The sequence below is a fragment of the Vipera ursinii genome (assembly GCF_947247035.1).
Source record: "Vipera ursinii genome assembly, chromosome: 2".
Lineage (NCBI taxonomy): Eukaryota > Metazoa > Chordata > Lepidosauria > Squamata > Viperidae > Vipera > Vipera ursinii.
In genome coordinates this window covers 207,673,939-207,949,598 of record NC_139513.1, presented here as the reverse complement: position 1 = coordinate 207,949,598, position 275,660 = coordinate 207,673,939, and the positions used below count along the sequence as shown (strand labels likewise).

Below are 275,660 nucleotides of genomic sequence, written 5' to 3'. Positions count from 1 at the left end.
ACCATGTCACCCTTGGGTTGCCAGTTGTAACTAAAACCAATCCTGAAAAGTTCTCTGTTCTGTCTCATAAAAATCTGCATGTGAAACACTTTTGTAGGGATGGGTGACTTGCCAGAGCATGTAGCCTCAAGAATCCATGATGATGATGATGCATAATTGCCTATAAAATAAGGTTTCCCATGTATAAACTGAATTACCCTCATCTGCGTGTGCTTCAGAAATTTCAGTAGCCAAGAAGATGTCAGCTGAACTCAGAAACTAATCAAGATTGAGTCTGGTCAAAACTAGGTAAGGGACCGCCTGAGATATGAAACTGTTGGAAGTCAAAAACGGCTATGAAGAAAGCAGCGGTAAGCCATTTCTGTAACACAGTCAAGAAAATACCATGAAAGTAGTTTTCTTAAAAGGAAAAGTGCAACATTGGCTTTTCCAAGAAAACTGGAACAAGATATATTGAGCAGAAAGATAGTATTATACCACAGACAGCAATGGTGGTTGAGCAGAATTTCTCAGTCCCTCTGGAAATCACCATTAATTGTCTCCTGACTGAAGCAGAATATCACCTGAACTTCCATAAAAGTTGATTAGTACTGCAAGGGCCTTATTTAATCCTCAAAGTGCCTTCCAAAAAGAGAGAGGGAATTAAGACATGTATGATAAGGCAACACTGGGACAGGGTGTAATCAGCATGGCAGCTGCAACCATGCAATCAAATCTCTGCCTTGTTTTTTTAATGTGTGAGAGAAGTCTGTAGGGCAGGAGGTCTTCAAACTTGGCCCTTTTATGACTTGTGGACTTCAATTCCCAGAAATTCTGGGAGTTGAAGTCCACAAGTCATAAAAGGGCCAAGTTTGAAGACCTCTGTGGTAGGGTAAAAGACAAGAACATCCCAGGTGGACTGATTAAAGCATATCAGAAAAGTTTAACCTTACAAATGGCAGCTTTTCTTTAAAAGGGAGCTTTGAAAGGAGGAGGTCCACCGGTGAGATCAATTCAGCTCCCCTCCAGGTCCATAAGAAGAGCGGAGGTAACATACTTGGGAAATATAAAATGGGCATTTGTGAACAAATCTGTGTATTTGCCCCATCTCTGCTTCAGTGGGGCAGATTAAGGAAAAGATCTGAAATCCAAAGTGACATACATGATCTTGGTTGGCCTCAAAAGTTAAGCTGGCGCCTTGTTAGAGATAGCTTCTCTTCAGCTCAATTTATTCAGGTTTTTTTTGTAGGAGGACTTGAAAGGGAAAAAAATGTTAAAACACAATATTCAGCAATATGACTTCAAATATCCAAAAAAAACCAAACGCAGCAGTAATTCTGATTACCTACAAAGTGTTTTTATTGTTTCAAACTGTTACTGTATGTTGTATCGTTCAGTCATTTTATATTGTTTTAACTGTTTTGTAAGCAGCCCAGTCATATGTATGAGATGGTCAGCTAGATAAATTGAAAGAATAAATAAAAAGTACTCCTCCCCAAAAAAAGAACAAAAATCATATACGTTTATTAGAATTACAACAATTGCTTAAAAGTTAAATTACACCATTATTTAAACAAAGCTCTATTATTTTACATTATATATAGAAGAATAAAAAGTATTGAAATTCTTTAAATTTAAAAGAAAGAGTTATAGATATATAGCTATATAGATAAGTACTGCTGTTACTTCTTTTAAGCAGGTCCAGCTGTTTTTCTAGACTAATGATGTGGCCTGTTTTCATTTTTGTCTTGCGAGGCCGTGGAGTCATCTGAAAATGTTGATACCTCATCCACAATATTCACAATAGCATTGAAGGATGTTATTTCAAGTTCCTCTGTTTGCGTACATCTCGTCTGACCCGAAGTCTGACCTCTAGGGTTGTAGAATGGTATTTAGTTACTGTTAAGTACTAAAGTACTTAAGTCCAGTTAATTTATCACATGATTCAATGCCATTAATCATAAAATACCTTGCTATGTATCTTGCTATATGACATTTTTAAAAGCCACCAGGTACGTGCATATACACACGCTCTCCTTGGTTGTGCCTACAGCAAGGGCCCAAATTGTTAAAAAACAACAACAGGAAAGTGAGCAAAACCACTTCTTAGGTCCATTATATCCCATTTCTGTATTCCAGTGTTTCTCAATCTTGGCGTCTTTAAGATGAGTGGATTTCAACTCCCAAAATTAATCAGTCAGCCTTGAGACGAATTCTTGCTGGCTGGGGAATTCTCAGACTTCACCTTCACTTATCTTAAAGTTGCAAGGTTGAGAAACACCGCTATATTCCCGGTTCCTTGGTTCCCCCCCCCTAATCCTGTGGTGCTGTATTTGTACCTTTGGTAACTTACTAAATCCTTCCTCCATTGCATGAACAATGGCATATCTGACTCTACTACGATATTTACAGACTACAAATAGTGCTACACAAGAATGCATAGTTGGAAAACAATTTACCCCTTCAGAAGGGATACATGACAGGTAAACCTACCCCTTTTCTTTGGTACATTCATATATTCCAAAGGCAGAACACCCAAGAAGAATCAATGAAACAAGTAATGTAATGACAGAGATGGGAAGCAGTATCTTTTCCTCAATTCCCTTTTTCCGATGTCCTTGGCCACTTTTTTTAATCTCATGTATTCTGTCTGAAACTTAAGCATAATGGAGGTTGGGGAAGATGAAAAAAATATTATTAAATGAGACAAGTGGACATAATTCAGCATTGCATGGATTAATTACATCCTCTCCTTATTTGTAAAAAAAATAAAAATAAACTAATCACAATTGTAAAACTAACACTCCAGGCTAGTTTCCCCCCCCCACCCCGCATATGCTGGTTTTGTGTCTATACAAGAGGATAAGAAGTAAAGCAATGTGGAAATACTGAAATACTCCCCCCCCCCTTTCATAGCCTGAAATTAGAACTACCAGAACAATTCTACCATTTCTTATGTTTTATCTGTTAGCGTGGCTTAGTGTCTATGTGAATGTGTGTGAGTGTTTGCATGAAAAAGAAACAGGGAAAAAATCTCTCCTAGCATATAAGTTTTTGTCAGTACACTGCATATGCCTCTTGGTGAGATATAGAAAAGTATGATGGTTTTCAGGATAATTTCTAGATTAGAGATTCTAGCTAGCACAGAATTTTGTGAATGGTCTAACTCTAAGATAAAAGCTGAGCTTTAATTATGTTGGCAGCATACTTGCTCAAATGTGGAAAAACAGACTAGTATTTTTTTTAATTTTTTTTTATTTTAATCCCATTTATATCCCGCTCTTCTCCAAAGACTCAGGGCGGCTTACAATCTAAGCACAAATCAATGTGCTTAGCAATAGCCTTCATTCTATGTATATGCCTGTTTATTAGGGCTTTCTCCCCCCCCCCCCGCGGCATTATTACAAAGTCAGCTTATTGCCCCCAACAATCTGGGTCCTCATTTTACCTACCTCGGAAGGATGGAAGGCTGAGTCAACCTTGAGCCTGGTGGGACTCGAACCTGCACTAATTGCAGGTAGCTGGTGTTACTTAAGGAGGCATTAGCCCACTGCTCCACCAAGGCTCCTTAGTATTGTTCTTATTGTTAGCCACAAATGCTGCATATGACACAGATATGACCAAAACTGAGGTACAGTTGGCCCCCACCCTGCTGCTCTTCCAAAAAGTCCTAAAAATGTGGTTAGGTCAGTGGGCCTGGGGACCACAAATGAAGACGGAGCTGAAGAAGTGGTTAATTTGATTGTTGTTGCTGCCGTGGAGCAGGGTGGGGGTTCTATGGGTTTTTACTATATGATAGATTTTGTAAAAAGTAAATAAATGTGAAGTTCTGGATGGGGAGGAACGGATTTTGACTCAATCCTGGGAAGATGGGAGTGGCTTTGGGTTTTGCCCACCCATAGAATTTGGTGATATTTCCTCTCTGCCTCTGGATATCAATTTTATTTATTTATTTTTTATTTTTAATTCCATTTATATCCCGCCCTTCTCCGAAGACTCAGGGCGGCTTACAAGCTTAGCAGTAGCCTTCATTCTATGTATATGCCTGCTTATTAGGGCTTTCATACACCCCCCAAGCGGCATTATTACAAAGTCAGCTTAATTGCCCCCAACAATCTGGGTCCTCATTTTACCTACCTCGGAAGGATGGAAGGCTGAGTCAACCTTGAGCCTGGTGGGATGTGAACCTGCACTAATTGCAGGCAGCTGGTGTTACTTAAGGAGGCATTAACCCACTGCTCCACCAAGGCCCTCATGGCTCTTATTCTATTCTTATTCTCTTATTCTTTGAGGGCCCTCATGGCTCTTATTCTATCTGCCTTTGCACAGAGTCATCATTTCTGGGCTAGGAAGCCATGTTCACTGACATTCATGCCTCGGTTACTTCCTGTTTGGATTACTGCAATGTAGTTTACATGGAGCTGCCTTTGAAGACCACAGCTACAACTGGTCCAGAATGCTATCTTGCACACAATGCTGGATGCTTCTAAGTTTACCCAGATTACACACCTCTGCTGTGCCGATAGTAAAATTTGAATTAGAACTAAATGAGAATTAGAAATAAATTATAAAATGAACGCTTAGATGTTAAACTCATTCTGTAAATTTATGGTGAAAATTGCTATTTTTCATGTCATTTTTTTTAATGAGGAAGTGTGGGAGTATTAGTATACCTTGAGTGTCAACCAAAATGAAATGTATCTCGAGAAAAGTACAATTTGGGAACAATTTACCGCATTTTTCCATGTATAAGATGCTATATTTTCCTGTAAACACCCTGTTCAAAAATCAAGTGTGTCTTATACAAGTGCAGCATCTTATACATGGAAAAATAATGGTAACCTCCGCAGCCCAGGGCATGCCTGTCTGGGTTGCCATGCTGCCTGGTGCAGGTGTCAAGCCCCTGTGGGCTTGCCAGTAATGGGAGGGGAGAGGGGGCAAGATCACCAGCCAGCTCAGCCAGATTTGCTGGCTCAGAAGTTTGGCGCTCTGACGAACAGCTGATTGGCACAAAGAAACTCACATGCCAGAGCGTCTTATACAAGGGTGCATCTTATAGACGGAAAAATACAGCATAAAGCTGGATCCCCAGCTTTATAAAATGTGTGCAAAAATACATTTTTATTCCTCTCAGAGATACTTTTAGGCATATGGATAGGGTTGTGGACATTGTCGTTCTGATGCCTAAAAAAATCTGCCGAGAATGCCAAGGATTTTGAACAATTCTTAATGCTTCACAAACAGTACTGATTTCTGACAGTTCAGTTCAGATTCCTTAGAATTTGATTTCTTTTCTAGCAGTAAATATGAGTTTTACAGATTATATAATTCTTCTGGCAAATAATTATACGTGTAGTTAGATTCAAATGGCACTGAGTTTTAACTACGTTAAATCATGTTCTTACGTGGTATTGGTTGAAAAAACAAGTTATGAGGAATATCCTGATCCTCCCGTAATCCTGTAACAAATGTAAATAAGGAATCCAATTAAAATACCCAGAACGATGCATGTTTATTTTCTAAAAAAAGTAAATTACCTTTATTTTGGGTTATTTCTTAGCTGGGCAATACTTCTTTCTTATCATGTTTTTTATTTATATCTATGAGACAACTCAGAAGGCATACTTGTAACTCATAACATCTGCGGGTGAGGTTTACATTTTGGGTCCTTTATATTTGTTGGCAGGGTTAAAATGGAAAAACTTGCAGAATCTTAATGTGTGTATTGTGCATCTTTTTCCTACAATATATATATGCACACCCAAATACAACTGGCAATTGTTCCACAAAAGTTTACTTGTACAATTTCAGAGACTCCCAGGCCCACGGACAGAAATTGTCCACTCCTGGTATCTTTAAGCATAGCCTACATAAACTGCAGTGCTGTAAAACATTCTTTAGGCCTCATCACCCACATGAAGAATGTAGCTAATTCAAACAAACTAAGAGTGTCTCATTGAAAACAAACTCAGATACTAAATCCATTGTCTTATTCCGTATGGCACTTTTCCTCAAATGTTACCCGAATGCCTTGACTCTGAGGTATCTTTGCTCCTCTAAAGAAGGCAGTCCAGCTGAGAAAATAATGGTGGAGGTGCTAGTAACAAAAGTTGTCATCGGATCTACAACAAGCGTCACTCATCTTCACAAAATTGTACCTTCTATTGGCAGGTCCATGGGTGGCTCGTCTGTATTCACTGTAGGATAATGAGGGCCAAATACATCTTCTAAAGTTCAAAACAAAAAGATCAAAACAAGCCTTTAGAAAGAAAGATGCTGCATGTAAGTTAGTTGGAAAGAAAGTTAAGCTATGTTTTGTGATAGGTTTGGTTGTATCAGCTTCATGTTCCTCCCTCCCTCCCTCCCTCTGTTATCCCCTGGAACAGTTAATTATTTAAAACTTCACAGGAAGACCCTTTCTACCAAGAATGTCCCAGAACAGTAGGACCATTAGGACTAGTCATACATATTCTAGTTTTGTCTAGATGGTTAAGTCCTTAGCACATGCACCAAGGACCTTTTATTTCAGTTTTGGAAAGGATCTTTGGTTAAATCACAAATATGAATTATAAACATTTCATCAGCTACACTACGGTATATAAAGAATTAAAGAGAAAAAGGTTGTGTGGAAAACCAACAAGAATATCCTTTATTCAGGATTCTCCATGTCAACTTCACAGATGCCTGTGTTATTGTAAAACTAAAGTCTTGGCCTTTTTTATTTTGTTTTGTCTTTCTTTAACACACACACACACACACACACACACACTTTGTTGTTAGTTGCGAATTCGTGTCTGACCCATTGCGACCCCATGGATAACGTTCCTCCAGGCCTTAAACACACACACACACACACACACAAACATACACACATATACATACACATACACACAGATATAATACACACACACAGACATATACAAGCAAATACATTGGCGCTCCTGAAGAAGATGAAAAGCTCCAGACTGCATTTGAGCAAAAGGCTTGGCTTTTTGACTATGATCTCTCACTCTGAATGAAAACTGAAAGGAGTGCAAACATTCTAATAGTGCAGAAGTGGTAAAGCAATTGTATAGTAATTTTCTGATTTTTTTTTTAAAGGAAGCAATATGAACCTGCAACTGCAGGCTGAAATGATATAATCCATTCTGAAAGGTCAGGACTTTTTCAGTAGATCATTGTTCTGCATAAGTATAGTAACTATTTTTTTTATTATTCTTATTGATAGATTCAAGAAGCTTAACCTAGCATTTCAATAAGATTATTTTGCAGAACAAAATAGGAGCCTTGGTGGAGCAGTGGGCTAATGCCTCCTTAAGTAACACCAGCTGCCTGCAATTAGTGCAGGTTCGCATCCCACCAGGCTCAAGGTTGACTCAGCCTTCCATCCTTCCGAGGTAGGTAAAATGAGGACCCAGATTGTTGGGGGCAATTAAGCTGACTTTGTAATAATGCCGCTTGGGGTGTGTGTGAAAGCCCTAATAAGCAGGCATATACATAGAATGAAGGCTACTGCTAAGCTTGTAAGCCGCCCTGAGTCTTTGGAGAAGGGCGGGATATAAATGTAATAAAAATAAATAAAATAAATAAATAAATAAAAATGTCCCCTTGGAAAATCTTACCTTCTGAAGAGTATTCTGTGGTTTGTATCTTTTGGGATTGGCTCACACCAAACAACTTCACTGGCACTGCAAGAGAACATGGGTTTCTTTAGTAAAACTCAGTCTACGTACAGCTTATATATCAACCCATTTGGTATTTTAAACTCTTTGAGCTGACCCTCAAACTTTATAGACTTACAGCACTTTCAATATTCAGATACCACAATATTTGTTAGACCCCAGATAGTACATTACTTGTACCAGATTTGATAAAATTGTGATTCGGCCCTCTTGGTATTTAAAATTCTAATTGTATTTGTCATTTTTTTTTCAACCATAGCTCCTAACTATGTATAATGAATTCCAGTTTCCAATTATTAAATTATCTAAATATTTCCATTGTTGACTATTATAGATTTAGTAAAAAAAAATGGATCTGATAGCCCCTTAGTAAATCTTACCTTTTGAAATGGGATGCTCAGTTTGTGTCTCTGGGGATTGTGTGATTCCAGGTTCATCCACTGCAAGGTAACATGAGTTTCTTTAGTTCCCAGTCTGCTTATAGCTTATCTATCAATCCACTTGATACTTTAAACTTTTTGAACTGATGCTCAAACTTTATAGACTTACAGTGCTTGTAATATTCAGATACCACAATATTTGTTATGAGAGAGTTTAATTTAAAAGCAGGAGAAAACTTGGAGATGGAAGGTTTTAAATGCCATTGGTTTCCTTATGTACAGCTAATGTAAAGATCCAAGATGGATAAGAAGAATTATGAAGTTGAAAAAGATAAGATTGAATTTTATCTTTGCAATATTACTGCTAAGATATTACAAACTTTTATGGAAAATGGAAAGAGGACAAACAACTGAAGGACTATACGATGAAATAGGCAAAATATAATAATATAACTGGAGTAATGGGAGAATATATGGAAGAAAGGGTTGAAATTTACATTGAATTATATTCTTATATAATTAGTTATATAATTTTATAATTATATTTTATAATATTATAATTATACGGTGACATGTAGTCACTAGATATAATCCATCCTATAAAGTCAAAACAAGAATTTTATATAGAGAATTTTTACAAAACGATGTATTGTTGGTACATGATACTAGATAAATTGTCAAAAATGTGTACAGATGATCTCTCACTCTGAATGAAAACTGAAAGGAGTGCAAACATTCTAATAGTGCAGAAGTGGTAAAGCAATTGTATAGTAATTTTCTGATTTTTTTTAAAGGAAGCAATATAAACCTGCAACTGCAGGCTGAAATGATATAATCCATTCTGAAAGGTCAGGACTTTTTCAGTAGATCATTGTTCTGCATAAGTATAGTAACTATTTTTTTTATTATTCTTATTGATAGATTCAAGAAGCTTAACCTAGCATTTCAATAAGATTATTTTGCAGAACAAAATAGGAGCCTTGGTGGAGCAGTGGGCTAATGCCTCCTTAAGTAACACCAGCTGCCTGCAATTAGTGCAGGTTCGCATCCCACCAGGCTCAAGGTTGACTCAGCCTTCCATCCTTCCGAGGTAGGTAAAATGAGGACCCAGATTGTTGGGGGCAATTAAGCTGACTTTGTAATAATGCCGCTTGGGGTGTGTGTGAAAGCCCTAATAAGCAGGCATATACATAGAATGAAGGCTACTGCTAAGCTTGTAAGCCGCCCTGAGTCTTCAGAGAAGGGCGGGATATAAATGGAATTAAAATAAATAAATAAATAAATAAAAATGTCCCCTTGGAAAATCTTACCTTCTGAAGAGTATTCTGTGGTTTGTATCTTTTGGGATTGGCTCACACCAAACAACTTCACTGACACTACAAGACAACATGGGTTTCTTTAGTAAAACTCAGACTACGTACAGCTTATATATCAACCCATTTGGTATTTTAAACTCTTTGAGCTGACCCTCAAACTTTATAGACTTACAGCACTTTCAATATTCAGATACCACAATATTTGTTAGACCCCAGATAGTACATTACTTGTACCAGATTTGATAAAATTGTGATTCGGCCCTCTTGGTATTTAAATTCTAATTGTATTTGTCATTTTTTTTCAACCATAGCTCCTAACTATGTATAATGAATTCCAGTTTCCAATTATTAAATTATCTAAATATTTCCATTGTTGACTATTATAGATTTAGTAAAAAAAAATGGATCTGATAGCCCCTTAGTAAATCTTACCTTTTGAAATGGGATGCTCAGTTTGTGTCTCTGGGGATTGTGTGATTCCAGGTTCATCCACTGCAAGGTAACATGAGTTTCTTTAGTTCCCAGTCTGCTTATAGCTTATCTATCAATCCACTTGATACTTTAAACTTTTTGAACTGATGCTCAAACTTTATAGACTTACAGTGCTTGTAATATTCAGATACCACAATATTTGTTATGAGAGAGTTTAATTTAAAAGCAGGAGAAAACTTGGAGATGGAAGGTTTTAAATGCCATTGGTTTCCTTATGTACAGCTAATGTAAAGATCCAAGATGGATAAGAAGAATTATGAAGTTGAAAAAGATAAGATTGAATTTTATCTTTGCAATATTATTGCTAAGATATTACAAACTTTTATGGAAAATGGAAAGAGGACAAACAACTGAAGGACTGTACGATCAAATAGGCAAAATATAATAATATACAGTAACTGGAGTAATGGGAGAATATATGGAAGAAAGGGTTGAAATTTACATTGAATTATATTCTTATATAATTAGTTATATAATTATAATTATATAATTAATTATAATTTTATAATTATACGGTGACATGTAGTCACTAGATATAATCCATCCTATAAAGTCAAAACAAGAATTTTATATAGAGAATTTTTACAAAACGATGTATTGTTGGTACATGATACTAGATAAATTGTCAAAAATGTGTACAGAAATTTCAAAAGTTTCTTGGAAATGCAGTCAAACTGAGGGATTTTTTAAAATCTTTGATGGACGTGCAACAAAGCTATAAAGTATGCATTTTGATGCCAAGAATTTTAAAAGCAAATGTACAATTCAAACCAAGGCTTTTCTTTTTGATTTGATGGAAACATGATGCAACTTTGTTTATATGCTAAGGGCAGCAAGATTCTTATGGGGTCAAAGTGGGGAGGACTTACAAATATCTACAATGAAAGAACGGCTGCAGAACTTGGGTTTGGCCAGTCTAAAGAAAATAAGAAATAGGGGACAGATGATAGCAGTGTTCCAGTATCTGAGGGGCTGCCACAAAGAAGAGGGGGGTCACGTTATTCTCCAAAGCACCGGAGGGAAACATGAGAAACAATGGTTGGAAGCTGATCAAAGAGAGAAGCAACCTGGAATTAAGAAAAAACTTCCTAACAGTGAGGACAATCAACCAGTGGAACAGCTTATCCCCAGAAATCATGGGCGCTCCATCACTGGAAGTTTTTAAAAAGAGACCGGACAATCACCTCTCTGAGATGGTATAGGTCACAGGTCTGCAACCCGCGGCTCCGGAGCCGCATGCGGCTCTTTCAGCCGTCTCCTGCGGCTCCCAGACCTCTGCCATGTGCAGTCCCCCCCAAAAAAAGTGGGACTAAAAAAGTTCAACCAATCAATTCAAATATGCAGGGTAGGTGCATATCTCACCTTGGCTCCACTCTTCAGTCAAACCCTGTTCTGCGCATGCGCACATGTACGCACATGTGCACACATTTTTTGCGGCTTCCAGTTTTTCCTTTTGTGAGGGAACCGGTTCCGAGTGGCTCTTTCACTGTTTCAGGTTGCTGACCCCTGGTATAGGTGTTCCTGCCTGAGCAGGGGGCTGGACTAGAAGACCTCCAAGGTCCCTTCCAGATTCTATTCCTATTCCTATTCCTATTCCTATTCTATTCTATTCTATTCTATTCTATTCTATTCTATTCTATTCTATTCTATTCTATTCTATTCTATTCTATTCTATTCTATTCTATTCTGGATGGTGAAGCTGGTGAAATTGGCAGAAATGGTGAAATTAACAATTGATGAAAGAAAAACTTTGACAAATTATACTTCTACTCAGGTATCACTTCTGGAGTTTTTGAGAGAAACTGAAACAAATGAAAAGCTGATTTTGGGGTTTAATGATTAGCATATGGAAAGAATGGAGACAAATATTAACTTTAGAGTAAGAGTTTAATATTTTTAAAATCTATATCAGTACCAAAGGTGTTGGAAATCATTCTTTTTCTTTACGTTTTTTCTTCTTCCTTCTCTGCATTTTTACTTTTACATTTCCTGAGCTTTTTTCTTTTTTTAGATTTTTTTTTGCTTATCTTTTAAATTTGTACTTTTTTTGAAAATGAATGCAGTTATATTAAACAAAGAAAAAATGGTGAGACTGAAAAAGGGGCAAATCTGAAAGAGGTTTATAAGGATAAAAATGTTAATTGTTTATATGTATAATGTTTTACAAGAGAAAATTCAAGGACAAAACAAAGAAAACTTTTATAAAAATAAAGATTGAAAATCAAACAGTATTTATATCAAACAGTATAAATGTATTTTAAAAAGACAATTCAATTTCCATATTTTTACACGAATGCAAAATACTGCATTAAGTGGTAGGACTTGTACATTAAAAGTTAAATGACCCAAATACATTTTGGAACTTTGGAAAATAAATAAATTCAAAGACAGCTTTCTAAAATAAAGGGCTATTATTTATAATAAAGAACATAGTCACTGTAGCCAGAATCCATCCTATAAAATCAGAACTCTTTCATTTGGTCATCATTCTGCTTCATTTGTATACCAGTCTTCTTGTTCTTATTCACAGACTCAAGGAACATAACCTAATATTTATGTATTTAATAAATAAATAAATAATATGTTAATCAAGTTATAGAACAGTGCATTTTAACCATCAAATTAATAAAAGGAAATGTAACACTAGATAGATGCTCTTATTAAGCAGCCCCACCAGAGATTTCTCTCTAATGTCAAATTCTAATCTTTTTTCCCCACTGATTTAAAAAGGCTCTAGATCTTTCCAAAAACGGAAAAACTAATCAGCCATAAGGAACATCCTGATGTCTACAGGAAGGACATTCTGATTTTGTTGCTGGAGAAGTACCTCCAAAAGTTTCCAGGTACTTTGGTATTACGTCTACCTAGCCTGTTACAATGGCTTTTGTTGTATGATTTGTGAATCTGATAATTCCTCAGTAAACCTTACCTTTTAAAATGGGGTACTCGGTTTGTGTCTCTGGAGGTTGTTTGATGCCAAGCTCTTCCACTGCAAAATAATGTATGTTTCTTTAGTATACCTATAACTTATTTAATAAAATACAACAAAGAGAAAAATATAAAACAATGGCAAATGGGGAAAAAATGGAAAAGAAAAACAAACAGAACAACAAGAAAAATGTATATATAAGGTCTTCTCATTCTCTCTCTCTCTCTCTCTCTCTCTCTCTCTCTCTCTCTGTGTGTGTTGTGGCGTTGTGTGTCATCATCATTTTAGCCATTCTCTATCCACTGCAGGATGAAAGCCTCTTCCGTATGTTTCCAACCAATTCGGCCCTAAGCTTTCTTTTGCCAATTGGGCCCGCAATACGTGTTGATGTCATTGATCCATCTTGCTTTAGGTCTCTTTCGTGGACACTTTTTATCAAATGGGATCTATTCTAAGACTGCTTTGGTCCACCTGCCATCAGTTCTTCTTGCTATGTAACCAGCCCATTTCCATTTCAATTCTTTTACTCTCTTCATGATATATTTTCAGTGGTTCTCTAATCTATGGGCATGTCTTTCTATTTTGTCTTATAATGCCAAGCATATATCTTTCCATGGCTCTTTGTGCCACTTGTAGCTTTTGCATTGATTGTGAGGTTAGTGTCCATGTTTCACTGGCATATGTTAGAGCAGGTGGCACACAACAATTCAATTTTTTTTTCAGGGATAGGAAGAGGTTGTTCTTGAATACTATGCTTGTTAATATATTTGAATAATAAATATAGACGTAGATTGGAATTTAAGCGTAAAGAGCTAGAGGAGGAAATAAAGATGAAAGAGAAGGCTCTTATTTTGAACCCATCTAATAAGAGGGTGAAAGAAGCAATTAATCTGTTAAGAGGGCAGTTTAATATGTTGATGGCAGACCAAGTGGCAACTAATTTACGGTATGCCAAACATAATACTTTTTGTAATGCTAATAAGCCAGGTAGGTGGTTAGCTTATCTGTTAAGGAAAAAACAAAAGTCACGTAATATAGATAAGATAGAATATAAGGGTAAAGAGGTGTTTCAGCAAAATTTTATTAAAAAGGCTTTTGTTGAATTTTATTCCAAATTATAGTTATAGTTATAGTTAGTTATAGTTTATTTGATTTATATACCGCCCTTCTCCTTGGTAGGGACTCAGGGCGGTTCACAGGGCATATATAAAAGAAAGACAATACAAAAATTAAAAAAAGGATTAAACCCATGCCCAATTAAAAACAGTAATACAAATTTAAAAAACAATTAAAAACCCATAATCCCCCATCAGGCCAGACCAGCTAATTCGAACAGGTGGGTCTTCAGGCCCCGACGGAAAGTTCGGAGGTCTGGTGCCATCCGGAGCTCCACCGGCAGTTGATTCCATAATGCCGGAGCACCCACAGAGAAGGCCCTCCCCCTGGGGGCCACCAGTCGACATTCCCTGACTGGCGGCACCCTGAGGAGGCCCTCTCTGTGGGAACGCACAGGGCGGAGGGGAGTCGATGCCGGCAGCAGGTGGTCCCTGAGGTATCCCGGACCCATGCCATGTAGGGCCTTAAAGATCGTAACCAACACCTTGAACCTCACCCGAAAGACAACTGGTAACCAATGCAGCTCGCGGAGCAAAGGTGTAACATGGGAGTACCGGGAAACTCCCAAGACAACTCTCGCGGCCGCATTCTGTACCAGTTGGAGCCTCCGAGTGGTCTTCAAGGGAAGCCCCATGTAGAGAGCATTACAGTAGTCAAGGCGAGAGGTCACGAGCGCATGAGTGACCGTACACAGGGCATCCCGGTTCAGATAGGGCCGCAACTGGCGCACCAGGCGAACCTGGGCGAAAGCCCCCCTAGTCACGGCCACTATATGATCTTCCAGGGTAAGCCGTGAATCTAGGAGGACTCCCAAGTTGCGAGCCCTATCCACGGGGGTTAAGAGCTCACCCCCCATAGAAAGAGATGGAACATTTTGAATGTCCCGGGATGCCGGAATGCACAGCCACTCAGTCTTGTCAGGGTTGAGTTGAAGTCTGTTCCTCCCCATCCAGACCCGAACCGCCTCCAGGCAACGGGACATCACGGCGAGGGCATCACTGGGGTGGTTTGGGGTCGAAAAGAAAAGTTGGGTATCATCGGCATACTGATGATACCCAACTCCAAAACCACGAATGATCTCACCCAGCGGTTTCATATAGATGTTGAACAGGAGAGGCGAGAGAACCGACCCCTGCGGAACTCCACAAACGAGAGACCTAGGGGCCGATCTCTGCCCCCCTGCCAACACCGACTGCGAGCGTCCCAGGAGATAGGAGGAGAACCACTGAAGAACTGTGCCTCCCACTCCCAATCCCCTGAGACGCCGCAGCAAGATACCATGGTCGATGGTATCGAAAGCCGCTGAGAGGTCTAATAGGACTAGGACAGAGGAATATCCCCTATCCCGCGCCCTCCAGAGATCATTCACCAGAGCGACCAATGCCGTCTCCGTATGTTAGGGATGTAACTCAAGGTTTAGATATAGATAGATATTTACAAGGTGTGAATATCCCTGTACTTAAACAAGAGCAAAGGGAAGGAATGAATCAATTGATAACTGTTGAAGAAATTATTTTAGCAATTAAACAATTAAAAGTGGGTAAGGCACCTGGAACAGATGGTTTGACAGCCATTTATTATAAAAACTTACAAATAGAAATGGTTGAACCTCTAAAAGAATTATTTAGAACAATTCAGTCTGGAGGAGAAGTGCCTTCTTCGTGGAAAACAGCTTTTATAACGTTGATTCCAAAGGAAGATCAAGATCTTACTCAAACTAAAAATTACAGACCAATATCGCTTTTAAATACTGATTATAAGATATTTGCTAAAATTTTAGCAAATAGATTAATGAAGATTATGTAGCAAATGATTCATAGTGACCAAACAGGATTTATAAGTGGTAGACAAATGAAAAATAATGTGAGACATATTGTAAATTTATTAGAATTTTTGGAAAAAAATAATCAAGTCCCCGCAGCGCTGATCTTTTTGGATGCTGAAAAGGCCTTTGATCAATTGAATTGGCAATTTTTATTTAAAGTATTGGAGAAGATGGAGTTTGGGGATAGGTTTTTACAACCTATTAGGGCAATATATCAGAAACAAACAGCCCAAATAATAATTAATGGTAGCTTAACAGAAGCTTGTAAAATTGAAAAGGGTACAAGACAGGGATGTCCGTTGTCACCTTTGTTGTTTGTTTTAACATTGGAAATATTATTGATCAAGATACGTGATTCAAATAAGATAAAGGGAATTAAAATAAAAGATCAGGATTATAGATTAAGGGCGTTTGCGGATGACTTGGTTATTACATTAAGTCAACCGACTTTGTCGGTTGTAGATTTGATGGAGATAATTTTGCAATATGGAAAAGTTTCTGGATTTAAGATAAATAGGCAAAAACTAAAATACTGTCTAAAAATATGACTATAGAACAAAAGGAAGTCCTAGGAAAATTAACAGGATTTGAAATTGTTAAAAAGATTAAATATTTAGAGGTATATATTTTAGTTTCAAATGTGAAATTATATAAAAATAATTATGAATTGTTACAGTTAAAAGTACAAAAAGAGTTAGATAGTTGGAGAAAATTACAATTGTCTTTATTGGAAAGAATTGCAGCAGTGAAAATGAATGTCTTACCAAAATTTTTATTCTTGTTTCAAATGATACCTATACTTAAAAAAGACTCAAATTTGGAAGAATGGCAGAAAGGTATTAATAAATTTGTTTGGGCAGGGAAAAGACCGAGAGTAAAACTTAAGATAATGCAAGATATACGTGAAAGAGGTGGTCTTAAAATGCCCAATTTTAAATTATATTATGAGGCTGCGGTTTTATCATCAATTAGTGATTGGTTTAATTTAACACAAGGAAGATTGTTAAATATTGAGGGATGTGATTTATTATATGGTTGGCATGCATATTTGTTGTATGATAAGAAGGTGGATAATATCTTTAAGACTCATATATTAAGATATGCTCTCTTGCGAGTTTGGAAAAAATATCGATATAAGTTAAATTATTAAATACCAATTTGGGCAATACCTAAACACACAATAGAAAATATAAGTGTGGGATCTAAACATGATGTGACTACATATAAAAAAATTCTTAGAATGGAAAGGAATATATGGCATTTAAAGTCATTTAATATTTTAAAAGAAGAAAAAATAGTTCAGACCTGGTTTCAGTATGGGCAGTTACAAGCTAGATGGAAAGAAGACCAGAAAATTGGTATTTTGACAACTGATGAAAATTTGGTAAAACAAATTAGAGATCAAAGTCAAGCGCATATAAGAAGGATATATAATGCATTGATAGAAATAGATTCAGAAACGGAACTTGTTAAAGATTGTATGATAAAATGGGCCCAGAATTTTCAGGAGCCAATAACGATGGATATTTGGGGAAAAAATTGGGTCAGAAATGTAAAATTCACACAGGCACAAAATTTAAGAGAGAATTTTTATAAAATGTTTTATAGATGGCATTTAGATCCTAATAAATTAGCATGTATGTATCCAAATTATCAGCCTAAATGTTGGAGGTGTGGTTGTGATGATGCAACGTATTATCGTATATGGTGGACTTGCAAAAAAGTTAAAGCTTTTTGGATTAAAATTTGGTGGAATATGCAGAAAATATTTAAGAAAAAGATAAGGTTTTCTCCACAGTTATTTCTGTTGGGTATTATTACAGATTGTACTGTTATAGAAACCAAATTGATGTTGAATTTAATAACGGCAGCAAGACTTTTGGTATCTCAATATTGGAAGAAGGAGGACCTGCCTACGATAGAAGAGTGGACTTTAAAAGTTTCAAACCTGGCAGAAATGGCAAAAATCTCAGCATATTTGAAAGAACAATCGCAACAGAGATATATTTTGGAATGGAGAAGATGGATCGATTATATTCAGAATAAATATGGGACTAAAAAGTTTCATTTAGCATATGAATGAGCATTAGTATTATAAGATGTATTATTATTTAGTTATTATTATCTAGTTATTTAGTTATGTTTAAGGGGAGTTAAAGTGCGATAGAATTTAAAGTGTTTTTTGTACCGTATTTTCCGGCGTATAAGACAACTTTTTAACCCATGAAAATCACCTCAAAAGTTGGGGGGTCGTCTTATACGGCCAGTCGTCTTATACGCCGGAAAATCAGTGGGTGGCGTCTGGTGGGAGCCGGCAGGGCAGTCCTGCGCACGCGCGCACTCCCCGGCTGCTCCTTAGCAGCTGGGGAGTGCATGCATGTGCAGGACTTCCCTGCCGGCTCCCGTCCGATGCTCTTCCTTCTTGAGGCAGCATCGCTCCCCGGCTCCTAAGGAGTCCTCGGGGATGCTGCCTCAAGAGGGAAGAGCGTCGGACGGGAGCCGGCAGGGAAATCCTGCACATGCGTGCGCACGCAGGACTTCCCTGCCGGCTCCCATCCGACGTTCTTCCCTCTTGAGGCAGCTGCTGCCTCAAGAGGGAAGAGCCGGCTCCCGTCTGACGCTCTTCCCTCTTGAGGCAGCAGCTGCCTCAAGAGGGAAGAGCGTCGGACGGGAGCCGGCAGGGAAGTCCTGCTCCCGTCCGACGCTGCGCTTCCGCCGTGCGGTGCTGGCCGAGACGAGCCAGCAGGCAGCCGCTGTGAGCGCGGCGCTGAGGGGCAGCGGCAGGACGGCCCAGCACCTTCAGGACGGCCAGCAGCCCCATGCGCAGCAGCAGCCGCCGGCTCAGCAAGAGGTCCGAGCGCAGGAGCCGCACCGCCAGGCTGCCCAGGAAAAGCAGCCACACCGAGAGGCTGCACGCCCAGTCCAGCTCCATGAGGGGCAGGGCGGGAAGCCGGCCAGGAAGAGGGACCGGGAGCCCGGGCCGAGCACGCCTCGGCCGACGGTGAGAGGGAAGCGGCACATGAAAAAGAGGCTGCAGGTGGAGCTGCCCCGCCCTGCGCCAAATGGGAGAAGTTCAAGGCCTGGGGGGGAAGCAGGAGGGGCGCCGGCCGTGGCGGGGCGCCGGCTGCCCTCCGGTGCTGCCTGCCGCCCGGGAAACGCTGCGCCTCGGGGGCTGGCAGAAGCACGGGAGCAGCGGGAGGGCCGGCGGGGCCAGTCGGGCCTTCGCCTCCTCTGCGACGGACAGGGAGGGCAGGGCATGTAAGTATTTTCTGGCGTATAAGACAAAAAACCTTGAAAAACTTCTTAAAAGTAGGGGGTCGTCTTATACGCCGGAAAATACGGTAGTTAGTTAGCATCTTTTAGCTTAAGTTTGTAAAAGTTAATACCCTGTATTCAGCTCTGGGAAGTCGGGGGGGAGGGGGAGGGAGGGGAAGTGGGGGGGAGTGGGAGGGAGAGAGTTTATGATTTTAAAATGTATTTCAAAACTTTTCAATAAAAAAATCTTTTTTTTCAGGGATAGGAAGAGGTTGTTCTTGAATACTATGCTTACCTTGCCGGATACCTACTAACCACACTCAATACGTCATTCAATTTCCTTTATTGTATCACCTTCCATTGAGAGCCTTTGGCCAAGGAATATTATTAATCATCTACTCCATCTAGTTCTTCTTCAGATATATATATTTTTCTTTCTTTGGTGAATTTATTAAATATAACCTGGCTCTTTTTCAGCTTTATTTTTAAGCCAAATGGTTCTCCTGCTTTGTGCAGCTCTTGTATGTGTCTTTGTAGCAATTCTGGGTCTTGTGAGAACGTCATCTGCAAATCAGATGATGTTGCAGATGATATTGTATGTATAATTTATGTGTGTGTGTATATGTGTGTGTGTATATGTGTGGCTTGACCATATTTCATTACAATTGTCCATGTATTGTATAAACTGTCTTTGAAACAGCTCAATCATATATTGAAATAACATCAGGTGCTCAATCAATTAAAGAATAGGGGGCCAACAGAGGAACGATACTTCTTAGGCCCAGTACCCAACTTCAGGCTTATCTCCTTCCTCTCTAAGAGTTACCTTCAGTTTCAAAAAAAAAACCACTCCCCAAAAAAGCACAAAAAAACCCAAATTCCCGCAAAAATCTCTTCTATTTAAAGAAGATGGTTTGAGGACTCAGTTGTTTGCTGTCTGCTACAAGTAGTATTGTATCTCTCCCATCAGAAAGTTGTTGGCTAGAGAAATCTAAGAAAATGTTATTGGAAAGGTCAACTTCTCAATCCTGGGAAGGGAACTCCATTCCAAACAGTAAAAACTATGGTTTATAGGGTTGGTTGGGAGCTTGATGGTTAAATCAAATAGGTTATGCAATGAAAGAACAACTTACAATAATCTTGCAAGATCTTCAAGCTTTGTTTTAGCTTCCGGGTATCTTTATTTTCTTTTACTGCTGAATTCTTTAATGGAATTCCTAAAGAAAGAAAGAAAGAAACTCACCAAGACATACTAAGAGAGAGCTGAGCGAGAACAATGGAAGGTATAATTATTTAATGTTTTGTACCTTTGCTTTTATGATGTAAGTCACCCAGAGTCACTTGACAAATATATATATAAAGGTACCAATACTGAGATTGATGAATAGTCTAGGTTTAGAGTATGAATGAATAGCAGCACTGGAGGATGCTAAGCTCTCCACTCAGCTAAATAGTGTTGCAGGTCCAATCCAAGATTCAAATTATGCTTGCTGTATTTTTGAGCATATATTTCTTAGGAGAGTAGGTGGATGTCCCTTTTGCTTGCTTGCTTTTTTGTGCACGTGTTAACTCTTTTGTGATCAAGTCCTACTTTAATTAATCTAAAAAGCCACGGTGGTTAAACCACAAAATCGTTGAAAAGTATAAAGTCTTCCTCAGATGTATACTTCAAAAACACATTTTTAGCCATTGTAGTCATGGCTAAAGTGCTGAACTAGAATAAGGGAAATCTAGGTTGAACTCTACCCTGAGCCTTGGAAGCTCATTCATATGAGATCATTAACTTATTCTCAGTTTTTTTTATTTCAGCCTACCCTAAAAATTATTATAGAGAAAAATTGCAAAATGGAAAACATATACCATTATAAGACTTCTGGAGGAAAGTCACAATATAAATCTAGCAGATAAAAATTATTATTTCAGAATAAATTTATATCCTAACAAAGACAGATAGATTTCATAGATCTGTACCTTTAGCAACTGCTCCTAGACATACTAGAAAATATAAAAACATGTGAAATGAGGGTCCCATGGTTAATACCAAAAGTACCCAACTTCACAAGAAACTGAGTGAGCTTTACTGTATCCCCCCCCAGCCTTTTGTGTCACTTTCTATGACATCACTATGGTTCCAGAGTCACAATGAACCAAGCAGAGGTTTGTTGTGGTGGAATGAAAGTCTGGTCATTTGTTCATCTAATTTTAAATATTTTATTCTTTTGGTTACCAATGGACCTATTTTTTAAAACAACCCCAAGTTAACATAGCTTGGGTCCTTAAAGTGAGTGTGCAAATACCTAACTATGTAATATATAAGATTTAGTTCTGAAAGAGTGTTTTGTATAAGCAACATAATCAGAATATATCTTTAGATCTGTTTTCATTATTCTTACTGTTCATTGTTAAATTGTCAAAACTGATGACCATAATGATGCTACCTCTATTTTGTTTTTCAGCAAAGATTGGTTTATGAGGCTACACAAAATTCTTCCAATTTAGTTAGGGCTTGTATACACTCTTCTGATACAAGACATAGATTACTATATTAGGTAACTGTGAAACCAACTCAGGGATTTTCATGTGGGTCTAAAGATTTAATTACAAAGGCATATTACTTTTAATTAAACCTGAGAAATAAGCTTTTGTCATTTTGTCATGGTTTGCAGGCAGTACAAATGTTTGATACTCCAAAATAAAAGATGCAAAGTAATAACATTTCCAGAATTGGAGAAAAAATAAGGGGGAAAACTATTCAAAAGGATGGCAATAAAAGCCAGTGATAATGTGGGAAGTGACTCTACTCTAATCAATGGGTCATTATTTATAATATTTTAATACCACAAGTCTTTTTTTACTGTATTATGCTGCCCAGATAACATGACAAATAGAGGGTGGATTTAAAACTTTCCTTTAAAATCTTCCATAGTTTTAATTTTCCTGTTTTTAAATAACACTATTGGACTAACTTCAACTACGGTACACATTAGAATGAAAATGATCTCAGTTGTTACCACTGTGAACTCAAGTGTTAGTATTTAAAACTTCCACAAGAAGGCCCATCCTACAATGAATGGCCCAGTACAGTAGGATCATTATGGTAGGACCTGCCAGAATTAATCAAACAGCCTATTCCTCTTCCTATATTTCATTTTATCTACATTTTTTCCTCATTCGATAAGTTTTTAAGACTGGAGGCAACATTAGACTCAATAGCATACAATAAACAAATGGATGTAACTAAATAACTGTTGTGTTCGGATCGACGACGCACACACAGCGAGGTATTGCAGCAATAGTTTATTGATACACGTGGAGTCAACTGGGGGATCCCTGTCCAGGTGGCTCAATATATGTCCGGCAGCCGCTGGACGCTAGCCAACCCCCGGCCAGGAATCTCCCGCCACAGGAAACAACACCCAACCCAGGCTCGTGTATTTCCCGCCATTGGGAAACCACTCCCCTGCTAATCTACCTATACAACACCCCTTCCCCCCAGATAGAGTTATGTTATCGAACGTAATCTTTTAAGTAAGTGGGTGGCTTGTGAGCCCTAACAGGATACCTCCTCACTGGAATGTCAGCTCTGTTGTCGGTTTCCCCGTTGGGCCTTGCTGCCTGTTGAGGTGTCCTTTCAGGTGTTGGGTCTACGGGCTGTTGTGTTATTATGAAGGCTGCTGACTGTGCAGCCGTATTCCCCTGAGGTGGTGGTTCCGCTCGCCTATGGTGTGTTCCCGTTCTCCTGCCCGATGGTGTATCTACCCGCCAGTCCTGACTATTGTTATCTTGTGTTATGGGGTCCCGCCTGGCCACCCCTTGAGTGAACTCCGGAGACCTTTTCCTCAGCTGATCAATATGCCTCCTGATCTGCCGTTCCCCTTCCCCCTCTATGATATATGATAGTGGCCCCATTTTGTCTATGACTACCCCTTGTGTCCACTTTTCCCCCGGTCCATAGTTCCTGGCCCACACTAAATCCCCAATGTTCAAGGATCTGGTTGCACTGTCCTGTTCTGCTTCAACGGGCAGCCGGTCTGGGTGGAGCCTGTCTAGTTTGGTTGTCAGTCTTCTGCCCCACCTCATTTCTGCTGGACTTTTCCCCGTTGCAGTGCACGGTGTTGTATGTTGGGCCAACAAGAACTGGGCCAGTCTCTGTTGCCAGTCACCTTGGATGATCCTTTTCAATGCTTCCTTGGTAGTCCTGACGTTCCTCTCTGCCAATCCGTTGGAGGAGGGGTGGAAGGGGACCGACGTTGCGTGCCTAATCCAGTTGGCCTTGAGGAAATCCTGAAATTCAGCAGATGTGAATTGCGGCCCATTGTCAGAGACCAGTACGTCAGGTAACCCATGGGTGGCAAAGAGTCCCTGCAAGACCTGTATTGTTTTGGCGGATGTCATGGTCTTTACAGGCACGACCTCCAACCACCGGGAGTAACTGTCCACTACCACCAAGAAGGTCTGCCCCTGGAATGGCCCCGCGAAATCTATGTGTTTGTGTGACCATGGGTTGCGAGCCACCTCCCACCTGTGTACTGGATTGTGTGTCAGTTCTGGCCTAGACTTCTGGCACTGGTAACACCCGGCTACTCTGTCCTCAATTGCCTTGTCCAGTCCCGGCCACCACAGATGACTTCTGGCTAATGCCTTCATTCGCACCACCCCTGGGTGTCCCTCATGCAGTTCTGTTATGACTGTGTTCTTTTGCACCTCTGGTATAACTACCCTGTTCCCCCACAGTAGGCACCCCTGATGTGACGACATTTCGTCCTTCCTCCTGTAGTATGGTGTGAACTTGGTGTCCGGGTTCTCAATAGGCCATCCCCCTTGGACCCATGCTGCTATCCTGCTGAGTATAAGGTCCCTGCTGGTGGCTTTGGCAATGTCCCGAGCTCTCTGGTAGTTCTTGCAGTGATAAGATAAGACCCGCTGGAGCTGGGTCTGGTCCTGTATCTAGTAGGGGCAGTCTGCTAAGAGCATCTGCGTGACCCATCTCCTTTCCTGGTCTGTGCTTAATGGTGAATGTGTAAGCTGCTAGGAAAATAGACCATCTGAGCATTCTAGGAGACATGATCTGGGGTGTCTGTCTGTCTGTGGTGAATAGGCCTAAAAGGGGTTTATGGTCTGTAAATATTGTGAAGTTCCTGCCATACAGATAATCGTGAAACTTTTTAACACCAGCCACAATGGCTAGTGCTTCCCTGTCTATTTGCGCATAATTCCTTTCTGCTTTGCTTAGGGTTCTGGAATAATATGCGATTGGCCTCTGAACCCCCTGGTCATCCATATGGCTGATCACTGCACCCACCCCATAAGGTGATGCATCACAGGCGAGGTAAATTGGTTTGCCCTCTATAAAATGTGTGACAGTAGATCTGCTGGACAATATGTCCTTCAATGTTTGGAAACTTTGTTTATGTTTTTCCTGCCACTGCCACGGGGTCTTTTTATCTAACAGTCTGTGTAAAGGCTCGGCTATGGCAGCTTTATGTGGCAAGAATGAGTGATAAAAATTTATAAGGCCTAAGAATGCTTGGAGTTCTGCCTTATTTTTTGGTTCAGGTGCTAGTTTAATGGCCTTTATTTTTTCCTCTGTGGGATGTATTTATTTATTTATTTATTTTTATTTCATTTATATCCCGCCCTTCTCCGAAGACTCAGGGCGGCTTACATGCCCTGAGCATCTATCCTGTATCCTAAAAATTCAGTGGATTTAACTCCAATGCAACATTTTTCCCTTTTGAGCTTAAGTCCTGCTTCCCTGAATTTTTCCTGTGCCTTTTCCAGCCTGTCTGCCAAGATTTCCTCAGTTTTTCCAGCCACCAAGACATCATCGAAGTAAGGGCATACTCCAGGTATGCCCTTTAAGGTCCTCTCCATCACTTCTTGGAAGATGCCTGGAGCTGCAGCAATTCCAAATTGAAGTCTGTGGACTCGAAATGCCCCCTTGTGGGTAACTATCGTTTGAGCCTTGGCGGCTTCCTTAGACACAGTAAGTTGCAAATACACCTGCGCCAAGTCGAGCTTGGCAAAGATGGCACCGTCCTGGATCGTTGCGAGGACCTGCTTCACCGTCGGAACCGGGTAAGCATGTTTTTTCATTGCTAGGTTAAGGGTGGCTTTGTAGTCGGCACAAATCCTCACGTCCCCGTTAGGTTTAAGGGGAGTGACGATTGGTGTCTCCCAGGGGCCTCCTTCTACTGGTTCCAGCACGCCCTGGCCTACTAACTTTTCTAGCTCGGCCTCAATTTTTTCTTTAAGCGCGAATGGTACCCTCCGGGCCTTAAGCCTGATGGGTTTAACTGCTGGATCCAGATTAAAATTAATGGGGGGGCCTTTGTATTTCCCTAAGGAACCATCAAATACGTCTGCGAAATTATCGCAGACGGCTTTGAGGTTCCGGCGGTGGACTGTGTTTATTCCCCCCACCCAAATGCCTAGGACCTTGAACCAATTGAGGCCCACTAGGCTGGTTCTCTGGCCCTCGGTGACCAGAAGATCTAAGGGGCCCTTAAATCCTTTGTAGCTGACGGTTATGGTAACTTTTCCCTTAACATTTATGGGCAATCTCTGGAAGTCTGCTAGTTGGATTCTAGTTTGTTTTAGGGGGATTGTCTGCCCGCTCTTCGCTTCAATATGTGCTAGGGTACTGCTAGATATGATTGATACCGAGGCCCCCGAGTCCACTTCCATCCTGCAAGGAATACCCTGCAGCCGGACCTCAATTTTTAATTTGGGGCTCAGTATGTGGTTGATCCTAGGGTTCCCGATGTGGTTGACCCCCACCCCCTTCCCGCAGTTGGAGGATCGTGCCTTAGGCCTGGGGTCCTCTCTGCCACTCTGTCGGGGGGTTACCTTACCTAAGGCCCACACGTCAACATCGTGCAGTTGGCTGTCGCGCGGTCTCCCTCGGCAGATTGCTTGAATGTGCCCCGTTTTTCCGCAGTTCCTGCATTTAGCGTTTCGGAACCGGCAGGTAGATCGGGGGTGGCTGCTGCCGCAGCTGCCACACCTGGCGTCGGGGTCTCGCGGTCGGGTTGAGTTGTCTCTCTGGAACCTCTGTGTTGGTAGTTGTTGTTGTTGTTGCCTTTTCACTCGATCCGTGCTGTCTGGGCGGTTGGTCCTTGCCGGCATCTTCCCGAACCTTCGGGCGATCTCGTCGATGTCGGCTTCCCACGTGTAGTCCACCTCCCCACCGTCCACATGGCTTTCCATATTGATTTCAGCAGCGGCGCCATTGCTATTGTGGGGGGGGGTCGCGTCTCCCTGTTGATTCGTAGGTGAGGAGTTCGTCCAACACCTCTTGTAAATCTCCGGTGGGCTTCGCGATTATTCTATTCTGAAGCTGTTCATCTCGCAAGCCCAGAACCACCCTGTCGCGGATCGTACTTGCAACGCAGGGCCGCTTCTCTCACGGCGGCCACGAACTTCGTTATCGACTCGCCAGGCTTCTGGTTCCTTTTTTCAAAGATTCGCCTCCACTATAGCTCTGATCTCTTGGGGGTGAAGTGAACCCTTAGCTTAGCCAGTAAATCCGCGTACGAAACACTAGCCACTGGCAACGGTTGGCACAGTCCTACGGCGACCCGGTAAACCGGTGTGCCACTGATGGTGAGGAGTGCCGCCGCTTTTTCCCGGTCATCTGTTATACCGTTTACGAGCATGAATCCCTCGACCTGGCCGACGTACTCCTCCCAGTCTTCGGGGTAGTTCGGGTCGAATTCCTTCAGAGATCCGACTTGTGCCATTCTGCTTTCTGTTCACGGCGATCGGCTGCTTTGGTTGACGGTGGTTTGAAATTCCCGCTTTGCGCGTTGCTGGCTTCCGCTTGTTTCCTTCGCTGTTCTGCCGACGATCCCACCTTCGTCGCCACTGTTGTGTTCGGATCGACGACGCACACACAGCGAGGTATTGCAGCAATAGTTTATTGATACACGTGGAGTCAACTGGGGGATCCCCGTCCAGGTGGCTCAATATATGTCCGGCAGCCGCTGGACGCTAGCCAACCCCCGGCCGGGAATCTCCCGCCACAGGAAACAACACCCAACCGAGGCTCGTGTATTTCCTGCCGTTGGGAAACCACTCCCCTGCTAATCTACCTATACAAATCTTTGTGAGATTTGGTTCTGGGGCGCAGTTGGGCTTGCTGCTGGTGTACATTTCGCCTAGTCGCACAGCGGCAGCCCTGCCCGAGCTGCTCGATATCCTCTCGGGGTTGGTGGTTGAGTTTCCCAAACTTATAGTTTTGGGAGACTTCAATCTACCATCCCTGGGAGGTTCATCTGAGCTAGCTCGGGAGTTCATGGATTCCATGACGGCCTTGGACCTGACGCAAGTAATTTCTGAACCAAATCATGAGGGAGGCCACACCCTTGACCTGATTTTTTTATCTAGACGGTGGTTGGATGATCTTGGTGGGGGCTCTCCATTTATTATGCCCCTGTCATGGACCGATCATCATCTCCTGCGGCTGGTCTTCCGTTTTGCCACCCCCCGCTGTGGGGGTACGGAGCCAATTAGATGGTACCGCCCCAGACGCTTAATGGATCCTGATAGATTCCAAGCGGCGCTGGGGTCCCCACCTGCCTCCATTGCTCACAGCTCGGCGGATGCCTTAGTGGAAGCCTGGGAAAGGGCAGCCACTGAGGCACTTGACCGGGTTGTACCCTTGTGGCCCCTGACCCGGCGCAGATCCCAGCGAGCTCCATGGTTCTCCGCGGAGCTCCGGGAGATGAAGCGTCGGAAACGGGGCCTAGAGAGCTGTTGGAGGTCTAGCCGATCCGAACCCGACCGGTTGCGGTTAAGAACCTATATTAGGTCTTATCTCGCAGCGATGAGGGTGGCGAGGTGTAATTACTTCTCCACCCTCATCGCGTCCGCAGATAATCGCCCGGCCGCCCTGTTTAGGGTGACTCGCTCACTTCTTAATCAGGAGGTGAGGGAGGATCCCTTGCAGGGTCGTGCCGAGGAATTTAGTCAACATCTGTCAGATAAAATCACTCGGATTCGGACCGGTTTGGACTCCAACTGGGCAGAGTCTGGCGATCAGGAAACGGGCGGTCTTGTCAATGTTACCTGGGAAGAGTTTGATTCTGTGACCCCTGATGAAGTGGACAGGATTATGGGGAGGCTGAGCTCCTCCACATGTTTGTTGGACCCGTGCCCTTCCTGGCTGGTTTATGCAGCTAGGGAGAGGACACGAGGCTGGCTCCAGGCGGTTATATCTGCTTCCTTGAGTGAGGGTTATTTCCCCACCGTCTTGAAGGAGGCGGTGGAGAGACCTCTCCTCAAGAAGCCTGCCTTGGACCCAGCTGTATTGAACAACTTTCGTCCAGTCTCCAACCTTCGCTTTCTTGCGAAGGTTGTCGAGAGTGTGGTGGCGCATCAGCTCCCTCTGGTCCTGGATGAAGCGGATTATTTGGACCCCTACCAATCGGGTTTCAGGCCCGGGTACAGCACGGAGACGGCATTGGTCGCTCTGGTGAATGATCTCTGGAGGGCTCGGGACAGGGGATATTCCTCTGTCCTAGTCCTATTAGACCTCTCGGCGGCTTTCGATACCATCGACCATGGTATCTTGCTGCGGCGTCTCAGGGAATTGGGAGTGGGAGGCACAGTTCTTCAGTGGTTCTCCTCCTATCTCCTGGGACGCTCGCAGTCGGTGTTGGCAGGGGGGCAGAGATCGGCCCCTAGGTCTCTCGTTTGTGGAGTTCCTCAGGGGTCAGTTCTCTCGCCTCTCCTGTTCAACATCTACATGAAACCGCTGGGTGAGATCATTCGTGGTTTTGGAGTTGGATATCATCAATATGCCGATGATACCCAACTTTTCTTTTCGACCCCAAACCACCCCAGTGATGCCCTCGCTGTGATGTCCCGTTGCCTGGAGGCAGTTCGGGTCTGGATGGGGAGGAACAGACTTCAACTCAACCCTGACAAGACTGAGTGGCTGTACATCCCGGCATCCCGGGACATTCAAAATGTTCCATCTCTTTCTATGGGGGGTGAGCTCTTACCCCCCGTGGATAGGGCTCGCAACTTGGGAGTCCTCCTAGATTCACGGCTTACCCTGGAAGATCATATAGTGGCCGTGACTAGGGGGGCTTTCGCCCAGGTTCGCCTGGTGTGCCAGTTGCGGCCCTATCTGGACCGGGATGCCCTGTGTACGGTCACTCATGCGCTCGTGACCTCTCGCCTTGACTACTGTAATGCTCTCTACATGGGGCTTCCCTTGAAGACCACTCGGAGGCTCCAACTGGTACAGAATGCGGCCGCGAGAGTTGTCTTGGGAGTTTCCCGGTACTCCCATGTTACACCTTTGCTCCGCGAGCTGCATTGGCTACCAGTTGTCTTCCGGGTGAGGTTCAAGGTCTTGGTTATGATCTTTAAGTCCTTACATGGCATGGGTCCGGGTTACCTCAGGGACCACCTGCTGCCGGCGTCAACTTCCCTCCGCCCAGTACGTGCCCACAGAGAGGGCCTCCTCAGGGTGCCTCCCGTCAGGGAATGCCGACTGGTGGCCCCAGGGGGAGGGCCTTCTCTGTGGGCGCTCCGGCATTATGGAACCAACTGCCGGTGGAGCTCCGGATGACATCAGACCTCCGAACCTTCCGTCGCGGCCTGAAGACCCACTTATTTGAATTAGCTGGTCTGGCCTGATGGGGGATTATGGGTTTTTAAATTGGTGTTTTTAGTATTGTATTATTGTTTTTTAACTGGGCACTGGTTTAATTTCCTTTTAACTTTTGTATCGTTATTTATATATGCCCTGTGAACCGCCCTGAGTCCCTAGGGAGAAGGGCGGTATATAAATCAAATAAAACTAAACTAAACTAAACTAAACAACAATAACCATCCAGATATTGGAGGGAGGGACACATATACAGTACTTCAAGAACCTCAGTGCAGCATACACACTTATGCTACAAAATTGTGAGCCATAAAATTGTGGCTCACAGCAACACTGGTAACCATATTAAAAATTCTCTCCCCCAGCTCCCTGAAATAACACCCGTCAGTAGCTAGGCAATATCAATCACTGGGCTTCAGCCTCATCCTGCTCCAAAGCCTAGGGCAGGGGTAGGCAACCTCGGCTCTTCTATGACTCATGGACTTCAACTCCCAGAATTCCTGAGGCAGCCATGCTGGCTCAGGAATTCTGGGAGTTGAAGTCCATGAGTCATAAAAGAGCCGAGGTTGCCTACCCCTGGCCTAGGGGAAAAGCTGCCTTTTAAGATGTTCCAGAAGTTTAGAAGGCTGGGGTCCAAAAATCTTTTTGCCCACCGTGGGGGATCACCAACTGAGATGATGTCCTTGTTGTGACTAGGGGATGGGTCCATACATTTGCAAAGGTAATTGTCAACCATTGACTGATAACCCTAATCCATTTAGCTGGTAAAAAAACCAAGACAGATGAAATAAGCAAACATAACCAGCTGGTTCACAAAACTCACAAGTGGGCAAAAACATTTTGGCCAGCACAAAAGGAACAGGGGTCCTTCTAAGTTTTGCACTTCTGCAAATCTAGCATCAATTGCAACCAAGGGCTCTAATCTAGTTAATAATAATAATAATAATAATAATAATAATAATAATAATAATAATAATAATAATAATAATAATAATAATAATAATAATAATAATAATAGAGTTGGAAGGGACCTTGGAGGTCTTCTAGTCCAGGGCTTTTCAACCCTTTCACCCATTGTACCACTTTTAGGATATGGCAACATCCGAGTACCACCAGTCGCCTAGCAAGGTGTCAAAAACTTGATGACCAAAAAAAAAGGAAAAAAGTGAGGAAGTACAGGTAGTCCTCAACTTACAACAGTTCACTTAGTGACTGTTCAAAGTTACAATAGCACTGAAAAAGTGCCCCCCAAGCCAAAGCTGAACAAGACACCTGCCTGCCTGCCTGCCTGGCGGCACTCTTTCTCCTGTCCGAGGTTTTCATTGCTGTGAGAACTTCTGTTGAGGGTTGGCAGCGGGGGTGGGGGTGGGTTGTTCATTTTTTATTCCCCCCCCCCCCCGTCTGCTGGGTGGTTGCAGCAGGTTTTGATCACTTCACATGACCCTGGGACACTGTAACCGTCATAAATATGAATCAGTTGCCAAACATCTGAATGTAAATCACAAGACCCTGGAGATGCTGCAACATTCCAGCTGATCGGCGTTTCTTCTGGGCTCAGAAGCGCCAGGATCATAGCCGAGCTCCAGCTGGAGCCTGGCGCTGATTCTGGCGCTTCCGCTGAGCCCTGACAGCCCTGCAGCTCCAGCCATCTCTCGCTCAGGCTTGTGCAGTGCTGTCACCAGTTCAGCTCATTCCCCTCCCCTGCTACTTTTCTAGGATGGTCGCGTACCACCTGCCAGGTGCCAATGTACCACAAGTGGTATCTGTACCACTGGTTGAAAAGCCCTGTTCTAGTCCAAACCCCTGCTCTGACAGGAAACCCTATACCATTTCAGACAAATGGCTGTCCAGTTTGTTCTTAAAAACTTCCAGTGTTGGAGCATTCACAGCTTCTGGAGGCAGGTTGTTCCACTGATTAATTGTTCTGTCAGGAAATTTCTCCTTAGTTCTAGGTTGACTCCTTAGCTCAAGGTTATTTCACTATGGCCAGGGAAGTTAACAATTATGGATTAGTTAAACAGGAGCTATGCATTCTTCCTGGGGATATTACTTAAGTAATATGCCTCTGCCTTGCATTCAGCCAAGTAATAACCAATTCCAGCCCCACTTGGCTTCCCAAGGTTAATCCATGTCACCAATGGGCACAAATGACACTTTCTTGCAAAAAAAAAAAAGACTTGAAAATGGGACAACTCTGAAAGAGGTTTGTATTTTTTTTAACTGTTTATGCTCATAACTCTGCTTTACAAAGAAAAATTCAAAAGCAAAACTAAGGAAAACTTAAAAGACGTATATTCTAATAAAAGACAGCTTTCTGAAAGGCCATATGGACATTGTGCTTATCTTAGGATGGACTGACAGCTCTTAAGATGCAATTTTCTTAACATTTGCACCACCCTTATCCTTATTGCACAAGATATTGATTTTTTATTAGAAAAGAAAAGTGGTTCTTTAGCCGCGTTTGTTACAGTTTACAAAAGTAAAATTTCCAAGTCTTAGCACTGTTGCACGAAACAGGAGTTACAAGCTGAAAAAATAACGTTCTCTTTAGAATGTTTGCTGGAGTAACTTCCGTTACTTAACTATGATCTAGATTCGAAAATGGTATAAATTTAATAATAATAAAAAAAGAAACCTAGGGCTTAAGAAAAAATAAGCCACTAAACTACTGCTTCATCCAGTCCAGCGCTCCGACCGCTCGACCAGAAGAATAGCTCCCTCCTTGCAAAGCTAACAACAATTTCTGGAGTTACTCCCGCTTTAAATCCAAACGGAAGGCGGGGCCTGAGAAAGTAAGTGGATCTCTCAGGCCCCGCCCTCCCCTTTAGGCCCTCTAAACTCTTTTTTTTCCTCCTCCAATCGCGTTGCTGCATTAAAGAAGCGTAGAAAGCTCGTCAGGTTGTTTCCCTTCTTTGGTAGCCTCTCCCAATCGCCTGACTCGTTCGATTTCTGAGAAGCTTAAAAATAAAAAAATAAAAATCAGGCAATGTGCGGAACAGCCCTGAATTGAAGTTTGCGCGGAACGAACGAAAGGTCCGCCCGCGCCAAATTCAAACAGGGAGGAAGCGGAAAAGCGGAGCGGCTGCGGTTGAGTCGGTTGGAGGCGGCCCTTCTTGGAGGGTGAGGACTTCTCAGAGCCCCCCCCCCCAAATTATGACGGTCCCCAAATACTGTATCTGCAAGTGGGTTTTTTTTTTTTGCTTCCTCGCGAAGCATCTGAAGCTAACCGAAGAGCACTTTTAGACTGTCAATCAAGGGGGTTTGTACGTCGACGTGAATCCGATTGAATTGAACACTTCGGATTCGGATCCTTTTTTTTTCTTTTTTTAGTATGCATATCCTGTAGTAGAAAATTTTAAAGGCAGAGAGGTTTATGTCAGACCTGGATGGATCTGCACTTTTTGACCTCTTCCAATTTGTTTGGCGTGTGCTGGATAGGCAGTTTGGAAAGTGTGTAAAATGTCTTTAGTTGCACGTTCTGTGTTCTGAACAGATGCCTCTTGATTCGAGAATATATTCCAACTGCGTTCACTTACAGGCATCTTGCATCTTAAATACTGCAAGATTGTGTGAGTGTTGTCTGAATATATAGTTAAGGTAGCTTTGTTACTGATTTTAGGATACATTTCTTTGCCAAATGATTTTTTTTAAAAATGCCATCAATTCCTCCTATACATTCTTACGTGGCCTCAAAGCAAACATGAATTACTCCAGCATAATGTGGGAGGTGTAATAATGATGAAGTCAGCAGGACTTAATTTGTGATCTTGCTGTTTAATTTGTGATCTTGCTGTTTTGCTATCAAGAGGATGTATGTGATCCATGTATATAGAAATGATCCATTTTTGTTTGTTAAGTTACACATTGTTCATATGATTGAGTAGTAATTGTTTTTGCTATAACCCTAGCTGTTGGGTTATATTTAAGGGGCTTTATAAAGCAGGCCTATATATTAAACTTGAATAATGGAAGAAATGTACATTTTATAGGTTGGAGGTGAATTTACTTGGAATCTATAGGGAAATCAGCTGAAATGTACATCAGGTCAATTGTTCTTGAAGGTTTTAAGTCTTACGCTCAGAGGACAGAAGTTAATGATTTTGACCCTCTATTCAATGCTATTACCGGCTTAAATGGAAGTGGCAAATCAAATATCCTGGACTCCATCTGTTTTTTATTGGGAATCACCAATCTGTCACAGGTAAGTGTGTATGTCACAGATGTTGGCTACCTTTAAAAAATCCTGCTCTTAGTATGTTTAATGTTGACTCTTGGACTAACTCTAAAATTTACTGTAGGAACATTTTCTTCTTAAAATTCAGAATAAGTCCTGATAATGGCTTAATCATTGATCTTTATTTGCAAGAGAATGATAATTTAACATGCCAAATTCATCCCATAAAAGTATAACATATTGTGGAAAAATTCTTAATTTATCTAATTTTTGGAAGCAGAATTTTAAGTCATTATGAAGTTGGATTTCTTTTAGATAACAATTTTGGTCATAGGCCTTTTCACAAATAATTTTGTGTAAACATTTTGGGAAATACAGACTGACTCATGAAGCATATCATCAGAGTGATAATTTTTTAAAATAAATTTTGCCTATAACCATATCCATTAAAATGGGTTTTATCTTGTCTCTCTTGAGTGAACTGAATTGTAGATTGGAATGGTGTAACACATGTAATATGTACAAAACATTTATACAGAAACATATTTGTTTAAATACAACAGCTGAATTTATTTTGTGATGCAGTCCTATAACTCAAGCATCCCTACCTGTTTATCTTATTGGTTTCATTTTGTCTTAAAAAATTCATTTTAGGTGAGAGCTTCCAACCTGCAAGACCTTGTTTACAAAAATGGGCAGGCTGGAATTACTAAGGCTTCTGTTTCTATCACTTTTGATAATTTTGATAAGAAGCAGAGTCCACTAGGATTTGAGAATCATGATGAGATAACAGTCACAAGACAGGTGAGCCATTATGATGCCTTAAACATTTCTGTAAATGATGTCCTTACCGTCTTTTAAAAAATTGGTGCAAGTAGAAAAATTAAAATCTTTCATTTTGTTTTTCTTTCAAATAGTTTTCAAGGGAGGTCATTTTTAAAATGACTGCTAAATAGTCTTTTTGATTGAGATGATAGATGATACACGCTAATAGTCCTTTGACATTCATTTTCAAGGTGGTGATTGGAGGCAGAAATAAATACTTAATCAATGGTGTCAATGCAAACAATACCAGAGTGCAAGATCTCTTCTGCTCTGTTGGATTGAATGTCAATAATCCTCATTTTCTTATTATGCAGGTAATGAAGTATATATATGTTCATAATCTTCCTTTCTTCTTTTTATTGTATTGTCTTTTTAGATTGTAAATGTGTGGTGCTTCGAAGCCTTTAATATGCTTTTTCTCTGATTTTAAATTCTTCTTCCTTTCTCAAAACCTAACTAGCTGTTGCTAATTCAGCCCAGAATTAAACATATAATCTTATGTTCTTCTTCCTAGTTGGTTGCATACCTCTAAGCATACCCCTGCATCTAATAATCTATGGATGGGCATCAATCTAGTGTCAAAAAGCATATTACAGTAATATTTCTGATAGCCTTGTAAAACTATAAGCGGAAAAACATAGTAACAAAGCTTTCCATGAGCTACTATCCTGCCCAATTGTTTTGTTACAAATGTGCTGTGATAATTTTTGTTCAATTCTCCAGATGCTCTTTTCTTTTCCAAGGATGATCTGCACCATAATTCACCCTATGTAGATTATTATAAGGCCTTTAAAATACTGAGATGTTAATAGCTGGCTATTTTCCTTCTATCTTAGGGCCGAATTACCAAAGTGCTAAATATGAAGCCCCCAGAGGTAAGTATGACAGAGGATTTTCTATTAGTGTGATTTTTATCTTTGAAACAGCTTGATCTGTGTTACATTTTTATTGCTGCTGTTCTAGATATTGGCTATGATTGAAGAAGCAGCTGGCACAAGGATGTATGAGTGCAAGAAACTAGCAGCGCAAAAAACTATTGAGAAAAAAGAAGCAAAACTCAAAGAAATTTGCACGGTACTAACATTATGGTTACTTGATCCTATATTTATATTTGTCCTCTTAGGAAAATAGAATTGCTCTGGTTCAGCTGGAGAATTGAAAATTAAGTACTCTTACTTTTGATTTACAGATTTTAGAGGAAGAAATCACACCCACCTTGCAAAAACTGAAAGAGGTATTTACAGTTTAAATTAACCAGAGTTCACACACAATAAAACTCCGTCTTTGATTAGATTTAGTACAACGAACTGATTGTATGCAGCATTCTAAATCACTGTCTAGTTAATGAAAAAACATAACTGGTGTTCAAGCAACGTCAATCAAAAGCAAAGAACACTGTTGCTTATTATACTGTGTGAATCCTACTGAATTCAGTGTGGTTTACTGTTAAGCAAGTTACAAATCCTAGCTTTGCTAATAGAAATTCTGAAATAATTTGACTCAATGCAATTAGATCTTGCATTTCATTTCTGTGGCATCCATGGGCAAAACCCCAAAATATGCAAATGGAAAAGTGTTTATGCAATAAGAATTTCCCCCTTTTTCTTCTCCTGTTCATCACTTGCTGGGCAGCTCTGGAGGACCGCAAGAGAGTAAGAATCTCTCAGTTTCATTCACGCAGAACAGCTATTCTGTCGTACGGGAAATCCTCGACTTAACAACAGTTTGTTTAGTGATCGTTCAAGGTTACAACAGCAATGAAAAACGTGACGTGACCGTTTTTTTCAGTTATGACCTTTACAGCATCCCCATGATCATGTGATCACAATGCAGCTGCTTGGCAACTGGCATGGACTTTCCACAGTTGCTGTGTTCCGAAGATCATCTGATCACTTTGTGACCTTCTGACAACCAAAGTCAAGGGGGGAAGCCAGATTCACTTAACAACCGGGTTACTACTGCAACGATTCACTTAACAACTCTGGCAAAAAAGGGCGTAAAATGGAGGAAAACTTACTTAACTGTCCCACTAAACAGTTGTGGTTTTAAGTTGAGGACTGCCTGTATTCTAATGGAATACAGGTTGTCCTTGACCTACGACCACAGCTGAGCCCAAAATTTCAGTTGCTAAGCGAGGCAGTTGTTAAGTGAGTTCTGCTCCATTTTGCGACTTTTCATGCTCCATTTGCTAAGTGAACCCCTGCAGTTGTTAAGTTAGCAACCTGGTTGTTAAGTGAATCTGGCTTCCCCATTGACTTTGCTTATCGGAAAGTTGCAAAAGGTGCTCACATGATCTTGGGACACAGCAACGGTCATAAATATGAATCCAAGCATCTGAATTTTGATCACGCGATTATTGGGATGCTACAGTGGTCACCAGTATGAAAAACGACTTTGAACTGTCACTAAATTAGCTATTGTAAGTCAAGGACTACTTATATATTCTGGTTTGCTGTAGCTGTCAATGATGGATTATTTTTTTCTGCCTAACCAGGAACGATCCTCCTATTTGGAATACCAAAAAGTTGTGAGAGAGATAGAACACCTGAACCGTCTGTATGTGGCATATCAGTTTACAATAGCTGAAGAAACCAAGGCACGTTCTGCTGATGTGCTAAAGGAAATGGAAAGCAGCATTTCAAAACTTCAAGAAGGGATGACTGAAAATGAGAAGAAGGTGAAGCAGCTTAGCAAAGAAATAACAGAGATGGAAAAAAAAAGGGATCAGGTAAGACCTATTCAATTACCTAATTGCAATATGCTAATACAAGGAGTAAAACTTATTTTTAGCCATTTTATTAAATTTATAGGCTGTTCACCTGTAAAGAATACACTTGAAAATTTTAGTTGGTTGAAGAAATAATGGCTTATTAGAAATATATGCCATACAATTAATTGAATAACTAGACGCTAGTAAGAAGGGACGCGGTGGCTCAGTGGGTTAGGACGCTGAGCTTGTCGATCAGAAGGTCGGCAGTTTGGCGGGTCGAATCCCGAGTGCCGCGTAACAGAGTGAGCGCCTGTTACTCGTCCCAGCTTCTGCCAACCTAGCAGTTCGAAAGCATGTAAAAATGCAAGTAGAAAAATTGGGACCACTATGGTGGGAAGGTAACAGCGTTCCGTGCGCCTTTGGCATCTAGTCATGCCGGCCACATGACCACGGAGACGTCCTCGGACAAGCGCTGGCTCTTCGGCTTTGAAACGGAGATGAGCACTGGCCCCTAGAGTCGGAAACGACTAACACGCATGTGCGGGGGAACCTTTACCTTTACCTTTAGATGCTAGTAAAGCGTTCAGGTTGACAATACGTACCTCCAGTTTGATTGATTGATTAAATTTATATGCCGCCCTTCTCCCTAAGGACTCAGGGCGGCTCACAAAATAAAAAATTAAGAAACATAAAAGTACAAAAATTAAAAAAAGAATTAAACAATAAATATTTAGATAACAACTGCTTACAACAGAAAAGTGGAGCCTTTGTCCTGAAGTTGTTCCTATTCCTGTGTTAACCCATTTTTGGACACACTTAAATGGGTATAGGTAGTTCAGAAAGGCTCAAACTTGCTATAGTTCAGGGAATTGGGCAAGCATGTTTAGTGTCTGGATTCATACAGTGCTAACTCACAAACTGGCATAAAATAATGAATGGGCTACAACCACAGGACATAACTAAGCCAATATCCAGGCTCAAGGTTGACTCAGCCTTCCATCCTTCCGAGGTAGGTAAAATGAGGACCCAGATTGTTGGGGGCAATAAGCTGACTTTGTAATAATGCCGCTTGGGGGTGTGTGTGAAAGCCCTAACAAGCAGGCATATACATAGAATGAAGGCTACTGCTAAGCTTGTAAGCCGCCCTGAGTCTTCGGAGAAGGGCGGGATATAAATGGAATTACCCGTATATACTTGAGTATAAGCCGACTCGAGTATAAGCCGAGACCCCCCAATTTCACCCCCAAAAACTGGAAAAAGTTGTTGACTCGAGTATAAGCCGATCCGCCGTTCTGCAAGCCTCCGCCGCCGGCGGAGGCTGGATCCGCGCTCTGCAAGCCTCTGCCGCCAGCAGAGGCTCGATCCGCCATTTTGCAAGCCTGAATACACAGGAATACCCTTTGTGGCCGTGGCTCTCGGGGAAGCCCTGGCTGTCCGCTTCCTCGCTCCACGCTGCCATTCGGGGCCCGCGCAAATCGCGGCGCCCAGCAGGCGAGGAAACACGCCCGCTCCAGTCGCCCCCCCTTCCCTCAGGAGACGCGAAGCAAGTGACCGCCCGGAGCTTACCGAGGACTTGCACGCGGCTGAGGCTTCGGTGCTTCCAGGATCGCGCACACCTCTCCCAAGCCGCCGCCGTCCGGAGACCTGCCGAAGTTTGGGGAGGTTTGGGGAGGTGCGCGCGCACCTCCCCAAACCTCCCCAAACGTCGGCAGGTCTCCGGAACTCTGCGCCCTGCCTGCCTGCTTCTTTCCGCAGCGGAAAGAAGCAGACCTCCGCGTCCTGCCTGCCTGCTTCTTTCCGCAGCGGAAAGAAGCAGACCTCCGCGCCCTGCCTGCCTGCTTCTTTCCGCTGCGGAAAGAAGCAGACCTCCGCGCCCTGCCTGCCTGCTTCTTTCCGCTGCGGAAAGAAGCAGACCTCCGCGCCCTGCCTGCCTGCTTCTTTCCGCTGCGGAAAGAAGCAGACCTCCGCGCCCTGCCTGCCTGCTTCTTTCCGCTGCGGAAAGAAGCAGACCTCCGCGCCCTGCCTGCCTGCTTCTTTCCGCTGCGGAAAGAAGCAGACCTCCGCGCCCTGCCTGCCTGCTTCTTTCCGCAGCGGAAAGAAGCAAACCTCCGCGCCCTGCCTGCCTGCTTCTTTCCGCTGCGGAAAGAAGCAGACCTCCGCGCCCTGCCTGCCTGCTTCTTTCCGCAGCGGAAAGAAGCAGGCAGGCAGGGCACGGAGGTCCGGAGACCTGCCGACGTTTGGGGAGGTTTGGGGAGGTGCGCGCGCACCTCCCCAAACCTCCCCAAACTTCGGCAGGTCTGCGGACGGCGGTGGCTTGGGAGAGGTGCGCGCGATCCCGGAAGCACCAAAGCCTCGGCCGCACACAAGTCCTCGGTAAGTTTTTTTGTTGACTGGAGTATAAGCCGAAGTGGAATTTTTCAGCCCAAAAAGTGGGCTGAAAAATTCGGCTTATACTCAAGTATATACGGTAAAATAAAAATAAAATAAATATCAAGAACACAAGGCTTTTTTGGATGTGTAAGCATAGACAGTGTGCTTTTCTGACTAAGTTATGTGCCCCTCTTTCCAATTCTTATACTTGTCCTTTTTATCTTTCAATTTATCAGATTCTTTATGCAGCCATGCTGGTTTCTTTTGAGAGCTGTTATTTTTCTTCTTTGTTGGTATTGTACTAGACTGGGCCTTTATTATCTCACTTTTCAAAATTTCCCAAGCTTCTTGAGTTGTTTTCCCCTGTAGGATTCTCATCCATGGAATTCTTCCCATGGTCTCTCTAAGTTTATTGAAATTAGCTCTTTTAAAGTCCTAGACTCTAGTTTGGCTGTGTTCTATTGCTTGTGCCTCCAGAATGTTGAATTAATTTAATTTAATTCCAATATTGCATGATCACTTCCCCCCAAGGTTCCTGTGGCTTCAACACCTTCTATCATTTCATCTCTGTTTGTGAGAATTAAATCCAATATGGCTAATCCCCTAGTTCCCTTCTCTACCTTTTGGGAGAGAAAGTTGTCTGCTAGGTTTGACAGGAATCTGTTTGATCTTCCACTTGGTGCAGAGTTTGTCTCCCAGTTGATATCAGGGTAATTAAAGTCCCCCATTACTATTGTGATGTGCTTCTTACATACCTTAGTTAGCTGACTAGCAAAAAGTTCATCTATTTCCTCTGCTTGGTTGGGCGGCCTATAGTATACACCTATGGCAATGTCATTTCTTTCCCCTTTTATATTGACCCAAATGCTTTCGAGTTTACAGTTTTCGTCATTGTTGTACTTTATTTCTGTAGAGATAAAGTTATTTCTTATATATAGAGCAACTCCTCCTCTTTTGTTTAGTCTGTTTCTTTTAAATAGTTTAAATCCCTCTAGCTGTGTGTTCCATTTGTAGGTTTCGTCCCACCATGTTTCCGTAATGGCAACAATATCATATCTGCCCTCATTTACCTGAATTTTTAGTTCACCCTGCTTACTGTTCATACTCTGTGCATTAGTGTATAGACATTTGAGTCCTTTATGACTGACCCTGTGTTTACTTGCTGCATAACTTGTGTGGTGCCTGGCTTCCCCTATTTTCTTAGATTGCCGGGGACAGTGATGTTCTGTATCAATTAACTCACTATCCCCATTATTTAGTTTAAATGTTCCTCCAAAAAAGCTGTGATTTTATTGCCAAGTAACTCAGTCCCTTTCTTGGATGGATGCAGACCATCTCTTTTATACATTTTTTCATTGGACCAGGTACGGACATTGTGACTAATATAACCAAAGCCTTCTCCTTTACACCACTCCTTTAGCCACATATTAAATTCTGCTATACGCTGGCCTTTTCCATTTTCTTTCAATGGGACTATTTCCCCGTATTCTCTATTCACTAGGTTCCTGTTTAGATTTTTGCTTGGTACAGAATCATTTTTTAAAAATTGGCATTATTCTTCAAGAAAGAGTTTTAATACTTTTGCCTTTTGTTTCATTTCTTATGTTAATGAAATGCCTGAGGAAGCTCTGTAGAGGTACTATTGCAAACATAAATCTGCTTCTATTAAATACATATATCATTCGTAGGAATTTGGTGGTGTGCTTCATTCTCTAGAAGAAGCTCTTGCAGAGGTTCAGAGAACTGATACCAAAGTACAAAGCACCCTGGCTATCAAAAAGCAAAATTTACAAAGTGAAGAGAAAAAGCAGAAGGAATTGGTTAAAGCCATGGCAGAGGTAAGCAATGGAAAGGCTCTTAAATTATACACTTATTTTTCCCCCTCATACAATTAAATATATTCTCGATAAGCTTATGTTTGAAAATGTATAGTGTACTGTACAAAAGTACTTCTATACTAGGAAATCACGGTATTTTAAAAAGTACATACAGTTCTCCCTGACTGACCGCTTGTTCAGTAACCATTCAAAGTTATGATGACACTGAAAAATGAGATTTAGGACTGGTCCTCGAAGATGTGGCCGTCACAGGGTCCCTACGATCAAGTGATTGGGCTTCGGTTGCTTGGCAATCAGTGTTCAGGTACAGCTGTTGCAGCATCCCACAGTCTCGTGATCACCGCTTGCAACCTTCACAGTCGGCTTCAGACTAGCAAAAGTCCACGGGGGAAGCTGGCCTGATCAGATGACGTTGTACTTTATGACTACAGCTGTAACTGATATCATAAGTTGGCACAGTCAGGTGACATTTTTTTTTTATTTTAATCCCATTTATATCCCGCCCTTCTCCGAAGACTCAGGGCAGCTTACAATCTAAAGCACAAATCAATGTGCTTAGCAATAGCCTTCATTCTATGTATATGCCTGCTTATTAGGGCTTTCGCCCCCCCCCCCCAAGCGGCATTATTACAAAGTCAGCTTATTGCCCCCAACAATCTGGGTCCTCATTTTACCTACCTCGGAAGGATGGAAGGCTGAGTCAACCTTGAGCCTGGTGAGACGCGAACCTGCACTAATTGCAGGCAGCTGGTGTTACTTAAGGAGGCATTAGCCCACTGCTCCACCAAGGCTGGTGACCGCTTTATGGGGCTTATTTCTGAATAAATACATATGTAGATGTGATCTAAACTGAAGGAGAGCACCAAAACAGCCCCAGATTCAAGACTGGCCAACCAAATTAATTATTCTCTTAGGGTCACAGCTGTTTTAATTCTCAGCTTTCAATGGAACTTTGTTATGGGTTAAAGTAGGATTGCGCTTAGCTTTTGTTACGAATTTGTGTATTTTTTTCCCTTTTTTAAAAAAATTGGCCTTTTAATTATGCAACTTCCCTCCCTTCCCCAAGGATTCTAAAGCCTTAGACTTGAAAGAAAAAGAAGTCAAGAAGATGAGAGATGCTTTGAGCGTTCTTCAGGAAGGAAACCATAAAGACATTGAGGCTTTAGCTGCAGCGCAGCAGCATTTCAACGCAGTGTCAGCTGGTCTGTCCAGCAGTGAAGATGGGGAAGATGCTACTCTGGCTGGACAGATGATGACTTGCAAGAATGACATAAGCAAAGCAGAGACAGAAGCTAAGCAAGTAAGTAATAAAGGTGTGTCTCTGCTGGCAAATTAGGCGCAGCGTCCAATTAAAATGCCATATACAGGTTAATCCTTGTCTTAGAACCGTGACGTACCCCAAAATTATCGTCATAAGTCATGATAGTAGTAAGTCAAAGTATGACAGACCTAATTTTATGACTTCTTTTCTGTAATCATTAAGAACGTTGGCGGTTGTTAATCAGAACATGGTGAACATGAAGCAAATCAATCCTATGGGCATTTTTTTGAAACCAGCAAAAAAGGCCTCAACACAAAAAAAAACCCCATTGTAAATAGTGGTCACTTGACCACAGAGTGCTACAACCAGCCATAAAGGTGAGACAGTTGCAAATGCCTAAAACGCGATCATGTGACCACAGGGGGCTGCTGCTGACAGAACTGGGTTGGAAGTAGCTTTGGGGGCGGTCTGTCAAACTTCAAATGGTTAAACAAGGACTACCTGTATCAAAAAGGCTTAAAGAATGTTGTGAATTTTTGAAGGACATCAACTCATGAAGGCAGGTAGTTGACTGAGGAAGCAACGATGAACTGTCTGGAATATATATTTTCTGTATTAAAGATGAGATTTCCCCCCCCCAACTTCTATTATGGGATCTCTTGAATTTTAATTTGCTACCGTGGATTCTATACCTCTCCCCAGTTTTATTAATGTGTTCCTAAATAGCTGAAAGAGAATGCAAATATTATTTTTTCGAAATGTTTTCTCTGATGTTACATCAGGGCATTTGAGCCAGTGTGTGTTTTGTATCAGCCTGCTACCGGCCCTGCAGAAAAGGCAGGGACAACCCCTTTACAAACGGCAAGAGGCTGGAACTAAGCCTGCCAAATTTATTAACATAAAACAGAGCAAAACAAGACACGAACCATGAAACAGGAGCTATTCAAGCGGTTGCCTTCAGCAAACCAGCCCTCCCACGCATTCCCCTTTTATACAGTTCAGGGCGTGGCTTCTCTCTGCCTCCTTCCAAGGTGTCCCATTGCCTTCCTCTGTTTACTCCTGATTGACTGCCTCCTGCGTTGGGCGTCCTTGAACAGGGCCAGCTGTGGGTCATCTTCATCCACGCTGTCAGGCTCACACAGCTGGGTCTGCGTCGTGACCAGGTGGGAGGGGCCTGGCTGAGGGCTCTCATCAGCAAGCTCTCCAACCCCCTCAGCAAGCTCTTCAACACCCCCCTCCTCCTCTGAGTCGTCCGACCCAACTGCCGAACCCACAGGCTGACCCTGAATCACAACAGTGTGTGCCTTTGTAAAGTATATTCTGCTCTGTCCACATTCATTGGTCAAACCATAAAAGTATCCATTTCCTAAATGGACATTTTGAAAAAATTTGGTGGGGCAACAGGGGAGAGATTCATAGGCACAGTGGTTTCCATCAGCCCCCTCCATTGGTAATTGCCAATGAATATTCTTGGCAGTGATCACTGTATCTGATTAAGACAATTATTTAGCATTTTATTTAGTTTTATTCATTGATAACAGAATGTGAAAATGCAAAAGCAGATAGTAGGGGGACAACAGTTAGAAAAAGGGAAAACAAAAAAAGGTGTGAAGAAGGAGAGGGGAAGAGACAAAAGGCATTGATTTCCAACTCTGTGGCAGTAAAATCAGACATTAAAATCAAATTCAACTTTTTACATTTCTATAGTAGTGTGCACTAACTAGCCATCGGCAAATCGGTCCAATCGGTAAAACCCAAAATCATCAGATCATTTTTTTCCCCACCTCAAGCACAAAGTCCAGAAGCGGTTTCCGAGTAGAAACAAAAGGACTTAAGTATGTTATTTTCTTTTATCAGCACAGTCAATTTGGCCATCTCTGCTAATCCCATCAGCTTTTGTAACCCTTCGTCCATGGTAGGAATCGAGGCATCTGATTAAATATTAATATTTAGCCTTATTCCTCATTCATGCCCTCCCTAATGGCCAGATTGCCATTATTTATTTTATTTATTTAATTAGTTTTATATACCGCCCTATTTCCGAAGGACTCAGGGCGGTTTACGGGGCAAAATTTAAAAACAATATAAAAGTTAAAATAGAAATAGAATTAAAATAAATTAAATTAATTACTAGCCCAACAAATTAAAACAAAGTTTAAAATTTAAAACCCCTCAGTCTAGGCCAGATAGATCAAAGAGCCAAGTTTTCAGGTCCCGGCAAAACAAACGAAGGTCGGGGGCGGTCTGGAGTTCCACAGGTAGGTCATTCCATAGGGCAGGCGTGCCCACAGAGAACGCCCTTCCTCTGGGGATCACCCGCCGGCACTCCCTGACTGGCGGCACCCTAAGGAGGCCCTCCCTATGGGTGCGCACAGGACGATGGGAAGTTGATGCTGGCAGCAGGTGCTCCCTAAGATAATCCGGGCCCATGCCATTTAGGGCTTTATAGGTCATCAGCAGCACCTTGAATCTCACCCGGAGGGCAACTGGAAGCCAATGCAGCTCGCGGAGAAGAGGTGTTACACGGGAGTATCGGGAGACTCCCATCACAACTCGTGCGGCTGCATTCTGCACCAGCTGAAGTCTCCGAGTGGTCCTCAAGGGCAGCCCCATGTAGAGAGCATTGCAGAAGTCTAACTGGGAGATTTTAGCACTGAGGATTATTAACTGGAGAAAGAAGTTGGCTGCCCAAACCGTCCTTTTGGAAATCGTTGTTTCCTTACTGTGGACTTGGGAAAACAGTATATAAGATTTGTTTTGCAAATCTTCCTGTTTTTAGGATTAGGATATGACTCTTCTGCAGGCCCAGATTTGCTCTTGTCTTTGCTTCAACCGTTATAAGATATGTTTGCATGAAATATTGTTTCCCTACCAGGCTGGATAAATGTTTTAGGCCTGGAGGTAACGATTCCTATTTCTAGGGAACCCTCCATTATGATATCTGTAGAGAGGGCAGAGCTGACATGTTCAGGCTCATTCTTATGTTTCAAGGACTTTGTGGTTTTCCTGTTCTGTTCTTTACAATCAGGACCATCTTGGTTTGACAGTTTTGCCCATTTAGAATATCCCCTTCTTTTAATAAGGGACGCGGTGGCTCAGTGGGTTAGGACGCTGAGCTTGTCGATCAGAAGGTTGGCAGTTTGGCGGGTCGAATCCCGAGTGCCGCGTAACAGAGTGATCGCCTGTTACTCGTCCCAGCTTCTGCCAACCTAGCAGTTCAAAAGCACGTAAAAATGCAAGTAGAAAAATAGGGACCACTACGGTGGGAAGGTAACAGCGTTCCGTGCGCCTTTGGCGTCCAGTCATGCCGGTCACATGACCACAGAGATGTCCTCGGACAAGCGCTGGCTCTTCGGCTTTGAAACGGAGATGAGCACCGGCCCGTAGAGTTGGAAACGACTAGCACGCATGTGCGGGGGAACCTTTACCTTCTTTGAAAAGCTGTTTGGTACTTAAACATAGAAGATTCACGGTGATTACTATTTTATGACTGTTTCCAAGAAAGTTAACTTCATTCCAAAAGCAAAAGAACCAAATCACAACTTCACATTTTATTTTTTTGAAGGCTCAGATGAAACTGAAACACGCCCAGCAAGAACTAAAGACAAAACAGGGTGAAGTAAAAAAAATGGATGGTGGCTACAAAAAAGATCAAGAATCCTTTGAGGCAGCTAAAAAGCAGAAAGAGAAACTTGAGCATGAAATGAAGAAACTCAACTGTGAAGGTTTGTTCGCCTTCTTGAACGGAGGGGGTTTTGTTTTACACATTGTACACACAGATGGAGATTCAAGACGAATTGCTGCTTCCATGGAGGACAATAGCCCACTAGAGCTCAATTTGAACACGTCCTGCACTAACAGAAGTACAGACAGTCCTTGACTTGCGACCACAATTGACCCCAAAATTTCTGTTGTTAACTGAGACATTTGTTAACTGAGTTTTGCCCCGTTTTACGATCTTTCTTGCCACAGTTGTTAAGTGAATCACTGCAGTTTGTTAAGTTAGTAACCTGGTTGTTAAGTGAATTTGGCTTCCCCATTGACTTGGCTTGTCACAAGATCGCAAAAGGGATCACATGACCTTGGGACAAGGGCAACAGTCATAAATATGAACCAGTTGTCAAGCATCTGTATTTTAATCACATGAACCTGGGGTTGCTGCAGAGGCTGTGAAAAATGGTCGTAAGTCACATTTTTCAATGCCATTGTAACTTTGAACGGTCAGTAAAATGAACTGTTGTAAGTCAAGGACTACCTGTACATAAGTGTGTGATGTTGCATCTCTGTGAGCTAGAATACAGTATGTGATGAGTTAGTCACAGGTGGTTCCCCTTTTGTACATTTTATATTAAGTAGCTTCTATATAAAGGCTGTAAGTTTCTGTCTGATCAGCTTCTTCTGAAACCTTAGAAATACATACTCTAGATAATGTTATTTATTCATTTGGCTGTTCCAGATAAAAAAGAAGAGCATCTTTTAGAAAAGCAAAAGGAGTTATCCCGTGTGGTAAATCGTTTGAGGGAATCCTATGAAACTTTCCTGGTCAGGTTCCCCAATCTACGTTTTGAATACAGGTGAAGCCACGGAACATTAAATTGTATCTCCTGTCTCCAGGCAGGAATTACGTTAAAATGTTTTACAGTTGAACTGGGAAATTGGGAAGAAACATTCTGTCTTTGGCTAGGGATTTCACAGTATTATTTAATAACAACAAAATTATCTACGAAAAGCATTAATACATTCTCACAGAACAATTCCTTCATTGATTTTAAGCAATCCAGAAACAAACTGGAATCCAGATCGGGTTAAAGGGCTGGTTGCATCTTTGATTACTGTGAAAGATGTTTCTACGGCGACAGCACTAGAAGTGGTGGCTGGCGGTCGACTTTATAATGTGGTGGTGGACACCGAGGTGCGTTTCTCAAAAGATTTTATTAAAAATATGACTTCTGTTCTTTTCTCAGCTGTTTAGCAGCCAACCAGATTTAATAGCAAGCAGAAGCTAGGCTTGTATTCATGAGTGCATCTGAATGTTACACTTGTAATCGCTTAAGCACAACGGTTCTGATAAATTAAAAAAGTAATACATAAAATAGTCCTTATTTCTTAATTGTACTATTTTTGTAATGTTTTAAGATGACCATTCAAACTATATTTTATAACCTGCATGTAGTGTTTGAGTAGACAGAGCTTATGCATGTGCAGAATATTCAGGTGGTCCTCAACTCACAACAGTTCACTTAGTGACCGTTCAAAGTTACAATGGCACTGAAAAAAAGTGACTTGTGGCCGTTTAAGCGTCACCATGGTCAGGTGATCAAAATTCAGATGCTTGGCAACTGACTCATGTTTATGACGGTTGCAGCGTCCCAGAGTTACATGATCACCTTTTATGAAATTCTGTCAAGCCAAGTCAATGGGGGAGCCAAATTCCTTTAACAATCATGTTACTAACTTGACAACTGCAGTGTTTCACTTAACAACTGTGGCAAGAAAGGTTGGAATAGAATAGAATAAGAATAGAATAGAATAGAACAGAACAGAATAGAACAGAACAGAATAGAATAGAATAGAATAGAATAGAATAGAATAGAATAGAATAGAATAGAATAGAATAGAATAGAATATTGTATACAGTTACTAATTATAAATCAGATGAATCCTAACATTTTTAAAAAGACATGTTTTAACACTATGTTTTTATCACGGTAATAAATGTAGCAGTAGCTGCAGGTAAAATGGGTTAGCAAATACGTGAGCAATTTTTTTTTAATTCTTATCTCTTAGGTTACTGGGAAAAAGCTGCTAGAGAAAGGTGAACTGAAGCGTCGATATACTATTATTCCACTGAATAAAATTTCATCAAGATGCATTGGAAAAGAAACGATCAAAGTGGCCAAAACCTTGGTATATTTCCTTTTGTGGGAGTTTTGAACCTATTTCTATACTGAAAGTTTTTTTTATTCTCTTTCTCAGTTTTCCACATGTTGTTATGAACCAGACAATTATTTTTTAATATGTATTTTCTTGTTATTTATTTTCCTTAATACGTATCTCCATCAAAGTTTTTATTTTATTTTAATGATAATATTAAATTAAGTCTTTCAATTTCAGATTGATTGTCTTAGCAACGATAGCTTAGAGATTAAAATAAATGGGGTTCACAAACCCCTTCCAAATAGTGTTCCCCCGATGCGTGGGGACCACAACTTCTAGAATTCACAACCAGCATTGAATCCTGGGAGTTCCACTTACCACTCATTGCAAATGCATTATTCTAGGGAGGTAACTTTTTCTGCTGGAATATTCCCATCCATTTTTTACAAAGACATTGTAATTTTCCACAAATAAATATTCCAGAAGAGGAAGTTGTTTGCAGGATTCTGAATAAGGGGCATTCTAGGAGGCAAATGGATTTCCTTGACATCAAATTTCAATGTTGCATTTTGTCTATCCCCAGTTACACCAGGTTGCAGTCTGGTCTATGTTTATAAGTAGCTTCTGCCTGAACAGTAATAGACTACGATATAATGACCATAAGCTGAAACCAAATCTCTATACAATTTTCTTGTATCGTAGAATTTAGGAAAAATAAATCCTAAATTTTTTTTTGTATCATAGAATTTAGGAAAAAATAAATCCTGAGTTAGATTTAAAAAATAAATTTATTTAAAAAATAAATCCTGAGTTTGTCCTTTTTCCTTTTGTCCTAGGTTGGTGATGACAATGTTAATCTGGCCCTTAGTCTGGTGGGCTATGATTCTGAAATCCAAAAGGCAATGGAGTACGTCTTTGGGCAGGCCTTGGTTTGTGATAACATGGATAATGCCAAGAGAGTCACCTTTGACAAAAGGATAATGACAAAAACAGTCACTCTAGGTGGAGACACATTTGATCCCCAAGGCACACTGAGTGGAGGTACTGGCTAATTTTCTGTTCTTTACTACAATACACTTTTGACATGTCTCTGTTATATTTAAGGAAATCACTGAGTCTTTTCTTTTACTGAATTGCATTTATCTGCTTGTCCAAAACTTAAAATTCACCTGTGTAACCAGCCTATTATGCTACAGGATGAGGGTCTTGGATAAATTGTTCTAGGGTCTTCACAAGCCACCAATACTTTCCTGCATGTATCATTACAGTCAGTTGATGCAGAAATTTATGTAGCACAGCTACCACAGGTTCAGTATTTACAACATTTGTCTGGAATCCAAAGGATTTGTGTGCGGGGGTTTGAACAAATGAGCAATATTGCAACTCGTATTTGAACTGATTTTCACGCATGCAACGGTATCTTTTGTAAACCAGGTGCGCGGTCTCAGGCAGCTTCAGTTTTGTCCAAACTTCAAGAAATGAAAGAAGCGCAAGACGAATTGAAAGCAAAACAGGCTGAGCTGCAGACGACAGGAAAAGAGATAGCAAGTCTACAGGTGACCCTTGAAAAGTATGCACTGGCCAATTTATTTTATCCAGGAACTCTGGGAATAGGAAGGAAGTTAGTTAATTCAGTATGATTGGCTTGGTAAATTAATACTTGAGAAAGGTGAATCTCTTCCAGACAAAAACCTGCAAAAAGATTAAACTTAAAATTTGTATAGAGGTAGTCCTCAGGTTACAACTGTTATTGGGACCAAAACTTCCATTTGCTAAATGGTACAGTCATGAAGCTAAACACCACATGACCACTGCTTAGAACAGGGCTTTTCAACCAGTGGTACGGGTACCACCTGTGGTACATTGGCACCTGGCAGGTGGTACGCGACCATCCTAGAAAAGTGGTAGCGGGGGAGGGGAATGAGCTGAACCGGTGGCAGCACCGCGTGAGATGGCTGGAGCTGCAGGGCTGTCAGGGCTCAGCAAAAGCGCCAGGATCAGCGCTTCTTCGAGGCTGTCAGGGCTCAGCGGAAGCGCCAGGATCAGCGCCAGGCTCCAGCTGGAGCTTGGCGCTGATCCTGGCGCTTCTAAGCCCAGAAGAAGCACCAATCAGCTGGAATGTTGCAGCATCTCCAGGGTCTTGTGATTTACATTCAGATGCTTGGCAACTGATTCATTTTTTTCAGTGCCATTGTAACTTCGAGCAGTCACTAAGTGGACTGTTGTAAGTCGAGGACTACCTGTACTTCATCACTTTTTTCCTTTTTTTTTTTTTTTGGTCATCAAGTTTTTGACACCTTGCTAGGCGACTGGTGGTATTTGGATGTTGCCATATCCTAAAAGTGGTACAATGGGTGAAAATGTTGAAAAGCTCTGGCTTAGAAACACCAGTTCTGGTAGTCATTAGGTGAGGACTGTACCATTCTTAGGCAAGGATCTCATGCTTTTCCTGCCTTTCCATGCTCACCTCCGTTTCAACTCCCCTTCACCCCCATCTTTGCCCTTTTTGGCTGCCCACTCAACCACCGCTGCCTACCTCTGCCACCACTTGCTGGCCCCAGCTGACCTCCTCTGCCTTCTTCCTCCTTTGGAAAAAAATTCAGAGAAGAGCAACTAAGACGATCCAAGGCCTGGAGACTAAAACATACGAAGAACAGCTGCAGGACTTGGATTTGGCTCGTTTAAAGAAAAGGAAAAACAGGGGCGACATGATAGCAGTATTCCGGTATTTGAGGGGCTGCCACAAAGAAGAGGAGGGGGGGGTCACGTTATTTTCCAAAGCACCAGAGGGCAGGATGAGAAACAATGGTTGATCAGAGAGAGAAGCAACTTGGAATTAAGGAGAAACTACTTGACCGTGAGGACAATCATCCAGCGGAACAGCTTGCCCCCCCAGAAATCGTGGGTGCTCCATCACTGGAGATTTTTAAGAAGAGGCTAGACAGTCACTGGTCTGAGATGGTGTAGGTTCTCCTGCTTAAGCGGGAGGGGGCTGGACTAGAAGACCTCCAAGGTCCCTTCCCGCTGTATTTTATTTCTGCTGTTGATGAAGCCTTCCTGGCCAAGGCAACTGCTGGCCCTTCCTGAGATCTCCTGAGACCTCTGTAATGCAGCAGAAGGCCTTGCAAAGGGCCAGCAGCAGCAGGAGAAAGAAGATGGGGAAGGCCAGCTGAGGGTGGCAGCAGAGCAGAGGATGCCCTAACGGGCAGATGTGGCCGGAGGCTGTTAAAATATCTTCTGCACTCACATGGGGTAAAGGTAAAGGTAAAGGTTCCCCCGCACATGCGTGCTAGTCGTTTCTGACTCTAGGGGCCGGTGCTCATCTCCGTTTCAAAGCCGAAGAGCCAGCGCTTGTCCGAGGACGTATCCATGGTCATGTGGCCGGCATGACTAGATGCCAAAGGTGCACGGAACGCTATTACCTTCCCACCGTAGTCCCTATTTTTCTACTTGCATTTTTACGTGCTTTCGAACTGCTAGGTTGGCAGAAGCTGGGACGAGTAACAGGCGCTCGCTCTGTTACGCGGCACTCGGGATTCGACCTGCCAAACTGCCAACCATGTGATCGACAAGCTCAGCGTCCTAACCCACTGAGCCACCACATCCCATTCACATGGGCTGCCAAGTGCCTAATTTTAATTACATGATTGTGGGGTCAGTGCTATGGCTCTAATTTCAGGATTGGCCACAAGGAATTCATTGAGTGCCGTCGCTCCGAACAGTCAGGAAAGAAATAGTCATTAAGTGAGGACTGCCTCTAAAAGTTTTGCTTTGGGAAGCTGACAGAACTACGCGCACACTTATCAAATGATACCATTGTGCGGCTTCTTGATTATAAATCTGGCAGGATCAAAGCACGACCTTTGTTATGTGTATTTTGGGAATGCTAAGTTCATCGTCAGAAAATAAGGTGGGACATTTTTAAAGGTGTCTTGGTGGAATGTAATATATATATATATATATTAAAAAACTATGACGTCTGTTAAGGTATCGTCAGCTGAAGCAACAATGGGAAATGAAGTCTGAAGAAGCTGACCTGTTACAAACTAAGTTACAACAAAGTACTTATCACAAGCATCAGGAAGAGCTGGATACCCTGAAAAAAACCATTGGTGAGAAGAGAACAATTGTAAATACTATAAAAAACACTGCTGTCTCGAGTTGCACCTCTAGATTTTTCTTCAGGAAAAAAGGTTGCTTCGAACCAGAAGCCTTTAAAACATTTTAAGCAAATAAATGAATCTAAATAGAATTTAACTACAGGTGGACCACAATTAGGACCCGAGTTTCTGTTTTTAAGCCGGGCAGTTTTTAAGTTGTGATGTGCCCAATTTTGCAAACTTTATTGCCACTGTGGTTAAGGAAATCACTGCAGTTGTTCAATGAATCATGTGGTCATTAAGCAAATCCAGCTCCCCCCACCCCCTCCCCTGGCTTTCTTCTTGGAAGCCGGCGCAGAAGGTTGCAAATCGAAATCACATGACCCCAGGACTCTGCAACCATTGTAAATACATGCCAGTTACCAAAGTGCCCAAAATTTTGATTATATGACTGGAGGTGCTACATCAGTTTGTAAACCTGAGGACAGGTTGTAAGTCACTTTTTTTCAACGCCACTGTAAGTTTAAACGGCCACCAAACGGCCATCAAACAGATAGTTGTATCTGTATCGTCACTGTTTTCTTGTCATGTCATTTTCTTGGTACCATAGCCTTATTTTCCCTCAGTGGAGATTAATTTAAGGCAGTGGTGACGAACCTGTGACTCATGTGTCAAAAGATGACAGGTCATGACATTTTGGGCAACAGACGAGTGTTCAGACACAGCTGACAAAACTATTCTCAAAAGCACACGTCATTCTCATGTGATTTCCCCCCCCCCGAGGCTGTGCAGTTTGTGTTGTGTTCTTGTGTGGCTTCCTGAGCAACTGAAAATTGTGTGGCGATAGGGTGTGCTGTCTTCCTTGCTTTTTCTTCAACCTGAATTTAACAAAAGCCCAGATCCGTTAAGCATTTTTTTCCCATATAAGAGTTACTCGTAACAAATACAACTGGCGGTTGTTGTGCTGGAAAAAATTAAAATTTCAGTCCAAAATGGGGGAAAAAGCCATAATTAAAATCATTTGAAAATATTAATGATGAAATTGGCCTGTTCTTTTAGATAGAATAGTTAATATTTAGGGGTGGGTTGTTGTTGTTTTTTTAACATTTGGTAAGGTGCTATTTTGCTTTCTGCTATGTAGCTTTTCTATTTAAAAGCTACAATCAAAACTCTTCTGTTTTTAGAGGAAAGTGAGGAGACGCTAAAGAAAACAAAAGAAGTGCAAAAAAAGGCTGAGGAGAAACTGAAAGTGCTGGAAAATAAAATGAAAAATGCTGAAGTGGAAAGGGAGAAAGAGCTGAAGAATGCCCAGCAGAAACTAGATGGAGCCAAGAAAAAAGCCGATGCTTCCACCAAGAAGATGAAGGAAAAGGAACAGGTAAAAATGCCACTCTAAGGCCAGCTTAGAAAAGAAATAGACTCAACTGGCAAATAGATTCTTTTTTTTAAAAAAAAATTAAATGGTCTATCTGTGCTCAAGTTTCTGAAAACATTTATACTGAAGAAAGAGCAGCTCTGTTTGGTACTTTATCTCATCTCTTGAAATGTAAGTCAGAAGGGACCTTGGAGGTCGTCTAGTCCAACCCCCTGTTCAGGCAGGAGACCCTATACCAGGGGTCCATGAGCCATAAAAGAGCCGAGGTTGCCTACCCCTGCCCTATAGCATTGCAGACAGATGGCTGTCCAATTTCTTCTTAAAAACCTCCAGTGTTCAAGCACCCACAACTTCTGGAGGCAAGTTGTTCCACTGCTTAATTGTTCTATAATTTAACGGCTAAGATTATTTAAATATTACTGTGTTTCCCCAAAAGTAAGCCCTACTCCAAAAATAAGCCCTAGTTTTGAGGCGAGGCACACAGAGCTAGGGCGGGGGTAGGTGGGGGGGGTGGATCTGCCCCAGCTGCCCCGCACCCACTCACCTTGCAGCCAGGCCTCTCCTCGCTGGCCCACTTCTTCTTCTGCAACATCTTCTGCAGCCAGGCCTGCATTTCTCAGTCATAGACCTTTCCGGAAGGCCACTGCAGCCCGAGAACCGAGCTATGGATCCATAGCTCAATAGTTGGCTGCATAGACTTTCCGGAAAGGCCTATGACTGAGAAATGCAGGCCAGAAGGCAGCTGCAGAACGATGCTGATTCTTCGGCCAGAAGAAGCGGACCGGCTGGGTGGGGCTGTCAGTGCCGGAGGTGAGTATAAAAGACATCCCCCGAAAATAAGACCTGGTGCCTCTTTTGGAGGCAAAAAAAAAAACCCAAACAAGACCCGGTCTTATTTTCGGGGAAACACGGTAGGTTGAGGTCTTAGCCACCAGCACTCTCATCTTCTCCCCTCTTCCAATTTTTCACTATTAAAACCGACTTGGTTGAAGGTTCAGCTGCAATGTAAGCTACAGAGAACCCTGTTGGATCAGAAGCTTATCCACAGTTGGGTGGTAACTTGATCCCTTCTGCCTATTGCAGAGATTTCCCCTTGAGATTAAGTAGCCAGCGAGAGCTATTTGTTCTCTGGATCTTCCCAGGGAAAATACAGCATGGTTCTGAGTAAAGGGAAGACGGAGTCTTTACCCAGCTGTGGATTTCAGAGGGAAAAATCGAATGCAAGCCCCTACAGTTTTCATTTCAGAAGTAATTTGCCATTGCCTTTTCCCTGGGGCTGAGAGGGAGGGTCTGGCTCAAAGTCACCCAGCTGATTTTATGCCTAAAGCAGGACTAGGACTTGTAGTTTGTAGCTTGGTGCCTTTGCCACTATACCAAACCGACTCTTGCTATGTAGTAGCAAAAGAAAAGTACTTTATTTTACTTGGGATATATTCAGAATCTGTCCTGATTCCTTACAAAACACTTTTTTCCCTGACTCTCAGCTGATATTTTGGGATGGGCATATTTATTCTTTCGTTAAGATTTGCTCTTGAATCCTAACCCTTGTTCTCTAACCTTACCTTAATTTGTGCTTCTCTTTGCTGCCATTTGTAGACGTTAACTCTGCGTTTGGTGGCGTGCTGCAGGCCCAGGAGTAAGAGAGCTTTTTATTCTTGTTAGTAAAAATTAGACATGATTAAATGGGCCCAAAATATCCAAGAAGTTATTACAATGGATACGTGGGAAAGGATTTGGGTGAGGAACGTAAAATTTACACAAGCTCAAAATCTAAGAGAGAATTTTTACAAAATGTTTTATAGATGGCATTTAGATCCTAAAAAGCTTGCAAGTATGTATCCGAATTATCAGCCTAAATGTTGGAGGTGCGGTGATGAAGATGCAACATATTTTCACATATGGTGGACTTGTAAAAAGGTTAAGGCTTTTTGGATAAAAGTCTGGTGGAACATGCAGAAGATTTTTAAACAGAGGATAAAGTTTTGTCCGCAACTTTTTTTGTTGGGAATAATTACAGATGCTACAGTTGTGGACACTAAGTTGATGTTGAATTTAATTACGGCAGCAAGACTTCTGATAGGTCAGCATTGGAAGAAGGAGGAACTGCCGACTATAGAAGAGTGGACTTTAAAGGTTTCTGACCTGGCAGAGATGGCAAAGATATCGGCTTATTTGAAAGATCACTCGCAAGAACGTTATATTATGGAGTGGAGAAAATGGATTGAGTATATCCAGAATAAATATGGGACTAAGAAGTTTCATGTAGCATTTGAATAAGTCTTCCTTTTTTTCCCTTTCTTTTTTTATATATATTTTTATATATTTTATATTAATAGTGTTTGTAGTTATCCTATATGAGCTAGAGAGTGATAGATTTTAGAGTTTACGGTTGTTAGCATATGGTTGTTTATGATTCTTTTTTTTTTGTTTTTTATACCTTGTACTTAGCTCTGGGAAGTCGGGGGGGGGGAGGGGGGGAGGGGTAAGGAGGGAGAGATAGGGGAGGGGGAGGGGGGTTTGTTAAAGATAAAATGTATGATAAAACTTTTCAATAAAAAAAAAATTAGAGATGAGGGCTTCTAATGCCTTCTTGCAGCCATTCTTAAAGAATGGCTAGGGCAGTAGGAAAAACCCACAAGCACGTATCTTGTTAGAATTCACAGCATTAGGCTGAATAGAAAACAGAAAATTCTAAATGTCCATTTAATTAATTATGATAATTAATGGTAACCTTTAGCTCGGCCTTGTTCAACTCAGAGATAACAGATTTTTATAACTGGTAAAGAAAATCAGTTGGGAAACATCAGAACTGCGAAGTGATAATTCATGAACCAAGTCTGTGGTGTTCTCAAAATTAACCTTTGTACTCTGAACTCAGCCAAGAAATTAAAAGACGCTTGCTCCTGGGGAGGAAAGCCATAGCAAATCTAGACAGCACACTAAAAAGCAGAGACATCACCCTGCCAACAAAAGTGCGTATAGTCAAGGCTATGGTCTTCCCAGTTGCAATGTATGGCTGTGAAAGTTGGACCATAAGAAAGGCTGAGCGCCAAAGAATTGAGGCCTTTTAACTACGGTGCTGGAGAAGACTCCTGCGAGTCCCTTGCACTGCAAGACGATCAAACCGGTCAGTCCTAGAGGAGATCAACGTTGACTGCTCTTTAGAAGGCCAGATTCTGAAGTTGAAACTCAGATACTTTGGCCCTCTAATGAGAAGGAAGGACTCACTGGAGAAGAGCCTAGTGCTGGGAAAGATGAAGGGCAATAGAAGAAGGGGACGAAAGAGAATGAGGTGGCTGGATGGAGTCACTGAAGCAGTAGACATGAGCCTAAATGGACTCCAGAAGATGGTAGAGGACCGGAAGGCCTGGAGGAACATTGTCCATGGGGTCGCGATGGGTCGGACACGACTTCGCAGCTAACAACAACAACAACTTTTTAACTCGCTTGGAAGAGTGCTAGGATGCATATCTACGTATGAGTTGGGTCGCAGCTAACAACAACAACTTTTTAACTCGCTTGGAAGAGTTCTAGGATGCATGTCTGCGTATGAGTTGGGTTTCTGTGTATAAGCCGAATTTAAGAAACTGGCTTTTCTTCTCTTGTTTTGAACTGGTGATGTTATTTATGGCCAAGGGAAGCTTGAGATTTCTTAGAGGTTTGTTGGGGGCCCTTGATATCAGCTTGTTCTGTCTTGCACATAATTTACAATCTGTATTTAATTCGGGCATTACGCTGACCAACAATGGATTTATACAGTACCTCACATGAGAAAGTTTATCTTAAAAATTAAGCTTCACATGCCTTCTTGTAAAAAAGATTCCATATGCAGATTATGTATTAATGTGGTTGTTGTAGTGAGGAGGAGGTTGATGATGATCTCTACTAAGCACATTGGGCTACAAACATATTCCACAGTTTTCGATCTACAGCTACAGTCTCTGCATCCTTCCATTTAAGGTTGATGTCTTTCAGATCTTCCTGACATGTTTGGTGCCAGGTTTTTTTTGGGGGGGCCTTCCTCTTTTTCTCCAACCATCTGGTGGTATCCAATTGATTGCGGTCTTTACTGGATGTTGCTCACTGATGCGGAGCACATGTCCAGCAAAGGACATTCTTCGTTCTGTCACTATCTCAGAGAGTCTTTGGGAAAGATTCCTTTGTGGAATTTTCTCGTTTGTGACGTGGTCCTGATATGAAATAGGAAGAATCCTCCTGAAGCAACAGGAGAAGAAACAGAAGCTACAAGTGAATTCCTGCATTAATGTAACAAAATGGGATTTCTCTCTGAGATCCAAATTTATACCACACCATACAATTAGCTTGAATAAATACTATGTATGCAGCTCTAACCTTTAAACGCTAATTCAGACATCCCGTTGTACTCGGTAGGACTCACTCTCATGTTAGCGTGAATAAGATTACAATGTTAATATCTGCATTTTAATTTTTTAGGAGGTCGAAGCACTTGCTTTGGAGCTTCAAGAGCTAAAACAGGAAGCAGCCTCCTTTGACCAACAGATGGAGGCTGTGAATGAAGCTATTAAGTCAATCCAAGAACAAATTGAGACCATATCAGCTGAGGTAGCAAACAACAAGGTTAGTCTTATTCTGAACTGTTAAAATAAACACTGGATATATTTATTTTTGTCTCACCTTTTATCGCGCACTCAGCCCCGTGAGGTGGATTGGACTGAGAGAGGATGACTGGCCCAAGATCGGTCGGTCAGTTTTCATGCCTAAAGCGGGTTTAGAATTCATATCTCTAGATTTCTAGCCTGATGCCTTAACCTGGAGTCCAAACTGGCTCTTAACCAAATATGTCTTACCTAGCTAGCATTTGCAACTTTTTTTTGGGGGGGGGGAGTTTTTAGGATATTAAATGCTTCTAGTCTTTCACGGTGAACAGGTCATTGTGGCCTAGGTATCCTGTTGGCAAATAATAATAATAATAATAATAATAATAATAATAATAATAATAATAATAATAATAATAATAATAATAATAATTTAATTTCTATACTGCCCTTCTCCCGAAGGACTCATCTTACTGTACTTATTAGAAATTGGTCTATATTTTATATATGGCACTGAGTATACAACTAGAGTGCCAGGTCTTGTCCTCTAAACGGGCCTACCACAGAAGCTCCAACTAGCTAATCCAATTTCTTGCAGTCTTTTAGCAATAGCAACAGCACTTAGACTTGTATACCGCTTTCACAGTACTTTACAGCCCTCTCTAAACGGTTTACAGCAGAGGTCTCCAACCTTTAGGGCACCAGGGACTGGTTCCATGGGCAGAGGTTTTTTCCGTGGACTGGAGGGTGCGTGGTTTTGTGTGCTGCCTGCATCCCGTGGATGGGGCTTTGCTTGTTTATGCGGCTCAGTTGCTGGCATTTTATCCACCTCGGAAGGATGGAAGGCTGAGTCAACCTTGAGACATTCAGAATTGAACTGCTGGCAGTTGGCAGATTTGGCCTGCAGTACTGTATTCTAGCCGCTGGGCCACCACTGCTTTTTAAACTTATTGACCTATTCTTTAGTTTAATAGTAATACGACTGGAGAGATTTTTGTTATTATCTGCTCTCCAGGAATCTGTGAAGAAAGCACAAGAAGAACTGGCAAAGCAAAAAGCAATGGTGCTAGCGCAGGATAAAGCAATTAAAGACAAATCTGCAGAGGCTGTAAAATATAAAGAGCAGAATAATGAATCGCAGCTTAAAATTAAAGAGCTAGAACACAACATCAGTAAACACAAGCGGGAGGCTTTGGATGCTTCAGCAAAGGTAAGTTAATGTTACATCTATTTCTCTACCAACAATTACCATTTCTAATGTTAATATTTCATGTCAGTAGAAATCTGCCTCAAATAGTTCAAAGCATATCCCAAAACTACAGTATAAAACAAGGTATACATTGTTGTTCCTCACAGTCTTGGCTTTGGCCACTGAGACTCTTGCAATAGTTTCCACCCTATTACGGTGCAATTTTTAAATTATGACTGAAGGGAATATTTTTTTTTCATACATGAGGAGAAATTTTATATTAATTGTGTTCAATTTCATTATAGTTAGATTTAAACACCTCCCACACCAGAATGGACTTCCTTGTATTGTTCTCAACCGCCAAAGTGTATTTCTTGACTTGAAATTGTTTGTACCTTCATGTGGTTACCTGACTGGGAAATACCTGTAATTGTGTAGCCAAATCAGCGAACGCTCCATTTAAAATCCCAAACACAAACCGAGTCTGAGGAATTGCATCTTTATTACCTTGGAAAGATGTTGTTACCTAGATGTGCACAAAATATTGCATGGGATGTTGTTAACCTCCAAATGGGCTGTTTCAGTGGGTCTCGGTATGTATGCTTTAAGGCAGGGGTCTTCAAACGTGGCCCTTTTATGACTGGTGGACTTCAAATCCCAGAATTCCTCAGCCAGGCATGCTGGCGGAGGAATTCTGGGAGTTGAAGTCCACCGGTCATAAAAGGGCCACGTTTGAAGACCCCTGCTTTAAGGTGAGGTCTGGAGCTTCTGGCTGATTTGGTGGCTGGAACATTCAGAATGGCTTGTTTCAAGAGCATCTGGTTTTACGGCACAACTGACATTGCTCCTATTAGCATGATGCAGAATGATATTTTCTTCAAAACAGGCAAATGGAGAAAGGAAGGCAAAATCCAGTTTCTTTTTAATTATTTCAGCTCCCAAGAAAGTTGCAGCAGGAATAGTAGTAGACAATGATGCGGAGCCTTGATTGGTGTGCTCCACCCTGCAATCCATAGGGTTCCATGCTGATAACATGGCAGTTGATTTGTGCACTGATTTGCATTTGCAAATGCCTTACTGCTTGTTCCTTTATGTGTATTGGCAGGTAGCTAAAATGCTTACAGACTATGAATGGATATCTTCAGAGAAGCATCTTTTTGGCCAGCCAAACACGGCTTATGATTTCAAAACCAATAATCCAAAGGAAGCTGGCCAGAGGCTTCAGAAACTGCAGGAGAAGAAGGAGAAGCTGGGGAGGAATGTCAACATGAGAGCCATGAATATGCTTTCAGAAGCTGAAGAAAGAGTTGAGTTGCTCTTATTTCATGCCCCACCTTACGCCTTTTGTGCTGCCGTAAACCCACGTTCTTTTCAATGTAGCGTTCTCCAGATTTGGGCAACTAGTTCCACACACACACACACACACACCCCGAAATGGCATACAGTAGATGTCATAGATATTTGGAGAGTTACCATGTTGGAGAGGATTTGTGCATCGTTTCTGACATTGCTCTCAATAATGTGAAAGTTAACATGGTTTTTGTTCATTTGGCAACCTAAGTAGTCTTTGCACGTGCAATTCATCGTTACATGGTTGCTGAAGAAGCCAGAAAGTACCGTCTGGGCAATTTCAGCAAAAATCACTTTTTTTAGTTTGAAACCTCTTGAAATTTCTTAACAGAAGAATAGGCATTCATCAGTAATCCTGTCAGTGAATGCTTATGCAAAACCTCAGTTCTATATATAAAATAAGAAGCCTGGTCTCAGAATGAACTGATGAAATTACATCGAATTAATCTCAGCTCAAATAATAAATCAGTGGTAGCTGGATAGGCATTTACAAAGAAAGGTGTTCTCTGATTAGGTAACAGGGATGTCAAGAAAGACTGACAGATCTTTTTTCCTAGATTAGTCAAAAACAGTTCCTTACACAGCATTGAGCCTGGCTATTCTGTGCCTAATCCTGATGCCCTTTTCTTGTGCAGTACAATGACTTGATGAAGAAGAAGAGAATTGTTGAGAATGATAAATCTAAAATTCTTGCAACAATTACGGAGCTTGACCAAAAGAAAAACGAAGCTTTAAATATTGCATGGAAAAAAGTAAGTCTCTATGCTTCCTAGCCAAAGATTTTACAACAGATTCAAGATCATACTTTATTGCGTTCTTTAAGGAATTAATTAGGATGTACCACTGATAATTATCATCCCACCTACCATGCTTAAAGGTCCAGTCAAAGAAATGTGAGTGAACAAGGGATCATCATTTACCGAATTCCTTAATTGTATTACATGGTGCCTACTAATGCAGGAATGTACATTTGGGTGGCTAGTGGCCTCATTCTGACTAACCATTGATGTGCTGGAACTGCATTTCAAAACGTCGGAGAGATCAAGACCAAAATTAGATGTGATTTCATTTTAGTTAAAACTAGGTACAGTTAAAATATTTATTCTCCAAGTTTTTCATAAGGGGGACGTCACTTTTGGAATGGCTGTAGGGATCATTCACATGAACTCAAATTGAACATCTCTGCTAGAGGGTTCAACTCCTCCTTTGTTGTTGTTAGTTGCGAAGTCGTGTCCGACCCATCGCAACCCCATGGACAACATTCCTTCAGGCCTTCCTGTCCTCTACCATCTTCTGGAGTCCATTTAGGCTCACGCCTACTGCTTCAGTGACTCCATCCAGCCACCTCATTCTCTGTCGTCCCTTTCTTCTCTTGCCCTCAATCTTTCCCAGCATTAGGCTCTTCTCCAGTGAGTCCTTACTTCTCATTAGGTGGCCAAAGTATTTGAGTTTTAGCTTCAGGATCTGGCCGTCTCAACTCCTAAATACACACAAATCCAACTCGGAGGAATAATTTAAGAATTCCCTGGAGCATATTTAGGCCTATTTGGGAATCAGAAATTAATTCACATAATGTTGCTAGGCTAAAATTGGCTACATTTTGAATCGGGGCAGATTCCATGATATACCTTGGATGCAAATTAATTTATCTAATGACAGAATTGTTCAATTTACTAGGTAAATGAAGACTTTGGATCCATTTTCTCCACACTTCTGCCAGGGGCCAATGCTATGCTGTCGCCTCCTGAAGGGCAGACAGTCCTTGACGGGTTGGAGTTTAAAGTTGCCCTGGGGAACACTTGGAAGGAGAATTTAACTGAATTAAGTGGAGGCCAAAGGTTAGTACGGTTTTTTTGAAGCGCAAACAAAGTAAGACAACTTGGGCTTGAAGATTTTCTTTTTAATTCTTGTAGCATTTCTCCAAAAGTGTAGAAAGATCATGGGTAGTTTGAATGCCACAAATATAAAATGCCTATGTCCAGAGAAAGAACTAAAGTGTTTGGAGGAGGGTTACTTCGAAGCATATACTGGGTACCTGAACCATAATATATTATTGGTCGAAGGTCTTCAGGATTGAATGACATGTAAATGAAGTAAAAGAAATAAATTGGAAAATTTTCTGTCTTTAGCTACACTGTGGAACTTGCTGGTTTTTTTTTAATTCGATTTATATACCGCCCTTTTCCCGAGGGACTCAGGGCGGTTTACAGGGCAAATTAAAACAGTGCAATGTACAAATTAAAATAAAATTAAATTAATACACCCAAAAGACTTTAAAATTTAAAACCTTAAAACCCCTCAGTCCAGGCCGGCTAACTCAAATAGCCAGGTTTTTGACAGATGTTTTAAGTCTAATGTTTATTCCTGGAAGAACATACATTTATCCACAATATGAATTCCAACTTGAAACTGTGCCTCATACTCTGTAAATTTGAACATTTTAAAAAAATGTTTTCCTACACCTTTTGTGTTACAATGACAAAGAAACTGCGAATGTCACCAGGGTTATACTGTACGTACACTCAGACTAAGATGAAATAAAATTTATTCTGCATACAAAGAGGGGAGGCAAAAGCTCAAAGGAGAAATTTAAAAAAATAGACTCTTATCAAGAGCCCAGCTTGATAGATATAACGTAAAAAGAATTATTCTTAAAAACGTTATAAGTATTTTTTTTCAAGAAATTATACTGATTAAAAAAAACAAGACATTTTCTTTGATGGTAGCATTCTGATGGGATTTTTTTTGTATGGTTCTTTTATTTAAATATATATATATATATTTTAGATCCCTTGTAGCTTTGTCCTTAATTTTGGCCATGCTTCTCTTCAAACCTGCTCCAATTTACATCTTGGATGAAGTGGATGCGGCCCTTGACCTTTCTCATACTCAGAATATTGGGCAAATGCTTCGGACCCATTTCAGACACTCTCAGGTAATAAGTTAACAACAATTTAGCAAAAGTATATTCTGCACTAATTTTGGAAACTTCTCTTTTTCTCTATTTACCACAGACAAACATTTCCTCCTGAATTAATATTCTCTGTTTTACAGGCAAACGGCTCATATGTCTTTGCTCCAGAACTGAATACCTCATTCTCCTAGACCTAGGTTGTCATTCATATATAAGACAAATGCATTTTTTTATATTCTCAGCCTCTGAAGGTCTGCCACTGCGGTACTATATAGTACATGAGCAATAGAGGAGAAAATGAGTCCATTTCGTGTGAAGATACAATTTGCCTAAGACATATTTCATTTTAGTTGCTATAAGTCATCTTATAATTTACTATATTTTTATTTCTCAAGAGTTTAGTTGTGGGGTCAAATCTAATTGGAACTTGAATGGGGAGACCATCAGGAAATCTCAACCCTGTAGACTAGGCTGCAGAGTAAAAAAAAAAAAGTGCTAAAGTAGCAAACCAGTTTCATATTGTTGTAATTCATGGAATCACTGGGAGTGCCTCTTTTGAAAGGGTCTCTGCCTTTAATTTAGTGGGTCATTTGTCAGCATCTACAGGTAGACTTCAATGACGCTAATTGGGACCAGAATTTTCAGTGGTCACAAACACGATGCCACGTGTCTGCACCGCTTAGCAACACAGTCCTACCATCATTAAGCAAGGACCTCACGAGTTATGTGAGAACCTCATGTGACCAAATTCCTGCCACCCCCAATGATTTAGCTTATTGGAAAGACAGCAGGGAAGATTGCAAATTGTCATCACATGACCCGGGGGGGGTACAGAGATGGGCAGAATCTTGACAACCAGTTGTAAGTACCACTCATTGTCATCACAAGTTCAGTTTCTGAACAAATTATTAAACAAGGACCATCTACACAGTTACACTTTGCTGTCCCTGTTTTTTTAATGCATTCTCTTACATGGTACATAGAGGCATAGGTATCTTTCTCTTGGTATCATGCTATATTCTGGCTATTTTACTTCAGCAGGTGAAGTATTCATTTCCAATATCCTAAATAAAAAATTAGTTATGTTTCTTAAAGAGACTTTTTTTTGTCCAAAATAGATTACCTTCCTGTTGCATACTCCTTGGATACTGGCAGAGTTGTGAACTATTAAAAAAAATTTTTTTTAATTAGGGGCTCAAAAAGATAACATTTTTGAGAGTGTTTCAAACTCTGCAAGTATAGACACAAATAATTTAAATACATGCATGAGACATGCATTATTTAAGCATCTTGTTTGTTTTCACATGCTACGGCGGTTCCCAGCCTGGATAAAATTTGTACATTAACATTTTGATAATATTTTGACTTTTTTATCTGCTTCCGATCTAGTACCCAGATAAAATGTTTTTTTTTATTGCTCCAAATCCAAGAGTTTGAAAATGCTATGTTCACCTGAAAGCCTAGTTTAAAGGTTTAACATGGTTTTTTTGTTCTTTCTTCTAGTTTATTGTGGTTTCACTGAAGGATGGTATGTTCAACAATGCAAATGTATTGTACAAGACCAAATTCTTGGATGGTGTTTCTACTGTGGCACGATATACACAGGGTCAGAATGGACAGAGTGGAGCTGCACAACAAAGAAGTGATAAATTAAACAAGAAAGAAAAGAGAGCGAAAATACCAGTGGATATTTGAAAAATGTTTGCAGCTTGGCAGTTTGCCTATGTTTTAAAAGAGAAAACGGGATGCAATTAAAATATAGAAATGCCTCTTCCTTAGCATAGCAATAATCCATATCTCTATAGAGTACCGAGATTATCTGCATTTATCAGCTTGGGGTACAGAAGGGTTAATCCATGTTGCTCTTTTTCTTAATTTAGATTAGAAATATTTTAAAGACTTGTAAATATCTCTTCTATTTTTCCCCCCTCATTACAAAAAAGCTTGCATTTGTTTAAGAAAAAAAATCACACCCCATAAAAGCTACCAGTTTCCATAAAGCAAACTACTTACTGGCCAGTAAGTATAAACCATATAAAAATAAATAATACATAATCAGAAGACTATAAAATCGTGTACTGGTAGGTAACATTGTCTGACTCCAAGCTCTGTGCTCGTTTTAAATTTAAATGTGTGATTTTGTATAGCAGCAAAATCTGTCGTTATATATTTGTATTAGTAATAAAATCCTCTCAGATACTGCCTTTATTTGCTGTTGGGTTTCCTTAGTTTTATTTACTAAAAGGTAAAGGTTCCCCTGCACATGCGTGCTAGTCGTTTCTGACTCTAGGGGCCGGTGCTCATCTCCGTTTCAAAGCCGAAGAGCCAGCGCTTGTCCGAGGACGTCTCCGTGGTCATGTGGCCGGCATGATTAGACGCCAAAGGCACACAGAACGCTGTTACCTTCCCACCGTAGTGGTCCCTATTTTTCTACTTGCATTTTTACCTGCTTTCGAACTGCTAGGTTGGCAGAAGCTGGGACGAGTAACAGGTGCTCGCTCTGCTACGCGGCACTCGGGATTCAACCCGCCAAACTGCCGACCTTCTGATCGACAAGCTCAGCATCCTAACCCACTGAGCCACTGCGTCCCTTTTATTTACTAGAGGAACCTAAAAGTAGATTGCTATGTGAGCAAGCTGCTTTAGTGCTTTACCTGAAACCTTTTTAATTATTATCTCAAGAGTTGGAGGCCCCAAACTAATAGAAAAATGGTCTTTTTGGAAAGCAGGAAATGGCTGAAGGGAAGGCTGCTTTAACTGTAACTTTTGCCCATGTGAATGAATAAATGAATGAGGCCGAAGTGCATTGCATGCCAGGAAGGCAAGAGAGTGAGGAGCTGCATCTTCATTTGAAACATGTTTCATGTCAGACCGATTATCCTCACAGCCGTTTTGTGAGGATCTGATCCACTCTCACAATTACCAGCAGAAAAGACAAGATTCCCTATTTAAGACTAAAAAATGTTTAACTGCTCATATCTTAAGTTTTATATGGGCAGTTTGAGTGGCCAGTGCCTGTGAAGCAGGCCACCTTTCTTTTGACCTGCCCTTTTGGAGAAGGAAAAAAAAGTCACCAATTTTATGTAGCCTTAATGACTTACCAAGAATTGGCATTAAATGGTGGGACAGTTTATCACCTTTGACTAATGTAGCAAATCCTGCCTTTCATATTGGCTGAGTCGATATGCATAACTTGTGTTATGGTTTATTCAATCCAAATTTAGATATTAAGTAGTATACATGGCTTAAATATGTGTAACATGCTGGTCTAAAACTGGTTAGCATGATCTCAGGTTCAGCATATTTTTAGTCTATAACAGGGACCTTTTAGGAATTTGTGGATTCTGGTACATTTACCTGGAGTAATGATGCATCTAATCTTTTATTAGGTGAATTAAATGGAACTCTAATTCTGTTCATAGCAGCCACTATATTAACACTTAATTAAAAGTTTTGAGGATAAAATTATTTTTCAGTTTTACACTGCCACCTTGCCCTGGTCCTCACTTGAGAGAATGGAGTCAAACCCATCAGCTTCTTTTAAAAAGTTATTACAGATAACGCTTTAGACTACAAAACAACTTAAAATCGTATAAAGCCATTTTTTAAAATACCCAATGATAACATTAGTTTGCATTGGGGAAACCTTCACAAATAGGTTTTCCAGCATTATGGACTTCTCAAAGGAGTTAGGTTTTTGCCTTGATTGTTCACATGTAATCGACTCATGTTCAACTCCTACCTGAGGTAGGACAAGCAGCAATGGCTGGAAGTTTGTCAGAGGAAAATCCAACATGGAACTAAGGAGGAATTTCCTGACAGAACAATTAATGCATGGGTGTCAAACTTGGTTGTGTCACGTGATGTATCGTGACATGTGACGTTTGCCTTTGCGGAGCTGGGATGGGCATGGCCTGCGTGTGATGCATCCAGCCCATGGGCCGCCAGTTTGACACCCCTGAATTAATGGAACAGCTTGCCTCCCTGAACCGTGGATACTCCAACACAAAGTTTTAAAGAAAAAAATGGACTAACATTTGTCCAGGATGGCATAAGAACTCCTGCCTTGGGCAGGGAATTAAGACAAGCTGCCTTTCAATCCTCTGATTCTATGATTCCAAAATCAACCCTTCTCATGAACTAAAGGTAAAGGTTCCCCTGCACATGTGTGATAGTCGTTTCCAACTCTAGGGGCCGGTGCTCATCTCAGTTTCAAAGCCGAAGAGCCGTGGTCATGTAGCCGGCATGACTAGACGCCAAAGGCGCACGGAATGCTGTTACCTTCCCACCGTAGTGGTCCCTATTTTTCTACCTGCATTTTTACGTGCTTTCGAACTGCTAGGTTGGCAGAAGCTGGGACGAGTAACAGGAGCTCGGGATTCGACCCGCCAAACTGCTGACTTTCTGATTGACAAGCTCAGCGTCCTAACCCACTGAGCCACCGTGTCCCTTCTCATGAACTACCTATGTGGAATTAAAAATATTTTAAATGCAAGCAAGAATTAATACAGCCTTTGGCATTCACAAGAAAGAAATCAAGGGATAATTGGACTGGCAGGAACCGGGCTGTAAAGAACATGAAGAGACACCACATAATCCTCAAAATGGAAACCCCGACGTAAGAGGAACAGTTCAGCAAAGTAGAGATAATCCACACTGTAGGCTCTTTCTAGCAACAGAATCACCAATTATTCCAAGAACGCTCATGTTCCTTTTTTTATTTAATGTTTCTCCTTATCCAGGAAAAAGTTTTTAGTCAATTCATGTACATACTCAACATCCAGATACAAAAATTCAATGCACTGAATTTAATGAAGATCTTGCGACATTAGAAATCTTTCAACATAAAACAGTTTTGTAAAGTCAGCAGGGGTATTATAGTGTCAACTTTTCACACTTTAATCCAGGTATACAAAGCAGCATTATATAACAGCACAGATGCCTGTATTTGGGCAATAGTGTTTTATAGTGCAATTGTTTTCAGAGGAAACTCCAAAGGCCATTTTTTCCTTTTCAAGTTCACAAATTTAACAAGGGACAAGTACCTAGCCTCTAAATAAAATAAGTTGTGGTTTCTCAGAGAGGCGCCTTTTTTGTTAATAAATTTGGAAGAGGGAAAACAAATCTCAAAACTATTTAAAATTATACTTTCAGCAAATTTCTCCCCCCCCCCCCGCCCCCCAGGTCTTCAGCATAAAGTACACAACATTTTCACTTGGAAACGTCTGGCACAGCATTTGCTGCAAACTTGGATTTTACACTTCTCAATACTGAAGTTCTTGCTTGAAAAGTCTAGAGACTTAGCACTTTTACAATGGTCATGGCTTCTATAAAACACTCAAGGAAAAAAGGCAACAATTGACATTCCTGCTTAGTACAAAAAAAAAGGTGCTGCTGAACAACAGAATCACAGATCTTGTACCTACTACATTCAGTGTTATTATTATGGTTCTGCCCGGCAGTCAGTAGGAAGCTGCCTTCTATGACACATCAAATTCTTTTAAACCAGTTTATGGTACTTTACCAGTTTTTAATTACAGGTATTAGAGAAGGCTATTTTTTAAAAAAAAAAGGCAGTCCAATGACATAAACAATTTCTTTTGCTTATTTCAAATTCTTAACGTATTCCAGCAGCTCTAAAAACATGACGGGACATCAAGAATGGGATCCCACTGTCCCTCTTGAGGTAACATGAATATGAGAAGAGAGTTATTTATGCTTTTGAATGTCTGGGCAGCAGCATGCAACAATCTCCAGATTCCTTTTCCTGGAACCTACTGGATTTTTGAAGATGGAAGGTAACCACCCCCAACCACAGCTGGCAAAGAAGAAAGGTGGGACACAGCAGCATTCCCTATTTCAACTCCAGAGAAAGCAAACCTGTCGGGGACTGAGAGGCCTTCATGTCTGAGAATCACAAGTTTCGCTAATTCTACTCAGAACATACACCTTGTTCATTTGCATCTATAGTATAATCATACAGCACAAAAGCACTCCCTCAGAAAAGTTAAGAATTTCTCAATTTTTACTGGAAAAATCATTCCAAGCTTGGATATGGGGTATTAGGATGCAAATCTAAGGCAATTATGAAGTTGCAGTGATTGTGTCAGCTCTTAGATCTGTATAATAATTGTTAATGCAACAGTCAAGATGTATATAGATAACAATTTTGAGAATTTTAAAAATCCCAAAATATTGGTGAATAAACTAACCCACCGGCCCCCAAATTTTGAGCACCAGGGACCGGTTCCCACAGACTGGAGGGGGAGTGGTTTTGCATGTTGCCTGCATTCCACACATAGGGCTTTGCTCGTTTGTGTGGCTTGGTTGCTGGCATGCTGTGGCCCAGTGGTAGTCCATGGACCAGGAGTTGGGGACCCCTGAACTAACCCATCTGACGGTTTCTGGGTAGCTTCAAAACTCACTGATGGTCTGGCCTAATCTCAAATACTACAGGAGTAGCCCCCCAAGTATATAGTTTACTTCAGAGGTCAACTTTGTATGTTCCAAAATTCTTACATGTAAGAATTTCATATAGAAATCAAGACGTCCTACATCTAGATCTTCAAAGCCCACAATTTATTTAGCATGAAAAATCTATCAGTAATATATTGAATCTTACATAATACTTTCTCTTATCTGTTTAATATAACTCTACAAACCTTGCAGAAAACCGATTGTGATGTTATCCAATTTCACTAAGAAACCTTTATTAAAACTGGAGCAAATGCTGGTTTTTTAGACAATTGCAAGAACAGAGTTGACAACATTTTTACTCTGATGCATGCAATGTCAAAACATACAGCAAAAATCAAAAGTACCTTCTAGAAAGAAGATGCAAATGCTGGGAGTGAGGCTAATAATGTTTTAGCAGCACAATATTATTTTATTTAACAATATTTCCCCAAATAAGTAAGTGGTTATTGTTGTGAGAGGGTTAATTCAACTATGAATTCTTCCTTGGAAAATGTAGAAAATTCTTTAAAAACATACCTTTATGTAAGGTCTTACAAACCTAACTGCTCTATTCACCCTTATATCCAGACAATTAAAGTGCTTTCTTGTGTGCATTTCTATCCAGAAGTCACATCTTTTAATGTGGGAAGGCATAGGTTTTTCCCCCAAATCTTATAGACTGTTTATATGAGATGAAGTGATATTTATGGTCCAAAACAACCATCACTTACTAGTGGCATTCCCAAAACAGAGGCTGGGACCCTTTAAGGGAGGCATATCCCACCCACGGCCCACGGGCCATATGCAGCCCCGCATAGCTAATATTGCGGCCCACAAGGTCTTAAACTTTCAAAGGAAGTTTGTTATTTTTATACATGAACTATATTTTATATGCAGCCCAAAACAATTTCAACGCTAAAAGGTTAGACACCCATGCTTTAAGGTTTTGATAGGGCTACAAGGTTTGGGATAATAAAAATCCAGGTACTCACTAGCTGCAATAAAAATATATACAAAACTCTTAACTCTTTGCTGCCCTCTAATATTTTGGGCAAAATTTTCTTTTTTGTACTATTATTAGTAATGATACCAATGATAACACTGCCATCATGACATAATACTGAGTTAGCCCACATGAAATCCACAAAAAGTTTGCTCTCTGGTGTTTTTGCAATGGTTTTCATTCATTAGATGTATACAATAAGGGCCATTGTTGTGTAAAGTAAAGATTTCCCCAAATCTAACTCACAAACAAGGTGCTTTTTCGCAAGCGGAGAATTTCAAAAAATATCCTTACGTAGCTTGGGTATTTTTTGCTTAATACTTTCAAGGCTTGCATTTTAAGTACGTAAACTGCTTCGTAGGTTGTTATTGTTGCTTTTAAGAAAAAAAGGAAATAATGGGGAAAAGAATCAAGGTGTTCTTTATTTCAGCCAGGGAATTTACGCATGCTACAAAAACCATCTTTACTTTTCCTCTATGTAATTCGGAGCTCATTGCACTTTTTTTTTTGCTTGCTTGCTTGCTTTGTTTCACATGGAACTTGATTGGTATCCAATTCAATCAAGATTTTCTAAAGTTTTCTTTAATAAAGATGCTTTTTCTTGTAGTTCAGGCCTACTGTCCAAAGTCAATGCTGTTAAAGAGCCAATGAGGACTTCTCTACTTGCAGTGCTCAGGCTTTCCCACTGTTTGGATTCTACACAAGAAAAAGGAAAAGAAGGGATATCGTCATCCACCTTTCCGATTGCATTTTCAGCTAACAGCTCTTAGAATGGATTTTAATAATTAAAATACAATTTTAATCACTAACATACTCATATCACTTGATAAATGGTGAAAAGACAGTTGACCTAAGCGTTCCCCCCATCAAATTTCAATTGATAATAAGTTGGAAGGGACCTTGGAGGTCATCTAGTCCAATCCCCCGCTCAGGCAGGAAACCTTATACCATTTCAGACAAATGGCTGTCCAGTCTCTTCTTAAAAACTTCCAGTGTTGGAGCATTCACAGCTTCTGGAGGCAGGTTGTTCCACTGGTTAATTGTTCTCGCTATCAGGGAATTTCTCCTTAGTTCTAGGTTGCTTCTCTCCTTGATTAGATTCCATCTGTTGCTTCTTGTCCTGCCTTTGGGCACTTTGAAGAATAGGTGGACCCCCACTTCTTTGTGGCAGTCCCTGAGATATTGGAACACTGCTATCATGTCACCCCTCGTCCTTCTCTTCGTTAAACTACACATACCCAATTCCGGCAGCCGTTCCTTATATGTTTTGGCCTCCAGTCCCCCAATCATCTTTGTTGCCCTTCTCTGTACCCTTTCTAGACTCTCAACATCTTTTTTACATCACGGTGACCAAAACTGATGCAATATTCCAAGTGTGGCCTTACCAAGGCATTATAAAGTGGTATTAACACTTCAATTAATTAACAACAATTAATTAATTGATTAGACTAGTGATTAAAGCCCCAGCTAGAATAATGCAACATTGCTCTGCTTAATAGTGATGAAAATAACAGCATATAATTTTTTTAATGTTTGATCACCCGTTGAAGGACAACTTCGGCTATTTTGTAGAATTACAAATTGAAATAAAAACTACAATAATTTAAAATTTGTGTTAATATTTTATCCATTTAGAGTACATGGAATCAATAAGAATTTTGGATGTAAAGGATGTAATGGAAAACAAACTTGCATTGAAATATTCATTCAAACCCACTTATATTAAAATATACATTCAATAATTAAATCTTAAGAGTCGTGTTCTTTTCCTAATTATAGGCATTAAAAAAATCTATGTGAAATAAACTGTTACAAGAATGTTGAGGCACAAAGAAAATACTCCTTTAATATTTACTCTTCTTTTTCTCAATGAATCAAAACCATTCTCTCCTTAGATGACTTAAGTTCCATACAGCATTTGAATAGAGATGTGTAAAATATTTATAAGAGCCGGGTGGCACAGTGGTTAGAATGCAGTATTGCAGGCTAATTCTGCCAACTGCCAGCAGTTCGATTCTCACAGGCTCATGGTTGATTCAGCTTTCCATCCTTCCAAAGTCGGTAAAATGAGGACCCAGATTGTTGATGGCAATATGCTAATTCTGTAAACCGCTTAGAGAGGGCTGTAAAGCACTGTGAAGCAGTGTATAAGCCTAAATGCTATTGCTATTGCTATGCTTAGATCTCAGTCAGTTGTTTTTTGTTCTGGAACTTGTTTCTGCCAAACTGCAGTTAATCCAAAATAGTTTGACTCAAATTTATGAAACACGATCAACTTTTGTTTCAAGAGAAAACTTATTTTCCACTGTGTATATATATCCCTACTTTTGAACCACAGCCTTAGAATCAGGTTACACAATAACCTGGGTTATGCCCAAGCCCCCATCTAAAAGTTAGGGCAGCATGCCTGACTGAGCTCAAAACAAATTAATGACCAGAGAATCCCATTCAGGATTAGAATTAGAATTAGGGCTAATAATGCCTCATCCAAAATGTAGAAATCCATTACATTTATAACTGTTAATAGATTTGATCATTTTTGGCACTATTCAAAGTATTACTTTAATGATCGATTCTTGAAATGTTTGCTATTTTTAAAAATGCAAAGTTCATCTAGATCTTAAAGCAGTGGGCAAGCTGAACCAATTTTGCCACGTGGCATAGTCTATTGTCTTTCAAATTAATTTCTATGTTTTTTTTATTGCAAATGTATCTGTGGTGTTCTAGATACAACTAAGGATAATGGCAAATTTTCTATGTCCTGAATTTCTTTTTCAAAGTACAATGCTATGTTTCTTCCCTATTGAAACTCTCCTATTAATTAAATTTTCTAACTTGGCCTCATCTCAAATATGCAAAACATATGCTTTTCAGAATATCAAATCTTTTTTAAAAAAAAATAGTTGCAAAAGAAAATAAAAACAAGCGTGATTATGCCAAGCAACTGATTTGCATCTTAAGTTACAAAACAGGAATCGGATTGGCCAAAATTGTTCTTTAAAACAAAATGGGATACAATCCTGTCCTCCAGCATTCAGCCTTTTGATTTAAGGAATAATCTTAATTTTCAGAACTGTAATTCTTACCTTCAAGTTTAGTGAGCAGGACCTCTATTACTGATAAAGCTTCAGTTCTTATGGAAGTGTAACTTTTATTCTCTAATGGAATAAGATTTACATTTAAAATGGTAAATAGAAATTATGTGTATAACAACACAGTTTTATGCCAGAAATACTAACAAGAATTTATATAACTTGAGAGAGGCATACAATATCTCAATTTTTAATTTCTCCTAACCTCAATTCTATCATATATTTAATAATAATTGATTGCATTATTATTAAATAATATTGTTGAATTATTCTTCAAATAATGTTATTTGAACAATGACAAATAAATGGATTTTGGATGGAAATGAACTTGCAAAGGTAAGTAACAGTTGCATGTCCAGATGATTTCCAATGACTGGCTTATACATTATCCACATAAAGTTAATAGTAATGTAGATGATACTTCTGGTCTAAGTTATTCTGTGTGTTTTCATAATGTTTTGGGAACTCTCCACCAAAGAGTAATTGATGCTAGCTAAGACAAAAACGAACTTTGACATAACTTATAGTTTACAGGTAATATGATTTAAGGTAAACATAAGTCATGTAATTTACTTCTTCGTCTGCTCTCAATAATTCTCTTGTTTTTTCAGATTAATAATGATAAATTAGTATTGCGTTTGCAATCCCTAAGGGCTTCACCCTAGCTTTTTGTAGGCTGCATGAAGCCCTGGGTTCTCAAATTATCAAATCTGTGTCCTAATATAAAAAAAAGAGGATAGCAGGTACATACAGTCCTCTGCATCATTAAAGTTTCTTTCTTTTTTAATAAAAATATTGTCTTAGCAGTATCAAATGCTATATGGACAGAACTTTAAATCATATCAAGCTACCTCTTCATACTGTGTCATGGACAAATAGCTCTTGGCCTTTGTGGGCTGACCTCCCTACATATACAAAGTAATCCTCGACATAACGACCACAATTGAGCCCAAACTTTCTGTTGCTAAGCAAGACAGTTAAGGGAATTTTGCCCCATTTTACAACCTTTCTTGCCACAGTTGTTAAGTGAAAATGACATCCCCACCGACTCTGCTTGTCAGAAGGTTGCAAAAGGGGATCACGTGACCGCAGGCTACTGCAACAGTCATAAATATGAATCAGTTGCCAAGCGTCTGAATTTTGACCACGCGATCTTAGGGACGCTGCAGTGGTCATAAGTGTGAAAAACAGTTGTCACTTTTTTCAGCGCGTCGTTAACTTTGAATGGTCACTAAATGAACTGTTGTAAGTCAAGGACTACCTGTATTGTAGAGAGCAAGGAATATGACCAGGGATATGCATGCTCCACTGCCAAGATTAAAACAATTTTTAAACCTAGAGTGTCCAGGTAACATGTTTGATTTGTTTGGAAGTGTCTCAGACAAAGACCTTCCTGATCCTGAACTATAAGGAGGAAGAGGTACTGCAAAATCAGATTTGCAAGATTCTGCTATTTATTTATTTATTTATTTTGGGGACTTATATGCTGCCCTATCTCCCAAAGGACTCAGGGCGGCTAACAACAATAAAAATACAATAATATAAAAGTTAAAAAGAACTTTGACATGTTGCTTGCAATGTCATTTCTGAACCCCTTTACCCCTGATGGCATGGTCAAAGTTTAAGAACCATCATAAGTATCATCCAACACCAATTGTCTGCTTTAACATGACCAGGAAGGGACCCCCAAGGAGAAATAACACATTTAGTAGGTTCAATTCTCAAAGCCTTCCACTCCCTACATAATACAGCAAAAAAGGGTATTACAGTTGCAAGAAAAAGTATGTGAACCCTTTGGGATTACGTGGAGTTATTTAGCCATTCTCAATAAAAAAAATAACTTACAGGATACTTAAATTTCATGGCTCTGGTCTATCTAGTGCGTCTGACAATAGGTAAGACAGGGACAATCTTTCTCTCTTTGTTAGAAAGTTGTGAAGAAGCAGAATGATGAAATTCCAAACTTTCTCACATCTATCCAATGAGCAAAGCATCCAAATAAGAAAACATCTTAAAGACACGATATGGATATACATAAATCCTGCTACGCTGGTCAATAATGCTTGATCAGTCGGCTGCCACAACGAATCTTTGGAAGATTCTATTTAGTTAAATTTAAGTTTCAAACAATAAATGTTCGAGAACAGGGCAATTTTAAAATCTTATCTGGTCATACAGGAAATGCTACTTGCATCAAGCAAATAACCTTTCCACGAGCGAGTCAGGAAACATGAAAAGCGTGAAATAGACCACTCTCTCCTTTGCTCATTAAACTTTAGAACGAGTGGGCAAAGAAAGCACATGACTGTAAAAGACATTTACCTAGCGAGTGAGTGATGGAGGAACAGGTCTCCAACAATATTCTTGTCAAAGCCTCAGGGTCAGAGTGTTCTGCTTCAAACAATAATAACCTATCAAATGGAAGAATATAAGCATCATTCTTTTTTCAAAGAGCCCAGGGCCTTACTGTCTTAAAATTCCACCCGAGGCAGTTGCAATCATCAGAGGCCTTCCATGTGGCTGTTGCAAACACCAAAGATGCTACACAGTCAAAGTTATTTGGTGAGCCTTGTGGAACTTGAAATTTCAATCCCACATACATTGCTCTTTACTTAAAACATGTCAGTTTCCCCATGCCAGTCAGGGGAAGCAAGTAGGGAGAAGAGGCAATGAGATCCACAAAGCTCGGGGAAATGATTTTGAATCTCTCCCATCTCTACATGATACTGTGGGGGGTGAGGGAGGGGGGGACTGAACAAACAAGAACAAAAGCAGCAGCTCCGGCACCCACAGAAAACTTACCCTTGGAAAAAAGCCTTCATGGCTTGGAGAACGCCAAGCTGTACTTTCCAGGTACCAAGTCTCAGACGCTCACACATTAATCTGCACAGCTCTTGTCGATAGCAGCCTTTTTTTATTAAAAAGAGAGAGAGAGAGAGAGATATCAAAATATAGACCAGACATGTCAAACACAAGGCCCGGGGGCCGGATCCGGCACACAAAGTGGTTTCATGCGGCCCGTGAAGCCATCCTGGAAACAGTGAGGGAATGGCCCCCACTGCCTTGGCCCCGGCCCAGAGACCCTCCTTCTGCCAGAGACCCTCAGATCTGTCCCACTCCTGCCCAGGCCCCCATAGGCACCCTTGATGCGAACGTTGTAGAGCTGACCACGCCCATCCAGTAGGCCATACGCACTCTAGCCACGCCCACCCAGTAGGCCACACCCACCCTGGCCATACCCACCCGGCCCCCTGAGGGCAACCACAATGCTGATGCGGCCCTCAATGAAATTGAGTTTGACACCCCTGATATAGACAATCTACACACTGACAATTCTCAATGCTTCGTTATAGGAGCCTCGGAAGATCTGATAACGGCACTCGGGTTGTTAAAGGGGGCAGAAGCCAGAAGGAATTTCCTGTCAGAACTGCAATGTGTTCTGGTTGTTGTCTCCTCTTCTGACTTCCTTTTCCTCAGTCCCTTATCCTTGCCACCCATCTATGTTCTGGAGGAAAATCCCCCAAATGAATCTTCATATTCTTTTCCAAGCAGATTTACTGTTCCCAGCACCTTAAATAAACATAGCTTCAAAGAAAACTGAGGATCAGGAACAAAAGACAGGAACCTTAAGAACAAAGGACAAAATTGGGCCTGTCCCTTGAAATATTCAGATTCTTTATCTTTCCCTTTTTGCTGCTTCCTTTCTGAAATTTTTTTTTTTAAAAAATGCTCAGCCCACTTATTACCGTGCTTATATTTAGGTTAAATCATAAAGCATTATTTAAAAAAAATACAAACAAAAGAACTGCAACAAAACCAAGAACCAATTCAATGAAATGGTTTCCTTCCTCTCCTATGAGCAATTCAGACAGCTTTGTTTTAAGAGATAAAATAGTTCAAATTACTGGAATTAGACCTACACTGTGTTTCTGAGTTTTTAGGCCAGGCTTTGCCTAAGCTTTCAAAGGCACAGAGGAGGGCTTCAACTTGCAGCTCTTTCTCATTTTCGTTCTCATCCTCATCATCGTCCTGTGACGAATTTGTTCCTACATTCCCAGGACAATTCTGCAGTGGAACCAGAGGGTGTGAAATTTGAAAGAGAAAGAGCAAGCAGAAGGAAAAAAAAAAGATGATTTAGCTTTTATACGTCTCTTTTGACAAACATCCAGACAGCAATTCCATTAAATTATACTACATTTTGTTAGTAACAAAGCATTCAGAGTTAACATTGTTGTTAGCTGCGAAGTCGTGTCCGACCCATTGCGACCCCATGGACAACGTTCCTCCAGGCCTTCCTGTCCTCTACCATCTTCTGGAGTCCATTTAAGCTCACGCCTACTGCTTCAAGAGTTAACATACTGAAATGTAAAACATTTACATGAAAGCTAACCACGGCATCTCTACTGCAGGAGACTAAACTTGCCAAATTTAATTAGCCTACTGATACAAATAGTAATTTAAATCTGATAGCTGATGGCAGGGACCATTTCCTTAATCTCACAACCCAGCCAAGAAGTCACTCTAGTCATACTGGCCTCGTAAAGAGACAGATCGCTAGCTAAACTATATTCACACAATTGTAGGCTCTCAATTACCTTCGCTGAAGAGAAAGTCCGTAAAGGAAATAAAAAAAGCTAGAAATCAACGTAGAGAAAAAAATAAAATTTTATGGAACTCTTCTAAGATAAAAGGGTCCAAAAACCCCTAACTGGATATTAAGAAACTTGAAAACAGCTCTTTTGCCACAGGAGCATTAGCTGACATTTGCCCTATCTTTATTAAGGATTTGCAACCCATTTGAAAGCAGCATCCTTCGAAGAGGGTGAGATATAAAGGGACAATTCGCTTGATTGTTCTCCAAAGAATATAGGATTGAGAACAAGTCTTCAGAAACAAGGAGTACAAATGCATTAGAAATTTCTGGCTTCCTCTAGCCAGCGAGCAATTTTGTATGAGTCCTTTCTGCTATGTAGCAGTAGCAATAGCATGTAGGCTTATTTACTGCCTCACAGCCCTCTCTGAGCAGTTTACAGAGTCAGCCTGTTGCCCCCAACAATCTGGGTCCTCATTTTACCAACCTCAGAAGGATGGAAGACCGAGTCAACCCTGAGCCAGTCAGGATCGAACTGTTGGTGGTGGGCAGAGTCAGCCTGCAATAAGGCATTTTAATGGCTGTGCCACATATCACCATAGCACCAGCTGGTAATGCTGTAAATTATTAGGATAAAAATTCTAAAGAGTTTGTTAGCTCTTCTTTGGTCAGACTGACTAGTAAGCTTTTTAAAAGCAAGAACGAGCAGCAAACTCAGTTGTTTTGTTGTTGTTTTTGCTTTGACCTCAATGGGAAATCTGATTGGTTCGGCCTGAGATGTTCCCCCCCCTTTTCACAACACCCCAGCCAGCCAAACTTAACAAGATTTTTATATGGACTACATGGAACAATTCACAGAACAAGCAAATCCAAAACTGTACTATATTTTAGTGATGCTATTATTCAAATCCAAGGAGGGCTGAAAGATCACCTTCTTTATTACTGGAAAGTTTATGTCTGTCAGTTCCTGGAACCTATTTTCCTGTGTAGCCTTAAGCACATCAGCCGTACACCGGAGCGCTACAATCTTGTACCGCAGGTTTTCTTTACGGCATTCTTTCAGCATTGCCTGTACGACGTCATCCACACTGGGCTGGTTGGGCAAAGGCTTGCGCAGTTCCACACTAAAATCAATAAAGGATGAACAGGACACGACTGATCTGTTTGTCTCCTTGATTTTACACCAAGCCTCTTAATTTAGCTCAACCTCTAAGCATATTCTCTTGCAAAATGTACACATTCCTTTTGCTTTAGGTACTTAAAACCTATCATCTGGCTGTGTAGACAACCTGGCATTTTATTTAATTGTAAAATGCTTTGAATTTTTGAAAAAGCAGCTAATGAACACTGGAAATCATAGAGTTTGCATTTTCATTTTTCCCCTAATGAAGAAAAGCTTCTTCATATATCATTTATATCCATGCATACTCAGCAAATGCACACACACACACACACACACACACACACACAAATTCAGAAGAAGCATTGATTTTTAACAACTAACATTTCCTTTGCTATAGTTTTCAGGGAAAAAATATCTTACGGGAAAAGTCCAAAAAACAGGAGAAATAATTTGATCAGCAGCAAAAAAACACTAGTATATTGGCATTGGGAGAAAAAATGGGAAAAGATATGAAAGAATAACTAGAATGAAATATGCTGAAAAAGTCTATGTCCACTATCACATAAACATGCACTGTTTTGTTTTGAATACCAGTGAAATAATCAAAACACACATCTACTGTGGAATTAAGCAGTGTATGTTAGGACACAACCTTGCAAAATATTTTATTGCAACAGCTTTACTTGCAGACAAAGCCCTGCAAAATTTAAGGAACATTTTAAAAATCAGGCAGATATGTTGTATGGGAGAATTTTTGCTGATTATCAGGAATTTTGAAGAAAAAATGAACATAGTAGAAAAGGAAACAGGTAAAAGAAGGAAAAGTAAAACAGGATTAATTGTAGGAAGAAAAATATGAATCCAGTATGGAAAAAAATTAGAAGACAGATTAAAAGCCCCCTCCAAAAAAATGGAAAATGGGCATATGGAAAGATGATTTTTGGAACAAGGTGCAAAGAATTATGTTAAGAGTGGCATGCGCATATATGGAATTATGTTAATGGGAAGTATTAAAAATACTGCTTGGTGGAATGATGTAAATGATGTGAAGAAGCAAATGGTGAAAAATGGCATGTTAAAAGAAGAATTGCTGCAAAAATGAGAGAAATATAATTTACATAAAGAAAAAAAGAGTTGCAATGTGTAGTCAAAAAGATCAAGAAACAGAAAAGGTCAAAAGAGGCAGAAAAAAAAATACAGGGTTCATGGAAAAAGATTGTTTTGAAAGTAGTTGAAGAGGGGTAAGCTCCCCGAGAGAGTAAACAGAATTAAAAATTAAAGTGACGAAATGAAGAAATATTTTTAAAAATCTGTATAAAAATAATTGTCAAATATCAAATAATAGAAATATGCACTAATGTTAGTATCCAAGAAAAAAATGACAAAAAAAGAAGTCATAAATGATGTGAAAATGTTGAAAACGGATCAAGCTATAAAGTGTAGATGATATAATTGAGAAGAGTTATAAGTTTTACCTGTGTGTGAAGGCTACTTTGGATTGGAATATTGCCATTACTATTCACCCAGAAAAAGAAAAGGTAGCAAGCAGAAACGCAGAAACTACAGGAAATTAGTTTATAAAATCTGCTTGGGATGATTTCTGGCAGATTTTTTGACTAAAAGGCAATGAAAAATCTCACTGAGCAAAATCTGGGAAGTGCAATGTAGCTTTCTGCTGGGTAGATTTTTGCTCTTTCAGCTCATTTGTAAAAAAATATTTCATAATTACCGTATTTTTCGGACCATAAGACGCACTTTTTTCCCCCAAAAGGAAAAAAGAGGAAAAGGAGGGTGCGTCTTATGGTCTGAAGGTGATCCGTATGGCCAGCCCCAACCTCTGCAAGTAGAGCACGAATCGGCACATGCTGAGAAACGCTGATCTCACGCTCCTGCACTCTCCCTCGCTCGGTTTCAGCTTCCCTTGCTACAAGAGAAAGCAGGCTGAAACGGAGTGAGGGAGATTGCCAGGAATGCGAATCGGCTGATCTCGCGCTGCTGCAATCTGCCTTGTTTCAGCCTGCTTTCTCTTGTAGCAAGGGAAGCTGAAACCGAGCGAGGGAGTTTGCAGGAGTGCGAGATCGGGCGATTCGCATTTCTGGCAATCTCCCTCACTCCGTTTCAGCTTGCTTTCTGCAAGAGAAAGCCGGGCTGCAGGGCCGCCTCCGTGGGTACTGCTCTAATGCAGAGAGGGAAGGACAAAGAGGGAGGGAAGGAAGGAAGGAAGGAAGGAAGGAAGGAAGGAAGGAAGGAAGGAAGGAAGGAAGGGAGGGAGGGAGGGACAATGGGAGAGGGAGGGAGAGAAAGAGAGAGAGAGAGAGAGAGAGAGAGAGAGGGAGAGAGAGAGAAGGATAAACAATTTTTTTCTTGTTTTCCTGCTCTAAAAACTGGGTGCGTCTTATGGTCCGGTGCGTCTTATGGTCCGAAAAATACGGTAATTCTTATTTACTTTACCGTATTTTTCTCTAACTTAAGGAACATACAGTTAGCATTATGTTTTTACAAATTCTCCTGAGGAGCAAAAGGGGGGAAAATGCAAAAAATGCTAACTCTATGTTTGTTAATTTGGAGAAAACATATGATAAAGTCAATAAGAATTAATTATGAAATATTTTTTTACAAATGTGGAGCTGAGACTTCACTGTTGAATGCGGTAAGAATAATATAGTGTCTGTGTAAGGCATCTGTGAAAAAAAAACACCAGAATACTAAGTAAAAGGTTCAGCACTGAACAACGAGTGAATCTCCTTGGTTTTTTTAATGAATTACGGAAATCTACATAAGGAATGCTTGTAAATATGGAAGACGTGTGTTGGATATATGAATGTGCATGCATTTCAAATGTGATTCTCTGTTCCCTACTTCATCCTTTTTATTTAACATCCATGGGGGAGGGGGGATATGTAAAAGTCAGTTTTTGATTCCTGGGGACTTGACTGACTTGCAGTTTTCTTGAAGAGGGTTTTGGAAGCGGTTTGCCACTGCTTCCTTCCTAGGGTTAGAGGTAGGCAACCTTGGCTCTTTTATGACTTGTGGACTTCACCTCCCAGAATTCCTGAGCCAGCATGGCTCAGCTTGGAAACCTCTCCCTTTCCCCTCAGCATGGATGGCTCAGGAATTCTGGGAGTTGACGTCCACAAGTCATAAAAGAGCCAAGGTAGCCTAGGACAAAGGAACAACTCTCACCCAGTTGGCTTTATGCCTAACGTAGGACTCCCCGTTTCTAGCCTAGTGCCTTAACCGCTACACTAAACTCAATTTCATTTGTCCTAACAATTACAAGAAATCTAGTTCACTTCTTTAAAAAAAAATTTTAAAAAAATACTTCCAATATTTTCAGGAAGTCAAAGAGATTGTAGTAGTACCTAAAGTCTCCTCGGTACTTCTCTAGGAATCAATGAGGAAATTCATCTCACCCCAAACCATTTTATACAGTGAGAAACTTTCAGACCGGGAGATGAAACGTATTTTTACCTGCACGAACAGACGACACTGGCAATTGCTTTTAATAGCTCTTCCTAAAAGCATTATAAACAAAGAGGTAAACGTTAGTATCTGATTTTTATATTGTCCCCACAGAAATTTAGAAGTGCCACGTCAAATATGCAAGTTACATCTTGTATGAACATTTGATTGTGAATTACAGTGATCTCCAGCTGGGCAAAAGACGAGAGAGAACGAAAACAGTGCACGACAGCAGAGCCAGCTCAGCCTGACTTACATTACTATAATACCAAACAGCTTTTCCTTCTAGGGTAAACTTGTTTTTCCCCAATTGGCCTCCTAGAATTTCTTTTTAAAATCAAACACTAACTAGCTACAGGGGTAGGCAATCTCAGCTTTTTATGACTCGTGGACTTCAATTCCCAGAATTCCTGAGTCAGCAAGTCTGACTCAGGAATTCTGGGAGTTGAAGTCCACGAGACATAAAAGAGCCAAGGTTGCCTACCCCTGAATTAGCATATTAGTGATTCTGCAAACACAGATCCATTAAAATCACAGATGTATACATACCCTAGCACTTTAGAACCTACTTGACAACACGCATGTTTTATTTATTTATCAAATTTATAACTCTCCCACCCACACCCACCCCACATCTCACCTAAGTGGCCCCTGGGCAGTTTATAAAATAAAAGCCATTCAGCCAATTACAGGCAATCATGAAAAGGAAATGCAAAGAATTGTAGTATTTTTTTTAACGTCTGCTTTTAAACCACCAAACAAAACCGCCGCACGGGGTCACTGCTTTTACCTTTCCGGCCCATGTCCTTCCAGGCAGGCCTTGCAACAGAGCCGCGAGCACCATGCCTAAGTGTGGAGGCACCAGGGCGCCAGTCTGCTTTGCGATGGATGCCATGGCAGCTGCCCCTTGTGCTTTCATCTTCCAAGACGGAGACTGTAAAGCCTTCTGAGTAACTGCAATCAATTCCTCCATGTAGAGCCTTAGGCCACCATAGGTACCTATGTTTCAAAATGTGCAGCATTTACTAGAATGAATAAGAGAACCACCGCCACCGCTAACGGGTATTAATGTGTGTGTGTGGGTCCTCACTTAACAATTCGCAATTGGGACTGGGGTTTTCATCACTAGGTGATGTGGTTATAAAGGGTGTAAACCTAGCGATGGCAATCCTGGCAGCTCCTATTGTCACCATTAGGTGAGGGTGGCGGGTCTTTAATAGGGAAGCAGGCTGAGTAGAGGCGTAAAGTCAGGGTGGGAAGGCACTGCTTTGTGATGGCAAGTGTACACGGGCTGGAGAGAGCGAGCACTGCTGCACCATGTGGCAGCTGGAGGACCGAGAAGGGGGTGCTGTTGCTCTGTGAGTGGGTACCGCTTCACTGCGCAACGGCAGCTAGGCAGGGAAAGGGTTGCAATGGGGCTGCTTGAAAGAAAGAACAAGCGGGTGGGAAGTAACTTGCAACATCTCCCGCTGGCTTCCCCACTGGCTTTGCTGGTGTGAAGCCAACAGGAAAGGTTGCAAATGGCGACGATGGGACACGGCAACCATCGTAATTGTGAGCCGGTTGCCAAAGTGCCCAGTTGTGTGACTTCGGGGGCGTGGTAGCGGCCAAAAACTTTGACAACAGGTCCTCAGTAACACATGTTCAACAGTAACTTTGAATAGTTGCTGAAGAAGTTGTTGTTAACCAAGAACTACCTGTAGAGAAACTGAGGACAAAGCCTCCAATTATTGAGAGAGAGAGAGAGAGAGAGAGAGAGAGAGAGAGAGAGAGAGAGAGAGAGAGAGAGGGGGGGGGGAAGGAGAGAGGGAGAGGGAGAGGGAGAGGGAGAGAAGCCTGGAACAGTGGTTCCCGCTTTAGGAAAAGTTAAAAGGCGTGAGCCAGCCTGGTCCTTTGAATGTTGGACTGGATTAAAGAGTTCAGTATGTAAACTGAATTCGTTGTGGTTTTGGGCCATCGTTTTCTCTCATGCCAACATACCCCACAAGGTCATTACTCTGTGGCTAAAACTAGAGTTGACTTGTTTTATTTCATTTCATTTCGTTTCATTTATTTTTTATTTTATTATTTTGTTTTTATTATTGCCAATCTCATTGTCACACAATTCTGAGTAGCTTACAATCTGATAAAACTATAACATGAAAGAGGAAAACAATAAGTACACTAAAATTAAAAAGAGTACATATGATGTTTGGCTTTTAAGAGAAAAGGATAGAATATAAATGACATTAATTTAATAATTTAATAAATAAATAGGCAAAAAGCCCCAGTTCAAATTGTACTTGGAGAAAGCAAGTCTGAGCATAACTAAAAACAAAACGAAGCAAAACAAAACATAATGACATGGGGATATCTGTGGGGTTTTTTGGGTGGAAAAATAAATAATAAAATGAACTAAGAGGACTTTGCATAACCTCTGCCTTCAGAGACCAAGACCGCTATTTTATTTTAGGATTTGTATTCTGGGTTTTCGTACTACGAAGTGCTCCTACAACAGCGAAGTTCATGAATGGTAGATCCACTTACCAGGTACGTTTTCCTGCCAGACTTCAGACCACAGGTTGCCTTCCTCCTTCTCTGCTTTGTCTTCTTCAGGAATTTCATGCATGCCCAAAAAAGCCAGAGGCAAAACGCACTTGGCTTGATTCTTCAGTACATCTGGGCTGTAGCGTCCAATAGCATGCATCGTTAAAGCACAGGCCATTTTATAGACTGGTTCTAAAATAAAAAAAACACAGTGAGAAAAGCATGAATCCCTGCTTTCGTTGCAGCCCAGGGCTCGACGTTCTGCTTTCTAGCAGTGCTCTTAACGTTATTCAAAGTTCTGGTCATTTAGAAAAATATGGGACATAAGACCTCAACTCTGTAAATCAAAGATGTATAACTTTTACCAGGTGGAGAACTACATTGCTCTTTCAAGTGGTGTACCAAGTAGCATGTTCCCAAAAGTGGGTAAAGCAAAAACAAAAATTAGATTTTACTGCAATCACATTTAACTGTCAATAAAACCAATTAAATAATGGTAATATAATTATTTCCTATAAATTTAAAGCTTCTTTCCTTCTGTTACATTAGGAATGAATAGCAACATTCTGAAGGGCTCTGGGGACACACGCTAGAGTTCAGGAAATGCAGGCTCTACCCTCTTGCTGCAAATGAAGTAGAATCCATATCATTTTTGCCTATTCTCAAATAAAATTACCCAGAGGGGGAAAAATATATAAGAAAATGCTTCCTCCCCTTTTCACTGCAATGTTGATCAGAAAGTCAAAACAAGTATAAAACTGTACCAATGATTACTTTGCAAAGAGTCAAGCTGTAAGACTAATTATGACCCAAATTCTGATCGCTGATCGATGCAGTCGTTTAGTGAAATACGACGTGACCGCATTGCTTAGTAATGGCAATCCCAGCAGTCCCCATTGCAGTCGTTAACCAAATTCTACTGGTCATTAGGTGAGGACTCATCCTAATCCAAGCAATTCCTGGCTTGGTCTTTCCCAGTCCTGAGCTTCAGTAAGGTAAGGCAGTGGTCCCCAACCTTTCTGGAACCAGGGACGGGTTTCATGAAGATTGATTCTTTCTTTTCTTTTCTCTTTCTTTCTTTCTTTCTTTCTTTCTTTCTTTCTTTCTTTCTTTCTTTCTCTTTCTTTTTCTTTATTTCTTTATTTCTTTTTTTCTTTTTCTTTCTTTCTCTTTCTTTCTCTTTCTTTTTTCTTTCTTTTTCTTTCTTTCTCTTTCTTTCTTTCTTTCTCTCTCTTTCTTTCTTTTTCTTTCTTCTTTCTTTTTCTTTCTCTTTTTTTCTTTCTTTTCTCTTTCTTTCTTTCTCTTTCTTTCTCTTTCTTTTTCTTCTTCCTTCCTTCCTTTTTTTCCTTTCTTCTTTCTTTCTTTTCTTTCTTTCTTTTCTTTTTCTTTTCTCTCTCTCTCTCTATGTGTGTGTGTTTTGTGTGTAATCTAGATCCCACACATGCGCAGGCAAAGCTTCACTCACTTGCCCACCGCTTGCGCAGCCTGCTACCTAACAGCCCATGGACCGGTACCTGTCTCCGATCCAGGGGCTTGGGGGCCCCTGAAATAAAGGACTGACTCCTCTTGAATTCCCACCACCTGCCTATTTCTCCCCATCTCTGCCCTTTTGGTCCCCATCTCTGCCCTTTGCAGCTCTCCTCAGCAGCAGTGCTGGGGCTAAAATAAAGCCCCAAGGCCCCCAGCAGTCACCAGTGTCCCTAGGCCTCAGCTTCAACCTCAGTGCCACTGCTGCCACGGAGGACTGCCACTGTGTGAGGTGGTCAAAAGGACAAAGATGGTGAAGAGATCGGAAAGCATCCGACGCCTTCCGAAACATCCCAAGAACAGGGTGCGGTATTTGGACAATGGCGCAAGCGACCTCTTGAAGAAGGCCTGGCGTGGTCAGCAGCTGCCTCTTATAAGGCCAGGCTGGGCACACTTTGTCTACGGTGGGAAGATGTCAAAGGTCAAGCTGGGTGCAGCAGGGCTTGTGGAGCATGGGATAGTGGGGTTTTTTGTACCGTGACATGGGGCTCGAGGTAGCAATATTTGGCGGCCTGCACTGGGGCTGAAGTATTTTATTTATTTATTTTATTTTAATTCCATTTATATCCCGCCCTTCTCCGAAGACTCAGGGCGGCTTACAAGCTTAGCAGTAGCCTTCATTCTATGTATATGCCTGCTTATTAGGGCTTTCCCCCCCCAAGCGGCATTATTACAAAGTCAACTTAATTGCCCCCAACAATCTGGGTCCTCATTTTACCTACCTCGGAAGTAGAGGCTTAGGAGGTCAATGGCAGCCAGGTAACACTGCTGAAAGCCTCTACTTCAGCCCCGACACTGATGCCAGAGTGTGGTTGTGTAGAGTTGGCAAAAGGGAGAGACAGGTGGGTGGGGGGAATTGAAGCACCCTTGCAGTTGTAAGTGTGGACAGGCTGCTAAGCACCTAAATTTTGATCACGTGACTGCAGGAATGCTACAATGGTCACACCTTGAGAACTACGCACATTTTTCATATTTTCAGCACATTCAATCTATCAAATTAACGAACAGAAGAGTTTCGGCAATTCAATCAAAATAATTTCGATACAGGCAGCTGGAAAAACACTATTTAGTGGGCTTAAGGCTAAGCTAAGGTATTTTTTCAATCTAAAATCAACACCAGCTGCTCGCGTAATGAGATAGGTTGGCTTTTCAGAGATTTTCAAGGGAGTGGCACTCGAGTAACGTAAAAGTTTTGAAATAGCAAAGCTTCTGAATGGATTTGATACGAGCATTTTCTGTCAAACGCTGTATGAGATGAAAGCATTTTAAGAGAAAGAGCTGTTTCGTAAGCTTAGCATGCTAGCAAAGAAAAGCAATTCTCAAACTATCCAGGTTGCACTTTAAAACAAAAGTAATAGCAATGTCATAGTCATGACATATGCTACTAGGAATGAAACGTTTTTAAAATATTTAACGTTCTACAATGTGTTAAAAATAGTTTCCTTAAGGCCCATACCTTCCTTTTCCATGTACCAACTGTTGAGCTTCTGGAGCAATTTGTCGGTGCTGCTGTCTCTTGAAGTCTTTAAAAAAAACAAACAACCCAGGAAATCTTATGTCACTAACGAACCCACAAAACCAGACAGAAAAGTCTCAAAACTGAGGAAGCATGACTTACTCTAACTAAATGTCCCAAGGCAAATGCAAAGCTCTTCTGCACCACGCTATTGCGATCAGTTAGGCCACTAAGTAAAGCACTCATGAGTTTACCTATGGCACGTAAGAGAGGAAATTATTTTAGCAATCAACTGGCTCTTTGCAGGCAAGTAGAAAGTCAATTCCCAAACCTTCTGATACAATTAACACAATAAAAAAGAGGAGGTGTAAGATATTATTATACAACTACAACGGCTACAACACACCTTGATGGCTCAAAACAACCAAGTGACAGATGACCAGTGCTATAATGTAATTTTCCTCAAACAAGTTTCCATATAGTACTGGTTTTTAACCATTAGTTTGAATAAAGGGATCACTGTTGTCTATAGGAATTGACTTCTGGCTTTGTGCCGACTTAAATCCATGTAATGGGAAAGGCAGCTATATATTTAATAACTTCATCTAATAGGAGGAGGAGCAGCAATCTGTCCTTCGTTCACCACTGTGTTGAAAAGTTTTTTTTTTTGTTTTTTTTTAAAGAATTATCTTGTATAAAAGGTTAGAGGTTCTAAATCCTTAAGGCAGATTAGGAAAATCCTTTGCAGGTTAGTAATGTTTTGGGGTTTATTTGCAAAATGGAAAAAAAAGAAAGAAAAAGAGTAAATCAGCCAAGGCTTAAAAGGAAGAAAATGTGACTGTAAAACCTACCAGCGTATGGTGTCAAATCTTGGGGGCACTGAGTGGTTAGTGACACAATTACACTAGCACAACCACCCTAAAAAAGAGTAAAAATAAGAAAGGCAGAGATTAGTTTATTCTTCTGGGTGAAAAAGAAGCTTACATCTGCACATTTACTTAGAAACAAGCCCCACTGAATTCAGTGATGCTACTCTGAATGAATACAGGCAGTCCTCACTTACCGACACAGCAACCATTCGAAGTTACAAAGTTGCTGGGGAAAAAAGAGACTTATGACTAGTCCTCAAAAGTAGTAGCCAATGGAGCATCCCCAGTGTCATGTGATTGTGACGAGAGGTGCTTGCCAACTGGTGTGCATTTACAACAGTCACAGCATTACACGATTACACAATCAACACCTGCAACTTTCATAGCTGGTTTCATGGTGGAAGCTGGCAGGAAGTTGCAAGCGTGGTTCGCGTGGCATCACGCTTAGGCACCCAATGGGATTCACCTAACAACCACGTCCATGTCCTGACAAACGAATATCGTAAGTCAGGCACAAGTCACGTGATTTTTCACTTCACCACTGCATTGCTTAGCAACAGAGTTGCCAGTTCGGTAAATGAGGACGACCTATATAGAGAATCAGACAGCTAATCAGAATTCTGACAGTATGAATGACAAGGAAATAGCTGCCATATTATTCATTATCGGATTTTATTTGCAGGAACTACAAGTGCAGAATATCTAAAAAAGGCAGCTTAGCTGAATTACACCAATGTTATCTGCCCCTCCCAAGTATCCTTCCCCCTAGCACTAGGACTTCCTCATAGTCACACTCACTGTTAAGTCTTAGTAGAATGGCAACAGCACAGCCAGGGAAGGCATAATGGATGCTATACAATTGCATTACCTTCTGCATAAGACATAACATGACCTTTCCTGACTCTCTCTCCTGAATTTGCCATCCTTTCCTGACTTTTTCTTCTGAATTTGCCAGTATCTCATCTCTGGGATAGGTCTACATAAACTGCATTCGCTTTCATCACAGGGTAAAATCATTGTATATTTCTAATGACACAAATAAAGAGATACACTTAGGTGGCTGTGCAAATTTAAGCATGGGCTTATCATTCCCAACTTTCCTGCACCGCACTTCTTTCATACGCATGAAGAATACCTTGGTGCCAATGCCGATTCCACTTCTAGTCAGTTCACAGAGCCTAGGAATCAGCTCTCCCAAAACAGACACATCCAAATATTGCAAGCACTGGAGAAACAAACCAAAAGAAAATCAAAATATCCAAGATTTAATATAGCAAAATAGGTTCCTAGACTGTTGCTCACAAAAGCTGCTTATTAGTGTTCTGCTGGAAGAACAACTGCTGGAGCAGGGGCAGCTTAAAATACATCCACTTTTATCTAGTACTTTCTTTGCAGAAATGTTTTTGTTGCTATCAGTGGCTGTTTAGCCATCCATTTTCAATGTGTAGCTTATCGTAAAAACAGAAATGATAACCACTATTTTCTTTCCTCTGTATGTGTGTGTTGAGTGTTCAGGGCTATTTTACCCCTTACTTTATTTGCGTCTCTGTTATGCCAGGAAGGCTAGCCCGTTTTAAAAGGTCATGAATTTTGTTTTTTGCTAATTCTTCTTGGTTTTGATCAAGACATTATTAGAAGTGATCAATTTGCTAAATGAAATCATTAGAAATACCAATATCCTGCTACCAGTCTTAACCAGAATAATTTCATTATTCCTTGAACTCTCCCTTGGTTCACTGTATAAATCTTTTCCTTAAAACCAATTATTACCATATTTATGGTTTCCATCATTGGGGAGGACTTAGCAGCACTCAGCCTTGCAGTATCCATTGCAGCCTAAGTGATAAAAAAGAAAAACGATTTAAAAAATCTAGTTTAAAAGGTAACAAGAGAAAACAGAAGGCATATCTGGATACAGAGTAGCAAGCAATATTATGTACAGAGAGACTGAAAAGACAGATTCCTTAAAAAAGAGGAATACCCTTTATGAAATTATTAAACCTAGAGCTTATTTTAGTTAAATAGCATATGAAAATTAAATACATATTAAATATACCTTATTTATCATGTATGTTAATTAAAAATATTATATGGATATCTCAACTCTTATGAAAATAACTGATGATGTATCTCAGACATGTCAAAACTTGCGATGTCACATGACGTCGTGCAACGTATCACAGCTTTTTCCCCATTGCCGGCAATGGGGCGGGCGCGGTTTCCTGATGATGCATCTGGCCCGCGGGCCGGCAGTTTGACACCCCTGCTGTATCTTAATCTCATTCCCACCTCCGCTAGACAGCCTTTAGTCTGAGATGTGTTTGAATATTAGTAGGGTTGGTAGTTGGGCTGTTGCAAATGGTGTTTTGTTCGTTTGGTTGCCTCTTGAGTCATGGTCTGGTATTGGGTTGGTTGGTTGGCAAACACCATTTGCGACACACAGACGATACTTAAAACACCAAGGACTATGGCCCAGCAACAACCGCCAGCCAATCAAACAGCCCGAAACCATGACTCATAAACATCCGGACAAATAACACACACACCAATTCATATCACACAAAAAGGTATTTAAAGGCCAGTGCTCTGACAGATGAGGACAATTCAAAGTGCACTGAAGATGTTCCTCTGAATGGAGAAGAAACGTTGGCAGACAAATCGCCAAGCTTGGAGATCAAACCAACAGCCCAGCCTTTAGTCTAGAATAGCTAATGCTTTTTATAAATGAAACCTTCTTACTTAATAGTGCCCTCACCTTTTCTTGCTCTGTAGCACGCAGACTCAAGTAGTTAAGGACCTGAGGCTCCAAAACACTCAGGGATTCCAACAAAGCAGGGATGAGTTTTGGTGCATGTGGTTTCAGCATGGCGCCAGCACTTTTACTAATCTTGACCAAGGTGTTAATGCTATAAATATAAAAGTGGAAGACAAGCACATTTGCATTCTTTTTCACTAGTAGTAATCCATCCAACCACATACGGGATATTGTTTAGGTGCCAGAAAACAATCTGCTACAGAAATTAACTTCCATTAGCTAAAACGTATCCCACCAGGCTCAAGGTTGACTCAGCCTTCCATCCTTCCAAGGTAGGTAAAATGAGGACCCAGATTGTTGGGGGCAATAAGCTGACTTTGTAATAATGCCGCTTGGGGGTCCCCAAAAGCCCTAATAAGCAGACATATACATAGAATGAAGGCTATTGCTAAGCACATTGGTTTGTGCTTAAATTGTAAGCCGCCCTGAGTCTTTGGAGAAGGGCGGGATATAAATGGGGTTAAAATAATAATTAAAAAAACCAAAAGTATAGTAGTTCAAAAGATAAATGAAATGCAGCAAATTCCCAGGAAGTTTATATTACCTACTTTCTAAGCCATAAATGTCCATGCCACCAAGAAGTCTACCAATTTCAGTGGCTGTGCTTATAGCAGGTTAGAATGGATATTTTCATATCTGGTTGTAGAAACTGTAGAATTCTTTATTTGATACAATCGTGATTTTTTTCCACCTACCTGTGTTTCCCTGCAAATAAGACCCGGTCTTATATATTTTTTTGCCTCCAAAAGAGGCATTAGGTCTTATTTTCGGGTGTTGTCTCCCCCCCCCCCCAGTCTCACCTTGTGGCAGCACAAACAACCCTGTCCAGCAAGAGCCCGCATGGCCGCTGCCAGCCCACTTCTTTTGCGGCCACTCATTACCACTTGCGCAAATTACCCCCGGCCTCCGTTTCGCCAGCAGAGGCCTTCAAGAAAGGCCTCTGCAGCTCAGAAGAAAGCTCCATGGTGACGCAGGTGTTGGGGCATGGGAGGCCTGGCTGTGGCGATCCTGAGGTAAGTGGGCGTGGGGGGCAGGTCCACCCCCACCTTAGCTTGATTTTTTTATGCATGTACCTCGCCCCACCTCATGCAACCAGACAGTGGACTTATATTATATTATATTTTTTTGGGGGGGGAGTGTAGGGCTTATATTAAGTGCACGCGTAAAACCTAGGTCTTATTTTCGGGATAGGTCTTATTTTCGGGAAAACACAGTAAGAGTAAGAGGTTGCAGTTAAGCATATTTTCTTAAGTGAGCCACTTTGGTTCATAAATTATAGTAAATAGTTTAATGTAAACCAATGTGATTAAGCAAATCATGGAGTACTACAATAGTGGAATCTATAAATTATTTATTGTAAACATATTTCTTGGATTCACTTATTTCATTTCAACTAAGAAGAGAAAGAATGATAGATAAAGCCCTTCTGCTAAAATTGTTTTTGGCTATGAGATTTGAAAAAAAAAGAGAAGAGAGTAAAGAAATGTAAGAATAACATACCTCAGAGTCCGCACTTCAGTTACCGAATTCATCATTCCTTTATCAAGAAGACATGGCAAAAGTACGGCCACGGTTTTCTGGCCTGCAATTCCTTTAGATGGATCACACATCTTCACACACACCTTAAAAGAATAGATAAGATGCAAATGGCAGATGGCACTATAAGCCCTGGTGTTCTGAAGATATTTTTTATACTATAGCTCAAACTGAGTCATGGAGTGATGTAAAAATTTTTATGATAAAAAGTTGATAAGGCTTTTAAATCTCATATTTTAAGAAGTGCTTTATTGCGTGTCTGGAAAAAGTATTAATATAAGTTAAATTATAAAATACCAATCTGGGGGATTCATGGACACGCGATAGAGGTTGTATTTATGGGTGTGAATTTGGATATGATTTTTTATAAGGAATTACTTAGATTGGTAGGGAATGATTGGCAATTAAAGTCGTTAGCTGAGTTAAAACAAGAAAATATTGTACAGTCCTGGTTCCAGTATACTCAATTGCAAGCTAGGTGGAAGTTAGATCAGAAGTTTGGGTATTACATTAATGGATGAAAATTTGGTAAAACAGATTAAAGATCAAAATCAAGCGCATATAAAGAGAATTTCTAATGCTTTAATAGAATTGGATTCGGAAATGGAATTAGTTAAGATTGTATGGTAAAGTGGGCCCAAAATATTCAAGAACCGATCCCATTGGATATATGGGAGGTAATTTGGGTTAGAACTGTAAAATTTACTCAGGCCCAAAATTTAAGAGAACATTTTTATAAAATGTTTTATAGATGGCATCTGGATCCTAAAAAGTTGTCTTGTATCCTAATTTACAGCCCAAATGTTGGAGATGTGGCAGTTTGGATGCTACTTATTTTCATATCTGGTGGACTTGTAGAAATATAAAAGCTTTTTGGATTAAAATTTGGTGGAACATTCAAAAGATTTTCAAGAGAAAGATAAAGTTTACTCCACAATTATTTTTATTGGGTGTTATTACAGATTGTGATATTAAAGAAACTAACTTGATGTTGAACTTGATAACAGCTGCAAGGTTATTGGTAGGGTAATATTGGAAGAAGGATAGCTTGCCTACTATAGAAGAGTGGACACTTAAAGTGTCAAATTTAGCAGAAATGGCTAAGATTTCTGCTTATCTGAAGGATCATTCACAAGAAAGATACATTTCGGTCTGGAGAAGATGGATAGATTATATTCAGAATAAATATGGGACTAAAAAGTTCCATTTAGCTTATGAGTAAATTTTAGATTGTTATTATTATTAATAGTTTATTATAGTGGAATTCTTATTAGTTTTAATTACATGGTATTATTATTTCTATATTGTATTGTTTAATAACTTGGATATTAATTTGTTTGTTTTTACTATTATTATGTTTACTTTTATTTTGCTTGTATTTATGTTAAAGGGGAGTTAAAGCGCATTATGAACTTGGTTATTTATATAGTTGGTTAATGTTAGTTAGATTATGATTATTATATTTGTAACCCTGTACTCAGCTCTGGGAAGTGGGGGAGGAAGGGGGGGTTAGGGTGGGTTGGTTTTGGGGATTATATTGTAACTTTTATAAAACTTTTCAATAAAAAAAGAAGAAGAAGACATGGCAAAAGTACGGCCACGGTTTTCTGGCCTGCAATTCCTTTAGATGGATCTCACATCTTCACAAATACCTTAAAAGAATAGATAACATGCAAATGGCAGATGGCACTATATAAGCCCTGGTGTTCTGAAGATATTTTTTATACTATGGCTCAAACTGAGTCATGGAGTGATGTAAAATTCTTGTAGTTACTGGAGTGATTATGAAAATGTACCTTACTTAATGTTTTCAGGGCTAACTCTGCCGCCTTTCGTACAGATTCCTGAAAAAGAAAAGGGGGAGGGGAAGTTTTCCGTTCAGTTTCCAATTTTAATTTCAGATTCTATTAATGGAGTAATTGTATAAATCTCTTTTTCAAACAAAATTGCTTGTTTGGGAATCCAGAAAAATAATTAAAAGTTTGCATTGCTATCAAGGGTTTGGTATGTATAAAGCTTGCAGAGTATAATGCTAACCCCGCTTTGCAGAAAGGAGAAAGGAAGGAGTCTAAATCAAAACCAATGCCTATCTGACTCCTTTGATGCTCTATAAATACTTTTTAAAATGTAGCCCAATTACTAGAATGAACAATCATTTTTTATTCAAAGTATTTCCCTTTTTATTCATAAAGCTCAGATATTTTTGCCATGAAGGCTGAAAGCCAAAACGGATCACAAATGCTTTATCATTCAGGAGTGTTGAGTTCTGGGAATTCCCAACGTAATATCTGAGGAAGCATACAAACACATTTTTGGCTGTGAGCTCTTCTTTGCCTGCAATGCTAATAGTAATTTCTCAGTACCAGAAAATGAAACTTTTTACTACCTTTATATCATCTTGCACTCTAAAGAGAGTTTCCCATATCTCTGGAAGTTGATGAATAATGTCATCCAAAGGTCTTCCTCTGAGCAAGTCATTCAGTGCTAAACAGCTATGGACAGAGTTTAATTACAATTCTTCAGTAATATGAAGTTTCAATAAAATGAAACAAATTCAATTTCCCCAAACATGGATTATTTAGAAATGTGGAAGAACTAACATAACTGCCAGATAGTAATGCCTGTACGCCTAAATTTCTTATGGTAGAATTAATCCCCCTTTTAAAGCTCCCTTTTTAAGAACAAGTTGCAATCTTACAATCATTACTACTCATAATATATTCTCTATTGCTAAGGAAACACTTTAAGTGATCATGTCTTCATCTATCACTAGCCTCAATAGTTTAAGTCAACCTGTTTTAAACAAATCATAACTACAATTCACTTAGTTCTACAACACAATAAATATTTCCTTGCTCATGGCCACAGTAGACTAAACTATGTATGAGCCTGCAAAGACAAGGCTCATTTGCTGTTGTTTAGCACAAGTATTTATATACAATTCCCCTCTAAATTAAATATTATGGGTGGTATTCTACAAATGGTACTTTGCAGCAATATAAAAAAAAAGTTCCAGAGATGTAATTATTTAGTACAGCTTATATCAAATTAAATCACATGGTAGAAAACAAACAAAATATATGTGTAATATACTTTTTATAATTAAGCCATTCTGTTAACATGTATGACTTAATTCCAATTATTTGAACACCGAAATTGCAAAATCTGCCACCGAGCTCCAAAATTTACAGCTCACATAACTGACAGAATTACATAAGTAAGTCCTGAAAACCCAATATATAGAAAAGTATGGCTTTTCAAAACACCAATTATTTTAATTTAAATAATGAACTGAGTTTAAAAATGCATACCTCGACTCTCGAATTCGCCACATATTGCTAGTCAGGTTGCTTATTAAATCATCAAGAATTTCTTTCATGTATTTGTCCACCTGAACCAACAGAAAACAGTGGCAACTCTTAAAAGCATTCCCACATCCAAAAAAGTGAAGAAACTGAACATTTATACTGGTGATTTCCTATAACTCAACAACAAACCACAATGAAACAGAAACTTAGTGCAAAAATTACCTTTAAACCGTTTTCCCTGCTTCGTATACATTATCATTCAGAGAAAACCTCAAGAAGATATCGAAATGGATAAATTAATTCAGATCATTCTGACATAGTGATTTTCCTATGTGGATTTTGCTCTATGTGCTGAAGAATGTTAACTCTCTATATAAAATCATTCTGTCATATACAGAAAAGAAAAAAAAACCTACCACCAGTCACATGTTCTCACACTATAGCAGTTACATATACATTCACATATATCAAATATTTTCTTTTAGTTAGTTAATTAGATAATAAAAGCAGTCTGTGGTGTTTTTGACTGTGATCCTTAATGCAGGCAAGAACTTAGCTCAGAAAGACTTAGGCTTCTTCACATATATTTACTATTTTCTTATAAACAGTGAATATAGGAAGTATATAATATAGGAATGAATGTGTGTGTGTGTGTGTTAAGTATTATACATACTATATATATAGGAAATTGTTTTCATTGCGTATTGTATTGATGTTTTGGGAGTGTTTTATCAATAAACAATTATTAGAAATCTTACAAATAAAATATTACATTAATAAATTAAGAACGTGCAGTTGACCACCACCAGTCTCCACTTCTAAACTCCGCTTGAATGCATCCTATTGAGTCATCTTGCTAATTTCCAGTACTCAAGAATGATAAAATTCTTTAGGTTAAATTGATGTTCTGAACAAGAAAAAACATTTGGTGTATTTTCCTGATCCAAGGTACACTCTTACGTTTAGAAAAAGACATTAGTTTTCCTCCAACAAGGTTCTCCTTAAGTTTTTTTTTAAAAAAATATTATTATTTGAGAGAATCTACAGCAGTTGTGACTGCTCAATGGAAAAAAAAAGTGATAAGACCGGGACAGAATTATTCTGGGTTCGCTTACAGCGGATTTGTCTGTAACAAGTGCATTCCAAATGCTGGTCATAGCCTGTCGAATCCCAAGATTGGGATCAAACTGGTATCGATAGAGACGAGGAAGCAACTGAGGAAGGAAAGGAGCCAGCTGTTCTCCAGCTTTGGTAGCAATCACATTAAAACCAAAAGCTGCTCCCTGAAAAAAACAAAAGAAAAATCATTATGTGACACTTAAAAGATTGTACCATTTTATGTTCATTCAGGATTCTGGTCACAGACAGAAAACATTCAACACTAGCAAAATAAACATTATGTATTCTGTATGTGAACCAGCAGCTCTTCCATATAAGGCTCCCACTGTAACTGATTCATCCCAATTACTCAATAAGTGTTGGGCTTCAGATCAGAATTCAGATTAGAGATCAGGATTATAGATTGAGAGCGTTTGCAGACGATCTGGTTGTTACAGTGACCCAGCCGGAGAGCTCTGTTGTGGACCTGATGGAGATAATAATGCAATATGGGAAGATTTCTGGATTTAAAGTTAATGTACAAAAAACTAAAATTTTGGCCAGAAACATGACAGCATTGCAAAAGGCCCTCTTAGAAGGATTAACTGGATTTGAGATTGTCAAAAGGGTCAAATATTTGGGGGTGTTTTTGTCGCCCTCTAACACAAAATTATATAAAAATAATTATGAAAAATTATGGGGAAAAATCCAAAAAGAAATGGAGAGTTGGGAAAAATTGCAATTGTCTTTGTTGGGGCGAATCGCAGCAGTAAAAATGAATGTCCTGCCTAAATTCTTATTTTTATTTCAAATGATACCGGTTCTTAAGAAAGATTCTCATTTGGAGGAATGGCAGAGAGGTATCAATAAATTTGTCTGGGCAGGGAAAAGGCCACGAGTTAAACTTAAGATTATGCAGGATACTCGTGAAAGAGGTGGTCTTAAAATGCCTAATCTTAAATTATATTATGAAGCTGCTGCGTTAGCAGGTATAAGTGATTGGATTAATTTGACACAAGAGAGATTATTAAATCTTGAGGGCCACAACTTGTTGTTTGGCTGGCATGCATATTTGTTGTATGATAAGAAGGTAGATAATGTGTTTAGAGTGCATATTTTAAGACAGGCATTGCTGAGAGTTTGGAAGAAGTACAGACATAAGCTAGATTGTAAGACACCATTGTGGGCAATTCCAAAACACGCAATAGAAAATATACATGCTGGTTTCAAACATGATGTGACTACGTACAAGGAGATTCTAAGCTTGGAAAGAAATGTCTGGTGTTTGAAGCCATATAGTCTCTTGCGAGACGAGAAGATTGTTCAGAATTGGTTTCAATATACTCAGCTACGGGCCAGGTGGAAAGAAGATCAGAAAAATGGTTTCACAATGACTGATGAAAATCTGATAAAGCAAATCAGAAATCAGGGTCCAGCACATATTAAACGGATATATCTTGCATTGATAGAGATTGACTCAGAAGCAGAACTTGTTAAGGACTGTATGATAAAATGGGCCCAAAATATTCAAGAAGTTATTACAATGGACACGTGGGAAAAGATTTGGGTGAGGAACGTAAAATTTACACAAGCTCAAAATCTAAGAGAGAACTTTTATAAAATGTTTTATAGATGGCATTTAGATCCTAAAAAGCTTGCAAGTATGTATCCGAATTATCAACCAAAATGTTGGAGGTGTGGTGATGAAGATGCAACATATTTTCATGTATGGTGGACTTGTAAAAAGGTTAAGGTTTTCTGGATAAAAATTTGGTGGAATATGCAGAAGATTTTTAAGCAAAGGATAAAGTTTTGTCCGCAACTCTTCTTGTTGGGAATAATCACAGATGCTACGGTTGTGGACACTAAGTTGATGTTAAATTTAATTACGGCAGCAAGACTTTTAATAGGTCAGTATTGGAAGAAAGAGGAACTGCCGACCACAGAAGAATGGACTTTAAAGGTTTCCGACCTGGCAGAGATGGCAAAGATTTCGGCCTACTTGAAAGATCACTCGCAAGAACGTTATATTATGGAATGGAGAAAATGGATTGAGTATATCCAGAACAAATATAGGGTTAAGAAGTTTCATGTAGCATTTGAATAAGTCTTCCTTCTTTTTTTCTTTTTTTATTTCTTTTTTTTCTTTCTTCTCTATATATATTTAATATTACTAAGGTTTGTATTATCCTATACAAGCTAGAGAGTGATGGATTTTAGAGTTTATGGTTGTTAGTATATGGTTGTTTATGATTGTTTTTTTTTCTATACCTTGTATTTAGCTCTGGGAAGTCGGGGGGGGGAGGGGGGGAGGGGTAGGGGGGGAGGGAGAGGGGAGGGGGACTGTTAAAGATAAACTGTTTGTTAAAACTTTTCAATAAAAAAAAAGTGTTGGGCTTCAGATCAGAATTCAGAATAGCAGATACGTTCTTTCAAAGTTATCCTGAACACAAATGCGGGGGGGTTGTTTCTTTTTCTTTCTTTGTTTCGAATGCTCTACCATTCCCACTGCATGAAAATACCTTCCGAGAATTCCACATTGCATGATGATTGGCCAAATTCATGAATTTATACACCAAATCTGGCTGGTTGAGGTCACTTGCGAGTGAACAAAGCTCCTGGTAAGTAGAAAGACCCTGGCTTGGGAAAACAGAAGCAAATGATTAATGCTATTTCTTACACGTCCTATTTTGCTCAAAAAAATCATAAGGGGTTACTTAGAGATTTGGGGGGCGGCGGGTGTCAAAATAATATTTTCAATATATTTTATTTTTATTTATTTTTATTTTATTACATTTATATACCGCCCTTTCCCGAAGGACCAAGATACAAAAGTTAAAAACAAATTTAAAAAAATTATATTTGTCCCTGCATAAATAAAACCCCAGTTAAAATTAAGACTAATTCTCAGATTTAAACAAAATTTGTTATGCAATAATTCAAAGTCCTTTCCCCATTAAAACGGGAAAAAAAATCCATATTCTGTAACATCAAATAAGCAAACCACTCTCTTTCAGAATTAGTACAACCATACATTTGGAAGGGCTTGAGTCTGTGTTCCCTCTTTGTTTGTTGAGGCTTCAGTAAAAATGTAAATGTAAACGTGGTAAGGCTATCAATTCTCTTTTGTTTCAACTTTGCCGCCTCTAGTCCACGCTCAGCTATGAAAGACAGAGGATCACAGTTCCCAACTGTGAGAGGTTTGTTGTTTGGACACAAGGCAGATGAGCAGATGTTTGTTAGTTTTTTTACATCTTGGAAATTCTGGCAAACTGTTCCAGCTAAATGTTGGTTGTGCTGGGTTTCAGCCATAACAAACAGGAGCAGGGGCTTTTGTGCAAAGGCTGATGTATTATACTTCTCTAACCTGTTCTCCATTTAACTTGGACACTGGCATGCCAGACAATCTTCTTTTGCTAACTTCTGCTTAGTTGCCACTATAGACGCCAGCGCTGCAAACATACATGGTTTATAGACAACTGAACTGTTCTTCCTAATCTTTGCAGCACCTTCTATTCTTTATGCTTCCGTAGGGAAAAAAATTGGAGGGACCAGGTTGGTTAACATATGCCGCACCTGAAATAACAACATCAATGGCAACGGCCCGCTTGCCCCTGATCATTTCGGAGCCTTATTTTCCCACCTCTTGTTACTTGCCATAATGGTATCAGTATTTCATGACTTTCTCATTCCCCAAGGCTCAAGGAACAATTGAGCAGCTCAGAGAACCACTTTGCTAGGACGAACCAAGTGCCTTTGAACAATGGACCCTCATAAAACCGACCTCTAGCCCACAGGTCGGCAACCTGCGGCTCTGGAGCTGCATGCGGCTCTTTCAGCCGTCTCCTGCGGCTCCCAGTCCTCTGCTATGTGTACTTCCCCCCCCCAAAAAAGCGAGACTAAAAATTTCAACCAATCAATTCAAATATGCAGGGTAGGTGCATATCTCGCCTTGGCTCCACTCTTCAGTCAAACCCTGTTCTGCGCATGTGCGCATGTACGCGCATGCGCACACATTTTTTGTGGCTCCCAGTTTTTCCTTTTGTGAGGGAACCGGTTCCGAGTGGCTCTTTCACTGTTTCAGGTTGCTGACCCTGCTCTAGCCCATTTTTCCCCCAGGAACTGGTTTCTGGGGAGAAGCCCAAGCCTTCAGTGGAATGTTTGGAGAGAATAATGGGCCAAATTTGACCCTGCACAAGAAACTCCAACTGCTACTTTGAAGCACTTCAATGGTTTTGTTTTTTTTTAAATGGCTTAAATCATGTGGAATTAAGGAAATCTCATGAAATCTTAGGACTGGACTTCTGTGAGATTTGAAAACATCTCAAAAAAAATTCTTAAAAAAAAAAGCCCAGATAAATTCACACATCTGGAATTACTTATAGCACCTTTGCAGATGACTAGTAATACCTACACCACAGATCGAAATAACACAATGGCTCGCAAACAGCATGATTAATCAAGGAGCTTACCCATCTGGAGTTTTGCCAAGGCCTGAGCCTTGGAACATCACAGTTTCCCCAGACACTTCATGCTTGACTCTGTAAAAAGAATGTTGTGTTTTATTATACTGTGAAAGAGACTAATTTTATCCTTCTATGGGACCAGAGTATGCCCTCTTGCAGTAGTTCTGCCTCGCATGTCAGATTTATTGTCATTTATATGCAGATCTACTCTCAAAATCAATTGGAAAGGAAGGGGTTAAGGTTCTTTACAGAATATTTGCAAATTTTGGGAAAAACATTTCCACCTGGATCTAGAAACACCACTGCAAATGGGCTTTGCATAATAGGAACTCCTCTCTTAAATTTATCGTAACTGGAAATATTTACTCACCTAATTTTATATTTCTAAAAGGGAAAGAAAAGAGGCTGAATTCAACTGTTCTCTCATATTTAAACAAATGACTGGCAAGATTATGCCTACTTAAAAGACCAAACGTATCATCTTACACAGGTATTACAAGAAACATTAATATAGTTTATTAATATATGTTTATATTAATATAAACATATCACATAAAGGTATTTTACCACTTTTTCAAAACCATTCCACACTATCCTAACATGCTTTTTGTTCCCTAAAATATTTAGGATACAAGATGCAAATAAGTTACATCAAAGCATAACATGTTCAGATCAAATTATAGATTGCCACACAGGAGGAAAGCAAATGCATCTTATAATTTCAGGATTTTAAACAAAGCACATGTTGATGGATATGACTCATAGGATATGTGAACAGAATGGTTCAGATCTTCTGAAGCATTCCTCCAAATGTGCTTTGTATTTAAGCTCACTTAACTTTTAATCTTCTATTTTATTATTCCCTGCCTCCTGATACATATTCCATCATTGAGGTTCTCTAAAACAGGGGTCCCGAACCCCTGGTCTGTGGACCGGTACCGGGCTGCGGCATGCCAGCAACCGGTCTGCACAAACAAAGCCCCATCCATGGGATGCAGGCAGCACACAAAACCACGCCCCCTCCGGTCCGTGGAAAATTCTTCTCTCCGCAGAACTGGTCCCTGGTGCCCAAAAGGTTGGGGACCTCTGCACTAAAATACCTTTTCCCAGTCATAAGAGTTTCAACAAGTGTAGTAACTAGTTCCTGTTGATCTTGTTCATTTCCAAGCTCATACACCAAGCCAAGACCTTTGGAAGCCACATCTTGACTGAGTTCTATAAGAAATAGAAAGCAAATTAAATCTTACTAGGCTGATTTGGCTATACAGTATCAGTATGTGGGTCTCCATGCCCAAACATTACCCAGTGCAATACCAGTTCAATCACATTTACCCATTCAAAATTATATAAATATCTCAAACACACAGCAATAATAGAATCCCTAAAAGCAAGGCAAGAAATGTTAATGCTAGAAAGCCATCTCCTCAGGAAAGAACAACAAGCAGTCTCCTCTCAAGACTCTCCAATCACAACATGGAAGTAATTCTCAGTCAGACTGAACAGGTCTGAAATCACAGAAAGTTCAGTCGTCTGGAAGTTTTTTATTTGAGAGAAAAGTAGTTGCACTTGAAATGCCTAAATGATTAAATGATAACAAACAAAAACTCTCAGCTATATTTCAGATTTTGCTATATTAATCAGTAGTACTATAATGCCCTATAGCAGGGGTAGGCAACCTCGGCTCTTTTATGACTCATGGACTTCAACTCCCAGAATTCCTGAGTCAGCTACGCTGAGCTGAAGTCCATGAGTCATAAAAGAGCCGAGGTTGCCTACCCCTGCACTATAGCATATGCATCCGCTAAGACTAGAATTCAGATCAAATAGAAATCATTGCAGAATGTCTTGGGCATTGATTTTTGAAATCAACCTGTCAATATATAGTTGTCAATATTTTTTTTCCTCCCAGATTAATTTTACAAAAGTCGAACGCCACCATTTATTCAGAACCTACAATTTGGTTCCTTTCTTTATTAATACTATCAAATCTTTTGTTTTCTTGGTGGCATTCAGCAATAGCAACATACTTCATGTTTATATGTAATTAAAAACAGGTACAGGATCAAGCTCATATTTAGTTTTTGTAAAATAACATTTTAGTTGGAAAAACATACGTGGGATTTGTTTGTTTTTTTTTAAAAAAATCACAACTAGTTTATATTTTTGATTTAAATAATGCTATGCATTGGTATTACATATTTTCAATGTCAAATTTCAGAATTTTTCAAGCAAGTTACAATTTAAATAATAACATCTCTGCACTGAAAGATTTCTTGCTACATCTGTAAGCTTAACCACTTGTGTTTCTAATAAGATTTGCATTTTTAATCAATGACCAAAATTATGCAGGCACGATCCTACTTACCATCACTGTCAGACAAAATAGATACAAATGCAGTTTGAATGTCCTTGAGATGTGACTATGGAAGAAAAAAGAGGGATTTACCTTATACCTATTACTTGAAACCCAATTTCAAAATCCCACCAATAAGAGTAATTTGCCCTTTTTCTGGCTTGCTCTGTGAGCAGAAAAAACCCCACAACATTTGGTGCAAAGCTTCTGATGGCTTATTCTTGAAAGGAATGCAATCTATGAAAGGTTGTCAGTTTTTGTTACCCCCTGTAGAAGGATGTGGTAACCCTTTGAAATATGATTATGGGTCAGAACGTGCAGATTTTTCCCCCAAGCTAATACAGGAATAATGCAACTCGCTGTCAAGAACAATACAATAAAGTGTGAGACTCAAAAAACAAAATCCTTCTACTTTTCTATGAGTTTTGGAAAAACCAGCATGCCGTTAATGGACCTGTATCCATCTTGTCCAGCAAGTGCGTTTTCAAAACAAGTAGAAAAATGAGAAGTCAGAAACAGGCAAAGTAAGAGGACAAAGGAATGCACGACGAAATCACAGAAGGTCAACTATATCAGATTCCCCTCCCCCCAGCCTCTAAAAGGAGAATGGGACATCATTTTTTTTCTTCCTACCTTAATCTCTTTGTGGGCACTCAGCTTCTTCACCAGTGATAAAAGCCAAATACAGGATGCTTGTCTTATGTGAGGGTTGGGACTTATGATATGCTTATTCAAAATGACGTCCAGAACCCAGGGAACCACATCATTAATCTTCATATCTGTTACATTTAAACCATTGCAAAGAAGAACTTAAGTACAAGGCAAGCAAAAGGATTTCAGAAACAGAGCCTCAGTAGCAATGTTTTAACTTGAAATATTCACGGTTCTGCCTATAAATATTCTACATATAAATTCTGGACTTTGGTCTAGTTTCAGGTACTTTCATGTACACTTGTTCTTCCCAAAAGATGCAACGTTTTTACAGTTTACAGTGATATACAAATAAGGACTGTAATATGGATTATTTTGTCATATTTTCTTTCTCTCTCTTTTTAATCAGTCTTTCCAATGTTTCCCAAAACAATCCAGTACAGTGCCTGTATATGCTGAGATTTTACAAGAGGCATAAATGACAGGATTTTTCTTTTTAATCATGCAAACAAAATAGTTTCAAGCCTGACAGAATAGAAAAGCTGACGCGGTTATTAACCTTTTAGCGTCGTTGTTTTAACATTTGTGCTAACCCAGACATGTCAAACACAAGGCCCGGGGGCCGGATCCGGCCCGCAAAGTGGTTTCATGTGGCCCACAAAGCCATCCTGGAAACAGTGAGGGAACGGCCTCCACTGCCTTGGCCCTGGCCCAGAGACCCTCACTCTGCCAGAGACCCTCAGATCTGTCCCACTCCTGCCCAGTCCCCCATAGGCACCCTTGATGCGAACTATGTAGAGCTGGCCATGCCCACCCAGTAGGCCATACGCACTCTAGCCACGCCCATGCAGTAGGCCACGCCCATGCCCACACCCATGCAGTAGGCCACGCCCACGCCCATACCCACCCGGCCCCCTGAGGACAACCGCAATACTGATGCGGCCCTCAATGAAATTGAGTTTGACACCCCTGTGCTAACTGATTTAAAAATGTGTTTACTTGAAGAAAAAAAAAGTAGTACATAAATATTTAACCTGAATGGATGAAAAACATTACAACCTGCCCTTGGATATAAAATGTGCGTTTTGCCTTCTAAGTCATTACAGAGACTAAATTAAGTTTTGGAACTTAGGCTGCAGTTTGGCTGAGTATGTTCTATTATCACTCATAAGCACAAAGCTAATTTGTAGGTGTGAAAGTTATGCTGAAGCAAGTACCGTGTTAAGTGACTTTTCAAACTCCAGAATAAAAAGGGAAACAAAAAGTTTTAATAGAAATCTGAGATTCTGGGTTTGTTCAAAATCAGAAGCTTTTTCCCCCCCTTATACGCCAAGAACTAAAATCGGTCTTTGAAATATATTGTTAGATATTCTATGCCCAAACCTACCAAGAGGAGCAGTATATTCTTCTTCAGCTACTATCCATGCATCACGGGCAGCTACAGAACTGGTCCCTATTGCAGCACTGGTAATAGCTTCACCAACTGTAAACTGTAATTCAATTTGCTTGGCCTGACAAATGCACAATAAGACGTTACATTTCAGTTCCCTCGCTACCGAAACCAGTTGTATTTCCTAGGCAAATATCATTCCTGCATTTAAATCCAAATTATTTCAAGTCTCATAGCATTATCTCCATCTATTTCCAAACTAAAAGTTTGGAAGGGTATTGTGCTATTTATTTTCAGCCATCATGACCACAGGGACGCTCCAAAGCTGCCAAAATTCCCCAGGCATCCGGGCAAGCAGGTTAGGCCAGCCTTGTTGATGTCTTTTTGATGATTGGATCATTTAATCGGGGCATCTTGGGTTAATGGTTTTAATTCTGGTTTTTAGCCTGTGTATGTTGGCCGGAGTCACTGTTGTGAGAAGGGCGGCCATATAAATGATTTAAATGAATACTTTTTACTTTACTTTTATTAAATTTGTATACCGCCCTTCTCCCGAAGGACCAAAAGGGCCACTGCTTTCAATTTTAAACCAATGGTCCTTGGATGCCAATTCCACCCATCCATCCCCACCCATTTTAAATGGGAGGAAAGACACATGGGAACAAAACTCTGCAGTACAAAGGAGGAAATCATTTCAATGAATACAAAGGAACTGGTTGATCCAATTCTTGGAAAGGACACACAAGGCCTAGGCCCTAGACATTTTTCCTTCTGCCTATCAAGAAATATAGAAGCACAGAAGGGCAAGGTTCAACAAAAACTTGTTCAAGGTAACAATACTCCCTCACTGTAGAGCAGGGCTCTTCAAACTTGTCCCTTTTATGACTTGTGGACTTCAACTCCCAGAATTCCTCAGTCAGTGTGCCTGGCTGAGGAATTCTGGGAGTTGAAGTGCACAAGTCATAAAAGGGACAAGTTTGAAGAGCCCTGCTGTAGAGCAACCATGAAGAATAATTATGCACTAGATGGCATTAGTGTTGTTCTCCTAAATTTTTTCCCCAACATTTACAAACATTTATAACAGAAGAAAATAATGGAACAAAAGAATGTAAAGACACAGTTTAAGAAACTGGCATGAATTAATAAAAGCAACCCTTTCTTCAAATATAGGGAACGGTTGCTGGAATTGGGTATGTGTAGTTTAATGAAGAGAAGGGTGAGGGGTGACATGATAGCAGTGTTCCAATATCTCAAGGGCTGCCACAAAGAAGAGGGAGTCAAGCTACCGTATTTTCCGGCGTATAAGACGACTTTTGAACCCCTGAAAATCTTCTCAAAAGTTGGGGGGTCGTCTTATATGCCCAGTCGCCTTATACGCCGGAAAATCAGTGGGTGGCGTCTGGCGGGAGCCGGCAGGGCAGTCCTGCGCACGCACGCACTCCCCGGCTGCTCCTTAGCAGCTGGGGAGTGCGTGCGTGTGCAGGACTGCCCTGCCGACTCCCGTCCGACGCTCTTTGCTCTTGAGGCAGCTGCTGCCTCAAGAGGGAAGAGCCGGCTTGCTCTTCCCTCTTGAGGCAGCAGCTGCCTCAAGAGCGAAGAGCATGGAGCCGGCAGGGAAGTCCTGCGTGCGCGTGCGTTTGCAGGACTTCCCTGCCGGCTCGCTCTTCCCTAAGAGCGTCGGACGGGAGCCAGCAGGGAAGTCCTGCTCCCGTCCGACGCTGCGCTTCTGCCGGGCGGTGCTGGCCGAGACGAGCCAGCAGGCAGCCGCCGTGAGCGCGGCGCTGAGGGGCAGCAGCCCCACGCGCAGCAGCAGCTGCCGGCTCAGCAACAGGTCCGAGCGCAGGAGCTGCACTGCCAGGCTGCCCAGGAAAAGCAGCCACACCAAGAGGCTGCACGGCCAGTCCAGCTCCATGAGGGGCAGGGCGGGAAGCCGGTCGGGAAGAGGGACCGGGAGCCCGAGCTGAGCGCGCCTCGGCCGACGGTGAGAGGGAAGCGGCACATGAAAAGGAGGCTGCGGGCAGAGCTGCCCCGCCCTGCGCCGAATGGGAGAAGTTCAAGGCCTGGGGGGGGGAAAGCAGGAGAGGCGCCGGCCGTGGCGGGTGGCGGCTGCCCTCCGGCGCTGCCTGCCGCCCGGGAAACGCTGCGTCTCGGGGGCCAGCAAAAGCGCGGGAGCAGTGGGAGGGCCGGCGGGGCCAGTCGGGCCTTTGCCTCCTCTGCAACGGACAGGGAGGGCAGGGCATGAAAGTATTTTCCGGCGTATAAGACAAAAAACCTTGAAAAACTTCTTAAAAGTAGGGGGTCGTCTTATACGCCGGGTCGTCTTATACGCCGGAAAATACGGTATTCTCCAAAGCACCTGAAGGCAGGACAAGAAGCAACGGATGGAAACTAGTCAAGGAGAGAAGCAACCTAGAACTAAGGAGAAACTTCCTGACAGTTAGAACAATTAACCAGTGGAACAACCTGCCTCTAGAAATGGTGAATGCTCCAACACTGGAAGTTTTTAAGAAGAGACTGGAGAGCCATTTGTCTGAAATGGTATAGGGTTTCCTGCCTGAGCAGGGGGTTGGACTAGATGACCTCCAAGGTCCCTTCCAAATTATTATTATTATTATTATTATTATTATTATTATTATTATTATTATTATTATTATTATTATTGTTGTTGTTATTGTTATTGTTGTTGTTATTGTTATTGTTGTTGTTATTGATATATATTGTAAGAGTACAATTAAATAATTACCTCTACAGAATCCATTAATCCTTGCAAGAGTAGCTTCTGATGAGGAAAATCTCCATCGCCTACTGGAAAGTAACCCAGGGTTTGAATAGCTCTTTCTTTCATCTTAAAAAATGAGGCGGGGGGGGGGGGGGAGAGGAAGAATGAGAAAGAGAGTTATTTCAAAATCTGCTAAATTAAAATGGGAAAACCAAAACACTTCCCCATCAGGAAAACACCCAGAGGAGCATAAAGCAACGCCAAGATTAACACCAGAGCAACAATCAAGAAGCAAACAATATTCCAGTCAAGGAGCTGCCAAACCAGCTAGCGGTAAAACAGCCCAACCAAAGAACCCCCAAGATCTCTCCCACCAAACACTTGACAGCGAAAGCCATTAGAACATGAAGTGGCTTTATATTCCTTTTCTGACACTGACGACGTTACCTAGCTTGGACAAGAAAACATCTGCAAGGAAACCACCACCCTCAAAGACCTTTTATAATCAGGAGAGAATGGTGACCATTTTGCAAAACCTTACCTTGTTACTTTCTTTGCCAGAGGGAATTCTGGCCAGTAAACTTTCAACAAGATGGAGTTTGGTAAATCCACTGCCTTCGTTGGGGATGGGCAAAGGCGCATTCCTGCCAATTTCCCCCAGTGCTGTACATGCCGCTATTGCTAGAAGGGGCGATGTGCTATCCAAAAACGAACCTAGTAAAGGTAGAAAGATTACTTGGGTTTTTCCCCCCTTGAAAATCGTATCCCTAAGAAGGTCTCAGCCCCTAAGTAGGTCTTCTCCTATTGACAAAAGAAAGGAAGCAGCAGGCCCCCCCACCCCTCCCCTATTTCTACAACCTCTACCACTACTTTTCCCATCATTCTGCAGCCGCCCCCCCCCCCCCCAACATTTCAGAGCAGATTTTCAGGAAGAACACAGGATTGGGTAGGGAAAGAAAAACGGCTGAAGACTGCTTCTCTCTCCACTCTATCATCAGGTAAATGAAGTCCTTATTCTGTGCAGCAGGCCTATGCTGGATCCAACCTACTGATTCAGTATCTAAAAGACTCCCAGAATGTAGAGAATTATACACATCTGGCTCAAGCATCGTCATGATATTACAATGAAAATTGCTACAGGCAACGAAATAGCTTGGCTCAGTCACACTGGCAAACCAGGACACGATTTATCGATGAGCAGCGTGCTGCTTGACCTCACCGTTGGGGTTACCCTGTGAACTGGACTACTTGCCAACCAAATTATAGTTCAAAATAGCTTAAATTATAATTTAAAAGCTTTGCCTTATTACTATAAATTACCCTCGTCGTCACCATAAATATTGCTCCTATGGTGATGAAGAATCTTTTTTTAGTTAGTACTTGGGTTGGCTCATGTCCCTTTTACAGGCGGTCCTCGACTTACGACCACAACTGAGCACAAAATTTCTGTTGCTAAGCGAGACGGTGAAGTGATTTTTGCCCCATTTTAGTGACTTCCTTGCCTCAGTTGTTAAGCAAATCACTGCAGTCGTTAAAGCGAATCTGGCTTCCGCACTGACTTTGCTTGTCAGAAGACTGCAAAAGGGAATCGCATGATCCCGGGGCACTGCAATCGTCGTTAAGTACGAGTCAGTTGACAAGCGTCTGAATTTTAATCGCATGACCACGGGGACAATGAAATGGTTGTAAGTGTGAAAAACGGTCATAAGTTTCTTTTTCCAGTGCTGTTATAACTTAGAAAGGTCACTGAATGAACTGTTGTAGGTCAAGGACTACCTGTATAACTTTTACAAATAACCCAAGGTAGCAAACATATCCCAACAGACCCTCCTCCTACTACTTTCCCCACAACAGCAACCCTGTAAGGTCAGCTGGGCAGGGAGTGACTGGCCCAAGGTCGCCCAGCTGGTTTCATGGCTAAGGCAGGACTTGAACTCATGGTCTCTCTTTCTAGCCTGAGGCCTTTACCAGGCCAAACTTAAACTGTAAATAACTTTTGCATTCATCTGAACACTTGCCTCAAAAGAAGCAAGCGTATTTTTCAACGGAAACGAATATTCCCAGAAATTCCCAGCATTCGTCACATTTGTACCAACAAAAAAATAAGACAAATAAAATATGCCGCATCATACAGAGCGACGTATCTGAGTACAGTTCAAGAGTATTACATATGAAATCCCAAAGATACTTTATTCTAATATGCATAATCCTAGAATCATTTTCATTTTTCTATTCAGTCGCGCTACATTTTATCTCACCTTTCATTATCATTTGATAGAATCTTCAGCATTAATTGAATAGCAGCTCATTAACTGGTTTTATCTGCCAGAGGCTCATGCTCAGATAATATTAATCTACTTTAATGCCAAGTAGCATTACTTGCAACTAGCTAAATCTGTTTTCAAATGATCTGTGAATCAAATACATCATTAAACAATGAAATGAGATGAGTTTGAGATTACTACTATTTTATATGAGTTTTATGACAAAGACCTCAAGTAGAGATAGGTAAAGCAGCACAATGGGCCAAAAGTGATTTAATTTTTCAAAAGCACAGTGAACAAAACGGGCCAAGAACACAGGGAAAGTGCAAATGTGCAGACTGACCTATAGTTTCTGTTGTTGATTTTATCAGCTGGTCTTGTTCTGGTGCTACAATGGTGTTTGGGTCTTCTATACCGTCCAGTTCTACTATTTTCATTTTTCGTTTTGACAAATACCGTCCTACTGTGAATCCCAGAGCCAGTAACGATCCATGTTGCATTTCCAGATTCTGTAGTGAAAAGAATGACAATCCAAAAACAAATTTGCAGTTCATTAAGTCATATATACCAGTGTGTTTAAAACATTATGAGCTGCCTTGTTATATTTAAAGATAAAAGTGTGAGCTTCAATGGCCTAAAAATTAAAGCACTATAACCATGCATATTGATTTTTAGTTATTTTTCCCTCTACTTATAAATAATGGATGCCATATAGCTTCTTAGAAAAATCAATCGTTTCGTTCTTATAAAGGTGGATTTTTCTTTCTAACCTACTATGAGAGACATGTCAAACTCATGACGTCACGTGACGTATCAAGAGCTTTTTCTCCATTGCCGGCAATGGGGTGGGCGCGGTTTCCTCATGATGCGTCCGGCCCACGGGCCAGCAGTTTCACACCCCTGTACTATGACATATATGCACTAAATAAAAGCAGATTTTTTTCCCCTCAGACAAGGACTTTACATTATATACAACTATATTTGAATTGAATCACTCATTTAATTAATCAATGTAAGAATTCTTTTAGCTGGCTAACAGTATAGTAACTGCAATGGCAAAATTTCAGCTAGCCTTAGTGGAGCTATAATTTTATTTCTTAGTAAAAAGAGAGCATTAACTAATATAGGTTGAATATTACATGCTGCAGTTCACGTATCTTGGAATAAGATCCACTCAATTTACATAGATATATGTTTTAGGAGAAATACATAGGATTGCACTGTAAATATGTTTCAACGAATCACAAGGAAAAATATATATAGGCAGTGAACTGTAAATCAAACAATGTATCACAGCATTTGCCAATGTCTTTCTCAACGAACCTTCCCTATTAAACAATTAAGCAATAGGTATATTTTAAATACTTTTAACATTTATTTAAATAGTTTAAAAATAAATGTCCATATTTTTAGTTATGACTATTGGGCTCTTACTCATCAGTTTTCTGATATTCATACAAAACTCCTCACTTTTAACTGAATTCACTATTCCTTAAACAGAAAAAGACATTTAAGATACATAATAATATTACTATACTTTCATTCATAAAAGCGGCATGAGGTAAAAACAAAAATATTACATGATTGTCCTTTGCTGTTTTTATCAGGTGCTGAACAGATGTTTTGAATTCATTTTCTGACACTGTGGAAAGTACAACTGAATAAAATAGAGCAGCCAATTCCCGCATTTCTTCTTTATTAGTATTCATAAGGTTCTGAAAACAATATGAAAGAATACAATATGTTAAAAATAGACAATGCCCTAACTAGCATTTAAATAATAAAAAGACTGACCCAATTAACCCTCAGTTCTCTGTGGGTAATGGCTATACAGCATCTTCTCCAAAGAATATTTAATTGAAGGAGAATAACGATATTGAGAATTCTACATTGGTCTTGCTTTTCAACACCAATAGCAAGAGCACTTAAGACTTATATACCGCTTCACAGTGCTTTAAAGCCCTCTCTAAGCAGTTTACAGAATCAGTATATTGCCCCCAACCATCTGGGTCCTCATTTTACCGACTTCAGAAGGACGGAAGGCTGAGTCAACCTTGAGCAGGTCAGGATCGAACTCCTGGCAGTGAGCAGTGAATCAGTCTGCAATATTGCATTCTAGCCACTGCGCCACCACAGCTCTTTCCATTACTATGTGCAATGCAATAAAACTAAAGACTAGGAACAGGCACTCAAATATTCATTACAAAACCATAGTCTATTAATTATCACATTATTTTCAGGTGCTTTAATAGAAATTCTGACTAATTTTGCCTCTGTATCTTTATTTCAGATAATGACATTCTTAACAGAAGTTGGGATAAGCTATTTTCCCCTCTTCAAAATCTTACTATAAATATCCCTATGACTTACCTATCATTTAATTCACTATGTGGATAACAAAGATGCCATATTGGCTTCCATATAAATTACTTTTAACAGATCAGGAACTATTCAGAAACATACTTTTAATACTATCACAATCATTCCTTTCTTGGGTGTGGGAAAAAAAATCTGTTCTGCTGGAATGAAATGCAAAAAGTTGGAATAAAATAATCTCTTTCTTTAACATACCTTTATCCAATCCATCTTGTCTATAAATCTCACAGCTAGCTTTTCAGGATAGACTGAAACAACTTCCAGCAAACAGTACATGACTGGCAAACCTACATTTTTTTTAAAAAAAAGTTCTCAAATTATTAAAATGACCAAAATTTGAATAGAAACTACTGTACTCTGCATAAATGAATTTACTAAGGAAATCACCACGAAATGCTAACTTTGCTAAAGAAAATCACCATGCATACAAATATAATTTATTGTTTTCATCATAGGCATGCCGAATTATTCAAAACAAATATTTACATTCACTTTACACTGTAACCTAATACTATTACTAGATACACTTTGCACTGAAAGACCGCACCTATGTGATGCAGACAATAATAAGTTGTCTTGCAAAGCTGTCTCTGGATTAGAGAACCAGCTTGCACAGAACTGCCTGAGTATGCTTGGGGTAAAACTAACCATTGCTGCACTTACAGTATACTTGTAAAAACATACCTAAATTGATAGGTACAGACTTTATTTGCAGCAGGTAATGCTGTATGTGGCATAGTTACAACTAAGGCTAGTGACATAACCTATATCAGTGATGGCGAACCTTTTAGAGACCGAGTGCCCAAACTGCAACCCCAAACCCAGTTATTTAATCGCCGGGTGCCAGGTGGGACGTGGCCCACTGGGTGGGTGTGGCTGTGGTGGTCATGGCAAACTGGGTGGGTGTGGCCAAAGTGGGTATGGTCACGTGGGGAGGGATGCCTCTGGGGGCCGGGCAGGGTTGGGAGAGATCCAAGGGGTATCTGGCAGGTGAGGCGGTGGGCCGGAGGCTCGTCCTGTGGGGTGAGGAAGGGTGGGTGTGCCAAATGCCGCAGGGCAAGGCGAGGTAGGGGCCAGGGCACCTGCTGCCTGACACCATCAGCCCCCACACACAGAGGCCAGTGAGCGCATGGAAGCTGACAGTGTCCATCAGCAGCCACAGCCTGCCGGCTCCTCAACCAGCGCACTCTGGACAGCTAGCCGACAGCAGAGGAGGCAATGCAGTGGCTCATGCCCGGGAAAAGGAGAGCATGTGAGACCAGGAGGGATGGGACGGGGGGGGGAGGGAAACCAGCTGTGCCGGGATGCATCCGGCCACATGGGACCTCGGGCAGCTGCTTGAAGAGGGACGGTTGCCATCTCCGGGACATGACACGCGTGCCCACAAAGAGGGCTCTGAGTGCCGCCTCTGGCACGCGTGCCATAGGTTCACCACCACTGACCTATATCCTCTATCTTACTTTGCTCAATTGGCCAAAGCTACAAATAGATGTTAAGAGGTCAGTATTTAAGGAATCATGGACTGAGCGGGTATATTTCCTTTGTTCTTTTTTTGATGTTAAGTTTCTTTTTGTTATTGCTTACTATTTTCCCCTGCATTCTGAATAATGTTGCTGAAAGGGAGTTACTTAATGGGTTTCTATATATACGAACGTCAATCTATATGGTAACAACTTTCTGGCCCGAGAAACCTGCATCTCAAAAGCGTCATCTCATCGGGAAACTTGAGAATTCAAATAAGAGATGAAGATATTCAAAAATGAAATCCAGGATTCTCTACTAAATATTTTAACAATATTCAGTATGTTAATATTGGAATATATATTTGAACCATACTGAGCTATACAGATAGTCCTCGACTTACAGCCATTTGTTCAGTGACCATTCAAAATTACAACAGGATTGAAAAAAATGACTTATGACCAGTTTCAAGGTATATACGACCATCACAGCAACCTCACACTCACACTCAAATTTAGATATTTGGCAACTAACATATACTGTATGTACAATGGTTGCAGCACCCCAGAGTCATGTGATCATCTTACCACCTGACAAGCAAAGTCAATGGGAGAAACTGGATTTGCTTAACAACCTTGTGATTCACTTAACAACTGCATTGATTTGCGTAACAATTGTGGCAAAAAAGCTCATAAAATCAGGCACGACTCACTTAACAAACCGCCTTGCTTAGCAATGGAAATTCTGGTCCAATTGTGGTCGTTAAGTCGAGGATTAGCTGTACAACATATGTTGACCGGCACAGCAATCAGCTGAAACATCATGCACGCATAGTATTTTGTTAATAAATGTTATGACATAGAGATGCAACAAAAACTTGTGTACTATTATGGAATTTTAAGGCCACAACACATTCTATGTTACTAACATTTTGGATGCATTAGAAAATCATTCCTGGGGGAAAAAAACAATAAGCTACTGTAGCCGATCCAAGCTCATCATTCGTAACACACACACTCCAGTTCAGGCAACGAGAATGAAACACATTCCAAGACTAAGTGGCGCGCCCATCTATCACAGCCCACAACATCTCAAAGACAAATTTATTTGATTTTGAGATTGACTGTTTCATAATAAATCTCTTACAGTTGCTTGAAAATGGACAGGTTGTAAGCCTTTAATACTTTACAAACGTTAAAAAACAAAAAGACCAGTTTGGATACTTTTTTTTTCTTCCAAGCCTTAAAATGAGACATAAACCCAAATGCAACTCAAAACTTAAAAAGTAATACGATATAAAGCCACACTCTCAAGGACTCACCCACGCAGAACCCAAAAGCAGGGAAGATGGAAGAATGAGTGGCGCAGCTGCCAAAATCTCGCGATACTGGAAGTGATGCCACTTCCGGTGTCGCTGTGATAAGAGGAAGTGATAGTAAGATAGGGGAACGGGGAAAGCCTAGAATGCTGGAATCAACGAAAGACATGCCAAAGAGTGGAAATAGAAATAGATAGCCGGGAATGCAAGATTAGAAAACCTGTGCATTTTTCCCCCCAGTTATCTTTAGCAAATGTAACTTCTGAAAATTAGTTAGCTGCTTCCTTTCTAGTTTTTTCGCTCCTCTCCACACTGCCCATTCAGAAGATGACATTATTATCAAATGTCTTGAATTAGTATACGGCTGCTAAGGCAATGAAAAAGATCAGTTAAGGTAAGGTAGAACTGGTGGCAGTGGCCTAAAATTTAAGGCACCTATTTTTAAAAGGATTGGGAGAAACAACAAAGTTTAGGTCTAACAAGGATTATGCCACTTGACATCTGCACAGAACCTCTATATACACAGGTAGTATGTAGTTGGGAAAGTAGAATTGAACAGGGGGCTGGACTAGAAGACCTCCAAGGTCCCTTCCAGCTCTATTCTATTCTACATTACTTTTATGCCTGGCTTGAGAACAGTCAGATCTGACTAGCTAACGAGAACAGAATTTTAAGCCAGCTAAAGCTTGGCTTAGTTCTCATGCAGGATGGACAGACTTTGTCTGCAAAAAAAAAATTACACTTCCACTTAGGCTAATGGAATATAAAATTGTTTTTTTTTTTTAAAAAAAGTAATAAAATCACTCTCTCAAAATTATGTAATTTTCAACACAATGGGCTTGCCAAAAATACACTCACTGAACATATAACCATGCTTTTTAGTACATCTAAAACTGGAACCACTGGGGCTTCAAAGTCTCAGCTGATAAAAGACAGGTTGCTTTGGCCTAATGTGTTGCATTAAAACGGAACTTACATTTCTAGGAAGTGAATCTCCTTCACACTAACAAAATAACCAATAATGAATGCTGAATTCAACTTTCGAAGCAGCATATTTTTCATTCATGATAAAGGCAGTGGAACATTTATTTTTTTTAGCTTTGTGACCTGTGAGTTCTCACCTCCAACACCAGAGAGCAACTGCTGAAGGAGACTTATATAAATCTGTACAGGATTGCTTTCACCTCCCTTTGAGGATGAGGATGTTATAACATTTCCAGAGAGGAGGTTTCTTATATAACGGCCAATGGCTGGAGCGTGATCTTGCATATCAGCTAAGCTCTGAGAAGTAGGCACCACACCAGCACTGTGAGCAAGACACATCCGGAGATACAGCACTATCTAAGCAAAGCAGGAAAAAAATGTAAAGGTTACCAGCTTTCCCTTACAGAATAAACAACTGTAGTTTCTTTTCCCCCAGCCATGAATCACAGTACAATAATCTCATCTATTGTGTTACTGAGATTTAAAATGCCCAAAGAATGTCGTTGTCTCATTTATTACTTGGTTCTGTTAGGACAAATCAACCAAATTATCCCAATGTTCAAAAGTTAAGGAAGTTAAGGTTGACACTAACTCGTTGACAGTATGTCATATTCTAAACTAAGCTCTCTGCCACACTATATCCTGGGCACCTAAACCTGATGCCCTATGCCAATGATGGCGAACCTTTTAGAGACCGAGTGCCCAAACTGCAACCCAAAACCCACTTATGTATCGTCGGGTGCTGGGTGGGCGTGGGTGTGACCAATTGGGCGGGTGTGGCCCATTAGGTAGGCGTGGCTGCAGTGGTAACGGCAGACTGGGTGGGACTAAAAAGTTCAGTCAATTCCAACTTTGTGAGATCTTTTTTATTCCCCCGAGAAGTTGAAATTGATTGATTCAACCTTTTTTTTTTTTTGCACACAGTGGCAGAGGCCTAAAGCGAAAAGGTTTTACAAAACCCAGCTGAAGGCCTAGGACTGGGGCGATGGCGAATGTGCCCACAGAGAGGGCTCTACGTGCCACCTGTGGCACGCATGCCATAGGTTCACCACCACGGCCCTATGCCAAGCTTATTTATTAAAAAAAAGATTATTTTTAAAATAAACACCTAAAATAAAAACAGTAGTCAGTATGCTGCACAATAAACTACCTCAAAAATATTATTTCCATGAATGCTTTTGGACTTTATAAGCCTATTTAGAATAAAAAGATAAATAGTAGCAGCTCAAGATATTTCACTCCCCACCTGCTCTGAAAAACAAAAAAAAAGTTCAAATAGAACATATATAGGGCAGGGGTAGGCAACCTCGGCTCTTTTATGACTCATGGACTTCAACTCCCAGAATTCCTGAGCTGAGTCAGGAATTCTGGGAGTTGAAGTCCATGAGTCATAAAAGAGCCGAGGTTGCCTACCCCTGATCTAGGGGATTTTAGGAGCTGGGCTATCATCCTCCCCACCCCTGAGTTTGTTTTCTACCAAATGAATGGGTTTTTTAGCAATAGCACTTAGACTTATATGCAGCTTCACAGTGCTTTACAGCCCACTCTAAGCAGTTTACAGAGTCAGCCTATTGCCACCCAACAGTCTGGGTCCTCATTTTACCAACCTTGGAAGGATAGAAGGCTGAGTCAACCTGAGCCAATAAGAATCAAACAGCTGGCAGTTGGCAGAATTAGCCTGCAATACTGCATTCTAACCACTGCGCCACCAGGGCTCCGGTTTGGGGTCTGCCAGCTATTTTCAAAGAGTGCACATAACCTACTCTTAAACTTACAAATATGCCTTATTCTGCTTGAAGCTACTGCTGCAAAACCTGGCCTAGTCTGCAGAAGAAAATCTATGAAAGAGACGACTGAAGAGTTAAACTTTTTTTTTTTTAATCCCATTTATATCCTGCCCTTCTCCGAAGACTCAGGGCGGCTTGCAAAATAAGCACAAATCTCGTTTGTTTCTTTGGGAATGTAATAACTATGAGCAAGTCTGTTTCGGTGAAAGGATTTTAAAATTCTTAAACTAGACTTATCACGCCTGATCTTACATATATACTACTACTAGTTTCACAAGGGAAAAGAACAAAGCCTATAGATACTGGGTGCAGAAAGTTTCTTAATATTGATTTTCTTCCCATTTTTAAATAAATGTCTAAATAAGGAAAAAGGCATCATTTTTTTTCTTCATGACCACATTTTAAATTTATTTATTTATTAGGCATTGGAAGAAAGCAAGAGGGCAGGGCTGATAATGTTTGAGGTTTCAGTTTTTGTTTTGTAGTCATTTTTAAAATACTTTTTTTTTTAATGGGGGAGGGTACCTTCCAAATAGTTTGATTTCAGGTGACTACATGGATTAGCCCCTGCAGTTTTCTTGTTAAGATTTTCAAAAGTGCTTTACCAATGCCTTTTTCCTCATGCTGAGAAAGAATGACTGGCCCACGGACTAGCTTCATGCCTAAGGCAGGATTAGAATTCGTGGTTTCTAGCCTGGTGGCTTAACCATTACAATAAAATGGCTCTCCTAAAATAAATCGGTATATTTACCATGGAGCTAACACTTTTTCCCCCCCGCTTATTGTGCAAAGGAGAGGAAAAAATATTGTTCCATTTTCCCACTGAATGTTAGGAGCAACCTGCAGAGTGGCTGGAAAAATGGGGAAATAATGTAAAACTAATCAGCAAAAAAGCTGAATAAGGACCAAACAAATGCATAAAAATCCGTAAGAGATCATGATAGCCACTAAAGTCTTGGGTAAAAGGACTCTTTGCTGGCTCACAGAACTACTAACAATTTGCTCATCTGTGAGTTGTGTAAAAAAAGATGTGTTACTGGCAAAATCTGTCTCCTGACTCATAAACCCCCAACAGCCTAACAAAACCTCTGACATATAAATTTCAAGTATGTGCTTGTGTAGAAATACTATTTCTAGAATGCACAATATGTACAGTAGAGAATTTTGCTTTTAAAAAATAGGGCTTTCCCTAATTTATAACTGAGATGCATACCTCTCCAAAAGTAGCTGGGTTGAAAGGCATTACTGTTGTTCCGGTCATGTATTTAGCAGGAGTTTTCATTCGGTGAGAGGCCTAAAATAAAGTATTTATGTATTTAACAGAACATGGTGATTATTCCCCAAATGTTTTGCAACACATACAAATTACTGGACTTTCATTTCACAACTGGTCCTATAACATTTCTAGGCAATGGTGGGATTCACATATGTGAATAACCGGTTCTCTGTGGATGCTGCTTCTGGAAGTCCATTCTGAGCCTGGGCAACAAAATATTAGCTACTGGTTCTGCCCAACTGGTGCAAACTGGCTGAATCCCACCACTAATTATAGGTATTCCTTTCTTAATGACTGCCTTGGACAATAACCAAGTAACTTTGCAACCAATGCCTGCGTTTACAATTTTTGCAGGTCTGTAAAGCAAAGGAAAACTGAAGTAAGATCAATAAAAACACTCATGGCCATGTGACTTTTTAAACTTAGGTAAAGGTAAAGGTTCCCCTGCACATGTGTGCTAGTCATTTCCAACTCTAGGGGCCGGTGCTCATCTCCGTTTCAAAGCCGAAGAGCCAGCGCTTGTCCGAGGATGTCTCCGTGGTCATGTGGCCGGCATGACTAGACGCCAAAGGCGCACGGAATGCTGTTACCTTCCCACCGTAGTGGTCCCTATTTTTCTACTTGCATTTTTACGTGCTTTCGAACTGCTAGGTTGGCAGAAGCTGGGACGAGTAACAGGTGCTCACTCTGTTACGCGGCACTCGGGATTCGACCTGCCAAACTGCCGACCATCTGATCGACAAGCTCAGCATCTTAACCCACTGAACTTAAAGTGTCAATTGTAGTAGCTAAACAAGGACTACATGTAATTCAGTTCACGTCCTCAACAGGAAAAGGGATGGGGGAGTTCCATATTATGGCTATACATATTATGGCTAAACAAGGACTACATGTAATTCAGTTCACGTCCTCAACAGGAAAAGGGATGGGGGAGTTCCATATTATGGCTATACTTTGAACAGTGTATTCCATAGAATTACACAGAGTTTTAAGCTGAAGTCCTTTACCTTCTCTTGAATATACTGGACCATTTCTGGAAATGAAGGCATCTGTTTATCAGCACTTTCCTTTTCATTTTTACCAGGAAATGTTCTCAGAGCACGTTGTGCTTCTCCGTGCACCTCTTCCCGCCTTTTAGAAATTAAAATAAAACATTTTCACATATGCACAAACAAACAGAACCTTTCATTTATCTAACCTCCAAAAATAACTCAGCAGAAAAACATAAACTGATATGCCAAGTTCATATTAACGCAAGGGCTGTGTTTCAATTCTGGATCCGATTTCAAAATGTACGATGTCTGCAACTCTTTAAAGTAGCTGCATCTTCTCCTGGAATCACATAGAGGGAAGCCATGAAATTCTAGGACAAGACACAACTTCTTCTATATTGGTGCTCTCTTGAACTCCAAAATATGTTACTTGAAATATTTTCCACAGGATTGCACAACCTTAAGAACCAATTATTTAACATTACATGCACAAACAAGAGCCAGGATCCTCTATGCATTGTCTTTCTTATTTGAATACTAATAACAATAAACTTTACTTTGATTCAGTAGACTCTTCACTTATCAAGTCTTTAATAGAGACATCAAATAAAACAGGAAACCCATCCATGACTTAAAATTTGTTTTACTTACAAATTGACTTTTTTTAAAAAAAACTCTCATACGTTACTATGGAAAATGCAAAAGTGAAAATAAATTCTGATTTATTCATTGTTCCAGCTGCAATAAAGAGAAAGACATTTGCGGAAGATACATAATTTAAATTTCTGGCTTATATTATTTGTGAACTGGGACACTGCGTTTTTCAGATTATTTTTTTTTGCCCTAATCTGATAGAAAAGTATATCAATTAAAAGAGAGCCAGTTTAGTATAGTGGTCAAGATACTGGTCTAGAAACCAGGAGACTACGTTCTAGTGCTGCCTTAGGCAAGAAAGCTAGCCCAGTAATTATGGGCCAGCCCAACTCACTTCACAGGGTTGTTGTGATGGGGAAAATTGGAGGAGAAGGAAGTAGTATGTGTGTTTGCTGCCTTGAGGTACTTATGAAATAATAAAAGCAGGATAAAACTCTAATAAGTAAATAAAATATATTTTACAGAATCAGCAAAATGGATATTAATTAAAGTAATAGTTTAAAAGAATCAAATTAAGAATTACTATTGATCCCATTATACAACCTTTGTGTTTTATACCGTCTATGATGCAATATTAAACTTACGGATCTCCTGCAGCTAAAAGAAGCAAGTATCTTGAAGGAATATGATCAGAAGGAAACACTGTGCTGGCAAATTTTACAGCTACTTGGCGTACTTGGACTTGAGGCTAAAAAAATAGTCAGAAAGACGAAGAAATAATCAGAAACAAACTCTTTACCAAATCAGGCATTTGCATACAATATTCAAAATAATGTATGCACCAAAAGTAAAAGGCAGGTACAAAAAGTTCTCATTTATAGCATGCTTTATTTCATTGTTATGATTTTTTAAAAAGATTTTCTTGAACTTCCTCTAATGACTTAGGCATTAATTATATATTGCAATTATACAAAATAATATGAATAGATATATTTGCGAGCAAAAAATAAATAACTGCTCACGCACAGTTTACAGGCAGAGAATAGATCATTTAAGATTGCTTATCAGGAATCAACATTTCTTAATATTTTAAACAGCACAACTCATTATTTTTACTGCTCCCTTGGTGCAGCAAAAGAAAGTACAGTCAGTAATTATAGCTGTGATGCAACAAAATGCAAAATAGCATCTTATGTCTGCCATAAAATGTTTAAGTTTCCAAGGTGTAATTGAAGGGTTAAAGATGTGCCTATACTTGCTTTATATGTAGTTCTAAAAGTAGTCTTTAACAAAATATTGCACAGATTAAATATTGCCTGCATACGGTCAATTGGCATTATTTGTGGCTCCATTTACTCAGTTTTGCATACATCTGTCAAGGTCACATCATATGCAAGCATTAAAGTAGAGTGGAAGTTCCATAATAAAAAATACATATTGATCATATAGACATTTTAGGCAACTCGATTCCCTCTAAATGCACTGGACTATAATCCCCCAAATTCTCAGCTGAAATTTCTATATTGCCTGGAAAGTCTAAAAAATATAAAGCGACACATCTGAAAGGTAATATTAGGGATGAGCAATATTGTGGGGAGGAACTAGGAAGATTTGCCACCTTAAAATAACATTGCAGGCACAATCATTTTGCAGAGGAATTGTCGCTCTTGGCTGTCACGAGATCAACTTGTCACAAGAATATGAGAGATTCTATACTTTTCCTCTGTGTTTGTGCCCATTATAAAGAAATAGCGAGGATGAAAAAGAGAGATGCAAGCTGATATTCAAAGGGACAGGCACCATTTGAAGATACTCAAAAAAAGATCATGTATGTACTATATGCAGGCATGCAGGCATTATGTATATAGATCATGAAGAAACAAGGAATGGAGATCAGGCCCGAGAGAGGAGTAAGGTGTTTTTTCTTCTCCTAATTGCATATCATAAATTAGTATAATCATTCTTATGTACAAGGGATTAAGGGAAAATAAGCTCAAGTTTTCACACTTCTTTCATATCCTGGTGACTTACCTTGATTAGGTTAGAGGCTACGAGGGCCTCCATAAGAGTACGAGGTGCTCCTTCCAAACAGGTGTAAGCACCAACCATCATGGACAGGGCCTCCTGAATAGCTAGTCTGGTATCAGGTTCTTCCTGAAATGATACCTGGGTATTAACATCTAATAAGCATCCCACAAAGAAGGAAAAAAAATTCTAGATAAACGAATTCTTTGGCAAAATAAAAATCAAGTCACCAACCTTAGAAAGAGCTTCGAAAAATTGTTGGACCAGTGCGAGATCCTTGGTAAACAACTGAGGTATTCGGCTGAAAAAAAAAAAGTATTTTTAAAAGGACGTTACTTGAAACAAAGCAGGACGTTCAGTCAACGTGCTGACTAGACATTTTATCGAACAGCATTTCTCAGGTACTGCTTAGTTCATTCTCATGGAAATTTGTAAAGTGTCCCGGAATTATTAACTTCCATGTATTTCTTTCCTACATTTTGCAATGCCTATTTATGTTAACACAAGTCAATACCGGGTTTCAAAATGTTAAATGACACATGTTATTGATTCACGCCTATTTCTTCTGTCGGCCAATCCATATGATGATTAGGATTTAGAAACAGTACCCATTAAAATTACTGGCACTGACCTTCCAAAGGTCATCGCAATTCATGCTCCTAGGTACTTGGCTCATGCACACAATCAGCATTGCCTCCCTTTTTCCTTGTGTTGCCATGGCCACCTCCCATTTCAGAGCTTTTTCCCATCTAGCCCCTACTCTATGGAATCCATTCGCCCCTTGAACTGTATTTGGATTTGATACCTTAAGATTTCAAAAGGTCCTTGACATGCTAATAAAAGTATGGTAGTATGGAAATTAATGCAGCCGCGCAAGTTGTGTTGGGGGCCTCCTGATACTCCCATGTTATACCCCTGCTCCGCGAGCTGCATTGGCTGCCAGTTGCCCTCTGGGTGAGATTCAAGGTGCTGGTTATGACCTACAAAGCCCTACATGGCATGGGTCCGGATTACCTACGGCAGCACCTGCTGCCGGCATCAACTTCCCTCCGTCCAGTGCGCTCCCACAGAGAGGGCCTCCTCAGGGTGCCTCCGATCAAAGAATGCCGATTGGTGGCCCCCAGGGGGAGGGCGTTCTCTGTGGGCACGCCAGACCTGTGGAACCGCCTTCCGGTTGAGCTCCGGATGGCCCCCGACCTGCGCTCCTTCCAGCGTGATTTAAAAACCTATCTATTTGAACAATCTGGCCTGGTCTGATGGGTTTGGGGTTGGATTTAAATAAGTTCTTAACACATTTTTAGTATTGTATTCTTGGGCATAATTATTTAATTTTTTTAATCTCTTTTTTAACTTTTGTATTTACACTTTTGATATTTATTGCCCTGTACACCGCCCTGAGTCCTTCGGGAGAAGGGCGGTATAAAAATTTAATAAATAAAATAAAATAAAATAAATAAATGTTTAAATGGGTTTTTGTTTTGTTTTGTTGTTTACAGCATATCATACTGCATTTAAGATTAAAAACTACTAGTAACGATTAAATAGTTAAACCCAGCTTTGACCAATGAAATGTTTAGGATAACAATGCTCAGATAAGTGAAAAATGATAGGAAATAAATGGGAGTTTGAAATCCATGGGAAAGACTGAATTAAAGGGTACAATGGGTTCTTCAGTCAGGAGAACGACTGAGCCAGAGTTTTCCTACAGAGCCAGTTTTCCGCTAAGTGGGAGTCAGATCGTATAATTATCTGTACTGATACATTGATAAATAAAACCTAGGATTTCAACATAAAGCTGAGAGATAGCCACTTGTCACGCTATGCGATCCTATACATGTTTGCTTAGAAATGCATCCCATTTTATGTTTATATTATAGTGAGATGGTTTACGATTGCAGATATGGATGAGAATTTAGTAGCTCTCTGTCTTTAATTCTTCATCCGTTTTGCACTATTAGCCCTCAAACAGAATAATGTCTGAGATCACTGTCAGACGCTAATACATTTTTATTTGCACATATATAATAGACTTTCATGGGCTACCCCAACTTAAAGGGTCCCTGAAGCTGAGTTTGAGGCTTGTTGACTACATGGACATTCTGGTGTATTACTATTCTATAATTAATAACATATGATCTTGGTTTAACTCTCTGAGATCTGCCAAATGAATAATTGCTGTGAAGATTTCTACTTTTCCCAACACCGAGCAAAAACAGTTTTAAAAAAGAATGTAAGGAGCTCAATTTTGATAGGTCTTTTTAAGGATAGATTTTATATTTGGAGTTCTTTAGCATGATAGGTACGATCTTTGTTCCAATTAAATTTAAATGTGTACCACTTAAGCAATGTAGGCAAGAATCCATTTCAATTTGATTCCTCCTTTTCTTAAAAATGGATTATTTCTAGCATTCACCTCCCCACACGTTTAACTTGTAGTTCCAGAACTGTCAAAAGATAGCATCTGCTCCACTCTTTACACTAAGGCAAGGGTAGGCAACCTCGGCTCTTTTATGACTCATGGACTTCAACTCCCAGAATTCCTGAGTCAGCTATGCTGACTCAGGAATTCTGGGAGTTGAAGTCCATGAGTCATAAAAAAGCCGAGGTTGCCTATCCCTGCACTAAGGCAATCTGCTTGCTTGTTGACAGAGTAACAATTGTTTTAAAACAATCAACCGATGTCTCACCAATCTAAATGCAATTTTGTTACCTGGAAAGTTTTCCAACAGCAGAATAGGCCATTGAAAGCAGTTTGGGATCCTTCAATTATTTAAAAACAAAACAGAACAACTGTGAGATAAGCAAAGAGCCATGAAAGGGACAATATACATTCATGTTTATCCTAACAATTATGAGTTACTGTTGTTTGATCTGCATTCATCTTAAAATATGCTTTGCAGAAACAAAATATTCTAAAAATTGAATAGTCTTTTCAAACAGGCTTGTTTATTACTGTTAAATGGATGGAACTGTGTTCTGCATACATAACAAAATTAACTGCATCGCATAGCACTAAAACTACCTCTGACTTCTGTCAAAGAACAGAGTGGGAAGTGCAAAACTGCACATGAAGACAGACATTGTGTCAACGCCCTAGAGAAATAATTGGGAGTGTAGATTTGTGCAACACATGCAGATATAATCTTGAAAATCAACAATAATTTTGATGTACCTAGGATAAATGTTTACATGAATACACTTTATATTCAACGTTATAACAATATACGTGTGGGTCAACCTCTTGGAATGCTGATGGTTGGCAAGCCGGTGGGGCTTGACAATATTGGCCTATATATAATGGAAGAAGGCAAAGAAGTACAATATTGTTTCCCAGCTAGACATATGCCAATTATTATCTTAACCTGCTTTTACTGCCTTTCTGAATGTCAAATTGACTCCAGAATATTTCGAGACAGACAGCTGGGACGTTTTACATCTAATAGTTCAATGCCTCCTGAATAGGAACTGAAGAACATTACACCCAAATATACCTTGGATTTGCTCTGGCATACCTTCCTCTGCCAATACATAACAGGGAAAAAAGTTATCCTCACAACTGAATACTCTATGAATGTCTTAAGCACTAAACATGCACAACAGCCATAAGGATTCTTAGTAGAACAAATAAGCTTTTAGCCAGCCGTTCAATGAACAACTCTTCAATCATTTCACAATCTGTTTCTAAGAAGAAATTACAAGTATTGAACTATGAAAGAATTTAAGCCACAAAGACTCATAAGAAGGAAGTGTCAACACATCCTGATCAGTCTCAAATTTACTAAGGGGAGAAAACCAGAGTGGCACTGGATAAAATCCAGTGTTTTTTGGTGGAAAAAAAAACAATGCAACATTACTGGGACTGGAAAATCACTTATCAATCTAGGAGTGAAAGAAACTCATATACTGACATGAGACTACTTTCCTTCATCTGCACAAGGGAACAAGCAAGGAAGCAGTGGTTCTACTCAAACAGGAAGCTTTAATTATGACCACAGTTTATCAGTGTGTTTTCCCGCATGCACCAACAGAAGGAGGAAACAAAATTTCAACAGATATAAAGATATACCAAGTGAACATCCTGGTTGATTAAATCAGCATTCCATAATCCAAATAAGTAATGGCATGTTAAACCTCATTGGTTTTCTTACAACCAGCTACACTAGTACTACCACAGAGATTAGTAAAAAAATCAAGTGCAAGTAATAAGAACATTCAACATTCCAAGTTCCACAAATAAATAAGATTCTTTATAAGGCTCCCTTTGAACTTACCTCTTTATATTCATTTATCAGTTTCGTCAGTCCATTCAAAAGCATTGGGCCTAATGGTTTTATCTTGCTGTCAGGGCAACTAAAATTCAATATATGAAAAAAGTAATGATGTAACAAACGAAAAACCTTAACAATAAGAGTTGTCCTTCGTATGTAAGAAGATCACCTTAAAAATTCTTTTCAAAGGATGCCTCTGTATCAGGAGTGGGAAATTAATGTGGCCAAAGGGCCACATGAGAAACTTGGGACTGTGATGGAAGACTGCCACCGCCACCTCATCGTTGCCACTGTCCCACTCCCAAGGCTGATGTCACCCCGGTGTTGCAGGCCACACAGGGACAGCCAAAGGGCTGAATGTAGTCTGCAGCCATAAAATGCCCAGGTCCACTCTTTATGGCAATGTTCTTCTTTTGGCAGATAATGAAAACTTTTTCCAGAAAGCTCACCATCTCCCAGTTTCTAGCTAGATGCCTTTACAACTACAGCAAGTATGATAGGGCAAAACTGCAGATGATAATAATAATAATAATAATAATAATAATAATAGATGATGATGATGATGATGATGATGGTGGTGGTGGTGACGACAACAATAATGCATCTTTCTTGAGATACATCACTAAAATTTATGTTGTATTCACATCAAATTACTTAACAGCAGAATCATAATCTCAGTTTCAATTGTACATATCATGTTATAGGACAGCTAGTTTGGTGTAGTAGTTGAGGAATTTTGGCTAGAAACTGGGAGATGGTGAGTTCTAGTCTCACCATAGGCACTAAGCTAGCTCTGTGACTTTGAGCCAGTTACTTTCTCCCAGCCACAATAAGGAGACAATGGCAAACCACATCTTAAAAAAACCTTGTCAACAAAAAAGTCATGACATAAAAATACTTACATTACACAAATATGATGCACAAATTGAAGAGACAAAGTTCTCAGTTTAGCATTGGCATTTGCACCAAAAAGCCCATCATAGACAACCTTGAAAAAATAACACAAATGAAAAAAAATCTCAGGAGAATTATTATTTCAAACAATGTTCCAAGTCTCATAATGAGGGTAATGTCCAAACTCTTTTGCATCTCAAATAAGTTTATTTTATTTTATTTAAAAAATTACATATTTTTTAAAAAATATAAATAAGATCCTAAAGATACAACTATTCCTTGCTTAGCTATCACAATGGGACTGCCATTAAGCACCATGGCTGCTAAGTGAAAAATCACATGACCGCAATGGGGTTACAGTGGTAATTCCTATTTGGTTGTTAAGCAAATCACTCTGTGACTGCAATTTAGGACTTTAATTCTATGTTCTTTCTTAACACGGCTGGTCACAAGCCCATTGGAAAGCAATGCAAATGGCAATCATGTGACTGTAAGGATAAATGAGGATGGGTAGCAAAACTGGGGTGGGTTTTTTTTGCAGCTAACTTCAAACATTAGTGCATAAAACAGTTGGCAAGCAAGGTTTATACTCTGTGCATGAACTGCAGAACACTCACCCCTCCTGTAGGGAAATGGGTTACAAGCACATAGCTAAATACTGAATTCACTAAGAAATATAGTGCTATGAGACAGATTTTTTTAAAAAAAGTACCTGAATATTTGCAGGAAATGTTTCTGCAGCTTGCCTGGAACGCAAAAGATGAGGGACAATCTTTAACTTCACCCGAGTACTGACAGGATCACGCTTCAGTTCTGGTTTCAGAACAACTCCCTGTTTTAAACAAATGAATATTTCAAAACATAAAGTGACTAGAAAAAAACTAAATCACTCAGGAAAGCAATCACAGTGTACGTATCAAATCTTTATTATGGTCACTGACCAAGCTAACAATGTACATATATAATCACAATATTTGAAAGTACTGGAACTGTAAAAGTTACCAAAAAATGAAAAAGTACTGAAATTAGTACAAAATAAGATATAACTTGGTGTACCCCGGAGGTTCCCAAATGTTCTTGGTTCAGACTGTCCCCCTAGCAGTTCCCAAACTGTGCACCATGGAACCAAGGAGACAGTTAAAACAGCTCCAGTTATTAGGCAGCAAAAGATGCCACTGCGTCCCTGTCAGTGCATCCAGTGGTGCCCCTACACTGCACCCAGTGGAGAACTACAAATGTCTTCGAAGAAAGCCAAGATCTGCTACCAATATGACAGGGTAATTATCCAAAATGAGAAACTCTACATCCAGGTTATCCAACACTTTTGAGTTTGATCTCCAAATGATGCTTGGAAGCGTGAAGAAAGCATTTACCTGAAATGCCTTCAACCATCTGCATCTTTCCCAAGTGTTAGAATGACAGACGACCCTCATTATTGGTAGAGGTTCTGATCCAGCATAAAACTCAACAACAAGACCTGAAATAATGAGATGAGTTCTCCTTTTATGGGAACTGGAGGATTAGGTTCCAAAAGCCTATATAACCATTGTCTTCATCTGCACAATATAGCTGGATTTCTCTTTTTCATTGTTCATAGCTGGAACTTTGCACTTTGATATGGCCCAAGGGCTAATCAATAAAGACTTATTGTTATTGTTATTGTTCATTTATAAAAGATGCAAGTTAGCCCAGCTGCGAGGCTCCAAAAGCAGCTTCTTTGCAACAGCTAGCTTTTGAGCCACTCTCTCAGTGATTAATGGAGGGAACCGCCTTCTTTTAATATATGGCTTTTGGGACTCTTCTGCTTTGCATGGCTATTCAATAATCTTGCTGGAGGGCCCACCTTACTACATATCTCTGGATATTACTCTGCCTGCAGATGATTTGTACCTGGCTCTAATCTCTGCAAACAATCTGAAGGCAGCACTAATATCGGGTGGTGCAATATATTGCATTCAGCTCTCTGGAGGAAGTACTAATACGCAGTAGGGTGACTGAGAGGTAAGCATAAGCTATATCTGTGGCAGAACTAACGTTCACCTGCAGTATTAAAATGCCCCTCCACTAAGATCATGAAAAAGTTGCACTGAGTCAGCATAAGCAATATGATACAAACAGGCCACCACCAGCTGAATATGTCACTCAAGGCCAGCTCCCATGACAAACCATGTATAGCCTAACCTAGGGCAATACAACCAAGCTGTATTGCACGTATACCACTGTAACACACACAAAAAAGGACCAAAAATAGATGAAAACCTTTAGGCATGCACTGAGAACAGATAAAAAAGGGCTGCCTACAATATTTCAATTTTGTAGCAGAAGAGAAAGGTTTTCAGTGGAAGTTATTGATACAGGGTAAAGATCTCGATCCATTTTGGAGCCAGTGGGCACATCAAGAATCCTCAAGAAATGTGGATGTCTAGCAACAATGTGGTCAAGATAGGTATAGCATTTTCCATTGTAGCACTGAGGCAATAAAACTCTCAGAAACGTTAAGTTTCAAAAACCACTCATGGTATTCTTTTCTTCTGTTGGACCTTAGTTTGGACTCAAATTTTATCTTTCTGGGTTAAGTATAAACTATTTTTATCCTGGTTTGTTTTAAGATGGAGGTTGTCCTCAGCTTATGATTGGTTGCTTGGCAACTGTTCAAAATCAGGCGGTGGACCTCCCGGGGAGGTACGTATGACCAGGGTTCAAAGTTCTAATGGTGAGGGCCCTCTTCCCCCCCCCACCCCAAGTCCTATGCCTGCATTTTGGCCACTCAGCAATCAGCTTGCATTTATGATTGTTTGCAACCATTTAAAAAGGTAGTAAAATAGCCACTTTATGACTGTCGCAACTTACAAACATAATGGAGGGGGATCCATTAGTTATAACTCAAGGACTATATACCTAGTTGCCTGGAATAAGGAACAGCAGCTCTTTTTTTTTCTAGAAAATATTTTTCTTCCTTTACCTCTAGGTTAACGAAAGAGCAGGATGAATGTGAAAGTGAATAACTCTTAAAATGATATTCGCTACAACAGCAAATAATCCAGATCATACAATATGTAACACCAAACATTATAGGTGCTGGTGATGACCTATAAAGCCCTAAATGGCATGGGTCCGGATTATCTCAGGGAGCACCTGCTGCCAGCGTCAACTTCCCATCGTCCCATGCGCTCCCACAAAGAAGGCCTCCTCAGAGTCCCGCTGGTCAAGGAGTGCCGGCGGGTGATTCCCAGGGGGAGAGCATTCTCGGTGGGCGCGCCTGCCCTATGGAATCAGCTGCCGGTGGAACTCCGGATCACCCCCGACCTTTGTTCGTTTCGCCGGGACCTAAAAACCTGGCTCTTTGAGCTGGCCGGCCTGGACTGTGGGGTTTTTAAGGTTTTAAATTCAATTTTAAAGTGTTGGGGCTATTAATTTAATTGTATTTTAATCTGTATATCGTATCTTTTTTTAATTTGCCCTGTAAACCCCCTGAGTCCTTCGGGAAAAGGGCGGTATACAAATCAAATCAAATCAAATCAAATAAATAAACGATAGATAAACTGCAAAAATAGAAAATGAGAAGGAACACAGATTTAGAGAAGCAATTCTTACCTCCTTAGTTTTTAGTGGTATATCCCCAAGGTAAACTTTGTATAGCTTGTTGATGATGGCGGGGTTATTCCAGTCAATTAAACTAAGGGAGAAAGGGAGGGAGGGAGGGAGAAGGAATTTACTAAAAAATCAAACTGATTGCCAAAATTCATTTTCTTTCTCTCCCATATTTTATATTTTCAATAACTGAGTCCCCCAAATGAAAACTTACTGGGTCTCACGTAAGAATGTCTGTGGAGATTCCCAATCGTCCAGGTTAGGGTTGTCCTAAAAGTGCTTCTCCAAAAGGCAACTGACTTTCTTGGTTTGTTTGTTTTTTCGCCTTGACAATGTTCCACTTCTCCTCCAAGAAGTTCTTCGGAACTGAAGAAGCAGCTTCTTGGATGAGAAGCGAAACATTTCCAAAGAAAATGCCAAGAAAGTCCAGTTGCCTTTTGGAGAAACACCTTTGGGACTCACTTGGCCACTTGTTTTTTGCTACCATCAGCTGTCCCCCACCACCCCAACTCTGCCTGCCATATCTGCACCACACACACACACACACACACACACACACACTACTGTACCAGCTAGGACCTTGTTTCCCACCGCTTTCTGTTGTGCCAGTGCAGCTTCCTTCTTTCGTGCCAATGCAAAAGAAGGAACTGGCTAAAATTGTTAGTTGCGAAGTCGTGTCCGACCCATCGCGACCCCATGGACAACGTTCCTCCAGGCCTTCCTATCCTCTACCATCTTCTGGAGTCCATTTAAGCTCACGCCTACTGCTTCAGTGACTCCATCCAGCCACCTCCTTCTCTGTCGTCCCCTTCCTCTACTGCCCTCAACCTTTCCCAGCATTAGGCTCTTCTCCAGTGAGTCCTTCCTTCTCATTAGATGGCCAAAGTATTTGAGTTTTAGCTTTAGGATCTGGCCTTCTAAAGAGCAGTCAGGTTTGATCTCCTCTAGGACTGACTGATTTGATCGCCTGGCAGTCCAAGAAACACGTAGGTGTCTTCTCCAGCGCCAGATGGCTAAAATTACGGCATGCAACTGGGGCTCTTTCTTTCTCAGGCCGGGCTTCTTTCACAAAATAACGACCCGGGATGCAGCACAAAGAGAGGCCCCGCCTGGCATGTGACTGGAAGCCCTGGCTGAAACATAACTCAGAAGCCCCGACTGACGCCTTAAATGGAGGCCTTGGTCAGGGTACGAGTGGAGCTCTAGTCTAGCCTAGCTGAACTGGTGCAAAAGAAGGCAATGGGAAAGGAGGCTCCAGCTAGTACAAAGACTGGCATGCATTTCAGGAGATATTGGGGGTGGGGGGGAACAGGCCTAGAAAACGGGAGCCCTGGGAGCAAACAACAGGCAGACTTGGCAGAATGTGGGGCCAAAATTTTAATCATGTGACTGCAGGGATGATACTGAAGTGGAAGGAACTTCAAGGGCCAGTCATAAACCCCTTCGTTCAGCTCTGTCATAACTTCGGTTACTAAATGAATGGACACTAAGTGAGGACTACCTGCACTGGAATTAGCAGCAACTGCTGTTCAGTTGCTTCCCTTGAAAATAGCATGTGACTGGATCTCAGAATTAACTTTTTTTAAAAACAAATATCTGTAACCTTACAATGTTTTTGTTCTCACTTTATCTTTTAAAATCCGTTTTTATTTTAATCGCCGTTACCAGGAAACAGTCCCGTACTCCTTATAAAGCACCACCGTTAGTTAACCAGGAATTTGCAGGAACTCGTAATCTAGGTCTTTCAATAGCTTGTAACTTCCAATGATTTCATAAGAGACTAAGAACAGGGACATTTAAATTAATACTGTACCCGTTTGGAAGAGCACTTTTAAAATCATGACATATCCCATTCTGAAACCCTACCATGTGATTAAGTAAAATCACTACACTACTTAAAAGACTTTGCTTCATATAAAATGAAAAATTGTTAAAGATTAATATTCATGCAAACACTGGTCTTTTAAAGATTCCCCAAACTACTAGAAGCTACGTGGCCATATGCATGAAATCTGTGTAATGATAATAATTACCTGCTAAAAAGCAGGATTTTTTTTTATCAAACCTCAGGAAATACACTATTACCATTCATACTAATACATGGATGCCAATATTCTAGAATAAATGAAGTGCTGCTATCATTGTAGTCAAATGTAGAGATGTCTACATCTTATCAAATGCAAGTCCAAATGTATGCCATTGTGATAAAAAATAATTTTGCCTTAAACAAAACCTTATTTTTTAAATTCATAACAAACCATCACTTTTGTTTTTTAAAAAATCGTTCCATTATAAACCATTACCTTTGCTTGCTTTTGAGTTCAAGATCTGCTGCAGTGGCTACACTGTGCCGTGTATCACTAGAGGCAATAACCAAATGTATGACAGCTTCAAGTTCAGGCACCTGCTCGGCTTCAATGAACTTTACAATACCCAATTTACACTGCCCAAGAAAGAAAGAAAAAAAAAAGTTCAGTACAATCACAGGCATTGTCTGTAAAAAGTGTACTTTTATTGTAATTATATAGAGTGGTAGAACTGGATAGAGAAATAACAAAAGGCTTTGCCTTAAAGCAGAGACTGGGAAATTATGAGGCTCAATACATTACAAAAGGGCAATTCCCAACACCACCAGTCATTCTAAGCCAGGGGTCTTCAAACTTGGCCCTTTTATGACTTGTGGACTTCCATTACCAGAATTCCACAGCCAGCCACCAGATGAAGAAATAATTTTTAAAAAAATACTGGAATGCGCAGAGATGGACAGATTGACTATGAGATTGAAAGAAAAAGAAAAAACAGAATATTATATATATATATATATATATATATATATATATATATATATATATATATATATGCATCTTTGGTTATTCGGATATATATATATATATATATATATATATATATATATATATATATATATATATATATATGCATCTTTGGTTATTCGGGTATATATATATATATATATATATATATATATATATATATATATGTATATATATATATATATATGCATCTTTGGTTATTCGGGTATATATATATATATATATATATATATATATATATATATATATATATATATGCATCTTTGGTTATTCGGGTTTTTCCCCGCGTAGAACTAAAGGTGGGCGACGTTTCGACAGAATCCCATCCGTCATCATCAGGCTGGTGGCTTCTGCTTCCTTCTTCTCCCAGAAGAAGGAAGCAGAAGCCACCAGCCTGATGATGACGGATGGGATTCTGTCGAAACGTCGCCCCTACACCTTTAGTTCTACGCGGGGAAAAACCCGAATAACCAAAGATGCACATACGAACACCCGCGAAAACCTCAGAAAACATATATATATATATATATATATATATATATATATATATATATATATATATATATATATATATATATATATATATATATCAGATTGACTATGAGACTATGAGAAAAAGAAGAAACAGAATATTGTGTGTGTGTGTGTGTGTGTGTGTGTGTGTGTATAAAAGGGCCCCCTTCATGGATTACTGGCGAAGGGGCTTGCGTAATTCAATGAAGCTATGAGCTATGCCGTGCAGGGCCACCCAAGACGGAAAGGTCATAGCAGAGAGTTCTGACAAAACGTGATCCACTGGAGAAAGAAATGGCAACCCACTCCAGTATCTTTGCCATGAAAACCCTATGGACAGTACCAAAAGGCAAAACGATATGACGCTGGAAGATGAGCCCCTCAGGTCGGAAGGCGTCCAATATGCTACTGGGGAAGAGCAGAGGGCTAGTACTAGTAGCGCCAGAAAGAATGAAGCGACTGGGCCAAAGCTGAAAGGACGCTCAGCTGTAGATGTATCTGGTGGTGAAAGGAAAGTCTGATGCTGTAAAGATTTTTTCTCCATAGGAACTGGAATGTAAGATCCATGAATCAAGGAAAGCTGGACGTGGTCAAACAAGAGATGACATGACTGAACATCGACATCTTAGGAATCAGCGAACTAAAATGGACAAGAATGGGTGAATTTAATTCAGATGACCATCAGGTATACTACTGCGGGCAAGAATCCCTCAGAAGAAATGGAGTAGCCTTCATAGTCAATAAAAGAGTAGGAAAAGCAATACGGGGATACCATCCTCAAAATGACAGAATGATCTCAGTTCGAATCCAAGGCAAACCATTCAATATCACAGTAGTCTAAGTCTATGCTCCAACCACCAGTGCTGAAGAGGATGAAATTGACCGGTTCTACGAAGCCCTACAGCACCTTACAGAACTAACACCAAAAAATGATGTCCTTATCATCATGGGGGATTGGAATGCTAAAGTAGGAAGCCAAAAGATAACCGGAATAACAGGCAAGTATGGCCTTGGAGTACAAAATGAAGCAGGGCACAGGCTGATAGAATTTTGTCAAGAGAATACAATGGTCATAGCAAACACTCTTTTCCAACAACCCAAGAGACGGCTCTACACATGGACATCACCAGACGGTCAACACAGAAATCAAATTGACTATATGTTCTGCAGCCAAAGATGGAGAAGCTCTATATAGTCAGTAAAAACAAGACCAGGAGCTGATTGTGGCTCAGACGATGAGCTTCTCATTGCAAAATTTAGGCTTAAACTGAAGAAAGTAGGGAAAAGCACTAGGCCACTCAGGTATGAATTAAATCATATCCCTGTTGAATATACAGTAGAGGTGACAAATAGATTTAAGGAATTAGATCTGATAGACAGAGTGCCTGAAGAACTATGGACAGAGGTTCGCAACATTGAACAAGAGGTAGCAACTAAAAGCATCCCAAAGAAAAAGAAATGCAAGAAAGCAAAATGGCTGTCTTCGAGGAAGCTTTGCAAATAGCTGAGGAAAGGAGGGAAGCGAAAGGCAAGGGAGAAAAAGAAAGATACGCCCAATTGAATGCAGAATTCCAGAGAATAGCTAGAAGAGATAAGAATGCCTTCTTAAATGAACAGTGCAAAGAAATAGAAGAAAACAATAGAATAGGGAGGACCAGAGATCTCTTCAAGAAAATTGGAGAGATGAAGCGAACGTTTCATGCAAAAATGGGCATGATAAAGGACCAAAATGGCAGGGACCTAACAGAGGCAGAAGAGATTAAGAAGAGGTGGCAAAATTACACAGAAGAACTATACAAAAATGAGCTTAACATCCCTGATAACCACGATGAGGTGGTCACTGACCTCGAGCCAGATATACTAGAATGTGAAGTGGGCCTTAGAAAAACTGAGCAACAACAAAGCTAGTAAAGGTGACAGTATTCCAGCTGAGCTATTCAAAATCTTAAAAGACGATGCAATAAAAGTGCTACACTCAATTTGCCAGCAAATTTGGAAAACTCAACAGTTTGATTGGAAAAGATCAGTTTACATTCCAATTCCAAAGAATGGCAGTGCCAAAGAATGTTCAAACTATCGCACCATTGCACTCATTTCACATGCTAGTAAAGTTATGCTTAAAATCCTACAAGGTAGACTCCAGCAGTATGTGGATCGAGAACTACCAGAAGTACAGGCAGGATTTCGAAGAGGCAGAGGAACTAGAGATCAAATTGCCAACATACGCTGGATCATGGAGAAAGCTAGAGAGTTCCAGAAAAACATCTACTTCTGCTTCATTGACTATGCTAAAGCCTTTGATTGTGTGGATCACAACAAACTGTGGCAAGTTCTTAAAGAGATGGGCATACCAGACCATCTTATTTGTCTCTTGAGAAACCTATATGCGGGCCAAGAAGCAACAGTGAGAACTGGACACGGAACCACTGATTGGTTCAAAATTGGGAAAGGAGTCCGGCAAGGCTGTATACTGTCACCTTGCCTGTTTAACTTATATGCAGAGCACATCATGAGAAAGTCAAAGTTGGAATTAAGATTGCCGGGAGAAATATTAACAACCTAAGATATGCAGATGATACCACTCTAATGGCAGAAAGTGAAGAGGAACTAAAGAGCCTCTTGTTGCGGGTGAAGAAGGAGAGTGCAAAAGTTGGGTTGAAACTTAACATTAAGAAAACCAAGATCATGGCATCTGGCCCTCTCAATTCCTGGCAAATAGATGGGGAAGAAATGGAGGTAGTAACAGATTTTGTTTTCCTGGGCTCCAAGTTCACCGCAGATGGGGACTGCAGCTAAGAAATTAAAAGACGCTTGCTCCTGGGGAGGAAAGCCATGGCAAATCTAGACAGCACACTAAAAGCAGAGACATCACCCTGTCAACAAAAGTGCGTACAGTCAAGGCTATGGTCTTCCCAATTGCAATGTATGGCAGTGAAAGTTGGACCATAAGAAAGGCTGAGCACCAAAGAATTGAGGCCTTTGAACTATGGTGCTGGAGAAGACTCCTGCGAGTCCCTTGGACTGCAAGGCGATCAAACCGGTCAGTCCTAGAGGAGATCAACCCTGACTGCTCTTTAGAAGGCCAGATCCTGAAGCTAAAACTCAAATACTTTGGCCACCTAATGAGAAGGAAGGACTCACTGGAGAAGAGCCTAATGCTGGGAAAGGTTGAGGGCAGTAGAGGAAGGGGACGACAGAGAAGGAGGTGGCTGGATGGAGTCACTGAAGCAGTAGGCGTGAGCCTAAATGGACTCCAGAAGATGATAGAAGACAGGAAGGCCTGGAGGAACATTGTCCATAGGGTCGCGATGGGTCAGACACAACTTCGCAGCTAACAATTTTAGCCAGATCCTTCTTTTGCATTGGCACGAAAGAAGGAAGCTGCACTGGCACAACAGAAAGCGGTGGGAAACAAGGTCCTAGCTGGTACAGTAGTGGTACAACAACAATAATAAAAGGGCCAAGTTTGAAGACCCCTAATCTAAGCAATAGAGAGCCATAATGCAAATTCTGATCCAACCATTTGTGAAAGGCCAGGAATTTCAGTCATTTAAAGCTAACGGTAAAGGTTTCCCCTGTCCCTATGTTGACTCTAGGGTGCTCATCTCCGTTTCTTAGCTGAGGGAATCAGCGGTTTGAAGACCCTTTCTCTGGTCATGTGCTGTACACCAATATACGACTACATATGCACAGAATGCCGTTACCTTCCCACCAAAGTTTAAAGAGATACTCTCCAAAATACCTCTCATCCCCACAAAAATACTACAGCTAATGTTAAATTTGGTGGTGGTGCTGTTCAAATGATCAGATGAGCAAACGTTTTACTTTTTTTTTCCTTTCACAGCAAAATCTACATGTGCTTGTCCAATGAGAATCAACAGCTGCTATTTTCCAACTGTTGCTTTAATAATCAACAATACAAGCAGTGTAGATTTCAGATGCGCCATCTAGTCACACAGAAAAGTCAAAATTCCAGTTCTCCCGGATTTCTCAATAATTTTAGACACCTCCTTCTAGGCCATCTGTTGGAACTGGCTACTGAGAAGGTCTGCTGCAGTGATTTTGGCTCTTCCTGTCAGATTATAACCAGAATAATAGTTTCAGGAAATTACTAGTCAACTCACAGGTAGATGACTCATAAAGTTCCATAGGTTTCCATCTTGTCCCCATGCTGTTTCTCATGTACATAAAATTACATTGTTCAGTTTGGGGATGGAGTACCATTGGATGCTGATGCTAACTCAAGTTTTGCTGCTTTTTTTACTTTTTGTTTTGTATTCTGTATTTTGTTTACAGTTAACCGTCCAACCCAAGAAAGATGGGATATAACTTAATTATTACGCATGAAAACAGCTAGGGACAAATAAAAGTCCACAAGATAATATAAATTATGTTTGGCAGCTTATCATAATTAAGCTACTCCCACCCCCCCACCCACTGGGTATAATTTTTTGGCTTTTACCTGTTCCAGCTGCTCAGGTGTCCATGGACTGTCTCCAATCACCCGCTTAGCTGCATAAAAGCTCATTCCGGGAGGAGGCTGAGGGATCCCAGATCCTCCAGAACTGCTTGATGAAGAGGAGCCCTGTCCCCCTGGAACAGTTTGGCGACTCTGGGATTCATTTAATACATATCTAGAAGAAGAGGAGGGAAAGCTTATAAAATTCTCTATTAGAAGGGGTGAGTTCTGCATAGCTTAAATCATGTCAGTCTGAAAAATCCAGCCACAATCCCAGTTATTGAAACAAAAATTGGACTTGAAAAAGCAGAATATTAAAATAAAAGAATTGTTTTTCTATCACATTAAAAAAAATACTATTTTATCCATTGTGGAGGTATTCTGGAGGCCTTATCCAAAGGTGTCAGGAACCATATATAGCTCTGACACCTTACAGAGCAGGGGTCTTCAAACCTGGCCCTTTTATGACTTGTGGACTTCAACTCCCAGAATTCCTCAGCCAGCATGCCTGGCTGAGGAATTCTGGGAGTTGAAGTCCACAAGTGATAAAAGGGCCAAGTTTGAAGACCCCTGCCTTAGATTATACATTTCTAAAGTAAAAGAAAAAAAAATGTAGAGAGCCATTTTGGTCTAGTGGGTAAAGGACTAGGCTAGAAAGCCAGAGACTGTAAGTTCTAGTCCTGCCTTAGCCATGAAATCCAGCTAGGTGACCTTGGGCCAGGCACTCTCTCTCACGCCAACTCATCTCACAGAGTTGCTCTTGTGGAGAAAATAGGAGGAAAAAGGTGTGTTGGATATGTTTGCCACCCTGAGTTATTTGAAAAAAATAATAAAGGTGGGCCATAACGTAATATAACAAAACATAACCATTTTAAAAATTATATGAATAATCACATTACGGTAGTTAATCAGGAAACACGTGTACAATAGAATCCATTTCCAAAGACAGATAAAAAGCATCTAGACAGAATAGGTTTCAATTGAGACTGTTAATTTGATCAGTATTAATTTCTGTCAGTTAAATTTGTGGGCCTTCATGCAAAGCAAACTGATAAAAAAAATTCTGCTCACTCCTAAGACTTGAGGACGTTTACAAGACTGCTGGACCATTTGTACACTAATGAAGTACTTGCAAAGATTTTAATTTTTGTTTTAGTTTATGCACGTGACTGGTCAGGCATGAGATTTAACTGCATTTAAGCAATTGTGTATTTTACCACCTTTTAGGACACAGATTCCTCTTAAGCAGCAGTCCCATTTAACTTCTGGGGACTCCTGCTGTACCTTATTGCAGGCACAGTCCTCAAGAACTGGATGTTTAGCAACTGTTCCAAGTTACAACACATTTCCCCAAAACTATTTACAATCTGTTTTCTAAACTGTGATGGCCACACACATGCTTGTGATAACATGATCACATTTTAGGAGCATGGTAACCGGCTTGCATTTACAGCCGTTTGCAGCCACAGTCATGTGAAGGCGATTTCTGGTGGATTTTGCCAGTTAATAGAATAACAGAGTTGGAAGGGACCCAACTATCTGTTCAAGCAAGAAACCCTATCCCATTTCAGACAAATGGTTGTCCAATCTCTTTTTAAAATTCTCCAGGGTTGGAGCATCCATAACTTCTGGAGGCAAGTCGTTTCACTCATTAATTGTTCCAACTGCAGCACACAGCTGGCTCATATTTAAGTAACTGTCCACTAGGATTTCAAGATCCCTCTTGCAGTTACTACTATTGAGCCAGGTACCACTTTTTCTATTCCTGTGCATTTGTTTTTCTTGTCTAAATGTAGAACTTTACTTTTCTCATCACTGAATTTCATTTTGTTAGATTGGGCCCAATATTCAAGTTTGTATCTTGAGCCTATCTTCTGAAGTATTGACTATTCCTGTAAGCTTGGTGTCGTCTGCAAATTTGATGAGTTCCCCTTCTATCTCCTCGTCTAAATCACTGAAGATATCAAAGACAGAACCTTGGGATTCCCCACTCCTTCCATGTAGATTCAGTTCCATTAAGGGCTACATGTTGAATGCGGTTGGTCAGCCAGCTACGAATCGATCTGGTGGTGATACATTTTTCTATCGAGCAGTAGTTTGCAGTCTACTTTACCAAATGCCTTACTGAAGTCCTAGTAAATCATATCCACAGCATTTCGCTGATCCGCTTTTATCATTTTGTTAAGGAATGCAATAAGAGTTGTCTGGCATGATCTGTTTTGACAAACCCATATTGGCTTCTGGTTATGACTTTGTTTGCTTCTAAGTGTTAGCAAATTCATTGCTTGATTATCTTTTCCAGAATCTTCCCAGGTATTGATGTCAGACTGATACATCTGTAGTTTTGTGGATCCATTTTTCCCCTCCTTTTTTGAAGATGGGAATTATATCACCCCTTTTCCAGTCTCCTGACAGTTCCCTGGTGTTCCAGGATCTTTGAAAAATACGGTTCAGTGGTTCTGAGATCATGTCTGCCAATTCCTTCAGAACTTTGGGGTGTAATCTGGTCCTCGTGATTTGAACTCATCTAGAGTAGACAGGCGTTCTGTTATCATTTTCCTGCTTTTTTGACTTGCATTTATTATCTGCATTTAAACAGTTTTTTTTAATATGCTGTGCTGGTTTTTTTCCTTTTGTGTGAAAACATGCAAAAAAATGAGTTAAGCAGTTCTGCTTTCTCCCTGCTGCTTGTCACTTTCTTGCCATTTTCTCCCATTAATGGACCAATCATTTCCTTGCCTTTTTTCTTGTTTTCTTACATGTTGAAAGAGGCTTTTTTTTCTTATTTTTGACTCTTGTTGAAAGCTTTAGTTTATTTGGGGCCTTAGCTTTCCTGACTTCATCTTTGCAGGTTCGGGCTATTTGCTGGCATCCTGCCTCGGTTGTGTGGTTTTTGACATTTATTTCTGATTTCTGGCAAAAAAAACCACCCATTGAGTATAATGGACTTGTTTAAGAATTGTGTCATTCGCTTAATGACCATGGCTTTGGTTAACTGCCACTTAACGACTTATGATCAGAGGCTGATTCCGAGGAGGAAGAGTTAGAGCTGGGAACATCTGATATAGGGAAGGCATGCCAGGGCTGAGGACAATGCTGTCCCAGGCCCCACAGGCATTGGGGGAGGTGGTTGACCAGACGGAGACCTGCATGCCTGCACAAACACAGGGGAGGATCAGCTAATGACTAGCAGTGGTGCTGATAGGCAACCAATCTCCTCTTAACGAGGAACAGCTGCCTGCTCCACTGATCCAAGGGAAAGGAGAATGGAACCTAGGTAAGCACAGAGAAGAGCTGCAAGGCTACTTGGGAGGAGGTCACCCCCACTCCTCACAAGAAACACCTGGAGAGGAGTAATTTAAGGAGAAGCCATGGGGAGTTAGTCTTTGCCAGAAACAATTGTTTGCTTTGGTTTACACTATTACTGGTGCCTGTTGCTGTTTGCCTTGCCTCGCTTGGAAGATTGCTCTTCACATTTTGTTTTGGACCTCGCCCTTCTCTGGTGGCTAGGTGTGGCGTGTGCTTCACTGGGGCTTCTTTTCTGGGACCTGTTTCTTGTCCAGACTGCCCTGGACTTGTACCTGGGCTCTGCCTGGTAGATTGGACTTGGAACCCTGGACCTTGCCCTGTGAGCATGCTCCTACTCTGTGGACTTTCTTGATACTACAGGGGCTGTTGTTTGGGGGATTGAGGGTGGCTGCCTTCAAGGTAGCGTGAGGGTGGAGCCTTACCAGTTATTGCAGGGTCATTGGCTGGAACTTTCTTTAAGAGAAATGAAGAACTCTTTAGAGGCCTTCCCTTGCATTGACCACCTGGCTCATAACAATTTCTGGGTTTAATTATTAAGTCAAGGACTATCTATAAATGGCTTGTCCATCATGTCAATCACAGTAATTTTGCGTTACACAAGCTTTCCCTCAATGAAGGATGAGAAAGTAAGCCAAAACCAAACAAACCACATTAGAATTTAATGTGATATGTGAATCCTGCTTAAAAGCTAACAAATATCTGGGTAAGAAACTCAATGCTTCTAGCAATTTCCCTGTGATTATAGTACCTTTAGTACCTGCGCTCACTCACCTGCCTATGGCATTTTAAATGATCTGAGGCAAAAATATGATTTTCATTAAAAACAATAAAAACAAAATACCACCTAGAGAATGGCAGAATATCACTTTAAAAATGAGTGTCTTCCCTCTCTCTTACTAATCCTAGTAGTACCTGTCACCTGATAAACTTCATCATTACTTACCCATAAGGCATAAGGAGAACATCCAACATAAAATCCAACAACAGTTGTACAGTCTTTGGTTTTTCAGCAAGATTAAATGGAGAAGCTGCTTTCAGAGGTTCAACGGGATATTTCATGTTAAAAAGTGTTGGTATTAGAAGATGCATTAGGCTGCAAAACAATTGTATATATTGCAATTATGTGTAAGAATCTGTCTAAAATTCATAAACGTTTTCATTTATTGCTATTTGCATTTTTAAAAGATTTAATTGGGAATTGCAGACAAGAAAGACAATCTAACTTCATGGTTTTCATGAAACCACTCTCTTTTCTTTGCACTGAGATAAGTTAGACTGGATCTTTAAATGTAAAAGTAGGTTGGATCCAAGAATTAAGATCCAAAAATTAAGATTTATCTGTATTTCAAAATGTTGGATGGCAAAAAAGCAAGATATTTAAAATATAACTGTTGCCTAAGAAAGATGGCTGAAACAAATCCCCGATTCATTGGGATTTAAGGAATGGAGGTTCAGCTCAATCAGACGGGCAAGTTTTTATCATTATATAGCCTATCTCAATAAGAAGTAAGTCTAGTCTCCTTGTGGAATTTGCCTTGCCATGCTGACAGAAGGAAACTATGTCATAATTTCTCCGAAATTATGTATTTGCAGTCTTTAAAGACTGACTTTATTAAAAGGAACGACTTTAAAAAAAAGGCAATGGAAGCTTTATGATCAGAATATTATACCTGTCTTGTTGGGGTTGAGGCTTTCCTTCCATTGCAGTAAGGAGAGTGGGTGCCAGTTCACATTGCTTCTCCACAGGCAAACGAGGGTAACCCATCTTAACATATATTATGGTAAAATTCTGTAAAATGCAAGATATGTCTGAAAAGGACCACTAGAAAAAAACAGCTCTACAGTACAATATCCACAAATTTTAAGAAATTTATGACTAAACAATCATTGATAAACACCACTGAAATGCTTACATTGTTCGAGTAGTCCAGCTCACCCAAAAATTCCACAACCTCAATTACTCTGATAACTTTGAGAAATACCACTGACACGGCAGGAGTTTTATTAAAAAGCATAAACGGCGGCTCACCAAAACTTATTCCTTTGAATTAAATGTGTTACTGAGAAAATGTGCCACCAGACTCCGTCTGATTTTTTTTTTACAGTTGACATGGGGAATGCATATACAATAAAAAAATCTTCCTCATACTAGGAGCCTCTTACACCTGCATTCTAGTGATTGCATTATCCTCAAGTTTCTGACTCCAACCAATTATGGCCTTACTGATGTGGACCATTAAATCAAGACACTTCACCTTAGCAATTATCTGAGAAAGGTCTAGTGCCACCTAAAAGCAGCTGTTATTAATTAACTGGTCAAAATAATAATCGCCCGGCCGCCCTGTTTAGGGTGACTCGCTCCCTCCTTAATCAGGAGGTGAAGGAGGAGCCCTTGCAGGGGCGAGCCGAGGAGTTTAGCTATCATCTGACGGACAAAATCGCTCAGATTCGAGCCGGTTTGGATTCTGACTGGGCAGAGACTGACAGGGAGGAATCGAGCGGTCTAGAGAATGTTACCTGGAGTGAATTCGATCCTGTGACCCCAGATGAGGTGGACAGGATCATGAGGAGACTGAGTTCCGCCACGTGTTTATTGGACCCGTGCCCCTCCTGGCTGGTATATGCAGCCCGGGAGGAGACACGAGGCTGGTTCCAGGCAGTAATAACTGCTTCTTTGAGGGAGGGTACCTTCCCTACCACCTTGAAGGAGGCGGTGGTGAGGCCCCTCCTCAAGAAGCCTGCCCTGGACCCGACTATTTTGAACAACTATCGTCCGGTCTCCAACCTTCGCTTTCTTGCGAAGGTGGTTGAGAGTGTGGTGGCACTTTAGCTCCCTCTGTTCCTGGAGGAAACTGATTATCTGGACCCATACCAATCGGGCTTCAGAACCGGGTACAGCACGGAGAAGGCATTGGTTGCGCTGGTGAATGATCTCTGCCGGGCTCGGGACAGGGGTTGTTCCTCTGTCCTAGTCCTATTAGACCTCTCAGCGGCTTTTGATACAATCAACCATGGTATTCCTACTGCGGCGTCTCAGGGGGCTGGGAGTGGGGGGCACTGTTTTACAGTGGTTCTCCTCCTACCTCCTGGGCCGCTCGCAGTCGGTGTTGACGGGAGGGCAGAGGTCCGCCCCGAGGCCTCTCGTTTGTGGAGTTCCTCAGGGGTCGGTCTTCTTGTTCAACATCTATATGAAGCCGCTGGGTGAGCTCATTCGTGGTTTCGGGGTGGGGTATCATCAGTATGCTGATGATACCCAGCTTTTTCTTTCCACCCCGAACCAACCCAGTGATGCCCTCGACGTGATGTCCCGTTATGGGAGGTGAGGTGTTACCCCCTGTTGATAGGGCCCGCAACTTGGGCGTCCTCCTGGATTCACAGCTCAGTTTGGAAGATCATATAGGAGCCGTGGCCAGGGGGGCTTTTGCCCAGGTTCACCTGGTGCACCAGTTACGGCCCTATCTGGACCGAGATGCCCTACGCACAGTCACCCATGCGCTCGTGACCTCCCGGCTAGACTACTGCAATGCTCTCTACATGGGGCTGCCCCTGAGGACCACTCAGAGGCTTCAGCTGGTGCAGAATGCAGCCGCACGAGTTGTGATGGGAGTCTCCCGATACTCCCATGTAACACCTCTTCTCCACGAGCTGCATTGGCTTCCAGTTGCCCTCCGGGTGAGATGCAAGGTGCTGGTGATGACCTATAAAGCCCTAAATGGCATGGGCCCGGATTATCTAAGGGAGCACCTGCTGCCAGCGTCAATTTCCCATTGTCCTGTGCGCTCCCACAGGGAGGGCCTCCTCAGGGTACCACCGGTCAAGGATTGCCGACGGGCGATCCCCGGGGGAGGGCGTTCTCTGTGGGCGCGCCTGCCCTATGGAATCAACTGCCAACGGAACTCCGTACTGCCCCGACCTTTGTTCATTTCGCCGGGACCTAAAAACCTGGCTCTTTGAGCTATCTGGTCTGGACTGAGGGGTTTAATGTTTTTAAATTGTGATTTTAATTTTTGCAGCTAGACTTAATTTAATTTAATTTAATTTTATATTGTATTGTTTTTAAATTTTGCCTTGTAAACCGCCCTGAGTCCTTTGGGAGTAGGGCGGTATATAAACCGAATAAATAAATAATAATAATAATAATAATAAAATGTGTATTTCAGTTCATGTATAAGCATCTGTAACTATATACTGCACTAGTGTGTTAAAACTTTACCTAGATATTTTTTAAAAAGGAAAAGGAATAAGGACTTGAAATGGATCAGATGATAAATCTAAAAACATGTACTAAAGGATTATCCTCACCTAAACGTCCACTAAAATTTACACTATCTGCATACATCCCTATCTAAATATTTATATATCTCCTGTGCAATTTGAGACATTGTGGTAAAGACTTTGGGGAAGTTCAACCTGCTTTTATATAATTATTCATGGCTTAGAACAGGGGTGTCAAACTGCCGGCCCACGGGCCGGATGCGTCACGCTAAAACCGCACCCACCCCATTGCTGGCAATGGGAAAAAAGTCGTGATATGTAGCGATACGTCAGGTGACGTCGTGAGTTTGACACCCGTGGCTTAGAGTGATGTGTGAACCAAATGGGTAATAGTGCAGTTCACATACATTACACCAAAATTATACAAATTATAATTTAGCATGCACGAACCAAGTTAGTGTGGTGGCAATCTATAATGCTAACACTACTGTTTAACTCTACCAATTCTCAGTAAAGCCAAAATGTCTTTGTTGTCATATGTTATGTGTAAACTTAAACTGCAAGGACGTTGACATCAACTTGTTAACCTGAACATTTCCTAATTGCTAATCATATCCATTTCAATGGACTCTTTAAATATGACAATTGGGAGTAGTTTTGTATAAATATTCATTAAAACACAGTTGGAGTGTTCAAGGGTTACATTTAGGAAAGCACTTCCCAGCAGCTACAAGCCAGCAAACCATCCTTCTCTTTATCTGCTGTTTATACAGTAGGTTTACTCAAAAGCAGGACAAAGAATACCTAGGCGGGAGATAACCAGCTCTTATACTTAAGCACAATGTGCAATGATAATCATAATCTTAGAATTCATGAGTAAAATTCTCAAAGAAAAAAGGACTTACTGTAACAAAGGAGACTGCAGAAGGATCTTGATATTGGACTAATAAAGTCTCCACTGGAAGTTGGATTTTTGGACGACTTTTGATTCGTTTGTTCAGGTGAACTAGCAATTCCATAACCTAAAAAAAAATCACTCATTCATTTTATTGATCTAGGTTTCATTTCCCAATTGTGGAATATAATAAATAAAAATATATGTATTATCAAATGCCCTATATGTCCTTTTGACCTTTCACAGAGAAAAAGGACCAAGTGACTATTATTTGGACTGAACGTGAAAAATTACTATGAGGTAACAATATTTTCAATGACTTCAGGGAATGTATTATGATGATATTCAGCTTCCAGCTTGAGTGAAACATAACATCCAAACAAGGCTGATCTGGTTAGTACTTGTGTAGAAGACCACCACACAAACACTAGATTAGAATGAACAGCTGAAAATACACCCTGGATGGGAGCCAATAGCAGCCACCTTTGTACTGAAAATTACATGTTTTCATCAAGTGACCATGAGTTAAATTTGTCTCAAAGGACACTCTATCTAATATAAAACCAACATGGATTTTTAAGCACTTTGTGTTTGACCGACTTCAGCATACAATAATATTCATACCTTTTTACGTACTCCTTCCTGTGTGCTGGAAAGCTTTAAAAGAACAGGGGGAAGGAATTTGGATATAATATTCTGCAACTGCTCATCTGTTTCTGCATGGCCAAGACGCAAGAATACACGTTCAAGTTGATCTAAAACGAAGAAAAAACTGATCTATAACTAACAGCAAACAGTTCAAACAGCAACATCATACCAGCAAATTCACCATTAAATAGTGGCTTAGTTCTTAATTGGTTTTACTAATGACCTCATTGCAAGTTTCCTAGAATATGATTCTTCTGATGGCATCATATTCATCATCTATCTTATATGCACAAATATTTTTAACACTCGTGTAGAGAAAAATTTCAAACAGAGTAACATAATAACAGAGTTGGAAGGGATCTTGGAGGTCTTCCTAGTCCAACCCTCTGCTCAAGCAGGAAACCCTATACCATTCCAGACAAATGGTTGTACAATCTCTTCTTAAAAACCTCCAGTGATGGAGCATTCACAACTTCTGGAGGCAAGCCATTCCGCTGATTAATTGTTCTGACTGTCAGGAAATTTCTCCTTAGTCCTAGGTTGGTTTTCTCCTTGATTAGTTTCTATCCATTGCTTCTTGTCCTGCCTTCAGGTGCTTTGGAAAACAGGCTGACCCACCTCTTCCTTGTGGCAGCTCCTTAGACATTGGAAGACTGCTATCATGTCACCCCTAGTCCTTCTTTTCATTAAACTAGACATGCCCAATTCCATCAACCATTCTTTATAGGTGTTAGCCTCCAGTCCCCTAGTAATCTTTCCCTGCACTCTTTTTTAGACTCTCAACATCTTTTTTACATTGTGGTGACCAAAACTGGATGCAATATTCCAAGTGTGTTCTTACCAAGGCATTATAAAGTGGTACAGGTAGTCCTCGACTTACAAGTTTGTTTAGTGACTGTTCAAAGTTACAACGGCACTGAAAAAGGACTTACGACTGTTTTTCACATGACCGTTGCTGCACCCCTATCGTCACGTGATCAAAATTCAGATGTTTGGCAACTGGCTCACATTTATGACAACTGCAGTGTCCCAGGGTCATTATGATCACCTTTTGCAACTTTCTGCCAAGCAAAATCAATGGGAAAACCAGATTCATTTTACAACCATGTTACTCACTTAACAACTGCAGTGATTCACTTAACAAAATGTGGCAAGAAAGGTAGTAAAATGGGGCAAAATTTCCTTAAAAAAATGTCACACTTAGCGCTAGAAATTTTGGGCTCAATTATGGTCCTAAGTCGAGGACTACCTGTATTAACACTTCATGTGATCTTGATTCTGTCCCTCTGTTAAAGCAGCCTACAACTGTGTTGGCTTTTTGGACCGCTATAGCACACTGCTGGGTTGATTCCTTAACTCCTTATTTTTAAAGATCAGATTTATTTACCATTAACATAAGACAATTTTAGTATTGTTAAAATACATTTATTATCAAGATTGTTTCTATGATTATAGTACTCTCGCCAGCATTATACCAGTGAATTTAAATCTACCTATAGTTCACCAATAACTCTGTACGGCTATGGTGACAGAAGCTTGGTCTAGTGATTAAGGCACCAGGCTAAAAATTGAGGGACCAAGAAAACCAGCTGGGTGACTTTGGGCCAGTCTCTCTCTCTCAGCTCAACCCACCTCACAGGGTTGTTGTGAGGAAAACAGGAGAAGGGTGTGTTGAATATGTTCACCACCTTGAGTAATTTGTAAAAATAATGAAGGTGGGAAATAAATAACTGAAATGTATGGATCTTGTTATCCACATGTAATGACTCGAATTTTATTCTAAGCACACCTATACCTTTGGATTTCAAAAGATGTACTATACCAAAAATGCCATATATTTCTTTTGGAAGCATTTTTATCTGTTCTAAAAGGAGTCCTTTATGAATACTCAGAGAAGACAAAATGATCGGTTCTTTCTCCAAATTAAAATCTGCAAATTAGGAGCCAGCTTAATTTATCATGTTGTTTCCCACAGATGCAATGCATATTTAATATCAAAAAGTATAGGGAATTATTTATTTATTAAATTTATATGTTGCCCATCTCCCTGTCTAGTGACTCTCTGTTTTGTTCAAGTGAAGAGGAAAGAGAACCATCTGCTTCTAATCTGATCACTCTAGTTTGCTGAATGATGAAATTACATATGCACCATTGTGTGAAGGTTTGCTGAAAAAGTAACTGAATCACACTTAGAGCATAAAAATTCTGACACTGCTTTTTGATCACAGACTTTTTTCTTCTCCTACACAAATCATCATGTATTCTATTAAATGCAAATTTTAATTCATGAAATAAATACTACTTGATCAATCAATCAATCCAAATTTTAATCAAACAGACAATAAGCTCAGGACACATTGTTTAAAATACTCAGATTTTGGTGAACAATTGTGATAGCACAATAGGAAAATAGTTGCTTTTTTTGTATTCAATGTATCAAAAGACAAGTCAAGTATAAAATGTATTAGATCTGCATTTTACTCAGAAGTAAATGCGCAAAATTTAAATCAAAATCAGTTAATTACTGTATTTTTTTTTATTACAGATCACACTGCCTTCAGTTGTATCATTTGATTGTCTGGGAACATTCAGTCTAATGAAGTCAAATTTCCTCTCAATTTCTTTAAGAACATACAATTTTTCCTTATAAAGGAAGCAGTTTACTTATTTGCAAAGTGCCCCTTATGATCAGAAGTACTAATTTCATGCTACAATATAGTATTGCCCAATTCTAGATTAATGTCTATACAAGTAGTCCTTGACTTACAACAGTTTATTTAGTGACCATTTGAAGTTACAATGGTATTGAAAAAGTGACCTATGACCATTTTTCGACTTACAATCATTGGAGGGTCACTATTGTCCCGTGATCAAACACTTGGCAGCTGACTCATATTTATGATGGTTGCACTCTCTTTCTGACAAGCAAAGACAATGGGGAAGCCAAATTCACTTAACAACCATCTTACTAATTTAATAGCTGCAGTGATTCACTTAGTTACTGTGGCAAGAAAAAATCATAATATGGGACAAATGTTTTAACAAATGTCTCACTTAGCAACAGAAATTTTGGGCTCAATTGTGGTCATACGTTGAGGACCACCTGTACAGCCTAGGGAAATCTCAGCCATAATTGGAAAAATGCAAATTGTCTCACTACGAAATGGCTTGCACAATGTACCACGCTGAACACAGGAGAGAACTGTGACATCCAGGGATGATTATAAATACCGAAAAAACATTTATTTCTTATTATGCTTAAGACAGATACAAACCAGAGGGTGCTACTCCAAGCCAAATTTCAAATGTGGAAGAGAAGCCAGGGTCAACTGAAAGTGAACTCGAACCCAGTCAAAATATACAGACCCCCATTTCCTTATTTTTTAAAAAATGACTGACCAGGATAACGGATTTCAGAGATTGCTAATATATTTTTTATCTAAAATATATAGAATTCTAGAGTTAGAGGAAATATTTCATTATGTAATCAATTTATTCAAAAATAAACAGAATACATAGTGGTTTCAGAGATTAAAATTATTAAGCCTGGTAGGGCAAAAGTACGGGAGAAAATAAATATGGTATCTAAAATCCAATAGCATTCATCTAAAAAACAAAATATTCTAGTTAAAGTAGGGAGGGAACCTTGAATATGATTCATAATTTGTGTTTATGTGTATATGTGTTCCAAGGCACAAGGTTGTCTTGACAGGAGAAATGAAAGTTCTCCAACACAGTATACACAAGATGGTAATCATAAAAGTACAAAGTAACAACATAAACAGATCTGAGTAATTCAAATATAAATTATTTTATTCTAATCTGATAAGAAAAAAGATTGTATTTTAGCCATACTAGGAGTATGAAAAAACAAAATATGGGCTGGATGTGACAAAGTGGATCTTAAATCTGAGACTAGTTACATGACACACAATTTCAAGATATTCAGTTTCATACAGGATCTACACATGCTAAACTTCCAACTGCTTGTACTAGTAATATTTATTTCAAAAATTAGTAACAGCATCTCTAGCTTGGCCATACAAATTAGCATAAAACGGTATATCAGTAATAAAACCATAGTATGAGTACATCTTCATTTTCCCCATTACTGTACCAAAACCAACTGTTAAATCTCAAACTGTACAAAATTATGGCAAGTTTATCCAACTGGAATCTTCTATCTGTACTGTAGAGCAGGGCTTTTCAACTGGTGGTACACGTACCACTAGTGGTACGTTGGCACCTGGCAGGTGGTACACGTGTGACCGGTTGAACAGCACTGTAAAAAAAATGTTAAAAAAGCGTAAAAGTGGATGAGGTGAAGCGGCAGCAGTGCCACACAGGCTTGTGGGAAAGTCAGCTGGAACTGCACGTTGCCTGGGTCCTACTGAGAGCCCAGGATCAAAGCACGCAGCTCCAGCTGATTGGCGGCAACCTTGAGGGTGGCAGGCAGCCTCATGTAGTCTTTAGGTGGAGATTCAGCTGAAGCTGCGTGACGCATTGCCTGGGTCCTGCTGAGAGCCCAGGATCAGCGCACACAGCTCCAGCTGATTGGGGGTGGCAGGTAGCCTCACACAGTCTGCAGGCAGAGATTCAGCTGCGCGAGGCATTGCCTGGGTCCTGCTGAAGGGAAGAGAGGATGTTAAAGGGGGTGAGGGAAGAGAGGATGTTAAAGGGGGTGAGGGGAGAGAGGATGTTAAAGGGGGTGAGGGGAGAGAGGATGTTAAAGGGGGTGAGGGGAGAGAGGATGTTAGAGGGGGTGAGGGGAGAGAGGATGTTAAAGGGGGTGAGGGGAGAGAGGATGTTAAAGGGGGTGAGGGGAGAGAGGAAGTTAAAGGGGGTGAGGGGAGAGAGGATGTTAAAGGGGGAGAGGGGAGAGAGGATGTTAAAGGGGGTGAGGGAAGAGAGGATGTTAAAGGGGGTGAGGGGACAGAGGATGTTAAAGGGGGTGAGGGGAGAGAGGATGTTAAAGGGGGTGAGGGGAGAGAAGATGTTAAAGGGGGAGAGGGGAGAGAGGATGTTAAAGGGGGTGCGGGGAGAGAGGATGTTAAAGGGGGTGAGGGGAGTGGATGTTAAAGGGGGTGAGGGAAGAGAGGATGTTAAAGGGGGTGAGGGGAGAGAGGATGTTAAAAGGGGTGAGGGGAGAGAGGATATTAAAGGGAGTGAGGGGAGAGAGGATGTTAAAGGGGGTGCGGGGAGAGAGGATGTTAAAGGGGGTGAGGGGAGTGGATGTTAAAGGGGGTGAGGGAAGAGAGGATGTTAAAGGGGGTGAGGGGAGTGGATGTTAAAGGGGGTGAGGGAAGAGAGGATGTTAAAGGGGGTGAGGGGAGAGAGGATATTAAAGGGAGTGAGGGAAGAGAGGATGTTAAAGAGGGTGAAGGAAGAGATGATATTAAAGGGGTGAGAGAAGAGGATATAAAAGGGGGTGCGAAGAGGATATAAAAGGGGTGAGAGAAGAGAGGATATTAAAGGGGGTGTGAGAAGAGAGGATATTAAAGGGTGGTGAGGACTACCTGTACTTTATCACTTTTTTCCGGAGGGGAAATGGTTGGTCATCAGGTTTTTGACACCTTGCTAGACAAGTGGTGGTACTTGAATATTGCCATAGTCTAAAAGTGGTACAGTGAAAAGGTTGAAAAGCCCTGCTGTAGAGTACTTCAACTTGTATTGTCGTGAAACCATATAGTTAATAGGTAGTCCTCACTTACTGCCTCATGCAGTGATTGTTCAGTTACAATGATACTAAAAAAATAACTGCAACTAATCATTGCATTTACAATTGTGGTATCCCTCAATAACACAGTAGCCATTCACGTGCTTTGCAACAGGTGCGCATTTATGACTGCTATAATCATGATTGCTATTCATGTGCTTTACAACCAGCACACATTTTTCTTTGTGACAGAGTTAATACAGCAAAATTGTAAGCTCAGTAGCAATTCACTTAAGCAACTGTTTCACTTAATGACCAAAGGGAAAGTAAAATCTTAAGTCCAATCACAGTCATGTAATTTTCCACTTAGCAACCAGGTTGACAGTCCCAAATGTGGGCGTTTAGCAAGGACAAACTGTAACCACCATAGCAGGAGAACACTATGTCTAGTGTCTGGTTGGAGAAAACAGTATTACAGTGTAAATGTTCCTAGAATTTGTTCAGTTAAAGGCAAGACATGTTAAGAATTACAAATACACAGAAAGATGTGGCTGTGGAGACAGGTAAAATTTTCAGGGAATTATTTAAATTGTGTATTATTTACAATATGACATACTTACTTTCAAAAGAGAATCTTATTTTTTTAAACATTCATTTTAGCTCTCTTTTTAGTCAATCTAATACTGAGGGCCAATTTCTTATTTGTTAGTTTGAGGAATAAAATACCTTGAGTACAGTTTGAAAGGGGATATATAATTTTTAAAAGAAAAAAAAATAAGTTGCCAACTCACTATGGAGCAGGGGTGTGAAACTGCCGGCCCACGGGCTGGTTTCATCATACCGAAGCTGTGCCCACCCCATTGCTGGCAATGCAAAAAGAGTTGATACGTTGCGACATGTCACATGAGGTGGCGAGTTTGACACCCGTACAATAGAGAAAATAAAGGGCTAGTGGAATATGAGTAATTTTTCAAAAATGGAACAAAACACTGATCTGATAAATAAACGAAACAAGTAATATACAGTAGTTTCCAACTTACAATCACAACTGAGACCAGAATTTCTGTTGTTAAGAAAGGTAATTGTTAAATGAATTGCACCCAATTCTACAATTTTTGCTATGGTTGTTAAACAAACCACTGCAGTTGTTAAGTGAATCATGAGATCATTAGAAGAATTCAGCTCCCCCACTGACTTTGCTTGTCAGAAGCCACCTGGGAAAGTTGCAAATGACAATTACATGATCCCGGGAAGTGGCATCATGCCAGTTGCCAAGCACGTGGGTTTTGATCATATGGGGTTGCTATAACAGTTTTAAGTGTGAAGACTAGTTATAGGTCACTTTTCCAGTGTCACTGTAACCAAGAAAGGTTGCTAAATGAATGGTTGTAAGACAAGGACTACCTGTAGTGAAAAGTGCTATGAACTGATGCATGAGCAGAGAATAATAAATATCAATAGAAAGAAAAGCCTTTGGATGACTTCAAAATGCAATGTCCCTCTTCCTCCTGCATTGGAATAATGACAAAATCTGGCTATAGTGGCAAGAACCTATAGTTTGGATAGAAATAGGCTTAGAATAAAATGGAAAAATAGGGGAAATGCCAGTATATCTTTCCCCAGGATTTTTCCCAAGGCCTTCTCATATCGCGGTTTAATATCTTTCTCCCACCAATGTTGTCCCAGGTTTCCAAACTTTACAAATCTAGATGTAAAGGTTTTCTCTACTACTATTGTCCCAAATCTTAAATAGCATGGCATGTATATTTCTTTTCTTTTCTTTTAGGTCTCTACTGCATACAGTTATAGACTGAAATAATTGCTTCTTGATATTTGGCAAAGATCAAGCATAATTCCCATGCTAAAAGTAGAAACAGTAAAGCACTGGAATAAGGGTCTATTGCTGGGGTGTCAAACTGCCGGCCCATGAGATGGACGCATCATGCAGAAGCTGCACCCACCCCATTGCCAGCAATGGCAAAACCGTACCGATAAGTTGCGTGACGTCACATGATGTCGTGAGTTTGACATGTCTGGACTACTGTAACAGAAAATGCAAGGCAGCTCAATAACTGAAAATTACATAATGCATGAAGTGATGTTCTGTACCAGCCTACTACCAGCCCTGCAGATAAGGCAGGGACAACCCCTTTACAAGAAGGCAAGAGGCTGGAACTAAGCCTGCCAAATTTATGGACACAAAAGCAAACAGAGCAAAACAAGACACGAACCATGAAACAGGAGCTATTCAAACGGTTGCCTTCAGCAAACCAGCCCTCCCACGCATTCCCCTTTTAAACAGTTCAGGGCGTGGCTTCTCTCTGCCTCCTTCCGAGGTGCCCCATTGCCTTCCTCTGTTTACTCCTGATTGACTGCCTCCTGCGTCGGGCGTCCTTGAACAGGGCCAGCTGTGGGTCATCTTCATCCACGCTGTCAGGCTAACACAGCTGGGTCTGCGTCGTAACCAGATGGGAGGGGCCTGGCTGAGGGCTCTCATCAGCAAGCTCTCCAACACCCTCAGCAACCTCTCCAACACCCCCCTCCTCCTCCTCTGAATCGTCCGACCCAACTGCCGAACCCACAGGCTGACCGTGAATGACAACAAGTGATGAGTAATTATTCCTGCAGTCTTTCCAAAATTGTTTTCTTAAAGCAAAGACACCATATGTAAGTTGCCAAAATTCAAATTTAATTGGCAGGAGAGCATTAGAGTTTTTTGCTTCCCTTTACTGCCATCTAGTTGTTGTCCAGAATTCAGCAACACTGTATCCCTTTTAATTTTTCACAAAAGAGAAAAAAATGTACATTTCTAAAAAGGAACAGGTTATGTGTCTGGACATTTATAAAGTAGGGAAACTATCTTGCTTTCATTCAAATGACAACAATCAACAAAAAAATTAAAAATTAAGGTCACATAAAAGCATTGGGAAAATTATAGTACCGTAACTTGTCATTACTTATGTCAAAAATATTACCCAAAAGATTCTAGTAAACATCCACCCAGTAAAATATATTACAGGAAGTGAAATAGTCAAGAATACCGCAGTTTGAGTGCAGAGAAAAAAAATGTTACTCCTTATTTCAGATTTCAAAAGTATTAAAACAGTAATACTGTCATATTTAAAATCTAAAAATCATATTTATAAGGGCTTTAAGAAATCTAAAATAGACTTACCAGAAGTCAAGTCCCATTAAATTCGGTAAAGTAAGAATGGCTGAAATCAGCAATATGTTACCTTAATAAGCCACTATCTCTCAGGTTCCCCGAAGAATTTTAATTTAATTTAATTTAATTTAATAATATTTGTATACCGCCCTTCTCCCTGAGGACTCAGGGCGGTTCACAGGGCAGAATAAAATACTAAATACAAACGTTAAAACAAGATTAAATAATTGCCCATATTAAAACAGTTGGAATAAAATTCTAAAACACCAAGTTAAAATTAAAGCACAAAATTAAAAAACCCCACCAATCCCCATCAGGCTAGGCCGGCTTGTACAAACAGAAACGTCTTGAGGTCGCGGCGAAAGGAGCGAAGATCGGGCGCCATCCGGAGCTCTACCGGTAGCTGGTAACACAGCTCCGGAGCGCCCACAGAGAAGGATCTCCCCCTGGGGGCCACCAATCGACATTCTCTGATCGGTGGCACCCTGAGGAGGCCCTCTCTGTGGGAACGCACAGGGCGCAGGGAGCTTGATGCCGGCAGCAGATGTTCCCTAAGGTACTCCGGCCCCATGCCATGAAGGGCTTTGAACACTGTTACCAGTACCTTGAATCTCACCCGGAAGACAACTGGCAACCAATGCAGCTCACGGAGTAGCGGTGTAACGTGGGAGTATCGGGAGACTCCCAACACAACTCTCGCGGCTGCATTCTGTACCAGTTGGAGCTTCCGGGTGGTCCTCAAGGGCAGCCCCATGTAGAGAGCGTTGCAGTAGTCCAGACGAGAGGACACGAGCGCATGAGTGACCGTGCACAAATCATCCCGGCTAAGATAGGGCCGCAACTGGCGCACCAGGCGAACCTGGGCGAAGGCCCCCCTAGTCACAGCTCCTATATGGTCTTCCAAGGTGAGCCGTGAATCTAGGAGGACTCCCAAGTTCTCCCAACTCCCAAGTTGGGAGAACTATAGCACAGTGATATTATCACTTTATTTGGATGTTGTACATATCACAAAGATATGGTTTATACAGTTTATATATAAAATATATAAATATATACTTCTTTAGGTCTGTGCAAAGCTTTAAAAGGATATGGATGCTTCCTGAATCATGTCACTTAAGGCACCCATGTCCTCCAGAAGAATTGTGCAGCTACTTTGGCTGTCCTCAATTGTCTACATAAACAGATATAATAGTTCCACTGGGGATATCAGCATCTATAGATGCATTCATAATTATTTTATTTATTTACAGTTTTTGTAACTTGGCCCAGTGCATAATGTTGGATAAGAGTATAACAGAGTAATAATTATAACACATCTGCCTATCCCAGATCCTTGGGAAGGTGGATAAAAATGTCAAATCCAGTCTGAACAGCTGGCTAACTGTGGGACAAACCATAATAATACAGAGGTAACTCAAACTGAAAGCATGGCAAAACATATTTTTAATCACCTTCCAAAGTGTATGAAGCTCCACAAGTGAGTTATACAATGTGAGGATCAGAAGCCAAAATGACAGCCTTCTTGTCCTTCGTCCTTAGCCTCCCGTGTGTGAAGGAACTGGGAGCAGGCTCTGACAGGATGTTCTTACTGGCTTGGCAGATTCAATCTTAGCTATACAGTTGGCCCTTGATGTAATCTCATGTCTTGCAAAGTACTAAATTAGTTGCACAAACCTATATGGATGGGGCTAGCTAGATAAACAGTGTTTTGCACAAGCATAATATTTTTACAGTATTAGAATCCTTTATTAGTATAGGCTAATAGATGTTGATTTTTAAAGACATGTTTAAACTAATTAAATAACAGGAAAAGAAGTGGGGGTTTTGTCAACAATTCTGGAGACAAACAAAGATGTACTGTTCTTATATGCTCTCCAAACCAGTCTTCCTGATTCCTCCCCACTGGATTACAACAAGGGTCCCTAACCCACCCACCCATCCATCCACCCACCCACCCCCAGCTGCATAAATAAGTGAAGCTCCATCCGTGCAGGTAGCACGCAAAAACCTAGAAAAACTTTTCTCCACAGAACCGGGCCTTGATGCCCAAAAGATTGGGGCAGCCTGGACTACAATATCCACAATTCCACATCAGAATAGATTTTGACTAAGAATCACGGCCAACAGAATTGAAAAAGCTACTGTCAAGCATTCATACATATCATTAAATTTCTCAACATTCTTTGTTCAGGCATGGCGCAAAATCATGCAGCTTTAAAGAAAAGGATTACTCAAGATCTGATAATATTTATTCCAAATAAAGAAGCAGAAATAAAAACCTCTATTACATTGCTGAGATGCTTATCCAAGCATCAAAGACACTGCCATTAAAGTTCAATTGTTCCCCATCCAAAAACATTTAATTCCATCAAGTGCAATGGAACTTTCTCCTAAACTATCCTATAATCTTATAATTTCATTAGTACCTCTTCCCTACATATTAGAAGTACCTGTCAGCACAAATGAATAGGAGCCACTCCCAATCCAGCCGCCTTCACAAGGTTGTGTTGTAGGTATGAAATTGAGGAAAGGGGCCTAGTATGCTAATAAACCTATCCTTGAACTCTATGGGCTGTATAGGCAATAACTAACCACATATTTTTGATACTTTGATATATTGTGTGTGTAATATATACATACTAATATATTTTTGATACTATACTCATGTGTATACCATATGGTGGAAGTATCTGCATTTGCGTAGCGGTAGAGGTAGAAGACTTGGCTCACATACTATATGATTGTTGTTTGTATAAGAGGGTGAGAGACAGGGACCTTGGTTCATTTATTGGGAACTCCATGTTAAAACAACATACCTTATGTGCAGCCGGAATCTAAAAACAACATTTGACACACCACAGTAGGTGAAATGGTTTGGCCTACGTGGGACTGATTGGGCTAGATCAGGGGCAGGCAACCTCGGCTCTTTTATGACTCATGGACTTCAACTCCCAGAATTCCTGAGTCAGCATAGCTGACTCAGGAATTCTGGGAGTTGAAGTCCATGAGTCATAAAAGAGCCGAGGTTGCCTACCCTTGGGCTAGATTGTAGGGGTGGTACTGAAATATAATTTTCTTCTTTTAAATTAGTGTACGTTACTCCAATTTTACTCCAACTTCATTTTCAATTGTTTTTATAGGATTTTTATTAATAATTCGCGTTTAGAACTCTGTATTTTGATATGGGCTAATCGATAAACTAAACTAATAGCACGCGTATGTTCTACACGCGCCCACACACCCCTATACGTGAGCGCGCACATACGTGTACGTATGTGTACTCATGTATGCACGCGCACACGCACACCCAGCTTGCCTCAGTGGCAAAGACTACAGTCATTTCCTGTCACAAAGAAGCATTTCCCGGCCACGCCACGCCTCACCGAGCGAGGAGGCCTCGAGACCTGAGCTGTGGAATGGGAAGTGGGAGCCACCGCATTTCGAAAAAAGCCAAGAAGGGACGGCGGAGCCGGGAGCCGGCAAAATCCGTCCCGAAGCGGCCCTCTCGCCCTTGCAACACCCTCTTCCTTCTTTTTCCCCCTTGCGGACGGGGTGTCGGGGGCGCGCCTCGGCAAGACCGGCCCGCCTCGCCAAATTGGGCACTGTGCGAAGTAGAGGGGGGCTCTCCTCTTCTCCTCCCTCCAACTCCAAAAATTAAAATAAAATCATAAAATAAAACAACAACAACGACACACACACACACACCCAGACACCCAAACCCACCACCCGGCAAGGTTTTCCCCCAAGGCCGGGTACTAACTAATCCGCCGGGGAAAGCGAAATCACGTCGGGCTTTTGCGCTTTCCCCCCCCCCAAACGGATTCAGGAATAGAAAGGAGAGGAGGAACGAAATCTGGAATTCCCTCGAATGAAAAGGGAGGGGAGGGGGGAAATAAAATTACTTTCCTCAGGACAGTAAAGCAAACTTGGGCAAATCACGTCCCCTCCATATTTTTAAAAGACGGGGGGGGGCGAGAGGTGGGGTCTGTGTGTGTGTGTGTGTGTGTGTGTGTATGAGACCAGTGACCGAAGAGGCTTAATTTGGAGGATGTTTGTGTGCGTGTGTTAAATCAGTGACCGAAGAGGCTTAATTTGGAGGACGGGGTCGTCCCTCTTTCCCACCCTCCTAAAGCTTTTAAGCGTCCCATTTCCTAATATGACTCTGCAACAACAACTGAGGCCTAATGGCCGGCTCCTCCTCACCCTTCCCCCCCCTTCCCATCCTGCATCGTCTATGAACAGTTTCCCCTCCCTCCTCCCCAAATCAGCTCTCCTCGCCTTTCTTTTTGTAAAGGGCTCCCGGGCCCTCCCGAGCCCCGTTTCCGAGGTCTCCCTATAGGTCTCCTCCATCAAGCGCGGTGGAGGGGGGGGGGAAAGAGGAGAACTACACCCCCCTCCCCAAGGCCGGCGCACAGAGCTTGGGGAAACTGACCCACTAAAAGGAAAGACGGAAGGGTTCAAAGCCTCTTTTTCATCGTGTCCCACACGAACGAGGTTTTCCTCCCCCCCCCTCCGCCGCTGGACCCCCTCCTCCACACGCATATATATATATATATATACACACACACACACACACAGACTTACTCAGCTCGTCTTGGGCAGCAGAAGCGGCCGCAGCCATGTTGTCAGCTGGGAAGAGAAGGCGAGAGAGAAGGAAGCTCAGCCGGGAGTTCTCCTAGCTCTGGGCTGCGAGGCAACGGAGCCGAAGGGGCAGAGGAGGCGGCGAAGTGGGGGGGGGGAATGCGGGGGCTCCCGTCCTCTCCCTGGCCTTCAGCCCCCTTCCTCCGGGCTTCCCCCGCGACTGAGCTGCCAGAGAAAGGCGGGTGGTGGTGGTGGGGGGGGAAAGCCGAGGGTTGATTTTTCTCCTCCCTCCTCTGACTCTCCCCTCAAAACGCCAACCGCGGCGGAGAGCCACGCAAAGCTTAAGTAACCTTGCAAATCTCTTCCCCTGCCCGCATCGGCTTTGTGCACGCACCTACTCCGCCCTCTCTTGCCTTTTTTCACTTTACTTTTAGGTAAAAGAAAAAAAAAGAACGGGGCGATCGTCCAGCTCCTTCCCTTGATCGCCTCCTTCTTGACTACCTGACACAGCTACAGGGCTGTCGCCTTCGGCGAACTAAGCTCGCAGCTCCGCGTAACTGTTGCAACCAAGACACGCACCAAAAAAATCGAAGTAGTTTTTTTTAAAAAAAAAAAAAAACCGCCCCTCCGTTCATCGTTGGTGATCTACGATTTGTTTGTTTTTTTGTTCCCTCCACCGATACTTTCCCGAGGATGCAGCTGAAAGGAAATTACCTGAATCCATGCTGACCTCCATGATTGGCAATGTATGTGTACACTCACACCTACACACCTTCCCCCACCCCCCCAAGGAGTAGTGGAGAAAGGAGGAACAGCATTTTTATTTTTTTATTTTTAAAAAGGAGAGTTTCTCCCCCTATCTGCAGAAGGTATTTCTAACAAGCTGACTCATTCCTACCTTGAAAGGTGTTCGGTTACGATGGTTTTAGAAAATCTGAGATAATTTCCATGCACAGACCTCCTAAACGTATGCTACCCATTGAGCCAAGTACTCAGTAGTTAAACGACCTTCAAGCAAAGATGTATTGTGCCTTTTTTTCTGCTCAACACTCAACATTCAATACATACATATACATGCATATATACATATATGGAGATTTAAAATCTTTCATACATATACACACACACATGTATATATATACATATATATATATATATATATATATATATATATATATATATATATATATATATATATATATATATATATATATATATACACACATATACATATACATATACATATGAAAGTAGTCATTTTAAATCTCCAAAATGCAAACCTGGGATGCAAAAATCCTGATGACTAGTAGATGGCGAAAAACTGTCATTGCCATCTAGCTATCCAGGTTTTGCAATACAAATGTGGTAACTCTATGAGAAAGGACTTATGTATATCTAGAAATCTCTAGCGAGAATGCAGTGTTCCATTCAAAATGAGCCAGTGCCCCAATCAGTAAAATCCTTGCAATGCAATGTTGGTGTATTATTTGTTCGTTTGTTAAATCTTTATGCTTCCCATCTCACAATGACTCTAGACGGCTTACAATATAGTATAAAATGTTGTATACAGAGTGCAATTTGTCTTGTAATACTTAAGCTATACTATGCCAAGGGAGATGTTCTATCAGCATTATTCGAAGGCAGTTGGGACATAAAGACACTATCCATGTTCATACACATTCAATCCCAGTAATTGATGGTAAGGGTAGAAAGCAAGAATATATAGCTGGTGTCTTATAGTATTTTGCCTATAGCCATAAATTGCTAGTCTTTACTTATGGATTATTTCTCATCTCCATAGCTGCTTTATTTCACTACCTTGACTCATTTTAATATTTGCGTAGTTCATCTGTATACTCTTTCTGAAATTTGTTAATGAAGGACTAAATGATTCAAGACTATGTGATTGTCTGAGTTAGGCAACCACAGGTTTGAAGCAGAAAGGAGTAAAAGGAATTTCTTTTGCCTCTTGTTCCTTGTTAGCTTGATTGGTGAAATGTCTTTGATGTGACTAGGATTATTGCTTGATTGATCAACTATCAATCAATAATCCTAGGCCTAACCATATTTTATGGGGGAAAAGAACACAAGACAGCTAAGATAAGTACGGTAACCATATAGGTAGTCCTCAACTCATGATTATAATGGAGGCTGCCACATGATTGCCTCTCTTTATGATTCCCACCCCTCCTCTCTGTGATGTAGTCGTTAAGTGGAGCACAGGGTTCCTTGGGTGGAAGAGGCCCTGGTGTTGGAGAGAGACTGGCCCAGGTAGGAGGAGGGGGTCAAGTGGGGGATTAATCTAGAATAGGGGTGTCAAACTGGCAGCCTGTTGGCCGGATACATCACACGGAGGCCGTGCCCACTCCAGTCCACAAAGGCAAAAAAGTCGCAATATGTCACAATATGTCACGTGACATGATAGAGTTTGACATCCATGGTCTAGAATCTTTACATAGACATAATAGAGCAAGGTCCAGCCCCTGCCCTGAATGTTGTTGAACTTTATCTAGTCTTTCCCAGAGGCAAACTGCCAGTCTGAGAAGATTCCTATGAAATAAGTAATAGAACATTAAAGTATCTGGTTTAAACTCTTCAGGTGTGGGTCTAATTATTCACGCCTGACATCTGGGAGACCTAGCATAGGCCCATTTGCTGCAGCCCTTTCAAGGCCTTTCCCATCCCCTAAGGCAGGGGTCTGCAACCTTGACAACTTTAAGACTCATGGACTTCAGTTGAATTCTGGGAGCTGAAGTCCACGAATCTTAAAGTTGTCAAGGTTGCAGACCCCTGCTCTAAGGCATCCCATGCCACATTTTTCCTCCCTTGGGCTCCCTGCAGGCCATGGGCCTGCTTTCCCCCCACTAAACCAGGTCCCCTACGGACCTTGAGCCTGCTTCCTATCCCACTGGATCCCACACCTTTTTCCTTGGCTCCCATCACTGACCAAACCATGTACTTATTTTGGCAGCTCTCTGGAGCTGGAAAGAACAGACTGCTCCATACATTGGCATCCCTGGGCCACTAGTTCTGTCCTGGAAACAGGCCCTATTCTGGGTAATTAATTATGATCAGTACAAAATTATAATCAACTTGTGTTGTTTAGCCATTCAGGAATTGCAGGCAGAAGAAGCTATGCTGCTGAGTAATGAGGAAGCGCAGCTGTCACTGGTTTTAGAAGATGAGGAGTCCGAGTTGCCATTACCCTTCCAGTTCAAGAACTGACTGTGTAGAGAAGAAAGCAGAACAAAAGTGTTCTACAAGGATCCTCACCAGAAAGGAAGTTTGCCTTCCCAAATGAGCAATACCAGAATTATTTCTATTTAAGAAGAGCAGTGTGCTTAAGCCTATTAGAGATAATCTAGACTGTCCATTGACCTAGACTTTGTGTGCCTTGTCTCTCACCTTAAATTCTTGTTTTGTTTTTTTACTCTGGACCTGGACTGGTTACCAGCCCTGCTATGACATTTGGACCTTTGGACTTTTCCCCACTGCCCTTGCCGTTTGCTGTGTTTGCAAGCTTGTTGGACTTTGGGGGGGCTTAATTTCTTTTGTTTGTGTGTGTGTATTTGTTTGTGTGAGCATACTTCCAACTTCCTGCCATCTTTCCCACTGACTTTGCTTGTGGGAAACTGGCAAGGGAGCTCACAAATCAAGGTCATGTGACCAGGAGATGTGCAATTGTCAGAAATCTAAGCCAGTTGGCAAATGCCCAGATCACAATGGCATAGTTGTAAGAACCAGGAAATGTTCAAGTGTCTGGTAAACAATTTTTCTTTTAACAAGATGCATATGAAATGTGATTAAAATGGTTGGGGTGTTTAACTAGAATTGTAAAGGTTCAGATTCAATTCCACAATCTGTTGTGAAAGCTTACTCGGTGACTTTCGTTTGATGCAATGATATCATTCTGGACGAGTCAAAATCGGCAAGATGGTACAGCAATATTATAATGGTAACCCAATTCCTTGCTATTTTGGAATGTTAGATTTCACATGTGTCTTCAATATTTCACATATGAATAAAAACAAGATTATAACCACTGGCCAAAAGCTCCCACTCCTTTTTGTTTCTACTTCTTATTGATAAATTGCCTACTGTGCCTAAAGTGGTTTTCACCAATCTGGTATCTTCCAAATCTATCACACCAACCAATTTGTAGTCATTAGCCATGTTGTCAGGATAATGGGAGTTATGTCAATGTAACTGAAGGGCCCAGGTTAGAGAAACCTAACTTGAAATAATTCAAAACAGCCTGTCTTCTGCAAATATCCACTGTCATCCAATTTCAGGAATGATGGGCAAAGAACACCAGAAGTATATGTCAAAGGTATGTTATTCCAGCAGGATTAAAAACCCAAGTCATGAAACCAAAGGTATGAAAGTCATCCCAGCTACACAGCTAAAGTAAGCAAACACTTATGTTGGACAGCAGTGATATAAGAAGATACTGGAGGCAGACCATTCTTTTAGTAACAACAATAATCATTTCATACTGTATGGAAGAAGACAATGATAAACCACACTTCTGCATTTTACCAACAAAACCGCATGGACAGCCAATATGAACAATTATTGACAATAGAGGGCAGGGTGATGAGCCCCTGAGGTTGGATGGCACTCAATATGCTACTGAAGAAGAGCTGAGGATTTATTTATTTTTTAAAGTACTCTTGAAATAACTAGTTTTATGGTCGCATTCAACTTGAATTTGACAGAACATAAAAGCAAGGTGTGCTGCTTGTCATTAGAAACTGGAAAGCCAAAGTTGGAAATACGGAGGAAAATGTGGTTGGACTGAATGGCTGAAGAAATCAAATGAAGAAAGAGAATGACTCAGCACTGTCTGCTAATCCAAAGATTTCTTCACTGCTAACACTGTCGTCAGATAAGTGACAGCACCAAATGGAGTACATGGAAATGAAACCGATGACGTGATTGGCACAAGGAAGTTCAGTTGTAAGAAAAAGATGTGGTTGAAGAACACAGCAAAATGTGCTTGAAGAACACAGCAGGAACTACCCTTGTGCAAGTTCCAAGGTCAAGCAGCAGAAAATCAACCTGTTTTTACAATACGAACTTGGGCATAATGCCTACAGTTTTTAAGGAGACCATCAGGAATCATTTCAAAGTTTTGAACTTCTTTGATAGGGAACCAGAACTCTGGAATAAATACAAATGTTGCTAAGGATGAAGGTGAAAAGGGACTGCCAAAGCCCTAAAAACGGAAGAAAGCAGCTGGATATTGGCACGAACCATGGAAATTGCCGAAAAATAAATAAAGAGAAACCAAAGCTATGAAAGACAAAAAAAATCAAGAGAGAACAGAGTTTCAGACTTCTTAGAAGAGATCCAGAGCAGTATTACAATACCTGTAAAGACATCAAAGATGAAAGCAGACATAGAAAACAAGGCCTTTCAAAAGATCTTGATTCCAATCTTGAATGTGTTCCAACCTGGAATTTGTATATGAAAGGTTTCCAATGGACAGGTAAGGTAAAGGTAAAGGTTCCCCCGCACATGCGTGCTAGTCGTTTCCGACTCTAGGGGCCGGTGCTCATCTCCGTTTCAAAGCTGAAGAGCCAGCGCTTGTCCGAAGATGTCTCCGTGGTCATGTGGCCGGCATGACTAGATGCCAAAGGCGCACGGAACGCTGTTACCTTCCCACCGTAGTGGTCCCTATTTTTCTACTTGCATTTTTTTTACATGCTTTCGAACTGCTAGGTTGGCAGAAGCTGGGACGAGTAACAGGCGCTCACTCTGTTACGCGGCACTCGGGATTCAACCCGCCAAACTGCCGACCTTCTGATCGACAAGCTCAGCGTCCTAACCCACTGAGCCACCACGTCCCAATGGACAGGTAGTGACTGATAAATCCCATAAAGATGGAAGGAGTAAAGATGTCAACGTCCAAGATGCATTGGAAGATATTTGCTACTTACATCTAGCATTAGAACATCAGATTATCTTTTTTGTAATATATTTTATTGATTTTTAACAAAACATAAATCACTCAATAATTGGTAAACAGTCTGGGTTACATTTGTAAAACAATCCTTAATAATTAATTTCTATAATCTACCGGTATATTCCATATATTAATTTTAGTTGATTTCCTCTTCCCCCCAAATATCCTTTTTTTACAAACATTGTTAATACAATTCTTATTGTTTTGTTAAATAGCAATTGAGTATGTAATTTTCCCCCAATATTCCTAAAAATAATAATCATATTAGTATAATATTTCTTTTCTTTTCAGTCATTTTGGTTGCCTTATCACAAATCCTGTTACAATCCTTATTTTAGTATATTTCTCCTACCAAATTCTGGATATTCTGACTAGTGAAAATTTTCTCAACAATTTACATTGACAGATTTAATTCTATTTTTTTTCCATATAAGCCGTCTCACACTTTTACATTTCTTAAGAAATAGATAAAACAATGAAAAGAGAGAGAGGGGAAAAAAGAAAAAAAGAAAAGAAAAGAAAGCAAGAACAAAGAAACATAAGAAATAACGTACTACTTAAAATATATATCCCTCCTAGGTTAATAGATTAGCTTAACACTGCAGTCATTATCAAATCAGGAGGCTTCTGGAATTGATGGAATCGTCCTCAGAAATTATCTTTAGAAAGTAATGGAAGAAGAACCTGTAAAAGATCTAACCAAACTATGCCACTAAGTCTAGTGAGCAACCCAGTGGCCAACAGATAAGAAAGACATTGATCTATATACCAATACCAAAGAAAGGAAACTCTGCAGTGTGCGCATACTTAATTTCACCTGCTAGCCAAATAATGCTTAGAATTATCTAATGCAAAATAGAATCCTACATAGAAAAGAAAAAGGCCAACTTTCAAGATGGCTTTTTTTTAAAAAAGGCAGAGGGACCCAAAACATTATTTCTAATGCATGCTGCATAATTGAGAAAGCCAAAGAATACAAAAGTGAAGTTAATATGTGCCCCACTGATTATAGACAAGCCTTTGATTGGGTAGATGTGTCAAGCAGTGCCATGGGAATCCCAGAGCATCTCATTTGTTCTCATGCAAAAACTATACACAGGTGAAGAAGCCAATCTGCACATTACATTACGCAAAGCTGTATACTCTCATTTATTCAACCTGTATGCTGTGGATAGATGGATGGATGGATGGATGGATGGTCCTGGAGAAAATTTATCTAAGTGATCCTTAAGAGTCGACACTGACTTGCTAGCACACAACCAATTATTTAAAAAAAAACACGGCCAAGTTCTTAGGCGTATTATCTATTGCATGGGTAGGCAACCTTGGCTCTTTTATGACTGGTGGACTTCAACTCCCAGAATTCCTGAGCCAGCGTGGCTCAGCTTGGAAACCTCTCCCTTTTCCCTCAGCATGGCTGGCTCAAGAATTCTGGGATTTGAAGTCCACGAGTCATAAAAGAGCCAAGGTTGCCTTTGTTGTTGTTGTTAGTTGCAAAGTCATGTCCGACCCATCGCGACCCCATGGACAACGTTCCTCCAGGCCTTCTTCTCCTCTACCATCTTCTGGAGTCCCTTTAAGCTCACGCCTACTGCTTCAGTGACTCCATCCAGCCACCTCATTCTCTGTCGTCCCCTTCTTCTCTTGGCCTCAATCTTTCCCAGCATTAGGCTCTTGTCCAGTGAGTCCTTCCTTCTCATTAGGCGGCCAAAGTATTTGAGTTTCAACTTCAGGATCTGGCCTTCTAAAGAGCAGTCAGAGTCGATCTCCTCTAGGACTGACCGGTTTGATCGCCTTGCAGTCCAAGGGACACGCAGGAGTCTTCTCTATCCAGCACCACAGTTCAAAGGCCTCAATTCTTTGGTGCTCAGCCTTTCTTATGGTCCAACTTTCACTGCCATACATTGCAACTGGGAAGGCTATGGCCTTGGCTATGCGCACTTTTGTTGGCAGGGTGATGTCTCTGCTTTTTAGTGTGCTGCCTATATTTTCCATGGCTTTCCTCCCCAGGAGCAAGCGTCTACCCCAGGGGTAGGCAACCTCCTCTTTTATGACTCATGGACTTCAACTCCCAGAATTCCTGAATCAGCTGGATTCCTGGTCTACCCCTAGCTGTTGATTTGGGTTCTTTCATCTCCGACTGTCAGCTTACCTCCCCGCTATTGGCTGAACACGCTCCGCGTGTCCTTCCTATTTCCCCCCCCCCCCCAATCTTTATCTAAACCAGGGGTCTTCAAACTCGGCCCTTTTATGACTCGTGGACTTCAACTCCCAGAATTCCTCAGCCAGGCATGCTGGCTGAGGAATTCTGGGAGTTGAAGTCCACGAGTCATAAAAGGGCCGAGTTTGAAGACCTCTGATCTAAACCCCACCTCTTCGTTTTCATTGGTCCCCTCGGTTGCTCTGTCCCCACCCCCCTGGGCGTCTTCAACCGCTCCTGTGGCGTGCAAGCTCGCATCCCGTCTGGGCGAGCCTTGGCCTGGCCTCCCGCTTCCCTTCCTCTGCTCGCCGATTGGCCGCTTATTTCTCATTCCGGACCATTCACGTCGGCCGGTTGGCGTTCCGCCCTTGCACAGCCCCCTTTCGCTTTTGTCCACGTCCGACCGTTCTAGTCCCCGCCCTTAAGGCTGGCGCCGCCGCCGGGACGAGGCCAGCCGGTCGGGGCTTTGCCCGTCTTGCAACCGACGCCCAGCGGCGAAGCCTCCTCGGGAGCGGCCGCGGCTATGGCTACGGCGGCGGCGGCGCGGGTGCCGAGGGACGGCGGGGCCCGGTTTCGGTGGCCCTGGCCGCTGTTGGTGTGGGCCCTCCAGTGCCTCTGGCTGGGGCCGGCGGAAGCCCTGGTGGATGGACTGTACTGCGGGAAGCTGGTGTGCTACGACGTGCTCGGGGTCAGCCGCGACGCCGGCAAGGCTAAAATCGCCCGCGCCTACCGGCAGCTGGCTTTGCGCTACCATCCGGACCGGCAGAGGGAACCCGACCGGGATGGCAAAAGAGCCGAGAGCGCCCAGGAGAAATTCCTGCTGATCGCTACCGCCTACGAGACCCTCAAGGTGAGAGAGCGGGGCCGGGACCGCCCCCTCCCTCCTCCCGGCCTGGGCGGATGCCTCCGGTAAGACACGCACCCTCCTCCCCTCCTGCGAACACGCGCTTCCTCCTCCTCCTCCTCCTCCTCCTCCTCCCGCCGGTCGCCTTGAGAGAGAGAGAGAGAGAGAGGATGGAGCAGCTGTGGGGGACGGGAATGGCTGACGCCAGAAGGACTCGGAACCCGACGGCCTTGTTTGGTTGGGCCCTGGAGGATTTCCTATGTAGGTGATGATTTAATTGCAGCTCTTTTCGTCCCTAAGCTCCCTGCTTTGCGCGGGCTGGCTGGGGATGATGATGCAAGGTGCGGTGTCCTGGGTAGCCAGGGCTATACATAACCACCGGCATCCAATTGGGAAAGGTTAAAGGTAAAGGTGCTAGTCGTTTCCTTCAAAGCCGAAGAGCCAGCGCTTGTCCGAGGACGTCTCCGTTGTCATGTGGCCGGCATGACTAGACGCCAAAGGCGCACGGAACGCTGTTACCTTCCCACCGTAGCGGTCCCTGTTTTTCTACTTGCATTTTTATGTGCTTTCGAACTGCTAGGTTGGCAGAAGCTGGAACGAGTAACAGGCGCTCACTCTGTTACGCGGCACTCGGGATTCGACCCGCCAAACTGCCGACCTTCTGATCGACAAGTTCAGCGTCCTGACCCACTGCGTCCCTACCTTAAGAAAGGTTACTTGAAGTCAAAACAAGAAAAGGAGCTCTGCTGCATCACGTGACAAGTCCTAACCCAGGGGTAGGCAACCTTGGCTCTTTTAGGACTCCCAGCCCTGTCCTAACCTAATCTAAGCAGTCTCGTTTCCCCCATATTAGTCGTAGGATAATCCAGAAACCCGTCCCGCTTTGGCTTAGAAAGGGCTGCTTCGGGAAAGCTGCTATTGGAAGACGTATCGGCTTTGGCAATGAAGTGGAACCTCCCTGCGTTAGAAGCGGTATACAGATAGTCCTTGACTTTAACAGCCACAATTGTGGGGGGCCCCCCAAATTTACATGGCTAAGGGAGAAATTTGTTAAATGGGTTTTGCCCCCATTTTATGACTTTTTCTAGCCACATTTGCTAAGTGAAATCACCAGGGTTCTTCTTAACCCGGTTAAGTGGGACTGGTTTCCCCGTTGACTTTGCTGGTCAGAAGGTCGCAAAAGGGGACGGCACGACTCCGGGACACTGCAACCGTTGTAAATGTGAGTCAGCTGTCAAGCGTCCGAATGTAAATCATGTCACCATGGGGGATGCTGCAACGGTCATCAGTGTGAAAAATAGTCATGTCACTTTTTTCAGTGCTGTTATAACTTTGAAAGGTCACTGAATGAACCGTTGTAAGTCGAGGACTACCTGTGTTTGGATGCCAGCTTTTAGGGACAACAAGAGGGGACGAACGATTTGTTTTATACTACTAGGCTTCAAGGAGCGTTTGTCTAGCAGGTGTAACAAATAGCATCTGGGCTAGACAAATCTTTGGAAGAAAACCGCAGTTTTCTTAGGACATGGGACAGGAAGAGACCCTGCAGAAAACTTTTTAAATTAAAAATTTAAATTAAATTCCCCTTAAGGCTTTTCTACGTTCTGAATATTTGAAATGTCAGCTTTAGGGCTTGAAATAATCCATCACATTATGCAGGTTTTTAAAGCATCCCATGTACTTTAGTAATCTCTACACCTCCGATGTAAGATTATGTCTTGTTTTTATCCCCAAACTTCAAAAAAAGGAGAAATTCAAAGAAACAGGCTTTGAGACAGACCATTGATTTGAAGTGAATGTTTCCTAACAATGAAGAACAATTGTCATAAGCTGGAGATGTCCTAAGATAGAGACATTGTATAATCACACCACTGCTAGATAAGCTTTTTCAAAAGATGTACTGGTGTAAACATGCAATTTAGGTATAAAAGTGATCGTGTTCTCTAAACTTTATGCAGCAAGAGAATCGTGACTTTAAAAAAGTGCAGGGTATCACGCTTGGTGATATGTCAGGATTCATGGATGAGTATCAAGTAGCTCTTTAGGTTGTACCAGGAAGTGTATAGAATGACAGAATACAGGTAGTCAAATAGCATCATTAATTACCAATAATTTGAATTAGCATATTAGAAAACAAGATGAAAACCAGCCCTGAGATGAACATAATAAAGTCCCTTGAACTTGAGACAATTTGAAAACAATGAGTCAAGGCTATTATGTTTACAGGTCTCCAAAAGCCAAGTTGAGAATCTTCTAACTTTTATCATATATTAAAAGGTGCCTGCTAGATAGGCTGAAATCCAAATAAAACTATGAATTTTACTTTTCTTCTCCAATTTTAATTATACTGTGTGTTTTTAAGACCATCAGATTTATAATTTTCTCCATTCAAAATGTTTTATGAGGATTGAGAATGTTTTAAGAAAACTTTCAGCCAAGGTAGATCATTGGAAACCAGTCCATGGAGGACTTCAAGTAGCAAAGAATCTTTTGAATTATTAAATATAGGTAATGTTTGACTTTGAGGACTATAAAAATACAGTAGTTGTCATGATGTTGTTGTTAGTTGCGAAGTCGTGTCCGACCCATCGCGACCCTATGGACAACGTTCCTCCAGGCCTTCCTGTCCTCTACCATCTTCTGGAGTCCATCTAAGCTCACGCCTACTGGTTCAGTGACTCCATCCAGCCACCTCATTCTCTGTCGTCCCCTTCTTCGATTGCCCTCAATCTTTCCCAGCATTAGGCTCTTCTCCAGTGAGTCCTTCCTTCTCATTAGGTGGCCAAAGTATTTGAGTTTTAGCTTCAGGATCTGGCCTTCTAAAGAGCAGTCAGGGTTGATCTCCTCTAGGACTGACCGGTTTGATCGCCTTGCAGTCCAAGGAACTCGCAGGAGTCTTCTCCAGCACCACAGTTCAAAGGCTTCAATTCTTTGGCGCTCAGCCTTTCTTATGGTCCAGCTTTCACTGCCATACATTGCAACTGGGAAGACCATAGCCTTGGCTATACGCACTTTTGTTGACAGGGTGATGTCTCTGCTTTTTAGTGTGCTGTCTAGATTTGCCATTGCTTTCCTCCCAAGGAGCAAGCGTCTTTTAATTTCTTGGCTACAGTCCCCATCTGCAGTGATCTTGGAGCCCAGGAAAATAAAATCTGTCACTACCTCCATTTCTTCCCCATCTATTTGCCAGGAATTGAGAGGGCCAGATGCCATGATCTTGGTTTTCTTAATGTTTAGTTTCAACCCAAGTTTTGCACTCTCCTTCTTCACTCGCAACAAGAGGCTCTTTAGTTCCTCTTCACTTTCTGCCATTAGAGTGGTATCATCTGCATATCTTAGGTTGTTGATGTTTCTTCCGGCAATCTTAATTCCAACTTTTGATTCATCTAGCCCTGCCTTTCTCATGATGTGCTCTGCATATAAGTTAAATAGGCAAGGCGACAGTATACAGCCTTGCCGGACTCCTTTCCCAATTTTGAACCAATCAGTGGTTCCGTGTCCAGTTCTCACTGTTGCTTCTTGGCCCGCATATAGGTTTCTCAAGAGACAAATAAGATGGTCTGGTATGCCCATCTCTTTAAGGACTTGCCACAGTTTGTTATGATCCACACAATCAAAGGCTTTAGCATAGTCAATGAAGCAGAAGTAGATGTTTTTCTGGAACTCCCTAGCTTTCTCCATGATCCAGCGTATGTTGGCAATTTGATCTCTAGTTCCTCTGCCTCTTTGAAATCCTGCCTGTACTTCTGGTAGTTCTCGATCCACATACTGCTGGAGTCTAGCTTGTAGAATTTTAAGCATAACTTTACTCGCATGAGAAATGAGTGCAATGGTGCGATAGTTTGAACATTCTTTGGCACTGCCTTTCTTTGGAATTGGAATGTAAACTGATCTTTTCCAATCCTGTGGCCACTGTTGAGTTTTCCAAATTTGCTGGCAAATTGAGTGTAGCACTTTTACTGCATCGTCTTTTAAGATTTTGAATAGCTCAGCTGGAATACTGTCACCTCCACTAGCTTTGTTGTTGCTCAGCTTTTCTAAGGCCCACTTCACTTCACATTCTAGGATGTCTGGCTCGAGGTCAGTGACCACCTCATTGTGATTATCAGGGACGTTAAGCTCATTCTTGTATAGTTCTTCTGTGTAATTTTGCCACCTCTTCTTAATCTCTTCCGCCTCTGTTAGGTCCCTGCCATTTTGGTCCTTTATCATGCCCATTTTTGCATGAAACGTTCCCTTCATCTCTCCAATTTTCTTGAAAAGATCTCTGGTCCTCCCTATTCTATTGTTTTCTTCTATTTCTTTGCACTGTTCATTTAAGAAGGCATTCTTATCTCTTCTAGCTAGTCTCTGGAATTCTGCATTCAATTGGGCGTATCTTTCTTTTTCTCCCTTGCCTTTCGCTTCCCTCCTTTCCTCAGCTATTTGCAAAGCTTCCTCAGACAGCCATTTTGCTTTCTTGCATTTCCTTTTCTTTGGGATGGTTTTGGTTGCTACCTCTTGTACAATGTTGCGAACCACTGTCCATAGTTCTTCAGGCACTCTGTCTATCAGATCTAATTCCTTAAATCTATTTGTCACCTCTACTGTATATTCAACAGGGATATGATTTAATTCATACCTGACTGGCCTACTGCTTTTCCCTACTTTCTTTAATTTAAGCCTAAACTTTGCAACAAGAAGCTCATGGTCTGAGCCACAGTCAGCTCCTGGTCTTGTTTTTACTGACTGTATAGAGCTTCTCCATCTTTGGCTGCAGAGCATATAGTCAATCTGATTTCTGTGTTGACCGTCTGGTGATGTCCATGTGTAAAGCCGTCTCTTGGGTTGTTGGAAAAGAGTGTTTGCTATGACCATCGTATTCTCTTGACAAAATTCTATCAGCCTGTGCCCTGCTTCATTTTGTACTCCAAGGCCAAACTTGCCTGTTATTCCGGTTATCTTTTGGCTTCCTACTTTAGCATTCCAATCCCCCATGATGATAAGGACATCATTTTTGGGTGTTAGTTCTATAAGGTGCTGTAGGGCTTCATAGAACCGGTCAATTTCATCCTCTTCAGCACCGGTGGTTGGTGCATAGACTTGGACTACTGTGATATTGAATGGTTTGCCTTGGATTCGAACTGAGATCATTCTGTCATTTTGAGGATTGTATCCCAGTATTGCTTTTCCTACTCTTTTATTGACTATGAAGGCTACTCCATTTCTTCTGAGGGATTCTTGCCCGCAGTAGTATACCTGATGGTCATCTGAATTAAATTCACCTATTCCTGTCCATTTTAGTTCGCTGATACCTAAGATGTCGATGTTTAGTCTTGTCATCTCTTGTTTGACCACGTCCAGCTTTCCTTGATTCATGGATCTTACATTCCAGGTTCCTATGGAGAAAAAATCTTTACAGCATCGGACTTTCCTTTCACCACCAGACATATCCACAGCTGAGCGTCCTTTCGGCTTTGGCCCAGTCGCTTCATTCTTTCTGGCGCTACTAGTACTAGCCCTCTGCTCTTCCCCAGTAGCATATTGGACGCCTTCCGACCTGAGGGGCTCATCTTCCAGCGTCATATCGTTTTGCCTTTTGGTACTGTCCATAGGGTTTTCATGGCAAAGATACTGGAGTGGTTTGCCATTTCCTTCTCCAGTGGATCACGTTTTGTCAGAACTCTAGTAGTTGTCATACATACTATATTAAAGACATTTTATTTAGGAATTAATGCTAGCAGAAATATTCCTATTTCTTCTTTTAAGATGGATTCAACACTGGGTGGGTCATAGCTTCATCGTGTAATTTCTCCACTCCTATTTATGTGTGGCATGACAAAAAGCCAAGTCCCATATTCAACATCTTCAATAGACATTTTTAAAAAAATTGAAATGAGCGAAGAGTAACTGCCAATCATATTTGGGAAGGTAACCAAAATGAATGGTGGTAGTTTAATCTATGTAAACTGATTTTCTATTCTGCTGACATCCCTTATCTCTGCACCTGCGGCCGGCATCAACTTCCCTCCGCCCAATACGCTCCCACAGAGAGGGTCTCCTCAGGGTGCCACCGGTCAAAGAATGCCAACTGGTGGCCCCCAGGGGGAGGGCGTTCTCTGTGGGCGCGCCGGATTTATGGAACCATCTTCTGGTTGAGCTCCGGATGGCGCCCAACCTTCGCTCCTTCCGGCACGATCTAAAGACGTATCTCTTTGGCCTGATGGGAGGGGGTTGGGTTTTTATTACTTTTAAATGCGTTTTAATTTATTAATTTATTTAAGAGTCCTGGGCACTTGTTTAATCTTTTTTAATTTTTGTATTCTGTCTTTTTAACATTGCCCTGTTCACCGCCCTGAGTCCTTCGGGAGAAGGGCGGTATACAAATAAAATTAATATATATAATTAATATATAATATATTATCTCTCTTCTACAGTATCTCTGAAACGAGATATTTTTCTACTTTCATGGCTATAAAAATCTGGATGACTAGTAGATGGCAGTGAAATTTTAGTGTTTGGTGTATTTCTTTGCTTCCCTCTGTACTTGGCAGATTTTCTATAAAGGCTGTGTTCTTGAGATTTGATGAAAGAAATTTTACTTCGCTTTCAGTTTTTAGCAAGCACTTTTCTGTTTCATTTATTCTTGAACATAAGGGGGTATATCTTGTTTAGTTGTTAGGTGTACGAGTGCAGACGTTTGACTTCTTTCAAAAACAGGCCTCTTTGGTACGTGAAGGTTGGGATAAATCCTTTTCATCTGCATCAGGATGAGAAATAAGAGTATCTCAGATCTTCATCCAAATAACTGCAACGGAAATCTTAGGAAACTGTTAGCAGATGCTCTCTAACTTCTCTATTCTTTCAGTATGTTGAATATTTTGAGAAGTAGGGCATACACTCACTAAGTTCAGTAAGGACAAAAAACAGTAACATGCTGTTTAATCAAAGTAATCAATATAAGTGAGGTGTGAAAAAATTGAAGAGGATTTCTGAGTTGTGCGAGTGCAGTTTCTAAAAGCCTTCAAAGCAAGTGAATTCAATGAAGCGCAGTGCTTTCCTTATTCTGAAAAATAAACATTTTATTTTAGAAAATAAAAATGATGGATGGTTCAGTCATGGAGTTATTCTGTTATTCTGGAAGTACATAATATTGTTTTAATTGTGTTTGAAAGCATATGTACTGCTTTGTTTAAATTCAGCTTTTAGTTTTATTGCATAAATAGAATTAATTTGTTTGACAGTTTAATTTTAAATCAACAAAGCTAGATATAATTGGCATAAAATCCACATTCAAAAGCATTGTTTTATATGGAATATTTCCACATTAAAAAAACTGCCAATTTCTTTTTCAGGATGAAGAAACTCGTAAGGATTATGATTATATGCTGGATCATCCTGAGGAGTATTACAGCCATTACTATCACTATTATTCTAGAAGATTGGCACCCAAGGTGGATGTCAGAATAGTGATTCTTGTCACGGTTTGTGCCATATCTCTATTTCAGGTAAGTACTGTATGCTTTTATCCTACCTGTTCCCGTATTCTCCTCTAGTTTGGACATACTGTGGTATTGGATCCAGAATTCCACTTGTAGTAGAGGGTGGAGGTGAGGAAAATGTAATTGTTTACTCCCTTCAAGCTGCAGCTCAGTAGGCCCAGGTAAATATGCTAAGTGTTTTTCTTCCTTTATGTCAGACATGTCAAACACAAGGCCCGGGGGCCAGATCCAGCCCGCAAAGTGGTTTCATGCGGCCCGCGAAGCCATCCTGGAAACAGTGAGGGAACGGCCCCCACTGCCTTGGCCCTGGCCCAGAGACCCTCCTCCTGCCAGAGACCCTCAGATCTGTCCCACTCCTGCCCAGGGTCTCATAGGCACCCTTGATGCGAACGATGTAGAGCTGGCCACGCCCACCCAGTAGGCCACACACACTCTAGCCACGCCCACCCAGTAGGCCACGCCCACCCTGGCCATACCCACCCGGCCCCCTGAGGGCAACCGCAATGCTGATGCGGCCCTCAATGAAATTGAGTTTGACACCCCTGCTTTATGTAAACAGTAAGCAATAAAACTTCTAAAGTTTTAAACATTGTTCTTGTGCAATTTTTTTTTGGTTGAGAAACAGTGCATACAGGTAATCCTCGACATACAAGAGTTTGTTTACTGACCATTCGAAGTTAGAACGCCACTGGAAAAAAATGACTTATGACTGTTTTTCACACTTACGACCATTACAAGCATCCCTGTGATCACATGATTAAAATTCATATTTTGACTCATATTTATGATGGTTGCAGTGTTCTGGGGTCATGTGATCACTTTTTGCAACCTTCTGACCAGCAAAGTCAACGGGGAAGCCAAATTCACTTACCAGCTGCATTGTTAACAACTGCATTGGTTCACTAACAGCTGTGGCAAGAAAGGTTGTTTCACTGAGCAACAGAAATTTTGGATTCAGTTGTGGTCGTAAGTTGAGGACTACCTGTAATTTGTTATGTACACTTGCCACGTATTGGGAATTATGCCATTTCTTAATATTGAATTTGTCTATTGCGATTCATAAAGCCACATATCAATCTATATATTTCTTTGTTTTTGTCATGACATGATTATGCATAAAAGTTTGCGTATCGTTAATCTTCACATAATGACGCAATCTCAGCCTGGTGAGGACTGTCTGTACATGTTTGAATGCAAAGAGACTGTGATAAAACACAAGCAGGCAGCACATGAAAATAATGCATTTGGATTTCTTAAAAATATGTCATGACTCATAGTTCTGAATACAAAGGTGCAGAATTTCAGATAAGATGAAATAAACAAGGTTGTACTAATTCAAGCAAAAAACAACACAATAAAGTGAATTTTATACTTAGACCAAGCAGTATGGGAAAAAAATAAGGGTTATAGTTTTTCTAAAGTTTTAAAATAGTATGCGAATTTGAATTTACCATTTCGTGTTTTAGTTTTTCAGCTGGCGGACTAGCTACAATGAAGCTATCAACTACCTAGCAACTATGCCAAAATATCGTATACAAGCCACTGAAATTGCTAGGCAACAGGGTCTGTTGAATAGAGCCAAAGAAAAGGGCAAAAGCAGACGAACCAAGGAAGAAATCCGCAAAGAAGAAGAACAAATAATCAAAGATGTAATAAAAACCAAAATAGATATCAAGGGTGGCTACCAGAAACCCCGGATCTATGACATTCTCTTGTTTCAAATTATTTTAGCACCTTTTTATCTGTGCAAATACATAGCATGGTATTTTTGGTGGATTTATACTTTCAATATCAAAAGGCAAGAGTATGGTGAAGAAGAGAAATTGTATATCATACGCAAATATATGAAAATGTCACAATCCCAATTTGACACTTTGGAAGATCATCAGAAAGAGTCCTTTCTTGATCGGCAGCTTTGGATAAAAGAAAAATATGAGGTGAGTGATGGTGACACCAGAGAAGTAACACACACACACACACACACACACACACACACACACCAATATTCTCAGCCTAGTGCAGGCATGTCAAACTGCCAGCCCACAGGCCGGATGCATCATGACGAAACCTTGCCCTCTCCATTGCCGCCAATGGGGAAAATGTCACGATACGTCGCGAGTTTGACATGCCTGGCCTAGTGAGTAACCACAGAGATGGTTTTCAAAATCTTTGAGCATTGATCTCATGCAGCAAATCCCAAGCAATTATCAATAGATTTATATGAGCCACAGGGTTGATGTCTTATCATCCACAGTGCAATTATTACCTTGGTTTGACAGTTGAGGTGCAGTAGATAGTCTCCTACTTTTCATTGGTTGGATTTTGTGAAATATAAAACTTTCTCTTTAAATAATACACAGTAAATGCATAGCCATTATAGCCTCCTAAGCTACATTTTTGTTTGTTTCTATAATGTCTAGTTAATAGAATAGATTTCTAATTGAGATTATTATTATTTTTTAAAGCTGCTTGGTCCGTTTACTGCTATTCACGATTTGTAAACACAAGATGGTCTTTCAGGAAGCAGAGTCAATTATCTAGTTCAGGAATAAAAAAAGGGAGCAGCCTAGCAGTTGTATGTACAGGCAATCCTCTACAGGGAGTGCAGAATTATTAGGCAAGTTGTATTTGTGAGGATTAATTTTATTATTGAACAACAACCATGTTCTCAATGAACCCAAAAAACTCATTAATATCAAAGCTGAATATTTTTGGAAGTAGTTTTTAGTTTGTTTTTAGTTATAGCTATTTTAGGGGGATATCTGTGTGTGCAGGTGACTATTACTGTGCATAATTATTAGGCAACTTAACAAAAAAACAAATATATACCCATTTCAATTATTTATTTTTACCAGTGAAACCAATATAACATCTCAACATGCACAAATATACATTTCTGACATTCAAAAACATAACAAAAACAAATCAGTGACCAATATAGCCACCTTTCTTTGCAAGGACACTCAAAAGCCTGCCATCCATGGATTCTGTCAGTGTTTTGATCTGTTCACCATCAACATTGCGTGCAGCAGCAACCACAGCCTCCCAGACACTGTTCAGAGAGGTGTACTGTTTTCCCTCCTTGTAAATCTCACATTTGATGATGGACCACAGGTTCTCAATGGGGTTCAGATCAGGTGAACAAGGAGGCCATGTCATTAGATTTCCTTCTTTTATACCCTTTCTTGCCAGCCACGCTGTGGAGTACTTGGACGCGTGTGATGGAGCATTGTCCTGCATGAAAATCATGTTTTTCTTGAAGGATGCAGACTTCTTCCTGTACCACTGCTTGAAGAAGGTGTCTTCCAGAAACTGGCAGTAGGACTGGGAGTTGAGCTTGACTCCATCCTCAACCCGAAAAGGCCCCACAAGCTCATCTTTGATGATACCAGCCCAAACCAGTACTCCACCTCCACCTTGCTGGCGTCTGAGTCGGACTGGAGCTCTCTGCCCTTTACCAATCCAGCCACGGGCCCATCCATCTGGCCCATCAAGACTCACTCTCATTTCATCAGTCCATAAAACCTTAGAAAAATCAGTCTTGAGATATTTCTTGGCCCAGTCTTGACGTTTCAGCTTGTGTGTCTTGTTCAGTGGTGGTCGTCTTTCAGCCTTTCTTACCTTGGCCATGTCTCTGAGTATTGCACACCTTGTGCTTTTGGGCACTCCAGTGATGTTGCAGCTCTGAAATATGGCCAAACTGGTGGCAAGTGGCATCTTGGCAGCTGCACGCTTGACTTTTCTCAGTTCATGGGCAGTTATTTTGCGCCTTGGTTTCTCCACACGCTTCTTGCGACCCTGTTGTCTATTTTGAATGAAACGCTTGATTGTTCGATGATCACGCTTCAGAAGCTTTGCAATTTTAAGAGTGCTGCATCCCTCTGCAAGATATCTCACTATTTTTGACTTTTCTGAGCCTGTCAAGTCCTTCTTTTGACCCATTTTGCCAAAGGAAAGGAAGTTGCCTAATAATTATGCACACCTGATACAGGGTGTTGATGTCATTAGACCACACCCCTTCTCATTACAGAGATGCACATCACCTAATATGCTTAATTGGTAGTAGGCTTTCGAGCCTATACAGCTTGGAGTAAGACAACATGCATAAAGAGGATGATGTGGTCAAAATACTCATTTGCCTAATAATTCTGCACTCCCTGTATAGCGGCCACAGTTGGGACTGCAACTCAGTCATTAAACAAAGCAGTTGCTACCATTGGGGAAATTGTGACAGTACTTACAATCTTACCTCAGCTTTTCTTTGCTTTACAAGTCTGTGAAGTTATAAATTTGAGGACTGGTCCCAAAATTACTTTTTCATCATTGTCATAACTTGAACAGTCACTAAACAAGACAGTTGCTTTACAAGGAGTACCTGTTGTCCATCAGAAACTGTTTCGTGACCTTCCCCCAAGTGAGTAGATCTTGGCGAACGGGTTTGAAAGAGCATAATGAGTGCTTTAAAATACCAATATCGTCCCTTACAAGTCCTGAATCCACTTCTGTGAGCCCCACCCAGATGACTGAGTGGCCCTCAACCTGGTGTGGTCCTCAGGCTGATTAAAACACCGATGAAAACCATAGCCACAATATACTCCATCCCATGATCTGTAGTTTGGCATATAAGTACACAATTGCTTGTGATTTGCTGAGATTTACTGGCAGAGCTGAATATTCATGGGTGTAATCAGTTATTTGTATTACAGCTGAACAAAATTGAGGTTGAGAATCAGTTTAGCATAGTAACAGGTTTTGCGCTGGAGTGGGACTTGCCCATCAATTTTATTTATTTATTTATTTATTTATTTATTTATTTATTTATTTATTTAATAATATTTCTATACCGCCCTTCTCCCTGAGGACTCAGGGCGGTTCACAGGGCAAGAATAAAATACAAAGTTACAAATATTAAAAGGAAATTAAATAAATTGCCCGATTTTAAAACAATTGATATGTTACAATTATAAAACCCCAAAGATACAATATTAAGAATACAAGAATAAAAAAAAACCCACCAATCCCCCATCAGGCTAGGCCGGCTTGTACAAACAAAAACGTCTTCAGATTGCGACGAAAGGAGCGAAGATCGGGCGCCATCCGGAGCTCTACCGGTAACTGATTCCATAGCTCCGGAGCGCCCACAGAGAAGGATCTCCCCCTGGGGGCCACCAATCGACATTCTCTGATCGGTGGCACCCTGAGGAGACCCTCTCTGTGGGAACGCACAGGGCGCAGGGAGATTGATGCCGGCAGCAGGTGTTCCCTGAGGTACTCCGGACCCCTGCCATGTAGGACTTTAAACACCATTACTAGTACCTTGAATCTCACCCGGAAGACAACTGGCAACCAATGCAGCTCACGGAGCAGAGGTGTAACATGGGAGTATCGGGAGACTCCCAACACAACTCTCGCGGCTGCATTCTGTACCAGTTGGAGCCTCCGGGTGGTCTTCAAGGGCAGCCCCATGTAGAGAGCGTTGCAGTAGTCCAGACGAGAGGTCACGAGCGCATGAGTTTTACCTGCTTTTGCTTAAAATACTAAGAAATAAATGCATGGAGATTTCCTGCAAATCACTGAATGATCCTCCAGGAAATCATTGATCTACTTTTTACCCATTCCTGCTTTAATCTATTTATTTTAATGTTCTTGCCTTATCTAGCTTTTTGAGCTCTGGGACCAATTCATTTACACTTACGTAATTCACAATGATCTCCTATGAAATACCTAATACGTGGATGAGCCTGCATTTGAAAGTGAGGTGTCTGCACTGAAATTTGCAATGAGTTTGTGTAAATACATATTGCAGACTGATGTGGGTTTCATTAAACCTTCCCTTTTTAGCTTTACAAACTAGAGCAAGAGGAGGAGCTGAAGAAAAAAATGGCACTGGATCCTCGATGGAAAAGATACCGGCGGTGGATGAGGAATGAAGGGCCTGGAAGACTGACGTTTATTGATGATTGACATGTGCAATCACGGAATAGACAGAATTATTCATATCTAAGATGTTCAGAGTTTAACTGCTGTGTTTCAGTGGTATCCTAAAACTCAGGAATTAATCAGGCAGCAAACTAGTAACATTTTATGATTTTATATATGTGCATACAAATAAAAGTAAATACGTTAATTATACACAACTTTTTTCACTCTTGGTGTGCTGTGGAATTAAAACACTCTGAGGCAGATGCATTAATGATTCCTTTATACTGCTATTATAGCAGTAGTCCTCAACTTACAACCATTCATTTAGGTATCATTCAAAGTTACAACGGCAGTGAACAAGTGATTTATGATAGTTTTTCATGCTTATGACCATTGCAGCATCCCCACGGTCACGTGATTAAAATTCAGGCACTTGGCAACTGCTTCCCATTCATGATGGTTGTCCCGGGATCATGTGATCCACCTTTTGTGACCACCTGAAGGCAAATTCAATGGCAAAGTCAGATTCCTTTTCCCAGCTGTGTTGCCAACTTAACAACCGCAGTGATTGACTTTACAGCTGCGGCAAGAAAGGTAAAATGGGGCAAAACTCATTTGACTGTCTCAGTTAGCAATGGAAATGTTGAGCTCAGTTGTGGCCATAAATTGAGGAGTCCCTACCATGTAAGCATAATCTACAAATACTGAATTTAGGCAGTGAACAAATCTTGGAAAGTTTGTTAACATGTCACGATGCTTTTCTTCTCTATAAACTTTATTTATTTCAAACATTTCTGTAGCCACCTTCCTTAAGGCTGAGCTCTGGTTGGCTTAACAGTCAAAAAAAGACAACAATATGTCGAGCGATAAAAACACAAGAAAGAGTAAAAGCGAAAACGAAAAAAAAAATCTGGCGCCACAGCTACACTACTCAGATGTCACACTCTTCAATCTCATCCCACGTTGACCTCACCCAGTCCCAGCACTTGGCAGAATAATCCTATTATGAAAGTCACCTTTCTTTACGTTATCAGGAAAAATAATATGTTATAAAGATTGAAAGCAATGGCAGGTGGTTTGTATCATTGCCTGGGCTGGCGAAGAAAGATTTCCGGTAAGAGCAGGAATAGTACTTTTTGCAACCATCTGCTAAAATTCCAAAGCATTAGATGGTGAAACGTGTACAATTGCAACAGTCAGAATTGTATCAACAAATTGTTTGGCTAAGACAAAATGTTAATGGAGTATGCCTTATCCCAGGGGTCAGCAACCTGAAACAGTGAAAGAGCCACTCGGAACCGGTTCCCTCACAAAAGGAAAAACTGGGAGCCGCAAAAAATGTGTGCGCATGCGCGTACATGCATGTACATGCGCAGAACAGGGTTTGACTGAAGAGTGGAGCCAAGGCGAGATATGCACCTACCCTGCATATTTGAATTGATTGGTTGAACTTTTTTAGTCCCACTTTTTTTTTTTTTTGGACTGCACATGGCAGAGGACCGGGAGCCACAGGAGACGGCTGAAAGAGCCGCATGCGCCTTATCCCTTCTATAGTCCTGGGTTTTTTTAAAAAAAAAAATCTTAGTGTACGTAGTGCTCTGAAAGAAGTAGATTTCTACCACTGAAAAAATCTTTTTAACTTTTAAACTGCCTTCGTTAATAACTGGTGTGCAATTTGGCTGGTGATCAACTACAGCTACCTTATTTTTTGTTTAGATTCCAGTTCTTTTGGTTGAAATTACAAATATATCAATAAGTATTAAAATAAGAGCATTTGAATAAAGCAGATCATTAAGCCCTGGAATCCAAAATGCATTAGCTCTCATGTACAGAGCTTTTATATTTATTCATTAGGGAAAGCTCCATTGTGACTAGTGAGATGTGAATTTATGTAACCTAAAACAATCCCATCTGTGCTGCTTTGGGAGCATTTCTCCAGATAAATGTTCAGATAAAGACCATCGGAAGCTGACAAATATCTGAAAGAGCATAATTTCCAATGCAAGCAGACCAAAATCAGGATCATTATTACCTTATATCAACATATACCGTCCTGATGTCCAGCTGCATTTAATTACAGCCCCTATTATCCCCCAGTCAGGCACACTTTCTGGATATATTTTTTTTAAATGAAGCTGGTGGAAAGGAGTATAAGGGGAATATGATATAGTGAGCTGTCAAGCCCAATAGGCAGATAGAACCAAGAAATCAACTTCAAAGGAAGGCTGAGTCTGCTTTTATAGAGAGATGTTATGCTAACAGAATCTTACAAGTTTTCCTCCTCCTCTCGCTGAATCAGAGTGGTATCAACTCGAGCTGCTGCTTTATAGTATGTTTACCTTGTTTCTCTGTACTAAAAAATTGGTGTTTCCTTAGTTCTTGCATATTAGCCAAGTGGCAGACAGGAACATACTACACTTGCAGCAGGCATGAGAGAGATTTCCTTAGCACTTGAGTGATTCTCAGATCAGATGAGGATTGCCTCAAACATAAACATGTCCCCTTAAGTACTACAGGGTAAAAACGTCCCTACGTTTTCCTGTTACGCACTGTTTTTGGAATGTTTCCCTAATTGCATATCTTGCTTTGTGAACTTGCAAGAAGGCATTTTTACCTCCATCCACCCTACAGTATTTAGAACAGAGCACTTTTTTTCATTCAATAAGGCTTGACACTAGAGCAGGGGTAGGCAACCTTGGCTCTTTTATGACTCATGGACTTCAACTCCCAGAATCCAGTCCATGAGTCATAAAAGAGCCAAGGTTGCCTACCCCTGCACTAGAGTAATGAGTAATTTTACAATCTCAAAGCCAGATTGAGTTTTATTTATGTTTTTTCTGCTCAGAAGTGTAAAATGGGTACTTGGAGAATCGGCATCAGAAGTCCTAAGCAAGTGTATTTAAACTAGGAATTTCAACTGCTGCTGGTATACCAAGATGGAATTTACCGTCAAAGTAGCCAGCTGTGGAACTGAGTAAATGACTGCCACTTTAAGCTTTCAATGAAAAATGATAAAATAACGCAATGTCTCTAAACTTACATTTTCAGAGCATTTCGTGTCTACCATCGATGGTAAGATGCAGCCTCTTCATCAATATGAGCAGTAGAACTTGTGACAGAAAAGGTTACAAACTACAGTTCTATATTAATTAAATCAGGAATTATTTCCCCAAGAAGCGTGCATGTTAAAGAACATTTTGCTTTAGACAAGGTCTAAAGTGTTTATTCAGAAGTAAATTATACCAAGTTCAATGGGATGTACTCCATATCCTAGTAAGGTGTGCCACCACCTATACTGCGTTACAACAAACTTACACGGATTGTTAGAAATTCAATTCATTTTGTGAAATGGCTTCAAGAAATGTCCCATTTATTTGCAGTCATCTCAGCCTGTAGGATTCATGCTCATGCCTGATTGCCGATGTCTATATTATTGATGAATTATTTTCTAAACAGGAGAGTAATTGTGAGACTCTTGAATGCCCCATGGTGTTCAAGTAGCTTAGATTTCCTCAACCTTCCTGCCTCGTCTAGCCCTTTTCTATTTTTGCTCTTCAGTCAGTCTCAGCTTTAGTCATATACAACAGATTCCTTTATGTACACATGGGCATATGACGGTGACTCTTCTTTCCGTGTTGTGAAGCTCAGAAAGATAGTTCTGAATTATTCATGGTTTTGCTAGAAGGAAAGCTTTTTTTAAAATTAAATCTTTCCTGTGCTTAGATCTTCCAAGAATCTATTCTGCTTCCAACCTCCTATTCAGAATAGTTTTGCAGCAACTGTTCTGCTGAGGAAGAAAGATCATTTATCTTAGACATACGGTGAATGATAAACGCCTTAGTCCTCTGTAACTTTAGAATTCACACAGGCAGGCACCTGCCACATAACAACCCAGGTGTAATAATTGTCAATAAGAAACACAAAAAAAGTCTGGCTATAGTGGACGTAGTAGTACCTAGAGACAGGAGAACAGAAGAGAAAGAACTGGGGGGAAAAAATCACAAAATACAAAGACCTGCAAATAGAAGTAGAACAATTATGGCAAAACAAAGCAAAAATAGTACCAATAGTTGTAGGTGCCTTGGATACAAATAGTACCAATAGTTGTTAGGTGCCTTGGATGCAGTCCCCAAACATCTGGAGCACCAGATGCTCTCTGTCTGAAGCATCTTCTTGAACCCTGTCGGCATTGACAAAATCACTGTCAGTCAACTGCAAAAGGCAGTTTTACTAGGAATGCTTACATCCTGCAACAATACTTTTAACACATCAAACAACAATATCTGCCTATTCCATGTCTTTAGAAAGGACTCAATAATCAAATTCACTCTAAGCATCTGGGTGATTGCAGCGAATTATAATAATACCACATTGGGAACCAAGATGGAAATCTCCCTTTTTCCTTCTCTCTCCTGTCAAGATGAGAAATAGAGAAATAGAAATGGAGAGGAAAGTCTCTATTCTCCAATATGGGAAAGGTTCTTCTATGCCAGGGGTGTCAAACTCACAACGTCACGTGACATGTCGCGACGTATCGCGACTTTATCGCCATTGCCGGCAATGGGGTGGGCGCAGTTTCGCTATGATGCATCCAGCCCATGGGCCGGCAGTTTGACACCCCTGTTCTATGCTATACAGAAGAATCAGCATTGGACATTTTTTTTCTCTCACTGTCCTACTGCATAGCAAGGGCTTCTACCTATGTTTCTTTTATTTATATATAAAAAGGAGAAAGCAGGGGAATGGGCATGGAATGATTTTATTTTATTTTTATTTTTTTTAATCCCATTTTTTTTAAATCCCATTTATATCCCGCCCTTCTCCGAAGACTCAGGGCGGCTTACAATCTAAGCACAAATCAATGTGCTTAGCAATAGCCTTCATTCTATGTATATGCCTGATTATTAGGGCTTTCGCGCCGCCGCCCCCCCCCCCAAGCAGCATTATTACAAAGTCAGCTTAATTGCCCCCAACAATCTGGGTCCTCATTTTACGTACCTCGGAAGGATGGAAGGCTGAGTCAACCTTGAGCCTGGTGGGATGAGAACCTGCACTAATTGCAGGCAGCTGGGTGTTACTTAAGGAGGCATTAGCCCACTGCTCCACCAAGACAGTTATGAGAAGCCATCCATCCAGACAGGAAATTATCTCTGTCCCAATAATAAATAACATAGCTTTACATGTCAAAAAATTAAAGACTTGCTCACATAAGTAGCTTCTAATCACAGTACTAGCTAATTCTTCATGGCTCGTTTAGGATCTCATTTACGCCCTGCTTTAAAAAAAATACATACCTATGTAACGCCCAAGGTTACAAAGTTGTGTTTCTTAAGAAACTACTTAAGTCCAGCAAGCCTCATTTGTAACCAAGTAACGATAGACCGCAGTTGTCTGCTATCGGAAAAAGAAAGTCGAAACATTCCACTAACTATGACCAAAAGACTGGAAAATGAAAAGCTTTTTAAAAGATTACTTTGGATATCAGCTACTGTTTCTCAATATTGCCTGGCTCTCTAGGAATTCCACAAAATAGTCATCAACCTTGGAGGGTGTTTTTAAAAAAACAACTCCTGACTTTCTTTTAAGCAGAAAATACAAAACATTTCCTATCATCTATATTCAGTATTGTAAAATTGTCAGCTACAGGAGAGGTCCCCAACCTTTTGGGCACAAGGGACCGGTCCCGTGGAGAGAGGTTTTTCTGCGGACTGAAGGGTGCATAGTTTTGTGTGCTGCCTGCATCCCACAGATGGGGCTTTGCTTGTTTGTGTGGACCGGTTGCTGGGATGCCATGGACCGGGGGTTGGGGACCCCTGAGCTACAGTGCTTTGGTGTAAGGAATAAAAGTGCAAAAGTAGAAAACAATGTTACTTGATGCAGACATGTAGTTTATTTAATTACAGTCTTTGTAGACAAAATATTTCTTGGAAGTGTCAATGAAAAGATCCAACAGATGCTAAGCATTATTGTTGCTTTTTGCTTTTTCCCCCATACTCAGTGGGGAACAAGTAAATATTATGGAAATTTTAGTGGCAGCCTTACAGAGAGAATATTCTCAAGGCTAATGTTAGTTACAGCATTTTTGTGGAAATAATGTTACTTGAAAATGTAAGTAGAAATATCATTTGAAAAGAGGCAAAAACAATGTTCCTTCCTATCAAATGTGGAAGGGTGTGAATCTTCTGGAATTGGACGCTTTATTGTACGCTACAGATACCCACATTGGGGAACAATAAACAAATAATAAACCAATAAATTTTCATCTATCTTGAGGAAACTGATCTTGTTGCTAATTGTTAATTCATCTCCTCCTTGATTAAAGAGCACATTCTTCTATTCATCAGAATATGACAAATGTGACAATAAAATTGGGATGTCCAAGCCATCAAGGGGGGAAAAAAAGGCTTCACTGTGGAAACTGAAAAGTTCATCTGTTATTGCAAAGAATTGTAGAACGGGGGGCAACCAACAGATTTGGGCTTACCTTGGCATTTGTTTTTAGCCTACATATGACAGGACAGGGCTTTTCAACCTTTTCACCCATTGTACCACTTTTAGGATATGGCAACATCCGAGTACCACCAGTCGCCAAGCAAGGTGTCAAAAACTTGATGACCAAAAAAAGGAAAAAAGTGATGAAGTACAGGTAGTCCTCGACTTACAACAGTTCGCTCACTGACTGTTCGAAGTTACAATGGCACTGAAAAAAGTGCCCCCCAAGCCACAGCCGAGCAAGACACCTGCCTGCCCGCCCGGCGGCGCTCTTCCTCCTGTCCAAAGTTTTCCTTGTTGTGAGCATTTCTGTTGAGGATTGGCAGTGGGGGTGGGGTGGGGGGGTGTTTGGTTTTTATTTCCCCTGCCTGCTGGGTGGTTGCAGCAGGTTTTGGTTACTTCACATGACCCTGGGACACCGACCGTCATAAATATGATCAGTTGCCAAGCATCTGAATGTAAATCACGAGACCCTGGAGATGCTGCAACATTCCAGCTGATCGGCGCTTCTTCTGGGCTCAGAAGCGCCAGGATCAGCACCAAGCTCCAGCTGGAGCCTGGCGCTGATCCTGGCACTTCCACTGAGCCCTGACAGCCCTACAGCTCCAGCCGTCTCTCGCTCAGGCTTGTGCGATGCTACCACTGGTTCAGCTCATTCCCCTCCCCCGCTACCACTTTTCTAGGATGGTCGCGTACCACCTGCCAGGTGCCAATGTACCACAGGTGGTACCTGTGCCCCTGGTTGAAAAGCCCTGTGATAGGAGATGTAAAGTTCAGGTGTGATGTAACCAAGGCACATATTCAGGCAGTTCTCGACTTACGATCGATCACTTAGTGACAGTACAAAGTTACAACAAATCCCTCCCCTCAAAAGTTCTTACGACGAGGGTTCAGAAGTTCCAATGGCCATCTCCCAGTCATGTGATCATATCTCAGGTGGTCAACAACTGGCTCACTTTTATGGGCACTTGTCACATCACAAGGCCATTATTTACTTTTTTTGCTGAAAATCAGCATTTGCATCTGGTTTTTGGCAGAAACACCCATGGTGAATAATGGGTTTTCCTTAACATGAAAAAGGTTAAAAAATAGATCTGGTTGCACACTGATCTACTTTACACTTTTCACAACTTACCACCACAGACTGCATTGTAGTTGCAATGGACAGACCCATTTCTTGGCTGCAAAAATAGGTAGGGCTTCCCTTTAGCCTCATCCCTTTTAAAGTGTAATATTCTGCTTCACTGTATAGAATAAAAATAGGTGACACTGTTTTATGAAGAGACCTCTTTGTTGCCATAGTTATTATTGGGTATATAAAAATGTCAGCTGGCTGTGTTCAGATTCCAAGGAACCAATTAAAGATGGAGAAAGTGAGGGATGAGAAGAAATGGCAATAGCTTTGATGCTGTCACCATTATGGTCTTTGGGCATCACACTTTCCCCAAGGAAAAATACGTTCAGTGTGCTTACAGCTTGACTACTTAATTTCTATTGGATTGTATGAATTCTATCTGATATTATGCTGTGTTCACCACCAGGAAGATTTCAGCTCTTTATTTTTATCTTACCTGTTGTGCTGATCCTGTTGCTAGAGATCTGCTAGAAAAAAATAGTTACGGGGTGGTGTAAATACACCATCAGCCAGGGTGCTGGACCAGAGGCTATTTCCTTTTCTATTTGTGTATTTTCCATGTAATGAGCTTTGTAGTTCCTTTCTTCACCTAGCTTCCCAGATCTTACCTTCTATGAGACAGTTGTACGCAAGATTCCTGTTTCTGTTTTCAATAAAGTTGCATTCGTAGTCATGCATTTTTATAAGCATATTTTCTCCATGTTTAGGTAATCTCTTATTCTATTTTTTTCAAATTCTGTTTCAATTTTAGGACCAAAGATTAGCTAGCTCAGTGCTTCCCAAACTTTTTCCTTCATAATTCAAAATTGCTTATCAGAAAGTCCTTTTTTATCTAGTGTAGGTAAAACACTTAAGTCAATTTAAATGCCCCCTGCTGTGATTGTGTAATGGGTTTGTGTATCATTACCAAAGGGGGAAAAAAACATTCCCCTCCCCAGTTTTGGGTAATTTACCCAGGTTTGGGAGCTGCTCCTCAAGATGCCAAATGAATCTTGAGATTTGACTGGAGAACAGGGAGAAAAAGATCGTGAACCCCAACAGTGAAGATTATTTATGAAGGAAAAGCCAACTAAGGCAGAATGTCAGCAGACAGACAGAACCTGCAAAGACGAAGTCAGGAAAGCAAAGGCTCAGAGTGAACAAAGCCTTGCAACAAAAGTCAAAGATAATAAAAAAAAAGTTTCTTTCAACATATTAATTACAAGAAAAAAGTTACAACGGCACCGAAAGCAGTGACTTATGACTGTTTTTTCACGCTTACAATCATTGCAGCGTTCCCATGGTCACCTGATCAAAATTCAGACGTTCGGCATCTTGACTCACATTTATGACATTTGCAGGGATGATCTCCTTTTGCGACCTTCTGAGAAACAAAGTCAATGGGGGAAAGCCAGATTCACTTAACAACCACGTTACTAAATTAACCACTGCAGTGATTCACTTAACAACTGTGGCAAGGTCGTAAAATGGAGCAAAACTCACTTAACAGTTGTCTCACTTAGCAGCAGAAATGTTGGGCTCAATTGCGGTCTTAAGTTGAGGACTACCTGCAGAGCTGCACAGGTTTCGGGAACTCTTGTTTCACAGCTTGGGGACTGGGGGAAGGATTCCAGGTGAGGGACTCCTTGGAAAAAAGGAGGTGACACCAGTAACAGCTTTTGGGAAAGGAAGTCTGAAACCTTGAATTCTCAGTTATGATACAGCTAGAAGTAAAAAGGACATTTAGAGAAGGGCAAATGTGGGGGGAATTTTACAAGGTGAGGCAGATGTCTTCATTTTAGCACAGCACATCAAGGTAGCAATGAAAGAAAAGATCCTTTCAATCACTACCCGATTGCCAAAATGCCTTCTTTCGTCGTTGGACTGCTTACGGGGGAAAGGAATTCATACCATAAAATTGTGTCTTAAAGTGAACAAAATCACAGCTTGGAATATCAGTTAAAAAGCCAGGTATACTGTCCATAATATTTAAAATCAAGAAAAGGATTTTAAAAAGCTGAACTTTGCTGCTTTTTTCCACTTTGCCCCCCCCCACATCCAAAATGGAGACATTGCGTTAAGCCATAGTGTGATTGACTTTTGTAGTATGTATGGCTTCAAGTTTAGCATGTGCAAATCTAGTCAGCTGTGATTTTTGCCACAGAATCCTAGGCAAATATAAATCCATAAAAAAGGTAAAGGTAAAGGTTCCCCCGCACATGCGTGCTAGTCGTTTCCGACTCTAGGGGCCGGTGCTCATCTCCGTTTCAAAGCCGAAGAGCCAGCGCTTGTCCGAGGACATCTCCGTGGTCATGTGGCCGGCATGACTAGATGCCAAAGGCGCACGGAACGCTGTTACCTTCCCACCATAGTGGTCCCTATTTTTCTACTTGCATTTTTATGTGCTTTTGAACTGCTAGGTTGGCAGAAGCTGGGACGAGTAACAGGCGCTCACTCTGTTACGCGGCACTCGGGATTCGACCTGCCAAACTGCCAATCTTCTGATCGACAAGCTCAGTGTCCTAACCCAATGAGCCACCGCGTCCCTCATAAATCCATACATGAACCCAAATGTGAGCCTACGGACTCTTACCAAAATATAGCTAGGTACATATAGTGACTTAACAGAATAAGAGAATAGAATAACAGAATAACAAGTTGGAAGGGACCTTGGAGGTCTTCTAGTCCAACCCCCTGTTCAGGCAGAAAACCCTATACCATTTCAGACAAATGGCTATCCAGTCTCTTTTTAAAATTCTCCAGTAATGGAGCACCCACAGCTTCTGAAGGCAAGTCATTCCCACTAATTAATTGTTCTGTCAGGAAATTTCTCCTTAGTTCTAGGATTCTTCTCTCCTTGATTATTCAACTTAAATGCCGAATTGGAATACAAGACTGGTGGAACATTAAACTAAATCTTAATACATATCTTGGTAGCAGCCAGGTCCCTCCCCCTGCTTAATGCATTAATGCGATTTGTGTTCTTTTGGCTTAGGCTGCTGCTCAATCCAATCATTTTGAGCTCATAAGCCGTGGTTTAGGGCTTAGCCTGCTATGCCAATCCAGCCAATTTGTAACGAATAATAAACTGGGTAGCTTTATCAGCACTTGGAATCCAGCAAAGTATTTTCTTGGAATAGATTTTAAGGAAAAAGCAAAACAAAACCAAGGACAGGATCATATAGGTAGTCCTCGACTTATGACCATAACCTGAGCCCAAAATTTCTGTTGTTAAAATGAGATATTTGTTCAGTGTTTTGCACCATTTTAAGACCTTTCTTGCTTTGCTTGTTAACTGAATCACTGCAGTTGATAAGTTAGTAGCCCAGTCGTTAAGTGAATTTGGCTTCCCCATCGGCTTTGCTTGTCAGAAGATCACAAAAGGGGATCACATGACCTCCGGGACATTGCAACGGTCATAAATATGAACCAATTGCCAAGCTTTTGAATTTTAATCACGCGATTGTGGGGATTGCTGCAAAGGTTACAACTACATGAAAAACGGCCACTTTTTTCACAGCCATTGTAACTCTGAACGGTCACTAATTGAACCGTTGTAAATTGAGTACTATGTACAGCAGACAGGCTGAGGGAGGTGGTGGCGATGGGAAGCAGAAGGGGTTGGGGAGAAGCACCAGACGGCAAGACAAGAACCAATGGTTGGAAACTAATCAAGCAGAGGAGCAATCTGAAATTAAGGAGAAACTTCCTAACAGTGAGAACAAATTAACCAATGGAACAGCTTGCCTTCAGATCTTGTGGGTGCTTCATCCCTGGAGGTTTTGAAGAAGAGACTGGACAGCCGTCAGCGGTAGTCAACCTTGGCTCTTTTATGAGTCGTGAACTTCAACTCCCAGAATTCCCAAGTCAGCCATGCTGGCTCAAGGAATCCTGGGAGTTGAAGTCCACGACTCATACAAGAGCCAAGGTTGCCTACTCCTATAGTCCTCCTGCTTGAGCAGGTGGCTGGACTAGAAGACCTCCAAGGTCCCTTTTCCAGCTCTGATCTGATTTGATTCGATTCAGGAAGAAAAGAAAAAAAAGAAGGAGCGTGCAAGATACGAATCTTTAGAGCAGGGGTCTTCAAACTTGGCCCTTTGATGACTTGTGGACTTCAACTCCCAGAATTCCCGAGCCAGCCATGCTGGCTCAAGGAATCCTGGGAGTTGAAGTCCACGACTCATAAAAGAGCCAAGGTTGCCTACTCCTATAGTCCTCCTGCTTGAGCAGGCGGCTGGACTAGAAGACCTCCAAGGTCCCTTTTCCAGCTCTGTTCTGATTTGATTCGATTCAGGAAGAAAAAAAAAAAAGGAGAGTGCAAGACACGAATCTTTAGAGCAGGGGTCTTCAAACTTGGCCCTTTGATGACTTGTGGACTTCAACTCCCAGAATTCCCGAGTCAGCCATGCTGGCTCAAGGAATCCTGGGAGTTGAAGTCCACGACTCATAAAAGAGCCAAGGTTGCCTACTCCTATAGTCCTGCTTGAGCAGGCGGCTGGACTAGAAGACCTCCAAGGTCCCTTTTCCAGCTCTGTTCTGATTTGATTCGATTCAGGAAGAAAAAAAAAAGAAGGAGCGTGCAAGATACGAATCTTTAGAGCAGGGGTCTTCAAACTTGGCCCTTTTATGACTTGTGGACTTCAATAATAATAATAATAATAATAATAACTCCCAGAATTCCTCAGCCAGGCATGCTGGCTCAAGGAATTCTGGGAGTTGAAGTCCACGACTCATAAAAGAGCCAAGGTCCCTTTCCAGCTCTGTTCTGATTTGATTCGATTCAGGGGAAAAAAAGAAGAAGGAGCGTGCAAGATACGAATCTTTAGAGCAGGGGTCTTCAAACTTGGCCCTTTTATGACTTGTGGACTTCAATAATAATAATAATAATAATAATAATAATAATAATAATAATAATAATAATAATAATAATAATAATAATAATAATAACTCCCAGAATTCCTCAGCCAGGCATGCTGGCTCAAGGAATTCTGGGAGTTGAAGTCCACGACTCATAAAAGAGCCAAGGTCCCTTTCCAGCTCTGTTCTGATTTGATTCGATTCAGGAAGAAAAAAAAGAAGGAGCGTGCAAGGTACGAATCTTTAGAGCAGGGGTCTTCAAACTTGGCCCTTTGATGACTTGTGGACTTCAACTCCCAGAATTCCTCAGCCAGCAAAGCTGGCTGAGGAATTCTGGGAGTTGAAGTCCACAAGTCATCAAAGGGCCAAGTTTGAAGACCCCCGCTTTAGAGGAACAAATCAAAGGAGGTCGGGGAGCGAGTTGTCCTCCCCAGGGGTCTCGCCCGGCTGCGCCCTGCCAAATCGACCCGTCTCGCCTCGCCATTTCTTTCCCCCAGAGGGGTTGGGGGGGAAGGGGGGGAACGGACGGTTGAAAGGCTGCCTCCTCCCCCTTTTTGCGCTCAGTTCCTGCCTCGGGAAGGCTGGCTTCTCCGTCCAGGCTCGTGAACCGGAGTGGTGGTGGTGGTGGTGTGTGTTTGTGTGTGTCCTTGTGTGTGTGTGTGTGTGTGGGAGGGAGCCCGGATTGGCTCGGGAGAGCAAAAGGCAGTGAGGAGCCGCCGAGCGCAGCCCGCTTGCCAGCATGTCTTCCAGCCCCAGCGTCAACTACGTGCAGGGCATAGTGGAGCAGCTGAAACTCGAGGCCGGCGTGGAACGCATCAAGGTGAGCCGCCTTTGCAAAGAAAGAAAGAAAGAAAGAAAGAAATGAAGAAAGAAAGAAAGAAAAAAAGGGGAGGGCGCCTTCGGCCGCTCTCGGACTTCGGGCCAGGCGAGGCAGGCGCCGTTGGCTGCTTTTCCCTGGCGCGCGGCAGCAGAAAGCCTGCCTTTGTTTGCTCTGCCCAATTCGGAAGGCGTCGGGACGCTGGAGCGGATCGAGCCGGTGCCGGGAGAATAGGCCGCTTTTGTGGGTTGGGGGATTTTGTTTTGTGTGTGTGTGTGTGTGTTTTGGTTCCAGACGCGAGGGAAAGGAAAGTCGGGGTAGAAAATTGGGGTTTTGGGGGGGGGGGGGCGGGGGACGGGAGAGAGCCTTGCTTGTCTCCGGAAAAGCGAGGTTGCAAATTGGGGTTTTTTGTCTCCGGATCGTCCTGGTCCGCTCGCATCCGAGGTTTGCATGGGCGTTGGAAATAAAAGCCGGCCATTGTTGGTCTGCAAATCGAGTGGGCTTGCGAAGGGCAAGGCCGGGTTTTTTGTTTTGTTTTGTTTTCTTTTTCTTTTTCTTTTTTTGGGGACAACCATTGCGGCTTCTTTTCGTTGCCTTGGCTGTTTTGTTTTTTTTTTCCCCTGCTCGCGCCGACTTGCTGGCTGGTTGCTTTTAAAGGTTGCTCTTTTGCTGCTATTTTGAGGTCGGCGTCCGAGGGGCTTTCCAACCAAGCTCATTTCGGGGGTGGGGGGGGGGGGGTGGGGGGAAATTCGGACGGTTTGTCTGAACGGCTGGGGTGTGCTGTAAGCCCGGCTATTGATTTTTAAGGCGTCTTTCCCCCCCCCCGCCGCCCCTTTCCATGGAGAGGGTGTGACTTCTGGTATAAAATGCAAAGCGACGGCCATTGTTGGCGTATCCTGGAGTATCTTGATAGTATCCTTGTACCATCAAGCGTTTCAAGTACAGTGGAGTTGTAAAAAAAAAAAAGGTTTCGTAAATGAACCACGCTTGATTATAACCCCTTTTGTGGTTTTAGGTAAGGCTCTTGTGACTGTGTTTGTAGGAGAGAAAGTCCCCGATAGCTGCTTGTTCCAGGGTGGAGAGGATATAGTAAAAATGAGACCTTTGCCAAAAACTCGGCATTTTTCAAAGGGCTTTTTCCTCAATTCTGCATTTTTTTAAATGTATTGGACCAGTTCCATAATCCTCAGCTACCCTCGTTCTTTGAGCAGCTCTGAACTGTTAAAAAATTATTTTCAGCCAAAGCAGAGTTTTAATACTCATATTATCGTGATTGACTCTTAGAATCTGCTTTTGAAACATACCTTAGTATATTTCTTAGTATATATCCCAAGGATAACCAATAGAAAGAAGCTGGATTGCCCACTAATATGTGATCATGGGCACGTTTATGTAAATCAGTATTTAATTTCATCAGTGTAGAGAGAGAGGCCTTGTTAATTCTGCAGTACTGAGAAATTGTGAATAACAAAATCAACTTCCAGACTTTCTTCACACTCTTCAGTATGAAATGCTGATAAAAATAAAGGAAATCAAAAATGTCACTTGATAAATGGATAGAAGCAGAGAGTTTGAGTCGAAGGAGATCATTTAGAAGGATTATACAGGCCAATATGCCATCATCTTATCTAATTTCAAGCAACCCCAACAATTGTACTCATTTTCTACTTGAACACATCCAGGGAAGAGGAATGATTGTCAAACTGCTCTTAGGAAGTTTGTCACATGGTTGGCAGTTCTTTTTAAAGGGAAGGGTCGAATATTAGGTAAATTTGCTCCCATTAATGGAAGCATCCTCTGTCCATTTTTCAGCTTGGAGAGGACCCTACAGCTATGCTGTTATTCACCCCACCCTTCCCTGTTTTTTGCTGGTTGGTTCCTCTGGGCATCACCTATAAACAAAATACTTTGTAACTGAAACATGGTTAGGATCTTAGACCATGGTGATTAGGCACAATTAGATAGAGGTTACCATTGGCTAGGTATATATAACCAATTTGTGTAGGCGTTTCTGTAAAGAGAAATTACAAGTTCTGTATCCCAGCAGTACATAAGCGAGTTGTTTGTTTAGCCTTTCAGATTACATTTTTGGATGTCTTCCAGCATCCCAGAATTCCCATGCTAGTTCAGCATTCTGACACAGTTTAGGGAGAGATATATAAACCTTGCATGACTGGTTTAGCTAAGAGTGCATTTTCCTGTTTTCAGTGGGGTTTTATGTTCTGCTTGTAAGATTTTTTTTTAAAAAATTATACCTTTATTTGCTTTAGAAAGGTTTTTCTTGTTTTGGGTTTTGTTGCAGAGCAGCCTGTGTTAAATACTAGAAATTTCTCCACACCTCCCTTTTCTCCTCTTTAGCGATTCCTTCACTGAAGCCCTTGCAAGTTTGCTTCCAGATGTTGACAACTGTCCAAATGATAGAGATACAGCTTTGCTGTAATTGGGGGGATGGGGCAAAGAAGAAGCAGAGTACATGTATTAAGTATCCAATTACTTTGATGTACATTTTGTTTTAGAAAATGCCCATGTTCCTAAAACAAAAATGCTTCTCATTCTACTAAATGGTCTGCCAGTATTATGATCCACCTTGACCTCTGGGGGGGGAAAATCAATTAAAATGAGTGCATCTTCAAGCTACAGAAAGCTTGGTAGCTTCTGTTTCAATTAGTGAATGACATGGAGATGGGGCAAGTTTAGCATACTTCCATCAGTGGTTTTGGACGGAAAATATAAAAGATTCCATTTGAATCCAAACTCAGCCCTTGTCACGGTGAAAAGAAGCCACAGAAACCATCAAAACATGCCTTACCGCACTATCCATCCATTTTATGCTGATAATGAGCTGTTAATTCCACATCTGATCATCCTGGTCATTCTGATCATCTTGTTCTCCTATTCAAATGACTATCTCTTCAAGTGTAGCCAAATTCTGGCACGCAGTATGAAAGGTGCACAGCAGTAAAATACTGATAAATCTTCTCACCTAATTAGTTAATTGGTGTCAATTTTATGTATCCCAGTGGACTGCAATAAAGGTTCTGTTTTGAGATGGGGCAGGGACTGTTTGCATTCATTCTACTTCTAAAGGGCATTTGCTTATTGAAACCTGAGGTAAGAGTGACTTGAGCCTTTTCATCCCAGTAGGATTGGCATGCCCCACCTGTTTCTCTGAGGTCCACAAGAAGAGCCTTCTCTGCTGTCCATCCTGTGGACACCCTTTGGAATATATTGCCCCCCCATAGCGAGATTGGCTCCTCATCTTCTGCAAGAGCAGAAGTAGGCAACCTTGGCTCTTTTATGACTCGTGGACTTCAACTCTCAGAATTCCTGAGCCAGCCATGCTGAGGGAAAACAAAGAGGTTTCCAAGCTGAGCCATGCTGGCTCAGGAATTCTGGGAGTTGAAGTCCACAAGTCATAAGAGCCAAGGTTGCCTACCCCTGTGCAAGAGTGTCACACTGAAGGTGGTTGATAGTTTAATAAGAGATTCCACCTCTCCCCAACCTCCCTCCTGCCTCTCCATCTTTTAGTCATAGCTGATCGTTTGTATTTTTATAGTTTTTGAATTGTTTTATTCTTTTTTTTAAACATGGTAAGCTGCCCAGAGTCACCTCATGCTGCGATGCGTGGCAAACGGATTGAATTGATCAATAAATAGAAATACAGTGGAACATTTCTATTCTTCGAAATGTGTTCATTCTTGCAACAGCCCCGTGAGGTAGGTTTCACCTAGCACATATCAAAAGAGTACAAAAGGACTTTTGTCATTATTTTGCATCTTGAGAATAATTATTTGATAACATGGTCACTAATAAGCAGGCATATACATAGAATGAAGGCTACTGCTAAGCTTGTAAGCCGCCCTGAGTCTTCGGAGAAGGGCGGGATATAAATGGAATTAAAATAAATAAAAAAATATTTAAAGATTTGTGCTGGAGTCTTGATATCCTCTCCAGTTCATATTTGTTCTTTTGCACATGTATTGGAGAAAATTAAAATACTCCAAAGTTTTTTTAAAAGATTATCTTCTCTGTGTTTATCTCTTTGGCATCTCATGAAAAACAGTGAAGTAAAACAGAAAATCAAAGAGTGTGGCCTGAGTTTGAGCAATCTCTCACATTGTCCCTGGCCTGTTTCCCTGCACAGTTGCTTCTACTCCCGCTGTGACCCAATTTAAATTTAAGCAACGTTGCAGATTTTAAGTCTAGGAGCATTTGTAATTCTGTAAGTATGTGCTAGAAAAATACTACCTAGTGGTTATACAGTTGGGGAGTTGGAATACAAAGGTTCGTTCTTCTCTCTGTGTCTCACTCTTTCTCTCTCATGCTGGCTGGGGAATTCTGGGAGTTGAAGTCCACACAGCTTAAAATTGCTGAGGTTGAAAAACAGTGCTCTATCTATCCCAGGGATCTCCAACCTTGGCAACTTTAAGACTTGTAGACTTCAACTCCCAGTTGCTGGCTGAGGAATTCTGGGAGTTGAAGTCCACAAGTCTTAAAGTTGCCAAGGTTGGAGACCCCTGCTTTATCCCACTCATTCTAAGTGGTGAATTCTTCCTTGACACGCCTTGATTTCAGATAACCCCCTTCAGAGGCCACATAAATATACCTAATGATTCAGTTCTGTTGAATAGTAGGCCCCCTTGACATGTGCTTACCCACTTGCCTGTTATTGATAAAATTGGTGTAAACCTGGCTGTTTCAACAAGCTAGGGGTAGTGTTAGATTAGTTTTTATTGTTTGAATAGGACTCCTGGTTTTATACATATGGTGTTGCTATCAATTTAATTTAGAAAACGACTGCTATTTTACAGACCCATCTGTCCTGTGCTGTAGGAGGGGTGGTGGCTGAATTATCCTATGGGTGTCTTGCAGAACGCATGCCAGGTTAGTTCGATTCAATTCATGTCATCATGGTTAATGAGGCTGAAGAAACAAAGGCTATCTCTCCAGGGTTGCAACAGATTGCAATATAAATAATACAGAAGCTTTTCCCATGGTTGTGATGAAAGACCAAAGGTTTTTGCCATCAAAGAAGCTGTTCCATTACAGACCTGAATATAGCAGACTGCAGTTAGGGCAACCTGTTCTTCATTTGTGTTTGGACTTTGTTCACCATTCTGATTACATTAAAATAAATATGTTATAAACGGTGTCCATCTTTGAGAAACAGGCAGCTGGATTTTGTGAGGAAAACTTTACAAAATTGCCCTTACAGAATGTTGACTCTCTAGATCCTTGGTTCATTTTTTTTCAGCGAAGGTACTGTAAACAAACATAATAGCTACAGGTCGTCCTCTACTTATGACCCAATTGGGATTGGAATTTTGGTCACTAAGCAGTGTGGTCATTAAGTGAATCCTCATGTGACCAGGCCTGATTTTACCACCATCTTTCCATGATAATTAAGTGAATCACACAGTCATGAAGTGAATCTGGCTTCCCTAATTAAAGTTGCTTGCTTGAAACCAACTGGGAAGGTCACAAAATTCATTCACATGACCGCAAGGCACACTGCATATTGTCCATAAATGTGAATGGATTCTCAGTGCCAGAATTGCAGTCTCTTCTTGACTGTAGGGCTGATGCAGCAGTCATGATGTGATGAATAGGTCGTACATAGCTTTTTTCCAGGCTATTATAAATTTAAACTCTTATTAAATGAATGGTTGTAAGTTAAGGCTTATTTGTGTGTGTGTGTGTACACACACACACACACACACACACACACACACTTATACAAATAATCCTTAACTTACAACCATATATATTGGGCCAAGGGCTATGTTTGCTTTCAGAGAATACTGTGCAAGGCCTATGCCAAAAGGGTTAGAGACAGAGACACAATGGAAACCCTCTGTAGGTTTACACATTTTCCCCTAGATCAGGGGTCTTCAAACTTGGCCCTTTAATGACTTGTGGGCTTCAACTCCCAGAATTCCTCAGCCAGCGTGCCTGGCTGAGGAATTCTGGGAGTTGAAGTCCACAAGTCATAAAAGGGCCAAGTTTGAAGAGACCCCTGCCCTAGATCATAGCACATATGCATTCAGCCTTCCACTCACATCTACATTATTAAAAGCCTGAGTACAATAAAACCCTGAAGACTGATCTAAGAAGAAGGAAAGTGATTTCAGGAAGGGATGTTAGATGCGTGATCAGTGCTTTATCCCTCATGATTCCAGTTAGCCTCCTTGGGGGATTCTCTGGGTTTCTTTTATTGATTTAAAACGGCTTTGATTTGATCCCTGGAGCTTGGCCTTGGGAGACAGCTGTTTCTATCAGTTGATGCCTTTTGCTGCTCAATATGAAATCACACAAAACAACGGGATGTGCTTTTCACAAGGTACTTCAGAGTACCTTTATTTTATATGGGGAAGAAGCCTTATATTTTGGCTTTTTTGGTACTTTTGTATCAAAGTATCAGTATGCTGGTTCAATTTTGAGAATTCCCAAGTTGAAGTACCATTTCCAAGCAGTAGACCTGACTCTATGTTTCTACATTACGTGCTAGTGGTGCAAAATCTGCTCTTCAGTTTCAGCAAGCCTAAAAGGAATTCTGTGTGTTCTTGCCTATTACTGCCATGAGGAATGGCAACGGTTACTCATTACAATAAGTCATGAGTACCTGGCCAGCTTTTCTGCAATGTCTGTTACTCACTGCCGCTCTTGGAAAATTAATACCATATTGTATATTAACCCTCAACTAAACCCAGTACAGGATAGTCCTTGACTTATGACCACAATTGAGTTCAAAGCAAGACATTTGTTAAGTGATTTTTGTCCCATTTTATGACATTCATCTGTTAAGTGAATTGCTGTGGTTGTTAGTGACATGGTTGTTAAGTGAATCTGGCTTTCCCATATGGCTTGTCAGAAGGTCACAACACAATGATCACATGACCCAGGGACACACAGCTGTCATAAATAATGAGTCAGTTGCCACGTTTCTGAATTCTGATCACGTGACCGTGGGGATGCTGCAATGGGTGTGTGAAAAACGGTCGTAAATCACTTTTTTCAGTGCTGTTGTAACTTCGAATGGTCACTAAACAAACTTGTAAGTCAAGGACTACCTGTATTAATTGAACATGGTAAATTTGTTGGAGTAGAAGCTATAGGAGGTTAAAACTATGGTCCTGGGAATTTGTCCTCAAATGAAGATAAAGGTATTTTTATAAACAACTTATGGAGAAAGTAATGGAATATTTTTTTATGAAAATTGGTGTTTGGAACTTTGTTGTGGAACTTTGTTTTTAAGGTATGACAACTGGAGCAAGATTATTCTGTTCTCAAAAGTGGAAAGATTTGACACTGCCCACTGTGGAGTTGACTGATGAGGATGATGGAACTTGCTAAGATGGCTACATTAACTTCTTTGATTAGAGAAAAAGACATCTACATTTATGGATGACTGGAACCCCTATATGGATTCTTGCACGAAACAGAAAAAAGTGCACTTATTTAATTCAACTTTATTTAGTAATTTATTAAATGTATATGCCATACATCTCGCTGTCAAGCAAGGCTTATGACTTGTGCCTTTGATTAGAAAAGAAGGGATAGTACCATAGCAAAAAGCGAACATTTTTGTGATAATTAAATAAGAGGTAATTTTGTAATCACACTTTTATTTGTTGCGAAGGAAATTCTATTTCTTTTTATCCTTTGTGCACTTTTTTTTTTCTTTGTTCTTTTTCTTCAGTATGGTTAGTTTTTATGTTCTCTTTAAAACTCTTAATTTCACACACACGCACACACACACACACACAAATTCAAATTACTGTATATAAATGCTATACCATATATATGAAAAGTACTCATATTTCCCATATTTACTTACGCATAAGCCCAGCTGGTTGCAATGTCCTATGTCGCACTTGCAACCTCCTGCTGACTTCCCGATTGATTTGCTTGTCAGAAGCTGGCATTGAAAGTCGCAAATGGTGATCATGTGATTGTGGGATGCTATGATGTAATTGCTAGCTGGTTGCTGAGTGCCCAAATCACAGGTAGGGATGCTACGACAGCTGCAACTATGAGGACCTGTTATAAGTTCCCGTTGTTCAGCACCGATGTAACTTTGAAAAGTTGGCCATTCAGTGAGGATTACCTATAGGTAGTAAGTATAATACTGATCCAGTTTTTTTAAATATGTATATATATATATATATTGGAGCATATTCTTCCCAGCTTTGAAATCCTGGAATCAGCAGCAGAGTTTTCCATTAGGCATTGTAAACTTTGAAATACAATTTGGTGTTTCACTAATTTTAATGGCCATAATTGTACTGCAACTGCAGTGATTTTTTTTTCAGGGCTAGTGCCATTAGCCACACTTACATGGTGCTCAGGTTTCCTATTAGTGCAACATAAACTCCATAGAAGAAGTTCAATTTAAATTTTGGGATGTTTGTTGCAAGTGCTCTGTTGTGTATTAAATTCTTTCCTGAGATTGGAAGCTGGCCTAATTGCTGTGGAGACCTGTGCGCAGCTTTGCCTCCTGAAATATTGTTAATGTTTTTTTTTTGACTTTCCTAATTTTGTGCGACTGTCTGTGAAAATGCCTACTACATCTTCATGTGCATCATCATAGATTTCAAATATTATGAATTATGAATAGCATCTGCCTTTGCTTGGCCTTAGATAGCCTCTTCTGAGTTGAAGCAAAGTCCCGTAACTTGCATGACCTATGTTCCTGGATGGAGCAAACTTATTTGCCAAGGATATAGCAAACATTCTCTGGCCTGTTCCACAGAAGAGCTTTTATTTTTGCCCATTGCAAGGGTTTTTTTTTTTGTTTTTTTACCATTTTTTTCAGTCACATCCCTGCATAAGAACAATTTTGCCCCTCAGTAGAAGGAATAGAAAACCACTCATGTGCTTCTGCACTGTCTCTTCCTCATGGCTTGTGGGGAATTGGCCTAATGATGTCTCTTTAAACCCTCTCTCATGCCAACTCAGAGGAAAAGATTATTCTCCTTTTAGCTGATAGGTCGCCAGTTATCTCCAAAACTGATATAATGCAATTGCCCTTGCTATCAGATATCAACTGTTGGAAGTTTTAGTCACTGTTACTTTTTTTTATGGTAATTGCAATTGCTTATTACAATTCAGTTATTCACAGTTGAGTTTTCCTGTTTTCCAACATGTTTCTTTTGGTCTTTGGCCATGAAATAACTGCAGATTCTTGATCTCACTACAAGGTCATCCAGATAGCCTGCCCTGTACCTGGATGACCTTGTAGCTCAGACATGTCAAACACAAGGCCCGGGGGGCGGATCCGGCCCGCGAAGTGGTTTCATGCGGCCCGCGAAGCCATCCTGGAAACAGTGAGGGAACGGCCCCCACTGCCTTGGCCCTGGCCCAGAGACCCTCCTTCTGCCAGAGACCCTCAGATCCGTCCCACTCCTGCCCAGGCCCCCATAGGCACCCTTGATGCGAACGATGTAGAGCTGACCACGCCCACCCAGTAGGCCATACGCACTCTAGCCACGTCCACCCAGAAGACCACACCCACCCAGGCCACGCCCACCCGGCCCCCTGAGGGCAACCGCAATGAAATTGAGTTTGACAGCCCTGTTGTAGCTAGATCAAGCACTGTATATGTGTTTTATTTTTGAGATCAGTGTCTCTGTGTGAGAGCCTTGTTTGCTTGGAGGGGGAATGGGAACTACTTTGAATTGATGGCTCCTTTCTGGGGTTTTACAGTGACCTGAACTGAAAGAAGAAAAGATGATTTAGAATGGGTAGTGTTGCCCACGGCAGCTCCATAAGAACCTATGACCTTTCCAAGACCAATTGGTGTGTGTGTGTGTGGGGGGGGGGGAAGAGTCAAATACATAATTATGACAGGTACAACTGCATAGTTGAAGCCCCATTCCTTTTTCATGTATGTTGCACGTGTCGCATGCACATAAAAGGAGCAGGGCTGTATTGTGTAGTCCCACCCATCATATTTATTTTTAAAAACCTACGAGGCTGTCCCTGGTTGTTTTTGAAGTCCACAAGTCACAAAAGGGCCAAGTTGGAAGACCCCTGTTGTAAAGGATCCCTCCCTGCTTCTGTAATTGATTCCCTAACCCTAACCCTACTTACATACAGACATTCATTTATTAAAGTCCACAATTTTGTTTATTAAGCTTATTCCTACATTGCCACAATTAAAGAAAACGCTACAGCAGCATCAAAGGATGTTCTGCACGCCTTACAATTGCCTGTCCCTTTTTTTTTAAAGTAATCGGTCTAGCCTTCCGGCTATATTGTTCAGCTAGAACTCCTTAGCCCGGTGTGAAGTTGCTTCAGGGGTCTCCCATCTTCCGTTCTGAAGCAGCCCAGCTACTAATACAGGAAAGGAAGCCTATCGTAGCTGTTGAACCTTCAAATAATACCATTTGCTTCACTCTGTGGGCATGTAGGTCCACCAGGACTTTCATGCCAACCTCTTAAAAAACAACAACACCCAGTTGCCTGTCATCTTCTTGTGCTTTTTTTTCCTCCAGGTCTCTCAGGCAGCTGCAGAGCTTCAGCAGTATTGTATGCAGAACGCTTGCAAAGATGCTTTGCTTGTTGGCGTTCCGGCTGGAAGCAACCCATTTCGAGAGCCCAGGTCCTGCTCCTTGCTCTGAAGACAGGTAGGCCATAGGTCCATGGCGTTGTCAAACGGTTCTCTCTCTCTCTCTCTCTCTCTCCCTCCCTCCCTCTCTCTCCCTCTCCCTCTCTCTCTCTCTCTCTGATGTATACGTTGTAGTTATGAAGTCGATTTACACCAATTTGGGGACTTGAGTGGTAGTGGGCTAATGCCTCCTTAAGTAACACCAGCTGCCTGCAATTAGTGCAGGTTCGAGTCCCACCAGGCTCAAGGTTGACTCAGCCTTCCATCCTTCCGAGGTAGGTAAAATGAGGACCCAGATTGTTGGGGGCAATTAAGCTGACTTTGTAATAATGCCGCTTGGGGTGTGTGTGAAAGCCCTAACAAGCAGGCATATACATAGAATGAAGGCTATTGCTAAGCACATTGGTTTGTGCTTAAATTGTAAGCCGCCCTGAGTCTTCGGAGAAGGGCGGGATATAAATGGGATTAAAATAAAAATAAAAATAAATCCCTTTAATTTTTTTTCCTAAAAAACCCCAGCAGGAATAAAGAGCTATCCTTGAGGACCGAAGATAACGATGAAAATCATCTATTCTCTTTATCCCGTATCCAAAGGAATAACAAAGAGAGTGTAGAGCAGGCATGTCAAACTCGCGACGACACATGACGTCGCGCAACGTATCGGGACGGTTTTGCCATTGCCGGCAATGGGACGGGCACGGCTTCCAGATGACGCGTCTGGCCCGTGGGCCGGCGGTTTGACACCCCTGGTGTAGAGTGTCTTATTTTTCTGCTGAGTTGCTCTCCTTTAGAAAGGAATTGTGTGGAGTAAAGTAACTTTTATAAGTAACATTTTGCGACGCTAATCTAATTTATGGAATCTTGGAAGGAGATTACGTTTTAATAAAATGTTTTTTTTTCCCCCATGTTGCAGGGAAGGTTTTCTGAAAGTCCTCAAGTACAAGAAGAATCCCAGCGGTCTTCCTTGTTTTCCAAACCAACAGTTTGTTTATGTAGGGCTTAAAACAGTTTCTTTAGATATTTATTAGTCTGCCTGACTGTCTTAGTAAATGGTGAAATCTTTTGCTAATGTAAAGCATTTTATAAGGAAAAGCTTTTCCTTTTGTAATTGATTCAATATCCTTTCTTTAATGAGATGTTTACATTTAGAAAAAGGACAATGCCAGTGATGTGTTTCTGTTGTGCCTGAATGAAACACGCCCCAGTTAGTACCTTCTTACTAACACCTTTCTGTTTTCTAATCAGAGACATTTTCAAGCATGTTTGATCAGGCAAATTTGGCCATTGAAAGCTGCAGTTTTACGCACATTTGTTATTTTGGAATAAACGTGATATATTCAACAGGGAAGCTATAGCTTCTAGTTAGTATTATAGAACTTCGGGCATATTTCCACTCCAAAATTGAGGCTCCCTTAAAAATACTTTGTATTGGTTGAAGTATACCCAGTTTGTTAAAAGAAAAGTGCTTCTCTGTTCCAGTTGGTTGAAATGAAGAAGATGTATGTCATATTTAGAGGTATTTACTATAGCCCCTTGAGTGCCCAAGCCCCAATTTTACCCAGGAATAATAAGCTTGCTATTCAGCTTTCCAGTGGATTGGGAAGGACAGTAGCGTACAGGAATCTCTCTATAGGTATCTTACTCTCCCTCCTCTTTTAGAGGGCAAGCACATGGCTGAGAGGTATTAAGAGGAACCATGTCATAAATCATCTTCCCATTTGAGTTGTGCACAGTGGCCTGTTTGCAGCTAATGGGAACTGGGAACTGTCAAGGATTGATAAGCTGCTTTTTCTGCCAGTTTGCAAAGAGGAGGATAGTAAGGTGAGATTAAGGTGCAGGGAGGGGAGACTGAAGAACCTGACCCACTGAGATCACAAAGGAAGAGTGAGAGAAGATGCACCAACTCCCAGAATAGGGCCCACCATCTTTGGCCAAGTCTACCAGCCATTATGGCTCCTGACCCTCTAGTACAGGGGAAGGCAACCTCGGCTCTTTTATGACTCATGGACTTCAACTCCCAGAATTCCTGAGCCGGCTGCCTCAGGAATTCTGGGAGTTGAAGTCCATGAGTCATAAAAGAGCCAAGGTTGCTTACCCCTGCTCTAGTACATACAGCCCTTGGGGTTGCATATTCACTACAGAAGCTCTAATCTTTTATCTCTCTGCTTTCCCATAAAATAGTTACCTTGCAGAAAAAGCCTGCTAATTCAGGACATTCCAATGTCACAGACCCCAAAGAACTTTGAAAAACCTGCCAGATGTCTGCAAGCCTTAGGAAAGAAAAAGAAAATTTCCCTTTCCCCCACCCTTTATTTGTTTTAGCCATTCCTTTCTCATTGATGAAAAGATGCCGCGGAACAGGAAAGAAAACACTTCACATAGAACAGGATGAATAAGGACGTGCATTAAAAGAGTGCGCGTAAAGAGGCCTAAGAACCATCCATTGATCCTGGATATCTGCATCAAAATGCCTCACTTTGTGCTGGTGTTGACTCCTGCTGAAGTTACAAAATCTATTAGTCAGTTTCAGAAGGGGAGAAATCCTGTTCTCTCCAGGATATCCTCTCCAGGCCTACAGGATTATAAGCTTAAAATATGCCTGGTTGGCAAATAATCACTGATAACAACACTACAATACATAACAATACATTTAGGCAATCTACGGGCAAAGCTTTCCTACCATTTGCAATATTACTGGAACAATTCACCTTTTTTTTGTGGGTCAGGTATCTCTGATTTTCAATTACCAAGCACTTTTGTACACGCTGTTTACTTTTAAAAAGAAAGTTCTTTTTGGTTTGTATTAATATATTAAAAGCTTAAAAAAACCCTTAAATTACTGGGATTTTTTTTGTGGCACGAAAACACATTTAATGGGTGGGTTTGAAATACAAAGAATCTGACCTGTGTTAGAAAAATAGAAAAGATCACATCTGCCTCAGCTACTTCCAATACATCCATGACAAAAAATTAACAGCCTGCCAAGAGAAATTATTATGCCCATCTAGATGCTAATGTCAGTAATTTGCAGAGCTCACAAAGAGCTTGTATCCAGCCCACAGAAACTTCCATATAGGTAGCCCTCAACTTACAACAGGTTGTTTACTGACCATTTGAAGTTACAATGGACCATCCCAGAGTTCTTCAAAGCTGGTTTCAAAGTTTCAACAGCTCCCCTCCCTATGGTCATGTGATCACATTTTGGGTGCTAGGCAACCAGCCCACATTGATGGTTGCTTACACTGTCCTATGATTTTCAGCACTCTTCTTTTTGCCACATTTGCACTAATTTGCATGGATGAACACAACAGCACTACACAACAGCACTATTACATTTGAGAAATGGCTTTGATGATGCCTTTTTAAGAAGTTGCAATATGTATCTTGAGAGGAAGTCAATATAAAAAAATCTGATAATTCTAAAGAGGACAATGGAGACAAGAGAAAGGGTGTGGAAAGAAAAAAATAAATCAACCCAAGGAACTTCCTTGAAATACCGTGTACTTGAGATCAGCAGTTCAAAACACTTATTCTTAAGAGCAAATGTTTTTAAAAACGTTTTAAACTTTTAAAAAACACCCTATGCAGTGAGCTCTACAGATAAGTGCACTTTTAAGACAGTAATGTCATCAAGAATGCTTTCCCGAGGCAGATTTATGCTTTCCCATAGCTGTTTCCAGTGTGACTCACAAAATCCATCTACATATATGGTATTTCGTTGGGACATGTTTGCATCTGATTTGGCATATAGCGTAAACCACGCAGCACCTTGATCGCCATACATAAGCCTGCTTAATTCGCTGTAATCGTGTTCTAGTGTATCATCTGAACTAAAACTGGAAATTGGACCCCAAGTCAAATGGCAGAAATGCTCACAAAGTTGACCCACTCCTGGCGCAGCGTCTATGCTGTTCTGGCTATTTTCAAACTCCATGGATTGCAGGGCATGAACTGGAGACACACGGGGGATAGGGAAAATCTTCAGTTGCATTAAAAAAAACAAAATGGGAAGGGTCAGCCAACTACGACAAGGAGATGACAAAAAAGAGGGAGACTGGCTTTAATCTGTGACCTCAATTTTACCCTGGTTGTCTTCCTTTCTCCATGTTGGTTGGCAGGGAATGAGCATCCTCTAGGCTTCTCCATTGAGGGTTTCTGCAGAGCTCTATTCTTTGTCCTTTCCTTTGGAACATCTACATGAAACTGCTGGAGAAAGTCATCTGCCAATTTGGAATCCAGGATGTGTGGGATTGGATAGGGAGGAACTGACTCATAGCAAAACCAATTGGCTAGGGGTGCTTGGGCGATTCAGGTCTGGGGATGTTCTGACCTTGGATGGGGTTGCACTTACCAGTTCAAGGGAGACATGCAATTTGGGGGGGGTGTCTTCCTGAACACCCAGAAAGTGATGGAACAGGTGGCAGATATGGCGAAGGAGGCCTTTGCCCAGCTTCGTTTGGTGTGCCAGTTGCATCTTTTCAGAGATTAGGTGTGTGAAGGAGTGATGGTGTCATGTCTGCTCTCTTCAAACATAGCTGTACTCCTGCCGTGCCCCTTCCCACAATCATTCGTCCATTCCCTCAGAACTACTCACAGGCATTCAAGCTGGTGTTCCAGTTGCCTTGCTAACTGAGCCACCTCCTGGTGTTTTCAAGGATGTGCTGATGTCCAGAGGCAGCTTCACCCGGGCTTTTGAGCTTTAGACAAAAGCAAATGCTAAGAAAGAATGGAAAAAGGGGTGCAGCAAAGATGAAAGCAAAAGACCTACAGGCAAGAAAGCGAAGATTGGCAGCTATTACAGCAGAACTTTCATTCAATGGCCAGGACCAAAAGTTTGGTGGAACTAGAAGTAGGAGGTAGAAGAGGAAGAGTCACACTGAAATAGCACCTCATCCCAGCTAGTGCAAGAATGTTTGGAAAAAGATAAATAGACTTTTGAGACTAGTTTCAACTTGAGAATTAGAAGAATAAGTATTAAAGGACCGAGTATTAAAGGCACATTTTATGTGGCAACGTCACCTTGCAAAGTGTAGAAGGGTGGAACTGACCAATGGGATAACTTTGTTGGGGAAGGTGTGTATCGCAATAAAGAATTTTGTGCAGGTTTGCTATGCTGTGGTATGCCTGGTTCTTGGAGAGGAAAGAACCCTCATAGGGATAAGGGTGGGTAAGTGGAAGCTTCAGATATCACTCATACCCTGTCATCTCACGGCCTGATTACGGCAATGAGCTCTACGTGGACTATCCGTGAAAACCACCTGGCAGCCTCAGCTAGTCCAGAAAGCAGTGGCATGAGCAATGATAGCATGCCTTGGTATCGCTCATTTAACACTTCTCTTTGCGAACTGCACTGGTTGCCAGTTTGCTTTTGGGCGTGATTCAGCGTGCTTTTTGCTACCTATAAAGACCTAAAGGGCCCGGCTATTTGAAGGGCTGCCTGTCTCTTACTACATCTGCCTAATCAATCTGATCTGGCAGGATTTGTGCACTCCATTGATTCATATCTAACTCGAAGTAGAGGACAGGGAAATCTTTTATCTCACCAAGGCAGAGAATATACCTAATAATCCTGCCTGGGTTTTTTTTTTGTTTTGAGATTTTACACAGTTGATTCACTTGACCAGATACTAATCATTTACTGGGATAACAACTGCTATGTAGAACTGAACAGGCAGACTACTAAGATCTGATGTCTCACATTCTGACAGCTGTGACGACTCTCTCTGACCAAACTTTTCCAAAGTCTGTATGCAATTTCAGATACATTTCTCTTATGTATAGTGTATATAAATGAATTAGACAGATTATGCATAATTCAACTCTAGTATTTTAATGTAATTGTCATAAATAGCATCAGTTTTTTCTAATAAACCCTTAACTTTTATCCTATTCCCTACAATTGCAAAAAGTCCATGTTTATTTTTTTAAAAAAATAATTACATATAAGATTGAAACAAATTGTAAATAAGTTACTGTAAAAGAAGATTAAGTCTGCTACCTTTGTTTTTATGTATTGTACACAACAAAATTCTTAAAAGTGTTAGCCTCCATTTCTTCTAAAAAAACTTTAGACGTGTTTGGCCGTCATGCCTCCTGGGATCTTTTTCAAATGTTAAACGCCTTTTTTTAAGCTGTGGTAATTCCATAAATTCTGAACCTGCCCCCCAAAAGAGAAAGAATATAAAAAAAGAAGAAATAATTGTCAAATAAGCAGTCTATAACTATACAGATTTAGTCCATATAGTCTATCCCCTAATAAGATAAAATATATATTCTCAGCTCTTTAAAGCAGACATGTCAAACGTATTGGGATGGTTTTGCTATTGCCGGCAATGGAATGGAGGTGGCTTCCGGATGACACATCTGGCCTGTGGGCCGGCAGTTTGACACCCCTGCTTTAAAGTGTAATTGACAGAAGTTATTTCAAAAGTTCTTAATTCTGTACATTTATTAGATTCATGCTTGCCTTCCTTCTCACACACATATATATTCTTCCAAAGGGAAAATATACCTGAGCTCTCCTAAGAAGTATATTTATACATTTTATGTCACTTATACTTTAGAGAAATAATATCAAATGCCATTCCAAGCCAGATGCACACAATCTGAAGTTTCAGGATGTTATGTGGTGGCTAAAACCTTCAAGATGTTACCAAATTCCCTTTTAATCTGATATAATTGAAAAAAATCTTCAATACTTGTTAGAGAATTCATTATAGATAAGCCCAACTCTAACGGTTATATCTTCTCTTGGATCAAATCTTTGTTTTATAAGACGTCTAACCTATAGAAAACCTGTAAATATCATTTGAATATCTTTTTGAATGTGATTTTAATATGGGTTAATCTCTCAATTGTTTAATAAAACACAATTTCAGTTGTTATTTTGCCATTTTATGCAAATAGCAAATGAAACATGCCATACTTTGAATCTAATATGAAACTAATAAATGTACAGATTAAAATAAGGAACTCTTGAAATACTCTCAAAATAACTTTATTTAATTCACAAAATTAAATTAAATTAAATTTAATCAAGGTTAGTTTTTATCGGATCAGTCATTCACTTCATGGAATGGTTCCAAGCCTGCCATCCAACAGTGAAGTATTGTTCCTTGCCCTGAAAAATATGCATGTCCCTGTTTTAACCTTGAACAAAAATATTCACAGTCTCAATATTTTTCACTTTATTCCCCCTTGTGCTACTATTTTTTTCTTTCTATATTCATTTTTAGTCTTTCATGCATCTGATAGTAAAGCCTTGTCCATAAAGGCCTCTGTCCTAATTAAAATAGTCTTCAAACTGTTTCGTGATTCTTTCTCATTTTAAGAACTACAGAATAGCACCAATTCACTAGAAAATATTTAGAAAAAATAGGTATGTCGAAATATGGATTTTTGAATATCATCTTTACTACATGTGGAATAGAAGACAGCATTGCTCACAATTCTCTTACAATTCTCTTAGCTCCCCAAGGTCTGACAATAGGTGCTGCCCAAAACATTTCAATTAACTTTTCTCTGTTCAGCCCAAGCTTCCCTTAGTCAGCCTGACAATGTTTGAAGCAGAAAATTGGAAGCTGTAATCAAAACAAGATAGTAAGGTAAAGGTAAAGGTTCCCCCGCACATGCGTGCTAGTCGTTTCCAACTCTAGGGGCCGGTGCTCATCTCCGTTTCAAAGCCGAAGAGCCAGCGCTTGTCCGAGGACGTCTCCGTGGTCATGTGGCCGGCATGACTAGATGCCAAAGGTGCACAGAACGCTGTTACCTTCCCACCATAGTGGTCCCTATTTTTCTACTTGCATTTTTACGTGCTTTCGAACTGCTAGGTTGGCAGAAGCTGGGACGAGTAACAGGTGCTCACTCTGTTACGCGGCACTCGGGATTCAACCTGCCAAACTTCCGACCTTCTGATCGACAAGCTCAGCATCCTAACTCACTGAGCTACTGCGTCCCTTTTATGAACATAACTAGTACCACCACAATTTATTTCCATATATTCATTCTTTTAGCAAATAAAAGAAAAAAAACTATCAGAGGAAATGTAATAATATGAAACCCTGAACTGGAATTTTCTTTGCAATCGGTCTTGTGGAATAGCCATTAACTGATACTCTAGCCTAAATGGGAACAAAATACAAATAGGCCCTCCTATCTGCATTCTACAGAGATGGCACTGGATCAAATATGTGAGTCAACAAGTGGGCTACCCTAAAAACACTTGAATTATATCAGGATATATCATGCCGTGATTGATCGATTCATTCATCATTCAAGTTTAATAGCTGCACAACTTCAAAGGAGTCTTGGCCACAAAAGTTCCAAGAACCCTTCTGTAGACCAATTTTTGTACAAGACACGCATGTATAAACATGGTAGCTGCCATTTTGTGAATGGGCAAACATTTTGTTTCTGTTTGACATGTGTACATGCATGACCACCACCCATCTTTTCCCCGTTTCCATAATGTTGGATGTACCCAAAGTTATAGCAACTCCCTATATCTAAATGATTATGAACAAAGTTTTAGATATTTGAAAGTTTGGTGGTGGTGGAAATAACATGCTCTTTTGTATCCTGGTCTAAAAACCCGGATTTTTTTAAAATGGAAAGCTAAACATGCTGAAGTGAAATATTTTCTTTTAGAATAATGAACATAAAAATACAAGATGCTTTATGTCTCTTGGGACAGGAAGGCTTTTATCTAAAACAAAATTCTTAATTTTTTTCTGCAGGTGCATGGCCACTGGATTAAATAATAATAATAATCCCACTTTATGTTTCATCTTCAAGAGCATGGGAGTTCGTATTTTCAGTGAGCTAATTCTAGCTGTGCTACTAAATGCTTTCTATCCCCTTCATTTCTAAACTCTCTCTAACACGTTGTTAGTAAAAACATTTAAATTCAAATTAAGTATTCATTAATTCACCTGAATTATTTTGCTTCCTAGCTATTGTAATATTATAAAAATGCTTAACACAGATTTGCTTGCAACAAAACAGTAATACATAATTTTTACAGAACAAAAGGACATCTGCCATTCTTGCACATATGTGAAACAGGTCAATATGTTTGTGCTGGTGCAAAAGGGCAGCCACCATGACTATGCACATGGACTCTTAACTGCCCTTGAGGGTAGTTCATCATTGTCAGTTTTCTAGATTTCAGTGTTCAAGATGCTAACACTTTTAGCCACTGATGCATTTGCACCAATCAGAAATGACAACTCCTGGTGCTGATCTGGCTAGCTAGTTCAGGGGTAGGCAACCTCGGCTCTTTTATGACTCATGGACTTCAACTCCCAAAATTCCTCAGTCAGGATAGCTGACTGAGGAATTCTGGGAGTTGAAGTCCATGAGTCATAAAAGAGCCGAGGTTGCCTACCCCTGAGCTAGTTGATCGGTTGTGAATGCAAAGTATCAGGGAATGAGCTGACAAGCAGATTCTGGCTAATGAACGCAGAAGGCTGTGGAGAAGCCACTGGTGGCCCTCTACAGACCACTGACGACCTGTTTGTTCACTGCAGACTTGAGTATCACTGATCTAGAATAAAAGAGTGCTATAATTCCTGTCCTTAGGAAGCAGGATAGTTCAGCTCTCAGGTGCAAAAGGAAGTGGGAAGCTCTGCCACTTGCCCTAGGGAAGGAAGAAAAAAATGGTTGGATTCAGTGGTTGGCTGATCTTTTGCTGATGCTTTTTTTTGAGCCCTCCATTGAGCCCTCAATGGAAGAACGCCAAAAGCACAATTTAGACATATTTACCAAATGGTACGTCTTATTAGAACAAAGACAACATTTGAAGGCTCCCTTGTAACTCTTGGTATTCTGAGATTTAGAAAACAACAGCCTTTTGCTTTGTGCTCTTACCTGAAACATCTTGTTGTCTTCGTTCATCTGATAATGAATTAGGACCTTTCCCCCTCCTATATTCTCCAGTAAACTGAATATCCAAGTTCATGAACCCATCTGGACTGGATATGGCTTTGCCTACATGTGAACCACAGGGAGAAGAATCCATTGCTTGTAGGAATGGGGGGTTACCCCAAAATCTTTCCTCAGATTCAGGATTGCGGCTTGCTTTTCTTCCTCCTTCTAAAAAATTGCCTGAGCCTTGCTGGAACCGAACATCATTTCTACTAAAAATGAAGTGAGGAGGATGCTTGAAATCATGGAAAGAATTCAGCTGTTGCGCCAGAGGTTGAATTTTTCCCAGATGTTCATTTTTAGCATCATGATAGATAGGCCTCTTCAAGAACTCGGAGATCTCTAGCTGTTTGCCTGGGCCCACTTTTGAAACAGTAATTCTACTTCGCGGGCAATTCTCAGTAGAAAGGCTAGCGTCCCGGTTACAGTGAAAATATGGCATTGTGGTTTCCTTGTTGATATGGGAAGGTCCTCCAATATTATTCAGCGTTAAATGTGACGCATTTTTTCTTGTTTCTGTTTCCACTTTTTTCAGAAATGGGAGATCAAGCGGCCTCTCTACCCTTACATTATTCTGAAAGGGACAGGTGTCTCCTTCATACAATATTGAAAGTAGATCTAAGTTCTGTTCTTCAGTTGATTTCGGAGAGCCACGAGATCCATGCTGGCAGATACCCAGCGAACAGTTTTTGTTCTGTTCTTCTGAATACTCAGTAAAGGAACCATGTCCTTGAAATCTGGGGAACAAAGCCTCAAGAAATGGAAGTTGAGAACGAGAGCAGGTGGCAGAATTAATATTTCCTTGATGAGGCCTAATTTCTTTTTGTGTTGGTGGCTTGAAGATGTACAATGATGTGATGTCACTAAAAGTCTGAAAAAAAATAAGAAATACATCTGAGTCCATAAAAATAAAACACATGCAGCTTTTTGGTGTGCATGTTCAATGGGTTTGTAACAACTACTACAGAAACTCCAAGATGCACAAAAGTCTTATCAACACCTAAAGAAGAACGTAACTTTGGGAATCAGGGAGAAAAGCTTATGGACTGGAAAAAAAAATGCTGGCAATATTATGTTGATTACTCTGTCCCTATGCAAACTGCAACATTTTAAGAAAATGCTTCAGAATTTTTAGGTCAAAGAAGAGCATTACAGAATACTGCCAGTCCCTTGGTAGGTTGCACAACAGAGCTGTGAACATTGTTTGAAAGATATACTTCTTATCACCTGGGAAATGCAAAACAAAGTAGCCGTGCGTGCATATGCACAGCAAGCCCATAAGCTTGGCTCAAGAGGTAACTGCTTTAACAATTGGAAAAGATCAGAAGATTTGAAGGTTGTATGCCACAATATATTTCACGAACGAAGGTGAGCCATTCAAGCAGAATGGGTCCCCGCAATCATTTGTCACAAGATGTCTGTGCAATAAGGTGGGGCGAGAAAGGAGGAAACAAGGTATAAAACCAACAACATGGCACACCTTGCCATACATCAAAAACGTTTCGGAAGCTATAGAACACAGCTTCCCAGATCTGCAAGTGGGCATCGCACAACAATAACAAAGCCAATAACTATCATAAATAAGACAACAGAACAATAAAGAAAGACTTCTCTCCCTCTCCCACCAAAACCTCCTCCTTTTATATCCTCTCCTCTCTCTCCCCTCCTCCTTTTCTCTTCAGCGCAACTCCAGTTGACCGCTCCCCCCCAAGGCTGTGCGCTTCTCTCTCTCTCTTTCTCTGTCCCCTTCTCTTTCCCCATTGTCTTTCTTTTCCTCCCCCTTTCCCACCACAACTGCCTCCTTTTATATCCTCTCCTCTCCCCCCCCTCCTCCTTTTCTCTTCTCTGCAGCTCCAGCTGACTCTTCCTCCCCAAGGCTGCGCTCTCCTCCCGGAAGTGCCAATCAGCTGGAGCCCCGCTCGGATCCTGGGTGCTCAGCAGAGCCTTGGCAGCACCACAGCTCCAGCTGACTCTCTCACAGGCCTGTGCGGCAGTGCTGCCACTTTAACTCATTCCCCTGCTACACTTTTTTCACACTTTTTTTTAAGCAGTGGTTTTCAACCCGTTCGTATGCATACCACCTGCCAGGTGCTGAAGTACCACCAGTGGTAAATCTACCACAGGTTGAGGACCACTAGCCTAGGATATCCTAAACCATGCTACAGGAACACTACAGATATGATTGTGGTGTATCACGTTAATTTGAATTAATATCAGAACACTTGCGAATTGCTGATTTATAATTTTCTCGAGAAGCAGCATTTTCTGTATCTGGTTGCAAAGGACTAGGAATGACTGCAATACTGAATATGTTTGTTTTTAATTTAATGCAAAAGGTTTTTTTGTAATTGTATTGGCATAATAAGCAAATATGCTTAAGGGTGAATAAAAAAAATCCAGACAAATTCAATCTCAGGAGCTATTTTGGTTTTTTTCCTGCTTTAACAATAATCAAAGCAAAAACATAACAAATTGTATGCATCATGCTTATAGCCTGGACAACTGACCTTCAAAACCTTTTCTGGCACCTCAGGCAGAAGTTCCTGAAGCTCAGCAAAAGATGCTGCCAGGAGCCATCCCAGTGAAGAACTTTTCTTTAGCATGACCTGAGCAACTAGTGGATTCATGCATGGAAATGTAAGCAAGCATTTCTCTGCCTAGAGGGAAAAATAGAACTAGAATTAGACTTATATTTTGTTTAGGTATTCCACCATAAATGAATCCAGGCAACTGAAGATGATATGTCGTTATTTTGTTAACAACAGCTAACTGTAGTTTGGATGGTTAGCCAATTTTCCTGAAATAGTTTAGAATTTTATGTGTTTCTCTCTTTTTTATTTTAACTAAATGTGTGGGGTTTTTTTTTTTTGCTTTAAGTGCTGGTCTATGGCCAAATGAAAGTGGATTGATTGGTTATGAAATTACCTTATCGCTACAATCATCTACTGCCAAGATTCAGTAGGGAAAAAAGGGTTGGATGAATAAATGAATAGGATAAATGATATTTCCTGATGGTCAACAGTCAAGTTTGCAGAAATATCTATCATCTGAGAAATTATAGGTAACTAGTTCACTATAACATTCTCGAATTTGGGATGATGCTTGGACTCATTTCCAAAATATAACACCCCTTTGAATCTACAATTTCTGCTGTATTCATCTCACAAAATAGAAACCCATTAATTTCTCCAAATCGTTTCCTGAGGATGTCATTTTGTCCCTTGACCTTCAGTTTAATGCTGGTACAGTGCTGCTTTTATGTTAAGACCCTATCTAGAGTGACCCCTAAATACTTAGGGCCATAATGTCAATAATGTCCCTTTCTGTGTAATAGCAGCTTCCTTACAGTCTCCTTATGTCAAAGAGGGAAGGTACATACATGAGTTTTTGCTGGATTTGGTCTTAACTGGTTATCACAGTAGCATTGATCCAGCTCTACCACGGCTTCAAGTTGAATGTTGTTCAACCTCCACAAATGTTTTTCCCTGCACAGCCATTATCCATTGTTTTGTTCAGTTGCTTTTGAACTGATTCTCCCATGAAGATATTTTTATTCCTGATCTCCAAATTATCTTTGTGTGTCAGCTCCCTGGGGAACCTGAAGCAAGGAGTTGCTGTTCCACATAAAGCTGGCCGCTTTTATGCTTTGTCAAATCAACTCCCCTATCCCTAGTCCTTCTAAGAAAATCAGCCAGTTTCTCTGGGATTGCCATCCATAACAAATGCTGAACTAAACTCAGCACTTCTTGGGATTTACACAGGGCTTTTTTCCTCATAGAACCCTCAGAACGGAGTTCCAGCACCTTTTTTGGATGGAAACTTGTAGGGTAGGCAAGGTGGGTTGTATGACATGTGTGAGTTCCGGCACCTTTTCCTTTTACAAAAAAAGCACTGGATTTACATATCCTGACCTAAATGGTCTCTCAGCAGCAGGACATTAACACTAGAAGTAAGGGTGTCCTGTAAACGAAGCCAAATCACTTACTTCTGATAGCAGGACAGAAAGCCACGACTTGTTTAACCACTCCTGTGGATGTTGTTTAGAAGCCAATAATATGTGGTCAGCTATCCGGCGAACCAAAAGTGCTGTCTCTTCAACTCCTGGTGTAAGGGCCATCTAAAATATATTTGCCTTTTGAATTTAGAATGAAAATTATATGAAATAGAAAGCACAAAAATAAGCCTTTGATAGTTTAATGCCCAAGTGATGTTGCATGTTCATCACGTTAGCCTGGTTGGAAAAATGTAGTAAGACAAAGCTTTTTTAAAAAATGCTGTTCTTCTCCACAGGAAAGAAGAGAGAATGTGGCTAAAAGAATGAGAGATCAGTCATTACTAAGCTTTCTTGTATGAATCAAACTTTATGATATATTCACAGAAGGACTTTAGGCTGAGTCTTGTCACGCATATTTGAGGATGCAAAAACAAGGCAGATAGAGGGAAATACTGTTTACACCAGCCTATAGGAGAATAGCAGGCAGAGCTTGGGGGTGTGTGGGGGGGGTGAGGTTAAGAGAGTTATGAGCCTAGAGTCATTACATTCCTACAAATGGTCTAAGTCCAATCCCTCTTGAATTCTGTTGACCCTTATTTGGTGCCAATTTAGCTTTGAGTGTGGGTTACCTATATTCTTATGTATGGCCTTGAGCAATAAATCTGAACTGGAAGTTATGTGTGATCTTGATAGCAATAAAAATAGCACTTAGACTTCACAGTGCTTTACAGCCCTCTCTAAGTGGTTTACAGAGTCAGCCTGTTGCCCCCAACAATCTGGGTCCTCATTTTACTGACCTCAGAAGGATGGAAGGCTGAGTCAACCTTGAGCCGCTCAGGATTGAACTCCTGGAGTGAGCAGTGAGTTAACCTGCAGTACTGCATTCTAACCACTGTGCCACCATGGCTTGATCCTTTGTGCCTGATATTAATCTAGTCAACTCACATTCAATGTTAAATTGGCACCAAATAAAATTCAATGGAATTCAAGGGGGGGTGTTGGCCTTAGACCATGCCCCCCAGTTCTGCCTGTTCTTCTCCTACACAGTCTGAATTACTTTAGTAAAAGAATAAAAATGCAAAATCCCAGGGGTCAAATGTGCTCAATCCAAGTATCCTGACTCCTAAATTAAGGATCACATGATTGGGATGGTAGTGAGAAGGCCAGTAAAATGTACGAGGGCAATTCGGAAATAAACCTCGATTTTCAATGACAGACACTTCGTTTTCAATGACAGGCACTCACAGATACAGAACTTTTATTATACACATTAGAAAACTACAGCATTACATTACTTTTCGACATAATCACCATTCAGATTGAGGCACCAGATTTGGTGCCGAGCGACTACTACTAAGGAATTTCAAACTTAGTTGATAAGTTATGATAAGTGCCTCAATTTGAATGCCGATAATGTCAAAAGGTAATGTAATGTAGTTTTCTAATGTGTATAATAAAAGTTCTGTATCTGCAGTGTCTGTCATTGATGACCAAATGGAGGTTTATTTCCAAACTGCCCTCGTATACAGAACAAATCTGGGTACTGAATGCTGCATGTATAATAATCCTTTGCTGTCTGAGACATAATGATTATATTATTTCTAATATGGGAACATAGTGACACATACATTTATGCACAAATTACCTTCACTTCAAAGTCTTCTGATTTTTGTGCGAAAGAAATCAAGGCTGCATAAATTAAAGCAAGATGATGCAGGGATTTTCCAGTTAGGCTGTATCTAAATAAAACAGCATATTTTATTATTGTTCTCTCTCTCTCTCTCTCTCTCACACACACACACATTGTCACACACACAAACACAGGTTTTTTTTATGAGAAAGGTTAATGATACATGGGGATGTGAGAGGTAGATAAAGACATGATAGATGAAACTTGAGTAATTTCAAACATTTTAATGCATGAAATAGTAATAAAAACACTTGTATTTCTTCAATTATAAGAAAGCAAACACAAGATACAGGTTTATTTTGAACAGGCGAGAGTACTGCTTCCATGATTTGCTTTGCATTTTAACAACTACAAATTTTAATGTATTAAGGTATTCCGGAATATCTCCATTGTTTTGGCAACAATTGTGCAAGAACATCACAATTCTAACTTTTATTTTTTAAAAAATGTATACTTCAAAATTTAAGCTTAAGAATTCATTTAAAGCTTTTTACCTACTTAGAATTTAATCTTTCTCTGGAGTATAAAATAATCCAACAGGAGGCATACTGGAGAGATAGCGCCATCAGTCTTAAGACAATATTATTAGAGGAGTTTTCATAACTGAGTTCTTCCATGTTCTACAACAAAATGAGAAAAAGGCCCAGTCACACACTCTCAGCCTAGTCCACCTCATAGGGTGGTTGTTTTGGGAAAATAAAGGCAGGAAGGTGTGTTGGATATGTTCACTGCCTTGGGTTATTTGTAAAAATAATAAAGGTGGGGTACAAATAAACAAATACTGCTACTACTAATAAAATTGCCATGAAGCAGGTAAATAAACTGATGTGTAGTATTATAAAATAATTGGCCAAAGATATGATTGATACTATAATAATTTGGTAAGACTACTATATCCGAGCTGCAAAAATGTGGAAAACCTCTAGTCTAGAAGGCAGCAAGAAAATGCTATGCTGCCACCTAGTGGTGACTGAAGTTTAACTGTTCAGGCACAGTATTGTAACCATAAATTTGGCAAATTACATATTTTCTGGAGGCTGATACTAGTATTTCTTCAGACCAACAAATTTTATTTGAAGGCAGAAACTTTCATGAGTGTACACATGCACGAAGTGGCTAAAGTGTAGAGAGCCATGGTAATGGCACTGAAGGGGACACAAACAGTGGTGGGATTCAGCTGGTTCACACCACTTTGGCAGAACTGGTAGCTAATTTTTTGTTGCCCAGGCCCAGAATGGACTTTCGGAAGTGGCATCCACACAGAGAACCGATAGTTTGCAAATTTGAATCCCACCACTGGACATAAACCATTACAAAAACAAGGACAAAATTGTTCCTTAAGTCCTGGGAAAGAAGATAATTATTAGGTAGGAGGACGCTCAGGCTACTCCTTCCTTACTCAATGGGATACAAGAGGGAGGGACCCAGACTTGTAAGATTCTGTCAGTACAGCCCAGTGTTTCTCAATGTTAGCAACTTTAATAGGTCTGGATTTCAACTTCCAGAATTTCCTAACCATGCTAAAGTTGAGAAACACTGATCTATCTCAATAATGTTTAGTTCAAGATACAGATTGCATGCAAAACAGATTATTCAGTTTCTCTTTGTAAAAAAGTGAGAATAATTCTAGTATATACATTATGACACATATTGTGGATATTTATCAAATAATTAAAAATGTATATGTGCCTGTGATATGAATGCAAGGCAACTATATATAGGAATACGTGATAATAGTATTGTGATAATATTTTTTTACCTGCATAACAATAGCTGTGCATTCATCTATAGTCACCACAACATAATGTTCTGTGCCTCCAAAATAGTTTAAGGCCTCGCAGCAGTTTCTTTCAATTAAAGTAATATTATACCTGCATGTGAAAGTTCTTGTCAGTAATCCACTGAATATATTACAATTCTGCTGTACCCACAATACAACTTCCAACAATCATGTCCTGCCTATGTCACTAGTGACTTACTACAGTATATGCTAAGTACAGTTCTCTGATGCCTTCTTCAACTTGTGTAAGATAAGAAAATGTTTATTATCATTTACTGGCCTTACAACACCACACATTAAAATGAAATTCCAATGCCTCGCTCTCAAAACAAGGAATACCACCCACCAAATGATGTCACCATCGCAAGGATAACAGTAATGATATAATAACAGCAGCAGCACCAAAAATACCAAGTTATACAAAATTGACACCAAAACTTATATTAATCACAATCCATTTTGAATACTTAGTGGAAAAAAAGTATCTTGAGAGTTAACAAGATTGACACTATATTGAACAAAGGTTTCACAGAATCTAGTTGTTCTGCTTTTGGATAAAATGAAGCCTCCTCCCAGAAGGCTGAAGCACAAATCAAGGTCCAGTCCATACACTCTATATTTTTGGCTACTTCTCAGTAAAAAAATAAGATGAATCTATGTGGGCCTTAATGCAGGAATAAAAGTGTTTTAAAAAGTAAACTGACATAAATATAAGGCAAGACAAATGTAAGATTACATGGGGCTTGGAAGGAACATGCACCAATGAAAAGGATCTGAAAATTTGAACTTCTCCTTCCCTTGGAGTTTCACTACTTACTTGGATTCCAGTAACTGAAGGATTTCTGGGGTATTGAGAAGTCCTTCAGATGTCAAAAAAACATAAGGAATTGACAACCTCAGAAGATCATATCCAAGATTATCACTTAAAAACTCTTCTAGAAAACAAATAACATCAACATTTCATTAAAAACAAGAACTAGGCAAAAAGATTTTTTTTAAAAAAAAATATACAGTTCCAACTCTCTGTAACATTCAATCTGTTGGGTCAATTTATATGAATAAATAGTATTTAATTTAATTGTTTGGGTCAGCACAGAGTCAGCACAAGCTATTACATTCCTACTATATGAAAGGAATTCTTAAACTACACTTTCCAGTGTCCAAATTCAGTGCTGTCTTGCAATGCTTTTAAACTACAGCACTGACTTTAATCTCTGCCTAAAGCAAATCCCGTATCTTTTAGCTCTTTAGCAACTTTTCAGCAAGAAAAGACATTTTAATTGATGTTTAATGTACAGCACTGATCTGCACTGTCTTGCCCTATTCATTTTAACTGAAATCAGCAGATAGAAAGAAGATCTGCGCAGATCTGATTCTCTCTAGCAAAGGCTGACATACAGTACACATTAAAATCTTCATACCCTGAAGTGCCTTATAAGAAGTGAAGGACAATTAATATAGTATAACATACTGGCTAAACCTTAAAATCTTACCTATTTACATAAGAAAAAAAATCTTTTGCTGTTAATTCAAATAGGTTGTTTTTGGAAAACTACAAGCAGTCAATTTCACCACCCATCAGTATTAAAAATGAACCTAATATTTTGGTACATGGATTTATTTATAAAATTTACATCTCAAGGTAACACCAAGGATCACAGAGATGATACACATAAACAACTTTCAAGCTGAATAATATAATATGAAATTCTACTAACACACAAATAGTTCACCAGAAAGACTAATTATGTAAGGTAAAGGTAAAGGTTCCCCCGCACATGCGTGCTAGTTGTTTCCAACTCTAGGGGCCGGTGCTCATCTCCGTTTCAAAGCCGAAGAGCCAGCGCTTGTCCGAGGACATCGCCGTGGTCATGTGGCCGGCATGACTAGATGCCAAAGGCGCACGAAACTAATTATCTACAGCTCCATAATTAAAAACAATTTTACAAATTAAGTTTTTTCTCTCTAGAAAATAATTATGTACAAACATTAGATTATTTTACAAAGCAAGCTCTAATTTTCTATCTTATTTTCTCTTCAATTTTGTATTTGAAACATTCACATACCAGTTTCAACTGCTTCTGGGGGAGCTGTTTGGAGAATTAAGTAAGGTATATTCATTTTTTTACATAGATCAATCCAACAGGAATTCTCATTGTAGTTGTACTCTATCATCAATGAAAAATTGGTCCAGGGGAAATCAGGCCCAATATGTTGATTATGTACAATGATACAAGAATATATGTCCAAACTAAAAATGAAAAGTCAAGAAAAAGTCTTAATATATCTATTTTAGTGACATCTTCTGAATACTTTTCTGAAATAATTTGAAGATATTAATATTTTTCAATAATAATTAACTATACCTACCTATTTATTATATGTTTACTCTCAAATAACATTCCTCTTTTCTTAGAATTCAAATATATGGCCTTCAAGCCTATATAAAGAGAGAAATATATTATTAAACATTCATTCGCAGTTTTGGAAAATGATATGTGGGCAATGATTAGTTATTTATCCAGCTAGTGGATAAATTAGTAAAAGCATAAAATTATTAAACTGATGCTGTCTTTATACAACTATGCTGAAATCTTTTAAAACATTTTGTAAACAAAGTTATTTATTAAACCTGTAGCATTATCTGTTGATTGTTAAATTAGTACATTTTGTTAAAGCTGGTTAAATGATCATATTTTTATACTGTGCTTTTTAGCAGTTGGCTAATATTTTTACTGCAAGCTGTAGATACATATTTGATGCATGTTACTCGGCTAGCTCCATTATAATGAGTGGAGAAAATGGAATACTATTAGAGATTTGGTAGCCTGATCAATTATATTGGAAATGAAATATGGAATAAACTTATCATATGGGTAATCTCAGCTTTCAAAGCAATATAAAAATTAAAAGTAACTTTTACCTTGCACTGTATTAATGGTATTGATTAGGACTTCTGTTTCTTCATCAAAATCCATTCTAATCACAATTACTACCTGATACAGCATTAAAAAACATTTTAGTTAAATAATTTAACAATCTCCACTTGATATTTAAGGGCTCCAACAGTAACCTGAATCATTGGCAGAGTATTTCCATGACTACAGTATAGGATTGAAGCAACAATAAATGGGAGAAAATCAGAATATACTAACGTGGAAAAATACAATGCAGTGTCATTTACTTTTTAGTGAACTAAAGATTATTCTGCTTATATGTAGGCTTCCCCCATTCTCTGGTCCTAACGAGAGCCCACCCAACCAGATCCCATAGATAAATAAATAAATAAATAAATAAACCTTTATTGTCAAAGTACAACATGTGTACATTGAGATTAACTGAGCCTCCCCCCGTGCTCTCCCCCCCCAACACACAGTGACAACAAACCCTCCATCCTACCACACAATGTGAACCAACTACACCACACACCGGTCTCCCAAGTCAATTCTGCATAAGATTATGTCCCATTTAAAAGCCTAACAGCCCACGGATAAAAGCTATTTTTCAGCCTGTTGGTATGGCTGGCTATATTCCTGTATCTCCTACCGGATGATAGTAGAGTAAAGAGATACCGTCCAGGGTGTGAGTCATCCCTGAGAATCTTCCTCACTCTTCCAAGGCAACGAGCCCTGGCGATGTCATCCAGTGGTGTCAGGGAATAGCCCACAATGTCTTGTGCTGTGCTCACTACCCTCTGTAATACTTTCCTGTCCACGGCTGTCAGACCAGCATACCAAACCACAATACCATACGAGAGGACGCTCTCTATGGTAGACCGGTAAAAGAGGGTCATTAGGTCCTGAGCCGTGAAGTATTTAAAGTGAAACCAGTACCTTGAATTGCACTTCTAAACCAACGGGCAACTATGCAGCTCTTGAAACAAAAGTGTTACTTGGATGCCTGGGGTGCACGCATAACTATTTGAATTACTGCATTCTGGACCGGCTATAGTTTCCAAATGGTTTTCAAAGACAGTCCCATATACAGCACATTATAGTCGTCTAAGGCAGAATTGTCAGTGACTATCCTTTCTATTCCAGGAAAAGTTGCAATTGGTGCAAAATCCCTCTTCACTATAGCTGTCATCTTCTCCAGCAGGTGTTGTGAGGGAAAGAAAACCCTCAGATTGCAAACCAATTATCCGGAGTATAACCCCGTTCAGAATTAAAAGTGGAATCTAACTGGAATTGGTGGTCCTTCAGACCTAAAGCCACTCCGCAATTGAGTGTCAACCTGTTACTCTCCATCCAGGCTATCTTCCAATACCTGGATAGCATTTTGGCAGCGTCGTATATTCATTCAGGAATCAACATGTGGAGTTGGGTCTCAACAGCATACTGAAGAAACAGTTTCATGTAGGTGTTGAATAGGAGTAGGCAGGCTATTAAGCCCACAACAGAGGGGGCCCAAGTACATGGTCTTTCCACCACATACCCCCACAAACTGGAGCTGTTCCTTCAGAAAGAAGGGGAACTACCGCAAAACGGTGCCCTCTACTCCCAACCCAGGAAATCGGTGATAGATTGTAATGAAAGCTACTCAGAGGTTGAGCAGGGTTTCAGAAACCCTATCCTGGTGCTTTCAGATATAATCTAGATATACTGTGTGACTAACAATATCTCTGTGCTGAACTTCAGCTTGAAACCTGACTGAAATGTTTATTTCTCCCAGTGTTCACTGCAGCTATAGTTTGACTACTTTCTCCACAATACCCCACAAATATCAGGTTCTTGGTGTTACTTACCTTATTCTGATCATTTGCATGATTCTGTACCCACTTAGAAATTTGATGCTGTAATTCTGTCACTTTGGGACTGACTTTGTGCTCCTGCACAACAAATTGCACAATTTTCAGCTGTTTCCAAATAATATCCAGGCCATAGTCTTGGAAATCTTTATAATTATCTTTTGTCTTGGACAGATATTCTGTTCAAATAAACATTATTTATCACACGTTCTACATATTTCACCTAAGTCTGTTTCAAATCCCATTTTTCTCCCTTATGGCTTCTCTTTTTAAATGATTCTTACTACATTTTAAAGCTGAACACTAAATCAAGATTTATGCCCAAGGTCTGCTCGTTCAAAGTAAAACGTTACTTTTTAAAATGTTCATAATCATTTTTTTCCATTGCTACTATATTTATTTTAAAAATTAAAGAGATTTCACTACATGTAGCCTGGCAATAAAATCTGTGCAAAATATAAATGGATTTTCTATCTTCCAATCTATGGTAGACATAGAATGCTATATTTCGATAAACCAATGTAGGACTACATCTCTTTATAAAAATTACCTAATGCAGCGTTCAAGTTACAGGTTAATAAAAGTTCACGAACTGTAACCAGCAAATGAAGAATAGCAGCATGTCTGAATGCCAAAATATCCTTTGTCTCTTTGCTACCTATAAAAAAGAGAAAAATATTAGAGATTATTCTTCCAGAACTACAAAAACTATTTAGTAAACACAATAACATTTCTTATATTTAGTTTGGTGGGTATTAAGGCCCAGGCACAAAAATCCTGTTATTAAATTTAAATATTTTGACATCTAGCACTTAATGGAGCAATTCTGACCATTAAATTAGACAATTTGTCATATAGAGCAATTTGACATCTCAGTGTAATTCGCACGTCCTCTTGCATACCTTAAATATGCTGTCAAGGGATTTATTTTTATTTTTTTGCTGTAGGGTCAAAATGTTATTGCCCCTCCTTCCCTGAGTAGAAGACTACACTGATTTGAAACTTCCTCTCACCATTGCTGACCTTAATCCCACATTTACTGCTTCTCTTTCGAATCACTGTGGCCAGGTAATTTCATTTCAAGATAAAGGATGGCAAAGCCTAACTTACTTTACCCATACTGGAGGGGATTGCTATATGGTGTTGGAATAAGTGTGGAATATGATTTTAATACTGGTATAGTTACAGATGACTTAGGGTTGGTGTCAAGATGAAAGTATATAGTGGGAATATCAGAAAAAAAAACATTGCTAGGAGATACTTACGCCATGGCTACTCATGCCATGGGAAAAAGGTTAGAATTTCCTTTTAGCAATTCAAAAGGATTGCGTTTCATAATTATTTGGAAATAGAATTAAAATGATAGTTCACCCAATAGTTTTTCTGTATTTTCTGTATTTTCCATTCTAGTCTTGCAAATGGTCTTAGCTAATATTTTCCCCATGTTTCTTAGCTGTTTTTTGCAGCAGTTTTTGACCAAGATGTTTGGTCGAAAATCAGGTGGCAACTGTGTCTCAGATGGTCCTGTTCCAGTTCTGTCCCATCTTTGTTCAGATCCATCTTGTAAAGTAGATGCCTTGGTAGTTACTGGCAAATCTCAGCATGGCAATGTAACACAACTATTTCATGTGCTGCGCTGGGTGACAGTGGCTTCCAGGTATAATTCAGGGTGCTGATTATAATATCTAGAATAATTCTTGGCAAAGGATCTGATCATTTGTGGGGCTATCTGCAATTTATGCCTGCCCATTAAGTTTCAGTCCCGCTTCTGTCTCTTAAGGTAAAGGTTCCCCCGCACATGCGTGCTAGTTGTTTCCAACTCTAGGGGCCAGTGCTCATCTCCGTTTCAAAGCTGAAGAGCCAGCGCTTGTCCGAGGACGTCTCCGTAGTCATGTGGCCGGCATGACTAGACACCAAAGGTGCACGGAACGCTGTTACCTTCCCACCGTAGTGGTCCCTATTTTTCTACTTGCATTTTTACGTGCTTTCGAACTGCTAGGTTGGCGGAAGCTGGGACGAGTAACAGGCACTCACTCTGTTACGTGGCACTCGGGATTCAATCCGCCAAACTGCCGACCTTCTGATCGACAAGCTCAGCGTTCTAAGCCACTGAGCCACCGCGTCCTTTTCTGTCTCTTAAGCAGTGTTATTTCATGGGTCGCAGAAGAGATGCCTTCTCTGTTGCTGCACCTGTCCTGTAGAATATTGTTTTCTCTCCTTCCCCTACTCTTGAAGTCCAGATGACCCTGACGCTGCTTGCTATTTAAGATCTGTATTTTTTTTAGGATAGTTTGTGTTCCCATCCAATGTGATTATTTTGATTGCTGATTAGTTTTAGCAGACTGTATTGCATGTTTTATACTGTGTGTTTGCATATGCATTTCATTCAGTGTTTCTCAATCTTGGCGAACTTTGAGATGTGTGGATTTCAACTCCCAGAATTCCCCAGCTAATCATGCTGGCTGGGGAATTCCAGGAGTTGAAGTCCACACATTGTAAAGTTGTCATGGCTGAGAAACACCAGTTTAATTGTATGCCACTCTGAATTCTTTCTGACAGGCTGGCTATATAAAATAAATAAATTAAAGCATGGATTATTATGAAGAAGATTCCTGATTCAGTCTCCAATATCTTAAGTTAAAACATCTTTATGCAAGACGGCATTAGGGAAAAAGAAATGAATAAAAATGCAATTGTACCTTTCTACTATATAGACTATGAACCATATATAATTTTAGAAAAAACTCAGCAGTCCCACCTTGTTTCAATGTGTCACTGATCACTTTCTCTTGTTGTTTCAAAAAAAACCTGGTGTTATCAGAATTAAGTGTGGCAAACCTCCAATTCTGCATGTCAAGCTTTGTAAGTTCTTTCAAAACTGGAGCCGCTGCAGCTTCCAGGATATGATATGCCTGAGCCTGACACTCTGGTTAAAACAAAGCAAAGATTTAACAAAATGCTTTTAAAGTCCTGCAAAACAAAATAAATAGTGAAATAAATCCATATTTTTATGATCGGTGATTTAGAAACTGAAGTTTTCTGATAACCAGAACACTAAAAGGCATTGTGATCATATTTTGATAAATTCATGTTTTCTTTAGAACATATATACAACAGAATATTTGCTTCTGCTTTATCTTTTCTGACTTCTTTATTTCCCAACTTCAGAGATTTTAGGCCCATGAATTACGCTAGCACTGATCCAGATTTGAATGAGGAAAGATGATCTGGCAAGCTTGTGGACATTTACACACCACCTGTCAGCAACTCTTTGCAGAAGCTTGTGCTTCTGCTCTCTGTAACTGTGGTATAATTCCAGGAAAACATATACTTAAAGAGGAGCCAACAGATAATATATAATTATTTTTTTCAAATTCAAATCAGTGCATAGAGAAATAAGAGAGTGACTTTCTTTTTCTATCTTTCTCTGTATAGATCTAATATGGCCATGTAACCTAATATGGCCATGTAACCTATTTCACAGGTCATTTCCCTCTATTTTAATTGCACATAGAATGCAATTCTGTATTTGAAAGCCTTAACAACTCTTAACCTATGGTTCTTAATAATGAAGATTCGTAGGAATAAGTGGTCCATCAAGAGTTTTTTTTTTAATCCCATTTATATCCCGCCCTTCTCTGAAGACTCATGGCGGCTTACAATCTAAGAAGCACAAACCAATGTGCTTAGCAATAGCCTTCATTCTATGTATATGCCTGCTTATTAGGGCTTTCGCCCCCCCCCCCAGCGGCATTTTTACAAAGTCAGCTTATTGCCCCCAACAATCTGGGTCCTCAGTTAATTCCTAGATAGCAGAGAGAAGTGAACGTATCATTTAAAAATTACAGCACTTTTAAATTGTGCTTCTCTACATAAAAAGCAGCATTCGTCAATTGTGATACAATGTGTACCAATCTAATTGGCTAACTTGGTGAAACACTCAATTATCAGTAGGATACATAAGCAGCCTCCTGTGAAGATTACGTTTTCTATTTCTTCTTCTTTGATGTAACCAGTTCCCTCATAATTGTCCTTAATTTGACCATCTTTTCTGAACAGAATTCTGCCTACATATCATTGTTGATTCGTTGTAAGTGGGGGAGTTTTGAGATCATTACAAAAGAATCTGAAATCCAGAGTTCCTGTTATGCAAGAAACTTTAAAACGAGGCTTTAAAATATTTAGTACCTGATGTTTTAATTTCGATGAAAGCTAATGTATGATTGTCCCTGGATTGGTTTTCCATATGTCTACGGAGGTTTTCCATAGGAACTGTCATGCCAGGAACATCAGGACTTTTGTGGCATTCGAGTGAAGGTTGTTCTTCCTCAGCATCAAATACTTAGGAAATACAAAAACATGCTCATAAAATAAGTTAAAGCAGTCTAATTTCTTACTGAATGATGTCCTTTCTTTGGAACCAAGACCTACCCTTGAGTGGTGTATTTATTAAAAAAATAAATGGATTCATGAACGAGATCAGGAGAATACTAAATTTTTCAGGTGTAGTTAATTCAATACTGTTAATATTTCTGTTGTTTATTTCGTTATGCTACTATTTGTATTCAGTAATGTTCCCATTTTCTAACTGTAAAAATCATAGATCAATGACAGTTTTGGGGAGGAAGAAGTGAATGCAGCCTGCACCAAAAATGATAGCTTCTTATACAATGAAAACCTGAAAAGCTTTAATAGCTGCATGGTACATTCAAGTGGTTGTAGGTTGCTTCTTGTTTTCTATAAAAGAAATCATAGGGAAGTTTTCTACAGAGAAATTCTAAAACATATACATAATGTAACATACAATTGCAGTTTTAGTGTGAGATCACTAGATGGTAACATAAGACTAAAAAAAGATGTAGTGCTGTACTATAGAACTTATTAGTTCTACAATTTTGTACCATAAAAATATGCTCATAAACAATGAAAATCTAATAAAGTAACTGATGCTGCTTGTTAGTAGATAAGTATTGAAAGTATTCATGAAACTTAATTAAAGTCTAAGCTTTGAGGGTCTGAATATGTGAACATAAAGAATTTAATATTTCAATGGCAATTCTGCTGTATCTATGACAAACATCATTTTTATCATCTGTGTTGGTTCTACACCACAGACAAATTATTCATCCAGTGGAAATTCTTTTTAATTAAATATATCGAGATGCTTTTTAATTAACTTGCATCCCAATTGAATTACACATTAACAAACACAATTATTTAACAAGATGGGGCTGCCATTAAGGGTCAATATGATATGTATGTTCTAATTAAATACAATGAGCTTTATTGCATATGCTTTCCATTCTGAAAACAGGAGAAGAGAATCAACAGTGGAAAAATCCAAAGGGAGTGGCAGGCTGGTAACGGGAGGAACTATATTATTCTTCCATATTTTTGTGACAGTGGTACATGGAGCTATTGATTCACAGACCATACCCTTCCCCCAATCTAATCTGACATCCCTTAGCCAAAGCATATACAAATTATATCTGTACCCCTTGACTGTGTCAGCGCATTTTGACTGATCTCTCTCGGTGCATTTCTATCAGCAAGCACAATTTTTACGCCATTATTAAAGCCAAGGTTCATTTCATTGTACATTTAAATTATAAAGTAAAAATGACAACCTCTGTAATGCTACAGCTTATCCCAGAAAGCACTTGACTGCATGCCACCCAGTTGTTCAGATTGTAATTTGACTCCTATTTTTTTGCTTAGAACTGTAGATATTCTCCCCACCAGCTGACCAGTTGACGGGAACTGCGTGTAGCTTCCCAAGATAGGCACACAGAGTAAAATGTGCAGGTGCATGAATCACATAAAATATACTCCAATAACGAACTCTAAACGCTCTTAAGAGTTACTGTTTGTTCAGATACCAGAGAATGCATTGTTAGAGATGTTTAGTTTCCCTTTCCCCACGTAGATCAAAATGTTCCCTATGATAAGGGAATATCTTATTAAGTAGTTTTAGTTTTACCATGTACTCTAAATACTGTATTCCTACATTCCTATATGATCCTTTCTGGTCTCATTGGTTTATGTGGGTAGTTCCTAATACAGCTGTAGTATTTTTTTTTTACCAGAAAAGAACATTTTAACCTAAGCTACGCTGTGCTTACAAACAGCCCACGCACAAGATTTAAAAGCTAAAGAAAAGCAATAAAACTACCTTCTTCTTGAATATCCACGTTATTTCCTTCCTCGCTTTGGCTGATCACCTGTTTAGATCTCAGAATGATAAAATTACTCAAAAGATCAAAGTCATCTTTACATTTTCTAGGCTGTTCAGGTAGAGCTGACCTGTTGCTTTGTAATGTACTACTTGCTGAGACTGAGACTTTTTTGCGGCCGACTAGTTGACTGTTTTTTTCTACTTCACGGTTTTCAATCTGCACTGGCTTTTCAGGTTCATTTTGTGATTTGGTTTGTTTGATGTGATTTTCGGTAGATACCTTGTTGTCGCCTGTAGAAATAGCATACCGTAGTGAAGTAGGTGTCAGAGGTAGCAAAGAAAAAGTCTCATTTTTGTCAGGGGAATAAAAATCCTTGGTCCCAGTATAATGAGGGGTACTGAAAATCATCATGTTGCTGTCGCAGTAGGGACTCTCGTCATCAAGCCCTTCTGAAAAGAAAAGAAAAGAAAACAAATATTTTCTGTACCTCGGGGACCACCTGCTGCCGGCGTCAACTTCCCTCCGCCCTGTGCGTTCCCACAGAGAGGGGCCTCCTCAGGGTGCCTCCGGTCAGAGAATGTCGGCTGGTGGCCCCCAGGGGGAGGGCCTTCTCTGTGGGCGCTCCGGCTTTAGGGAACCAGCTGCTGGTTGAGCTCCGGATTACACTGGACCTTCGCTCCTTCCGACGCGGTCTGAAGACCCATCTATTTGAACAAGCCGGCCTGGCCTGATGGGGATATGTTGGGGTTTTAATGGGTTTTTACATTGTTACTGTTTTATCTGGGCGATTATTTAATTCTTTTTTAATTTTTGTATTTTCTATTTATATGTGCCCTGTTCACCGCCCTGAGTCCTTCGGGAGAAGGGCGGTATACAAATTTAAATAATAATAATAATAATAATAATAATAATAATAATAATAATAATAATAATAATCATCATCATCTGTCTATTTATTTTTCGATTGAACACAGCTCAGTCAAAAACATATTCTGAATGATTATGGGATATCACAATCAATTCCAAACAATTATTTGTATCCTTTGAAATTAGGATATGCAGGAAATTCTTGCACAGCTCGAAATTCTTGTGAGCTGCAATTCAGTGGTTAACTGAAGCGGTTTGCAAATGAAACCGCAACAGTGTTTGTGGTCTTACTTCAGTTTTCCTTACCCTTACAGCTGTTCTGTACCAGCCTACTACCGGCCCTGCAGAAAAGGCAGGGACAACTCCTTTACAAGAAGGCAAGAGGCTGGAACTAAGCCTGCCAAATTTATGGACACAAAAGCAAACAGAGCAAAACAAAACACGAACCATGAAACAGGAGCTATTCAAACGGTTGCCTTCAGCAAACCAGCCCTCCCACACATTCCCCTTTTAAACAGTTCAGGGTGTGGCTTCTCTCTGCCTCCTTCCAAGGTGCCCCATTGCCTTCCTCTGTTTACTCCTGCTTGACTGCCTCCTGCGTCGGGCGTCCTTGAACAGGGCCAGCTGTGGGTCATCTTCATCCACGCTGTCAGGCTCACACAGCTGGGTCTGCGTCGTAACCAGATGGGAGGGGCCTGGCTGAGGGCTCTGCGGAGCCTCAAGGCTATCCTCAGCAAGCTCTCCAACACCCCCCTCTTCCTCCTCTGAATCGTCCGATCCAACTGCCGAACCCACAGGCTGACCCTGAATCACAACAACAGCCTTGGCAAAGGTCATAAATGCAAGGATGGTTTGTAAAGTTACTTTTCATAATTGTCGCAACTGCTAATGGTTGCTAAACAAACAGTTGTGAAATGAGTACTAATCTGCAAAGCAGTTGGTGTGATTAAGAGGACATAAGTTTATTATTTAATCACATTTGTATAGCTGCTCGCCTCACACAATGACTTTGGATGGTATAGATAGTAAACAAACAAAATGCATACAAAATACATAAAAAACCCAATAAACAAGCATTTTAAAGTAAAAATAAAAATAAATAAACAAAGAAGCAGGAATGGTAGTAAAACATACAAAGAGAGAATTATATTAAGTCATACAGTCATCTAGCAGGCTCCATTGTATCATGGGATCCTCAAGCTGATTGACAGAACTATGTTTTAAGGGCTTTCTAGAAGGTCAACAATTTAAAATATTTTAGTAAAAGCACAAGCTTTCCGTAATACAGCTTTTCCAAGGAATTATTCATGTTATTAGAGTAGCTTTCACCAGTCTGATTCCCACCAGATGCATTGGGCTATGTTTATTCCCAGTCAGCACACTATTCATAGCCCAAGAAATTTGGATGGTGTTATTAAGTACAATATCCCCTTGAGTCCAATATCCCCTTTTATGTCTATGAATATTGTAACTATGGGGGATTAGAAATAGGAAATTCTACTTTTCCATACCATCAAAAACTGTGTCACTGGATTACATCTCATTAAGGTCACTCTGATAACAGAACTCTTTTTATGTGGCAAAAGCCTTTGTCAGCAAGATAAGAATGAAGGGAATTCATCTCCATTCCCAACACACTTTTGTACAATGGTCCTCACTTAACAATCATTTGAAGTTATGATGGCCTCAGAAAGGGTGCTTGCAGCCTGTGAAGCATTTTTGACCGGTTGCCAAGTGCCCCACAATCATGTGATTGCCATTTGTAATCTTGGATGGATCTGTTTTCACCAACACCTTTACAGAAGGACAATAATTGAACATTAGTTTTTTCCTTGATCTATAGATCAAAGCCTCTATTGAATACAGACAGCATAAAACCAGGGCTGCAAGCTATATGTTACCTTGAGATCTTTGATCATATTCTGATTTATAAGTTGAATCAATGATTTAATAAATAGTAAAGAATAAAACGAAAAAAGGAGTAACAATCCCTCTTGCACCCTAATAATTTGTATTCCAGAAAACAGTCTTGTCTATGGTCTGGGAAAAAACAATAAAGACTAATTTAAAAGACTGGAAGCTTTATATGGACTTTCTATTGAAACAGAAGAGACTGAATTGATGATGCATGGATTTGGAAATTAAAAAGTGTTAATGAGGAAGGGGAAAAATGAAGATGACAATTACTCAATGGAAAGAAGGGCAGAAGTTTTTTTCTGTTTTTTTCTTACTTCTTTTCTTTTATCCTCTTTAATTTTTATACTTTAATTGTATTTGAAAACTTCTAATAAAAATTATTAAGAAAAACACAAAATGGTACTATCTGCATATGCAAAAATACTGGAAGTGAGAATAGAAAAACACTTAGGCAGGAAAAACCAATGGCACAGATACAGATTGGGCGAGACCTGGCTTAAAAACAGTAACTGTGAGAGGGACCTTGGAGTCCTAGTGGACAATCACTTGACTATGAGCCAGCAGTGTGCAACAACAGCCAAAAAAGCCAATACAATCCTGGGTTGTATAAACAGAGGCATCACACAAAGTACTAATACCGCTTTACAAAGCCTTAGTAAGACTACATCTGGAATACTGTAGCCAATTTTGGTCACCATATCACAAAAAAGATGTTGAGAGTTTGGAAAAAATTCAAAGAAGAGCAACTAAAATGATCAAAGGCCTGAAGGCTAAAACATACGAAGAATGGCTGCAGGACTTGGATTTGGATAGTCTAAAGAAAAGAAGAAATAGGGGAGACATGATAGCAGTATTCCAGTATCTGAGGGGCTGCCACAATGCGGAAGAGGTTGTTCACCAGAGGGCAGGATGAGAAACAATGGTAGGAAGCTGATCAAGGAGAGAAGCAAGCTGGAATTAAGGAGAAACTTCCTGACAGTGAGGACAATCAACCAGTGGAAGAGCTTACCCCCAGAAATTGTGGGCGTTCCATCACTGGAGGTTTTGAAGAAAAGACTAGACAATCACTTGTCTGAGATGTTTGAGCAGGGGGCAGAAATGCTAAAAGAACAAAATCAGAAGGTGAAGAATTTGAGTACCCTAGGAAAAAATAAACTTCATGGATTTTGTAGTGTATGCTGGCATAGCATACACGTGTGACAGCTGAATAAGGAGGCGCGGAGCTGGACAGCTCCGTGCAGGAACAGCGTTCGGCGGGAAAGCCGGATTTAAAGGGATTGACTGCCCAGCCAGCGGGAAACCTGAGTTTAAACCTATTGGCCAGGCATTCACCTGGCCAGGTATAAAATAAGGCAGGTAACCTTTGTTCCCCAGTTCGGACCACGTTCATTCCTAATGAAGTCCTTGCACACCTGGAGTTCATGTCTCATTGATCCATGAACCCGACTCAACAATTGGCGATGAAGGTGGAATCCTGCTTGGAAGGATTGTTGGATCCCCACAGAGAGGGCATCTGCCGGGCAACCGCCTGAAGTCGGAGCAGGATCAGACGGATCCGATGCAATGGCTCAGGGCGGACAGACTCCCATGGCTGTGGTCGGTCAGACTCCTGTTTTCAATAGCGCCCAGCCCGAGGAATGGGAAGCCTTCGTGGGCCAGCTGGAATTCTATTTGAAGGTGAACCACATTACAGAGGATGGCATGAAAGTTGCCGCTCTGCTCAGCACATGCAGAAAGGACATTTACAAACTGGCAGTGGGTCTGTGTTCACCCACGACCATCGGCGAGGTGAAGTATGATGACCTCATCGACAAGCTGAATCAGCATTTCAATCTGCACATGTTTGAGATGGCTTGGACGTACCAGTTCGTAAAGAGAGACCAGTTGCCAGGTGAATCTGCATCAGCATTCATGGCTGCAGTCCGGCAGGCAGCTCGCCTGTGTAATTTTGAGAACTTAGAAAAAAGGTTGCAGGACCGAATCGTCTTCAGTCTCAGGGACAGAAAATTGAGGCAGAAATTGTTTACCAAACCAGGTCTGACCCTCAAACAAGTACAGGAGGAAGTACTGGCCTGGGAGTTAGCAGAGAGGCCAGAGCCGAACGAATCCGGCCGTTGCAGCCAGGGAAGCACCGTTCATCAGACTCACGGGGCCGGAGGAAGCAGCGAGGACGGGCTTGTGACAGAAGTGGACGCGATCATCGCCAAACTGGATCTTGCTCAAGCTTATTTGCAACTCCCAGTCAACCCAGAGACTGCCGCTGCACAAACAATAGTCACCCACAAGGGGGCGTTCCGGATAGACCAGTTGCAGTTTGGAGTTAGTGTCGCTCCAGGCATCTTTCAGGAGGTGATGGAGCAAACGCTAAAGGGTATACCGGGAGTCTGCCCGTATTTTGATGATGTTCTCATCGCAGGGGACTCAGAGGTTTTGGCAGAACGACTGCAGGCTGTTTTGGAAAGATTTCGTGCTGATGGCCTTAAGCTTAAGAGAGATAAGTGCAGCATTGGAGTGCCAGAGACAGAATTTTTGGGGTTTAGAATTGATGCTCAGGGGGTTCACCCCACAGCATCTAAGGTACAAGCAATCAAAGAGGCTCCCACACCCAAAAATAAGGTGGAGCTGCAAGCTTTCCTGGGGTTACTTAACTTTTATCACACTTTTTTACCCCACAAAGCATCTATTGCCGAACCTTTGCACAGATTATTGGACAAGCACTCCACGTGGAACTGGACCAAGACACATGACTCCAGTTTCCAGTCCTTAAAAAACCTTTTGGCAAGCAATGCCACAATTACCCATTTTACAGAGAACAAACCAATTTGCATTGCTTGTGATGCATCCCCTTATGGGATGGGGGCTGTGTTGAGCCACCTAGAGGATGATGGCAGACAAGTCCCTATTGCATATTACTCCAGGACATTGTCAGCGGCTGAGAGGAACTATGCACAGATAGACAAGGAGGCCCCGGCAATAGTCACTGGAGTAAAGAAATTCCATGACTATTTGTATGGGAGGAATTTCAAATTTGACATTCCTGTTTTACAAATCCGTTTGGAAAGTGTTGCAACGAAGGTCCAGAGATGGTTGGCTCACTACAGGCTGATCATTTCTGATTACAAAAGACAAAAACACAACAAAGCAGAAAAGAGCTTTGGGGTTGAAAGGTTGTGGTCTACTTTTCTTTTGTTCTGATGTTTTGCCAGCAGCTGTGGTGGGCATCTTCAGAGGCAGAGTGAGCTGCTTTGTGGTGTATCTCTTAACAGATGATAGACAAGTGAAATGGGATGAACAGACTTTGGAATTTAAACTAGATAAGAGGTCTAATGAAGAGAAGGACTAGGGGTGACATGATAGCAGTGCTCCAATATCTCAGGTGCTGCCACAAAGAAGAGGGGATCAACCTGTTCTCCAAAGCACCTGAAGGCAGGACAAGGAGCAACGGATGGAAACTAGTCAAGGAGAGAAGCAACCTGGAACTAAGGAGAAACTTCCTGACAGTGAGAACAATCAAGTTCAGAACAATCAAGTTCAGTGCTCGACCATGGAGGTTTTAAAATGAGATTGGACAACCATTTGCCTGAAGTGGTATAGGGTCTCCTGCTTGAGGAGGAGGTTGGATTAGAAGACCTCCAAGGTCCCTTCCAACTCTGTTGTTCTGTATTCTGTATGTCCCAAGCACTCGTAGTAGATACATTTGACAGTCTGTATACTTGAACTTCTCAAATTAAGTTTAGGTATCTATCCAGTTCAATTTCAAGTTATCACAAGAAACAAAAGAATTAAAATGAAAAGGATAAGACTTATTCAAATAAAAGAAGGGAGTAGTAATTAAAAATATATGCATGATCCTGACAGACTCATTTCTGTCATACGTATACCGTATATACTTGAGTATAAGCCGACTCGAGTATAAGCCGAGACCCCCAATTTCACCCCCAAAAACTGGGAAAAGTTGTTGACTCGAGTATAAGCCGATCCGCTGTTCTGCAAGCCTCCGCCACCGGCGGAGGCTGGATCCGCGCTCTGCAAGGCTGCTTCTTTCCGCAGCGGAAAGAAGCAGGCAGGCTGCTTCGTTCCGCAGCGGAAAGAAGCAGGCAGGCTGCTTCTTTCCGCTGCGGAAAGAAGCAGGCAGGCAGGGCGCGGAGGTCCGGAGACCTGCCGACGTTTGGGGAGGTTTGTGCGCGCACCTCCCCAAACTTCGTCAGGTCTCCGGACGGCGGTGGCTTGGGAGAGGTGCGCGCGATCCCGGAAGCACCAAAGCCTCGGCCGCGCACAAGTCCTCGGTAAGTTTTTTTTGTTGACTGGAGTATAAGCCGAAGTGGAATTTTTCAGCCCAAAAAGTGGGCTGAAAAATTCGGCTTATACTCAAGTATATGCGGTAGTTAGCTATAGTTCCCAGGACAGTAGAGCAGACACAATATTGCCCCAAGCAGCATATTTCCAGCGCCAACATTCTCTGTAATGATGTCATTGTAGAATGTACTTGCATGACACACTACCTTTCCCATAGAATGCTGGGAGCTAGTATGCTCATCCCATAACTTCTAATATCTTTTGGACAAATTCAGGTGGAAATGAAATATCTTATTTCCCTTTAAAAAGAACTGAAATAAAATTTGAAATACTTACTGTCTAACTGGAAATGAGGAATTTTGGAAAAATCTTCAATATTCATATTATCAAGTCTTCTCTCATCATTTACATTTATGCTCAGTGCTTCTAAGACACATGGCACAGTCAGGCTTTCTCTTAAATTAATCCACTCATCTTCTTCCAAGAGTCCGGCAGTCATGGAATTTTCATGTATAGACAACTTGGTCTTCAGTTCTGTGACTGAAAACTGTTGACATTTGGCAATAGAAGTTTGAGGGACTATTTAAAAAAAGATATACAGTTTATTTTCATCCCTACGTTCCAGTTAAGTTATTATACATTTGTATCTGTGCATATTTAGTTGTCAAATATGTCAAGCTGGTTATCCTCGTGAGACTGAAAAGTTCCTGAATACAAACCCTGCCTTCTGAAAATCACCACTATATTACTCAAAAGTAAATTTGAATGAGATCAATGGGTACATTGCAAGATGCAAATGTAAGTTTACAGCCTTAAGAAGCAAATCTTACTTAAATATCAGCTGGCAATTGAATATACTTTGAAAATTATTTGGAAAAGATCTTTTGGAATGTACAGGAGCATAAGTACACAAATACAACGTTGATTTAAGGCAACCACATCTCTTTTGGGGCTTCCTTGTAATCTTGAAAATAGATATGGCTGCTTTAAGGAATTGACCCATTAAAGGAGTGATCTTAAAAGAGCTTTGTCTGTTTCAAAATTAGGAAAAAGGGAGAAAAAAGATGTGGATGCTTTAAAGATATGCTGATCTCATTTTCCTTCATATTCTGAACCATGTCTTCTAAATAATTTTCCAAGTAGGTGCAGTTCTAATGACTACATTGATTACATACTGCTTTCTCATTAAAATACATTTTAATAGAAAGAAAAACATATTTCATGGCCAATAGACAGATTTTCCAGTTTGCTATACTTATCTAAAGTATTATCTAATAAGCTTATTTAGGAAAACAGAAATTTGTTTCATACTCATATTAAAATCAATCTAACTCAGTACTGTGAACACTGAAAATATTAGCAGTTTCTCTCCAAAGTTTCAAGGATATTTTTCAGAGTCCATTTCTACCTGAAATATGTCAAGGACCAAACCACATAGCATTCTCTACGCAAGCAAATGCTTATGGCTATTCATGGATTTGTTCTATCAATTCAAGATACAATAGTACTTAAAAAATTGTGAACCGTTTTGAACTTTTAATATTTCTGCATAAATATGACCTAAAGGATTATCAGTTTTCCACACAAGTGCTAAGACTACATGAAAAGACCCAGCCAAAGAAATGAGTCAAAAACATTATACTTCTTCATTTATTTATTGAGGAAAGTAACCCAAAGATACATATTTGTGTGTGTGTTTGAAAAGTATGTGAACCTTTACTAAATCTAAATTCAGTATTTGTACTTAATTACCTATTAGGAAAAGTGAAGTCATAGGATTCTGGTATTTCTCTGACTGCCACATAAGCCCTTCCAAATAGTTTGAAGTAGATTCTGTAATGAAATCACTAAGGGAAAAGAAAACAGGAAAAACATTAGGTTCTGTGTATCCTGTTTTTAGATAGACAAACAAACAGATAGATGTAAGTTAACATATAAATACTGTCTCTTTTCTACACCAATTTTTCATTTTTAGCAAACATAAACTAGGAAGAACTATAATTTTATACCAACACAGAAATTTTAATTTCTTTTCCCTCTTGCAGCTTGAATATCTCTAATAATTAGTTAACAGAGTTGAAAGCAGAGAATCTACTCACTTACTAGAAGTATTGGGTTATTTTGCTAGAATGCAGGGTGGAAAATGTGTGAGAAGAGAAAAATTAAGCTGCTATATCTTTTTGACCCACTAAACCAAAACACAGTTCACTAGTTAGTTACATAATCAGCAATTGATCCCCTAGGCACAATAAGCCGCATACTGTATTCCTGTTGAAAATATTTTGTTGTTCCAGATCAGTCATGGGATTTCTTAAAGAAATTATCAGCACATATTTGTGCTTAGAAAACAGAAATAGAGACCGTGTATTTCTTCAGAGATTGCTGAACTCCAGTTGTTGTTGTTGTTGTTAGCTGTGAAGTCGTGTCCGACCCATCGTGACCGCATGGACAACGTTTCTCCAGGCCTTCCTGTCCTCTACCATCTTCTGGAGTCCATTTAAGCTCACGCCTACTGCTTCAGTGACTCCATCCAGCCACCTCATTCTATGTCGTCCCGTTCTTCTCTTGCCCTCAATCTTTCCCAGCATCAGGCTCTTCTCCAGTGAGTCCTTCCTTCTCATTAGGTGGCCAAAGTATTTGAGTTTCAATGAACTCCAGTAACATTTAATAAATCAACCAGAAATGTTTCAGGTGAATTTATAATAGGAGCTTTATGTATTTCTCAAACTAATATATTTATTTTCCTAAATATTTTTTTAAAAAAATTATAATCATTAGAAAGAGCTTGCATGGTATAGTGCAGGGGTAGGCAACCCTGGCTCTTTTAGGACTCATGGACTTCAACTCCCAGAATTCCTGAGCCAGCCAAGCTGAGGGGAAAGGGAGAGGTTTCCAAGCTGAGCCATGCTGGCTCAGGAATTCTGGGAGTTGAAGTCCACCAGTCATAAAAGAGCCAAGGTTGCCTGCCCCTGGTATAGTGGTTTAATGGTTAGACTGATGCTTAGAGATGCAGTTCTGCTCTAGCTTCAGCTACAGAAATTTACTGAGTGACTTTGGGCTACCTTCACTCTCTCAGCCCAAATTACGCCACAGTGCTGCGAGTATAGGGAAAAACAGGAGGAAGGAGCATGATATATATATATATAGCCGTGGGGTTTGTGAAGTAAAGGTGGCAAATAATCTTAATAAATAAATTCAATATAATTGAAAAATAATCCAACATCTAACTGCATCTAACATTTGAAAAGATTACCATCGAAATATAAACAAAAAAGCATATTCAACACACACACACACACACACACACACACACACGTAAAATTACAATTAAATCATCTTCCCCTAAGGAGGATTGAAACTAGAATGCAATGGGGGAAGTAGCATCGAAAAGTCTCATTCCCCCCCCCAATGAGCACATAAAATACAGTAAAGACAAAAATGCCCTTACCTTTTATTAATGGGAGAAACAGGTTCTGGTTTTAAGTGGATATACAATGAATTCATGTGCGTATTTTCTTTCCTACATGGAGGAGTTAATGGCACCTCAAGTTCTCCAATGTAACTTACTGGCAATTTCAGAAAAAGAAAAAGATTTCAAAGCACAATGGTTTCAGTATTTCTCAATATTAAGAATACAATAATCTGAAATACAGAGGGATGTAATTTGCATTTTAACCAGGCTTTGATGATAATAATGAAACCACAGGACTTCCCCATCTGTTTTCCAGTCTAATAAACTATTTCCTCCAAAGTAAAGCTTGATGCTCTATTTAGTTTTTGACCAAAAACCCTCCAGACAATTAGCACTTATTAACGAAATAAAATCAAGAGATCTTTCTGAAATTTAACATTATCCAAAAGTATCTGAATTCTAGTTCAGATAAGGGTTACCAGGTATCTGAACAGGCAAAGGAGGACATACATAGATAATTGGAAAGGAGGAAAAGGGAGGGAAAGGAGGACACACTGTTTAACTTTTTTGGCATCAGTGACAAAATCTGCAGTGAAAAACTGCAATAAATAAATAAATAAATAAATAAATAAAAACGCTTAGTAAATGTATATAAAATTCTTCAATTGCAGGAATGTGTTAGAGCAGTTTAGGAGGCAAAAGCCTTCAGCATGTAACTGATTAAAGTGTTGTCAATTTCAGGCCTCAGGGTAAGCAGACAGAGGAAACTAAATAACAGGAATGGGACAACTTGCCTCAGCCAACTCGCCATGACCAGCATGCCGCGAGACAACTCACTGCGGGACAATTTAACAATTCTATTTACTTATTTAAAAGAAAGTAAACAATATTTTAATTTTAACCATTCACATTTCATCCTGTCCTTCCTTTTGTATCCTTTCTTTGATGACTCTTTGCCATCATTTCTTTGATATTAGTGTAACTTTTGTCCCGCAACGCGTTGACCTATGGCGAGTTCGCCCACAGCAAGTTGGGCATGGTAAATTGGCCGTAGCGAGTTGGCCATGTCAAGTTTGCTGCAGTAAATTGTCATAGACCCATAAATAACTAAGATCACGGAGTGGAGCTTGTTAACTTGTGATTACAGCAGCAGTTATTAGAAAAGTGCTGTGCTGCAGAGGAAAGCTGCTCGGGAAAAGATAATCAAGAAGCCAACTGACTTTAAGGCTAAGACTTCTGGATGAAGGACACAAGGACAAAAAAAGGAGAATATGTCCTCCTTTTGCTGGTTGTCCAGTAATCCTAGTGCAGATGTACCTACTTGGATTGTTGAATTCTGGTAGATCTTTGTCCTGACTAGAATAAACTTCTTGAGTAAAGTAATGTTTTGAACTCTTTATCATCTCCGGTATAGTTGTCATGTTAAGTTCTGGAAAAGATATTAATGCAAAACTCAATAATATAATGTCCTTTCCCTAGAGAATATGCATAATGTTTAATTGCATTAGTAAAAGGAACAGAAATAAAATGATAATGGGCAATGTGAAATAGGAGAATTGGTGCCAAAATATAACACTTTGTAATTCTTACTTTTGTTAGTTATTCTGACACATTCATTTTCATCTTCTAACATTTCTGGAGTTATTTGTAATAAAGATTTTAGGGCTAAACATGTGAGAATCTCCATATCCAGCTTTGAGTTGGTTGCTTCACAGCATTGGAAATTAACAAGGAATAAAGGAATCTAGGAAAAAAAGACAACAAGAACAGTATGTGACACAATAGCTTGTAGATGCAAAGTTTTTGTATTCTATCTACTTTCTTAACAGCTCAGCTCATGGTAGCTTGTGGAAATACCCCATTGTGGAAGACACAAGAAAACTCTTGTGCCACATCTTTCTTATCTTTCTCATCCTATCCAAAGCTCCACAGTTTTCTCAAATGGCCAAACTTTACCTCCAGGCACAACTGAGATGGATACTGATATGACATCAGTGTGCTTATCTATTGTCAACTAATAATTTTTTCGCCCGGGCCTCTCATGTTCCTGCATTGTAGTGACCTGCTCATATTATGGTTAACAATTTCTTCCACATAGAAGAAATGCCCCAAATCAGCTTCCAGAGCATTGTTTTTCTGTCTTCATTGTTTAAACATAATCCCCTAATTTCTGTTCAATATTTCATACTACCTGTGCAAGGGCACAGATTTTATTTTTATCATTGAATATGTGATGGCAAGCATTACATGGAGACCTGATGCTGGCTGTTTTAATGTCTTAAGTTTGTTTCTTATTGTGGAGTACATTAAAAAAACTCACTGGACAAGAGCCTAATGCTGGGAAAGGTTGAGGGCAAGAGAAGAAGGGGCCGACAGAGAATGAGGTGGCTGGCTGGAGTCACTGAAGCAGTAGGCGTGAGCCTAAATGGACTCTAGAAGATGGTAGAGGACAGGAAGGCCTGGAGGAATGTTGTCCATGGGGTCGCAATGGGTCGGACATGACTTTACAACTAACAACAACAACAACACATTAAAAAAGCATTGATTGACTATTTTAAGTGATTCTGAAAAGGCTGCTGGGTTTTCCCCCTATAATTTCTTCTGAAAGAAGCAGGATCTCTCAGTGGCAATCTCGCTTTCTGGAAAAAATTACCTACTGATAACAAGTTGGCCATCAATTTATTACAATTTTGGAAAGTGGTTAAAAACTGTATTTTCCCAACTTGCTCTTAGAATCTAAAATTGTCTGTGGTGCCAGGGACATTTTTTAACATCTTTTGTTAATGGTGGGGTCGATTTATTAATTTTTAAAGATATTAATATACCATATACTTCACCTAGGATTTAAGTAGGTTAAATGTTCTGAACTAAATAAAAATATTTTCTTATTTAAGAAAATAATAAATAATTTAAATAATATTGTCACCAGCTGTATGCTTCCCCCTCCAAAAACATTTTAATATATGTTAAAAACTTGCAGACGTAGAAAACTCTTTACGAACTACACTATAGTGAGATCTTTAATGAAGTAGAAACATTCTATTGAATACAGAAGAATAATAGCTTTGGAAACTATTGATAAAAGTTCATTAAATATTAATAGTTCAGGACATTTGCACATCACACCATATCAGGAAAATAGGTAGCTATTTCCCATGTTGATCAAATATTGCTAGTATAAGAATTTAAAAGTACCACCCTAACAAGCTTTGAAATAACCTGGTGCTAAATAAAAGTATCCAGTTTTTGAGACGTCTGTAACCCAATACTTTTTAAAATAAACTTGATTAAAGAACACTTTGTGAGAATGTTGTTTTCTGTTGTCATAGTAGTCTGTCAGTATTTTCTTTTACATTTCTGTGCAAAATTTAATTTATAATAGAACTGCAAAGTGATTTGATATGCTCTGCATAATTTATTGAATCATTCTCATACCTCTTCATCCTTTAAAGAAACTTTGCAGAAATCTTCGCTTAATTCCATCCGTTTTTCTTGAGGTGACACACTTCTTCTGAAAGTCAAGCACTCCCTTTTAAAGTGAAAACACAAGCATACACTTTGTATTAGGCATTATTTGTTTCAGCAATAATACAGTAATATAGAGGCATGTTTTCCACTTGTAAAAGAAGTTAAGCATGTTACCCTAAAATCTGTTCTAATCTGGAGAATGAGTTTTAAGTACTTCCAAGTTGGGAAATCATGATTAATAATATATACACCATCCAACTATGCTTAAGACTGCTGGTTTGGAGGAAGGAGGAATTTTTCAAAATTCATAATTCATTAAATATTTCTTTTCAGAGGAAATACAATAAGTGTATTTCATAAGAAGTAAGCAAAACATGAGGAATGAGGAAAGAACAAAACAAGTTTTTAGAAGTATTTACTTCCAAAAATGTAAAGTACACTATGTTAAAAATCCTAACAATTATTATTTGGCATCTTAAATATTTGACTAACACAAACCAGTGAAATATATATCAGAAATATTTTGAGGCTACTTTTAGATTCAGCAGTAACAGGATAAGAAAACAATCTGAGTTACTCAGAAGAATACTCTTTGTATTAAACATATGCAGTCTCAGTTATATATAAGTGAAGACATGTCGAAAAATAAATGTGGAGCATGTCAGCATGATGTTATTGAATATTTTTTATTTATCAAATTTATATAGCCACCTATCTTCCTCGGAGGGGATTAGAAGATGAATTCATTTTAATAATTTAGAAAACATTTTCCATATGTTAACACCAAAAAGTGAAAGATGAAGGTGGTAATGCTTTAATTGAATAGTACAATGTCCAAAGCTTTTTAGTGGAAGCTGTTCTCTAAGGCATAGGAATGTTGAAATATATCTTAATTGTTAAGGCAACATGTATTTCATTAAATAAATGTTCCATAAATTTGAAGAATAATAGGTTAATGCACTTTTAAATTATATCCTGGGTACACTTGTTTGTGAACAACTCAGAAGCTAGTTCATCTCCTTAAGTTTTAAAAATCTAGTATATCCCCTTTCCTTCATGTACAGTTGCACACTGTAATTTTGCTTCCTATAATAAACTAGAAATTCACTGATAATTAGTTACAGTTTTGAATCTGAATCTATCTATTCATCCATTAAAGTTAGCACATTCCACTCAAATCACAACTTAAAAATAAGCTTCTTAGGGATGAATGGGTCATTTGTATATAGCAGTTTTTCATTGCTTGGTACTTTTAGATAAGTCAAACAGTATTTTCCATCATCCCCAATCAGCATTGCTACTAATGGTATTGGGTGGGTATCAAATTAGGGTCTGAAATGCAAGCAACAACTAATTAATGTGCCTTCAGTTTTTCCCCCTCTTTGGCTCCTCTTGTTAATAACTGTGGATAAGACAAAACTAAGTATTTTGTGAATATTTTCCCCCCAATCTTGGGTTTCCAGATAATGAAGCTTTGGTTGAAAATGACTTCTTCAAGAGTTACACATAAGCACTGTTGCATTCCTGAGCCACTGAATTTTTGCATTGTGGAGCCACTGAGTAGAATAAATATATATAAAAATGGCAATAGTCTCACACTACCATGCAGCATATTTACTATAGTTCTCTATAATTTTAGTTTATTGTTCCATGTTAACACAGCCATTAAATAAAACTACAGTATAGCTATTATAACTAATAAGTCACAAACGTTTATCAAAGTGATGCCCTACTTTGCCATAAGTAACCATCAAAATGTGCAGAAATAAAATCAAAAACAAAAATTAAGATAATAATCATATACAACCCTTATTGCATCTCATTTAGTAGGGCAATACCTCAATATGTCTTCTTCTATGAAACTGTCACCTTTAAAATTTAAAAGGGGATCTTGTACTTGGAAAACATTTAGCCGACTCAAGAGTGTTTGCAGAGTAGGTAGATGTTTAGCAGACTGTGTCAAATTATTAGTGAAAACAAGTTCTTCTTCAATATATAAACCTTAATAATATAATAATGAAAAATATCAATATGACACCTTTATCAATCATTTGGCATGTATCTGTGAACTATTTATAGTGGCTGCATTTTTACATATTTTGGAGACATTACATAACTCCTACATAATTCCTGTAGTTAAAAATTACTACATTTTCAGAGATACTTAATTACAATCAAAAATGTATTTACTTTCAAGAAAAATTAACATTTATGAGCACATGGCAGATATTAAATATTCCTGTTCCTCAAAATTATTTTGTTTGAAAGAATTATGATGCTAATTCTGTGAGTCCAAGGAGGCTTTACGCTTGTTTTTCTCAGACAGGAGTGCTCAGTACAGCATGGCAAACAGATTTGGGAGAGAATTTTCACAGATGTTTGCAATGTTGTCTGATGATTTGCTGCCCCAAGGGGAAAAAAAAATCACACACATCTTCTGTTAAATAGTGGGCTCCGGACCGCACGGCCAAGATGGATGACTCAGGACACCAGGGTTCAGCATTCCAACTCTTTATTGATGTAGCACAGACTGGACGAACAAAAGGGCAACTGCCCCACTTATATACCTAGTCAGGTGTACTTGGAACCAATCCCATTATCTGGATTTCCTGCCAAAGACTACCCTGCCAATCTGGACAGGGCACCCTGCCACCTGGTGGTGTCAATGGCTTATATCTGTGTAACATCCCCTATATGTACATAACATCTTCAGCCTACTGAAATCTTCTTTTTTTCTTGTTAGTCACATGTATCCATTTTCCTTTAGTTTTAAAAAAGACTAAAATTAATCATCATCAAATTATCATTCAAAACTATATTTTCTCCTTAACACCTGGCAGTGGTACTACTGCACTAAGACTAAGCAAAAGTCATATTCCCATTAAAACCAATGAATTCCTCAGACAGTAGGTTTAACACACTCTCCTCCAATCCTCCAAGCAGCACAAAGTATACCAGCATGAACCTGCTGGTCTTTATTCTTTCTTGTTAATGAAGGCAATGAGTAGTGCCATCTGAACAGTTTAGCACAGGCCAAGTTAAAGTGCAGCAACTGGCAGGGAAAACACACACCGTTCTCCCAGGTATGGACTGCAGTCAGAGGAAGAGTCAAATTTAGAGTGGTAGATTTAGCCAACCATCAGAGCTTGATCTGCAAGGTATGTGGAGTTTCTGATCCTGCTTTAGCGTATTGGGAAGCCTTCACCCATCACACGTGTCAGTTCTAGCCTCTAAAACCTCACCTCCATGAGGCATGGTGGGAAACTAATAAAGGAGGTTCCTTCCTTTTTTTAAAGTGGGAAATTCCTAACCCATACGGCTGCCTGCATCCCATTCAATGTGCTACATGGGGGTATTGAGAATTAAGATTACTTCAGTCATACTCTTTCCTCAGAACCTCAGGGAAAAAAAGTATTTTTTCCCTCAGGAAAAAAAGTATCTAATCTTGGTCTGAAGATGAAAGGAAGTCTGCACCACATTGGCGTGCCTTTTGAGAATGATTAAGATAGCATCTTCAAGTCAACACACAGATATGGGTCAAGGCAGGATGGGTCAGCAATGTTACTTCAACAGTACAAGCTTTTGAATTAATACAATGTTTCTCCCCACACCCAGACCCACACACTTTAAGAGTATTATATCTGGAGTGTACATTGAATTAATTCTATTAGAAAGAGGCTCAGCAGGCTCTCATTGTGAATTTCCAACCAAGAACAATAATCACAATAGTCACAAAATAACAGTGTCCTCTAATGACAAGAGTAGAATGTGACTCTAATTTTACTTCAGGGGGAGAAAAAAGTATCAGGCATGTACATTTTTGTACCTGTGTGCCAGGCCACAGTAGTTTAGAAGTCTTGGACCTATGAAATATGGAATGCAATTTACCTTCTTTAAGTGTAACTGGAAAATAATCCAGCTGAAGTCGGTTTCTATCAGCTAGTTCCTTCTTGTCAAGTTTCATAAGCATATAATCGTCTGTACTGAATTGAGAACAAGGATTTGAACTTGGAATAATTTCAAAGTCTTCACTAGGAGTATGGAAGGCAGTATTTGAAACGGGTTTCCTGAATAGTGAAAAGTTAAAATATTTTAGTCCATGAAATATATTAATGATCTGTACTGGTTACTTATTTCTGTTAAGATTTGCAAAGTGCTGTGACTGTTAGTTACTACCTAGCTACTTCATAATAATAACATCTATTCCCACTCCAGTAAAGGCAGAATCTGGACTTATAGAAAGACTTTATACCAATTCAAAAATAGTTCCAGTCTCTGTGGTCCCACAACACTGGTTGTGCTCAGCATTTCAATCGATTTATTTTTGGCTGGTCAAATGTTTAACTCAAATTGTCCAAAAATCGGTCTTTTTTACCTTCCCTTGGCAGGTACAAAACAGCAATGGTGCAAAATATTAGGCTGTTTGTTTTTTTTAAATATGTTTCCCTTTTGTGAGAAGTAGGTGGGCTTCATGAAATATTGATTATTCCAGTTGAGGAACAGTAATATTTTTAGGGAAGAGCCTCTACAAGAGTTCTACTTTTGTAACTTAAAAAGAATGTGCTTTATGGAAGACATGCCATTTTTTCTCCCCCACCCTAGCCAGTGCTATAGCCTATAAACATGTTGAGAGAAATTAGGAAAAGACTATCAGTGCAGAGCTGCTGACACAGTGTCATTCCATTTTCACAATTCTCAGCAGGCTTTTAATAATTGGTAAACAAACATTTTCATCTTACCACTGAGAGCCAGTTTGGTATAGTGGTTAGAACATCAGGCTAGAAATTGGGAGACTCTTAGTTCTAGTTTTATCTTAGATAGAAAGCCAGCTGGGTGACTTTGTGCCAACCACTTTCTTTCATCTCTGGGAAGGAGGCTAGGTCAAACCACTTCTGGAGAATCCTGTTAAGAAAACTGCTATGCAGATTTTAATAGATATTCTTTGTATCATTGGATATTAAAGTGAAGGCACCTCATTTCCAGAACAGAACAGAACAGAACAGAATAATAACTTTATTGTCATTTTGAATGTACACTAATCGGCATACATTAAAATGAAATTTCCTTGCATACAGCTTTCAAAGGGTCACCACCTCTGATATACATTACATAAATATGACAAATATAAATAAATAAATACAGAATTATGCATATATTCACATATATTATATGACACAGAGAAACAACAGTCTAGCCCAGGTTCTGTATACATGTGCATGGCGAGAAAAACAAATTTTGCGAGTTTATCACACGGACGGCATAGGGAACAAAGCTATTACAGAATTGGGTAGTCCTGCTATAAATACTTCGAAACCTCCTCCCAGAGGGGAGCAACAGAAACAGATCACAAAGTGGGTGTGTGGGATCTCTAACAATGCTTTGAGCTCTAAGCACATGGCGCTTATAAGCAGCATCCTGAATACCAGGAAGTGAGCTTCCTATGATCTTCTCGGCTGTCCTTACTAGTCTCTGTGTGGACTTTCTATCTGAGGAACTGCTGCCACCAAACCGGACAGTGATGCAGTTTGTTACAATGCTTTCAATCGTGCCTCCTTAAAAAGTGGCCAGGACAGAAGGAGAAAGATGTTCCCTCCCATAGAATAATTCAACTGTACTGTTTTGCTTTAGTTGGTCATAGTAGCTTCTGTCAGTGCATAGCAGGTACTGATAGCAGGATGGATTTATTAATCAAGGTAGATTGGATCCCCTCTGAAACTTCATTAAAATGAAGTGATGCACCTATATCTCCAAATAAGGCAGAGATATGTCTTCATGAAGTGACATAGCCTATCAAGGACACAGTTTTCATAACTCTACACAAGATGTATTGACAATGTCATTATGAGGGTAGTAGTAATTGATTCTCCAGACTGGTAGTTCAGGCACCATAATCTAAAAATGCAGCAGACACGAATGCAACAAAGGCAAAAGCCAGGAGCTTTATCAAAAGATCCTTTGGCAAGTAGATGAGAAGGAACCAGGTAGTTAAGAATTAAAGGAGAAATGTCACCTGAAAATGGAAAAGGAGGCTGAGCGTACCGAAAGCATCTCTTAATTCCACGGACAGCTACTAGACTTGTGAATCAACAAACAAAGTGCAACTACCATACTTTTGAAAGAACTTCCATGTGCTGGACCTGTTCTGGCAGAGGTTGTTATCCCCCTTCAGGGGTGCTTTAATTTGCTCCTATCCTGAGTAAGAGATTGCCTGTGACTACCATACTTGTGAAAGAACAAAACAAGGATTTGGGGGATAAAAAGGTCCTGAAGCCCACCCATTCTTGGAGTCATCCTGGAGCCAGACTTGGTGGCTTCTGTCTCTCCATCTAAAGCCTGGCAATCTAGTTGAGAAACTGGATATGAACACATGAGTGTGTGTGAGAGCAATTATACATTCTAACAAATACAGTTTTTCTATCATTGTGAATTATTTGGGTTTTGCCTATTTCATTAGAACCCGACGTGCCTCAGTGTTTGGATGAAAATGATTTCCTAATTATTTTCCCTAATTTTCTAATCAGTATGTTCTAAATAATTTTCTGGCTGTTGACCCACACTATCTGTCTTGTGTACTGTAGGCACACCTACCTGGGACACCCAGGCAGAGAGCAAGGGGAGATCTGCATATGATCGAGTGACTATAAGCTGAACCTGGGAATGTGTGGAACAGCACCATTTGGCTCATTGGGTTCCCAATATGTTCTGAAGGTAACAAGATTGGCAGGAGTGGAAATAAGAGCAGGCCGGCTTCAAACTGCTTTGGGAAATTAGGAAGGGCAAATGGTGCCCTGTGGAAACCTCCTCAAAGTCACAAATTTGGAAAAGGTCATTTAAATCATACAGGATTTAGACTCAGGATATGAGTCTAAATTAAAGCACCCCTGAAGGGGGATATCAGCCTCTGCCTGAACATGTCTAGGACATGGAAGTGGTTTAAGGTACCAGGCTAGAAACGAGGACACTGTGAGTTCTAGGTTTATATTGGGCATAAAAGCTGGCTGGATGACTGGGCCAGTCACTCTCTTTTCAGCTCATAATGTTAGGCCCAGGCAACAAACTGGTCAGACAATTCCTGTTGCAAATTGTACCCCACACTTGTGGGAAAATGCTAGGAGAAAAAAAATCTGTTAAATTACCTCTTCCATTGAAACCAACTGGAGGAAAACTAACCTGGTCTGAGTGTAAAGGATTGAAGAAGCTCAGTCTGGGTATGTGGTAGTTGAGCAGAGTACTGATTTGAATCCAGACATATTCTGACGGTTAAAACAGGCCCTACTGGATTTCTGCCCTCTCCAAATTTTGGAAGATTAGATTACTTGATATATAATTATTAGATTATAGCATATAGCTCTTTGAAGTTCATGATGGGAAATGCAGTGCAATAGGAAAATGCCTCTCTAATAATCACTGAATGGGATAAAAGTTACTAATGGCTTTATTTATATATATTTATATATATTTGCTTATATATTTTCTTTAACAAAGATCAGATTTAAAAACCATTTCTTTTTCTTTTAAATTTCCATTTCTATTGAATTTTCTAGTACTGTATGCCTGAAACTAAATTTTTTGGACTCTCCAATCAATCTTTTGGCTTAATAACAGGAATGTCAGCAGAAAATCAATATAATCTCTGGAAAACAAGAGGGCCAAAAACATAAAAAGTATCAACGGATTAATTATTTTAGCTTACCTGTTGTCCATTTGTAAAGACTTCAGCTTAACTGACTGTTTAAAAATTACCTTTTACTATAATGCATTAACCTTGAAGAACAAAGGGTTTTTTCCACTAGTGACAAATCAATGTTAGACAATTATTAATTTAAATAGCTTGATTCAGATTCCATGCTCAATAGTCTTTCTTCTAGTAACAATCTGGAATTATCTGTAAGTGAATAAGGTCATCTTGTTTTGCCTTCCATTTGCCTATGCAGAAATAGCTAGAGGTCCTAAATGCTATGACAGTCTTCTCCATTTTTTATTTTATTTTGAGATATAAATCTTTAAATTGCGTCCTTTGAACAAGGCTACTGTCAAGCACAAGGAACTAGGTCCTAGGATGACACAGGGAGCTGATCAGAATATGTTGATCACTACTTGCTTACTGACAGGAAGCTCACCAGACTAATAATACACTCACTACAGGAACTGCTAGATAAGCATTGCACCATTTAGGAAGGATCTGCTTTCCGCTGCTTCCTCCCCATCAGCAATTCAAGATAGTATCTTCACTCTTCCTTTCACTTCAGGTCCAGATTCCACCACAGCTATACAACGAGCATATAGTTTAATCAGCTGTATAAGGGACGGTTAATACACTAAAAATCCTCCCATTTACCAAGGCAACAAGTTTTGTTGCCTTCCTATTCCTTAATTTTGGTCAGTGGGTTAGGACACTGAGCTTGTCGATCAGATGGTAGGCAGTTTGGCAGGTCGAATCCTGAGTGCCGCGTAGCAGAGTGAGCACCCGTTACTCATCCCAGCTTCTGCCAACCTAGCAGTTCGAAAGCAAGTAAAAATGCAAGTAGAAAAATAGGGACCACTATGGTGGGAAGGTAACAGCATTCCGTGCGCCTTTGGTGTCTAGTCATGCCGGCCACAAGACCACGGAGACGTTCTTGGACAAACGCTGGCTCTTCGGCTTTGAAACAGAGATGAGCACTGGCCCCTAGAGTCGGAAACGACTAGCATGCATGTGCGGGGGTACCTTTACCTTTACTTTTTTAGTAATTCTGCAATTAAGACTTTCTAAAACTACACCAGCTGACTTGACAACCGGATACCAAAAGGTAGAACAAGTCAAGGATCCTCTGCAATAGGAGCATGAATTTCCCCTTCAAACACAAGGCAGCAATACTGTTGCTGTTTCTGAACTAGTATTTGCCACCTCGAAACAGCATTTCCCTAACCTCAAGTAACCTTTGTCCCATTATCAGGTTGCTGGCACCTTCATTTGGAAAATCCCTATGTAAATTAACTTGGAAGCCAACATTGAGTGTTGCTTCCAACTTAAAAGGAGACTCACTTCTCTAAGAAATCTTCAGTGAAGAGATATTTCTTCCAAATATCAAGTACTGAAATGTTCATCACAGTGGAATCAGCTGAAGCTAGAGCAAAACAAAAGAAAACAGAAAAAAATACAGTTACCATTTATTTCTTTATTTATCTTTCAAGGAGGAATCCTAAAAGATGAAATAAACATTATAATGAGGATAGTCTGCGGAATACCCCAGATGGAGAAACATAGCTAGTTTGAGTAATGTTCACAGTATTAACGGAGATTCTATGAACTTAGAAATAACGTTCTTCTAGTCACATGGTGTGGAGTGAATCTCAAAATGAAGACATTACAATATTCTGTCAGTCTGAAAACATAACCTATTTTTAAATAATCTGCACATTTTGTGCAGTTGCAAGTGAACAGGTAGGAAGGACTATAACTATCAGTACAGCAGTCAATGAAATAACGCTCTTAAAATCAATGAAAGCAGAGTATATGAAACTGTGTTTCTCTTTACTGTCCCACTAAAGAAATGACTGATTAAAAAATGAAAGGACTGATAGCTACATAATGGTGTTTGCTTTTCTCACAAAATTACTATAATGAACCATTCTGAATGCACATCAAAATGCATGTCTGAAAACAGTATGTCATTATAATTGGTTGAATGGATCAGATTCTACAGAAGTTTAGGGAAAACAAGTAAGGAAAACCCCAAAAAATTAGAGAGGAAAAAAAAAATAAAACAGCAGCTTATTCATTGGCAACCCGAATCCCTTAGTCCGCCCATCTGTGAAATAAGGCCAGCCAAGCTAATCACTTCAAGAAGCAGCAAGTCATAGCGTATTATATAAATATAAATTTACAGACATCTTTCTACATAACTTGTTTTTTTTGTTCCTGGCATATGTGCTATCTCTGGTGCTTTAATCTGCACATTTTTTGTTCTAAAATAACAGCATAATTCAGTGTCTTAGCCACTGTCTCTTAAAAAATTTCATATTCAGGAATCAATTTGTAGTACATCATTTATGCATAAAATAACTGCATGCGCAGAGTTTTCCTTTGCTCATGGAATTCAGACTATAAATATTTTTTAAAAACTTTTTTGAGGCAGAAACCCCACTAGTGTCTTGCAACATCTTCTAGAGCCATCCAATCATCGTAGTGTCAAAATAACAATAATGTGGACATTGCCTCAATAATGGATGATGCTAGAAGACATAATAGATGAATAGTGGCTATCCTGGAAAATAAATAGAATGGCTAGAGATAGAATCCCATGTCCCAAAGTTAGCTCAGTTAGTTAGGAAATTCATATGCAACATATCTATAACATATCAACAAATAATATGATTATGTGATATGATATCATATGATATGATACGATGACTTGTATGCTGCCTGATCTGGGAAGATCACAGCAATGAAAAGAACTTACAATACCTGTAAAAGCAGTAAAAGGAGGAAAAATAATAATAATAATAATAATAATAATAATAATAATAATAATAATAATAATAATAATAATAATAATAATAATAATAATAATAATTTTATTTATATACCGCCCTTCTCCCGAAGGACTCAGGGCGGTGAACAGGGCAGGAATAAAAAATACAAAGTTACAAAAGTTAAAAAAGAATTAAATATATGCCCACTAACAACAGTAAATACAAATATTAAAATAACAATAAAAACCCCACCAATCCCCCATCAGGCCAGGCCGGCTTGTTCAAATAAGAATGTCTTTAGATCGCGACGGAAAGAGCGAAGATCGGATAATAGATGGCAAGATGGCAAGGGCAGACCAGATGGAAACAAAGTAAGGGGTCTCATTCTCCCTTACCAAAGGCGTAGGTGGATGGTTCTTTTAAAAAACAGCAGAGTGGCTCCCATCTAGAACTTTATATAAATAAGGATAGCTATATTGTATCCTGAACAATCATTTTGATAATGTGAGACTTAGGGGCTCTTATGGACTACTGAGAAAATATATTTCTTCCACAAGTTAATAATATAGGGGGAACTTGGTCAAGCTTATACTGACTTGCTCTTGCACCAAAGCTATTACAGGTACATTTAAAAAATATAAATGAAAAGTGAAAGTTAGATATAACATACCTCTTGTCCAGGGTGTTCTATATTTATTATCAGCCAATTTTCCATCATGATAGTAATGTATATCCTGGTATAAACTAAAAGGGATGTGAATTGATAACAACTGAAAGGTAATTCTCTGTTTTGCCAGTTTCTGCAGAAGGAAAATAGACCACATGATCCTGAGTAAAGCTTTTCCAAGTTGCTCTTAAACCAACTTGATCAAATGCAGAAATTCACACCCAGCTCCTAATTTTCATAGATTGGTAAAGCCAAAATTTAAGTCCCACTGGGGTATTTTATAACTTTTATATGTTACTTTTAAAGTGAGGCTGAGTACGTTTAGTGGGGCTTGCTTTTCAGTTGAGTATATTTAATATTGTGGCTCTCATTACATATTAAATAGGATGATTTATTGTTGGGGGCAATTAAGCTGACTTTGTAATAATGCTGCTTGGGTGTGTGTGTGAAAGCCCTAATAAGCAGGCATATACATAGAATGAAGGCTATTGCTAAGCTTGTAAGCCGCCCTGAGTCTTCGGAGAAGGGCGGGATATAAATGGAATTAAAATAAATAAATAAAAAAATAAATACATTTTTAAAATTTGGATTAGGTTATGCTGGCTAGTTTCTATATACATTAGAGCAAAATGTAATGCCTCCCCACCCCCTGCATGCCTCCCCAGAAAAAGCAAATATTAAATAAAAAGTCTCTGTCAAAATGTGTTCTTAAGTAAGATACACAGGAATTAGGAAAAAAAAATCAGTTTCAGTGCTCTGGCAGGTTTCCTAAAATGCTATGATTTTACATGATTATACAATATTTTATCAAAAACAAAAAAAATCAGACTAATAAAATTACTTCTAGTAATTAAATTATTTTTATTAAAATTATTGCTAACAAAATTAGAAATAAGTTTTAATTACGGTATGTGCTTTCTCTTCTATTTCTATTCCAATTATATTTTTGAAATTCCAAGAACTTTGGTACCATACCTCATAAGAATAGTCAATTGCATGGTATTTCACAGGTGAAAATATAGTATTTCTTATTTTGTGATACATTTTCAAGTATAACTTTCTGAAATAGGAAAATAGAAAAGATGGCCATCAGAAAATCCTGTACATAAATTAAGCATCTTTTACATTTTGTAATTCCTAATAGATCTTTTACATACAAAACCAAGAATACAATTAAATCATTTTTATTAGGAAAATTATCATTACGTTGCTTTAAATATGTTGGCAACCAAGAAAGTGTAATTTAGATAGTACCGTAAGCCGTCCCAACTTGGTCAACAGAAAAGAAAGTAGTTTTCCTTGAGATCCACACTCCTCCTTGTTATCAGTGAATGATCAATTCCTTTGAAATAAATTGCTTTGGAAACAGTCCCCAGCTGCCTGATGTGAAGGTGTTGTATTTCATTAGGTGACCTTGGAACAGGCTGCAGCCTCCACAGGATGGTACGAAAGCTTTCACTTTCCTTTTCTCCCCTGCGCCCTATGTTATTTATTGAGCTCTTGGGAATACCTTATCACGTGTACCCTGGAAAGCTAACAGTTCTCCAGTAACACAGATAGGACTTTCCAGTCCAGGCTGTAGTTAACTTGGCGGGAATGATGGGTTCAATCTGATTGGTTGTTAAGACTATGAGAGACTATATAAAGACTGCATGGATACCCCTAACCCTCAGCACAGTTATAGTTATGAATAAAGCAACTATTCTTCTGTACTCATTTGCCTGGCGTCTTTCCTGCTCGTCCGAACCTGAAACATAATCCCACCACTGTTCAACCCCCATTACTACGACAGTCTGATATCTAGCTAAACAAGGCTGATGCAACAGGATGGCAGCAGGTTTGACATGTGGTTTCTATTTTTTTTTAAATGAATCAAACACTTTGCATTCTTCCCCTTTTACATATAGAAAGGAAGGCTAGTAAATTATCCCCAAGTTCACTGAGCTGGACTCCTTACTGAAGAGCTTCAAAATGTTCCACAGTTTTGATTTTAATTAATATGTCAACTATGGAAGAAAGAAATGCTAATTGCAGCCTTCTTCCTTTTCAAATTGGAGCACCATTAGCACCGAATACAGTATTAGAATACTAGAATTGTTTCCTTAGAAGGAAAATTTCTAGTTCCTTGCCAATAAATTCAGTGTACAGGTAGTCCTCGACTTACATCCACAATTAGCCCAACATTTCTGTTGCTCAGTAAGACAGTTGTTAGATTAGTTTTGTCTCATGTTACAACTTTTGTTGCCACAGTTGTTAAGTGAATCACTGCAATTAGTAACATGGTTGTTAAGTGAATCTGGTTTTCCCATTGATTTTGCTTGTCAGAAGGTGATCACCTAATCCCCAGGACACTACAACTGCTATAAATATGAACAGTGCTTTTTTTGTAAAAGAAAAAGGTGCTGGAACTCACACATGTCATACAACCCGCCTTGCCTACCCTACAAGGTTCCATCCAAAAAAGGTGCCGGAACTGCGTTCTGAGTGTTCTATGACAAAAAAAGCCCTGAATATGAACCAGTTGCAAGCATCAAAATTTTGATCATGTCATCATGGGGATGATGTAACGGTCGTTAAATATGAAACATGGTCATAAGTAATTTCCCCCCCATGATATTGTAACTTCTAATGGTCACGAAATGAACTGTTGTAAGTCAAGGATTACCTGTATTGGGTTCTGGTCTATTGTTAGAAAATAGAGCTAATGTATATGTTAAAGTGAAGGTATAGCATATTCTATGTTTTGCTTTAAAATTAATTTTTGAGCAAGTGAGAACAATTTTTGATAAGATGATAGGTTCTGGCAATGGGAAATGATCCTTTTTCTTTTTCCACCCAGTTGCAATACATCTGAGTCCAGCTGCAAAGGAAGACAGAGAAAAACTAATATATTTTTTTTCTTCCCCATTCCTCATCAGTACTGGTATTGCTTTTTCCGTGCAGCCAACCATTTTAGGTAGGATAAATCAAGCACTTTATCCCAGTGTCTACCAAAATCCTATGATTTTTGCATTACATGATACAAAATTAAAACACATCTGCCCCTAGAGCAGTAGTTGGCTCAGCCTTCCATCCTTCCGAGGTAGGTAAAATGAGGACCCAGATTGTTGGGGGCAATAAGCTGACTTTGTAAAAATGCCGCTGGGGGGGGGCGAAAGCCCTAATAAGCAGGCATATACATAGAATGAAGGCTATTGCTAAGCACACTGATTTGTGCTTCTTAAATTGTAAGCCGCCCTGAGTCTTCGGAGAAGGGCGGGATATAAATGGGATTTAAAAAAAAAGTTCTGAAATTATATGATTCAATTACCCCTTTTCCCCTCTCTCTCAAATCATGTCATTATCCGGACAAAAATACCGCAGACACTGTCCGAAAGGTGCTTTTTCAAGAGGCAAGTGAACTTTCTTTGTTTTTCCTTGAAGATGTTTCGCTTCTCATCCAAGAAGCTTCTTCAGGTCCTTCCCCTTCTTCAGGAACTGAGGAAGCTTTTTGGATGAGAAGGGAAACGTCTTCAAGGAAAAATAAAGAAAATCCACGTGCCTCTTGAAAAAACACCTCTGGGACAATCATGACTTGGATGACTGGGAATCTTCAAAGACTTACCACAGATACCTTTGTTTTACTTAAGGATCTGGGCAGTGGTAATCCCAAACTGATTCCTCAAATCACAAACAAGCAATCATAAACTGCTCCATTACCCCCAAAGAGAGGCCCATATTGTCCCCCTTAAAAGCCACTGTCCTAGACCTGGAGTATACAAAAGATCGTTATTTTCTCAACCTAATTAACACTAGTCTGCCTAAGGCAGAAATATCTGCAAGAGAAAGAGAGGCCTCTTTCATATTACCTATCTATTTTGTGAAAGCTCTTTTTAGTTTTATGTGTTTATTTGGTTTGGTTGGTTTCTATAATTACCCGCCTCACAAAAGTGGCTCTGGGCAGTTGACAACATTTAAAAGCAATTCCGTAATAAACATAATATAAAAGATAAACCACAGCCTAGGAGTCAAACCACAGGCCAATAATAACCACATCACTTACCGTACACAATTCGATGCCTGAGATGAGGAAGCCTTTTGAAATAGCTTTCAACGAATGAAAAAGGTTCTGCAGTTAGAGAAGGTGGTTGAATTTTTTGTTTTCCCAATTCCTTGAAAAAGCTGCTTGCTGAATCCCACAATTCAGAATTGCCTGCTCTTCAAAAAAACAGAAAATCCCCAAGCTCCCTTTGAAAGATTTTTTGCCAAGATTGGATTGTGTTGCTAGAAGGATTAAATGAGTCTTACTCCTAATTCTAAAGCCTCTTTCCATACTGGTTGTTAGTAGCAGTAATACCAATAGTTATTGTTTAGCAACTGCCTTGTTTAGCCACTGTTTATAGTTAGGATGGTGATTTAAAAAAAAGGAACTTTACAACTAATCATATTTACAACTTTTGCAGGTCTAAAAAGCAAAGGAAAGCTGAAGTAAAATCATAAGCACAGTTGCAGTTTCACTTAGTGACTGATTTGCTTGAGACTGAGTTAACCAGTGGTGGTTGCTAAACAAGAACTACCTGAAATTGAAAAACTCGCCCAACCCTTTGAACATTTCATGTGGTAAATCGGTGAATACTACAGCGAGCGCATTAACAAATTAGTTTTATAATTTCAAACCTCTCATGGTACTATAGATAAAACAGGATTACACACACTGTGGTAACAATTTTAATTTTAAAATGCTGCAAGCATATTTCAGTGTAGTCCTCATTGAATTGACACAATGCTACTAGCCCCATAGGTTTCATTTCACATACTGTCATTAGGGCCATAGACATATAATATCGTCTTACCATTCTAATTAGATTTGATCCCATGAGACTAAAGCATTCCCATGGCTGCTTTTAAGTCAATAAGGCTGTGACAAGCCAGCTAAGACCTAAGTAACCTTCTTTTTTCCAGCTCAGCTGAATCCTTAAATATTTCTAAAGAAAAAAAGCTTTGGAAGGAGGGACTATATATAAGATAACATTACCTCTCTTCAAATCGCTCCTAGTGAGAGGCCTTGCAGCGTTTGGCTGTTTCTTATGCTCGGCCTATCCTTTAAAGGCTGTGGTCTGAGGGAGAATCAGGATCTTGCTCCTGCAATGTTGAAAACTGTATGTGTTGTGTGTGTGTTTGTATGTAAAAATATATAACCAGACTTAAGTAGGGATTGCTTCCCTATATTAACACATTACATTTAGACATTTTGGAATCTGGCTCTGAAGAAAAGAATCCCAAGACTTAAGAAAAACAACAGGTGAAATGGAGATACTATGAAACATGAAAAGCAATGACATAAATATGTAAGTAGCTGCTAACGTTTGGAGGGAAAAGGGAAGGGAGAATGTGTCATCAAATTCTCCTGCCCAGTATTTCTCCTTGGTTCTGTTGTTGTTGTTTTTATTTGGCCTCTGGAATTTTAATTCTTCCTCCTTTTGTGCTTATACACTTCTATAATGTCATCATGAAAAAAGGATTTAAAAAAGGCCCATCTAAATGGAAATGGAACTATGAGCAGATCCCTACGTTTTGTTTATGTCTCAGGAATACCCTTAAACAATTAGTTCCCTCAAGCTCTGGGGGTGCTGGGAGGGGGAGTTAAGGTGTGCGCCATTTTAACCCTCCTAGCCTTCCTTCTCCCTAGACCTGGGGTGTCAAATTGGCAACGTCACATGACGTGTCACGACATATCGCAACTTTTGTTCCATTGCCAGTAATGGGGTGGGCGCAGTTGCAGCATGACGCATCCGGCCTGTGGGCCGGCAGTTTGACACCCCTGCCCTAAACCGGGGTAGGCAACCTTGGCTCTTTTACGACTCGTGGACTTCAACTCCCAGAATTCCTGAGCCAGCATGGCTCAGCTTGCAAACCTCTCCCTTTCCCCTCAGCATGGCTGGCTCAGGAATTCTGGGAGTTGAAGTCCATGAGTCATAAAAGAGCCGAGGTTGCCTAGCCCTGCCCTAGACCAGGGGTAGGCAACCTTGGCTCTTTTATGACTTTTAGTCAATTGCTGACTCAGGAATTCTGGGAGTTGAAGTCCATGAGGCATAAAAGAGCCGAGGTTGCTTACCTCTGCCCTAGACAAACCTATTCCTTCCATCTTTCCTACCCAAAGAAAATGCTCTTGCACTCCTCAAATGACACAGGAGAGATGGAAGGTGGGCTTTATAGTACTACACTGAAGCTCTTTTAAAAAAGAGTAAGTACAATTTATTTTTTAAGTAAAAATTTACTTACTCTTTTTTAAATTTAAACCTCCCCCGCCCCCTTTCCTACCTAAGGAAAATGCTCTCACACTCCTTCTCTCATATGACACAGGAGAGATGGAAGGTGTGCTTTATTATAGAACCATACTAAAGTGCTTTTAAAAAAAGAGTAAGTAAAATTTGCTTGCTTTTTTAAAATTTAAAAAAGAGTAAAAATTCCTCCCCCCCCAATCATCTTTCCTACTCGAGAAAAATGCTTTTTTATACTTTGTCTCATAGGACACAGGAGAGATGGAAGGTGTGTTCTATAGAACCATACTGAAACACTTTTTAAAAAAGAATACCGTAAGTAAAATTCCTTCCCCCACCTTTAACATTGCAATTAGTAGTAATTCTCGATTTGGTGGATGGGATCTTTAGGCTGGCATGATACTGTAGTATGATCAAAATCCAAGCCAGATCTAAGAAATTGCCTGACGGAACAATCAGTGGAACCACATGCCTTCAGAAGTTGTGGGTGCTCCAGCACTGGAGGTTCTAAAGAAGAACTATTTATTTATCTGGAATGGTATAGGGTCTCCCCCTTTATCAAGGGGTTAGACTAGAACACCTCCAAGGTCCCTTCCAACCCTATGATTTTATGTTCCTATGCGGTATGCTCCATATGTGTGAAATTATGACCATCAAAATTGTCATTGTCTTGATGTTCCTAAAAAAAATATTTAAGGGTGATAATATGCCAGGGGCCATTTTTTAGTTCAATATGCAAAGGGTTCATCATGAGGGCTAAATCTTTACTTAACATTTTCTTAAAGCAGGAATCCCCCAATGTTTCGGCTTATGGACTCCTTCATGAAGTTTCAGATTTTTCTTTGACCCCCCCCCAAACATTCGTTATATGGAGATGATTTAATATTACTTTAATTAGTACTGCAAATAATAAAACAGCAACAATCGACAGTCCAGCTTTTGGGGCTTGATATTGAGCATCTTGGAGAGCCCTAACTTTAAGTAACCTAGGCAAAATGTAGACTATGTTGGCAAGACTCCTATTTTTTTAAAAAAATATTCTTTTCTTCAGGACTTAATTTTTTCCTTTCTTTTGTGACAAAAATACACTTGGAAATTTAATTTCATTTATTTCTTAGGTTTATATCCTATCTTCCATTCAGCAACTCAAGGTAGAAATCCATACTGCTTCCCTCCAATTGTTTAGCCCAACAACAAGCCTGTGAGGTAGGTGTGGCTGAGAGAGAATCATTGACAGTCACCCAATTACTTTCAACAATACCAGAATCTTGAGAGCCTGCTGCCTCTTAGACAAAACTGCATCAAAGTGGGGCTGTTTTAAGTCTTTCTCACACTACCTCCTCTCTCATTTTCTCTTCAATGGTCTCCCACATAGTCTTGGATTTCTTTGTGAAGGTTTTCTTTGCCCTTCTCTCTGCTCTGGTATCTTTTCCACAGAGAGAGATATATACAGACAGTCCTTGACTTACAACAGTTCATTTAGTGACAGAGCCACTGAAAGAAGTGACTTACAACAATTTTTCACACTGATAACTGCTGTAGCATCCCCACGGTCATGTGATCTACATTCAGATGCTTGGCAACGGACTCACATTTATGACACTGCAATCCGGGGTTGCAGTGTCCCTGGACTCATGTGATCCCCTTTTGTGATATGACAATCAAAATTAATGGAGGAACCTAAATTAATTAATTCTCCAGTAGCAGAGTTCATACTTGTCCCTTTCATATGTAGGAGAGAACTGCTATTTCCACAATTCCTATACTTGCAGGCTGTCTGGAAATTTGGGGAATTATAATCTCAGCACATGTGAAGGGCAGGTTAATGAAATCTGGCATAGCCCAACAATTACATCTAATAAATTCAGAGCAACAGTTCATAAAGTTTGACTATGAGGTATGATTTTACAAGCTGCTATACATCTTGCCACAGCAAAAAACCATATATCCTTAAAATGATTTGCTTTATAATTATGATAATACATTATCTTCCAATTCCATTTACTGGGATTTATGTATTTGCAGGCCAAAGAATCTGGAAGTTGTCTACCCTTATCATCTACCCTACAAGCCAAGCTACAAATATTTATTAGGTTTTTTTATTCCACATTTATTACTTTATAAGTAATTCAAGGTGGCAAACCTACCTAATACGCCTTCCTCCTATTTCACTCACAGGCTTTCTTATTATATCATTGCACAAATGACATTAGCTCAATAGATAGTTTGTTAAGCAAATTGCACCTAACCACAGACTTAGACATGTGGTTTCTTTCAACTACAAATGTTTTCCATTTTGGCAACTGTAATGAATTCCATTAGCAGTCAGTTTTTCAACACATACATTTGATAAGAGATTTTCCTCCTGACGCCAACTGAATCTCCATTAGTTATTTCATTTATACATGTGAATTTGATGCATCAGCCAATCTGCTTAAGGTTTTTGGAGCAGAGGCAAACAGTTTTAGTTCTATTTTATGTCAAACTTTATATAACTAAGGTCAAATATTGTAGTAAATCATAGGTGATTGGTTTGCATGTGTCTGATTGAGTGATTGATTTCAGGTTCTATACTAATTCTGTGGCATGCTACTCCCAGAATTCCTGAGCCAGCATGGCTCAGTATGGAAACCTCCCCCTTTCCCCTCAGCATGGCTGGCTCAGGAATTCTGGGAGTTGAAGTCCATGACTCATAAAAGAGCCAAGGTTGCCCACCCCTGCCTTAGCCACTACACCAGCCTGGCTCTATGTGTATGTGCTTATTCACTAGTCACTGAAGCCTACAAACAAAATGTGAAAGTGAGGGCCAAAGCCCTCTCCTATATACCATGTTTTCCCAAAAATAAGACCCAGTCATACATTTTTTTTGCCTCCAAAAGAGACCAGGTCTTATTTTCGGGGGATGCCTTACCCACTTACCTTAGGACCTCTGCAGCCAGGCCTCCCAATCCCGACACCTGTTGCGCCGCTGCCCAAGTTCTTCTGTGGCTGCTTGCAGCAGCTTGTGGCTGGGCACCATGTGATGCACTGTGCCACTCGGCACACTGATGCCGCTGCTCACGGCAGGAGGCAGAGTGACTCATTGTGCTGATGCTGCCACTCATGGCAGGATGCCGCATGGTGCATTGTGCCGTGGCACACATAAATGGCAGCAATGATGTGCTACGTGGCCTGCAGTGAGTGGTGGCATTGGCGTGATGACCCACGCGGTCTCCTGCTGCGAGTGGCAGCACCAGCGTGTTGTACCACGTGGTGTCCAGCCATGAGCGGCCACAAGCAGCCACAGAAGAACTCGGGCAGTGGCATGACAGGTGTTGGGGCGTGGGAGGCCTGGCTGCAGAGCTCCTAAGGTAAGCAGGGGAACTCTACCTCCCCACCTCTTCCCTAGCTTGAGTTTTACATGTGGCCCTCGCCCGCAAACTAGGGCTTATTTGGGGGGTAGGGATTATATTAGGCACAGATATAAAAATCAAGCTAGGTCTTATTTTTGAGATAGGTCTTATTTTTGAGGAAATATGGTACATGAAAAGAAGGGTCCTTGGTTGGAGATAGTACATAGTGATTAGGGTCTGTGGCTATTGATAATCTGGATTCTCAATTCATTTTCCTAATGTTCCCTTAAAATTACCTAAATTAATATCAGGAGGTACCATTTCATATGGAAGCGGAAGCATATTTTAACTTCTGGCCTGTCTTTCACATCCTCCATCAGATTACTTTAAATTCTAGCATTATGAGTCCTTATCTCTATTTGCTTGCTCCATATCATCTATGATTTATAAAACCCCAGATATAGCTTCCAGCAACATGGCTAAAATGTGGTGGTTGTCTTTTGTAGTTTCAGCCTGAAGGTAGGTTAGTGAGGTTGGTTTTGTTTATTGTATTGTGCAAATCAAGCAATTGAATTACTTGCATATAGTCACAATTAAATTTAGCATGCGTTGAAATATTTATGTGGACACCCCTAACAACGTTTTCCAGTTTAAGGGGTGCACTTGTCCTTTGATGGGATATCAGGGCTAAACTCCAGAACGTGGGAGGAATCAGGATAAAAATGAAATGTGATTGAACCAAATCAAAGCTTAAACAATCTACAATTACTTGGATTGTTAGATTAATACCAATATTAAATTAATATGATTATTAGAGCCAGTTTGGTCTAGTGATTCAGGCACCAGGCTAGAAACTGTGGAGACTGTGAGTTCAAGTTCTGCCTTAGGCATGAAAGCCAGCTGGGTGATCTTGGCCCAGTCACTGTCTCTCAGCCGTCCCACCTCACAGGGTTATTGTTGTAAGGACAATAGGAGGAAGGAGTATTGTGTGCTGTTTTGAGGGTTTATACAAATAATAAAAGCAGATATAAATAAATAAAAACAAAAAATCATTTCTGTGGATTTAACAATGTTCCCTTCTGTCACATGTCTCCCATCAAAAACTAAAATTTTTGAACACAATTCGGAAGTAGAGATGGGAGTGTATCGCTGCTCTATTATGTTGTCCTTAGAGATATATTTTTGCAACTTAAAAACACAACATGTCCAAAGTGTGTAACTCCCAGAATTCTATTCTTTTGGCATAAAATTTGATTTCATATGCCAATATGATCCTCATACCATCACCAAGGTATGGTAACACAGCAGCTCAACACAGAGACTCACATGGAGCTGTGTCTACAAGATGGACATCTCACTTCCTGTATCATCTCCTCCTCTATGGAGTGATTCAGGTGGTAGCATTTCACCTCCTGTACCATCCTCTCCTCTTTGGAGTGATTCAGGCGGTGGCAACTCACATCCTATACCATCTCCTCCTAAATGGAGCAATTCAGGTGGTGGGAATGAATACGCTACAGGTGCTGTGCTTCATATGGCCATTTTGCTAAAAATTGAAAAGCCTTTGACAAGTGCACAGAATGTGATAGCGACAAACACGATACAGCTAAACATCCTGATCCACTTCCAGGCAATCCACAGCAACCACCTGTATCCACCCTGCTTTCAATTA

At 40.4% G+C, this 275,660-nt stretch overlaps 5 protein-coding genes across 7 annotated transcripts; 3 read left to right on the top strand and 2 right to left on the bottom strand.

The window, feature by feature from the left end:
* The first annotated feature begins 32,493 nt into the window (after nt 1–32,493).
* Nucleotides 32,494–65,981, top strand: SMC2 (structural maintenance of chromosomes 2). Its single transcript, XM_083351240.1, has 25 exons — nt 32,494–32,715; nt 33,585–33,796; nt 34,424–34,573; nt 34,786–34,908; nt 35,431–35,469; nt 35,558–35,668; nt 35,784–35,828; nt 37,089–37,322; nt 41,363–41,512; nt 42,579–42,812; nt 46,339–46,498; nt 47,230–47,347; nt 47,547–47,685; nt 48,561–48,680; nt 49,487–49,691; nt 50,085–50,220; nt 52,638–52,762; nt 53,935–54,128; nt 58,581–58,724; nt 59,718–59,912; nt 60,997–61,197; nt 61,877–61,993; nt 62,919–63,079; nt 64,029–64,176; nt 65,659–65,981. The coding sequence occupies exons 2-25, from the start codon at nt 33,629–33,631 to the stop codon at nt 65,848–65,850; spliced, it is 3,609 nt and encodes a 1,202-aa protein (XP_083207366.1). The 5' UTR covers nt 32,494–32,715; nt 33,585–33,628; the 3' UTR covers nt 65,851–65,981.
* Nucleotides 65,982–69,722: 3,741 nt separating this feature from the next.
* On the bottom strand, nt 69,723–165,444 carry ECPAS (Ecm29 proteasome adaptor and scaffold). Of its 2 annotated transcripts, XM_083353769.1 has the most exons (51): nt 165,414–165,444; nt 164,703–164,747; nt 151,273–151,403; nt 150,659–150,775; nt 147,209–147,327; nt 146,482–146,631; nt 142,233–142,404; nt 136,730–136,869; nt 134,430–134,511; nt 131,548–131,667; nt 130,844–130,929; nt 129,945–130,023; nt 128,384–128,433; nt 125,908–125,974; nt 125,680–125,802; nt 124,293–124,396; nt 123,070–123,193; nt 122,000–122,080; nt 119,137–119,356; nt 118,019–118,111; nt 115,432–115,523; nt 114,441–114,575; nt 113,204–113,369; nt 111,138–111,310; nt 110,621–110,722; nt 107,875–107,998; nt 106,470–106,615; nt 105,849–105,903; nt 104,584–104,698; nt 103,490–103,558; nt 101,540–101,657; nt 99,035–99,202; nt 97,923–98,002; nt 96,998–97,103; nt 96,408–96,455; nt 94,576–94,697; nt 93,016–93,166; nt 92,031–92,096; nt 91,396–91,485; nt 90,243–90,309; nt 89,554–89,645; nt 89,392–89,458; nt 86,409–86,600; nt 84,673–84,881; nt 83,892–83,935; nt 80,229–80,421; nt 78,627–78,771; nt 77,509–77,614; nt 77,029–77,117; nt 74,701–74,772; nt 69,723–72,310 (listed from the first exon to the last, which is right to left on the bottom strand). In XM_083353769.1, exons 1-51 carry the CDS (start codon nt 165,433–165,435, stop codon nt 72,171–72,173), a joined length of 5,667 nt encoding a protein of 1,888 aa, XP_083209895.1. In that variant the 5' UTR covers nt 165,436–165,444; the 3' UTR covers nt 69,723–72,170. The 2 variants fall into 2 exon arrangements, with proteins under 2 accessions (XP_083209895.1, XP_083209896.1); XM_083353770.1 differs by lacking the exon at nt 118,019–118,111 and having other exon boundaries at nt 165,414–165,443.
* A 7,834-nt stretch (nt 165,445–173,278) lies between these two features.
* On the top strand, nt 173,279–187,375 carry DNAJC25 (DnaJ heat shock protein family (Hsp40) member C25). 2 transcript variants are annotated; one of them, XR_014491336.1, is made up of 5 exons: nt 173,279–173,717; nt 181,046–181,198; nt 182,659–183,129; nt 185,466–185,606; nt 187,034–187,375. XR_014491336.1 is itself a non-coding variant. In XM_083353780.1 (4 exons), exons 1-4 carry the CDS (start codon nt 173,391–173,393, stop codon nt 187,154–187,156), a joined length of 1,074 nt encoding a protein of 357 aa, XP_083209906.1. In that variant the 5' UTR covers nt 173,279–173,390; the 3' UTR covers nt 187,157–187,348. The 2 variants fall into 2 exon arrangements, 1 of the variants encoding a protein (XP_083209906.1); XM_083353780.1 differs by lacking the exon at nt 185,466–185,606 and having other exon boundaries at nt 187,034–187,348.
* A 12,808-nt stretch (nt 187,376–200,183) lies between these two features.
* LOC310635139 (guanine nucleotide-binding protein G(I)/G(S)/G(O) subunit gamma-10) lies at nt 200,184–213,828 on the top strand. The gene is made up of 3 exons (XM_083353784.1): nt 200,184–200,397; nt 210,891–211,022; nt 211,917–213,828. Exons 1-2 carry the CDS (start codon nt 200,317–200,319, stop codon nt 211,014–211,016), a joined length of 207 nt encoding a protein of 68 aa, XP_083209910.1. The 5' UTR covers nt 200,184–200,316; the 3' UTR covers nt 211,017–211,022; nt 211,917–213,828.
* A 2,566-nt stretch (nt 213,829–216,394) lies between these two features.
* Nucleotides 216,395–239,725, bottom strand: SHOC1 (shortage in chiasmata 1; the record flags this gene model as incomplete). The annotated part of the gene is made up of 17 exons (XM_083351153.1): nt 216,395–217,160; nt 220,871–221,798; nt 223,435–223,584; nt 224,913–225,044; nt 226,567–226,660; nt 227,110–227,231; nt 228,371–228,482; nt 229,209–229,326; nt 230,458–230,642; nt 230,762–230,831; nt 231,315–231,387; nt 233,136–233,317; nt 233,689–233,792; nt 235,884–236,064; nt 237,327–237,479; nt 237,728–237,875; nt 239,300–239,725. The coding sequence occupies 17 exons, from the start codon at nt 239,723–239,725 to the stop codon at nt 217,060–217,062; spliced, it is 3,279 nt and encodes a 1,092-aa protein (XP_083207279.1). The 3' UTR covers nt 216,395–217,059.
* Nucleotides 239,726–275,660: the final 35,935 nt, after the last annotated feature.

Bases quoted from the DNA above. Each gene is read 5' to 3' on its own strand.
- DNAJC25 (XM_083353780.1), top strand. From the start codon at position 173,391: ATGGCTACGGCGGCGGCGGCGCGGGTGCCGAGGGACGGCGGGGCCCGG. The intron at 173,718-181,045 runs GTGAGAGAGCGG...TTTCTTTTTCAG, and splicing joins CCGCCTACGAGACCCTCAAG to GATGAAGAAACTCGTAAGGA. The intron at 181,199-182,658 runs GTAAGTACTGTA...TTCGTGTTTTAG, and splicing joins GTGCCATATCTCTATTTCAG to TTTTTCAGCTGGCGGACTAG.
- SMC2 (XM_083351240.1), top strand. From the start codon at position 33,629: ATGTACATCAGGTCAATTGTTCTTGAAGGTTTTAAGTCTTACGCTCAG. The intron at 47,348-47,546 runs GTGAAGCCACGG...ATTGATTTTAAG, and splicing joins AATCTACGTTTTGAATACAG to CAATCCAGAAACAAACTGGA. The intron at 61,994-62,918 runs GTAAGTCTCTAT...TCAATTTACTAG, and splicing joins TAAATATTGCATGGAAAAAA to GTAAATGAAGACTTTGGATC.
- ECPAS (XM_083353769.1), bottom strand. From the start codon at position 165,435: ATGGAGGTCAGCATGGATTCAG. The intron at 86,601-89,391 runs GTATGGGCCTTA...TTTTTATTTTAG, and splicing joins TTGGTACATGGAAAAGGAAG to AACCAGTCTATAAAATGGCC. The intron at 74,773-77,028 runs GTAAATGTCTTT...TTATTCCATTAG, and splicing joins CTCCATCACTCACTCGCTAG to AGAATAAAAGTTACACTTCC.
- LOC310635139 (XM_083353784.1), top strand. From the start codon at position 200,317: ATGTCTTCCAGCCCCAGCGTCAACTACGTGCAGGGCATAGTGGAGCAG. The intron at 200,398-210,890 runs GTGAGCCGCCTT...TTTTTCCTCCAG, and splicing joins CCGGCGTGGAACGCATCAAG to GTCTCTCAGGCAGCTGCAGA.